The following is a 286352-nucleotide window of genomic DNA, read 5'->3' on the forward strand; positions in this document are numbered from 1 at the left end:
ATTAAAATTCTTGAGACATTTTCTTCAAATGTTGACTGACGAAATACAATGAAAAATTGTAGCAAGTCCTTGGAGTTGTACATCTTGTGCAGTCCACGGAAAACAGACTTAACCACCCTGTTTATAGATGTTGGCAGTTCTGCAGGTAATTTTCCTGCAGTTTTTTCTGTGACTGTTTTGATGAGTGAAAACATGTCGATGGGTTTTATGACTAATTTAGTTTTTGTTGTAATGGTGTTTGAAAGCTTTACAACAAACTGAACGATAAAGTTTTTTTCATCCATTTCTCGTCTCTCTGCCTGTGTACGGGTCATAAAGACGGATTTGAAGAGAAGTGTCTGCATCTCCTCTTCAGATATTTCTATGGGCCTGGTTTCCTGTGGACTGTCTCCTTTAAAGGAATCCATTTGAGTTTTTTTCTGTGCTGTTCTCTGATCCCGTTGCTAGTGTCTGTAATAACTTTTGTTTCTAATGTCTCTGCAAAGCAAACCATCGGTGTCGAATTGTGCGATACAAATAAACTTGCCTTGCCTCCGCCCCTATTTATGAGCTGGTAGGACCAGATCAAAGCTGAAAATGTATCACGTGACACCGACGTCAGCTCTGGAGTGTGATGTCACAGCAGGGTGTAGCGACTGTTTTTATGTGTTGTCGTTAGCAACAAGGACGGTAAAACCATCGTGTACGCTTGTTTATTTCCCTTTCACAATAAAGCTCAAGATCCTGTTGAGACTTTTCAAAATAAACTGAATGACGTGAAAGAGTGTTTACGGATGAGTATGGGCTCAAATTGTGGTCATAAATATGTTGTACTTGTAAAAAAGATTTGTATGTGTAAAAAAGATTTGTGTGTGGACTTAGCCAAAAAGTACATGTGAAACTCGAAGCGGCAACCTTCCGATTACAAGGCGAACTCCCAATTCTTGAACCACGACTGCCCCACAAATAATTAACAAAATATTCATGACCACAATTTGAGCCCATAGATGAGAAGCAAAAAAAAGCCGGCAGGTGCTAAAAATAAACCTTAGACTCAAACGTTAGAACAGGCCTTTCCCCGCAGCACGCCGTTGAATAAATACTCACGAAGAAAACGGCGGCCGTTACAACTTATGTATCGTTTCATGCATCGGTTAAAACACTCAACTCCAGGTACACGATGCCCAGCTGAGTCGAGCTGCCCGAGATTCACAGAATTTACAGAAAATGTTACATTTTTGTGATTTCTATCGTTATCGGGGCTATAGATGCTTATATTGGGATATGTGATTTTGGTCACATCGCACAGCCCTACTCTGAGGTCATAGCAAATTAGAACAAATGAAATATTTCACTGGAGCTTTAGATCCCTCTCTGTCCACAACAGAGGAAAAACAAGGCACCAGTGAAGGATCACCCTGCTGTGCTCTGGTCATATTCAAGCTCTGATTAATGTCCTCAGGAATCATTTCAGGGACGTCACATGTGGAGATTTTTTACAGAATCAATGGGTGACACGAAAGAGTCGTCTTCATCAAGCATAGCCATAAACGACCCCGACAAATCCACAATCTCACCCATTTTACGAGCCTGAGCACGAGTAATTGCGCACGCAGGAAACACCTCTGAAGCAGTGGAGCCTGAGTCAGCAGCAAGGGCAGGAACATCAACAACTTCTGGCGGGGGAAAAACATGCCCACCAGCTAGATCATTACCAAGAATGAAGGAAACTCCTTCGATTGGTAATCGCTGGCGCACGGCGACTTTAACGTAGCCCGACACTAACGGCGAATGCACCCATATGCAGAGGGGCTTTGGTGACACTCATTTTTATTCCCCACACTACTATGTCGGAACCACAGGATGTTTTTTCAGACAAAGGCAGCACAGATTCTAGTAAGAATGAGTGGTACGCACCCGTATCTCTAAGAACCGTGACTGGCACTTTATCATTTTCTTCACCCGTCAACGAAACAAAGCCGCATGACACAACTGCGGATCAATGTCAGTTTTCGGGTTTTGTTCAGCCTCCGCGTGCACCTTTGGCGAGCAAGCGGTTTTAATCAAACCCACGCCTGCGGGGAATTTAGTGCCCCTCACTTCTTTTCTTTTTAATACTGGACACGCAGCAATCAAATGTCCTGAGTCGTGACAATAAAAACATTCTCGACCGTTTGATCTAGCAATGAACGCTGATACATTTTTACGCACTGCTCGTGGTGACTTTTTTCGTTCAGAGAAATTTTCCTGAAACGAATTCTGTGCACAGAACACACTTTTGTGCGTTAAAACAAAGTCGTCAGCCAGGAGTGCCGCGTTAGTGAGAGACGACACCTTTTGTTCGTTTAAATAAGTCACGATGCGTTCCGGCAAACACTTTTTAAACTCCTCCAGCAAAATAAGGGTTTAACTCTTCCACGGTTTTAACTTTACATGAACAACACCATTTCTCAAACAACACATTCTTTTCTTGCGCAAACTCAACAAAAGTCTGGTTAGCAGTTTTATTAAGATTCCTAAATTTCTGCCGATATGCTTCAGGGACAAGTTCATACGCCTGCAGCACAGTTTTCTTAAGAGTTTCATAATCTAAACTCTGCTCAATAGAGAGGCTTGAACACACTTCTTGGGCTTTTTCCACAAGCTTACATTGGAGTAAGAGGGACCAAAACTCTTTCGGCCACTACCTATAACTATAACTAAACTAAAACACAAGCGGTTCATTAAAAGACATGAGGGTTTTTTTTAAACTTTATTATTGCTCAGTAATAAGACAAAAGTATTTATTACCTGAGTACGAGATTCATAAAAATACACCATAGCCATGCATTAGTTTAGTTTGTTTATTTTTAGCAAATGCATTTTGCAATTTAGAATAAATCTGCATTCATGTGCAAAATGTAGCATTTCCCAATGAGATTGAGAACATGCAGTGCCCTCACAGAAAGGGCCAAACAATTTCAACAACAGTGAGAGGTTCTGAATCGAGGTGTTTTAAATTGTAAGGTAAAAACCTTACAAAATTAAAGCTCCAACCCAAACAATCCCCCACGAGCAAGCACTTGGCAACAGTGGGGAGGAAAAACTCCCTTTCAACAGGAAGAAACCTCCAGCAGAACCAGGCTCAGAGAGGGTCAGCCATCTGCCGCGACCTGTTTGGATGGGGCTGATGCGAGACAGAACCAACACTGTAGGATTTTAAAATTGTTGAAATCTTGTGAATTGTATATATCATAGTCGAAATCATAGCCTGATTTCGACTATGATTTTGTAGGGAAACAATGTTTTCAAAAATTTCCCAAAAGAACAACAGTTCCTAGTGGTGTTTGAAGAGGATTGTTCGGATGAATTGTTGTTATTATTCTCCTTAACAACAAAAACCTTAATCCTCTTCTCCTTCATCCTGTTCACTTCAGATATCAACATTCTTGCTACATTATCTTCAAAGTTTAACTGCCTGAATTCCATGGCAGTCTGTACCATCAGTTTAGACTTATATGTCTTCTTTAGACTCTTATAAACGGCTCTAACAAGTTTGTCTAAAGATTTTGGAAGTTGTGTGGGTAGTTTACCCACAGCCATTTCAATGACATTTTGTAAAATGGCAAAAATGTTGACCTGCTTTGTTGCTGTGCCTGTCTTTAAGGCGACCATGTTGTTCAGCCTAACAAGAAACTGAATTATAAAGTTTCTTTCTTTAGTTTCTTGTGTCCTTTGCCCTGGACTGGGGATCTGTTCTTCAGACGTTTCAGCAGGACTGGTCTGATTTTCCCAAACAACAGAACCCTTTATCCTTTTCTCCTTTACCTTATTGATCTCTGATATTAAAATTCTTGAGACATTTTCTTCAAATGTTGACTGACGAAATACAATGAAAAATTGTAGCAAGTCCTTGGAGTTGTACATCTTGTGCAGTCCACGGAAAACAGACTTAACCACCCTGTTTATAGATGTTGGCAGTTCTGCAGGTAATTTTCCTGCAGTTTTTTCTGTGACTGTTTTGATGAGTGAAAACATGTCGATGGGTTTTATGACTAATTTAGTTTTTGTTGTAATGGTGTTTGAAAGCTTTACAACAAACTGAACGATAAAGTTTTTTTCATCCATTTCTCGTCTCTCTGCCCGTGTACGGGTCATAAAGACGGATTTGAAGAGAAGTGTCTGCATCTCCTCTTCAGATATTTCTATGGGCCTGGTTTCCTGTGGACTGTCTCCTTTAAAGGAATCCATTTGAGTTTTTTTCTGTGCTGTTCTCTGATCCCGTTGCTAGTGTCTGTAATAACTTTTGTTTCTAATGTCTCTGCAAAGCAAACCATCGGTGTCGAATTGTGCGATACAAATAAACTTGCCTTGCCTCCGCCCCTATTTATGAGCTGGTAGGACCAGATCAAAGCTGAAAATGTATCACGTGACACCGACGTCAGCTCTGGAGTGTGATGTCACAGCAGGGTGTAGCGACTGTTTTTATGTGTTGTCGTTAGCAACAAGGACGGTAAAACCATCGTGTACGCTTGTTTATTTCCCTTTCACAATAAAGCTCAAGATCCTGTTGAGACTTTTCAAAATAAACTGAATGACGTGAAAGAGTGTTTACGGATGAGTATGGGCTCAAATTGTGGTCATAAATATGTTGTACTTGTAAAAAAGATTTGTATGTGTAAAAAAGATTTGTGTGTGGACTTAGCCAAAAAGTACATGTGAAACTCGAAGCGGCAACCTTCTGATTACAAGGCGAACTCCCAATTCTTGAACCACGACTGCCCCACAAATAATTAACAAAATATTTATGACCACAATTTGAGCCCATAGATGAGAAGCAAAAAAGAGCCGGCAGGTGCTAAAAATAAACCTTAGACTCAAACGTTAGAACAGGCCTTTCCCCGCAGCACGCCGTTGAATAAATACTCACGAAGAAAACGGCGGCCGTTACAACTTATGTATCGTTTCATGCATCGGTTAAAACACTCAACTCCAGGTACACGATGCCCAGCTGAGTCGAGCTGCCCGAGATTCACAGAATTTACAGAAAATGTTACATTTTTGTGATTTCTATCGTTATCGGGGCTATAGATGCTTATATTGGGATATGTGATTTTGGTCACATCGCACAGCCCTACTCTGAGGTCATAGCAAATTAGAACAAATGAAATATTTCACTGGAGCTTTAGATCCCTCTCTGTCCACAACAGAGGAAAAACAAGGCACCAGTGAAGGATCACCCTGCTGTGCTCTGGTCATATTCAAGCTCTGATTAATGTCCTCAGGAATCATTTCAGGGACGTCACATGTGGAGATTTTTTACAGAATCAATGGGTGACACGAAAGAGTCGTCTTCATCAAGCGTAGCCATAAACGACCCCGACAAATCCACAATCTCACCCATTTTACGAGCCTGAGCACGAGTAATTGCGCACGCAGGAAACACCTCTGAAGCAGTGGAGCCTGAGTCAGCAGCAAGGGCAGGAACATCAACAACTTCTGGCGGGGGAAAAACATGCCCACCAGCTAGATCATTACCAAGAATGAAGGAAACTCCTTCGATTGGTAATCGCTGGCGCACGGCGACTTTAACGTAGCCCGACACTAACGGCGAATGCACCCATATGCAGAGGGGCTTTGGTGACACTCATTTTTATTCCCCACACTACTATGTCGGAACCACAGGATGTTTTTTCCGACAAAGGCAGCACAGATTCTATTAAGAATGAGTGGTACGCACCCGTATCTCTAAGAATCGTGACTGGCACTTTATCATTTTCTTCACCCGTCAACGAAACAAAGCCGCATGACACAACTGCGGATCAATGTCAGTTTTCGGGTTTTGTTCAGCCTCCGCGTGCACCTTTGGCGAGCAAGCGGTTTTAATCAAACCCACGCCTGCGGGGAATTTAGTGCCCCTCGCTTCTTTTCTTTTTAATACTGAACACGCAGCAATCAAATGTCCTGAGTCGTGACAATAAAAACATTCTCGACCGTTTGATCTAGCAATGAACGCTGATACATTTTTACGCACTGCTCGTGGTGACTTTTTTCGTTCAGAGAAATTTTCCTGAAACGAATTCTGTGCACAGAACACACTTTTGTGCGTTAAAACAAACTCGTCAGCCAGGAGTGCCGCGTTAGTGAGAGACGACACCTTTTGTTCGTTTAAATAAGTCACGATGCGTTCCGGCAAACACTTTTTAAACTCCTCCAGCAAAATAAGGGTTTAACTCTTCCACGGTTTTAACTTTACATGAACAACACCATTTCTCAAACAACACATTCTTTTCTCGCGCAAACTCAACAAAAGTCTGGTTAGCAGTTTTATTAAGATTCCTAAATTTCTGCCGATATGCTTCAGGGACAAGTTCATACGCCTGCAGCACAGTTTTCTTAAGAGTTTCATAATCTAAACTCTGCTCAATAGACAGGCTTGAACACACTTCTTGGGCTTTTTCCACAAGCTTACATTGGAGTAAGAGGGACCAAAACTCTTTCGGCCACTACCTATAACTATAACTAAACTAAAACACAAGCGGTTCATTAAAAGACATGAGTTTTTTTTTTTTAAACTTTATTATTGCTCAGTAATAAGACAAAAGTATTTATTACCTGAGTACGAGATTCATAAAAATACACCATAGCCATGCATTAGTTTAGTTTGTTTATTTTTAGCAAATGCTTTTTGCAATTTAGAATAAATCTGCATTCATGTGCAAAATGTAGCATTTCCCAATGAGATTGAGAACATGCAGTGCCCTCACAGAAAGGGCCAAACAATTTCAACAACAGTGAGAGGTTCTGAATCGAGGTGTTTTAAATTGTAAGGTAAAAACCTTACAAAATTAAAGCTCCAACCCAAACAATCCCCCACGAGCAAGCACTTGGCAACAGTGGGGAGGAAAAACTCCCTTTCAACAGGAAGAAACCTCCAGCAGAACCAGGCTCAGAGAGGGTCAGCCATCTGCCGCGACCTGTTTGGATGGGGATGATGCGAGACAGAACCAACACTGTAGGATTTTAAAATTGTTGAAATCTTGTGAATTGTATATATCATAGTCGAAATCATAGCCTGATTTCGACTATGATTTTGTAGGGAAACAATGTTTTCAAAAATTTCCCAAAAGAACAACAGTTCCTAGTGGTGTTTGAAGAGGATTGTTCAGATGAATTGTTGTTATTATTCTCCTTAACAACAAAAACCTTAATCCTCTTCTCCTTCATCCTGTTCACTTCAGATATCAACATTCTTGCTACATTATCTTCAAAGTTTAACTGCCTGAATTCCATGGCAGTCTGTACCATCAGTTTAGACTTATATGTCTTCTTTAGACTCTTATAAACGGCTCTAACAAGTTTGTCTAAAGATTTTGGAAGTTGTGTGGGTAGTTTACCCACAGCCATTTCAATGACATTTTCTAAAATGGCAAAAATGTTGACCTGCTTTGTTGCTGTGCCTGTCTTTAAGGCGACCATGTTGTTCAGCCTAACAAGAAACTGAATTATAAAGTTTCTTTCTTTAGTTTCTTGTGTCCTTTGCCCTGGACTGGGGATCTGTTCTTCAGACGTTTCAGCAGGACTGGTCTGATTTTCCCAAACAACAGAACCCTTTATCCTTTTCTCCTTTACCTTATTGATCTCTGATATTAAAATTCTTGAGACATTTTCTTCAAATGTTGACTGACGAAATACAATGAAAAATTGTAGCAAGTCCTTGGAGTTGTACATCTTGTGCAGTCCACGGAAAACAGACTTAACCACCCTGTTTATAGATGTTGGCAGTTCTGCAGGTAATTTTCCTGCAGTTTTTTCTGTGACTGTTTTGATGAGTGAAAACATGTCGATGGGTTTTATGACTAATTTAGTTTTTGTTGTAATGGTGTTTGAAAGCTTTACAACAAACTGAACGATAAAGTTTTTTTCATCCATTTCTCGTCTCTCTGCCTGTGTACGGGTCATAAAGACGGATTTGAAGAGAAGTGTCTGCATCTCCTCTTCAGATATTTCTATGGGCCTGGTTTCCTGTGGACAGTCTCCTTTAAAGGAATCCATTTGAGTTTTTTTCTGTGCTGTTCTCTGATCCCGTTGCTAGTGTCTGTAATAACTTTTGTTTCTAATGTCTCTGCAAAGCAAACCATCGGTGTCGAATTGTGCGATACAAATAAACTTGCCTTGCCTCCGCCCCTATTTATGAGCTGGTAGGACCAGATCAAAGCTGAAAATGTATCACGTGACACCGACGTCAGCTCTGGAGTGTGATGTCACAGCAGGGTGTAGCGACTGTTTTTATGTGTTGTCGTTAGCAACAAGGACGGTAAAACCATCGTGTACGCTTGTTTATTTCCCTTTCACAATAAAGCTCAAGATCCTGTTGAGACTTTTCAAAATAAACTGAATGACGTGAAAGAGTGTTTACGGATGAGTATGGGCTCAAATTGTGGTCATAAATATGTTGTACTTGTAAAAAAGATTTGTATGTGTAAAAAAGATTTGTGTGTGGACTTAGCCAAAAAGTACATGTGAAACTCGAAGCGGCAACCTTCCGATTACAAGGCGAACTCCCAATTCTTGAACCACGACTGCCCCACAAATAATTAACAAAATATTTATGACCACAATTTGAGCCCATAGATGAGAAGCAAAAAAGAGCCGGCAGGTGCTAAAAATAAACCTTAGACTCAAACGTTAGAACAGGCCTTTCCCCGCAGCACGCCGTTGAATAAATACTCACGAAGAAAACGGCGGCCGTTACAACTTATGTATCGTTTCATGCATTGGTTAAAACACTCAACTCCAGGTACACGATGCCCAGCTGAGTCGAGCTGCCCGAGATTCACAGAATTTACAGAAAATGTTACATTTTTGTGATTTCTATCGTTATCGGGGCTATAGATGCTTATATTGGGATATGTGATTTTGGTCACATCGCACAGCCCTACTCTGAGGTCATAGCAAATTAGAACAAATGAAATATTTCACTGGAGCTTTAGATCCCTCTCTGTCCACAACAGAGGAAAAACAAGGCACCAGTGAAGGATCACCCTGCTGTGCTCTGGTCATATTCAAGCTCTGATTAATGTCCTCAGGAATCATTTCAGGGACGTCACATGTGGAGATTTTTTACAGAATCAATGGGTGACACGAAAGAGTCGTCTTCATCAAGCGTAGCCATAAACGACCCCGACAAATCCACAATCTCACCCATTTTACGAGCCTGAGCACGAGTAATTGCGCACGCAGGAAACACCTCTGAAGCAGTGGAGCCTGAGTCAGCAGCAAGGGCAGGAACATCAACAACTTCTGGCGGGGGAAATACATGCCCACCAGCTAGATCATTACCAAGAATGAAGGAAACTCCTTCGATTGGTAATCGCTGGCGCACGGCGACTTTAACGTAGCCCGACACTAACGGCGAATGCACCCATATGCAGAGGGGCTTTGGTGACACTCATTTTTATTCCCCACACTACTATATCGGAATCACAGGATGTTTTTCAGACAAAGGCAGCACAGATTCTAGTAAGAATGAGTGGTATGCACCCGTATCTCTAAGAATCGTGACTGGCACTTTATCATTTTCTTCACCCGTCAACGAAACAAAGCCGCATGACACAACTGCGGATCAATGTCAGTCTTCGGGTTTTGTTCAGCCTCCGCGTGCACCTTTGGCGAGCAAGCGGTTTTAATCAAACCCACGCCTGCGGGGAATTTAGTGCCCCTCGCTTCTTTTCTTTTTAATACTGGACACGCAGCAATCAAATGTCCTGAGTCGTGACAATAAAAACATTCTCGACCGTTTGATACATTTTTACGCACTGCTCGTGATGACTTTTTTTCGTTCAGAGAAATTTTCCTGAAACGAATTCTGTGCACAGAACACACTTTTGTGCGTTAAAACAAACTCGTCAGCCAGGAGTGCCGCGTTAGTGAGAGACGACACCTTTTGTTCGTTTAAGTAAGTCACGATGCGTTCTGGCAAACACTTTTTAAACTCCTCCAGCAAAATAAGGGTTTAACTCTTCCACGGTTTTAACTTTACATGAACAACACCATTTCTCAAACAACACATTCTTTTCTCGCGCAAACTCAACAAAAGTCTGGTTAGCAGTTTTATTAAGATTCCTAAATTTCTGCCGATATGCTTCAGGGACAAGTTCATACGCCTGCAGCACAGTTTTCTTAAGAGTTTCATAATCTAAACTCTGCTCAATAGACAGGCTTGAACACACTTCTTGGGCTTTTTCCACAAGCTTACATTGGAGTAAGAGGGACCAAAACTCTTTCGGCCACTACCTATAACTATAACTAAACTAAAACACAAGCGGTTCATTAAAAGACATGAGGGTTTTTTTTAAACTTTATTATTGCTCAGTAATAAGACAAAAGTATTTATTACCTGAGTACGAGATTCATAAAAATACACCATAGCCATGCATTAGTTTAGTTTGTTTATTTTTAGCAAATGCATTTTGCAATTTAGAATAAATCTGCATTCATGTGCAAAATGTAGCATTTCCCAATGAGATTGAGAACATGCAGTGCCCTCACAGAAAGGGCCAAACAATTTCAACAACAGTGAGAGGTTCTGAATCGAGGTGTTTTAAATTGTAAGGTAAAAACCTTACAAAATTAAAGCTCCAACCCAAACAATCCCCCAGGAGCAAGCACTTGGCAACAGTGGGGAGGAAAAACTCCCTTTCAACAGGAAGAAACCTCCAGCAGAACCAGGCTCAGAGAGGGTCAGCCATCTGCCGCGACCTGTTTGGATGGGGCTGATGCGAGACAGAACCAACACTGTAGGATTTTAAAATTGTTGAAATCTTGTGAATTGTATATATCATAGTCGAAATCATAGCCTGATTTCGACTATGATTTTGTAGGGAAACAATGTTTTCAAAAATTTCCCAAAAGAACAACAGTTCCTAGTGGTGTTTGAAGAGGATTGTTCAGATGAATTGTTGTTATTATTCTCCTTAACAACAAAAACCTTAATCCTCTTCTCCTTCATCCTGTTCACTTCAGATATCAACATTCTTGCTACATTATCTTCAAAGTTTAACTGCCTGAATTCCATGGCAGTCTGTACCATCAGTTTAGACTTATATGTCTTCTTTAGACTCTTATAAACGGCTCTAACAAGTTTGTCTAAAGATTTTGGAAGTTGTGTGGGTAGTTTACCCACAGCCATTTCAATGACATTTTCTAAAATGGCAAAAATGTTGACCTGCTTTGTTGCTGTGCCTGTCTTTAAGGCGACCATGTTGTTCAGCCTAACAAGAAACTGAATTATAAAGTTTCTTTCTTTAGTTTCTTGTGTCCTTTGCCCTGGACTGGGGATCTGTTCTTCAGACGTTTCAGCAGGACTGGTCTGATTTTCCCAAACAACAGAACCCTTTATCCTTTTCTCCTTTACCTTATTGATCTCTGATATTAAAATTCTTGAGACATTTTCTTCAAATGTTGACTGACGAAATACAATGAAAAATTGTAGCAAGTCCTTGGAGTTGTACATCTTGTGCAGTCCACGGAAAACAGACTTAACCACCCTGTTTATAGATGTTGGCAGTTCTGCAGGTAATTTTCCTGCAGTTTTTTCTGTGACTGTTTTGATGAGTGAAAACATGTCGATGGGTTTTATGACTAATTTAGTTTTTGTTGTAATGGTGTTTGAAAGCTTTACAACAAACTGAACGATAAAGTTTTTTTCATCCATTTCTCGTCTCTCTGCCTGTGTACGGGTCATAAAGACGGATTTGAAGAGAAGTGTCTGCATCTCCTCTTCAGATATTTCTATGGGCCTGGTTTCCTGTGGACAGTCTCCTTTAAAGGAATCCATTTGAGTTTTTTTTCTGTGCTGTTCTCTGATCCCGTTACTAGTGTCTGTAATAACTTTTGTTTCTAATGTCTCTGCAAAGCAAACCATCGGTGTCGAATTGTGCGATACAAATAAACTTGCCTTGCCTCCGCCCCTATTTATGAGCTGGTAGGACCAGATCAAAGCTGAAAATGTATCACGTGACACCGACGTCAGCTCTGGAGTGTGATGTCACAGCAGGGTGTAGCGACTGTTTTTATGTGTTGTCGTTAGCAACAAGGACGGTAAAACCATCGTGTACGCTTGTTTATTTCCCTTTCACAATAAAGCTCAAGATCCTGTTGAGACTTTTCAAAATAAACTGAATGACGTGAAAGAGTGTTTACGGATGAGTATGGGCTCAAATTGTGGTCATAAATATGTTGTACTTGTAAAAAAGATTTGTATGTGTAAAAAAGATTTGTGTGTGGACTTAGCCAAAAAGTACATGTGAAACTCGAAGCGGCAACCTTCCGATTACAAGGCGAACTCCCAACTCTTGAACCACGACTGCCCCACAAATAATTAACAAAATATTTATGACCACAATTTGAGCCCATAGATGAGAAGCAAAAAAGAGCCGGCAGGTGCTAAAAATAAACCTTAGACTCAAACGTTAGAACAGGCCTTTCCCCGCAGCACGCCGTTGAATAAATACTCACGAAGAAAACGGCGGCCGTTACAACTTATGTATCGTTTCATGCATCGGTTAAAACACTCAACTCCAGGTACACGATGCCCAGCTGAGTCGAGCTGCCCGAGATTCACAGAATTTACAGAAAATGTTACATTTTTGTGATTTCTATCGTTATCGGGGCTATAGATGCTTATATTGGGATATGTGATTTTGGTCACATCGCACAGCCCTACTCTGAGGTCATAGCAAATTAGAACAAATGAAATATTTCACTGGAGCTTTAGATCCCTCTCTGTCCACAACAGAGGAAAAACAAGGCACCAGTGAAGGATCACCCTGCTGTGCTCTGGTCATATTCAAGCTCTGATTAATGTCCTCAGGAATCATTTCAGGGACGTCACATGTGGAGATTTTTTACAGAATCAATGGGTGACACGAAAGAGTCGTCTTCATCAAGCGTAGCCATAAACGACCCCGACAAATCCACAATCTCACCCATTTTACGAGCCTGAGCACGAGTAATTGCGCACGCAGGAAACACCTCTGAAGCAGTGGAGCCTGAGTCAGCAGCAAGGGCAGGAACATCAACAACTTCTGGCGGGGGAAATACATGCCCACCAGCTAGATCATTACCAAGAATGAAGGAAACTCCTTCGATTGGTAATCGCTGGCGCACGGCGACTTTAACGTAGCCCGACACTAACGGCGAATGCACCCATATGCAGAGGGGCTTTGGTGACACTCATTTTTATTCCCCACACTACTATATCGGAATCACAGGATGTTTTTCAGACAAAGGCAGCACAGATTCTAGTAAGAATGAGTGGTATGCACCCGTATCTCTAAGAATCGTGACTGGCACTTTATCATTTTCTTCACCCGTCAACGAAACAAAGCCGCATGACACAACTGCGGATCAATGTCAGTCTTCGGGTTTTGTTCAGCCTCCGCGTGCACCTTTGGCGAGCAAGCGGTTTTAATCAAACCCACGCCTGCGGGGAATTTAGTGCCCCTCGCTTCTTTTCTTTTTAATACTGGACACGCAGCAATCAAATGTCCTGAGTCGTGACAATAAAAACATTCTCGACCGTTTGATACATTTTTACGCACTGCTCGTGATGACTTTTTTTCGTTCAGAGAAATTTTCCTGAAACGAATTCTGTGCACAGAACACACTTTTGTGCGTTAAAACAAACTCGTCAGCCAGGAGTGCCGCGTTAGTGAGAGACGACACCTTTTGTTCGTTTAAGTAAGTCACGATGCGTTCTGGCAAACACTTTTTAAACTCCTCCAGCAAAATAAGGGTTTAACTCTTCCACGGTTTTAACTTTACATGAACAACACCATTTCTCAAACAACACATTCTTTTCTCGCGCAAACTCAACAAAAGTCTGGTTAGCAGTTTTATTAAGATTCCTAAATTTCTGCCGATATGCTTCAGGGACAAGTTCATACGCCTGCAGCAGTTTTCTTAAGAGTTTCATAATCTAAACTCTGCTCAATAGACAGGCTTGAACACACTTCTTGGGCTTTTTCCACAAGCTTACATTGGAGTAAGAGGGACCAAAACTCTTTCGGCCACTACCTATAACTATAACTAAACTAAAACACAAGCGGTTCATTAAAAGACATGAGGGTTTTTTTTAAACTTTATTATTGCTCAGTAATAAGACAAAAGTATTTATTACCTGAGTACGAGATTCATAAAAATACACCATAGCCATGCATTAGTTTAGTTTGTTTATTTTTAGCAAATGCATTTTGCAATTTAGAATAAATCTGCATTCATGTGCAAAATGTAGCATTTCCCAATGAGATTGAGAACATGCAGTGCCCTCACAGAAAGGGCCAAACAATTTCAACAACAGTGAGAGGTTCTGAATCGAGGTGTTTTAAATTGTAAGGTAAAAACCTTACAAAATTAAAGCTCCAACCCAAACAATCCCCCAGGAGCAAGCACTTGGCAACAGTGGGGAGGAAAAACTCCCTTTCAACAGGAAGAAACCTCCAGCAGAACCAGGCTCAGAGAGGGTCAGCCATCTGCCGCGACCTGTTTGGATGGGGCTGATGCGAGACAGAACCAACACTGTAGGATTTTAAAATTGTTGAAATCTTGTGAATTGTATATATCATAGTCGAAATCATAGCCTGATTTCGACTATGATTTTGTAGGGAAACAATGTTTTCAAAAATTTCCCAAAAGAACAACAGTTCCTAGTGGTGTTTGAAGAGGATTGTTCAGATGAATTGTTGTTATTATTCTCCTTAACAACAAAAACCTTAATCCTCTTCTCCTTCATCCTGTTCACTTCAGATATCAACATTCTTGCTACATTATCTTCAAAGTTTAACTGCCTGAATTCCATGGCAGTCTGTACCATCAGTTTAGACTTATATGTCTTCTTTAGACTCTTATAAACGGCTCTAACAAGTTTGTCTAAAGATTTTGGAAGTTGTGTGGGTAGTTTACCCACAGCCATTTCAATGACATTTTCTAAAATGGCAAAAATGTTGACCTGCTTTGTTGCTGTGCCTGTCTTTAAGGCGACCATGTTGTTCAGCCTAACAAGAAACTGAATTATAAAGTTTCTTTCTTTAGTTTCTTGTGTCCTTTGCCCTGGACTGGGGATCTGTTCTTCAGACGTTTCAGCAGGACTGGTCTGATTTTCCCAAACAACAGAACCCTTTATCCTTTTCTCCTTTACCTTATTGATCTCTGATATTAAAATTCTTGAGACATTTTCTTCAAATGTTGACTGACGAAATACAATGAAAAATTGTAGCAAGTCCTTGGAGTTGTACATCTTGTGCAGTCCACGGAAAACAGACTTAACCACCCTGTTTATAGATGTTGGCAGTTCTGCAGGTAATTTTCCTGCAGTTTTTTCTGTGACTGTTTTGATGAGTGAAAACATGTCGATGGGTTTTATGACTAATTTAGTTTTTGTTGTAATGGTGTTTGAAAGCTTTACAACAAACTGAACGATAAAGTTTTTTTCATCCATTTCTCGTCTCTCTGCCTGTGTACAGGTCATAAAGACGGATTTGAAGAGAAGTGTCTGCATCTCCTCTTCAGATATTTCTATGGGCCTGGTTTCCTGTGGACTGTCTCCTTTAAAGGAATCCATTTGAGTTTTTTTCTGTGCTGTTCTCTGATCCCGTTGCTAGTGTCTGTCTGTAATAACTTTTGTTTCTAATGTCTCTGCAAAGCAAACCATCGGTGTCGAATTGTGCGATACAAATAAACTTGCCTTGCCTCCGCCCCTATTTATGAGCTGGTAGGACCAGATCAAAGCTGAAAATGTATCACGTGACACCGACGTCAGCTCTGGAGTGTGATGTCACAGCAGGGTGTAGCGACTGTTTTTATGTGTTGTCGTTAGCAACAAGGACGGTAAAACCATCGTGTACGCTTGTTTATTTCCCTTTCACAATAAAGCTCAAGATCCTGTTGAGACTTTTCAAAATAAACTGAATGACGTGAAAGAGTGTTTACGGATGAGTATGGGCTCAAATTGTGGTCATAAATATGTTGTACTTGTAAAAAAGATTTGTATGTGTAAAAAAGATTTGTGTGTGGACTTAGCCAAAAAGTACATGTGAAACTCGAAGCGGCAACCTTCCGATTACAAGGCGAACTCCCAACTCTTGAACCACGACTGCCCCACAAATAATTAACAAAATATTTATGACCACAATTTGAGCCCATAGATGAGAAGCAAAAAAGAGCCGGCAGGTGCTAAAAATAAACCTTAGACTCAAACGTTAGAACAGGCCTTTCCCCGCAGCACGCCGTTGAATAAATACTCACGAAGAAAACGGCGGCCGTTACAACTTATGTATCGTTTCATGCATCGGTTAAAACACTCAACTCCAGGTACACGATGCCCAGCTGAGTCGAGCTGCCCGAGATTCACAGAATTTACAGAAAATGTTACATTTTTGTGATTTCTATCGTTATCGGGGCTATAGATGCTTATATTGGGATATGTGATTTTGGTCACATCGCACAGCCCTACTCTGAGGTCATAGCAAATTAGAACAAATGAAATATTTCACTGGAGCTTTAGATCCCTCTCTGTCCACAACAGAGGAAAAACAAGGCACCAGTGAAGGATCACCCTGCTGTGCTCTGGTCATATTCAAGCTCTGATTAATGTCCTCAGGAATCATTTCAGGGACGTCACATGTGGAGATTTTTTACAGAATCAATGGGTGACACGAAAGAGTCGTCTTCATCAAGCGTAGCCATAAACGACCCCGACAAATCCACAATCTCACCCATTTTACGAGCCTGAGCACGAGTAATTGCGCACGCAGGAAACACCTCTGAAGCAGTGGAGCCTGAGTCAGCAGCAAGGGCAGGAACATCAACAACTTCTGGCGGGGGAAATACATGCCCACCAGCTAGATCATTACCAAGAATGAAGGAAACTCCTTCGATTGGTAATCGCTGGCGCACGGCGACTTTAACGTAGCCCGACACTAACGGCGAATGCACCCATATGCAGAGGGGCTTTGGTGACACTCATTTTTATTCCCCACACTACTATATCGGAATCACAGGATGTTTTTCAGACAAAGGCAGCACAGATTCTAGTAAGAATGAGTGGTATGCACCCGTATCTCTAAGAATCGTGACTGGCACTTTATCATTTTCTTCACCCGTCAACGAAACAAAGCCGCATGACACAACTGCGGATCAATGTCAGTCTTCGGGTTTTGTTCAGCCTCCGCGAGCACCTTTGGCGAGCAAGCGGTTTTAATCAAACCCACGCCTGCGGGGAATTTAGTGCCCCTCGCTTCTTTTCTTTTTAATACTGGACACGCAGCAATCAAATGTCCTGAGTCGTGACAATAAAAACATTCTCGACCGTTTGATACATTTTTACGCACTGCTCGTGATGACTTTTTTTCGTTCAGAGAAATTTTCCTGAAACGAATTCTGTGCACAGAACACACTTTTGTGCGTTAAAACAAACTCGTCAGCCAGGAGTGCCGCGTTAGTGAGAGACGACACCTTTTGTTCGTTTAAGTAAGTCACGATGCGTTCTGGCAAACACTTTTTAAACTCCTCCAGCAAAATAAGGGTTTAACTCTTCCACGGTTTTAACTTTACATGAACAACACCATTTCTCAAACAACACATTCTTTTCTCGCGCAAACTCAACAAAAGTCTGGTTAGCAGTTTTATTAAGATTCCTAAATTTCTGCCGATATGCTTCAGGGACAAGTTCATACGCCTGCAGCACAGTTTTCTTAAGAGTTTCATAATCTAAACTCTGCTCAATAGACAGGCTTGAACACACTTCTTGGGCTTTTTCCACAAGCTTACATTGGAGTAAGAGGGACCAAAACTCTTTCGGCCACTACCTATAACTATAACTAAACTAAAACACAAGCAGTTCATTAAAAGACATGAGGGTTTTTTTTAAACTTTATTATTGCTCAGTAATAAGACAAAAGTATTTATTACCTGAGTACGAGATTCATAAAAATACACCATAGCCATGCATTAGTTTAGTTTGTTTATTTTTAGCAAATGCATTTTGCAATTTAGAATAAATCTGCATTCATGTGCAAAATGTAGCATTTCCCAATGAGATTGAGAACATGCAGTGCCCTCACAGAAAGGGCCAAACAATTTCAACAACAGTGAGAGGTTCTGAATCGAGGTGTTTTAAATTGTAAGGTAAAAACCTTACAAAATTAAAGCTCCAACCCAAACAATCCCCCACGAGCAAGCACTTGGCAACAGTGGGGAGGAAAAACTCCCTTTCAACAGGAAGAAACCTCCAGCAGAACCAGGCTCAGAGAGGGTCAGCCATCTGCCGCGACCTGTTTGGATGGGGCTGATGCGAGACAGAACCAACACTGTAGGATTTTAAAATTGTTGAAATCTTGTGAATTGTATATATCATAGTCGAAATCATAGCCTGATTTCGACTATGATTTTGTAGGGAAACAATGTTTTCAAAAATTTCCCAAAACAACAACAGTTCTGTCAGCGGATTTTTGTTTTTAAAGGTTTTATTATTCATATAATAATCAGCTAAGAGTGTTTACATTTCTGTTCTGTACTCAACCAGCTGCATATTTTAATTGCTGGCTCTCTACTCTGTAACGGAAACTGTTTGCCTTCACATTATCTGTCAGCAGCAGGAAACCGCCACCCAAGAGTAAGAAACGACCTTGTGGAGGATACAAAGTTCTTGAGAAATCATACCTGCTTGCTTGACAAGATAAGCATGATATTTCCTTTTTTGTATGCTTCCTGCTTTGTATAAATAAAGGCAGACTGCAACAGGGAAGTGTGTGAATCTCTTTTGAGGTTTCACCCGTGCACGTTAAACTGCTGAAGTGTCTGAGTGTTATTTCATTACGTCTGAGTGCTTGATAAAAGAATCCCTTAACAAGTTCCTAGTGGTCTTTGAAGAGGATTGTTCAGATGAATTGTTGTTATTCTCCTTAACAACAAAAACCTTAATCCTCTTCTCCTTCATCTTGTTCACTTCAGATATCACCGTTCTTGCTATATTATCTTCAAAGTTTAACTGCCTGAATTCCATGGCAGTCTGTACCATCATTTTAGACTTATATGTCTTCTTTAGACTCTTATAAACGGCTCTAACAAGTTTGTATGAGGGGCCGTACAAGCCAAAATTTATTCTTTCACTCTCACATACATACATTCTTCTTTCACACACATATTTTCACTCTCACATACATATATTTTCATTCTCACACACATATATTCTTCTTTCACATACATATACTTTCACTCTCATGTTGTTTTATTTTAATTTTTATATTTAGATATTTTTATTCTCATGTTTACACATATTTAACACACACATTGCAATATTATGCTCTCTTATACATGTATTTTAATCTACATATTTACACATTTGCACTCTAACATACATGCATTTTCATTTATGCATTCCTACATTTTGCTCTCATTTACATGCATTCAAAATGCATTTAATCTTACAAATAATATATGTATGTAAGAAGAGAATGCATACATATCTGAAGAAAATATATGTATGCAAGAGAATAATGTATGTGAATGAAAGAGTATAGTGGAAACGGAAGGAGTTTAATGGAAACGGAAGGCTGGGTGTCTGTACCGCTGTGATTGGCTGAGAAGCACGCGCGGGTCACTTTCAAGTGTCTGACAGCATGGAGGGGGGAGAAGAAACTCGAGTTCTTCAGCAAGCTGTCGGGTTGTTAAGAAATATTTTATCATCTCCTGAAACGGTCACATCGTTGTCCTCGTCACTTGATCGAGATCGGACGGGCTCAACTGCACCCAGTGTTACCCACAGCACGGTGGAAAGTGAGATGAGGGAACTTTTTAGACCAGCTAACACCCGGGTATCTTCAACGAGTCAAGTAGCTACACGGAGTTCGACTGGAGTGGGGCAGTCTTTGCGATATCAGACCCAGAAACACTTTGGCAACTGGAACTGCAGATCAAGGAAAAGGTAAGAACAAAACAGTTTGCCACTTAACTATACAACTGCGAAATACAAAATACGAAATGTGCTTTGCTGATTTAGCAACGCACTTTGTTACCCTTATAATTTTTTATCCCTAGCTAATTTATTCAGCAGCATCCACATTAAAAACAGTAAAGACCGTGGCATTTATTTCAATATTAGTGGCTGTTTGTACTTGTGACCCGAGTGTAAGTTGATGCTTACTTTAAGATTATTTATATTAAATCTTCTTTATTAATGTGGGAGGTGGTAGCTACATTATTCACTGATGTAGCTACCACCTCCTGCTAAATAAAAGGTTGGGTTAATTTTCTTGTTGTTTTTGTTTAGTTTTGTATTTATTTATTTATTTATTTATTTATTTTTTGGGGTAGAATTTTAATCTTGCTAGAAGACATCAATCCAACTCTGTGTTGTGAGTGGATCAATATCTGTACCACTGTAGAGGTAGATAAACATGGATGCCAAGTCATGCCTTCAGTCCAGTTTCTAAAGTGTATGAAATAAGAAAAAAAGAAATATGATCGGTGTCTTTTTTGTTCTTTAGTCAAAGTAAAAAGTAATAGCAAATGTTTCTTTGTATGCCTCTTTGTAGGCGTATTTCATTTTAAAGAGCAGTAAAATAAATCCTCATGCAGTTTATTTTTTGAGCTTTTGTGATTGAAGGGGCCGCACTGTAGTTGAACTGGAGCTCTTAGATTTTCTTTCATTGTACTATATATATATATATATATATATATATATATATATATATATTTTTTTTTTTTTTTTATTCAAGCGTCAGTGAATTATAATGGTCAAACCCCAAAACATTTTCTATTTTACGTACATTTTCCATTTTTTTTCAAAGGCAATTTATAAGCATGCTATTACTTTATGCATTTTTTTTCTTTCAAATTATGTTTCTGTTATTTGTGTTTGCTATTATACTCAACTCTTACATGCACGAGCAACTTTAAACATATTCAAGTGGGCTAAATGGCTAGCTGCGATACTGTTTTTTTTAATATAAACTGTGTAACATTTTATTTTATTTATAAAAGCTTAGCAACAGTTTAACGTGTAAGCTGGTCACTACCAAGTGACATTAGCAACTTTCTTAAGGAACTGATAGTGTCTAAGTATAGGTAAATAAAACAAAGGATACATAAATCTGAATATAGTTTCTGTTTTGTTTTATAGGGCCAAGACACATTATCATGATACTTTCAACAAAGTTGTCATCCTTCTTCCACGGCCATCAAGCAGTGTTGTTGTCAAGCATCGCACAAAACAACATTTACATGAACAAGGGCATATATTGAATGGATTTGAATTCCAAAAATCCTGGGACCAGAAAACTGTCTCTGAACAAATAAGGGACGCCTTTGGAGATAAACTTTCTATTGATGTAAGGTAGGTTGTGCTAGCAGTCGAAACCTAATACGACACAGCTTTTGTCAGTAGTCTTTTCGATATCTAGGCATTTCAAAGCTTTACATAACGATTTAAGTCAGAGAACAGGTAGACATGAATCAGTAAACTAAACTAAAAGAACCAAATCAGTTATCCTTTCTTGAACACTCCATTTTTGGCATACTTTTTTGACATTTGTATAAAGTTTACTTCTGTTACTACTGGTTTAAGTCTGATTCAAAGAGGAAAACAAGATTAGCTCTAAAAAAGTTATTGGAACATTTTTGCTGTTTTGGATTTTAAACATTTTACAACTTAACTGTTTTCCAGCCTGGAGTTTCTGATGGCTTGTGGCAACAGACTGATTGCGCCCAAACTGCGAGCAGGACAGGCGCTGGATGCAAATCTCATACATAAAATTTATAAATCGAGAGCCCTATACATCAGACCATCAAAACCAATTTTGGTACATTATTTGACTTTTAAATGAATCTACATAGCACTGTACAGTAATAATATGAAGACCAGAAATTGGTGCATAAACAACCTTTGAACTTTCTCATCTCTGTTCTTTTTAAACTTGCCTTTCACCTTTTGTAGTTGGATAGAATAGTACCAAGTTAATGTTCCTTTTTAAAAATGTTAATCCTAAGCTCTGGTATTGACTAAATTTACAGCTGCTCTGTTGGGCTGTTTGTGAATTATAGAACGTAAGACTACTGCTGTTCAGGAGATGTGTTACAATTTTGTCTGCCTAGTATGTCAAAGTAATTGTGAGAAAGATCTATTAACTCTTGAAATTTCTCACCCTATGGTAGCTGGGATAGGCTCCAACCACCCCACCTCTGATAAGAATAAGCAGAAGAGGTTGGATATATGGTATTTAATGTTCAAATTCAATATATGTGAATTATTATAATTATTATTTTATTTCTAAGGATGATATTACAAGCTACAGCAGTGAGGAAAACTGTGAAGAAAACCCTGTTTCATCAAGGCAGCTGCGCTCATCATCTTCAGACAGTTTTGCCAGTTCAACAGCTGCCTTCCAACCAATCTCTGCTCCGACGCAATCTCCTGCCTCATCAGTTTGTAATGGAACATTATTAACGGAAACTCCTGCCTTGACCCATGAAAGTAGTATCTCACACAAGTACAGCAGCGCTTCAACAAACATTTCCTTCAGCCAGTTACCAGTGTCTTCATTGGAAATCTACCCTTCCACTAGTCAGCCTTCTACCTCATCATCTGCATCTTTAAGTGATCCAGTTCTGGTCCTGACGTGCCGAAATACCTCAAGCTCACCCTACCAGACCAGGAATCCAGAGAATCATTGTTCAGCATTACCCTGTACATCAACACACAGTCAATCTGTAAACTACGATAACTACCTTTCAATCATGACTCCACTATCTGACATGTCTTCTGATGATGAGGAACTTAACCAGGCTATACTAGCAAGCCTGCAGAGCGAAAGGTTAGTTTCAAATACAAATGTTTTACAGTAGCCAATTAAACACACCATATTTGTTGCAATCCAATACTGTAACCAGTGTTGTGAAGGAGTGTAATCCATCCTCAGATATTTATATGCATATATGATATTTATATTTGCTGTTAACAAAACAGTTTTTTGAATAATGTCTACAGAGTCAAATGATAATGCTGTAATGCTGGCAAATTTTATTTTATTTGAAATAGGCAGCGAATTTTTAACAGCCTATCTGACAATGAAATGAAATTTACTTATTGTGCATTGAAACTATTTTTCTTTGCTCTAGTGCTTTCTAGTTCTCCAAAACATATAAACAATATAAAAAGCCACTGAGCAATATACTCCTTTGTACATTTTGCTTATGATTATGATAATTTCCTTTAGGGATTAATAAAGTATGCTGATTCTGATTTTGACAAAACTTTGTATGTCCTTGTAGCCCTTGTATGTGAATGTTTTTACTGATGTTCTTTTCAATATTTTTTCTTTTTTTTTTTCTTTTCTTTTTTTTAATCCTACAGGACTTCAAGTTGTTTGGTATCAGCAAAAGATATTTTGGAGGAACTTTCTGCAAAAGTAAACCAACAGAAGAAATGCAAGTTCAACATTAATAGATCAACAGTCCTGGATGGAGCAATTAGAGGTTTTAAACGAGCAACATATGATCCATGCCACACAATTTCTGTCAGGTTTTCTGACGATATGGGAGTACCTGAAGAGGCTGTTGACTTGGGTGGACCAAGAAGAGAATTTCTAAGACTTCTGATCGAAGCTTTGCCCCTGTCTCCAATGTTTGAGGGTGAAGAAGGCAAAATGAACTTGGCGCTTGATAGTGCTGGTATGTATTGATTTTAGGCTGATATCCCTGGAGTAATGCAATAAAAAAATCATTTTTATGAAGTTCTTGTCAAGCGCTTTCATGCATCTATTGACATGTAATGTTTTTCATTATTTCTAGCCATGAGGGAGGACAGGTACTTCATTGCAGGCAGAGCCATTGCAGTAAGCCTTGTACATGGTGGTCCACCAGCAGGCTTTCTGTCCCCAACACTCTTCTCTTGCCTTGTTGATGGCCCAGATTTGGCTAAACCAGTTTTAGAAGATGTTGCCGATAGTGACCTGCGTGAAAAAATTAAAAGGGTAAAACTGATTTGTCAGTTGTTGGATAATGTTTTAGTATTGTGTGCATTTCGTTCTACTCCATGTATTAATTGGGGCCCATTAATTTTTTATTTTTTTATTTGAAGGTTAAAGAGTGTAAATCCTTTGAAGATCTGATAGTAGCAACTGAGCCACTTCAGGAATACTTAGCCAATGCTGGCTGCCTGAGGCCGCTACGGAGGCTGGAAGACAAGGATCTGCTTATACATGACATTATCATGTTCCAAGTAATACACAGAGTCCGTGGTCCATCTGAAAGGTATGTATGTATGTATTTATTGTTGTCCAATAAGTAACTCAAACCCATGCAGATTGCCTTGTATTCTGGGAATTTTGTGTGGCATTTCTTTATGTGTAGGTACACCATGCCTCCAAAGGTGACAGCATCACATGAAAAATGCAGATTTGGGACATACATTTTTGATGATGTGAATAATCTGAAGTAAAAATTATTGTATATATAAATTCATATGTTTTAGATTATACTTCTTGGATCCATTCATTTTTGATGTGATTTGTGATTTTAAAGGTAATTCTGATTATCATTTAGATTTCAGGATGGACTATGGACACTTGAGGTGCTGGACAAAATCCAAGCTCACCCAGAGAGTTTTCGCACCCTTCTATGCTGGTCACCTTCAGTGCTTACAGCTGACCTTCTTGACAGCCTCTTTACCATCTGCCTTTCTCCAGCTGAGAGCAATAAAAGGCATGCTGAAGCAGTTGTCATTAGTTTCTGGAGAGACTACCTAACAGATGCAGAAGGTAAATTTAGCGTTTTAAGCATTGTGTGTTCAATTTATAATGCAGTGCATCTTTTCATTGAATCAGTTAAAAGTAGAAATGCTTGCTGTGTTTTTTGTCTTTAATGCCATTTTTGACAGTATTGCTTTTCCTTTAGATCAAGACGGAACACAGAAGCTGGGGACAATTCTTGCCTTCGCCACTGGAGCCAACACTGTTCCACCAATTGGCTTCTCTCCACAACCGTCCATTGAATTTCTTCACCAAGAGCCTGATGCACAAACCATGTCTAAACTACCCATTGCAAACACGTGCATCAATTGTTTAAAGTTACCACTTCATACCTCTTACAAAGACTTTCAGGAGAATATGGACTTTGCATTAGGTAATACACATGGTTTTGGAATAGCTTAATTCCTGGTCAGGTTAGTATGCTAATCTGAGTTTTGCACTCAGTTAAATTAATGAGTGTCGACCATTAAGTAATTCTAAGGGTGGGGGTGGGGGGGTTGTTTTGAATATCATTGCATTTTCTTTCCCAGAAATCAAACAAATGTTCAAAATGTTCCACCTAAAACACCAATTAACACACTTGAGACCAAGCTGAATTTACTTTATGTTGCCATATTTCATATTTCACCCACCTATTTTGTGATTGGAGGCTCTGTTTTTGCATTGACCTTTTAACAAATGTTCATTTGCTTCAAGTCTTTTTGCTTGTTAGGGTACCATTCTACAAGTATACAATAGTTATATATACTAACATAATTCAATAATAATTTTTTCATTGCATTAATTTATGTGCATTGTGATTATTTTTGTTTTCTAGCTTTGTACTTGTTTGTTGCTTTTATTCTCTGGTGTTCTTCAATATTGTTTATCTGACACTTCTATTCTATTTGATCAGTGATCCATGTTTGATGTATTTACTGACTGTATTAATGTTAATGTTATCAGTTTGAGTCATCTTGTTCCAAGACAATACATCTGGTGATTGTGATGACCAAAAACCTCAATAAAATGTGGTTGCACAAATTTATTTTTTCTTTTAACAAGGTGTTTTAAAACAAAACATGGTTGTAAAATCTCAACACACTCACATAATACAACTCATAAATTCTTTAAAATTGTATACAAACCGTCAACATGCATGTAAAGGTTGATAGTAGCATTCTTGAAATTTAAAGCTGTGACTAAACTTCTAATAATACTGAACTAACAACAGTCTTGGCACTGTATTCTTTTTAAGCTGCACAACCACAATTACAGTAAATGAAATTTCTCCAGAGGCCTTATTGATATTTTAGGATTGTCTCTCAAGAAAACGAACAAGGTTGCAAAATAAATCTATACCGTTATTGCCATCATCTTCAAATGGATCAAAGGTCTGTTGAAGTGTAACCATCATGGTGTCACTGATGGAAATGTTAATTGATGGAACAACGATATTATTGTTTGTCTCCAGCTCTGGCAGTGGTCTGCATTCATCAATACCAAAGTCATTTTCACAAATACCATTCATATTTGGGTTATGTATTCCTGCATCGTTGATAATGCCCCTTTGCCACAGCTGAAGAGGGGTTTGCCCTCCTTGTGTTGAAAGTCCATGGTTATTCCACTGGTTCTGAAATTCTGTGGCAGCTCTTTGAATACGTGGCAAATATATATAATGAAGACAAAATAAATGGACCTCATTAAGTGAATCTAATACACCATGCTCCTCCATAAAATTGAAAAGATTAACAAAATGATATGAGACCACTCGATTTAATTTTTAATTAAATTTAATTTGTTCCACTTTTAACAGTAATACACAAAACTCTGGACTCGGACCTCTCTCTCCCACAGTCAACACAATACCCGTCATAATCACAAACAGAGAGCAACAGAATTATCATAAATCCAGTAACTCCAAAAACATTAATAATCTCCGGCCTCTTCAAAAATATCAACATCCATTCAACTCTATTGTCAATAATCCACCAGTCTCAATCAGTATGGCACTTTTAAATGTCCGCTCTCTGTCGAACAAGTCTTTTATTATTAATGATTTAATTTTAGATAATAAACTTGACTGTTTATTTTTAACTGAAACATGGCTGGGTTCGGATGCACCAGTTGTTCTCACTGAGGCCTCCCCACCAAATTTTAATTTCTCTTTTTCTATTAGAAGTGGTAAGAGAGGTGGTGGGACTGCATCTTTAGCCAACAACACACTCACCACCAAACAAATTTTATTTGATAATTTTACCACTTTTGAATTCCACGCTATTGTTTTCAGCAGCCCTCCAGTTTTATCTGTCACAATTTATAGACCACCTAAAGACAGCGCTGCTTTTATCAAGGAATTCTCAGAATTTTTAACAAACATACATTCAAAATATAATATGATAATTTTAACCGGTGATTTTAACCTGCACATAGATAATCCTTCTGACCCTGCAACAAAAGAATTCTTAAACGTTCTTCACTGTTTGGATTTTATCCAGCACGTCACGCAGCCGACTCACAACAGAGGACACACTCTGGACCTGGTCTTCACCCATGGGCTGTCCACCAGCGTGTCCTCTGTTGTTGACTTGGCTGTCTCTGACCACTACTGTGTGTTTTTTAACATCACCGGTTTTATTCAGCGGGAGACCTCGGTGCGAACTGTGAGGAGGCGCTATCTAACCTCTGAAGTGGCTGCAAATTTTACCAGGGTTTTAGTCAAATGCCCCCCTGTGATTTTACCTGCACCCTGCGATTTGATTTTTAGTTATTTTAACAGCAAACTGAAGAAAAGCCTTGACTCCGTTGCTCCACTCACCACCAAAAAGATTAACGTAAAACATGCATCACCCTGGAGAAACAAAGAAGTCAAAAAACTCAAAAGAAATTGCAGGGCAGCAGAAAGGAGATGGAGGAAAAATAAAAATACTATCAACCATCAAATATTTTCCGAGCAACGTAAAATGTACAATAATACATTAAGGAAGTCAAGAAATTCATACTTCGCCAAAATAATCAGTATTAACAAAAATAATCCCAAGGTCCTCTTTTCCACCATAGATCATTTATTTAACCCTGATTTTAAAAGCTCCAAAAGAACCCCCACAGACTCACTCTGTGAGCAGTTTGCAGACCACTTCAGGGGAAAGATCAGCGCCATCAGATCTGATATTTTATCTAATCGCGATATGATTGTAAACACATCTGAGGGCTCGATTGTACCTGAGGAGACACTGGACAGCTTTGTCCTGGTTAATGCTGAGAACCTTCAGAAAGTTTTCTCCACAGTGAGACCCACCACATGTCTTTTAGATCCAATTCCTTCTTCACTCTTTAAAACACTTTATGGATTTTTTGAGGCTGAGCTTTTATACATGATGAATTGCTCTCTTCAGTTGGGTGTCTTCCCTGCTGCCTTTAAAACGGCGTGTGTGAGGCCCCTTCTGAAGAAGAGCAATTTGGATTGTAATGATTTTAATAACTACAGACCTGTATCCAACTTACCATTTTTAAGTAAAGTCTTAGAAAAACTTGTTTTTACTCAGATTACTGATTTTCTGAATGATAGACAGATCCTGGAGATATTCCAGTCTGGATTTAGGGAGAACCACAGCACAGAGACTGCTCTCCTAAAGGTTTTAAATGATCTTAGATGTAACTGGGACGCCCAAAAGCTCTCAGTCCTGGTGCTACTGGATCTAAGCGCAGCCTTTGATACAGTAGACCACGCTATTCTTTTAAACAGACTAAAACACATGGTGGGCCTCTCTGGTGCTGTACACAACTGGTTCACTTCCTATCTCTCTGACAGATCTTTTATGGTGAGTATGGATACATGCTCCTCTAAGATCCATAAAATGACATGTGGTGTGCCTCAAGGGTCGGTTCTAGGCCCTGTACTTTTTAATTTGTATATGTTGCCTCTCGGCAGTGTCATCAGGAGGCATGGAGTGAACTTCCACAGTTACGCTGATGACACGCAGCTGTACATCTCCGTGTCTCCTGATGACACCAGACCAATGGATGCCCTTTTTAACTGTATCTTGGATATAAGATCTTGGATGGCAGAAAACTTTTTACAGCTTAACCAGGACAAAACTGAAGTTTTAATTGTCGGTCCTGAGGCTCAGAGAGAGAAACTTTTTTCTAAATTAGAGGCATTTTCACTATGTCCTTCGCTACAAGTGAAAAACCTGGGTGTTATTTTTGACTCTGAGCTTGGTTTTATCCCACATGTTAAACATGTAACCAAAATTGGATTTTATCATCTAAAAAATATAGCCAGAGTCCGCCCTATTCTCTCTCGGGCCAACACGGAGATGCTGATGCATGCTTTTATTACCAGTCGCATTGATTACTGTAATGCCCTGCTCTCTGGTCTTCCTAAGAAGAATATTTCAACTTTACAACTCTTGCAAAACTCGGCAGCTCGTGTGCTGACGAAGACCAGAGGGCGGGCCCACATTACACCGGTTTTAGAATCGCTGCACTGGCTCCCCGTGTGTTTCAGGATCGATTTTAAAGTTCTTTTATTGGTTTTTAAATGTCTTAATGGTCTTGGGCCTTCTTATCTCTCAGATCTGCTTTTACCATACGAACCCTCGCGGACCCTGAGGTCCTCTGGTACTGGCCTTTTGATTGTCCCTAAAGTCAGGACACATACTCACGGAGAGGCAGCTTTTCAGTGGTATGGTCCTCGTCTGTGGAACAGCCTGTCGGAGGAGCTCAGGGCCGCAGAGAACGTACATGTTTTTAAGAACAGGCTCAAGACCCACCTTTTTAATTTAGCTTTTACTTAGCGTTTATTTATTTTTTATGCTTATTTATTCTATCCTGTTATTCTATTATTAATTTAGGATTTACCTAATATTTATTGATTTTATTCTTATTCATTCTTTAATCTTCTTACTCTATTTATATTTATATTGTATCCTGTTCTTATTTATTTTATCATTTTACCCTGCATACATCGTATTGCGTCATATCTCCAGTGTTTCCTCGGAGGGCGCTCTCTGCACCGGGGCTGTTATTGACCGTGGCTGCTGGGTCTCTGGGGTCCTCTCAGCCTGGCTGGGGGGCTCCTTTGCCTCCCTCCGGCTGTGTGCCCAGCCCGGAGCCTGCGGTCTGTGACCGGCTCCCGGTGCAGACGGCTCTCTGTTATAATGTTTCCTCACTTGGCTCATGCGAGCCCAGCCCAATTTTTTACTCTTTAAGTGTGCGCGTGTGTGTGTGGGTGGGGGTGGGGGGATATATGTGTATTGAGAGTGTGGGGAGTGAGTTGGAGGGTGGGGTGGGCTGCTTTTAACTATGTAAAGCACTTTGTGCTACATTTTTTCTGTATGAAAAGTGCTTTATAAATAAAGATTGATTGATTGATTGATTAATTCTGCCCATAATCGCTCAATTCTTTGATTTTTCACAGACCTGCCAGTGATAACACTATGCCTGTTCAGTCCTTGCCTGTAAAGCATGAAACGGGCAACACCAGTGTTTTCTAGTCCATGATCACATCTCACGCTGGATGGCATTCCAAAGTTCTGAACACCAACCATGAACAGTGACAAAACACTTGATGCCCTGTTGTTATCTAAACACGCAAGGTAGATGATGGTTCTACTGAAACCATCCACACAGCCATGGAACACCATCCTCCATCTCACAAGTTTGTGGTTTCCATCTATATGCCTATAGAAAAACGAAATAAGTATAAGTTATGTATGGGGAAACTATGACATGGTCAAGGATATGCACACGTTTGAGTAAATAAAACAATGAGTTATTTTGCTTTAGATAATCCATTTCGCTATAGACTTAGAATCAGGACTGTTTTTCTGTTAGAATTTTCTCACCATAACTGATTGGGGAAAGGAACACTGTACAGTCGTCGACGTATTGCATTGCGTCTTCTGAGGGAACGTCCAAAGGGGTCAATTTCTTGTAGACTTTGTCTTACACGCCACCTTTGGATTTGTAACCCACGTGATCTCAAGCTGCCATGCACATATCGTTCACCTGCATTTGTGGTATACTGAAGAATTTCCCTAACAACCCTGTTCAGGTTTTCATCGGATAATGTTGCATAAGTCAGTGGCTCAATGCCAAGGTCCTCTCTGTGCCTGTACAGAGTACGGGAGCTAACCCCTAAGCATGTTGCAATGCTTTGCCAGTTCATTCCAAGAGATACTAAATGAGATATTTGCTCTCTTGAAATGCTGTATCGCGGTCGACCTTGAGAGCAAGTCATGAGAGGTGGAGGTAGCAAGACAAGTCTGTTCTCAGATGTAGTTCCTTGTCTGGTTTCATAAGCAGTCAGTAAAAAAATTAGCCATCCATTTAAGGACTGTAATGTATTCACTGCTTCTCTATTTCTTGTATCGTCAACAAATCTTGAGTGTATTTATGCAAGGGTAAAGGATAAACACTGGGATTGTATGTATATATAGGAGTACAAATATATATGTGTTGAAAGGTAAAGGGTATGTATATATATGTATGACTAGAAAGGGCTGCACCTGCAAGGAGAATAAATATATGTCAGCATAAAAATATGTAGCATTAAGAAAAATAGAATACATGTGTGTGAAAGGAAGATTAATGGATTTATGTGAGAGTGAATATACATGGATATGAAATAAGAATAAAGGTGTGCGAGATGACAATATATGTACGTGAGAGTGAAAATATATGTATGTATGTGAGAGTGACAATACATGTGCCTGAAAGAAGAATATATGTATGTGAGAGTGAAAGTATATGTGTGTGAAAGAAGAAAATATATATGTGAGAGTGAAAGTATATGTGTGTGAAAGAAGAAAATATGTATGTGAGAGTGAAAGTATAAATTTTGGCTTGTACGGCCCCTCATAAGTTTGCCTAAAGATTTTGGAAGTTGTGCGGGTAGTTTACCCACAGCCATTTCAATGACGTTTTCTAAAATGGCAAAAATGTTGACCTGCTTTGTTGCTGTGCCTGTCTTTAAGGCGACCATGTTGTTCAGCCTAACAAGAAACTGAATTATAAAGTTTCTTTCTTTAGTTTCTTGTGTCCTTTGCCCTGGATTGGGGATCTGTTCTTCAGAAGTTTCAGCAGGACTGGTCTGATTTTCCCAAACAACAGAACCCTTTATCCTTTTCTCCTTTACCTTATTGATCTCTGATATTAAAATTCTTGTGACATTTTCTGCAAATGTTGACTGACGAAATACAATCAAAAATCGTAGCAAGTCCTTGGAGTTGTACATCTTCTGCAGTCCATGGAAAACAGACTTAACCACCCTGTTTATAGATGTTGGCAGTTCTGCAGGTAATTTTCCTGCAGTTTTTTCTGTGACTGTTTTGATGAGTGAAAACATGTCGATGGGTTTTATGACTAATTTAGTTTTTGTTGTAATGGTGTTTGAAAGCTTTACAACAAACTGAACGATAAAGTTTTTTTCATCCATTTCTCGTCTCTCTGCCTGTGTACGGGTCATAAAGACGGATTTGAAGAGAAGTGTCTGCATCTCCTCTTCAGATATTTCTATGGGCCTGGTTTCCTGTGGACTGTCTGCTTTAAAGGAATCCATTTGAGTTTTTTTCTGTGCTGTTCTCTGATCCCGTTACTAGTGTCTGTAATAACTTTTGTTTCTAATGTCTCTGCAAAGCAAACCGTCGGTGTTGAATTGTGCTATATAAATAAACTTGCCTTGCCTCCGCGCCTATTTATGAGCTGGTAGGACCAGATCAAAGCTGAAAATGTATCACGTGACACCGACGTCTGCTCTGGAGTGTGATGTCACTGGAGAGGGTGTAGCGACTGTTTTTATGTGTTGTCATTAGCAACAAGGACGGTAAAACCATCGTGTACGCTTGTTTATTTCCCTTTCACAATAAAGCTCAAGATCCTGTTGAGACTTTTCAAAATAAACTGAATGACGTGAAAGAGTGTTTACGGATGAGTATGGGCTCAAATTGTGGTCATAAATATGTTGTACTTGTAAAAAAGATTTGTATGTGTAAAAAAGATTTGTGTGTGGACTTAGCCAAAAAGTACATGTGAAACTGGAACCGGCAACCTTCCGATTACAAGGCGAACTCCCAACTCTTGAACCACGACCGCCCCACAAATAAATATCAAAATATTTATGACCACAATTTGAGCCCATAGATGAGAGCAAAAAAGAGCCGCCAGGTGCTAAAAATAAACCTTAGACTCAAACGTTAGAACAGGCCTTTCCCCGCAGCACGCCGTTGAATAAATACTCACGAAGAAAACGGCGGCCGTTACAACTTATGTATTGTTTCATGCATCGGTTAAAACACTCAACTCCAGGTACACGATGCCCAGCTGAGTCGAGCTGCCCGAGATTCACAGAATTTACAGAAAATGTTACATTTTTGTGATTTCTATCGTTATCGGGGCTATCTGGTTGTTCAGTGATGACGCGACGAATCCTACTTCCGGGTCTAAAGTAGTCTGCGTTTAATATGGCTTTTGTGTTGTTAACATGTTTAATGTTATGTATTTTCTTCTATTTAATCTCAAAAAGCTCCTAAAACAGTCAGTGATCCCTGTTGACCTCCCCCGGCTTTTATTACCACTAATCATTTATTTAAGCTCAGTTTTTAAAACCTTAGGATGTAACTACAGCCCAGCCCATGCAGCAGTATATGAATGACTAACCTCGTATTGTGGATGGATTATCTCAGTTGTTCTCCTGGCTGAAGTTTGGTCCTTTTACAGCATCCTGCCATGCGATTACATTTGTTCCTGACCACCGAGAACACTCACGTTAACTTTTATCGAGTGGAAAAAAAGTTAGCTTGTTTATATTATGCTAACATAGCTGTGTCGCTAGCGGTCACGTAGCACATCATTATATACCAGCTAGCCCAACTTCAGTAACCCTACAAACGTCACTGCTGTCTTCATTTATGCTGGAAGTGATAGCAGAGCTGTACGTTTTAATTTGTTTCCAAAACCCCGCAGTCAGGACATGCTATATTGTATTTAGATAGAAGCTAGCGAGCTAACCCCCTGGTAACTTCTAACTCCGTTAAATGTCATAAATTCCGTTTTCATGGATGCCTGGATGTTAAACTCAATTGTTACACCTGGTAGAGCAGAACGCTGATCATTTTATTAAAGATGAAAGACTTTAGACAGTTTTTCAACTCTCAGTAATGCTATAGTGATCGTTTGATATATGGACCTGCAGCGGAGTTTAGACCCAGACACGGCTAGTGACGTCAGACTGAACAACCGGATAGATGCTTATATTGGGATATGTTAGTGATGGGTCGTTCGCGAACGAAATGGCTCTTAGAGCCGATCTTTGACGTGAACGATGCGAGCCGGCTCCTTATTGCGAGCCGGCACGTGGGTTTTTTTTTTTTTCTCTCACTCTCTCGCACTTTTTTCCACTTCACTCTGCACGGGAGCCTTGTGCTTTACGCTGGGCAGAGGGGGGAGGGGCGGTAGTTACACTCAGTAGCACAGGAACAGAGCCAGAGGGAAAGAGAGAGAAAGAGAGCCAGGGACAACAACGTCACATTAGAAAGGTATAGTAATCATTCACAACTATTTTCAGTTGCAGATGATAAAGGATTCAGAAAGTTTATTCATGCAGGCCCATATGACAGAGAATATGCATGTTCTTTTTGTTTTCATATTATAATTTATATTTAATTGTGTTGTGGTTTGCAGTGTTTTGTGTTGTTTTCACTTTAAATTTGTAAAAGGAAAAAGCTGAAAATTTAAATAGTTAAAAGTTGAAATGTGAATAGTTGATTTTTGTATTATATGATTTATTTATTTCATTTTATGTGGAGTGAATAAATAAAAGTATATTTACAGTGGCCCCTAGAGACAAAGCACATACAAACTTCAAATCACGTACGAACTCTGAAGCATGTACAAACTTCAAATCACGTACGAACTCTGAAGCATGTACAAACTCCAAAACACGTAAAAACACGTACAAACTCCGAAGCACATAAAAATTCCGAAGCACATAAAAACTCAAAACACGTACAAAAGACAACAGAAGTGCTCCAGGATGCTGGGCGCAGTGTTGAGCTTTTGTTATCTTGTGGCTACACAAGCCAGCAAGTACCAACGACCGGATTTGGTGTGTGGTAGTAACAGGTAAATGAACTTTCTTTTTAAATTATTTGAATATATATGAGTGCCTGTGTATAAATACACAAACAACACACATATGCTTTCAATTGTGTAATTTAAGTGATCTAGTAGCTCTGATTTGGAAGTTCAGTTCATGCTAGAAATGTGTTTTGGAGTTTGTACGTGTTTTGTCTCTAGGGGCCACCGCATATATTTTTATATAAACATATATAAATAAAACCACTTTTTTTTTTTACGTTAGTAATTCCTTTTGTGCATAATTTTATATTATTGTTAATAATAAATGAATTAAAGCAACAAAACAACCTGAAGAGCCGGTTCGGAGCCGAAAGAGCCGGCACTTTTTAGCGAGCCAAACCGAAAGAGCCGGATCTCTAAAAAGAGCCAGAAATCCCATCACTAGGATATGTGATTTTGGTCACATCGCACATCCCTACTCTGAGGTCATAGCAAATTAAAACAAATGAAATATTTCACTGGAGCTTTAGATCCCTCTCTGTCCACAACAGAGGAAAAACAAGGCACCAGTGAAGGATCACTCTGCTGTGCTCTGGTCATATTCAAGCTCTGATTAATGTCCTCAGGAATCATTTCAGGGACGTCACATGTGGAGATTTTTTACAGAATCAATGGGTGACACGAAAGAGTCGTCTTCATCAAGCATAGCCAAAAACGACCCCAACAAATCCACAATCTCACCCATTTTACGAGCCTGAGCACGAGTAATTGCGCACGCAGGAAACATCTCTGAAGCAGTGGAGCCTGAGTCAGCAGCAAGGGCAGGAACATCAACAACTTCTGGCGGGGGAAAAACATGCCCACCAGCTAGATCATTACGAAGAATGAAGGAAACTCCTTCGATTGGTAATCGCTGGCACACGGCGACTTTAACGTAGCCCGACACTAACGGCGAATGCACGTGTACCATATGCAGAGGGGCTTTGGTGACACTCATTTTTATTCCCCACACTACTATGTCGGAACCACAGGATGTTTTTTCCGACAAAGGCAGCACAGATTCTAGTAAGAATGAGTGGTACGCACCCGTATCTCTAAGAACCGTGACTGGCACTTTATCATTTTCTTCACCCGTCAATGAAACAAAGCCGCATGACACAACTGCGGATCAATGTCAGTTTTCGGGTTTTGTTCAGCCTCCGCGTGCACCTTTGGCGAGCAAGCGGTTTTAATCAAACCCACGCCTGCGGGGAATTTAGTGCCCCTCGCTTCTTTTCTTTTTAATACTGGACACGCAGCAATCAAATGTCCTGAGTCGTGACAATAAAAACATTCTCGACCGTTTGATCTAGCAATGAACGCTGATACATTTTTACGCACTGCTCGTGGTGACTTTTTTCGTTCAGAGAAATTTTCCTGAAACGAATTCTGTGCACAGAACACACTTTTGTGCGTTGAAGAAAATATAATCTGATCAAACATTATTCAGCTTTAAATATTGTTCAGCTTTAAACATTATTCAGCTTTAAATATTGTTCAGCTTTAAAGTTACTGTGCAACTGTGTAATAAAATTGTGCTCACGGCCTTGAGAGCGATAAGAAGCGATCGCCTCAGCCTGCAGGTGCAAGATATCTGCAAGCGAAGAGACTAGAACACCCAAGGCCGCTTTCCTTTTATGGAGTTGTTTTTCTGCTAATGCAGCACTTTCCTCACAACCCCCTCCTGTAAGTTTTAGAGAATATATACCCATCCTCACAGCAAATATTAGGAATCTCCTGATGTGAGCTGTGTTGAGAGGTTGTCTCTGTCTCAATAAAAGTTCACTGATTCCCCATCTGCAGCAGGTGTCCGGTTGTCTTCATTCTCCGCCAGCCTGGTTAAGTCAATTCCTCCTTAACATCTAAAAGAACCTATTTAATGAAGGAAGACGGGTTCACTTTGTGTTTAATATTATTCTATTGCTGTTGTTGTTTTTTTTATATCCTTCAATTGGCGTCACGGAACAGGATCCGCTCCAGGCCAAACTGGAACGGATGGGAGGACATCGGCAGTGGTCTGAGTGAACGGAGTTTGGACAAAAGCTGTGTGCACACAAAAACAAGGTAAGCAGACCTTTTATTTCTGCTATATTGAACATTATAAAAATACTTAGTGTCCAAACTCCTAGTAATTCATAACCAAAATTGTCTGGCTTACTTAAGGCTTGTTGAGAATCAGACAAGTGAATAAGAGATAAGTGAATAAGAAATAAGTGAATAAGTGAATAAAGATAAGAGTGAACTGAGGTCTGACCACGGTTGCAGCCGACGGGTTGCTCTCCGGTGTCGGATAAATACCTCAGTGCAGGTCTGGGACCTTGAAAGGGTTTATTAGTAACGCCTTTCTAAACAAATTAAAAGGTTAAAGGCCTTGAGAATATTTTTTAGTAATATTCTCTAAACTACAGAAGGGTTAGGAAGGCCCAGAGGACTTTATTAGAAAAGATCCTCTAAAACTTAAAAAGGAGAAGTACTGGTTGGAGTCCAAAGGAGGGGTCCCTTTGATCAATAGGAGAAAACGGATCTCTTCTTAAAACCCCGATGATTTTAGTGTTTTAAATGTTTTGATGTTCTGTTTGATATTGGACACACATAAATACACGCTGAATGCTTGCTGTGGAACACTGGGCAGGACAGTTTGGTTCTCCGTTGTTCACAGATTACACAATTAAAGGAACTAGGTTCCTCTTTTGGTTAAAATAATACACCACACATAGAATTTTTTTTTTTACACATTTATTACATACATAAGGAGGGTAATGAGTGACTGCAGGTAATGTATGAAGTGTGAATGAGACGTGTGAACAAGGTGACAACCAACTAGCACCCCTATCAGGAAGCTCTAGGCAAGGTTACCCGCCAGACTCCGGTTTGGTAGAAGCTTGGTAACACCTGAAGGGATATTTCAGTGCTGACTCACCTTTAAAGCAGCGCCCCAGCTGTTAGTGCCTAACAGAGGCAGAAACCCAGCTGGCCCAAATTCTCCTTTAAAATCAATAAAAGAACACTCCTCCATTGACAGTAAAATGGATGGAGAATTAGATCGAGAAACTAATGATGATGGTTGGGGTCCCGGTGTTATTCTTAGCACATTGGGAGAACAATTAACATGTGTTGAGACAGTCATCAACTCCACACACCAGCCTAAAGAAGCAAAAAAGCAGAAAGAGTCATTGAGGAAAACAGCTGAAAGGTTAATGAAAGAAAAGGGAAAGGATGAGGGGAGTAGTGGTAATTGGGGAATAATTTGGCAGAATAAGGCTATGCAGGCAAAAGAGAAAGAGGAAGAAGCCAACTCAGCAGCAGCAGGTGCAGGTGTGATGAGCAGGGTGAGACACAGAAAGGAAGCAGATAAGCACGCAGGCCGCAAAGCTAAATTTAATCACTGGGTGTGTTTATGGGAAACTGCAAAACCACACATGAAGAAAAATAGGTCTCAGCCACCTCCCTATTCTGCCTCAACTCCTCCCTCAGCAGGCATATATCCGGTACTTAATATCTCTGGTGGCACCCTTATCTAAAAGACATGACAAAATACATGGTTAAAACCTGTAAGGAGTGCAACCAATTTGGAATCAAGCCCGCCTTCAAGCCAATAGCAGGGTACTTCCCCATCCCACTTTGCCCAGGGAAAGAAATAATCATTGATTACACAGACATGGTGGACAGAGTAGGTAGTTACAGGTACCTGCTGGTGGCTGTGGATGCATTTTCAGGTTGGCCAGAAGCCTGGCCGACAGCAAGTGAAAACAGTAGAACTGTGGTGAAGTGTCTGATTAATCATTATATACCACAGCATGGGTTTCCCGAGGTCATAAGGTCGGACAATGGTTCACATTTCCGGAACCACGATCTGCAGAGGGTTGAAGCCGCATTAGGTTTGAAACATAAGTTTGGCTCAGTTTACCACCCCCAATCCCAGGGGAAGGTGGAAAGAATGAATCAAACTCTAAAAACTAAATTGGCTAAAATCTGTGCACAGACCAAATTAGATTGGGTTAAGGCATTGCCTCTTGCATTAATGTCCATAAGATGCTCAGTAAATCAAACCTCTGGTTACACTCCATTTGAGTTGGAGCATGGCAGGCCTTTTCCTGGCCCCTCCTCTCGCTTGTTAATGTCGGATGAAGCTGAATCAGACCTCGATCCGAGGACATATTATAACATGCTCCGCAGTTTTGTTGCCCAGTATTCCTCACAGGTCGCTGAAAGAAACCAGCAAGAGCTGAAAGAGGCGGCTACACCTGGAATGGACTACGTCCTCCTGAAAGTCACAAAGAGAAAGTGGGCTGAGCCTCGCTGGACAGGCCCTTACCGCATAACAGAGCGGACCTCCCACGCTGTCAGGCTCGAAGGGAAAGGTGACACCTGGTTTCATTACACACAGTGCGCTGCTGCCACCGAACCAGGAAGAACCTTGAGAGAGGTGCAGAAGGACCTGTCAGAAGGAGCTGCAACAGCATCACCAACCACTTGAGGGAGCCAAAACTCAACCTACAAGCCGGCTGGTTACAAAAGGGGGTGTTCTTCATACTGAACTAAACATTTTTTATTTTTAACATCTTTTATGACTTTGCTTTTATATTGGCTTGAGTTTTTAAGATTTACATTTTACATTGCAATAGTTTTAACCGCTGAAAGCTCATTTAAAGTTGTGTCACTGATACTTTTTGTTGCTCTTTAACTCCTAGAACACGCCCTTGGCGAGGTGGGGGGAACTGGACCACCTTTCTGTGCCCCATCATCCTCTATTAGACGACATCCAAGCTAAGTAAACATGTCTTGGCCCTTTCCCCCTGAAATGACAGGCAGGCAAAGATGTTGCGTCTTTGTTTGCTTCCTGGCCCTGGGTCTCATTCCCATTGGCATAATCCTGATCGTGAGGGTGACGAACATTATCGTCTTTCTCTTGTTTAAATTCTTCTAGAATGGTTGTTTCTCTGTGGTGTTTTGTATTAGGCTTGTTATTAATTGTTTCCCTCACCCACTTCCTCTTGAAGGATATATCTGGTTGAACTGTGTCTGGTCGGGTTGTGAGGGTTAAGCGATGTTCTCAGGGTCTCCGGACTTAAGCCTGAGCGAATGTGTACTCCCACCACTGGATATAAATTGTTTTTTTTTCCACACCCCTTCCTCACGTTTTACCATATTCACTTTTGAATGTCCTTAGCAGTTACCGTTCTGAGTTTATTTTACGGTTGATTTATTCTTTCACATTTTCACGTTTATATCTCTCATTATTATAGTATACTCTGTACTCTCCACATTTTTATCATTACTTATGTTTTTTGGTTGCTGGGTTACAGGAACTGTTAATTTTGTGTCACTACCCTGGTTGCACTAACTCGTTGTATCCGTGTGTGCAGGGCAGCTGTTACTGCTTTCGTCGGGAACCGAGACTGCTTGCAGCCGACCCCTGGGCAGGGTGGTGCCTGGACTCTTTTCTCCTCATCTGCAATGACAGATAAAGACAAATGATAAGACCCGAGGAGTTTTTCGAGCCAGGCTTCGACACGTCTCTGTGTTCCTTTGAATGTTACTTATTTTTGTGTGTTGACCCATTTAAGATGGGTCAAAAGGGGGATTTGAAGAAAATATAATCTGATCAAACATTATTCAGCTTTAAATATTGTTCAGCTTTAAACATTATTCAGCTTTAAATATTGTTCAGCTTTAAAGTTACTGTGCAACTGTGTAATAAAATTGTGCTCACGGCCTTGAGAGCGATAAGAAGCGATCGCCTCAGCCTGCAGGTGCAAGATATCTGCAAGCGAAGAGACTAGAACACCCAAGGCCGCTTTCCTTTTATGGAGTTGTTTTTCTGCTAATGCAGCACTTTCCTCACAACCCCCTCCTGTAAGTTTTAGAGAATATATACCCATCCTCACAGCAAATATTAGGAATCTCCTGATGTGAGCTGTGTTGAGAGGTTGTCTCTGTCTCAATAAAAGTTCACTGATTCCCCATCTGCAGCAGGTGTCCGGTTGTCTTCATTCTCCGCCAGCCTGGTTAAGTCAATTCCTCCTTAACATCTAAAAGAACCTATTTAATGAAGGAAGACGGGTTCACTTTGTGTTTAATATTATTCTATTGCTGTTGTTGTTTTTTTTATATCCTTCAGCGTTAAAACAAACTCGTCAGCCAGGAGTGCCGCGTTAGTGAGAGACGACACCTTTTGTTCGTTTAAATAAGTCACGATGCGTTCCGGCAAACACTTTTTAAACTCCTCCAGCAAAATAAGAGTTTAACTCTTTCACGGTTTTAACTTTACATGAACAACACCATTTCTCAAACAACACATTCTTTTCTCGCGCAAACTCAACAAAAGTCTGGTTAGCAGTTTTATTAAGATTCCTAAATTTCTGCCGATATGCTTCAGGGACAAGTTCACACGCCTGCAGCACAGTTTTCTTAAGAGTTTCATAATCTAAACTCTGCTCAATAGACAGGCTTGAACACACTTCTTGGGCTTTTTCCACAAGCTTACATTGGAGTAAGAGGGACCAAAACTCTTTCGGCCACTACCTATAACTATAACTAAACTAAAACACAAGCGGTTCATTAAAAGACATGAGGTTTTTTTTTTAAACTTTATTATTGCTCAGTAATAAGACAAAAGTATTTATTACCTGAGTACGAGATTCATAAAAATACACCATAGCCATGCATTAGTTTAGTTTGTTTATTTTTAGCAAATGCATTTTGCAATTTAGAATAAATCTGCATTCATGTGCAAAATGTAGCATTTCCCAATGAGATTGAGAACATGCAGTGCCCTCACAGAAAGGGCCAAACAATTTCAACAACAGTGAGAGGTTCTGAATCGAGGTGTTTTAAATTGTAAGGTAAAAACCTTACAAAATTAAAGCTCCAACCCAAACAATCCCCCACGAGCAAGCACTTGGCAACAGTGGGGAGGAAAAACTCCCTTTCAACAGGAAGAAACCTCCAGCAGAACCAGGCTCAGAGAGGGTCAGCCATCTGCCGCGACCTGTTTGGATGGGGCTGATGCGAGACAGAACCAACACTGTAGGATTTTAAAATTGTTGAAATCTTGTGAATTGTATATATCATAGTCGAAATCATAGCCTGATTTCGACTATGATTTTGTAGGGAAACAATGTTTTCAGAAATTTCCCAAAAGAACAACAGTTCCTAGTGGTGTTTGAAGAGGATTGTTCAGATGAATTGTTGTTATTATTCTCCTTAACAACAAAAACCTTAATCCTCTTCTCCTTCATCCTGTTCACTTCAGATATCAACATTCTTGCTACATTATCTTCAAAGTTTAACTGCCTGAATTCCATGGCAGTCTGTACCATCATTTTAGACTTATATGTCTTCTTTAGACTCTTATAAACGGCTCTAACAAGTTTGTCTAAAGAAGTTGTGCGGGTAGTTTACCCACAGCCATTTCAATGACGTTTTCTAAAATGGCAAAAATGTTGACCTGCTTTGTTGCTGTGCCTGTCTTTAAGGTGATCATGTTGTTCAGCCTAACAAGAAACTGAATTATAAAGTTTCTTTCTTTAGTTTCTTGTGTCCTTTGCCCTGGACTGGGGATCTGTTCTTCAGACGTTTCAGCAGGACTGGTTTGATTTTCCCAAACAACAGAACCCTTTATCCTTTTCTCCTTTACCTTATTGATCTCTGATATTAAAATTCTTGTGACATTTTCTTCAAATGTTGACTGACGAAATACAATCAAAAATTGTAGCAAGTCCTTGGAGTTGTACATCTTCTGCAGTCCATGGAAAACAGACTTAACCACCCTGTTTATAGATGTTGGCAGTTCTGCAGGTAATTTTCCTGCAGTTTTTTCTGTGACTGTTTTGATGAGTGAAAACATGTCGATGGGTTTTATGACTAATTTAGTTTTTGTTGTAATGGTGTTTGAAAGCTTTACAACAAACTGAACGATAAAGTTTTTTTCATCCATTTCTCGTCTCTTTGCCTGTGTACGGGTCATAAAGGCGGATTTGAAGAGAAGTGTCTGCATCTCCTCTTCAGATATTTCTATGGGCCTGGTTTCCTGTGGACAGTCTCCTTTAAAGGAATCCATTTGAGTTTTTTCTGTGCTGTTCTCTGATCCCGTTACTAGTGTCTGTCTGTAATAACTTTTGTTTCTAATGTCTCTGCAAAGAAAACCCTCGGTGTTGAATTGTGCTATACAAATAAACTTGCCTTGCCTCCGCCCCTATTTATGAGCTGGTAGGACCAGATCAAAGCTGAAAATGTATCACGTGACACCGACGTCTGCTCTGGAGTGTGATGTCACTGGAGAGGGTGTAGCGACTGTTTTTAGGTGTTGTCGTTAGCAACAAGGACGGTAAAACCATCGTGTCTGCTTGTTTATTTCCCTTTCACAATAAAGCTCAAGATCCTGTTGAGACTTTTCAACAGTGGCGTGTCTAGAAAATTTTTGTTGGGGGGGGCCAGGTAGGGGCACAGATTTGGAGAAGCGTGGCAGATGTAATTGGCAGATAATGTTAAAAACAATTCTACCAACCGTTAACCATAATTCAATAACCCTATAAACCTAATAACCGAATGCGCTTTTAACTCTTATTAGAATGAGATTTTAACCACTACGGTGCAAAGTTTTTAGATACTGCGTTGATAAAGTACAAGAGATACAATCAGTCAGTGTTTATTCAGTATTCAAGGACATCAATATTTGCATAGTATTTTTACTGACATGTAGTGCACATATGTTTTGGGCAAAAACATTTTTAACATACAATTGGCAAATTAGCCAATGTCAATGCAAAACCAATGCCTGTTAAAAAAAAGAAGATAATCTTCTCACAAACTGGTGTTTGATTTTGAAACAGGAAAAAAGTGGGGAAACAACTGAAAAGACTAACATTTGAATAAAACCTGAAAGCAAGTAAATACTTTATATGCTGCCTCATGGTAAACTTTGGTAATATTGATGTATAAAGAACAGCACTGGCTGATGATGAAATACAGTCAGCTGGCACGGTGACACTGCCAGTATTAACCTGCAGGGCTGGACTGGGACAAAAAATCGGGCATTTTGACTACAGACCGGCCCACCAGGTATTAAAGCCATAAACCCTTTGAATGAAAACAAATGTTGCTGTGACAGTGATGTACAGTCTTTTTGGTATATGTATGATTTCTATACATTTTACGTCAGATAAAAACTTTGTTCGCAAGATTCAGATAATTATTTAATAAAAGCTAAATATTTGAATTGGGAATAAAAAAGAAAAGTATTTCTTTGTGCCCCCCTCTCCCTGTTAATGCCCTACCTGGGCCCCTCGCAACACTTTGCTAGACCCGCCCCTGCACAGTTACCAGCTGTCAGCTACTTAGAAAAGGATCCTGGTGTTATTTGTCTCTCAGAAACAGTTCATAACTTCAACTCATTCATGTCACCTAAAAGGTAAAGCTGTTTCTCCATCACCTGTTCAGCTCTGATGATTCAGTAAGGACATCTCCTGGTTTCATCTTCATGTTTCCCTCTCACCAGATAACCAAACAGATATCATGACCACCAGCTTTACGGTTGATACTAGAAATTAATATTAAATAAATTCTAACAACAGCTGATCAAGCTTAAACATGCTGCTGTTGTTTAGCGCGACATCCGCTGGTTTCCTGTTTCTGGCGCAAAGTGGGCGATAAACAAACAAGAGAGATGATCAGCTGATCATTGATCAGTTTCATGATTGAAGTAGCAATAGAAGAGGCAGCTGTAAAGACAGAATAACTCCAGCTTTGTGTCTTTTTCCATCCTAGCTGAAGTACGGGACAAACTGTGTCTCTTCTCAGCTCAATACGAAACGCGTAATATTTTCTCTAAATGAGGGACCATTGCATTTTTTAAGGAGCTGTTGGCAACTCTACTAACTAAACTTATGAATAAAATAAAGTTCACTATCAGTAACATCATAGCAACCGAACAGCTGTATAAACTCATCATGCTAGCTCACGCAGTACGAGTTATTGTAACTGACTGTAAAAACTCAGCACAACGAAAATAAACTCCACCTAAACTTGGTTTATATCTGACCCAGATAGACTGCAGGTCATAACTTCTTACCTGAAGTTCAGTTCACCTGACACTCGGACCGGCAGCCGCCTCGGGTCTCTCCTCCTGCCTCACCTTCCCTCATCCACCTGTTGCCTCTGTGGAAGCTCCGCCATAGCCACCACCTCTCATTGTTCATGCCATTACAAAAAAAAAAAAAAAAAAGTCATCAGCCCACCATGCAAACGTCCAATGGCTAGTCCAGCTATGTTAACTTGTTAATCTTTCGCAGAAAAAATGTTTTCTGCGGTGCCGTCTTTCGTGCTTGGCTCTCCTACCTTTGCTAACATGATGCGCATAGTGCGGAAGCCGGTGCTGCATTCACTTACCCTCGGATATCTGAGCTTCACTGTGAAACCATAATCGTACATTTGATATTTCATTAAATTTTATTGTTTTAGCTTCGGGGTGGCACCTGGGGTGGCCAGTCTGGTTGGAGGGGTGGCCTGTGCCCCCCCAGGCCACCCCGCTGGACACACCACTGCTTTTCAAAATAAACTGAATGACGTGAAAGAGTGTTTACGGATGAGTATGGGCTCAAATTGTGGTCATAAATATGTTGTACTTGTAAAAAAGATTTGTATGTGTAAAAAAGATTTGTGTGTGGACTTAGCCAAGAAGTACATGTGAAACTCGAACAGGCAATCTTCCGATTACAAGGCGAACTCCCAACTCTTGAACCACGACCGCCCCACAAATAAATAACAAAATATTTATGACCACAATTTGAGCCCATAGATGAGAGCAAAAAAGAGCCGCCAGGTGCTAAAAATAAACCTTAGACTCAAACGTTAGAACAGGCCTTTCCCCGCAGCACGCCGTTGAATAAATACTCACGAAGAAAACGGCAGCCGTTACAACTTATGTATCGTTTCATGCATTGGTTAAAACACTCACTCTATTTATAGAGTTGCTAATTGTTTTTCATTATTGCAGGCCAACCAGCCTATGCAATGGATGGCACAAATCCTGACTGGGTTCCAATGCTACATATGGGGCACTATGAAATCCCTGCTTCAAACTACACGCTACATAGCATACCACTATGCCAATCAGATTAGTTCTTCCATGTGAGGGTGAAGAGGTGACCCTTTTGGATAAGATAGTGAAGGTTTCTGCGTTTTGGTGAATGAGTGAGTGGTAGTAAAACCAGGGGAAAATGCTCTTGTTAAATACTCTTAAAAGTCTTGTGCTGTGTATGTACTTATAAGTTTTCAAAAGAGACAGGAAATTACAGAACGCTAATAGTGCGTGATATTATTTAAATGTTGTCATGATTTTATGTGAACATTTTGTCATTTGTAAACTATACATTGATTCTACATTGTAACTGATGTGATATTCTACAAAGTGGTTTTAATTAAAAGGCAAAAATAATTTTGTTTCTTTATTCAACTTTTTGAACAGTGTTACTTAGTAAGCACATATACAGTAAATGCAAATTATTTACATGGCAATGCGCTTCAGACACAAATGTAGACCCCCTAAATAAAACATTATGGGTTATTCAGAACAGAACTATGCTTGGAGAAATTCTTGCTTTTCAAGGCACTCAAAGCGCTTTACAATACCACTATTCATTCACTCTCACATTCACACACTGGTGGAGGCAGCTACAGTTGTAGCCACAGCTGCCCTGGGGCAGACTGACAGAAGCGAGGCTGCCCCTCTGGCCAACACCAGTAGGCGGTAGGGTAAAGTGTCTTGCCCAAGGACACAACGACCCGGACAGAGAGCCCACGGATCGAACCGGCGACCTTCCGGTTACAGATGCGATTCCCAACCCCCTGAGCCACAGTCGCGTTATTTATATTTCTTCATACATTTCTTCATACATTCTTATATTGTGCAGTGTTGGGTAAGTTAGTTTAAAATAGTAACTTAGTTACATTACTAGTTACTTCTCTCAAAAGTAACTCAGTTACTTCAAGTTACTCGTTACTTTCAAAGTAACTAGTTACTAGGGAAAGTAACTTTGGTTTTACTCAGAATTTTCTTGTTAATGTGTTGCTTCCATAACTTTGCCAGTCTTCTAGCTTGCTTACTTGCCACAAGTGCACTGTGCCACCTACCAATAGAAAGAAAAAGATAATGTGCATATTTCCACGAGAGAAATCCCACGCCTGGACCGTCATTGACTGCTGCCATGATTCTAGCCTACATCACAGCGTCATGTGCGCCTTTTACATCCAACACAAAATCTGCAGTCGTGGTGCTTTCGATTGTACTCAGAACTCGGAAATTCTGCCTTCTGAATAGGAAGATGTAGGTAACACCAGACTGCAGATGAGCTGCATACAGGGCTGGACTGGGACAAAAAAATCGTCCTGGGCATTTTGACTAGAGACTGGCCCACCATTATAGGAAAAATCATAAAGCCTTTGAATGAAAACAAACGCTGTTGTTATAGTGATGTACACTGTTTTGATGGTATATATGCATCAATCTATCAATCGTTTGTTGTAAGATTCAGATAATTATTTTTTAAAAGCTAGACATTTTAAATGAGAATAAGAAAGAAAAGTATTTCTTTGTGCCCACCTCTCCCTGTTAATGCCCTACCTGGCCCACCTGGCAACACTTTGCTAGACCCGCCCCTGCACAGTTACCAGCTGTCAGCTACCTAAAAAAGGATCCTGGGGTTATTTGTCTCTCAGAAACAGTTCATAACTTCCCTTCAACTCATTCATGTCACCTAAAAGGTTAACCTGTTTCTCCATCACCTGTTCAGCTCTGATGATCCAGTAAGGACATCTCCTGGTTTCATCTTCATGTTTCCCTCTCACCAGATAACCAAACCATATCATGACCAGCAGCTTTTTTGCAGCTGTGGCTCCAGCAAACATCAGCTGATACTAGAAATTAATATTAAATAAATTCTAACAATAGCTGATCAAGCTTAAACGTGCTGCTGTTGTTTAGCGCAACATCCGCTGGTTTCCTCTTTCGGCGCAAAGTGAGCGATAAACTCCGTGATAGCCACCACACGAAGTAACGAGTAACGACCCTATCTAAATCCCAGTAACAAGTAATGCGTTCCTAGTTTTGGCATAATAACTAGTTACCGTGCTCGTTACCACAATAATAACGTAGTTACTGTAACGCGTTACTTAATAACGCGTTAGTCCCAACACTGATATTGTGTATTTTGTTGTATAGTTATTTTATTTTCAACTTTAATTTATATATTTTATCTTATTCTTTCCCAGTTTAATTTACCCTTCATTCTAATTTGTGTTGTACAGTTATTTCCTTTTTAACCTTAATTTATATTTTATTCCTTCCTAGTTAAATTTACCCTTTTTAATTTTTCATATTTATTTCCTATCTTATTCATAGCCTTTTCCTTTTTTGTTTTCCTTAGGTCACGAGCAGTTGTCCAAGCATTTCACTACATATCGTACTGTGTATGACTGTGTACGTGACAAATAAAATTTGAATTTGAATTTGATTTGAATTTAGCAGGTGGAATTTTTCTTTTCTGAGGATGGCTTCTTTTACCTGTCACTACAGATGGTCTGTTTGTGTTTTGATTGAGAGCCTTTTTCGGGGCAGCTGAAGAGAAGTCTGTCTTATGGCCAACCTCTGACTGTATCATGGTCATATTGCCCAGCAAAACCCAGTATGCGTATGCAGGTTCATCTGTAACCGTCCTTGTGCCACGGATCAACACTGTTGCTTCTACATTAAACAGAAGAGGGGTGACATGGCTGCAGGCATCCGCGACTCCGGGCACACAGGTGCAGTGGGCGGTTTCAACCTTCCCTGTGATGCTCACAATGACCCATGCCTGCAATGCTGGTTCATTCAGTGCCGTGCACCTGAAACACACACAAAGTTAATTTAAAGACAATACATGTAATTTTAAAAAAATCTTTTTATGTATTTGTTAAGAAATATATTCTAAAACACTTCTTCAGTAAAGACTCAGAGAAGAGAAACACACAGAACTTCTTGCTAGCAAGGGCAGCCTCCAGACTGAGAGACTCGCGCTGAGAAACTGCCCCGGTCTTTTATTTATACTTCAGTGGGTGCTTGTGTGTGTGTGTGTGTGTGTGTGTGTGTGTGTGTGGGGTCAGAGTGTGACCCCATAAAGACTTCCCTAAACCTGCTGGTCTCGAAGTCCAGCAGTTCATCAAACCAAAAGGCACTTAGACTAAAACAGATATAGCTACGTTAATCCTACCGTAAAACAATAAGACAAGGTACGACCTCTCCCATGCTCCTAGGATGTGGGGGTGAACACCCTAGAATGTTACAGACCTCCTAGGATGAGACATTCTTTCAATATGCCACCAACCATATACTTCTACACACAAATAATTACATGCAGCATTCTACCATATGCAAACTTATATCATTAAAAGATTATACTGACTACTAAGTACAATTTTCCTATTAACAGTATCCATCTATAGAATGTTGCATGTTATATTCTAAATCTGCCTGTTTTGTTTTTGTTTTTTTAATCTGCCAGCAAAAAATGAACCTAAATTATGTAATGCAAGGATGTAATCACTTTCAAGAGGGAGAAAGCATAAAGTTCGACTTTAAGTGACAAATATGAATCACTTAATATGATAAGGAGATTCTGCAGGTCATTAATCAATGTATAAAACAAAAAAAGAATGTATTTTAGTGACACAGGACATAAACACGGAAGCAAGATGTATAATTAGGATTATTTATAATAAATATGAATTAATGATTGCAATTTCTTTAACCATAGAGAATGACTAAATGCTTCAGGACAATGTCACATCAATGCACTGAACTCACTATGTTATCCATCTAACAGAGCCTCCACATGTTCTCACTGTAATTTCCCCCTCATTAATGAATTGATGCTTGCACTAATCTGAAAATACGGGGGAAATTAAATGCATTTCACTTGCAGTACTCAAGCTGACTTACCTTTGTTTGAATGACGGCGTATTGACTAAATCCTCCTTCTCTGGTGCTGTTTTGTAGCAGTGTATACACCTGAGACTGTCACCTGTCTGTCTGTCCTGCACTTTCTCTCTGTTTCTTTCTCTCTGATTGTGGAATAAAAGTATGAACATGTATTTATAAGTTACACTTGTGTTTGAATCCTGCAGCTTATCACACATTTGATTTCCATGTGTGACAACAGCAAGTGTCCCGAGTGAGGACAGACTGAGGGACCCACTGCTGCACATCATCTGTGAGGCTTTGCACCCCTGATGATCCACCAGGACAAACTCAGCAGTGTGTGAGGAAGAGGAGGAGGAAGAGCCCGCAGCAGCTGACAGATGAAGAGAATAGACAGACTGTTCCCTGTTTGTGAAGGACTGCTAGAAAAGTTTAAACTAACTGTCTGTCCTGAATCAATCTTATTAGGCAATGTTCCCATAATTTTATCATTCAAGTGTTTTCAGTGTGGGAGAAAGTACTCAGGGCTCTGAATTGGGATACAGCCTGTTTGCTTTGATTCGTGGCCTGCCATGTACAGATCATTAAAAAAGCTGATGTATAAAATCACATATAAAAGCAAGTGGAAACCTACAACAGCGCAAGTTATTAGTAAGTTACTACATCTTTCTTCAAAAATAGATAAACAGACCAAATTTATTCTCCACATGAGATGGTATTATAGTCCGTGTGCAGATGGGTGACTGCACTCCAGAGGAGATCCTACCTTTTATACAAACTGCTGTTTACATTCTTTATTGTGCTGGTCTCTAAAATCTATATAAAACACAAACCTGACTTCAGTCTTTCTTTCCCTGCTTTGTCTCAGTCTGGCGTGAACAAGCAGATGCAATCAAGTTTTAATTCACTGCACAGTCTCAGTGTTTCTGGCCACCATCCATTAAGCTGTGCTTGCATGAAGCTCACCATGTTTATTAACCGAGGCGATTGATTGAGAGATCATTTATTTCAAGCATATACGTACATACATACAAAATAGAGCATATATACGAAAAGGAAAATACTGTCCTGTAGTACAACCAGTGTTCAAAAAGCAGTGGGAAGAAGTAACACACGTGTTACCACCGCCTTCACATATTCATAGCTCAGTCATGTAATTGTGCAGCTGCTTCCAAATGTTGTATAACCATGAGAATTTATTACATTGGACTGCATGAAAACCATACCTTTATACATTGATTTAAATTTCTGAATATATTTGTCTTGTCAATTTAAATTTAAATGTAAAAATTCTTTTCAATAAAGACACTAATGTGTTTGTCTTATAGAGGTTTAAGTTGCAGAGAAATGCCGTTACTGTTTGTTCAACTATTGCAGGACAACCACTGTTTAAGTGAAAAGATAAATGTTATGACATTAAATTTTAATGCACATGTGGTAAAACATATTTTTGTTGTAAATCTACACCAACTACCGAGTGAAAGGGTTTTCTGTACTCATTCATGTGCTTTCTATTATTTTATGCATCGCCTTTCTATGGCCACATAAGCCTCTAATTATGGTGGTTTTTAATCCAAGTTTTTACCCATTATAATTATTTAATTACCCTTTTCAGTAAATTAATCATTTAAAGTCCAGTTTGTTTCTCAGTTTCGTGTATCTGGTTTAGTCACACATGTGGAAATGTTCTTGCGTCTCTCATTATTTTTGTAATAATCAGGAAGTGCAGATTGCTGTCACCATTTCCTCTGTCTGATGTGAATCTGCAGTTTATCACCGGAAGGTTTCTCTCGCTGTTTGAGCTGTTTTTTTCTTTTTAAGTAAAAGGACACATACATTACACAATTTGATGACCACAGTTCAGTCCATGTTGATTTTTAAATGCACCTCATGTTGTTTGAAGATTGAAGGATTCCAGCGATTACTATTTTCATTGTTGACAGTTAGTTTCCTGATCAGTTGAGCTTTGTTTTGTGTTTAACTTAATAAACAATGACAAAAAAATGCTTGGAACCAAAGCCTCTGTAATGTTCTCCAGCCGTCTAAAACCCAAAAATATTCCCTTTGCTGTAATCTGTGGAAAATCACATATCTGACAAACTATCAAATGTTCTGTTCATCAGAACAGCTGATTTAATTTCTGTTAATTACCATGTATTATTAGACTAATCAGCATCTCTAACACAAATATGATGTTCCTTAGAAACAGGAATGATGGTTACTGTATCGGTTGTCGGAGAATGTAACTTTCCCTTATGTTCTTTGATGGAGTCTCTGTGGTCAGGTATCTTAGTATAACCCTGAATTGTTGAGCCATCTGGGTTTGGTATGTCGGCGGATATCACCCCATATGCCTTTCCATCTTCACAGACTAATGGACCACCAGCGTCTCCCTGGAAGTATTCAGTATTTACACAGTATTTAGTGATTGCTTTGGAAGAGAATTTCCGTTGTTGACCAAAGTTTTTTTCTCGATGTTAGTGTACAAAAATACACTTACCTGACCAGGTTCTCTCTCACCCTCAGAGCAGTACATGTTTGTGTTAGCACACAGCTCATTGTCAGTCAGGGTCACATTTACTTCCAGGAGTTTGACAGACATATATTTGCTGTTTTCTGTGCTTCCCCAACCAGAAATGACACATGCTTTTGGCAGAGATCCATCATCACGGTCAGCAAGAGCGATGGGTTTCACTTTGTCGTTCAACTTTGCCTTGGTGCTCAACTTAAGGAAGAGAGAGAGAAAACCCTTTAAAAGATATTAGCACTGTTAACTACAGTCTGTTTTAGTGCTGTATTCAGTTGGGCTCAATTTCAGTAAATCGAAGAGGGAAAAAAGTAAAATAAAAATCAGTATGTAAGGGATTTCAGTACAACTTGAATGAACAGAGCAACAGCCAAAAAAAAAGAGAAAAAAAATTTGGAGATTCTGAAAAAAAGACTAAATTAGAGCAATATGGTGAACTTCAAAAGTACAATCATATTTGTTATATATATATACATACCTTAAGAAGCATCATATCATTTTTAATATTAACTGGATCGTAGCCTTTCATTGGAAATGCATTTCTCCCAGGCACATTAACATGCTGTACACCATTCTGATCATGATAATTATGAAGTCCCAGAAAAACTTTGTAGGACATTAAAAAAAAAAAAAAATTGTATTATTTGTTTGATAAAAATAATGAGTTTTTGGTCTTGTGTTCACAAGATAAAATATTTTTGGGTCATTTTATCTAATAACCATGAAGCTGCATAAAAACAGATTTCCTCCTCTCAATATGTGACTTGACTTTAATCTTGAGATTACAGATTCCACAGGAGGCCCCTAAACACTAAACAGGTAAAAAAAAAAAAAAAACATAACAGTGTGTTAAACTCACTCGGCTTGGCAGTGTGTAGCAGTCATCACAAAATCCTCATTGAGAAGGAAGCCAGCACAGTGGGCTCTTTGACCACCTGCGCTGTTCATCTGCAAAAGCACCATGTAAGGTCTGCTGTGAGGCACAGCCTCGTGACCTCCAATGATCGCATGGCCTGAGACAAAAGTGAAATAAAGTATATACATACAAAATCAAATGTGTGCGTAAAATATGTAAAGATCTTTACCTTGTTGATGAAAGCTCAGTACCAGTGTCAGTAATGTCAGTTTATAGTAAATAATCATGGTGCGATCACAGTCGAGAGTTCAGCTGAGATACTGAAGAGAAATAATAATCTCTGATCATTTTCACCCTGAAATGTTTCCTATATATTTGTGCTATTTGCATACGCATGCTCAGTGATGTGGCTTTGAACCACATTCTTAAGGAAGGTAAATATCGCCTTACTATTTTACATGAAAAATGTCTAAAAATATGATCCTGTGAACTCATTAACGTCACTCCTAAGTCCATTGAGTTTGCACCAAATTGTTTTTATGGTAAATTAAATTTCATTTTAAACAATAAAATGTTAAAATGAATTTAAATTCAGTTTAAATTCCAGGATTCAATAAAGCATCACCATCTGACAAATTAAAGCTTTAATTAATTTTGATAATATTTTGACTCTTGCGGGATTCCAACTAATGTGTGCTGTCATGAGCACCTTTCTCTATAGCGACCAGAAAAACAGTTTACATGTAAAAACAAACTGAGAGTAAATCACACCTCATAAACAAGTACAAAGAAATTCAGGAAGATCTTGATGCACGTGACGGGACCGAACTGAACTGGAAACAGACAAACAGAATCAAAAATGACAAAGACGATGAACTGGAGGAAACTCAGGACTTAAATACTCAGGATGATGATGATGATTATAAACAAAGGTCAGGAGAAAAAAGGAGAGCCTGTATTAAGCTTCAAGCCCACAAAAGGCCAGAACATCTAATAATAACAATTAATGGAAATAATGTGTCCCTCTCAGTGACTGTGAGGACTGCTGCTGGCTGAATGACTGTGATTGTTTACACCTGTGTTTGCCGAGTGTCTCGGACAATTTGCGGTTTGATTGTTATTTATACTCATTTTAGGGTTTTTATTACTGTATTCTTCTTTTTTTTATTTTTTTTTTATTTTTTTTACTGATTATTACACTACAGAATACAATAATCAATCAAGAATATTTTGTTTCAGCCTGTGTGTTTCTGTAGATACTTTGAGAAATCACAATGAAATCTTCTTGAATTTTAAATCTTCAATAAGGCAGAGACAGCAATAAGACTGAGAATTGCAAATACAGGAGAGAGAGAGTCGACATTACCGCTGACGGCCAACAGAGAAGAGAGCGTGCAGTAATGCAGAGAGTAGGCAAAGGACAGGAGAAAGAAGGGAAAACCTGTGTCAAGGATCAATGTAGTTTGCAGAGGTCAGAAAAGAGAAACGCGAGAACCTCTATGCTGGAGCTTGGAAAGAAAAGCGTCTGGACTTCTTTAAGTTGCTTGAAGACATTTCACCTCTCATTGAGAAGCTTCCTCAGTTCTTCAGTTCTAGCTGAAGAACTGAGGAAGCTTCTCGGATGAGAGGACGAGGGGTGAAATGTCTTCAAGCAACTTAAAGAAGTCCAGACGCTTTTCTTTCCAAGCTCCTTAGACTACAATGAGCTGGATGACTGAGAACCTTCACAGACTCTGTACTTTTTCCCTTTTACGTGAACAAAGTACTTCTACTTTTACTGTAGTATTTTTTAACACTAGTATCTGTACTTTTTCTTAAGTACAGAATGTCTGTACATGTTAACTCGCCCAGTGTCTGTCTTCAACATTCCTGTGGTGTAGAGAGATAACTTAGATAACTTATGGTGCTCAGCTCAGCCAACGTATTGACAGTTAACCACGTCACACAGTGAACAAGCCTTTTAATCATTTTGTTGTTATTATATTGAAATCTTTATTAAAAGCAACAAACTCAGCTGATTTCAGAATGCTTATGTCAATGTAGAAAAAACAATGAGACTTAGCATTTTTAGCAGATACAGTTTTGACTTGCTATACTGCCACGAAGAGAGCATGGGAACCTTTTGATGAGAGTGCACCCAGCTGCTGCTGACTACGATAAACCCTCGACCTCTGATATAATTTCTCTTTGTGGTTCCTTATCTTCTCTTGCATGTCACTAGTGTACTCGAGCCAGCTTCAGTGAAGCACCTCTGCAAACATCCCTGCACTGAAGAGCATAACACCAGGAAGCCTTTGTTACACTGATCCACTGTTTATCACAGCAGTTTTGTAAAAATATTACATTCCCACTAAACACTGGACGTCGGGTAGACGTGCAGATCATGTCTGTCTTGAGTCTGTTGGTCTCAAAACTTGAACTTTGGACTGAGTAATATTTTTGGACGTCATGTGGACATCTATGACAGGTGCAGGAAATGTACATGATTAATACATTTGTTTATTTACAAACATTGATTGATTGGTTGGTAATTTATTTCAACATGTGAACAATATAAAAGTACATTTAGAAAAGAAAAGAAGAGAGAAAAAAATACTATACAAATTACATACAAAAAAAACCCCAAAAAAAACAACCCGTTCTGATTAATTTACATGTTGAAAGGGAGTGGGAAGAAGTAAACACTTATTTAATCCCACCCCTTTGCCATAAATTATCAGTTAATATTTAGTCAGCTTCCTTACTGATATAATTTGTAATAAAAATAGTGAACAGATTTCTGATATACTATATACTATAATATCACATCATGAGTTTTTTGTTTGTTTGTTTGTTTTTAAATAGAGACATTCACTTAATTTAAATATTTTCCTTTAACATTAACATTGCTGTTATCAATATGATATATATGAATACAGATATTTATAAACAAACCTGATTTATTATGTGTTAGCCTGCTGAGCACTCTGCACACCTTCACACATATCTGTTTCTGTCCTCCACCCTCTGGAAACACGGGACTACAGAGCCTCTAGAAGCAGTATAAAATCAACATCTATAATGAATTGGAGTTTGACACTGAAAAGACGTGAACAATGACCATATTTGGACTATAAATAGCCCGTGCACGGAGGCCCTAATGATGTCAACACTAGAAGTTTAATAGGCGATGAAATAAAGATGTCATATTGACGTCTATGTCGGCTCATGGTTGGATGTCCAGAATTGGTTAGGGCCTTTGTCTGAGCACAAAAAGAAGTGCTCATTAGTCCATCTGGAGTCATAATTGTCAGCCTGTACAGAATTTCCATAACCTGTATGGACTTTTTCATCGATTTTTATTACTTTTGGATTATTATAAATTTTTGGGGGCTCCGTGTGTGTGTGTGTGTGTGTGTGTGTGTGTGTGTGTGTGTGTGTGTGTGTGTGTGTGTGTGAATCTGAGTCGCAACAGAGATGATCAGAAATGACAGAGTCAGATTGTGCAAAGTACGTGACTGAAGCAAGGAATTTATTTATATCGCACTTTCAGAACAACTCCCAGCTGAAGACAAAGTGCTGTACACTTGATCTGCCAAATATGATACATTGAATAAGTAAAAAAAATTAAGATAAAAATAGAAATACTTCAGTATTACTGTAGTAATACAAGCAGTACAAATGTAAGAATGCAAAGTTATCCGTGGCTTATTGCTGAGTCTTTTTTTTTAATGGTGTGCTATAAAAAAGTGAACATTTTCCATTATTCTTTAGACTCTGTTCAATTTAAATTGAAAAAGTAAATACAAACAGTCACAAAGAAGTCATTATACAAATGATTCTAATTAATGCTGAACAGAGAAATGTATAAACAGGTACGAAAGGTTTATTTTTAGACAATATGAGATAAAACAACATTAGAGGATCTTATTTTCTCATTAGATTGAAGAATCTCTTTAAAACATATGAAGACGGAACAATAATGACATAAAATATTAAATTCACTGAACAAAATTCAGATTTCAGACGTCTGCAGATATGAAATCAGTTGTAAAGCCCCAGAACTATCCAAAAAAGTAATGCAGCAAGAGATTATTAATTTAATTGTTAGTAAACCTGAGAATCAATGCTTTATTTTAGATTATAGATTTTTTCTTAATTTTGCATTAAGACGTGGTACTTCTTAGATTGTTCTCATTTCTGCAACTTCCACATTAACTGACTAATCAGCAGGTCTAATACAAACATGATGCTGTGTTTCAGTGGATTCAGGAATTTTAGTGAATCTAATGATGTCTGGGCCACCTGAGTGTGGAGTAACTGCACTGGATATCACACCGTATGCCTTTCCATCTTCACAGACCAATGGACCACCAGCATCTCCCTGGAAGTAAATATTCAGCATGTGAAGCAGTGATGCTTCAAAAGTGAGTTAACTGAACGAAGTCAGTTCACTTTATTTTATAAAGATGTACATACCACACTTGGACCAGTGTCTCCCTGAGAGCAGTAGAAGTTTTCCATGGTGCACTCCTTATTGTCAATCAGTGTTATGCTAGTTTCCATAAGTTTGGGAGACATATATTTATTATTCTTGTCTGTTCGTCCCCAGCCAGAGAGTATACATGATTTTGGCAAAGTACCATCATCATGACTCGCCAGAGGAATAGGCTTCACATTCTCACTGAACTTTGCCTTGGAGCTCAACTGGAGGAAAAAACAAACAAATAAAATAAAATAAAAAATGTAAACTGAACTTTTTTTTTCAAACTCGAATTCAAGGGAGCATTTAAAAATAATAATGTGGGACTCAATATTTTCATTATATTGTACTTTCTGTGCAGGGATACTCTTACCTTCAGAAGCATTACATCATTTTTTAAAGAGGTTTGGTTGAAGTTTTTATGTGGAAATGGTTGTTCCGCAGATATGCGCTGTATTTCGCTATTACTATTCACATTGTGAACTCCTAGTAAGGCAGTGTAAGACCTGAAATGACACAAAATTATGTGAAATAATCATCTAAGAATACAATGATTAGTGTTTCTGTGAGAATGTAGAACTCGTGCACCTACAGAGACTATTTATTCATGTATTTAAACTTTCAGTGCATCAGTCTAAAAAAACATCATAGAAAAATATGAAGTTACTTAAACTCACTCGGCTTGGCAGTGTGCAGCAGTCATCACAAAATCCTCATTGAGAAGGAAGCCAGCACAGTGGGCTCTTTGACCACCTGCGCTGTTCATCTGCAAAAGCACCATGTAAGGTCTGCTGTGAGGCACAGCCTCGTGACCTCCAATGATCGCATGGCCTGAGACAAAAGTGAAATAAAGTATATACATACAAAATCAAATGTGTGCGTAAAATATGTAAAGATCTTTACCTTGTTGATGAAAGCTCAGTACCAGTGTCAGTAATGTCAGTTTATAGTAAATAATCATGGTGCGATCACAGTCGAGAGTTCAGCTGAGATACTGAAGAGAAATAATAATCTCTGATCATTTTCACCCTGAAATGTTTCCTATATATTTGTGCTATTTGCATACGCATGCTCAGTGATGTGGCTTTGAACCACATTCTTAAGGAAGGTAAATATCGCCTTACTATTTTACATGAAAAATGTCTAAAAATATGATCCTGTGAACTCATTAACGTCACTTCTAAGTCCATTGAGTTTGCACCAAATTGTTTTTATGGTAAATTAAATTTCATTTTAAACAATAAAATGTTAAAATGAATTTAAATTCAGTTTAAATTCCAGGATTCAATAAAGCATCACCATCTGACAAATTCAAGCCTTAATTTATTTTGATAATATTTTGACTCTTGCGGGATTCCAACTAATGTGTGCTGTCATGAGCACCTTTCTCTATAGCGACCAGAAAAACAGTTTACATGTAAAAACAAAGAGAGTAAATCATACCTCATAAACAAGTACAAAGAAATTCAGGAAGATCTTGATGCACGTGACGGGACCGAACTGAACTGGAAACAGACAAACAGAATCAAAAATGACAAAGACGATGAACTGGAGGAAACTCAGGACTTAAATACTCAGGATGATGATGATGATTATAAACAAAGGTCAGGAGAAAAAAGGAGAGCCTGTATTAAGCTTCAAGCCCACAAAAGGCCAGAACATCTAATAATAACAATTAATGGAAATAATGTGTCCCTCTCAGTGACTGTGAGGACTGCTGCTGGCTGAATGACTGTGATTGTTTACACCTGTGTTTGCCGAGTGTCTCGGACAATTTGCGGTTTGATTGTTATTTATACTCATTTTAGGGTTTTTATTACTGTATTCTTCTTTTTTTTATTTTTTTTTTATTTTTTTTACTGATTATTACACTACAGAATACAATAATCAATCAAGAATATTTTGTTTCAGCCTGTGTGTTTCTGTAGATACTTTGAGAAATCACAATGAAATCTTCTTGAATTTTAAATCTTCAATAAGGCAGAGACAGCAATAAGACTGAGAATTGCAAATACAGGAGAGAGAGAGAGAGTCTGCATTACCACTGACGGCCAACAGAGAAGAGAGCGTGCAGTAATGCAGAGAGTAGGCAAAGGACAGGAGAAAGAAGGGAAAACCTGTGTCAAGGATCAATGTCGTTTGCAGAGGTCAGAAAAGAGAAAAGCGAGAACCTCTATGCTGGAGCTTGGAAAGAAAAGCGTCTGGACTTCTTTAAGTTGCTTTAAGACATTTCACCTCTCATTGAGAAGCTTCCTCAGTTCTTCAGTTCTAGCTGAAGAACTGAGGAAGCTTCTCGGATGAGAGGACGAGAGGTGAAATGTCTTCAAGCAACTTAAAGAAGTCCAGACGCTTTTCTTTCCAAGCTCCTTAGACTACAATGAGCTGGATGACTGAGAACCTTCACAGACTCTGTACTTTTTCCCTTTTACGTGAACAAAGTACTTCTACTTTTACTGTAGTATTTTTTAACACTAGTATCTGTACTTTTTCTTAAGTACAGAATGTCTGTACATGTTAACTCGCCCAGTGTCTGTCTTCAACATTCCTGTGGTGTAGAGAGATAACTTAGATAACTTATGGTGCTCAGCTCAGCCAACGTATTGACAGTTAACCACGTCACACAGTGAACAAGCCTTTTAATCATTTTGTTGTTATTATATTGAAATCTTTACTAAAAGCAACAAACTCAGCTGATTTCAGAATGCTTATGTCAATGTAGAAAAAACAATGAGACTTAGCATTTTTAGCAGATACAGTTTTGACTTGCTATACTGCCACGAAGAGAGCATGGGAACCTTTTGATGAGAGTGCACCCAGCTGCTGCTGACTACGATAAACCCTCGACCTCTGATATAATTTCTCTTTGTGGTTCCTTATCTTCTCTTGCATGTCACTAGTGTACTCGAGCCAGCTTCAGTGAAGCACCTCTGCAAACATCCCTGCACTGAAGAGCATAACACCAGGAAGCCTTTGTTACACTGATCCACTGTTTATCACAGCAGTTTTACAGAAAACCATGTCTTCTGTAGATATTTGTAAAAATATTACATTCCCACTAAACACTGGACGTCGGGTAGACGTGCAGATCATGTCTGTCTTGAGTCTGTTGGTCTCAAAACTTGAACTTTGGACTGAGTAATATTTTTGGACGTCATGTGGACATCTATGACAGGTGCAGGAAATGTACATGATTAATACATTTGTTTATTTACAAACATTGATTGATTGGTTGGTAATTTATTTCAACATGTGAACAATATACAAGTACATTTAGAAAAGAAAAGAAGAGAGAAAAAAAAATACTATACAAATTACATACAAAAAACCCCCCCCCAAAAAAAACCCGTTCTGATTAATTTACATGTTGAAAGGGAGTGGGAAGAAGTAAACACTTATTTAATCCCACCCCTTTGCCATAAATTATCAGTTAATATTTAGTCAGCTTCCTTACTGATATAATTTGTAATAAAAATAGTGAACAGATTTCTGATATACTATATACTATAATATCACATCATGAGTTTTTTGTTTGTTTGTTTGTTTTTAAATAGAGACATTCACTTAATTTAAATATTTTCCTTTAACATTAACATTGTTGTTATCAATATGATATATATGAATACAGATATTTATAAACAAACCTGATTTATTATGTGTTAGCCTGCTGAGCACTCTGCACACCTCCACACATATCTGTTTCTGTCCTCCACCCTCTGGAAACACGGGACTACAGAGCCTCTAGAAGCAGTATAAAATCAACATCTATAATGAGTTGGAGTTTGACACTGAAAAGACGTGAACAATGACCATATTTGGACTATAAATAGCCCGTGCACGGAGGCCCTAATGATGTCAACACTAGAAGTTTAATAGGCGATGAAATAAAGATGACGTCTATGTCGGCTCATGGTTGGATGACCAAATTGTGGACCTAGTTTGGATGTCCAGAATTGGTTAGGGCCTTTGCACAAAAAGAAGTGCTCATTAGTCCATCTGGAGTCATAATTGTCAGCCTGTACAGAATTTCCATAACCTGTATGGACTTTTTCATCGATTTTTATTACTTTTGGATTATTATAAATTTTTGGGGGCTCTATGTGTGTGTGTGTGTGTGTGTGTGTGTGTGTGTGTGTGTGTGTGTGTGTGTGTGTGTGTGAATCTGAGTCGCAACAGAGATGATCAGAAATGACAGAGTCAGATTGTGCAAAGTACGTGACTGAAGCAAAGAACTGATTTATATCGCACTTTCAGAACAACTCCCAGCTGAAGACAAAGTGCTGTACACTTGACCTGCCAAATATGATACATTGAATAAGTAAAAAAAATTAATACAAAAATAGAAATACTTCAGTATTACTGTAGTAATACAAGCAGTACAAATGTAAGAATGCAAAGTTATCCGTGGCTTATTGCTGAGTCTTTTTTTTAATGGTGTGCTATAAAAAAGTGAACATTTTCCATTATTCTTTAGACTCTGTTCAATTTAAATTGAAAAAGTAAATACAAACAGTCACAAAGAAGTCATTATACAAATGATTCTAATTAATGCTGAACAGAGAAATGTATAAACAGGTACGAAAGGTTTATTTTTAGACAATATGAGATAAAACAACATTAGAGGATCTTATTTTCTCATTAGATTGAAGAATCTCTTTAAAACATATGAAGACGGAACAATAATTGTCATGGATCGCTGTGTGGCAGGCAGGATGAGGACCCAATCGCAAAAACTCACGGACTCAAGGGATAAACTCAAAATGCAGCTTTATTGCTGACAAAAGATAATAGGAAAACTAAACTGGGAAAAACTAACATAAAGTTCACCAGGAAACACAGGGGGAATCACACACAGCATGAGGGAGAACGCGACGCCGAACAGAGGGAGACGCAGACAGAAATACACAGAGGGTTAACGAGGAAAGTGGGAACACACGGGGAACACAGCTGACACAGATAACCATAACGAGACAGGGCGGGGTGAACATAACACTGACGGGAGACAGGCAGAGTCAAACAGGAAGTACAGAGGTTCAAACAGGAGGAGAGAGAGCACGGGGAAAACACAGACATAACGGGCTGAGGAAGACATGGAATAAAACACGAGGGCTCACAGTTACACAGGGGCACACAGGAGGTAACCAAATAAGGAACATCTTAACAGAAGAACCTAGGAACCAAGGCATGACTAGGGGATGAAATACAAAACATACAAAAACTGAGAATACCGGGCCCACATGGCCCGGGACCATGACATCAATGACATAAAATATTAAATTCACTGAACAAAATTCAGATTTCAGACGTCTGCAGATATGAAATCAGTTGTAAAGCCCCAGAACTATCCAAAAAAGTAATGCAACAAGAGATTATTAATTTAATTGTTAGTAAACCTGAGAATCAATGCATTTTGCATTAAGACGTGGTACTTCTTAGATTGTTCTCATTTCTGCAACTTCCACATTAACTGACTAATCAGCAGGTCTAATACAAACATGATGCTGTGTTTCAGTGGATTCAGGAATTTTAGTGAATCTAATGATGTCTGGGCCACCTGAGTGTGGAGTAACTGCACTGGATATCACACCGTATGCCTTTCCATCTTCACAGACCAATGGACCACCAGCATCTCCCTGGAAGTAAATATTCAGCATGTGAAGCAGTGATGCTTCAAAAGTGAGTTAACTGAACGAAGTCAGTTCACTTTATTTTATAAAGATGTACGTACCTCGCTTAGAGCAGTGTCTCCCTGAGAGCAGTAGAAGTTTTCCATGGTGCACTCCTTATTGTCAACCAGTGTTATGCTAGTTTCCATAAGTGTGGGAGACATATATTTATTATTCTTGTCTGTTCGTCCCCAGCCAGAGAGTATACATGATTTTGGCAAAGTACCATCATCATGACTCGCCAGAGGAATAGGCTTCACATTCTCACTGAACTTTGCCTTGGAGCTCAACTGGAGGAAAAACAAAACAACAAAAAACCCCCCCAAAAAAAAAATGTAAACTGAACTTTATTTTCAAACTCGAATTCAAGGGAGCATCTAAAAATAATAATTTGGGACTCACTATTTTCATTATATTGTACTTCCTGTGCAGGGATTCTCTTATCTTCAGAAGCATTACATCATTTATAAAAGAGGTTGTGTTGAAGTATTTATGTGGAAATGGTTGTTCCAAGAGGAGAGGAGCTGTGGCTAAACAGCTGTAAGCATATATTGTGTGGCAGGAAGTCATGTACACACACACACACACACACACACACACACACACACACACACACACACACACACACACACGGAGTGTTTTAACCTTTTGTGACCATAGGGGGGTTACAATGGGTGTTGGTGTAAACTGTGTGTCACAGAATAAAAAGGCTGCAAGAAAGGCTGTTTATTTGAAGTTGGCTAGGAAACAGGTGAGGAGCGTTCAGCTCCAAGAGCTTGGGTTCCCACCAGCCTCCCTTGCTAGCAAGTAAGTTCTGTGTTCTATGCATTAAGTCCATAGTAACTACATCAATTGCAAAAAAGTGCAATAAACTACAAAAAAATTGAAAATCGTTTTTGTTTTTTTTTTACATATATTTCTACTTGGAGAAATTTAAGCGGTTTATCCCTCAAAACTTTAAATACAAAAAAGTTGCACAAAATAGTTTACAACAACAGGAAATTTATTTTGAGTGTCTTCATAGTTTTATTTTGGAGATACACCAATTTTTATATACTGCAGGAAAAACAAAAAAACAATCCTATGATGCAAATTTGCAAAGAAAACAGCAGGTGCATCAAAATAAACTATTTCCAGCAGTGCAATTCGAGTTCTAAGCATCCCAGCAACTATTCAGAAAAGTCAAACATGACCAGTATAGGCTTTTAAGGCCTACAAGTAAAAAACTACATTTCCGCGAAAATGATGTCACTTCCGGTTTCGGCCAGGAAATGGCGGACGTCTGTTTCAATGTGCGAAGTGTTATGAACAGCTGATCGGATCGGCAAAGCGTGTTTCTGGAATATTATGTTTTTGTTCCTGCAAGCGCTTTTTATGCAATTTTTGCAAAGCTTTATGTGGAAGGAAACCGTGACCGAGGACAAGCTGATGGCATAAGATGTAAGTACAACTCCTCCGGTTTCATATGCAAAAAAATAATAATTATTGCGCTAGCTTACACGGTTCAGGTTCTACAGGGATTTAAAAATAGTTACACAAAACATAGCGTGCTGCTCTGACCGGCTTTAAAGGGTTAACAATAACAATGTATTGAATAATGACTTTGAAAAATAATATAAAATAGTGTGCAACACCACTGAAGGTTTTTTTTACCTCTCTTTTCAACCAAGGGCAGTCACTCTCTCCTCTCCAAATAACTTCTGCTTAGCTTTCCGAGCTTCCCTCGGGTTCTCTTAATTAGCGGTCTCCAACCTTTTTTGCACCACGGACTGGTTTATGCCCGACAATATTTTCACGGACCGGCCTTTAAGGTGTCGCGGATAAATGAGGGAGGGGCTAATAATCGGCTCAGTCATTTTTAATGATCTTTGAAAGCCCAGATCGTAATCTTGATTAAAATTCGATTAATTGAGCAGCCCTAGTTAACAGTATCAGTCCAGCTGTTTTTCATCAAACTGTCTATTGTACTGCAAATTTGCTCCAACAACAACAACAACAACAACAACAATAATTATTATTATTATAGTGACATTATTATTATTATTATTATTATTATTATTATTATTAATAATAATAATAATAATAATAATAATAATAATAATAAAAATAATCATAATCATAATAAATTTTATTTAAAAGCGCCTTTCAAGACACCCGAGGACACTTAACAATAGCAATAATAAAAGCATCATACTGAAAATTGTACATTTTAATTTGTTATTGACCCCTTTACCCCTACTCCTAACGTGTATATTTATTTTCCTACTCTTCTTATATTTATTGTTTGTTTGGTTTTTTGCACTGATGTAACTGGGGCACACATAGTAGAACAATGACAAAATGAAGAACAATAAAAAAACAAGATAAAATAAATAAACATTTCACAGTGAATATGCAGACTTGAACCCAAATAAACAGGAGGAGGGAACCAATGTTTTTTATATCTGGGGGCAGAGAGTTCCACAGCCTGGGAGCTGAGCAACCGAAAGCTCTGCTTCCCATGGTGCTGACATGGAAAGAAGGCACAGCACATTGGATAGAAGAAGATTGAAGTGAGTAGGCAGAAGAGGTAGTGCTTAACAGGTCAGAAAGGTAAGGAGGAGCAAGGTTATGAAGGGCCTTGAAGGTGAGCAGAAGAAGCTTGTACATTATTTAGAATTTCACATTGTTTTTACTTCAAGATTCATTAGCATCTAACAGTGCTGAGGTGTGCCAATGCACCGTGAAAACTAAACAGAAACACAAAATACATCTTATTCGATGTTTATTATTAATATAAACTCAAATATAAATCAAAGTAATAAATACAACAAAATATCAACTCAGCAATCAGGTACAGGTTAAAACATCTACTTCGCTCCGCCTCCCAAGGGCCGCAATGTGTTTACTTTGTTAGACTCTGGTATCACACTGCCTTGCGCTTCATTGAGAGCAGCATTCTGGCACATGTACACCACAAGTCTTTGATTTTCCGGTCTGAGCTGGGAAGTGCAGCTTGTCGCTAACTAAGTGACAGAGCCCTCTACTGGACACTACTCATAACTATACAGCTTATACCAATAAACAAAAATGGACCTTTACAGCTCTGAACCTGAGGTGAAGAGAGAACCGTGGAGTTTTCAATAGTGAGAGTGAAATGATTTGCCTTCAGTAGGTTGGATTTAGTGCCAATAAGAAGGATTTCAGTTTAAACCTCACTGAGCTTGAAAATTAGAGCTGAACCAGGATTTTAATTCAGATAAGCATTCTGTAAAAGAAGAAGGTGGGAGGGAGGTATCAGGCCAGCAGGAGAGCTATAACTGGATGTCATTGGCAAAAGAGTGAAAGTGAGCTGCCTTTCTAAGAAGTAGTTCCTTTTCTGTGAAGTAATGACATTTCACTACAAATTCAATTCAATTCAATTTTATTTATATAGCGCCAAATCACAACAAAAGTCGCCTCAAGGCGCTTTATATTGTACAGTAAATACAGAGAAAAACCCAACAATCATATGACCCCCTATGAGCAAACACTTTGGCGACAGCGGGAAGGAAAAACTCCCTTTTAACAGGAAGAAACCTCCGGCAGAACCAGGCTCTGCTGCGACCGGTTGGGGTGAGAGAAGGAAAACAGGATGAAAGACATGCTGTGGAAGAGAGACAGAGATTAATAACAGATATGATTCAATGCAGAGAGGTCTATTACAGTTTTTTCTGAATGCTTAAACCCTAACTGTGATTCTTATAGCACAATTTCTAAAACTATTAATACTTATAGCAAAACCACTCACTGAGTTTGCAAAACTAAAAGCACAAACACTGCTTTGCACTCAGTTTGCCATTTTGTAACACACACTTTGCAAACCTGTAGCTACAATCCACTGCACAACACTCTTTTTGGAGAACTGTAAACACAACTCACTGCACAACACTCAATTTCCAAATGATCAGTGCACTCCTAGCAAAACTATACACATTTATGGCTATTATTTACACTATTTTGCCAACTGTCTGGCACACTGCCACATGTGAAAACTTTTTTAGATAATTAGTTCACTTTGCAATCAGCCCAAGCACTATAATACAGGTAAGCTCTGTGTGTGGAGTACAATGGAGGGAGCAGGAAGAGTGAGAAGTAGAGGAGGCCGAGGAGGACGTGGAGGTGAAGAAGTAGGATGAAGAAGACGACAAGGACAAGGAGGAGCAACAGGAGGACGAGGAGGGGGGAGAGGAGGACGAGGAGGGGGGGGGGGGGGAGAGGAGGACTAGGAGGGGGGAGAGGAAGGGTAAGAAGAGTAAGAAATAGAATTGCTGATGACATCAGAGCTACAATAGTGGACCATGTAATCAACCGTGGAATGACCCTGAGGGAAGCTGGCCAATGGTACAGTAATACCTACAGCATGTTCTAATCACTCCAATAGGATATTATGGTCAACAGTATCGAACACTGAACTGAGGTTTAGCAGGACAAGCACAGAGATGAGTCCACTGTCAGAGGCCATAAGAAGATCATTTGTAACCTTCACTAAAGCTGTTTCTGTGCTGTGATGAGTTCTGAAACCTGACTGAAACTCTTCAAATAAGCCATTCTTCTGCAGATGATCTGTTAGCTGTTTGACAACTACAGGGCGACCGTGGCGCTGGGGGTTGGGAAGCGCATCTGTAACCAGAAGGTTGCCAGTTTGATCCCCGGGCTCTCTGTCCTGGTTGTTGTGTCCTTGGGCAAGACACTTTATCCTACTGGTGTTGGCCAGAGGGGCCGATGGCGTGATATGGCAGCCTCGCTTCTGTCAGTCTGCCCCAGGGCAGCTGTGGCTACAACTGTAGCTTGCCTCCACCAGTGTGTGAGAGTGAATGAATAATGGCATTGTAAAGCGCTTTGGGTGCCTTGAAAAGCGCTATATAAATCCAATCCATTACTCTTTCAAGGATTTTTGATATGAAAGGAAGGTTGGAGATTGGCCTATAATTAGCTAAGACTGCTGGGTCTAGAGATGGCTTTTTACAGTTTTTTCTGATTGCTTAAGCACATTTTTTGTAACTATTGGCTAATTTTGCAAAACTCTTCACACAAATAAGAAAACCTGTCACCCAATAATCAAAACATTGTAGTTCTCTTGCAAAAGCAAACACAGCTGGATTAACTCTTCACACCTTCGTAAAAATGGTGTTTCCGTATCAAACAGTACACACAAGCCATCATCTACTAAGCACACAATGCGCCAACTGCACACTGATGGTATGAATACAAAACACATCTGGCTTTTGCTTTCTCTGTGCACAAGGTAGGCTATGTCAGTTTGGGCTCATACTTCTGTCATAGATCCATAAGCATAGAGGGATCCAAACTTCAAGTACTGGTGTTTATTCACACACATCAAAACAAACACAAGTGTTTATTTCCAAGTATAGGATTATTTGCAATCGCCATAATGACTATATGGGTTACTTGGTCTGCAGTGAACATGCTTCCTCTGCCCCCAGCATCTGGTCATCTAGCAATTCTGTAAAGTAACAATTTCAGTATTTGTACATCAAAGGTATTGGTGTGTTTCTCATTGGCATATGGCAGTGCTACAAATCTTTGTGCGAAGTGACTGTACTAAGCGATTCTCATTTCAAGATGTCCTTATGGTGCTTGCTACAGTGTAGCGGCTCGAGTTAGGCTGGACCCGTTGGCCAGCTACCCTCAGGGTCATTCCACGGTTGATTCCATGGTCCACTATTGTAGCTCTGATGTCATCAGCAATTCTATTTCTTACTCTTCCTACCCTTCCTCTCCCCCCTCCTCATCTTCCTCTCCCCCCTCCTCGTCTTCCTCTTGCTCCTCCTTGTCCTTGTCGTCCTCTTCATCCTACTTCTTCACCTCCACGTCCTCTTCCTCGGCCTCCTCTACTTCTCACTCTTTCTGCTCCCTCCATTGTACTCCGCACACACAGCTTACCTGTATTATAGTGCTTGGGCTGATTGCAAAGTGAACTAATTATCTAAAAAAGTTTTCACATGTGAAAGTGTGCCAGACAGTTGGCAAATTAGTGTTAATGATAGCCATACATGTGTATACTTTTGCTAGAAGTGTGTTGGAAATTTGGTAATTGAGTGTTGTGCAGTGAATTGTGCCTACAGTTTTGCAAAGTGTGTGTTACAAAATTGCAAACTGAGTGCAAAGCAGTTTTAGTTTTGCAAACTCAGTGAGTGGTTTTGCTATAAGTCAGAATAGTTTTAGAGATTGTGCTACAGGAATCACAGTTAGGGTTTAAGCATTCAGAAAAAACTGTAATACAGGTAAGCTTTGTTTGTGGAGTACAATGGAGGGAGCAGAAAGAGTGAGAAGTAGAGGAGGCCGAGGAAGAGGACATGGAGGTGAAGAAGTAGGATGAAGAGGACAACAAGGACAAGGAGGAGCAAGAGGAAGACGAGGAGGGGGGAGAGGAAGGGTAGGAAGAGTAAGAAATAGAATTGCTGATGACATCAGAGCTACAATAGTGGACCATGTAATCAACCGTGGAATGACCCTGAGGGTAGCTGGCCAACGGGTCCAGCCTAACTCGAGCCGCTACACTGTAGCAAGCACCATAAGGACATCTTGAAATGAGAATCGCTTAGTACAGTCACTTCGCACAAAGATTTGTAGCACTGCCATATGCCAATGAGAAACACACCAATACCTTTGATGTACAAATACTGAAATTGTTACTTTACAGAATTGCTAGATGACCAGATGCTGGGGGCAGAGGAAGCATGTTCACTGCAGACCAAGTAACCCATATAGTCATTATGGCGATTGCAAATAATCCTATACTTGGAAATAAACACTTGTGTTTGTTTTGATGTGTTTGAATAAACACCAGTACTTGAAGTTTGGATCCCTCTATGCTTATGGATCTATGACAGAAGTATGAGCTCAAACTGACATAGCCTACCTTGTGCACAGAGAAAGCAAAAGCCAGATGTGTTTTGTATTCATACCATCAGTGTGCAGTTGGCGCATTGTGTGCTTAGTAGATGATGGCTTGTGTGTACTGTTTGATACGGAAACACCATTTTTACGAAGGTGTGAAGAGTTAATCCAGCTGTGTTTGCTTTTGCAAGAGAACTACAATGTTTTGATTATTGGGTGACAGGTTTTCTTATTTGTGTGAAGAGTTTTGCAAATTTAGCCAGTAGTTACAAAAAATGTGCTTAAGCAATCAGAAAAAACTGTAATTCATGAAATTTGAGAGATGTAGTCATTGAATGCATTTTGTGCCAAAACAATGATAACTGATCCTCAGTTTAGCCCACATAGACTTCTGTTGTGCTCACTGTGTGAGGAGTTTTGCAAAAGTGACCTAAGTATTGAGAAATGTGTCCTAGCGTCTGTAAAAAACTGTAACACACCAAGTCAATTTCCATTTTGTAGATATGAACCTGCATTGCATAACAATGTTGATATTTTTAAAAAATATTACATTCCCACTAAACATTGGACATTGGGGAGACGTGCAGATCATGTCAATATTGAGTCCATTGGTCTTAAAAATTTGAACTTTGGACTGGATAATGTTTTTGGATGTCAGGTGGACGTCTATGACAGGTGCAGGAAACTTACGTGATCAATACTGTCATGGTCCCTGTGCCTCACCAGCTGATTCTGTATTAGGTAACATGTTTTCTCTCTCTCTCTCTCTCTCCTGCCGGGGCGATGCTCATTATGGGCTCCCGCCCCTGGCCCACGCACCTGCTGCCGATCGGGATAATCACAAGGCCGATTTAAGACAGCAGCACTGTGTCACTCGTCGCTGGATCGTTGAGTTATCAGCGTCAGTCGCTCAGTAGATTGTAAATAAGGATCTGTGAGTTCGTTCCGTCTGTTCGCCTCTAACTATAATCTCTGTGTACAGATCTATCCCGGACCTTTCCCTGCCTGCCTGTCATCCCGTGGACGAGTGAGTGGATGGTGTTTCCCCAGTGTGGGGAGTGAAGAGAGAGAGCCTTTGGAGGACGTCAGATTCCCGTCTTTTCCCTCACATACCCTGGACCCCCCTCCCCTCCCTCCAGCACTTTGTAAATAGCATCACCTGGTGTCGTTGTGTAAATAAAATCTGTAAATCCTGTAAGGAGTCCCGGTCTGCGCCTGAGTCCGTTAACTGAAACCTGACAAATACATTTTTTTATTTACAAATATTACCATTGCTGCTATCAACATAGTATATATGAATACAGATTATTTATATTTTATTCAGTATATATGGGGTGGGGGGCTGGGGAGGGGTTTTACATTTTCACAAGTATCCTGTTTTATTGTGAAGAGCTTTGTAAGAGGAAGTAAATGTAGTTGTGATCAGTAGCAGGACTGAAAGAAGTTTATTTCAGTGTGTATGTATAAATTGGACTATCTACTCGTTTTTGTTGATGTTCACATTTTGAAACTGTCTATGAGAAGCTGGGGACATTTCTGCTCAACATCCACTGAGCAGCTGCTCACTTTTGTTTTAGCTCAGGAGGCCAGCAATCTCATAGATGTCTGCTGATCACTCTGCACTCCTTCACACATAACTGTTTCTTTACTAAAACATGCCTTACACCTTCTGGAAACACGGGACTACAGAGCCTCTAGAAGCAGTATAAAACCAATGATTTTAAATTTGACACTGAAAAGACGTGAACATTGACCATATTTGGACCGTGCATGGAGGCCCTATCGACATCAACACTAGAAGTTTAGTAGATGTTGAAAAAAAGATGTCATATTGACATCCATGTCTGCTCATGGTGGATGACCAAATTGTGGACCTGGTTTGGATGTCCAGAATTGGTTAGGGCCTTTGTCTGAGCACAAAAAGAAGTGCTCATGAGTCCATCTGGAGTCATATATGTCAGCCTGTACAGAATTTCCATAAACTGTATGGATTTTTCATCATTTTTATTACTTTTGGGTTATTATGAATTTTTGGCGCTCTGTGAGGCGAGCTTTCTTTCTGAGTGTGTGTGTGTGTGTGTGTGTGTGTGTGTGTGTGTGTGTGTGTGTGTGTGTGTGTGTGTGTGTGTGCATGTAAATCTGAGTCACAACAGAGACGGTCAGAGATGACAGAGTCAGACTGTGCACAGTACCTGACTGAAGTATTACTACACAATAATACAAGCAGTATAAATGTAAGAATGCAAGTTCAAAACCCCAGATCAGCTCAATAATATTATTTACTGATATTATACATTTTAAATAGATTAACCCTAAATTATGATGTACAGTATTAATTTTGCAGTTGCAGCACAATGTCAAAAAAGAGCCGATTAAGAAAACAGAAACGGGAAACTTCAGCCTCAGGGTAGCAGCTCTGTTCTGTCCTGAATCAGGCCATTTAGCAGTAAGGAGGTAAGTATATAAGCAAGTAAAAGGCCTGCTACTGAGTGCAAATTATTAAATTACTGTTATTTTTATTATTTACTAAATACTTATGTGACTTTTTTTTGGGCTGATCACATGCCTAAGCCTATATGGGTTAGTCACGTACACTGGAACATTCTTGTTCTGTCATCCAACAGGCAGGGATTACTATCATAAACCATTTCCTGTGACTGACTAGTGAAACTGCAATGTTTTTTTTTTAATGATGTGCTATAAAAAAGTGAACATTTTACATTATTCTTCAGACTTACAGAATTACTGACATAATATCAACATATCAAGGAGTTTATGACTTACCTGCTTTTCTTTTCTTAAAGAAAAGACAGACAATAAAAAAATATAAAAAATTTAAAAAAATAATGAATTGATTAAATATATAATTAATTAAACCAATGAAATGAATGCACATTTAATTAATTAGTTGTATAGTTAATTGATGAATTATTTCCAATTCAAATTAATTGTTGACATATTCAATTTTTACATTTACATTATATTTAATTCATTTTGGGATTGGAGGTCCTCTACAGAAAAATCACTTCCCACACCAGCTGAAGCTGTTATAGCTGCAAAGGGTGGGCCTATAAGTTAGACGTCAGTGTGCGAAAGGATTTGAGTAGGAATACAGTAATAAACATTTTTAATGGAAAAAAAAAGACCAAACTTAGATATAAGGCATTTTGTTTTCACTTTAATTTATTGTACAGTTTAGTTGATGCTGTTTTGACTTGATGTATGTATATCTCACCAGAACATGCTCTGGTTGGATATAGAGATCAATTTTTAAAACAAAGCCTGAATAATTTTCTGAACCAACCTTTATTTATCAACATTAGAAACATAAATATGAATCATGCCAGAAGCAAAGATTTTCCTTATTTTATGAGGCCATAATTATACAGACACTACGAGTTCTGAATGAGAGTCCACAACTACTGCTGGATATAAATATGAAAAACAGAATATTTTAAAATAAACATTCATGTTTATTTCATTTCTTTGGTTTCAGGAGGAATATGAAGCTAAAGAGTTCCTAACATTTATCACTGCAAAGTGCATAACCTTAACCCATCAAACAAGATGTTCAAGTTTCAACAAAGACCTCCTAAATTATAAATACACATAAGATTTGTCTGTTGTTTACGTATTAAAAAATGACAAAATACACATTTATATATTTTTAAATCCATAGCTGTGATAGCATTTACAAATATAAATCGCTACATAGTAATCACAACAATCAAATAATCGTGTCAAAAAAAGAGATTGCTCCTGTTACCTGATTAGTATTGCAATATTTTTCAAAGGAAAAGCAACAACTTTATATTTCTTACATAAGTAAAACAAGCTGTTCCAAATGGCTTGTCAATATCCCACACCAGAACCACAGTGATCTGAAAAACTTATCATAACAGAGTATACATATCACTTACAAATCACTGAATTCAATCAACACATTAAATTAATATACTGTTATGATCCAGAATCATGTCTGTTGTTTTTGTGTTCGGCTCCTCCCATCACAGTATATGTTAGTATATGCTTTTCTCTCTCTTAACTCCAATTTAGTGTATTTGCTGAGAAAGCTGTTTGCTGAGTGGCTGATTTGAATTGGTTTCAGGATTGGTTGACTAGATGGACACCAGCCTCATAAACACCAGCTCCTGTGTTGCCTCCAAAATCAACAGCATCTTTGTTAGTAATTCTTGTGTGGGGACTCTGATCTGAAAGTCTGTTAGTGAGCAGCCCACCAGTTTTTGTAAATAGGTTTGTAAACAGATAATTGTAAATATTACACTGTATATGTCGAACACTGCAGCAGTAGTAGAAGTGAGAAGGCTTTTTGGTTTGGATTAGGAGCTTAGTTTAGACATTTGTCTATTGTTTGCTTTTATTTTGGTTAGGGAAGACTAGGGAACATTATACACCTTTTGTTTTGCATTTTCTCTACATTTTCTTGATAAAGCTAATACCAGCTGCTAGACTTGTCTCACTTCAGTGTCTTGGCTCACTTGCTGCATTATGAATGTCTCCCTCTTAGTTTTCATACTTAATATCATATGCAAGCGGTCCGTTAATGGCAAAACCAATGTAGAAAGACACTTTTTCTGTGCTAAAGCCACTTCTGATTCCACTTAACCAAGCTGGACGCACCAGGATCTTCTGTTGACCATAGTTTGCATACACTGCTCCTTGCTCAATAGTCCCACTGACCCGATGGAGGCGGCTGATGATTGCTTTTTCCTTAAATATGTCTCCGTTCCACCAAAGTTGTGCCAAAGTATCACGAGGCATCTTTGGCAGAAAGCTCTCATCTAGTTTAGGTTTTGAAACAAGCCTCTTTAGTCCTTCCCCTTTTCCTAAGTATAAGCGGGCAATAGTGCTTCTCTTATTAAATAACTTGGACAGGTACTTGTGGGAAGACTTTCGAATGGCTGTGACATATTTCCCGATTTCTGTGTTTTCCTCTGTAGGACTTGGCCAGAATAAAAGCAGAGCCAGATAATAAGGATCTGGGAGATGATAACATAGTCCTATTTCCTGCAGAGTTTCTGAAAGTAGACCAGAAAGGAATCTGTAACTCTTGACATGTTTAGATTTTGGTTTCAAAAAGTAAAGAACAATGTTTGACAAGATGTAATTAATTTTCATTTGTGCATTTTGTTTTTGATTGCCAGTTTTCTGCAGAAATGCGTAGCATTCTGTGACCATTTCAATCTTTTCAGCAGGCTTGTCCAAATGCAGTATTCCTGAGAAAGTGTCTGCTTGGTTCTTTTCAAGAAACAGCTTTTGTTCCTGGACATCCAATTTCAAAGTGAGATTGGATTGATGTTCTTTTTCTTTTGTCATTTCTTCAGGTGTACTACAGAAAAGATGAACATACTTCTTAAAATGGTCACAGACTGTTTGATGATTCTTTGAGTCAAATTCACACACCCCTTTAATGTAGGCAAAGTAACAGTTAAGGATATCAAATATTTCTTTGACGTCAGACTTCAGTTTAACAAGAAACCTCTCGTGTTCGTTGATGATCTTGACATACCAATTGGTGATCTCATTGTCCTCATCACAAAGAGTGTTGAGCTTATTTCCCCTAAGAAAACTCTGCAGGTACTTTTTCTTCATTGGGTTGTGTTCATCAAAGAAAGGCAACTTGCTCAGTATCTCAAAGACCAAGAAAGCAATTTCTAGCATGTGCACATACCCATAAACATTGTATGACTTTCTGGGGTAGTCCTCTGAGTCATCATCAGGTGGTTCTTCTTGTGGTTCATCTTCCTTATCTGCCAGCTGTTGGGCTCTTTTGAAAGCTTTCATACCATTGATGGCTATCTTAATGTTTGTGTCCAAGTCCTCTGGGTTGTGTGATTTCTCCTGCTTTTCTTTGTCCATGTTAAACTTTAAATTGCTTTTGTAAATTTGTCCGATTGTGTCAAAGGTGTAAGGATTTTCTTTAATGTCTTTGGCTTTTTCTGCCCACTTCAGAGCCTCTGGGAAGTCACGCTCATTGATGTACAAATATCTCGCCAATGCCTGAGGAATAGATACACTTGTCACAAATCTGGATGAGGCTTTCACAAAGATTTCTTGGATGGTTTGTCTCTCCTGCGAGTTATGGATTTCGTTTACAAGAGGAGAAAATAGGTCTCTCCCGTCTCCATCTTTCTTATGTTGCCTTTCAATCAACATTCGTTGAATTGAGCGCATCAGTCTGTTTTTAACAACGAAAGTACTGAAGAACAGATCATAATGAAGCATCTGCATAGTAATTTCACTGACTTTCTTGTAGCAGCTTCTCTCCAACTCAGCCAGACAGGCAGATGCAATGGTCTGATGAAGTATCCGGAGGCCTTCGTATCCACCCGATTCTTGAATCCTGTCTATGATGAGAAGGTTTGAATACGGATTCATTCTTTCCAAAACACTGTCCTCTCTCCAGCGAATAAATTTCATCCCCAAAAAATCCTCACAGAGAGAGAGAGATATTTCTGATTCTTCCACGTAAGTGTTCAGTAAAGCTAGAAAGGCAAACAGCTCAGACTCCTTTTTGCTGAAATCAAAATTCTCCAGTGTGTTATGAGCAAGGTCACTTATGTATTTTTGTTCAAAATTGTTCTTCATGATCATGAAGCTGTAAAAGTTTTCAGGTTTGTCATGAGTTTCTTCAAGCTCTTTGAGTTTCTTTTCAAAATCTTTCTGCTCTTGTGGCGTCAAAGAAGCAGTTATGAACTGATTCTGTGTTTGATTGTGCTGTCTGTATTGCTGCTTTGGACTATGGGAACGAACACAGTTAAGGATGATAACTTTCCAGTTTGGTGCATCATCTGCACTTACACTGAAGTTTTCTTCTACTGCAGCTTTACGTATGGAGATCACAAGATCGTAAGGATTATCCGTTTCTTTTGAATCAACTAAGAGCAGAACTGGAGATGGTTTCTCACTTTCAAGTTTCATTAGTTTAATAACTTGGATGGCAACTTCTGTTTTGGGCATGGAGTTGTCTTTCAGCACGGCACATCTGAATTCATGATGGAGGTCCCACATCACATGCATTGCTAAGGTGGTGCCGCCACAGCCAGGATCGTGAAACAGGTTGAGCAGAACACACATGTCGTTTGAATCTCTCCACTGAGATCTGATCAGCTTCATCACATTCTCATACTTGTCTCGCTTGATAAATGGCTTCTCTTTGTCTTTGTCACAGAAGTAGAAGTTCCACCATTTCACTTTGCCACCTCTGTAGAATTCTTTTTCAACACTGATTCTAAATTCATGAAACTCTGAACTGTTTTCATCATATACGCTTTCACATTGGTTCGTACACAAAACATCTAGAGCTGTCAATAAATCTTCATCCTTCTGTGTTAGGACAACAGTACTGGAACCAGAAGAGGGAAGCAGCCGTACAGATGACTGACTGAATGGTCCCATCGCCATTATGGTGCCATTGATCTCACTCAGGGTTAGTTCATTTATGGACAGATGCTCAATGTCAAAGTCACACTTCTCCTTGATCAGCTCCCTCCATTTCAGATATGTGCTCTGAGACTCACATACGCTGATGATGTTTTCCTCCTCAGTGTGCTTTATGAATGACTTGTAGATATCAAAGACTGGGTCTTTCTCAGTGTCCACAGGTGAAAGTAGGAGGAAGATGATCAGATATCTTCCACGGAGGAGAACTTCAGGGTTGCAGATGAATGAAACTAACTGTTCTACATCTTTACAGGATTTCCTGAGCCAGTTCTTATAATCCAGCGCCAAGTTTGAGTCACTGTTCAAGTTCAGGCCATTACAGAACACCCAGCTGGTCTGTTTGTAGAGGTTGAGGTTCTTTATCACTGACTCAGTCTGTCCTTGAAATTGTGGTGGTGTATGCAGGTTGGCCACCCTTGACTCTCTGTATGAGTGACACAATCCACCTGAGGCAGCAGAACTGTGGTCAAAGTCTAACACGCAGAACAGTTTCAACTTTGTCAGAAACTGAAGATAATGTAGTTGTTCTGGATTGCTCTTGTTTACAACAACAACAAATTTGTCATAGTTATCAAGTGAGTTTCCACCACAACTTAACAAAGTCTTCAGCTTTTCTCCCTGGTTTGCTTCTTTCCTCACAGATTCTTTTGATAGAGTCATCTGCATCAGCTGACCTGTATGAACAGAAAAATAAATCAAAGTAAAAAGAAAGTGTTAGAGTGTATGTTAAATCTTGCCATTGTGGTACTTAAATTTGTAAACCTTGTCCTACATGGCATGTTTAGATATTTTTCTGTTCCTCCACTGTCTCTAGGTGGGGGATGCAATAGCTACAAGTGTTTAACTGCAGGCACATTGCATGTGAGGTTCTAGGTGTCCTTTTTTAGTAAGGATGTTTTCTTCCTGCCCTTTATGGCCTCACCTATGCTTGTGTATGGTGACCCTTTAAAGAAATTAATCCATATACAGGATGAGGGGAGATGGCCCTTTGTGATCAGCAGGAAGTTACACACACACACACACACACACACACACACACACACACACACACACACACACACACACACACACACACACACACACACACAGTGCCTTAATTTTATGATGCACCACAGGTTTTTTTTTGGTTTTTTACAATGGGTGGTGCTTGTATTCACTGAATACAGTTTTTAATCAAAAACACTGATGACTCAATAACAGCACCAAAAGGGTCAACTTGGGAAAATAAATCTGTTCTGAATTTATTTTGGCCTTCAGACAATAATTCTGATTGCTACATTGCTGGACATAACAGACAACCAGAAATCCTGGATGACCACATAGGTGCGCTCACAGCTGACAGCCTGAGATGTGGCTTTCAGGACAGGGGATCAGAGTGCTCCTTGCTGGGCCAGGTCTGCACTCTAATAAAGGAATAAAGGCTGCAAAATGCACTTATGCAGAGAGAATCCAGGGACACCTCTGTGAGACAGGAAATACCAAGCGAATGTGACAGGGAGTAAAGGCACTGACAAATTACAAACCTAGACAGGGGGTCAAGAATGATGAGACTACTTCACCAGTGTGTGAATGTGTGTGTGAATGGGTGGATGACTGGTTGTGTAAAGCACGTTGGGGTCCTTAGGGACTAGTAAAAGCGCTATACAAATACAGGCCATTTACCATTTACTTTCCCAGACAGGCTGAATAACTAGTTTATTTTGCGACACCATGAAACAAACAATAGCGTAATATGAAACGGTAGACATTTTCATACCGTCATCCAACATATATTGTTATAGTACTTCTACAGGAGTGCAGTTGGTTATACTCTAAACCACATCCCAAAGCTCTCAGGAATTTATAGCTTATACCTAAGTTGCACATTTTATTATTTGAATGCATTCTTACTAGGAACAGGCTTCAGCCACTACATAACCATGAAATGAAGAGTTAGTTGATTCTTACTTACTTATTCTTTCTTCCAGCTGACAGGCAAGTTTCAGCTGATTTATCTCTTTTAGAGTTTGTATTGCGACCTGTGGAGCTTCCTTGCTTCCATAGTGGTCAGTCATTAATTTAGCAATATCCATGCTGTCCTTATCCTCCAGTTTACTCTGACAAATAGGTTTACGTTTGGATTCAGTGTGTAATCTTAAACGAAAAATAAATGTTTTAAGATCCACTTTCAAAAGGTCATCAAGGATGTTCTCGATCTCCACAGTAATCCTGGATGCATCGGGTGACACTGTGGTCTGCTGGAAGAAAGCAATATTTAAGAATCCAACAGCTTTATTGATTTTTATTTTTTCATTTTCATTTGTATAAAGCTATATTAATATGTATATAATATTTGATGTAGTGTGGTGTATAAATAATAACAGAAACTTTACCACAACAGTTCCTTTGTTCCAGACCCCTGTGTTCTGTGGCTTTGGTTGTTGAATTTCTTTTTTCTCTGAAGTTTTATCAAATGGTAACTGAATCTGTTTGGAGTCTTTTTCCACTATCCCATCTCTTTTGGATTCAGTGTTTTCATATGATTCTGGACGGTTTATTTCTTTGGCATGAGCATTTCCTGGTTCAGTGGGTTTGGCAGCTTCTTTTTGGTCTGTAATAGGTTGCAGAGTTGGCTCCGGTTTCTGGTTCAGTTGTTTGAGTGCTGAAATAATTCTTACAGCAGGACCACCTTTTACATCTAGATCCACTAAATCTTGCTTCCTGAAGCAAACAAGGCAATCTCCAGACACATCTTCCTCTTGGAGTCGTTCTGCATATTTGCTGTATACATTCACATGCTGCTCTAACCACTGGCTCACCTGCTCTTTGGTCCATTTTTCCACATATTCTGGGAACTCTGATTGATGCTTACATGCTTTTTTCAGACTTTCCAGATAAGCTGTGATTTTCACAGCAGGACCGTGTTTTATTCCCAATTCCAAAATGTCTTGTTTATCGAAGGAAACTAAACATGCCCCCGACACTTCCTCTTCAGTAAATCTGTCTGCACAACTCTGTTGAACTTTGACCTCTGCCGTCAGCCACTGGTGAACATCCTCTGTGGTCCATTTTTCAATCAGAGGTGGTTTTCTTGTTGTTGACTGGTTCATTTTGGATCACCTAAATTTGAGAAAAAAAACCACATCATCTCTATGTGTCCATATTTCACTCCTTCATGGCTCAATATTCCACCCGTTCCAGCCTGCAGCAATTATTTATCTTTTATCCAAGTACAGTCTGTTAGCTGCTACGTTAATAATAATAATAAAAAATGGCTGATGTGGCTATCAGATAACTAATAATAATTAAATGGCAAATATTAATGTGTGCACTGGCTATTCTTTTTTACTTTGTCTTTACATATTATTTAGAATGTTAGTTTGTTTTAATAGCTTTCTCTTAAACATGTGGGTTGAGAGAGTTTTTGTTCTCCTTGTTGCCATGGAACTGTTACTTTTATTGAGGAATTGGACCTCAGTGCAGCAGCTACACAATGCAGGTGTTCTTTAATCCAGAGATCAGCTGATTAGCCTGGTCCTGGCTGGCTTGTCAGCCAGACTGATGGACTGACTGATGGATGTAGAGGTGAGGGACACAGGAGGAGAAAGAGGGAGAGTGTGAGACAGCGGAGGCTTGAAGAGAGAAGGTACAAACAAACGAATAGTTATGTCTATAACTTCTGTTCCCTGAAGGAGAGGAACGAGGTACAACACATAAGTATGGGACATATATACACGCAGAACAGAGCAGCCACCGAACCAGAATTGGACCACCACATCCTTAGTGAGTGGTAGACCCAGCAGAAAGGACAGTATGAGCCAAGGGAGGCTGTAACGTCCAACCGATAACACCGCACAAAAGTGTGCGGTGATGCCCAACTAGCTGCCGCATAAATCTGACAACACAAATGATGTTGTGCAGTGTAGATGATATAAGTTGCCATGCCTTTGCCATTTGATTTTGAGGAACATTGTTTCTGAAGTATTCCACAATCTTTGTACACACTCTCTGGGGAGAGTCTCTGCCCATCTTTAATTCTGAGAGACTCTGCCTCTCCAAGACATTCCTTTTATAGCTAATCACATTACAGACCTGATATCAATTAATTTCAATTACTTGCTAAATGTTCTTCCAACTGAATCTTTTTAACTTTGTTGCTTTTTCAACCATCTGTAGGAAGCATAAAATTAGGAAATTTCTCAGTTTAAACATGTTATTTTATCTATGTTCTGGTGTGAATAAAATATTGGCTCATATGATTTGAAAGTCTTAGTTTTCATTTTGTTAAAATTTAAAGAATGTCTCAACTTTTCTGGAATTTGGGTTGTACACTATAAAATTTGTCTCTGTGCAAAAGTTTGCAATTAATCAAGCCCCACAAATTAAACGACAAGAAGACCACAGTGCATTGAAACAGGAACAGGAAGTAATACGATGCTGCAGTAATGCTGTCTATTTGCCTCAGAAGTCCAAGGTTGGAGCTGGGAGTGCCATCACTCGAGTTGATAATGTTCCAACAGTAAAGCTGGAAAAGCAAGGTTTAACTACCACATGAAAACCATACCCTCCACTGAGTGTTGTACCCTTCTGTCCTGTTGTGTACCAGTATAAATACTGTGCCTTTTCAGTGGTTCAGGGTCGGCTTATCTTATCTATCTTTCTTTTAATTTTTACCACACATTTATGTTTTATCTTTTATACTACAAAGATATGCATTGATAGTAGAATTATACACACTGACACTAACAGACAGAGAGAATTTGTAGGGGGGGTTCTAATACCTGCAAGAAAACAAAGCTATAAATACGGCGTGTTTGTTAGAGGGAAGCATCCCCCCCCCTGGTGTCTCATAATAAAAGTGTTTACTGCTTGGGTGTGGCATTCTTGTCTCTCCAGTCCCTTTACAGACAGCTTAAAAACTAAGTTGAAATTCTAACTGTGTGATAATAAATTTTCAAGATTTAAACTTTGAGCATATTCGTCTTCTCTCTCATACAAAGAACCCAACAATAGTCTGGTCAGTGCTCAGCATATGGCTCATTTAGTGAGTTTTATCTTGGATTGTAATGTTGGAGTTGTAGGGGCTTCTTGGACTTTTTAGATTGGAAGTCCGACCTAAGGGAGTATTTTCAACAAGCACACTTGAGTGTACTTGGCTGAGATTAATGTTAAACTTCATAATTGGATTTTTTCGTTTACTTTAATGTCTTACTGGAGCTGTCGGTATATTTTTAATTGAATATTTAGTTTGAACCTTAGTTCAGGTTAGTATATTTTGTAGAAATGTGTTATACTAGTTTTTAAAAAAAAATCTCAGATTTGATTAAAACTAACTTCGAAGATTTTTTTAATCCAGGGAGAAAAGCAAGAGCATTTTCAGCATTTTTGGACCAGCAATGAATCAAGCTCATTGTGGATAAACCTGTTCCCCGTTAGCAGTCAACCATTTCACAAACTGCGCAAATCTTTTAATTCACTTGTCATGTTTTTGTTATCAATATATTTTACAAACATGGTTATACAGAATATGATGCTGGACATTAAACAGAATTTAGTATTTAAAATGGGTTCAAACGTAAACATCTAGCAGTAATATCGGTCTATACAATAAAGATGAAATTTTTGTGCAGAGTATTTTACTTTTTGTTCATTTATTTATAATTTTCCAGTTATACAGTTTTATATGTAGTGGGGCGTTTTCAAAGTGTTTTATTGCTTCTTTTACTAAAGGAATGGTTCTAAAAAAAATCCTCCACCACTCCTCATTACTAATAGGAAATATTTTTTTGCAATACGGTATATTTATTTAACAATACAAGTAGTACAAGTAATATTATTTAATTATTCTTCAGCCAGGAATGAATACAGAAAGGTGACGATATGGATGTTGAAGGATCCTCTCTGCTTGCCTTTCTGTAAAAGTCACTGAACACCAAGGGATTAAATTATGTATTTTTTTAAGAAGGTGTAAAAGTCCGAGTCAAGTCACAAGTCTGAAACTTTGAATTTCAAGTCCTTTCGAGTCTTTAAAAAAAAAAAAAACGAAAAAATAATGTTGCAGTTATGCTAAATGTAAATATTAGACCATGTAATTTTAAAATCTGTGTTTTTCTCAACACATGACAAAATAGTGAACTTAGAAAATATACACAAATTGTGAAATTGCACCTCTTTAAAATGCAGCTCAATTAAACTTAGCTCCAAGAATAATTTTCACCGACAGTTCTGAGATAAGCTGCATGTTATTCTTGGATGCGGTTGTAGGACCGGCTTTAAAATCGCATGACAAAAATATCATACACATTAAAAAAACACTGTATCACCAACATAGCCTGGACAACATTTGCTAGTTAGATGAAGTCAGCTATCTCATCGTAGCATATTTATATGCATATTTATAATCATACGGTTCTTGGAGTGAGTGCACACACTCATGAAGTTTAGTAACTTCTGCAACAAGCCCAGGTACAGTTTACCGACAGATGGGTGCAGGACCTTGAAACGCACCGTGTCGAACGAAAGACCATCGTACGTATCATAAGTTTACCAGTCTCACAAATCGTCGTCATAAATACACATTCCTTAACCGTTTATTAATAGGACCTTTGAGCTCAACGGTAATTAATTAGTAGTGGAAATAATTTCTGGTAGCATCACAGAAATGTAGCAGTGACAATAATATTGTATGCTGTAATCGTACTGGGCAATTAGTGATACAAAAAACCTGTTTTATCCTGTGAATAAAAGCATATGTTTTTGTCAATGTACCATAATAACAGAAGCGAAACGCAATATTGTGTCAGGACAATTCACTATTTATGCACAATAAATAAAGGAGCATAGCGCGACAATTTCTGTTCAGCGCCAGACTTGCTTGTAACCTATATCACCAATTATGTTATGAAAATGACGTATTAACTACTAAAAAACACTGACCTTCGTGTAAATGCTTGGAGCAGATTAACCTGTGAGCTGGAGGGTTCTGGGACGTTATATTTGATCTTTGAATGGCTGCAATCCAGTCGCGTCTTTGTTACTTCGGAAACATGGCTTGAACAATTTCTCTTCAACGATGTAATCCGATAACAACCGATCTCTTTACCCGTCGGCTTCCCGTGGCTGTCATGCGACCGGCTATTGCAGTTAATAATACAACAGCTTCTTGACATTTTTGTGTTTCTTTTTATCGCTGTGTGACTGATTTTAATTGAAAGCCTGCGTGCGCTAGTACCGCTTGCCACGAGTTCCCAGAATCCTTTGCGGTTCTACCCGTGAATGACGTCACATTTTCAATCTCTATATAATATGCATGTTAAATTTTATATTTGGGGTAAAATATCAAGTCTTTTCAAGTAAACCGGTTCAAGTCCAATTCAAGTCCCAAGTCATTGGTGTAAAAGTCCAAGTCAAGTCACAAGTCTTAGAACATTTTTTCAAGTCAAGTCTAAAGTCATAAAATTAATGACTCGAGTCTGACTCGAGTCCAAGTCATGTGACTCGAGTCCACACCTCTGCTACTTGGTATTGAAAAACTCCCCGAGTGAACAATATTTCGGTGTTGAATTACCGTTTCAGTGTGTTTAAAGACTTTCCTTTAGAATCTAATATAAGAAACTTTGGAAGTTCAGCTGTATGTCGGATCTGGCTGGAATGCTGCTGTCAGCATAACATTTGCACAGCCCCTCCCTAATAATAAGACAATCCGTCGAGTCGTAGCTCGGTTTAAAGTTAAAGAGCACACGCTCACATTAAAAACGATACTTTTAACAATTTCTAAACATTAAAACTTTGCACAATCATATCTACTAACTCATTCTTGAATGATTCTCTTTGCCTCTACTTAAACATTTAGCCGATTTACAGGAACATAGAAAAAAGAAAAAAATTCATAAACAAAATTCTCACCTCAGGCTTCGTTTTGGCAGTCGACTTAGTGAATATGAAATATGATGGCGTCTACTGTGTGCACAAATATAGGTGCACGGTCATTATAACGGAGGTACTATGTAGTAGTGATGGCCCGCTTGAAGCTGACGCTCCGGAGCGTGTGTCGAAAAAAACAACACACTGGTTCAGAAGCACTGTGTCGAGGCTTGCTTCGTTTGGCAAAAGTCACGTGACCAGTGACGTCCGAAGCTTCATTACGCACGTAACTGCTTCGGTACCTGATTCAAACAGATATAAGGAAGTGAATCATCCACGGGATTCGTGGAGTGTGTTGATGGTGACAGATAGCGACGAGGTGATCATTCCACTGACAGATATGGAGCCAGCGAGGAAGAGAGGACGTTCTGGCGTGTGGGAATATTTTGAGTTGATTTTGCTCAATTCATTTTATCTGCCGAAGTGAAAAACTTGAAATGTCCAAAATCATGTTTTCATAATGTAAATATCATTACAGCATATGACTTTAGGAACACTTCCATGTGAATTAAAGCTAATGAAGACTACAAAAATGTATTTGACACTATACGTACATTACATTGCTACACAGTTTAGAAAATCATTTTGTTTATTGTTTTTAGGTGATAGTCTGCAGGACCCAGGAATACCTGCATATCTACCAACTTGCAGTGTAGTTCCTGCACTCCACAGCCTCTTCTGTTCCATGCAAGTGGATTTTCTCCAGGGCAGGAGAAACTATTTCTAAGAAAAGAAACAGACTCAGCCAGCACACAGTAACACGAATCCTCTTTTTAAATGTAAATAACAAAAGGGCTACCTGACATAGAGCATGTTTTTACTTTGCAAGTTCTTGATTAGGGGTGGGTTTTGATTATCGCCTTTCTGATTACAATCCATGCTAAATTTGATATTGATTCATTAAAATCCCGTGTCGATTTGTAAATTAACGTTATTATGCCTGAAACGCCAGCATCTCAGGTTAAACCTCACAACATGTCGTCAAACACCATGCAGCTAAAACAGTAACTGGGAGCAGGTTTACGGATTCTGCATACAAACGTGAACACAGAGCGCGGACCCGACGCGTCAGAGTCAGATTTTGATGTGTCGTCAGGTCCGCGCTGTGTTTGCCTCTTTTTTCTTCGCTGGCTTCTGCAGCTGCAGGTTTCATAACTCTCTGTTTACATCTCTAATTAAGTCTCACATGTGTCAGCTTTCTTTTAATAGATACGAAATTATGGATATATACTGTTAAATGATCAGACTTGTAATATTTCTGACTGAGGCAAAACTTTCCAGATTCCAATCAAATTGAATCGGATCCTGTATCGAATCAAAATGATTCTACAAATCAGTGACGATGCAGCCCTACTCAGCTTCCTAAGCATTTTCCCTTTCCAGTTCACAATCAATCCCACCCCTAGGTCAAAAATATGTATAGGACAATTGGCCTAATCTAATATTTTGTATGAACCTGTCAAGCTGTCCAGTGATTAAACGACAAGTAGATGGAGGCAGGACTTCACAGCAGGGGCATACTCCATAATGTGCTGTGCATTCTCATATGTATATTATATATATTGCTCACTTATTGTATTTACCAACATCAAGGAGTTATGAGCAAAGAAAGGCCACCATAGTGCATGTTTAAATAGGGAAAGTTTATTGATCAAAATGTATTACGCAAATACGCATTACATTTTTTTCAGCCCCCCAATCGAGAAAACAAAACCAATTACATGTTCAAAGCAACGGAACGGTGGACCAATATCAGAGAGAACTCCACTCTTGAGTGAGCAGCGATGATTGAGCAGTCCGTTTTATTTTGCAGATTCAAGCTGCTCTTCAAAATTTTCACCACCAGATGTCACCAGAGAGGACTGTGTTGAAAAGCTTCGAGTAATGAACCGTTTTTCAATACAAGCTTCAGTGCTTCGGAAAGCTTCATTTGGCCATCACTACTATGTAGCCTACATTCTGTTTTCCTTCAAATGGTCAAAGCGTCTGCGTGAAAGAGCCTCCTTTCACAGGAAGTCATGTGAGGTGCAGTTTCAAATCATAGTCGCACCCACCCACAGGTGGTTTAACATGGTTTTGTTTTAGCAATGTGTGTGCGCATTTTGGTCTGCGTGGAAATAAATGTGTACATGTTGAAATCCATTTGTGTGTAACCAGATTTGTAAATGTGTCAAATCTGTGAGCATGCGTAGATATTAATGGCTGAAAAGTCTTAAATCTTAGCCTGAAAACACACTGCGTTCCAAATTATTATGTAAATAATATAGTTGATACAAATGGCAGTCTGTATAATTTTCAAGTCATCAGCCATTAGAGCACAATTCAAATTGCATTATTCAAAACCTCCCAATGATATCTACGTTTTTGCAAAAAAGAAAAAAAAAACCTCAAAATGCACTGTTCCAAATTATTATGCACAACAGAGTTTAAAAACATTTTATTGGTTGTAAAGAATTGAAAGCTGTTATTTCTTCAATTTGCAGCTTTAGGGTGGTCATATTTACTGAAACCAAACGCTATTTAAATCAAAAACATCTTAACAGGTCAAATTACATGCTAATATAGGACCCCTTCTTTGATATAAACTTCACATTTCTTGCACCCATTGAATTTGTGAATATTTAAAAAGTTTATGCTTGAATTTCTTTGTAAGATGTCCGAATAGCCTCCCACAACTGCTGTTTGGATGTGAACTGCCTCATAGATCTTTTTCTTGAGGATGCTCCACAGGTTCTTAATAAGGGTAAGGTCAGGGGAAGATGGGGGCCACAGCATTAGTTTTTCTCCCATAGCAGCCAATGGCACCGAGGTATTCTTTCCAGCATGAGATGGTGCATTGTCATGCATGAAGATAATTTTGCTACAGAATGCACACTTCCTTTTGTACCATAAATAAAGTGTTCAGTCAGAAACTCTATATAATTGACCATTTTTACACCTTCCAGGACCCAAAAGGGGCCTAGCAGCTCTCTCCCCGTGATTCCAGCCCAGAACATGACTCCCCCACCTCCTTGCTGATGTTGCACTCAAGTTGGGACATGGTTGCCATCCACTACTCATCAGTGAACAAGACTGTTTGAAAATTAATCTTGATGCATTTCTGGGCCCACTGCAACTGCTTCTGCTTGTGGGTATTGGTTAGGGATGGCTGAATGGCAGGTTTATGCACAACTGCAAGCCTCTGAAGGATCTTACACCGCGACTCCAGAGACACCATCAGCTTCAAATACACTATAAAGTCTAATTAGTTCCCAGAACTAGTAATGTTTACTTAAGATAACTATGTTAGAACAACTTATTCATTGCAAGTATACAGTACCAAGAATAATTTGACTGACTGTGTCATACTAATTGTTTACCCACTGATTAAAATTTCAAGTTCTACTAAATTAAAAATCAATTTGTGGTAACTTAATGTGATTAAAAAACAGTTTTATTATCCTTGAAATGTCTAGTACAACGCTTATACTAATGTTATACTGTATGCAAGTATGATTCAAAAATAATAATTAACAACACTTCCTGTAATGGTATTAAAATCAGCCCAACTTTTATTTTCAAATGCAAAAAAGTATATCAGCAAACATACTGGACTCTGCTGAACAACAAACAATTACATTGCCATCATTGTAATAATATTACAATGAAAAAAAGTCTCAGATTTAGTTATTCTGAATCCAAGTTTAGGCTTTCCACAACTTTGTTTTGCAAGTTACATTACTTATATAATCAGTATAAATGTATTTATTGTCTTTGGATCAAACAAAACATTTGTTTTGCGTTCAAACACAGAAGCTTGGTATGTTGTAATATTTTAAGGATTGCTTGGTTCCAGGCCTGGTATTACTGCCTGAATGACTGTCATGGATTTAGGTGTTCCACATGCAAGTGCAGAAGAAAGTCTTTAACATTGTCCCAACTACCCTTAGGTACAGTGGCAGTGGATGTGGATTAGAGATGTAATGGCCTTAAAAGTGCAGGTGACCATCCTCACTGACCATACTATCTGTGACGGAGGACTCATCTGTCCTGGTGGTCCACAAGCAAACAATCATATTTTTTAGAAAACCAACTTATTTCCTTTCTTAACAATTTTTTTTCCTGCATTTGCTATAGAACAGACCTCAATTTAGACAATCTCAGGCTCCCTCCCCACCGGAAAGGTGACACTCAATGTCCCACTTGTCAGTCTGGATAGCCCTGACCACCGACACACAATAATGTCATGAAAACAAGTTTTTTAAAAAGGGATATGCAAACATGGACAAAAATTTTTCATTGTGATGATCTGCAGAAGCAAATTTCCCTGTTCAAAAACTTGCAGACTTCACTATATACAGTGTAGACAATGTGGACCCTCTAAACTAAGTTTGTGAGATATAATCTTTTAAGAAATTCAGACCAAACTGTTGTCGTATTTACTTACACAGCATGTCTTATAGAATTGACTGGCGTGAACAGCAACAACATAGAGCAGTCATATCTCAAGTCTAATAACAGAAGAGAGGAAAGGATCAGTAAAGAAACAACTTCCCAAACCAAAGCACAAATGAAACAATAAGTAAAACAGGTTGATCTAAAGTATGATTAAAGTTCAGCCTGATTAATATAAATGCCACTGACAATTACTTATATATTGGAAAATCAAAATACTATAATCAATATAATGTTATACTCATAAGACCAAACATTTTAGTGCATAATCACCTGTCACTGCCATTTAAAACCCTAAATTGAAGTATCTCATATGCATGTGTGTTAATTACTTCAAGCTGTCCTGCTTACATTCAGAAGTATTAGGTGTTTATTCTCTGCCCCTGTGTTTTCTATTTGTATATGTGTATCTATGCCTGTGGTGCTTACATCACTGCTGCAATACCCGTGCACAGGATTTAGTGAGCTCCATTGTCAGAAACAGAAAAATCTGTCACAGGGTACCCATCTTTCAGCCCCGTTTAAAACATCCATCTCTCTTACCGTTTACTACCAAAAGCAGATCACCCACAGAACTTTACCATAGCACTGGTGTACTATATGATTATGAAATCATGCTATTTTAATTACATGGTTACCTGACCCTTAAAATAAGGTAAAATGTGTTAAAAGTATAGTTTTTGTTTATCTTCCTAAAGATGCTTATTAAAGCTTTTATTTCTTATAATTGCAAGTCCTTATTCGCTTGTCTACAACATCACTGGTCATGTAGAATTGAACTCATTTTTCTTTAAAGAATTTTTAACTGCTGTCTTGCAAACTTCAAAGGAAAGACGAAATACTTGTGGAACAGTCACTAAGGTATCATTGTGTTGTGTTCATCCATGTGTCCAGTTTTTGTATTGCTTTTTGTTTTTTGGTTGATGCATTAGGTGGGTTGCTCAGTTTTGTTTTACTAAATGTTTGAGCTCATACACGTGTTTTAAACAAGTTGTATGTACATTTAACTCGGTACTACTTGGACTCAATGGGTATTTATGTATTATCATCTGGCTCGCCTTTTTCCTAGGACCAGTCCTGTATTTGCATTTGGGCCCTTTTTTCTGAAACGCCATCTACGCTTGCTAATCCACATAATGACAGGTAAACACACCTGTCGGGCTTAAGATCACAAACACACGTTTGTATTATGACTTCAAGTAGCTGTATTCCTCAAAGTTAAAGTGTACTTTACGATGTCAGTCTTAGTTTTACTGTTTTTTAGCTAACTTTATTTTTACTTTGATTTGGGGTTTTTTCACTGTTGTATATATATATCTATATATGTATATATATGCATAGATATGTAGAGAGAGAGAGAGATAGATATAGATATATATACATATATATCTATATATATGTGGCACTTTTTTCAAACGTAATTTTCTCATAAAATCAATTAAACAAACACAAATATATACAGGCAAGTGGCGTGCCGGCACAGCAGTGCAGGAAAAAACGCAATGCAAATTCATCTCCGACTGGTTAGAGAAGTGTTTGTGCTGCTCAAGGACATTTAGTCCACTGCATTGAAATGGAGCTGTGACCCTCTGAGGTGATCAGGCTGAGTCCATTGTCTGATTATATTAACAGTAAACTTAAGTAATGAGATTGTTGCATTTGGCGCCTTTTTAAAAAGGTTATCAGACTAACTAAATAACTAATAAAACAACGAATCAAATACGGTGATAAATGTGTGGACTACTGGGGATAAAAAGGCGAGAAAGAAGAAACAGTTCTCCTGTGCGTCCTTTCACATTATCCAAGCATATGTTAAGCTTAACACTGCATGTACTCCCACTCATTTAAGCTCATATTCTAGCTAAGAGTTATTTTTATTAGTGGTTATTCCAATTTCTAAACTGCAGGATTCCAAAAATCTGAGGATTTATTATAGTTTTTATAGTCAGTGATATTAAGGGAGGTCAATGATTGCCTTTTTTGTCTGCTTTATTTCTGATTTCTTTCCAAATGAAAACAAGAAGTTGGAGATGAAATATGAAATGTCTTTAAATGTTTTATTACTGAAGGACAAACTGAAGCATGGAGTGAGCATAACAGGAAGAACACGTGTGTGTTTACAAATAAAATAATGACTTTATTGATACCACAGCCCTGAGTCATCACGCTGCATCCATGTCTTGTGGGAAAAATCATTATTTCACAGTTGAAAGCTACAAGGAGGGGAATTTCATCGGACCCATGAAGGTGCCATGATTGTAGTTTTTCTGGACTCTTTGTCCAAAACTGACCTGAAATCTGATTCTCAGAGCATATTAGTTCCCACAAGAAGTGAATGTAGCACTGTTGTAACCAATCACAGAGAGGAAAAGGACACAGCAGAAACATGACCAATCAGTAGGTGTTTCACTTTTATGGGGTGGAGCCTAGTTGATGATTTTGTGGTAGGGGTTGAGGGGGAGGGAGGAGGTGAAAGCTCTGATGTCGGTGATGAGCGTGGTGTCCTGAAGAGATGGCGACGAGGTCGGCACAAATGTCAGCTCGCTCACTTCACCGTAGGCCGAGGACGAGTTAGCAGAATCTGGGCTGCAGGTGGTGCTCTGATCACCTTCCTCCACGCCGAAGCCGACCACCTGAGTGCAGACAGGAACAGGAAGGAAAATAAAGAGTGTGACTTTAACAACTCAACTTTACTGAAACAGCTTGTTTCTTACAAACGCAGCTCAGAGAGAAATACTGCTTCCTGTTTACTCACATGCACGCTGAGCTTCCTGCTGCTGTTGTTTCTGTGCTCCAGGAACCAGGAGACCAGCTCCTGTTGGGTGAACGTCTTCAGAACCTCAATCTGCAACGCAAACCACAGTCGGTCATCAACTGGGACCAGAACCAGCAACACAGCCTCTCAGCATCAAATTCCCGGGACAAACTCGCAATAGATCCATCCATCCCTTTCCTTTCTCCAGTTCAGAGTTTCAGGGAAGGAGGAGCCCATCCCAGCTGTAAGAGTGAGTGGTCGGTAGGCCATTCACCAGCACTGGCACGGTCACTGGCTGGTTTGGTTAAACCTGAGCCTGTAGAACGTGCTGAGAGAAAACTTCATAGCATGACTTCTGGTAAGATTCACATTCATCCATCTCAACTTAGCTGGGATAGGCTCCACCTCCACTGCAACCCTGAATTACATAAACAGAAAAGAGACTAGGTGGATGGATGGGTGGATGTTGGTAAAGTAACATGCAGATGCAGAAACATGAGCGTCACCTCCTTGTTGAGCCGGTCGAAGACGTACTGCTGCGTGACCACCTCGAACCAGTTGCGGTCCACCTCCTCCCCCAGGTGTGCGTCCTCGCACTCCTTCAGCTTGATGAGCGCCGTCACCTGAGTCCCAAAGGCCTCGTCGCTCAGACCCGACAGACACTCACCGAAACTCACCAGGAACTCCTCGATCTTTGCCTCGACGAACTCGGAGCTGTGAGGAGGACCAATAGAAGCTTTAAACTGGCTCACCTGAAAACCTCAGCTAAATTCACACAGGTATCCTCACCTGAATTTTGTGGCTTGAGTTTCCACGGTGACGGAGAATCCAAGCACACCCGACGTGTTCCTGCAGGTGGGGTACACCTGGTACCTGGAAGTCAGAGGTCAGCAAGTTAAAAACTCAGTGATGATGTGGGGAGTTCTGCGTTTTAGCGCCCCCTGCTGTTTCTTTGAATGTAAAAGCAGCTCACACTCCAGTCTGTGTGACACAGATATGAACACGTGATCGTTTGTTATTAAAGGTTTCTGATTTTATTCAGCTGACGTTAAGGTGGGATCTCCTTTCCTGTTGGCTCAGGGTGGAGAGTTGTTCGCTGATGGAGGTTCTCATTATCAGTGATTGTGTTGCTATGGAAACCTGTTTCAGGAAACCTGCTTTATCAACATGATGATTATTATTATTATTAACCTTTATTTAACCAGGAAAAGTCCCATTGAGATTAAAAACCTCTTTTTCAAGGGAGTCCTGGCCAAGAGGCGACAACATGTTGAAATTACAAAGCTACATACATATTATAAATAACAATTACATTTTAAAAACATTTTTCTCTGGCTCTCTCAATCTGGACTTAAAAGCATTTAATGAAATAAGATCTGCTATCTTCCAGTCTTTTTGCATCATGTTCCATGTGAAAGGGGCAGCATAAGTAAAATCCCTCTTTCCCAGTTCAGTTCTTGCAAATGGAACATTGAGCAAAAAAAGATCGCTTGAACGCAGGCTGTAAGAAACAGTACTCCTCCGTGTGAGCAGATCGCAAATGTAGGTGGGCATTTGTCCAAGCAGGGCCTTATAAATAAAGATGCACCAGTGAACAAACCTCCTGGAGGACAACGAAGGCCATCCCACTCGAGCGTACAGATCACAACAATGGGTCAAGGCCCATTGATGCTGTGGTTTGAATCAGTGTGACAGTTAACCGGAAGAACACTCACCCCAGCGTCTCCTTCGTCCTCAGGAAGTCGAAGCAGGGCTCCTCCATGTGCATCTGTGAACACACACATAAACTTCAAACAGGAAGCTGTAACGAGTTCACTTCCTGTAGTTTCAGTCAGAATACGTACCAGTGAACAGGTGTTAGCTTGATAAAATTAATGTGTATGAGGTGTGATCTAAAAGCTTCATCACTTCACCCAGATTTAAAAACCCCACTTGCTTAAACCTGGATGATCTTTCCTTGAAGGCGGTCTCCTCTGAACCTTTTAAATATCTTCCTGTTAGTCCTGTGCTGACCGCCCCTTCCTCACCAGAGCAGAGGCTCGTGTTTGGTCAAATCACAGGGTGAGTGGTCAGAGCAGGTGTACAGGGAGACGACCTTAGAGGGGTGATCGTCCATCTTTACATTGGCTACAGGTTCTTATGGGCGGAGTCACAGAACTTTGTGAACCTGAACGATCTGGATTTATTCAATTTGCTTCTAAATGTTAAAATTGTGTTCAGTGTTTGAGGCGACACTCACCACCATCAGCTCCATGAGAGCGTGCTCTCTGAGTTTCTTCAACCCGGACTGCAACACACACACACACACACACACACACACACACACACACACACACACACACACACACACACACACACACACACACAGAATTAAAGCCCAGCAGGAAGCAGCTGGTTGTGATTGAAGGTGATACTATCAGGAGACCGCTGCTGGCTTCATGCCCCAAATTAAAATAGAGGATGCTGTAAAGCAACTTGTGGCGCTGTGATGTCCCCGATACTCGCACTAAGGCATTTTACTGAAATAAAACCACAAAAATATAAAAAATAGAATTATATCTGTTGTCTTGAGCTCTTCTATCAAAACCAGGATGAACATCATGAAATTTACAGTTTTGTTCATTCTGGACGAGCTTGAGAGTGCCCCCTATTGGACAAAGCGGGAATCAGCAGTTCTGTGGTGTGTTTTTTGTTTTTTTTACCTGGTAGTAGACGGTGACCTCAGAGTTGGCGTCTCCTTTGTTGAGAGATTTCACTTTGCAGAGATGATGTTTCAGCGGCAGCTCCACCACCCGGAACAGCACGGGGACGTCTGCAGGCAGCGGCTGGAACTGCAGCTTCCTGCACACAGGTTGGTGTGACATCAGAGCAGAAAGCTGAACTCTTCCCTGAATCTGTAAAACCTCGCTGACGTCATTTAGAGGACTGAAGATGTCTCTGTGAACTGATGAACAGCAGCAGATACTCACTCAGTGAAGTAGCGCAGAAACTCTTTGGACTCCTGTGGGAGGAAATGACATCATCAGTGAGCTTAGACCTTCAACCTGAACTAAATATTCTTCTACTTGATTCTGATCTGCACATCGGTGGCGTTCAACACACCTCGATCTTTGTAACCTGTTGCGGTTGAAGACACAATCAGGACTTAGAGAAGCAGAGATTCTAGAGTTTAAAAAAAAATAAACTTCCTAGAGAAAACAGCATTTTCTGTACTTCCTGTTTCTTCTTCTTGTATAGCAGCGCCGCTGTGGAGGTTTTATCTGTTTTGATGCATATTGTTTAGGAGGAACTCAGTCCCAGGATACACGCTGACAGACTTTACCTTTAACCTCAGCTCTGTGTGCGTTTGTCTATGTGAACCATGTTTATACATACTTGTGAGGACCAAAAATTGGAATGCTACTATACTTGTGGGGACCAACAGCCCTTTTGAGGACAAAATGCCCTTTCCCCATGAGTTTGAAGGCCTTTTTCAGACTCTAAATGTGGTTTTAGTGTCAGAGTTACAGTTAGGTTATGGTTAAATTTAGGTTTAGGCTGAGGATTAGTCATTCATTTTTCATGGTTAGGGTAACCGGCTAGGGAAAGTATTATGTCAATTAGGCTACGTTCACACTGCAGGCGAAAGCACATCAAATCCGCTTTTTTTGACCCTATGCGACCCATATCCGATCATGGTATGACAGTGTGAACGGCACAAATCCGATATTTTCAAATCCGATCTGGCTCACTTTCGTATGTGGTACTGATACATATCCGATGTTTTAGAAAGCGACTGCTGTTTGAATGGTGAAGTCGCATTAAATCCGTCTTTTACGTCACTGACACAAGACAGACGCCAATTATCAGCGCCGGAGAAGCGCCCAAGAAGACATCGCGAACGCTTCCTGGCCATCCCGTGTAGATGTCAGTGAAACTGCTGGGAAGACAACGTTGGAGAAACGTGAACATTTTATTTGTACTGAATAATCTGCAGATTCTGACAGAAATCACCAACTATCCTTTGAAGCACCGCTCCTCTAACAGCAATAAGGATAATTATTAGGTTATCTACATTATTATTATGTAAATAACAAAATAACTTAAAGCAAAAAAATTGGGAAACGTGAAGTCCGAAGTCTTTATATTAAGGGCCATCTGTCAAACAATACTGTTTGCTCTGGGTCTAAACAGAGCGCGTTGTGTGTGACGTCTTCTTTTGCGCATGCGGGCCGCTTTGAGCGTTCACACTTGAGAGCGTTTGCTGTCGCATTTTATTTGTAGTGTGAACAAGCAGACAAAATAATCGGATTTGATCAAAAAATCGGATTTGAGCATTAAGACCTGCAGTGTGAACGTAGCCTTAGATGTCCTCACTATATGAAAACAAGTCTGTGTGTGTGTGTGTCTCACCGCACTAGTGAAGTTTCCCTGCACCAGCCCCTCAGCATAAAGCTCTGCCTTCAGCCCTCTGACGAAGGTCATCAGGTCGTCGACAGTGAGACCTTTTGAGACTGCGCGATACTTCTGGATGACGGACCAGCGGCAGTGCTCGAGGATCAGCAGACGGATGTCTCTGCAGAGGAAACACCACACTGATCACATCCACCTACAGCTTCGCTTTAGACGGAGTCTCTCTCCGGAAATGCTCAGTTTGGGAGCCGATACTGATCAAACCCTCAGAAATACAGAGGAAATACACACAGTTACAGCAAGACTGCAGACACAACACCCCGAGGCTTTCATTATTATATCTGGAGACTTTAATCATGCCACACTGGATTCTACTCTGGCTGCTTTTCACCAGTTTGTGAATTGTCCCACATGGAGCAACAGGACAATTGACCTACTGTATGTCAATGTGAGAGATGCATACAGTAGGTCAGACTAGGGAAGTCAGACCACAACCTGGTTTACCTACAGCCACAATACACACCCCTCGTCCAAAGGCAGCCTGTCACAACACGCTTAATCAGGAGATGGACCCCAGAAAAGGAGGATGCTCTGAGAGACTGCTATGACACCACAGACTGGGATGTGCTTCTGAGCCCACATGGTGAGGACATAGAGGGGGCGACACACTGTCTGACAGACTATCTCAACTTTTGTGTGGACACGGTCGCCCCTGCTAAGACGGTACGGTGTTATCCTAATAACAAACCGTGGGTAAAACAGGAAGTCAAGGCTGTCCTCAACAGGAAGAAGAAGGCTTTCAGGAGCAAAGTGAAGGAGGAGATGAAAGCAGCACAGCGGGAGGTGAAAAGCTACAGCATGCCCAGGACTCACTACAGTTCGCATACAAGGCGGATGTCGGAGTGGAGGATGCCATCCTGTACCTCCTACATAGAGCCCACTCACACCTGGATGGGGGAAAAGGCATGGTCAGGATCCTGTTTCTTGACTTTTCCAGTGCCTTTAATACCATCCGGCCCTGTCTGCTCCAGGAGAAACTGGACAGGATGCAGGTGGACCCCTGCCTGGTCGCTTGGATCTCCGACTACCTCATTGACAGACCACAGTATGTCAGGCTGAAGGACATCACGTCTGACACTGTGGTCAGCAGCGCAGGAGCACCACAGGGAACTGTGCTGTCCCCTCTTCTCTTCACCCTGTACACCTCTGAGTTCTGCTATAACTCTGAATTATGCCATATTCAGAAGTTTGCAGACGACACAGCCATCATGGGGTGTATCTGGGATGATCAGGAAGAGGAGTACAGAAGTCTGGTGAGGAACTTTGTCACATGGAGTCACACAAACCACATGCAACTCAACACCTCAAAGACTAAGGAACTGGTTGTGGACTTCGGGAGGTCCAGAGAAGGTCCACTGCCGGTTCAGATAGAGGGGGAGGAGGTGGTCAACAAGTACAAGTACCTCGGGCTGTGGGTGGACAACAAACTGGACTGGTCATGCAACACAGAGCACCTGTATAAAAAAGCCCAAAGCCGACTGTATTTCCTCAGGAGGCTGAGGTCTTTTAACATCTGCAGGAAGCTCCTGAGGATGTTTTACCAGTCGGTGGTTGCTGGAATACTTTTCTATGCTGTGGTGTGCTGGGGGAGCAGCACAGCAAAGGAGGACATGCCCAGCCTGGAAAAACTAATCAGGAAGGCTGGCTCTGTGGTCGGCATGAAGCTGGACACTCTGGTGACAGTGGCAGAGAAAAGGACACTAAAAAAAACTGCTGGACATTATGGACAATGCTGGGCATCCTCTGCACACGGCCATAGTCTGTTCAGTGACAGGTTGCTTCTCCCAAAGACAAGAACCAACAGACTTAAAAACTCCTTTGTCCCACACGCCATCAGACTGTTTAACTCCTCTCTGGAGGGCAGAGGGAGGGGAAACAGGAGGACAAAGGAGGGGGGAACAACTAAGCTGTAGTGCCTTTTCACTGTGAAATACTTTTTGTTAATAACCAACGGTGCAATAGACTTCAATACTTGAAATGTGCAATTCCCTTGTATTCTTATTCCTATTTATTCCTTTTGTATACTCTTTATTTATATATGTCTCTGTATTTATATGGTATTCTGCTCACATTCTGTAACTTTGGTGCTCTGTTGGTGCTGTGCTATTTGGAAACCGAATTTCCCAGAGGAATCCACCTGAGGGATTAATAAAGTTCTATCTTATCTTATCTTATCTTATCTTCTTAAATGTACGAGCCCACATACTGACATCAGTGAGCATGCTCTGACTGAGCACGGGGCAGAGAACATGAACACAGCTTGATGGAAATCACTGGGAATCGTTTATTTGATGGAAAAGTTTCTGATTAGCTTATTAAAATGTGACACGATTTGCTGTTAAAACAGAACAGAACTGGTTCAGGAGCAGCTATGCCTCAGAAGGTCATCCACTAATCACTGGTTCAACCCCTCGCTCCTCTAGATACTGAACTCAAAAGGCCTGTGTGGACGTACTTGCCCAGCCTGTCCGGCTTGATGAGGATATTGAAGTAGGTCTTCTTCAGCTGCTCTGAGAACATGGTGAAGACGCTCGGCTCGGTGCTGAAGTCTGCCAGCTGATCCACGATCAGCTGTAGCAGCAGCTGGAAGGAAAACAAAGCAGCTGAAATGATGTTTAACACTCCGACTCGCAGATATCAAACCAACTTCATTATTGTGTGCTTTCATCTTTAACTAACAGATACCCTCACAGTCAAGTAGCATCGAACTACTCTCAGCAAAATTCAAACCTTCACAACAAAAAAGCTGATGAGACCTGCATAGAGCACTCACCCATGTGTTTTGTAGAGACTTTTATCTTTTGGAGATTATTTTTTTCTCTGTGTTATTGTAGGTCTCTATACTACAATATAGAACGTGTTGAGGCGACTGTTGTTGTGATTAGGCGCTGTATAAATAAAATTGAATTGAATTATCAGAGAGACCGGCACTCACAGTTCCTGAAGTTTGTGAGAATTCAGTGACACGAAGACGGTGGGATTTTATTTTATGGGGCAACCCTTCAGTAGTTTATCACATGTGACTGGTGATGATTGAAGTTTAAGTTAATTTAGAAAAAGCTTTAGTATAAATGCCTAAATAAGTACCTGCTCATCTGGAGGACACTTCCTGCAATCTTTGGTTTTCAGAATAAAGAAGATAAAAGCCGAGATGGAGACTGTCAGAGCTGCAAGTGCTGACTCTGCAGGTTCATGCAGAGCAGGAATAACCTTCATACCAAAATGTGTGTGTCTGAGTGTCTGTGTGTTTCCTCACAGGCAGTTTGTGGTTGAAGCCTTTCAGCCGGATCATCAGTCCGTGCTCTCCGGCCACCAGTTTGTACTCCAGCTGAGCCACGTCGGCCTCGTAGGCCGGCTCTGCCAGGTTATGAGCCAGGATGTTCACGAAGAGGTCGAAGAGAACCAGGCTGAGGAGGAGGAGAAGAGAGAGAGTTACCTTCATCATCATAATCATCATCGTGATCATCTCAGAATGTGAATGAACTGCTAGATCTGAATTCTCTACGTGTCCGTTTGAACCACGTCAGACCGAGCGCAACTCTCACTCTGAGCTGTGATCGCCACGCTCTGCTCACCTCTCTGTTCAGAACTCAGTGACTGCATCGACAGATTTAGAGACTTTAGTGAGGCTCAGCCCACTCTCCATCTGTGCCGCTCAAATTTAACAAATGCTGAATATGTAGCACACAAAGCTATGTTTGTGTCAGTCACTGTTTCCAGGTAACACTGTGCTGCACTGCAGGTGGATCTAATATGTTCAGGTGTGTCGGAGGCTCTTACTTCTCTGGGCTCTTCTGGATCATCGGGGAGATCAGGTGGAAGCGAATGTAGGCTGAAATAAAAACACATCAGTGATTATTTATCCAAACAGATTCTGATACAGCTGACTGTTTCCAGCTGTTATTGTCTTGCTGATTCGTGTTTTGTGTAACTGTAGGCATAAATACAGTTTTTAATTGAGTTGACATCACACCGCATCACTCTTATTTGGATAAAGTGTAATGACATCAAGTGTCCACAAGACACTGCTGTTCCACCTGCTTCCCATCAGACATGTCCTGATAAAATTGAGCTTTAATGCCTGAGCAGTTTTCAGGTGGATAGTTTAAACTGGTCTGTCTGATTAAACCAGTATAGATCTTATTTATGGTTTAAACTTGGACTGAAACACTGACTGAAAGTTTTTACTCTGCAGGTCGTCATCTTTGTGCTCAGTGCCTGAAGATGCTGCAGACTCAGCAGAGGTCAGACTAGCACATTAACTCCTCTAACTCTGCCGCACTCGCTCACTGTCAGATACAGACTATAAATAAAGGTGGAAGCATTTCCTTAAACAGCAACCCTTTCTAATGTCCAGGAGGGGGCGACTCCTCTGGTTGTAAAAAGAAGTCTGTCTGGACAGAAGTCTATAAGGAAGTGACCCTCCTGCTCAGCTGCCTCTGAGCTCAGGAAAGTCTGTCCTGATAAGTTTCTGGTGTTAGGTCTAAATCACTAAAACACAAACTTCATTTTGGTCCCGTTAGAGTCGCAAAAGACCAGGCAGCAGGAGAGGATTCCGGGCGGGGCTAAACCATGATGGCTTTTTTGTCTTACATGAAGGTAAACGTGAGATTATTTGGTTCTGAATTGTTGGTTGGTCCAAACTTTGGTTTCCCTTTTCTGGTTCAGCTCCATCAGTAGACCTGGCCGGCCCAGCTCACCTTTGGGGATCTTGAACTTGTTGTCCTTCTTGTACCACAGACAGCCGCGCTCGCTGTTCACAATCCTCACAGGATACTCTGTGTCCGGACAGTCAGACGTTTTCAAGGTGAAATCCGTTGCTGCAGAAGCGACAAAAAACCCAGAAGATTGAGTTTATTGGTTGTCAGTAATGATGCTGTGATGACTGAAACACTGAAACGTACTGATGTACAGCTTTACGCTGTGATGTTACAGGATGTAGAAATTGGTTTTTTTTGTTATTTAAATTCTTAAATCCTGACTGATTTCAGATCTAAACTTCTCCGAAGGCTGGAAACTTGTTCCCGGCTTTGCTGTAGGAGTCTAAGATGCACATCTGAACTTTTCAGCCTTCAGCTGATCCTAAATCAGCTTGATGTGGACTCAGCCTGAGCTGCTATTCATCATCTGAAGCTGCCAAATGCGTTCACACTGACCGATGAATTTGTTCTCAGCAGGCAGGTGGAGTTCAGGGTTGAGTTCGAAGTCTCCAGCCCAGCGCTCAGCCCACTCCTCTGGGATATCTGACGAGACAAAACAAACACACCCACATTTAGCGACAAACAGGAAGCAGTCACAGGGTCAGACTGTCACCGCCGAGGACCCCCTGAAACTTTAAACTCTGCGCTAACTTCACACCACTTAATTCTGATTGGCTTGTCTGGTCACTTCCTGTTTCCTGTGAAGACTTTGCAGTAATGGCGATGATGAAGACATTTGTGAACAAAGAAGCAGGTTTAACGGCAGATTTCTTCAGTCATCTTTATTATGATGAAGAAACAGGAGTGCTGCAGTTTGCATGTTCCTCCTCTCACAGCCCAAACACAAGCATGTTTGGTTCACAGCCGAATCAGCTGTACATGAAAACATAAACAGCTGATTTGCATTTAGTGTAAATTACACTGGATCTGGCTTTTTTAAAATTTTGAGTTATCAGGCTGCTGTACGTTTATTATTACGTTATTTATTATTTTAAATTTGAGACATTTACACAAACAGGTAGGACTCAAAGTCGCCTTCACAGCTTTACTCTGTTTCAAAGCAGACATTTACTCCATAAATGATTTAAAATCGCATGTATCAGTAATGTCGACACAACAAATTTTGCAGCTTCATGCACACAAACATTTTTTGTTATTTTGTTCAACTGTTTGCTGAAAAACTAAACTAAACAGTCGTTTTACCTCAGACCTCCACGTTCTCGAAGGTGAAGTTTGATGTTACTATAGTAGCGTATAAAAATGGTCTGTGTGAGTTAAGTGATGAAAATAATAAGCGCTTCATGCCCTCCCAACACGACGACCTCCCCCTGCCTCAGGGTTAGGGTTAGCTTTTAGCTACGCGCTCCTTGGTGCAGACTAACAGAGTAACTGTGCTGTGGTTAAAGCGTCGTACCCTCCACGCTGTAGCAGGTACCAAACCATTTCTCTTTGAGGAGGCAGCAGCCTTCGTTTTCCGGCGACAGCAGCAGCAGATTCGCTCTGTCGGGTTTCAGCAGGGACAGAGCGGCGTTGATCACCTGACAACACAAACAGTTCACTGAGAGCGTAAACTCTACACAGGACAGATTACTGCACTGATTCTGGATCAAGATCCGGATCACGGTGATGCTCACCTGGGGGTCGTACTCGAACATGAGCTGGTCTCCGGTCAGGAAGTCCTGTTTGGGAAACAGCTGCATGTTCTCGCAGATGTTCTCCACAAACTCGATGGGATCCGTCTGCCCAACACAATTGGAAGTGAGCGTTTCACAGAGAAAGACAGTAAAGAGTGAAGCTCATCATGAGGAGTTACACAACGCTTGGCTCTATCGTTTCTGTCCTACTCTGTCTCTGCTGTCCCTGACGAAGCGCCTTCTCCTCCTCTGAGTGTCTACCTTCAGCCTCTGCTCTCCTCCCTGAGCTCACATCACTTCAGCCTGACTGTGTGTCTGTGGTGCAATACCTCTACCTGTTCCTGGTAGTGGAACTCGTTGGCTTCGATCTTCTGAATTTCCTCATAGATCCTGAAAAATAAAGAAAGCAGAAACAGAGGATTTCATTCAGACAAAGAAAAAGAAATAAAAGCAGATAAAATAAAATAATCTCAGAGCTCGGTGACTTCGTCCCAGATTAACGCTTAAAAAGATTTTTTTCCTGGACGTCATTTTTCACAAAGTTTGATGACATCATAGCTTCCTCAACAAGTGTCTGGCTCCTCCCACCAGAAGTGCCATGTCCCCTCATCACATAACATCTGACTTCAGTGTGTGATAAGAACTCTGCCCTTCACTGAAGTTCTGTTTAAGCATCTTTTACAGAAGAAAATTAACAATAAATCGATCCAATTACGGTGCTTTTCATTACAGATGGGATTCTCTGATTGGATGTGGTACTGCAGACTGTGTGTCTGTTAGTGTTAGTTTATCTAATGAGTGTTAGTTAGATTAAAGCCGTTCCACAGTTTTATTCTCAGACTTCAAAATAATCCTTCCTTATGTTAAACTGGGTCTAGCCCTGCGGTTCATCCTGTCTGAAAAGTGATGCTTTAGCTCCTCCCACTCCAATACAACTTTCTTCTGATTGGACAGCTTCTGAAAGCCTGCAGAGGGGCTGGAGCTTGTTAGCACAACCCACTCATCTGGCCAGTGTGAAAGTTCTAAAAAACAAACTGAACCTGAACCTCCTCAGATCCATCTGAACACGCCAGAGTCTGAACCTGCAGCAGAAACTGTAGATCTTCTCTCATTTCTGAGCGTGCCGTGTCTGAAAGAAATCTGTGACACGGTGATGTCAGTTCACCGAGGTAACAAGCAACCTGAGCTGCTGGCTCACAGAGACTACTACACATACACTGACCTCGTTATTACTACGGTTTAATATGAACATCCAGCACTGCAACAGCAGATACAAAGGAGCAAAACATGTATGATGCCTGTATGGTGTATCGGAATGTGAGCATGTGCAGCTGAGTCTCTAAACTCTAAATAGACAACTTAGGTTAAGTGATGTGTAGAAGAAAGATCTCCTGTCCAGTGTGGGTGTGGTTTTCAGTGAGAGGATGCCTCTTCCTCACTAAATGCTGTAGCAACACGCCGCACGAGGACGAGGGAACAGTAAGTTCAAACTATCAGACGCTCATGGATCATTGCATGGATCATCTCAGCATGCTGCTCACAATGATACAGAAACTTACATGGAGATAAAAGAGAAACGACACAAACATGTTTGTAGATTTAAAGATGAGTGACGGTGGACGCTGAGTGGATGGTGTGCGGTGGCGTGATCATACATAAATACAATGTCAGCAACAACACACCTGATTTTCAACAGAAGAATGGTGTAATGGAGACATCTGCTGAGCTCTCACTTTTCAACCAAACGTGACAGATTTTAGCTTCTACATCTGAGCCAATCAGATGTCAATTAGAGCTCTAATCAACAGGAAGCTGCTCAGAGGGAAAACAGGAAGTCACAGCTGGAATTGGGCTAAATTCACACCTTTGGAACAGCTTGCAAAGATGACTTATAGTCTTTCAACAACAACATAAATCCTAAATAGAATTGTTTTTAAATGATGATGACCAGATTTGACCTAGAAAGCATTGTCTATGGACGTCTGCAGCTGAGATGGGAATTAGGTTTTTAAGCCTGACCTCTGCTGGGGGCCCAGAGTCTGCAGCATCTTCAGATACTGGAACACAAAGTGGACGACCTGCAGAGAGAACAGCAGCACGGTGAGGCCCCAAACCTAAGCTTTTACATCAGCAAACACATTTTTGTGTGTGTGTGAGCATTAGGGCTGCCACAAGCGATTATTTTGATAGTCGACTAGTCACCGATTACTTTTGCGATTAGTCGACTAATCAGATCATCATCCATTGGACGTAAAACGTACAGCTTATTGCACCAGCAGCATCTGCTCTTATATAACTATCATTAGCTTACAGCTTTAAGTGTTTAAGGTCTGTGCTAACTAAAAATAAAGACAAGATGATAGTTTATTAAATTTTAATGAAATTTGCAGATTGTTTCGGTGAAGTTTAATAAACTCCTTGCTATCTAAAATATAACAGGACACTGGAGTATATTCTGGAGCATCTCACACTTCTGATAATCAGTTGTCTGCTTGACGTTTATTCAGCTGTGTAAAAACTATAACTTTAATCTCAGCCAAACTGATTTACTCAGGAACAAATAAAATACTAAAAAAAAGCCAAACAATAACATTGTTAAGTTATCTAAGTGACTTATATATATTTAACCTGAGTAGCGAAAGACGGCGGTGGGTTTGAAAACGATCTGCCGGGAGTCCGGTGCTCTCACGGCTCTAGTTAGCCTTGCCCCCGGCTCGCTATCGAGCTAGTGGGTAACAGACGTCTCCGAAAACGTCGGAGCGCTTTTGAAAATATTTGGTGTCTTGATAAACTGAGCCGATATTTGAGGTTTACACAGCTACATTCTCGCCTGAAAATATGTTAAACGTTTATTTTGTAACCCAGAAAGAATAATAAGAGTAAAATTAAAACTAGCAAGCTGCCGCCATTGTTGGAAACTGAGCTGGGCTGCGCTATGAATTCTGGGACACAGTTTCTTCTTCTTCTTCGGGGTTTAACGGCAGCTGGCATCCTTGTACATGCAGTGCTGCCATCTTCTGTTTCAGTCTGTTATTACACTCTTAAATCCTACTACTTATTCCTGCGTCTTTTGGGATCTTACAAAGCTTCAAACGACGCGTCGACTATTAAATTAGTCGTCGACGATTTTGATAGTCGACGTAATCGTGACTAGTCGACTAATCGTGGCAGCCCTAGTGAGCATGTACTCATATCTTTGTGGCAACCAAAAATTTGAAGTTTAATATCTTTTAAGTTTTTTAAGTTTGAAGGCATTTTTGAGACTCAAAATGTGGTTTTAGTGTCAGGGTTACAGTTAGGTTATGGTTGTGGTTACGGTAAGGGGCTAGGGAAAGCAAGATATGAAAACCCAACATGTATGTATGTGTGTGTACCTGGTAGAAGTTCTGGTAGCCCTGATCAGTGAGAGTGATGGAGATGGAGAAGATTGAGTAGGTGGTGTTCTGGTCAAAGCCGGTCTCACTATTTCCTCCAAACAGAGCCAGAGCCCAGCATCTGCACACACACACACACACACACACACACACACACACACACACACACACACACACACACACTCATACTTATAAACACAGAACACACACACAGGGCAGTGCCTTCCTTCATTCACACGTCTGTTTTCATGACTCACTTCTTCCTGAGCAGCGACAGGATGCTGCCCGTCCCTTCATGTCCGATGAGCCAGGAGATGTAATGAAGAGGCTTCACTCTGACACAGGAACACAAACAAACGTGTTCACACACTCAGCTGTGAACATTTCAAATGACCGAGCCGCAATCCACATACACACAAACATCAGACCGGACGTTCAACACTACAAGCTTTGTGTGACGGCGGTCTGCGATGATGTGAGGATAAAGCATTTAAGAGTTCAGTGATGTCAAAGCGAGTGAGTGGTCATCGTGTTTTCTGAGTATTTCCTGATTGAGAACACGTCTGAATTGGTCTATTTCCTGATGCACAAGGAAAACTTTCAGATTCATTCAGGAGAGTAAACAGCTTCAAACTGAGGATTCGTCTTACTGATGGTGACTATGATGTTAGACAACAGCCACGTGCACTAGCCAGGCTGCGTGTTACGATCAAAATGGTGATCAGTGATTGCTGTGCAATGAAATCTGAGTGCGAGCTGACTGAGACTCCTGCTCTTTAACTTGTGATACATCCCAGCCAGCTGCGCTGAACAGTCGAGGGTTAAAGGTCAGAAAGTGACTCACCTGTAATGCTTCCCCTGTGGCGGGACGGCCCAGCTGATGGTCAGAGCATGAACCTTCCTCACAGGCACCACTGCAACACACAAGCAGTCTTCATCAATCCCAATTTCTCACTGAAACATCATTACTATCAGAGTTTCAGGACGTCTCCATGGAAACAATGTGGGAGGAAACCGAATGGCTTCACTTCCTGGAACTCTGCTGTCAGGTGATGGAAGACTGGCCAGTCAGAGAGGGGAAGTGTTATCTAAGTGTTATAGTCTTATTAGCCCGAGAGATTGACATTAGTGATTACAGATTGATTCTGATAAACTGTATTGATCAGGCAGTGGGTCTCCTCCTGACTGTGAGGTGTTTAGATTTAGATTCAGATTTCTGCCTCTCTCAGTTTTACTAAGGACGACCTGATGCTGAGCCACAGGTGATAAACCAGGTGCTACAACAGGGACAGGAAACACACCTGGAAGCAGCAGGTGCTCATGCTCCATATTCATAACCAAAGGATTGCTGCTAATAATAACAACAACATGACATAAAAATCAATAATCAGTATGAGTCACCTCTGTAGAGTTTGTTAAAGGCCGGCGTGTCAAACGGTTGCTGCAGGTGAGAGAAGTCAGGTCGAGGTTCACCGCTGGAAACAAACACAGGCACGTTGACGTAATTTCCATTACTGATCCATCTGATCAGCACTCTGTCCAGTAATCAATATCAATAAATATCAAACCTCTTCACTTTAAACAGATCAGGTAAGAAGCTGATCAACAGGTTTAACTGATGAAAGAACTCATCATTTATTCATTTAAAGATTCTGATGATCACTGTTTATTAATTCTACACAGAACAAAGTTCAGGGTTTCTACAGCAACACGTGATTGGATGCAGACATGTGACATCACCTAAATATTTGTGTGTGTGTGTCTGTGTGTGTCTTACTTGTTGGGCACCCTGATGAAGATCTCCCTCACCCACTCCTCCAGCGTGTCCAGAGTCTCTGAAGAACACAAACACTGTGATCCAGCTGTTACAGAGCTCGTTTCTATCCGCAGTTTCAGTTTAAAGCTGAACTTTACTCTATAAATAAACAGCGTTCAGTCCAGTCTGTTGGCACTTTGTGTTTTTGCTGCTTTCTGTGACACATTAGGAATAAACAGGTGCAAGGCTGAACTCAGCTCATCAGCAGGACAAGTCCTGCCCACAGACTCAGAGTGAAAACACGTGACAGACCGGCATGGTGGCGGTTCTACTGTTACCTTTGGACTGAACAGTGAGTGTCATGTACTGAGCTGAGTAATATCTCCTCCAGAAGTCCCTGAGCCGCTCGTAGGAGTTGATCTGCTTCTCTCGGGGCTCGTGCTTTAATGTCTGAGCGTTACCTGACAGGAACAAAACGACACCTGTTAAACACAAAAATCTGTCCACAACCAACAAGTGTGTGCAGGTCTGCCTGGGCAGGAAACACAATGCAGCAGGTGCAGCAAAAGAACTGAAAACAGACCGAGCAGATTACAGGCTATGAGCCCAAGCCCACTGATTTAGACATCTGTTAAAAACGTGTTACTACACCTTCATGAAACGTTCCCTGTTACTGAGCCCTGATCAGACTGAACCATCAAACAAAGCCAGTGGAGTCAGCGTGTGTGTGTGTGTGTGTGTGTGTGTGTGTGTGTGTGTGTGTGTGTGTGTGTTCTCACCCCAGCAGAACTTGCTCATCGGGTGTCCCGGTTTGGCCAGACTCCCAAACAGCATCTCCTTCCGGTGGGAGTCGGACGGCCTCGCCAGCTGAAACTCTGAGTATCAGAGGACAGGAAGTGACATCACAGAGGGAGATGTAAAGAGAGGGAGGAGAAGACCGCGAGAGGGCGCCGTAATGTATGGCAGATTTTAATATTTAAACATGTTTGGACTCACCGCTGTCGACAGCCTCCACCTCTCTGTCGACGGCGTCCTCGATCATCAGAGGACAGATGAAGAACTGAGCCCACCTGAAACGCAGACAGGACGTCAGAGCCACAGCTGTTGTGTCAGCTGAGACTGAGAAAGGCAGCAATATGTGTAGTTTAAATATTGTGTCCAACAGTTTGTCTGGTAGGAGAGCTCAGTGTGTTATAGGACAGTTTAAGCTCATGACACTAATGTGTGTGATTTTTACAACGACCAGGCGGCAAGAGTGTAACAGTTAAGCTGCTTTTCCTCCTTTTTGTAAACGGCGACCCTCTTCATTTGAAATGTTAACATTTGTCCCTGAATGTTAAGGAAATGTCTGCCAAGCAGAGGACATGGGAAACAAATAAGCTGACGACACTGCAAAAAAACAATTTTCAAGAAAGTAAAAAACCTTGGTTATGGACTTTTTTTCTATTCTATTCATATTCTTAACAAGCAAGTTTTGCATAAGAACATTAAGCTCAATCTAGAAAAAAATGTCTAGCTTTTTCTCAATAAGATATTTCAGCTCATTTCCAGCTTTATTTACCAGTTACAGGGTACACTGCAAACACAGCTTTGCTTGAAATAAGCCAAATATTCTTAAATCTGACAAAATTGTTTTGTTTTGACAAAAAAAAAAAAATCTGCCAATGGGGAAAGCAAATGTTGCTCCTTAAAATTAGCAAATTAATCTAACCGTACTCTTTAAATAAGAAAAATAATCTTATTCTGGAAGAACGAGACAACTTTTCAATTTAAGAACTGTATTTGACAGCTGAGAGCGGCCGGCCTGGATTTGAGCAACCGCTGCTGGCAGATTTTTCTTCTCAAAACAACACAATTTTGTCAGATTTAAGAGTATTTGGCTTATTTCAAATAGAGCTGTTTTTGGCAGTGTACACACAGAGAAAGCAGAATGTGGGAACTTTTTAACAGTTTCTGATATTTCTGAACCACAAATACATGTCGGGAAACAGTGGGTATAACAGCTTCTCCATCCTCCAGATCGCTCGTGTCCTCAGCCGTCCGTCTGTCCGCTGCTCTAAAAACAGCCTCAGGACAATGTTACCTCACAGCGTCTGCAGTGAACAGCTGACCTCCCATCAGAGGTCCAGATGGCCCAAAGAGCTTCCGTCCGCTCGCAGCGAGGGCGCTGCCTTCACACGCCTGAAAGCTCACAGCGGATCCCACGAACAGCAGGTAACAGGAAACCCGAGGAGCTCACCTGTCGAGCGCATCTCTGAAATGCTTCCTCTGCACATCGAACTGAAAGATGGTCCGCTCGCAGTCTGTGGAGGCGTTGTCACTGCCGCCGTGCTTCTTCAGGAAGGCGTCGAAGCCGTTCTCCGCCGGGTATTTCTCACTGCCCATGAACACCACTGAGGGGGAGGAGGAGGAAGAAGCACAGAGCGGTCAGAGCATGTCTCTGCTGGCCAATCACAAGTTGCCAGCAGCTCCTGGCAACTTGTGACCCAATCCTGGGTTTAAACTACGTAATCGTCTGTAGGTCCAGCAGGTTAACGTGTTAACGTTCAGATGTTTGAGGCTCCTCACGGTGATGTCTGGATTATTTCAGGCTGCTGGTGAAAGCAGCTACGTGGGAAATACCACTTAAAAAGTCAGTGCCGCGTCACCACGCGTCAGAACAACCTGTAAGAGTCAGACTGTGCTGATTTGTGCACCCAGATGTTCCCTTTGCAGCAGGAAGTCTTTAGCTTTTTAAACATTTCTCATAGTGAGGACTTCCTGATGAGCTTTTGGAGGCTCGGATCGAAGCCACACAGGCTGAACTGACCACGTTTACAGCTTCTTTTTCCAGCAGTACTCATACAAGTGAAAAAAAGCATGTTTCTAATATTTTGGCAGCATTTTAATATTAAAGTTTCTCCAGTGATTTCAGTAAATTCATGTTATTTACTCATAACTTACAACAGGTACTGCTAACAGAGGCAAGTTTGCATTTGCATTTTAGCTTCTGAAATAAAGTCTCTTTGTGCTGCATCATCAGGATTCTCCTGAGGCAGTGAGGCGGGGTTTAGTGACACTGTTTAAGGGATAGCTGGAGCTGCACGATTCAACAATGAAAGCACGTGGAGGAAAGTGAGGACTTTGCAATCCCTTCTGAAAACATGGATGTTTAATTTGATTCCAGCTGTTGGCTGGACTCCTCCTTGTCTCATTGGCTGTGAGGGCCAACGCAGCTGTATTCATGTGAGTGAGGCGAGGTGTACGATTGCTTCGTGTTTGGTGTGAGCACACCGTGAGAGTGGGTAGATTTGGGTGGGTAGGTTTGACGCTGGAAACAGACACCTGATGATGACTGTTCATTGACTTTAACATCTCAATAATAAAGCTTTATTCTAATTAAAACCATGGATGATCGTTTGTAAGACAAGCTCAGGTGATGTTTGCGATGACGTTCACACTCACTGTGCTCCAGGAAGTGTGCGAGGCCGGGCAGCTCATCAGGGTCACTGAAACTCCCCACACCAATGCACAGAGCTGCTGCAGCCTGAAAACACATAAGGGTCACTGCCGGTGGATCTGTCACAGAGAGCTGATGTAGTTAAACTGTTTTTGTTCAGAGACACTCCAAGGAAGAGGATGAGCCTTCATCACCCATCCTCCACACACCCACCTGCTTCTCAGAGCTCTTCTTCTTCTTCACTGGGTTCTCCTCTTCCAGCTCTTCAAAGTCGCTGTCCTGCTCTTCCTCTGCTCTGTCCCCTTCTTCCTCCTCTGAGCCCTCACCTGAGTCCCCTTCATCTTCTTCCCCGCCCTCCTCCTCTTCCTGCTCTTCCTCCTGCTCTGCCGACTCTCCATCGCCTCCCTCCCCGTCGGCCCCACTGAAGTCGGAAATGAGGAGTGCTCGGAGGCCGTTGCTCAGCTCGATGTATCTGCAGGAGACCAGAAGAGTTTATACAGTGAACGCTCAAGTAACGTCACACCTGGATCTCAGGTAACAACTTTAAACACTGACGTTCCTGTCAGAGAGGCGTCAGACTAAACTGAGAGAAACAAAGTGCAAAGCCTGAAAGAAATGCAGAAACGAACACTAATTTTCTGAAATGAAAAATAAAATGAACCTTCAGGAGGACCTTACAAAAATAACAGCCTTGGGGGGGGGGGGGGGGGGGGGGGGCAAAACAAAGTATTTCTAACAGTTCACTGGCTGGAACACTTTTGTTTCAACCAATCACATGTAGGAGTTCACTTGTGAAGCAAACACCTGAAATGTGAAATGGAGGTCTGTGGGGTTAAACTGTCAGTTGGACTCAGCAGTTTTCTGGTTGCATTTGAACCCTCATCATGGGTTGAATAAATGCTTGTGTCACTCACCTGTATCTCTTTGGGTCACTAGGTGATTTGACGATCTCTGGGTCTCCCTGGTCGTCTACAGTGGCTCTTTCCTCCCCGTCTCCAGCAGCCACCTGAGCCCTGGCGCCCTCTGGGGGCGGAGGCTCACCTTGGTCTGGCGCAGATGCTGGACTGGCAGCACCAGCACCACTCGATTTGCTGGTCTGAGGCATTTTGGAGAGTCCTCTACAGTGAGACACACACATTAACAAGTTATCAATGACTAATTCACTGGAAATAAATGTATCAGCGCTGACTGTGATAATCGGCATAAACTGGTCACTTTTCTTTAGGACAGCGTGGGAGAAACATGAATCCAGACTGTGCAGATTTTATTTAATCATGGATGTTATTGGAATCACTTCATACATAAAACTAAACTCCTAATTTACAGAAAGAATCAGCATCAAGTAGCCAATAATAAAATACTATATATAGATTAAATGAATGCCGGATTGAAGAACAACGCCTCCTGCTTTGAAAAGTACCTCGGGTTTTATTTCAGCAAGTAAGGGTTTTCGGTAAAAGGTAAATATCAGATTTTATGAGGGAATTTTGGTGACTCGGCATCGTCTCTCGCGAGAACAACGTTGAACGTTAACAAGGATTTAAATTGAGCGGAAGCTCATGTGAAATCCAGTTTATTTAACTGCTAGCTTCCCCGTTATGAAACTAGCGGAGGCACTAACGGGTTGACCGAGGCAGCAAACTCCATATAACCGCCGACGGCGTCTCCGCAAACACACCGAGCTCCGTGAGCTTCAGGTGGAGGCTCTGCCGGCTCGTTTCACAGCTAATAAATTCAATATACTTTAATCCTAGCGGTTAGCGGACTGCTAGCTACTCCAGATACTCGGAAGTAGCGTCAGCCAGCCGCCCGGGCTGGGTAGGTGGAGGCTGTGTGTCCGTCAGCTGGGAGCAGCTTCACTTGGACTCCAACATACGGACGATAGGAGCCGTTTTTACCTGCCAGGAGGAATAAAACACTCACCTTCGTCTTTGAAGCCGCCGAAGTTTAAGAGAAGTAGCCCGGTACTACCCAGCTGGTCAAAACAAGGCCTCTGATTGGCTGAGGTCACGTTAATCACAGAAGACTGGCCGTCTGATTGGTTGCCACTAATCGAGCTGTAAAGCTTGTGCGAGAAACATGCTGGGGAAGGGGGGACCGGTAGTAATATAATAATTAATAAATTATAGATGCCTCCTGTTTGTCACAGTCTCGGTTATTGTTGTCATTAAAATAAAGAAACGTTTGTTTTCTTAAGTAAAAAGTTGCATCGTTTGGGCTGACTGTATTTTGATTTGATTTGATTTTTTTAACCCTGCGAAAATCCACAGTTAAGCTGTTACAGCAGCCAAAACAATAATGCAGATAATAACTACCACGTGTGGTGGTTATTACTGCTGCTTCACAGCAAGAAGGTCATGGGTTCAAATCCATGATGTTTCTGAGGTTGTTCTGTGTGGTTACATGTCATGTCCGGGTACTCTAGCTTTGTCCCCATAGTATGAAGTTGATGATTAATAATTAGACTTGAATGGTTTTCTGTCTCTCTGTTAGACCTGCCACAGGCTGGTGAGCTGTCCAGCGTATACCCTGCCTCTCGCCCTATGTCAGCTTGAATACGCTGCTTCTCCAGCAGAACTCATTGACTGATAGAACATGTCCATCATTTTGCTACACACAGTGAAGGATCTTGGCTTCCCTAGGAAACAGAGCCTGCTTGTCTCCTTCTTATGTCATCCCTCCAGTTCAGCCTGTTGTTGATGTAAACACTCAGATACTTCTCCAACACACACTCACACCCATCCCAATCTTCGTTCTGAAGCTGACCACCATCTCTCTGCTTTTATTCACATTCTGTACAGTCCTCCTGGACATCACTGATATCCAACCTCTGCAGAACCACCAGAGTTCTTCTGTAGGTGTTGTGACCCATGAGAGGATTATGAAGTGAACAGGAGTGATACAGCAGACCCCTGTGGAGCAGAGGTTCGACACAACTTTCAGAACTGTTTGCAGATTTATGTAATTTTTAAAAGATTCTCTGGTGACGACTGCGTACGTATGTATTCTACCAAAGAAAAGCGACACGCATTCTGATTAAAGATTGTGATTTTTATTATACTAAATCTGATCTATAATATACAAACATTCACAATATTTTGTACAATCACTTTGTGCTTCTCCCCGAACAGGAGCAAACCATAAGACAACAAGTTTACAGGAACTCTCTAAGAATTAGTCCATGGTTACACTGCAGAAAAATAAACTCAACACCAGGATCAGATCTACCTCTATCATTTACAAAGTCACTTAGAAAATAATCATATGAAGACGATGTCCATGTTATTGTAAGTTCTTATCCATATGAAGACACACGGCAGGGAGTTACACACCAACGTGCGCTGTGGTTGCTATACAACAGTTTGGCAGGATATAAGTTTATCAGAATATTTAAGAACAAATGTTTCTTCAAGTCTTCCATGAACAAACGCACTGGATCTCAAAATATCACAAGAACCCGTACAACTGAACACGCGATAAATATCATGATACTCAACACGAACACACACGCACACACACACACTCATGTAGGAAACACTGCAAACACGGCGGCTGTGCGACTACACCTGCTAAAGGGGGCGAGAGACGTGCTCTCCTCACTCATCAGTTCCACTCACGTGTGTGCGTGACTAAAAATCAGTCTCCGTGTGGCCTTGGCGGCACGGTCGCCGGTGCAAAAGCTGATTGCCACCATGAAGCAGGGCTGCAGCGCTCAGTGTGGCCCGGGCCAGGGGCTCTGATCCTGATCTCCTTTCCTGTCTTTGTTCTTCTGTGATTTTGGAAAAAAGCAGACATGGAAGTCAAACCAAAACTACAGCGAGCACGCACTCCAGCACTGGCCAGAGGCAAGACCCTGGATGCTTTTTACTCTTCTATGACTCGTGAACTCTGACTCAGCTTCTAGCAAAGTGCAATTCAAACAGGTTCACTTCACACCTGAAGGTTGATGATTAGTGTGAATGCAAACACGACTCTTTCCACTCTCATTTTCCATCTCAGATTGTTTCATAATAACACCAAAAGAGCTCCGAGCATGTCTCCATTTGTCTGGAACAGAATTTGTATGTGAACTAAGCCCTTATGAGCACGCTCACACCACCAAAGGGAGTGGATGATCATTCAGCTATGACGGTCAGATAGTCGTCAGTTAACCTCAGAAACAAACCTCCTGCATGTCGGTTACTTTGGAGTTCCTGTTGCTGTTTGCAGCTTCCATTAATGTGAGTCCGCTGGCTTGATCCTGAACCAGAAAAACTGTGTGTTGGTGCTGGAAGGTTTGACTGCTGCAGCTCTGGGTTGTGTCGTCAGGTCTCAGTGGCTTTAAATAACTCCAGTCTTCTTAACTCGTGCTCTGTTTCTCTGTAATTAAGGTCAGAGAGGTGAATCCAGAGCTTCGGTCCCACAGGAAGGACAGCGTTTCAGTTTAAAGCATATCTCATTCGGGGTCATCACTGATTCTCTGCCGTGTATTTAAAGAATCTCACGGCTCTGTGAAGGCAGGAACTCTGCATCTCACTTCTGAGCGCAGCCTTACATTACAGCAAAATGCACCTGAACTCAGGCTTCAGCAGCCACACCCACACCGGGCTTTAGAAATAAAAATGGCTCTGAGGCCTCTGATTCCTTGGAAGTCTTGGACCCCATTGGTCCATTCAGAAATCCTTCCACACCTTCACAACACAATGGAAACAGCTGGTACAGGGGCAGACGTTTTGGGGCTTCCTGTCAATGAGAAGAAACACTGACTGAAGGCTGGAACAGTGAAGATCTGAAGGACTGCTTCATCAGACAGAAACAGGAAGGTTGTATAAGCTATGAAGGACATGCAAAGAGAGCTGAAAGTCAAGCAGCATCACGTTAAGTCCTGCAGAACATCAAACTGAGGGCAGCTGTTGGAGGCTGCAGATTAGAGAGGACAGAGATAACAAACAGGGATTGTTTGTGCTCCTGCACACGCTCACATCAGACTTATATTTGTTCTGTTTGTTGTTAATAATGCAGACAATTTGAGTCAGAGTTCAGAGTTTTTTTTTTTTAGTGGATGGTTTGCACATGCTCAAAGAGCATCTGTGTATCTCAGTTTGGTTTTCACAGAGTGAGCAGAGAAAATATCTTCACCTCTGGGATTTAGCATCACTGAAACCAAGACTGAAATCATCATACAAACATCCATAAAATCACAATGCAGTTTCAGCTTCATTTCACACCTGGTTACAGGTGTCATCAATACTCACAGCTGTTCATCCGATATGACTCTTGAAAGTAATGATTTAATCTGAGGTTTTACAGATCAGAACTCCCAATGGAGGTTTTTTCTTGGATGTAAACTTATGTGTTGTCTCAGTAATACTTTGTTTTAACACCATTTCAAGTGTTTTCCTTCTCATTGAAGTTTCTGTAGTTATCTTAAGACCCTGTTCAACCACCAGGGGGTGCTGTCTCTTCACCTCTGACCCGGCTCCTCTGACCCGAGCGACTGGACTGCAGCCCTGTCAGAGTTGTGCGTTGGTGGTGCAGCCTTAAAGCGTCTGTCTGAGTAAGGCCAGTAAGAGTTTGTGGGCTATAGGCATGTTATATCAGAGGAACTAATGCTAGCTGTAGAGAAGCAGCATGAGTGATGACTCAGAGGAGGACTGTAAACACATGAGCAGCTGTGGCGTTGTGCTACACTTTGAGAGGAAAGGCAGTGCTGTGCTGACCTGTGACCCTGCTGACATCACACTCCAACTAAATGGGCATTTGGCGTGTTTGAGACACTAAACTTGACCCGCAGTGTTACTCAGTTAGAGGCCTGCTGCCTCACTACACGTGTCATTACAGCACGGAGCAAGCAGGTGTCAATCATCGCGTCTAATCTCAGGCAGAGTAAGAAGATTCACCCTCGGTGTCCCGGTCAACATCACAGTGCTGCAATCAAAGAGAGCATCTTCAGGGTAACAAAGAGAAGCCGGACGGCATCTTTGTGATGCATGCGAATGAAGCACACTTCTTAAGGGGTGTCCACACAGGAAGTGATTCACTCATCTTGCATCATTTTAATGGCAGCTGGATTATGGCTGTTCCTGGCTGTGGTTGCTTAGGTAGCCCTCTAATGTATTTACCACCCCCTGATATGTCAGTCAGAGGTGTCCTTCACTCCACTGGTAGTTGCTTTAACCGCTCACCTTTAAGTTAAGGAAAGTTTAACTCAAGAGCCACCGACTTTGTAGTGGTTATTTCTCTGTGAAGAAGTCTGCACTACAGAGTGGCACGCAACGGCTTGCAGAAAAAAGCCTTTTACTAGTGTTAACAATCATCTGCAGTTTGGTCTCTGCAGCAGCTGGACTGGATGGATCCTATTGTCACTCTGACCTGCAGTGGTTTCCTGCTGGATGTTTCACATCTGTGCAGCATTCTGGATCAGCTTCTGTTGGATTCGACTTTCATGCTTGCAAGAAGTTGAGTCTGTGGTTACCAGCTGTGCAGCTTTTTAGACATTAATTGTTTCCACCTTGAAGTCACACCAGCACAGAAAATGCGCAGATCTAATCATCCTGTTGGAAACTCCTTCAGTGCATTTGTTTCTTAGCGGAAACAGTCCACTCTCCACCCCTGACTCACAAATTCCCCCCACTTACCAAAAGTCTTCCTCACAGTCCTGACCTCTGACTCCTCACTCCACAGTAAAAGGCCTCTACTTCACACACATGAATGTCAGCATTTCACAGTTAACTATGAAATAAACCGTGCACGCTCATCATCAGATGCTAATTATCCATGCGACAGCTAAGAGAACGAACCGGAAGTACCTGATGTCACTTTTTCAGCCTGTCTGTAACTGTGTCACTTTCTAGTATAATCAAGGCTTTGTTCTTTTTTTTTGTTTCTGCATAAGAGAAAAATCTTTGAAAACAGTCACTGGTCACAGTGATATCACCACCAGCAGCACAATAACCTTTTCAAGCACGCCAAATCCGCATTAGCATGGAGTACGCTGACAGCTAAAGGGCCTCCCACGGACACTTGGGATGGTAAAAGTGGTTATATAGATGTTAGTTAGCAGGGCCTGGAGAAGGCGTAGTAATGGATGGCCGCTCACAAACATGAAGCAGAGCGAGTGTGCAGAGGAATGTTACAATAGATAATCTATATATTTTTTTTTCTTTTTCTTATTTTGAGAGCTTGGGGTATGACAGACGATCAGCAGCACTTCTGAGGTAGCTGGGCAGGTTTGTCGGTCAGTCTGGTGGTCTTGGAACCAGGAGCTGCCGGCGCCTCTACGTCCACACGCTCTGACATCTTCACACAGATGATGTCCACCAAGCGCTCGAACACCTGCCGCACATTGATGTTCTCTTTGGCGCTTGCCTCGTAGTACTCGAAGCCTGCAGGAGGAAGCAGAAGAGCTTTACTTAAAAACCACTGCAGCAACATTTAGAGGCGTCGGACTCAGTGGATCACATTAGACTAGTGATAAACGAAATGCTCCTTTATGCTGATGATGCCATGTTGTATAGCTCATAAACAAAGTGCTTTTAAACTCAGTGGAAATGACATTGTCCTAGTGTTTTACATGTCTGAATTCTCTGAATTTTCTGTTGGATTTTATTATTATAGCATTTTGAAGTTAGTTTGTGGTAATGCAGATGTGTTTTCATGGATATTTGTTTTAGTTTTTAGGTCGTACTTAGTTTCAGTTCACACTTTCAGTAGTGTTTCATTATTTCTGTGTTTCTGGTTCTGTTGGGTTTTACTTCCTGTCTGTTGATTGTCTTGAATATGTTTAACTGTGGCTTATTTCCCCCTTCGTCTAGTGTGTGTAAACAGTCCTGTCTCCCTCTGTGTTCTTGTCAGATTAGGTTTTTATCTGTGCTTTGTGTTGTGCTGCCCTGCATCTCCATGGGTTTTCTTTGGATTGCAAAATTTTGGATATTCCAACAAATAAAGGCTTTCTTTCCACTACCTTCCTTGGTGTTCTGGATTTGGACCCTTTCCAACACCTCCACCTTCCAATTTATGCAGGAAAACAACTTTCTCATGGGTTTATTTCTTTAATTTAATGAATGAAACATAAAATCTCCTTTCCTTTCCATGCTGATGACAATGCATTGTATTGCTCAGATGGGGTGGCTGTAGCTCAGGAGGTAAAGCAGGTCATCTACTAATCAGAAGGTTGGTGGCTTGATTCCTGACTGCTCCAGTTGGCATCTTGGGCAAGACACTAACCTCATCGTGCTGTCTGATGCATCAACCTGAGTTTGACTGTTCAATAGAAAACATTTATGTCATGGTCTCCGTGCCTGCCCGGCCGGCCCCACAAGGCTACATTTGCCGTTTTGGTTCTCTCTCTCTCTCTCTCTCTCCCTCTCTGCCTGGGCGGGGCTCACTGTGGGCTCCCGCCCTTGGCCCACACACCTGACAACAATCACCTGTCATCACCGGGAGCACTATTTGAGGCTGGAACACAGATCCTCTCGTCGCTGGATGATTGTACTGCTGACGTTAGTGTTTCTTGCAGCTCCTGCGAACTCGTGCTTAGTAATTTGAGATTCGTGATTAGTTTGTGACTTCCCTTCTCTTCTGCTTCAGACCTTCCTCCCCGGACCTGTGACCTCCCTGCCGTGTGTGAGTGTGAGAGAGCTACCCTGTGATTCCCTGGAGTTTTGGATTCCCCTCACTGTATATACTGTGCACTGGTGCTGTAAATAAACTGTCTTTTGGAGGCGTCTAAACGCTCTGCGCCTGAGTTCCTACAACCGGATTTTGACAATTTAAGCACATAGCTTTGAGTGCTCTGCAAGAGTAGAAAAGGGCTATATATGAAAGATCATTTATATGTTTTTACTAAGTACATTCTTGAATATTAATGCAAGAGGAAAGACAAAAAACCCTGAGAATGAGATGGAGGCGCTTACTGGAAAAGAACCAGAAGAGTTTTCTTCTTTTAAGCTGAGTATTTTCACTTCTAGCTTTAGTAAGATAGATGCTGTTTATATTGAACTTTAACTGTTTATATTGTCTGTTTGCTTTATGAAAACTGTTGCCATTCAGCTACGTGTCAATGTCTGCTCTAGTTTTAAAAATGAAAGGGAATACACTCCATATTTGATACCAGAGAGATCCTTAATATAATAAAGCTTAAAGTTTGGAGAGCGAACATTGGTTCATGTAAGAGCTGTCAGACAGACATGAGGTCCTCCTCATTTCTATTCGAGTAGGTTTTTCCCGTGTCATGGAAATTATTTTCTGTTTTTTTTTGTTTTTTTGTTTTTTTTTTTATAAATCAGACTGTGTGAGAAGCAGACACTTGAACAGACGCTCGTTTAGCTGATGTGGAGAATCTGATTCACTCTCTTTCTCAGGCTACATGAAAGGTGAGTTAAACAGTTAATAGAGCTGCAGCAAGGCTCAGTTTCAGCTCAATTATCTGCATTAGGACAGAAAGCATGAAGAGTGAAGCATCTCATCCCATATTTGTGTGTTTAAGGTGTTTCAGGCTTTCGGCTCAGTGTCAGCACAGCTCTCTGATGGACTGACCTCAGAGCAGCTTTGAATACACGTGACCTGAACAGAGGGCCCTGAATAACACCTGAGCTCGTCTAAAAACATTGGGAGTGAAGTCTGATGTCAGTAAAGTACAGACATGATAATGTTTATTTCTATTTTTCTGCATGTTCATTATTGATCATATGTAAAATTAGGCCGAAAAAGTTTGAAGGTGTTTTCATGAGTGTGCTTTAATTAATAATAATTTTCAGGCTAAACACCATCAAACAAAGGAAAAATCAATGCTGGCGCTCTGAATCACAGTTATTCATTTCTTTGTTCTGCAGTCAGCACACGGTGTGTGAAAATGAATTCACGTAGGGTGGTGCATTAATAAAATCTATCAACAATAAAGTGCAATGCTGCTTTTACTGGAATAAAAAGCTACTCGCCCTGTCAGTGCTGAGAGCCGCAGCTTTTACCTGCTTTCATATTCTTGTTCTTCGTGTTCTTGTGCATAAAGAAAAATTAAAGCTAAACTGAGTACTTTCTAAATGTTCAGACCAAGAAAAAGCAAAAATAAAATGAACTTATAATCAGATTTCCTCCAACAGGTATAATTTAAAGAAAGTTCTTCGGCAGACAGGGCTCACCTGGTGAAAACACACCTGTTTGCAGAAACCATCCCTGTTAGTCTGAAGGCTCCTCCTGCACTGCCTTCATGCTCAGGTGTTTGCAGGTAAATGTTAGATAATATGAGGAAGGGGAGGGATTGTGTGTATGTATTTTAATCACACTATGGGTTTTTCTACTTTTTTACTACATCAAACATACTACATGTCCCATGAGCCTCAGCACAGAGCTGCTGAAGGAAGAGATGAGCCATCCCTTTTTCTTTGAATAGTTAAACTAAATAAGCTCATATATATATAATTTTCTCTTTAGGTTCCTTTTTGGGGCCCTGAGGCAGTGTTTCTCTCACTGCAACCATCTCAACTAATGAAGAAGAAACGTTTCTTCTGCTGTCTGTACCACCTGAGGTGAAAGAGAGCTGAGTCTCACCTAGCTGATCAGCCAGGTGTTTTCCCTTCTCAGGGGGTACCACTCTCTCCTCGTCCATGTCGCACTTGTTGCCCACCATGATCACCTGGGCGTTATCCCACGAGTACGTCTTAATCTGCGTGGCCCTGCAAACACACAGCAACATGACCTGAGCTGAGTTTCACTTTCTGAGCTGAATCACAGGCTTCCAGCCAATCACCTACCAGTCCTGGACGGCGTTGAAGGATTCCTCGTTGGTGATGTCATACATGAGAATGAAGCCCATGGCACCGCGGTAGTAGGCTGTGGTGATGGTGCGATAACGCTCCTGACCGGCCGTGTCCTGAAAACAAACACACAGCTAGTCACATGACCAGAGATGGGCACGCGTTAGTGTAATCTGATTACTTTTTTTTTGCGAGAATGTCTCATGACAGTGACGTAAGCGAGTGCGACGTTCGTGACAACAGCTGTGTGCAGATCAACAAGGGATCATATATGGAGTGCGGGAGAGAGTATGAGCGTGCAGCGTTTAAAGCGTGGAGGTACTGACCTTACTTTGAGTTTGATTTCGTAAAAAGTGACAAAAACATTAGTGTCCGTTGTGTGTGGGAAGAAAACTTCCCCTTATTAGCAAAAAACCCCCTAAACTTCCAAGCAAGCACCGAGTGCGCTACGACGTAATGGGAAATTCACAGAGAAACTCGCGGATTCTTCCACTGACCGCTGCGGCACACCTACACCAGGGTAAACCTCCGCCTACCCCACTCCTGCTTTACAGGTGAAAATAGAGCAACAGGACCGCTAGTCTTTGATTTTATTTATTTTCTGCTGTGTTTTACTTTCATCTATTTGAAAGAGTGAGTGTAAACACAAAAAAATATTTTATTTTATGTGCTGGAATGTGCAGAAAATAGGTTTAAATATTAAACAAATTTCTTCCAGTCAGAGAATGTTGCATATAATTACATTTTTGCTTGATGCATAAAGTTAAAAGATTAAAACTAATAAAACAAGTTTTAAAAAGATACTTTTCCATTTGATTACATTTTGTGTGATGGATTATGCAGAAAAAGTAGAATTGGGCTGAAAGATCTATCGCTTTATCACCTATTCAGGTTGTAAATCATGTTTTTAAAAAGTAACTAAGTAATTAATTACTTTTGAAAATAAGTAATCAGTAAAGTAACGGGATTACTTTTTGGGAAAGTAATCAGTAATTAGTTACTGATTACTTTTTTCAAGTAACTTGACCAACACTGCACATGACTGTGCCAGCTGCAAACAGACTTTAACTAATCAGCAGCCTCCAAGTACTAAAAGCTGCAGTTCTTCCAACGTCCAGCAGAGGCTCCAGCAGTGAGTCAGCCCCTTCAGACTCCGATGTTAAAGGTTTACAGCAAAAATAAACATATTTACAGCTCGATACACAAGCTTGTCTGGTCTCTATCGATAATTTCCCCCTTTATAACAACAGTATGGGGGGAGTGGTTTTAGCACTCGCCTGGAAAGTTTGCATTATTAGAGGCGTGGCCTCTTTGACTGACAGGTAAATGGTGACACAAGTGGCTGTAGCTGCTACCAGTCAATACCTCTGGACCCTGTTTGTGCTGTTAGAGCCTTTTTAATGACTTTATGTGACCAATAATATGGCTGCTGTGAGGTTACTGTACTAACAGACCATCTAGGAAGTGAAATTCTAGGTATCTGTGTCTGTGTGATGTACCCATACAGTCTGTAGATGCATACTGATAACAAGAGCGTTAGCTGATAACTTAGCATTCCAGCCTCTCGTCTGAATATGATCTGGAAACAATCAAAAAAAAAAAAAAAAACAGCACGGTGAAGGCCGAAAGTAAACTCCAAAACTTCCAGACTTCGTGGCTGCATCCATATTTAAGGTCCACTCTATGAATCTACCATGATGAAGCCATCAGTGCTGAAGCTCCAGAAATAAAGCTGTAAAAATGTCTGTAAATCTGCAGGAGAAGAAAAAGAGAGGAAGACGCTGGATTGAGACACAGCGGGGAAAAACTCCTGAAACAAACATCCTCACAAATACATAAACTACACAGCAGGTTCATTATAGATAATTTGTTTGGAACCTAAAATATGAGTGTGTTGATTCAGCTTAAGTGTTTCTTTAGACACCTGCTGGGTTTCTGCAGAAGCTCAAAGGCTTGAAAGAACAACTTCTGAAGAGTAAAGGGTGATGAATAAAAAGTTCGTTTTTAATATTTAAGCAAAACAGTCATTCAGCTAACGGCATCAGCATCCCTCCCTGTGCTAATGTATATGTGTCAGTGCTGCTTTAATAACTCTGACTTGTGATATGACAGATTGAATACACATCATTACTGTGGAAACTGAAGACGATCAATAAAAATGATCTAAGAAAGCACCAGAGACTCTTTCATCTAGTCTCAGGCCATTGATCTCTGCAACAAGCAGCCGGGCCACAGTGTGACTTTCACGCCACCGTCCTCCACCACTTCATCCTCCGTATCACTACAGCTGCCCCGAGTCACTCTGCTAATTTTAGCTCTGACTCAACACTTCCTGATTCTGCCTTTATCCGGAGAGACACAGCGAGAGCTCGTATACGATTAATTAATTCAGACTGTGGAGTGTGTGTGTGTGTGTGTTTACGATGGAGGATGATCAGACTCAAAAATATGCAGACAGCTGAAACACTCTCCTACTTCCTACTCCTGTATGACACTAACAGAGCCAAAAAGTCCAAAATAAATATCACGTTTTATTCCATAAGACCTGAGGCCATAAACTCATCAGAGGTTTGCACTGAGCTCGGCTGAGCGGGAGGATCAATCTCCTCTTAAACTTCTATCCAATCACACTTTTGACAACCAGAGGTGTCGCCCGTAGTGACTACATGTGTCTGTAAGCAGAGCCAGTGATCTAAAATCTGTGTTAACATGTTGAAGTTAACAGCCATAAACTACACCTCCCATGATGCTTTGGTCATAGCTCTCCATCCAACAGTTTGTGTTCAGTCTATTTTTACTCACAACGATGCTTTCAGTTTGAATCAGCTGGCTCTGATTGGCTCCAATTATGTCAGCAACATACACACACACACACACACACACACACACATGCATGCACACAAACACCTTCTGGGCCCTTTGTCTCCCGCCAGGTCTCAACCTCTCCACCCTGAGAGCTCCTTTTAATTGCCACTAAAGTCAACACAGTAACGGAGTGTGTGTGTGTGTGTGTGCCTGTGTGTGTGAGCGTAAAGGGCCGCTGCCATGGCAACAACATCACCACTGATAAAAGGAGCTGTGAGTGTGTTTTTGCTGCAAGCAGAGCTCAGTCTGCTGATCCACTTTAAACGCATGCAGCTGATCATTACTGCGCTTTATGAAGACGTGCGCTCTGTCACAGCACGTTCAACATTACAGCTGACGTCACAGAATTGTAACGTTTCGTCGCAGTGTATTAAAGCAGCGAGAGCAGAGACATTAAAGGACGAGGAGACACATCACTGAACCCTCTGAGAGATTCAGCATCAGCAAAGATGGAGGCACAAGTTTAACCTGCAGGGAAAAGATGCTTTTTAAACTTTAATTTAAAGGAATAAACAGACAATTTTACAAAAACTGCCCGAATGGAACAAGTAAAGGCTAAATCCACATCAATCAAGCCAATCAAATAAAAAACAGAGCAGGAAGCATCAGTGTGATCTGCAGCGGCTAAAGATTCGATCAAACCTTAGATCAGCGTTGGGCTGTCAAATGAACATCAGATGATGTCTGTGGTCAGTTTGTGGAAGGTTTTTGATTGTTTTGGTGTAGTATGCATGAAAGATGTGGTCTGATCTCGACTTAATGTGAGATCATTCTATTCATGCAGTTTTTATTTATGGACATGAAAGCAAAAATTAAAAAAAAAAAAAAAAAGTTAATTTCAGTAATTCTTCACAATAACTGCTCCAGTTCAATTCAGTTTTATTCAGACAGCACCAATTCAGAGCAACAATTGTCCCATGATGCTTCATAGTGTAAGATAAAGAGAAAACACCAACAATCAGACGATCCCCTGTGTGAGCAGGACGTGGCAACAGGAGGAAGAAAGAACTCCCTTTGAACAGGAAGTTAAATCACATAAGATTTGATCAGGCAAGTGCTTTAAGGTGTTTCCGAATTTCTGCTGATTGGTGAAAAGTGCATCTTCAAGCACTTTGGCTCTGCAGCTCAACATCTAAACCACATAGAGTATTTCCAGTATTTAGAATGGGTCCGCTCAGTCAGCATCCTCCTGACCCATCAGGACAGCGTGTTCTGCCATACCACAAAACCTCACCAGGAACAGGATGAGGAACATGGTGCGTCCATGGAGCTGGCCCGACCTCCAGACTTCCCCAATGGCTGCAGGTGAGCAGACATCCATTTCCCCAACAACATTTTCAGCTGAAAGATCTCTCTTAGAAAACCTTTCATCCTTGTTAACAGCTCACTTGGTGCTGTGTCAGCTGAGATGCTCAGCATTGTAAGAGGGGCTGATTGGCTCACAAACTGTGACTTTCTCTATGGTTCATCTTCACTTTTGCACAGAGATGTATCTAAAAAAAGGAGAGACCTTGGAGAAAATGTGTCACTCTTCCAGCGACTGTATCTGAGCGGGTAACCTGAGGTTAACTTTGTATTTGGTGAGCTCAGACAACCTTCAGAGGAAGCTCATTTCTGCTGCCTGTATACTCAGTCTGCCATCACTGCCCACAGCTCTTGGTCATATGTGGGGTAGGAGTGTGTAAGTTTGCTCACTTACAAATAAATGAACTGTCTCTATTTTTTATGATAGTTTCATTTTAATGGACAGAGACAGAATATTATTTGAAAATCCAGAAATTGACATTACATAAACGTTATAAATACATCTGTATGTTCATTGAGGGAAACAAGTATTTGATGCTCTGCGAACCAGCCAGAACCTCCTACAGACTGGCTGTTTGCCATGTGGCGAACAGATTACAATCAATCAATCAATCAAAAACTCAGTGACCATCAATCAGTCTAAGTCTGGAGCTTCATGCGAGATCTTGCCTCATGCGATGAGGATAATCATAGGAAAAGTAGTGGATCAGCCCAGAACTCCATGGGATGAGCTTCATAATGTTATCGTGTTACTGTAATGGATTGGAATCTTCAAGGAGGCTCATGTTCAGGCCCATCTTAAGTTTACCAGTGAACACTTAAATCAATGAGAGAAGGCTTGGGAGAAAGACCTGTGGTCAGATGAAACCAAAATCGGTCTCCTGCTGAGGTTAGAGGAAGAGAAATGCTGAGTACGACTCAAAGAATAGCATCCCCACAGTCAGGCACAGAGGTGGAAACATTATGCTTTGGGCTGTTTTTCTGCTGAGGGTACATGATGAGGGGGCCGATGTATGACGCCAAACTAGAACCAGAACCTCCTTCCCTCAGCCTGATCACTGAAGATGGGTCAAGGATGGGACTTCCAGCATGAGAATGACTCAAAACATATCGCCAAGGCAACAAAGGAGTGGCTAAAAAAGAAGCAAGTCCTGTGAAGCTACTAAGGCTTTGAGTTGGCAACTTGAGAAGTGAGCAAACCTAATGACCAACAACAAGAAACATCTTACTGCTCTGATCGCCAACAAGGCAACAAGACATGCAAGTCAGTTTATAATTTTTATGTAATGTGTTTTTTTTGGGTTTTTTTGGTTGATATTCATCTCTCATCATTAAAATGAAACCACCATAAAAAACAGAGACTCATTTCAACTGGGATCAAATCATTATTCCCCCTTTAAACTTTTCTGTAAACCAGCTCCGCTTCAGCATTCATCGTCACCACGACACACCGATAAGAAGCTTGCATTAAGTCCGAGGTCCGACTGACACATTGGTGCATCTCATGCTTTTATCATCCCTTTTAAACAACATCCTGAGATACTGAAGCAGCTGTGTGTTACGTCCCTGAATGACCATCAGTGTTGAGCCCTGAGTCTGTATGAGGGAAAGAGGTTATTGTTTGGTACCAACTTTTTAAAGGGCTGTTACAGAATCCAGGTAATGTTGCATCACCTTTCACCGTCTCAGCCTTACCTGCATGGACCCTACCACCTGCCCAGGTAAGGATGATGCAAATGAGACAAAATATAAACAAAGAGAAGTTCCTGCTGACTCCTCACTGCTAATTGACGCTACCATCGCATTCCCTGACTAACAAAAGAGCCACACAAAAAAACAGACACACAAACACAGAGTTTAAACTGATAATCTGATGATCAATAATTAATTTTATGACTAAAACATTTTGTGGTTGCAAAACCACTTCTTCCTAACAGAGGGGCTGGTTCTGAGGCCTGACACCAATGCAGGTGTCCTCTGACGTCAAAGCGAACCAGGTTTAACATCTAACCACCAGCCTTACAACTTCTTTCTATTATTTTTTACTTTATAGCTAAAAAAAAAAAAAGAATATCACAGAGGCAGAGACTGAAGACATCAATGCAACAAGACACCATGTGCATAATTTGTGACATCAGCATCTGTTTCCACAAGCCAGTTCGTCTCCGGCATCTCAGACAAGCAAACCGTCCTCACCCAGATCTGCAGCTTGATCCTCTTGTCGTTGCGATACACCGTTTTCACTTTGAAGTCAATGCCCACGGTGCTGACGAAGGAGTTGCTGAAGGAGTCGTCGGCGTAGCGGAACAGGAAGGACGTCTTCCCCACGCTGCTGTTGCCGATGATCAGCAGCTTGAACATGTAGTCGAAGTTCTGGTCAGAGCCATCCCGCTGGCCGAAACGCTGGTCTGCCTTTGCCATCTGAAGATTTGAAAAGGACAAAAACACAAGAATCAGCAACATGAATATTCATCCAGACTGAGAGCTTCTTTTAAGTCTCACCTGAGATTGCAGAGTTTACATTTGCTTGTGTAACAGTCTGAGCATGTCAGTGGTATAAAAGCTCTTTTACTTTGATGGGATCAGTTGGGATGGGAAGAATCTGTCTGCTTACAGTGTTGTCACTCAGTATTCCAAACTCTCTTGATTATTTAGACCCATGAATGTATAGAAAAAGGGTAAAGAAAATCCTTTGAAGGTGATTAAACATTTAGTGAAGAGAACACCTGAACAGCAGACGTCTGTGGTCGCCTAAAACTCACTCTCATGGTGCCTGAACCTCGTACAGGTCTGATGCACTGCTGGTTTCAGTGGTGTTTCTGAGGTGGGATGCAGAGTGTTGTGCACGCGTGGACTACAGGAGCAGATTTCATGGTGGCATGAGCGTCGTTTTAACCTAGTGTAACCAGTCAACTTCACCACCAACAACATCAAGCGACTGCCTCACTGGTGAGTCCATAACGTGCAGACAAAGGAAACGTAGAATAACCAACACTGACTTCATGTTTTATTCAGTACAACCTAAAACAAGTGGCTGAGCAGATAAAACACACAGAGGTCAGAGATCTCATAGACTTCTACAGGACCGAAGTCTGTTTGCAGCCACAGCTCTCGCCCCCTGGTGGCCATTAAAAAGAAGGCAGCTTTAAGGCATTTTCCACACCGGCTTCATTTTTCACACCTGAAGGTGCGTTAGTCTTTTCTACGGCCTGTGGGTGTTTTCTGCACGGCATCCAGTATCTGCCTGCTCCTCCACAGAATGACGCGGTGCAATGTAAATCGTAAATAAATCGTCAAAGCTGTGCAGATGATTCCAGGTGTTTGATTTGTAGGTGTGGTTGAAGGAGCTGAATAAAAAAGGACGTTCTGGGTGCAAACATCAAGCAGATCCATCAGGAGAGGACACATCACAGCTTGGTCCATTCAGAGGTCAAAGGTCTGGAAGTTACATCACAACATGAGGAAGCACTGTGTGTAGCGTGAAGAGAAGAACTGCAGGTGCAGAGGGTTCAGCCCGAGCTGGTAATATCCATCAGGTGAAGCTGAACCCGAGCCATCCCGTGCCGCTTCCATTAGCGCATGTCATAATGCAATATGATTGTTACCCCCAAAACAACCACTAGTGGAGAGCATACTGTAGATAATGTAACTGAGTACATTTACTCAAGTACTTTACTTAAATACAGTCTTAATGTACTTAATGTACTTATCCTTGAAGTATTTCTGATCTCAGCCACTTTAATTATTTTGGATGTTGTACTTTGTTTCTTCTTCTTCTTCTGTAGATTTAAAATATAAATTAATTAACACATTAAAGGTGCAACATTAAAGTCATAAACACATTAAAGAAGCAACAATTGGTGGTTTAATGAATCAATAATCACCATAGTGATTTTATACTGGCTGTAGGTGTGAATGGTTGTCTCTCTCTCTCTCTGTTAACCTTGTGATACCTGTGCAGGCGTGCCCGCCTGTCACCCTATGACAGCTGGGACAGACTCGTCAGCTGGATAAGAAAATTAATCAATTTTATTTTATTTCTATAGCACCAAATCACAACAACAGTCACCTCGTTGTATGGGGTACAATGACTAACACAGATGCTGCAGAGGCCAATGGAAATAGTCGCGTTTTCGCTTCTTTGGATAAAAATGATTGAAAAGTATAACGAACAAAAGATGTTTAAACTTCATGAAGTATCATGTAAAACGTGTGTGAAGGCACGGGACCAATCAGGGACCACAGAATCACACCCAGCAGGTCTGAGCTCACGTGCTGCTCTCCTGATCAGAAGCATCATACCAGAGAGGATTATCTGATCATCACCAGGTTAACATCAGCACGCTTATTATCGCTAAATGAAAGGTGAAGTTGATGAAGGTGCTGTTTGATAATCAGAATGAGCAGCCATCCCTCCAATAGGGCCTCCGCAGGGAGGAGAAGCCACGGAGCAGCCTGAATCCCCGCAGACCAGCTGCACCTCTGACTTCATCATCACCATCATCACCATCATCCCACATGGACGTCATCAAGCTTCAGCGTCGAAAAATACAAACCATCGATTAGAGAAGGATCGAAGCCATCGATCACCGACGATGATGTGAAGATGATGATGATGAGGCTGGAGGAAAATCGCAGAGATGCACGAGCCCCGGTGTCGCACCGGTGCAGGTGTGACCGACGTTTCTGGATCAGTGTGTGTGTGTCCGTATGTGTGTGTGTGTGTGTCCGTGTGTGTCACCTCTGCTGGGCGGATCGGACGCTCTCTCGGTGTCTCGGTGTGCAGATAAAATCCGTGTGTTCTCAGCAGTGGCTCCTGTGCTGGGGAGAGGAGGAGGCGCGTGCAGACCGGATGTTTGCTGTGAAACGATCTGAAGAGTCTGAATCTGTCCGCGCGCAGCTGTTTCACGCACGGCGGCAGGATGACATGCTGCACACAACTCCTGCTGCTCCTCACGCGCCAGCAGCGGCTCTTCCACGGTCAACGAGCGGCTCCGTGCGCGCGCAGGCGGCTCCTCTTCAACCAATCACAGCGCGCCGCTCCGCAGACGCTGCGCGCGATGACTCATAACAACGGAGGAGGCTGAAGGAGCGCGAGGACAGCAGCCTGTTGGAACTACTGCACCATCATCATCTTCATCCTCTTCATCACCATTGTCTTCATTCTCATCATCTTCATCACATCATCATCTCATCATCATCACATGATTTTCATGATCTTCGTCATCATCATTATTTTCATAATCTTCATCACATGATCATATTATCATCTTCCTCATCATCACATCATCATCATCATCTTTATCACCATTATTTTCATCATCAGTATTTTCATCATCTTCATCCCATCATCATCTTCAGCATCAGCATCATCATCCTCAGCAGCAGCAGGCAGACACACTTGCAGATTCACACTGTGAGAAACTTCAGCTGAGGGATCTGATCGGTTCATGCATGTGCAGGAAACACATGCAGATGGTGCAGTGCTGTAAGAACAGGTGGAGCAGCAGGGGGCGGGGCTGGCATTTTAAAAAGAGACACAATTTACACAATGACTGAAACTAGCTCACTGAATAAACAAGTAGAACAAGTAGAAAGATATGTGCTGCCCCAACACTCACAGAGCAGAGCTGTTGCAGCCCGTCTGCAGGGCATCTGCCTTGTAGCGCAGCCTCTGCAGTCGAGACCACGCAGTTACAACAGACCTACAACCATGCAGGCATCTGCACAGAGCCCCACAAAACTGACCTCACACACCTCGCAGAAACTATATTTTTCAGCACATTTGTTTCCTTCTACACATCATTGCCTCGGTCTTTATATGAATCTGTGCGCTCTTTAAACATTTACATTATGACACAAACTATAAGGATCTGCAATGATCCAACATTTGAAACAGAACAGGTGAAAATGCTCACCTGCCTGATGCCTGCAGAGAAACCACTGTAGAACCTGACAGTGTACCTGATGGAAACTTTATTTCATTCAAAAGCTTTCCCCGTGATTTCAGCCTTGCTTAGAGTGTATATCCAGTAGATGGCGCTGTGACTCAATTTATTCACTCAGTGTCTGGGAGCTGGTGTTGTGACAAAAAGTGTTGTAAATGACTTTTTGGCATATAATCTGCCAAAGCTTTGCCAAACATATGAGTGATGAAGGATATAAAGTCACTTTGAGGCAGAAAGGACATTCCTGTCCTGTCAGTTTTTGGCAAAAGTGACTTTTACCCTTTGAATTAAATTTTTGTTTTTATGTCTTTTCATATAAAGGATGTAGCCAACAGGGCAGCAGAAATCGCAACAAACATAACATTGCTGTTTGATAAAGATATTTGAAGTGGCCAAATCAGGTTTTAAGACCATGCAAGTGAACTGCTGTTATAATATATATATATATATATATATATAGCTCCTAACCTAGAAACTGCTTCTCAGTTTTTCAGTGCGTGACAAGTGTGTATGAGTCACTGTCAAGAACTCACCAAAACTCTGAAGCCAGGACTCAAACTAATGATCCAATCCAGACACAGGAGCCTGGCAGAGGCCAATCAGTGCACTCCACCTGTCACTGCATCACTCACTCACACACACACACACACACACACACACAGTTAGGAGGAGCAGCAGATACTGGCTCTTGTTGTGGTTCAGTCAATGGCAGATGTGTCAGACAGTGTCTGTCGCTATAAATGTATCCAGTTCACTTGTTTTATTGAACAGTCTGTGTGAGAGCAGCTGCAGCACAGAGAAAAAGAAACCTGACTGAAGCTCAGCTCTTTATTTTTGACTCCAAACTTTACCTGCTTGATATTGAGCTGCATTGTTATTGATTTATTTTTAAATCATGTACAGCTCCTCAGGCTCTCCAGCCTCTCACTGCTGACCTTACTCGACCTTTTTATTCTAACTTTCATTATTTAAAGTGCGTGCCACATACTCGACTGTCGTGATGCCGATGTCATCACTTCCTGTTCATATTCAGCGTGATCACCTTTTTTTCCCTGACTGAAGACATTTAAACACATGTGAAGAGGAAACTCATAAAACACTAAAGCTTTCATCACAGAGAAGAATGTAAACATCAGACAGACACCGGGGAATCATTTTCAAAGAGTTTATTAAAGCACAGAGATAACCATGAAGCTATAATCAATAACCCCTCACCGATTTACAGATCAATACAATCATCTTTCATTAAAAATTCATTTTTGTAGCTCAGATGATCAGAATACGATTAGATTCTAAGCTTTACGTGATAATTCACTGCATAAGAGAAACAGCCTGATTAAAAACAAAACAAAACAACAACAATTTTCGAAAAGCAGACGAGTTTCTCTTCAGTCTTTAAAGCTGCACTAATCACTCAAGCCTTTCAGCCTCTTTTGCAGTTTCGGTTCTGCAGACATTCACTGCCTGACTTCAAATTTAAAGACCAATTTTGATGCTTTTCTTTATTAAACATGGGAGAAAATGAACATCAGACCAGACAAAAACCTTTATCCACCAATCACATCGCAGAGGCTGATAAATTTAATCCTATTCTACTTATATAGCGCCAAATCACAACAACCGTCACCTCGAGGTTAAAGCAATCATTGCAGCTTTAAACGAGAGAAACCCTGCAGGTTCTCGCGGTTACTGTCAAAGAAGGGACAACATAATAGACCTATGACACCAAACCACAGAAAAAGCAAAGAGCAGATAAATTTAAAAGAGGAAATCAAACCATGTTTACACCAGCTGGCCTGATTTTTACATCAATGTTTATACAATATAAGAATCTAAGTCCAGGAGCCCTGACACAGAAAACCAGACAAACTGCATGTCTTTGTGTGCAACATGAAAACCATCAGCATATATATACATATATATTTATTATATTATAGTAATATATATGATTAAAATCTCCCAACTTCCACAGCGGAAGACCAGTCAGAGCAGCTGAAACACAGCTTGTGTCTCTGCTGCTGACTTGAAAACTTTATGTGATACTTCAGAAAATAAATAGAAGTATCTGCTTCATCGCGTTTCCTCGTTTATAAACCATGGCTCTGCGTCCTACGCGGCGATATGTAACAGACTGTCGGGTTTATAACGTTTAGTAGGATTCGGCATTCGAAGCCTGTTGTTGGCTCCAGGAGCCAAAAGCCCCGATGCACCAAGCCGAGCCCTGTTCCACCTGGACGTCCAGAGGATCGGATCTTAAAGGAAACTAAAGAGTGATTTCATGAACATTGCAGAGCTCCTGTGACATTCATGTGGGATTTAAGCAGAGGCCAGATTCTCCATGAAGCTTTTTTCTCTGATGTGGGCAGCGTGGGTTTCAGGGTCGTTTGAGGTCAGCTTGGTGTGTCGGGGCACTGAATGTGGTTACGAACGTCAGGTGAATAACACACGGAGGTCCATATACCAGGAGGAGTAAGACAGGACGGAAAAAACGCCGGTCGTAACACCCGCTTCTTTTTTGGAAGCTTTTTTTTTTTAACGTTCAGACGACATCTCCGAACTAGAAGCTTCATGAGGAGATGTCAGTCTAGATCATCAGGTGTGAGCTGTGCTGTGAACACAATCACGGGGCACCTGCACCTGCGGTGTGCATCAGCACAATTATACTGTGAAGTTGGGATGTTGGTGATGGTTTGGACACAGTGGGACTGACAGCGTGAACATTCAAGTATAAATGAAGTCATCACGAGTAACATGATGCTGCACATAGTGAGTAAACGCGTCACGTACGGCCCACTGGGCTACAGAGCTTACAGACATGCAGCTTTACGTTGTAACCTGAAGAGCCAGACCTGAAGCTGCTCCAGGATCTGTTTCACTAAGAAAACCATCTCTGTGCAGAACCTCAGACTGGATCTCCTGGCTCGTTTTAACACGTGAACATAAACTATCGGGACCCGAAGGGCACCTTTAACCCCAAACACTGGATAAACAAAGGAAGAGTCCACTGTCGTGTGTGTTTGGATCGGCAGTAAAACTGGTGCGGGCAGGATATAAAGAAATTTTCAGTGAGAAAAACGAGAAATTAATTTCTATCCTGACGGCATTAAAATGAATTCATGGCCAGTTTCTGTTACGTTTCTATAAGAACTGCTCAAGGCGGGAACGCCTGCTGGTGCAGCAGGTGGGTGATTGAGGTGGGGGTGGGGTTTGGATGACCTGTGAGGAACTGAAGAAGCGGTTAACCCTGTAATGCCAAATGTGTCACGTGCAACATGACTTTGAGGCCTCTACATTCATCAGCGTGATTTTTTTCCTGTGTAACCGTGATAAACCGAACAATACGTTTGTAACATTTTTGTGCAGTTGCTTATAAAGTAAAAGTCATAAACAAACTGATAGTAAATAAAAACAAGTCTGTCAGGTTTAATTAAAGATTAAAAAATGTGAATGTTTGGAGTAATTATTTCATGATCCAGGCTTTACAGGGTTAACAGCTTCTCTCTGATTAACACGGGAATGTCGACGCTGCGTTGATGGACAGGAAGTGAAGTCACAGCTGGCTGCTCGCTCAGATTCATCTGTGATCGTTCCCTGTTTAGAAGCTCTGTTTATCCTGAGGGTACCTGTGTAGCCCTGACCTCTGGTCGGACTGAAGCTACGAAATCAACGAACTTATTGCTAAAAAGCAAAAAAAAAGCAAAAAAAAAAAAAAGGGGGTTTTTTTGTTATTTTTTTTTAAACAGCTGGATCTGTTTGGGGCTCCTGGACTAAAACAAAACGTTTATCTTTACATCTGGCTCCATCATCATTTTAAACATATATATATTTAAAGAGAATATCTAATAATACACTGAATGTTTATTTAACAGTCAATTATTATTATTATTATTATCATTATTATTATTGTTATTATTATTGTTGATGATGGAGCCGTGCAATGGGTTTGTTTGCAGTGTTTAAACAGTTTGAGCTGGAGTGTAAAGAGCAGTTGGGGTCGTCACAGAACGTTTTTTCTTATAGAAGCGCCAAAGCATGGCAACAATGATGAAGATGACAGATGACAGAAGGCTAACAGCGATGATGGCTCCGGTTGTCCACTCCGGCTTGTCTGGGTGGGTGGGGTTTGCTGAGGAGACAAAAACATGAGGGCATTCTCAGTATCATTATTATTTTCACAGCTCGAACAGAAACATCCTGCTGGATGGTGATGGTGTGGTCCAGATGATGAGGCGCTGATCTGACTCCCTGACAGAAACAGAATTTTTTTAAAGTCTTACTTCCGTTTCTACAGAGCGCCGCAGAGTCCATAGAGGCGAAAAATATTTCAAATGAGCATGTGCTGAAAGCAGAGCGCTCTGATGAGGCCGTAGGAAGGACAAGAAGAATTTGTTTAGTGTTTGTTAATGAGGCAAATTTAATTGAAGGTGGACTGTCAAGAATTAGCGATTAAACAGAACGTAGAGAACAGTCTGGACCTGTTTTCATTCAGCTCTGCTGGGAGGAGCTTATGTATGAAATGACCCAGGGATGCTGAGATATAACCCTCAGCCTGATCTGCTGTTAGCTTTTTACTAAGACTTAAACAACTTGCCCAGGAAAGACGTCCTGTATGTGCCCGTGCTCCTAAACCAAAGTCATGTGGCACAGCTGAAAGTGAACGGGTGGCACAAACCTTCAGGAAAAAGTTTTGAAGATCATCGATTTAAACTGAGTGAAGAAACGTGCAAAAGTTTGATATCTGTGGCTTCTCCTGTCTGCTCTCCTCAGATATGAACAGTTTAGTCTTCGATGTTAAACTGACACTAAACTGTTATTAATGCAAAATAACCAGTTAGATTCTACAGGGAGTACATATGTGAAGTAATCCATTACTTTAAAGAAACAGTCTCCAGGTGTTCCTCTGAGCTGAGGCGGTGTGGCGTTTACTGACACTCTGTGAGGCTGCAGTTCATGTCAGAGCAGAGTGAGGAGACTTGAACACCCCAACCTGTTCAGGAAACATGTGACTTACGGGAAGGTGAAGCAGGGTCCAGGTGAGAACTGCAGTTCACTAGAAGAGAAAAAGAAATGTGGTGAATGAAACAGCGGATGATGGAAAGCATTTCCTGTCTGCTGGAAAAACGAACAAACAAAAAACAAAAAAACTTTTAAGCTGAGTGTGGGAACACCTGTATGAATTAATTATTAATTACTCTTTAGAGCTCTCACCTGCGCATTCGATCTCCTGCAGCATCTGAGGGAAAAAAAAGTTGAGGTCAGAGCTAAAAAATAGTTTTCTGAGAGCATACAAAGAACAGGAAACAGTCGCTCTGTCAAACTGTGGAGATGATCTGATTTTTCTGGTAATATCTCCTCTGACTGAGAAACTGAAGAAACAGTATGCTCACATTTGCAACCTGTTAATCAATGTGTAACCCCGCCCCATTTCCTCACGTTCTTCTGCTCCTTTTTTGCTTTTAACAGCTCCATAATCTCAAAAATAACATGCTTAAATTTCCTGTCATAAAGTTAAACAAACAAACAAAATAAAAACAGATCAGATACAGAGATGCACAGTTTGTTTTTCAGTCAGTGACACAGAAGTGTTCAGTGTTCAGCTGCATGCACTGAAATGTAAATCTGTGTTTTGAAATGATGAACTCCGTTTCTGTAAAGTTAAAATATCACCGTTAAACTTTGCACACTGATAGTTCAGGACTGAGCTCAGCAGTGGAAGATTTTAGTCTTTTTGTAATAAAACCACAGAAAAAAAGGTCTGAATCTGAGCAAGAAGCTTGTTTTTACCCCAGAGCACTCCAGGATGTAGCGCAGGGGACGACAGTCAGCCAGGATGATGGAGTTGTCCGTCAGACTGTGGACAAAGACTTCATGAAAGCGTGAGCCTCGTGCCATGACAGTTTTCTGCAAAAGAAACAAAATACTTGATTATTACCGTCCATCCTTCCACTGCTGCTTACGCAGGTGACGGAGGCAGCAGTCTAACAGAGACTCTCAGACCTCCCTTTCTCAGAAACCTCTGAAAACATCAACGCATTCCCACACCATCCTGCAGACATAATCCCCAGCCAGGAGATGTCCTGGACAGACACTAAACCCTAGCTGGCCGACTTAGGTAACACCTATTGCTGACCTTTCATAACTGTCTCAGAATCGCTCTTCGTCTGGCCCCTCACCCAGGACCAATTTGCCTTGGGAGACCCTAACAGGGGCTAAATGCCCCCGACAACATAGCTCCTGGGATCACACGGGCACACAAACCCCTCCACCACGATAAGGTGGCGATTCACGGAGGGGGTTATTGTAATTCTTCAGCAGCTAATCAAGGTTGAAATGATTGATCACCAGAACACAGAGGTAGACTCTCTCAACTTTCATCTAGCACCAGCAACAGGTCAAATTTTGTTGCTCCGGGATTTAGAAAGTGCATTTGGTTTGAACAGAGACACAGGCTGATGTTACAAACACAGTTAAAGGCAATAAGAAGATCTTCAGCTGGACTGTAAGCACTCAGTGTTAGGACCTGAATGCAGTATGGTCCAGTGGGTCATTCTGTGTTTTTGAGTGAAGAGTTCACAGACTAAACATTACTGACTGGAGGTGACAAATGATTCCACATCTTCCACGGCGAGGTTTACTTTTTGTTTCATTTTTCACGCTGTTGCCACTAAATGTTGTTATTGTAACTGTTGTTTCCATAATCGAGTTTAAAAAGTGAAAACGTTACTTTACTGCTGTGTAACATTTGCCTGAACCCTCCGAGTTTCAGGTTTCACAGAACGACGAGAAATGAAACGAAAAACAAAAGAGCAAAGACACACACACACACGCGCACGCACGCACGCACGCACGCACGCACACACATACTCTATGCAATGCCGTCAGCCACAACTTTACAACCACACGAAGCTTCCAGCTTTCACTGAGAGGTTGATAAAGCAAAGAATGTTAATAACTTTGTGACTGAGTTACATCAGAGCTGCAGACCAAGAAAACAAACAAATTCTTCTGCTCTGCTTCTTCCGCTTCACCTCACGGGAAAGTCCAGTGGAAATCTGGGGAAACTCCTCCTGCTATTGTTCCCTTTTTAAAACTCTGTTCATCAACTTTATACGTAGATTCACCGAGTCCTAGCATCCAAGGGGAAGGTCAAAAAGCTTCCAAAACATACAGAATAGATTTGTGGATGAAACACAAAATAGATGCCACAATAGAGAAAATAAGCAATAGATGAGAAATAAAAATGAAAAAAGCTACAACTCTGTGTATATAAGGGCACCAAAAGTAAAGAGATTTGTGTTTGGTTGATTATTTTTGCTGTAACAATGCTTGTTGGCACCTGGTACCTCTTCCTCGTGCAGGTCAGTGGCCTGGTCACACACTGCTGTGGGATGGATCCCATTCATCAACTAGCGTTTGTCAGCCAGTGTGGTTGTGTTGGCCACTCTGGCACAAAAGGCTGATCCCACAAGCGTTCAGTGAGGTTGAATGCATTCACACATACAGCCAATTTATAATCGGCAGTTAAACTAACCCATTAACCCGTCTTTTGACTGAGCCGGGCGACTCCTTTTTCCCTACAGCGCATTGCGCCACAGCCTGTGAAAGTCGCTTTGATGATTTATGATGTAATACAGCAGTCAAACCTGCTTCCTGTCTGATTATCTCACCCTCAGCCTCAGTCAGACATTCTCAAACATTCCTGATAATCTGCCTGAGATCAGACCCACTGCTGTCATGTTTCAGTGTGTTCACAAACAGGCGTTTGGCATTTGATCAGCAATTCTCTGGGAATTGCTGATCGAATTCTCTGGGAGGATTGGGAGGAAGTCTCAAAGAGATGCCGTCTTTGAGACGCGGTCTCTTTGAGACGCGGTCTCTTTGAGATGCGGTCTCAAAGAGACTGAAGTCAGACTCTGACTTCAGTCCTTCTGCCTGCAGAGTATCTCTTACTTGTCTGCATCACACAAACACAGAATCTGGTTTCCTGTTTAGCTTCAGTCTGACTTAAATGACACAAACGTGACGGATTTACTGCCACAAATCAAAGAAAACTGGTTTCAGTTTCAAAGACACCTGATTCTGTGAAAACACCACAAACCTCCACCTCAGAGCTTCCTGCTGGCTCACAGCATCACTGGCACTGATGCTCTGTTTCATGATCACTAAAATCAACTTTTCACTCAGCCAGCTGATTTTTGCTTTGTCTGAGAATCAAAAGAAACACTTAAGCAATTGAGGAAGGCCACACCCAAAACATGGCAGCCGAGGCATTAGGAAGTATAACTGGAAGGACTAGATTTGATACCCATTCAGGTATTTATGTATGGCAGGATCTGACATTGCACTCAGTGAGCATTCTGAAAACGAGCTACAGACATAACAACGAGCCTGAATGTACCTGAAGATGTGTCCTCTAGGAGCAAACATGCTGTTCTTCTCTTAGCCTTTATCAATTAATTTATTATTCACCTGTGCTATGTGAGCCCCGCCCTTCACTGCTGCTAGTCACCTAGCAGCCAAGTCACCTTGAGCGCCTGTGATCACTCGGGTTTACATTCCCTGTCTGTTTATGGATTTCTCTGAGGTGCACAGCCAGTCCAATGACCCGCCCAATGTTTGAAGTGTCCAGAGTTCTCCAAACAAGGAAGTTAAAAGAACAAAATCTATGATGTAATCGTGGTGTTGATCAATAGCAGCAGGTTGTGAAAGTGAAATGTGTAATTGCTTGTGATTTGCTGATCTAACTCTGAGAGCATGTGTGCAGCAGTAACAGCAATGGCATCATGCTGAGTGTGGTGGACTCACGTTCTGATCCTCCCAGCAGGTGCTGCAGCTGGATGAACTGGGCCCGTGTGGCAGCTGGAACAGGACCGACCCATTAGAGAGCCGTGTGGAGTTACAGGTTAGACTTGATGGAGACTCTGCTGCAGAAAGCTGAAGACCAGGCAGCAGCGCGAGGGCGAAAACTGAAAGTGAACAAACGGCACGGTCACACAACTTCAAAACTCTGACACTGGACCAGTCTAACACCTAAAGATGGTCTCAGAGCTACGACGGCAGTTTGTTGCTGTATAAAGCAGCAGCAAAAGTGGAACGACTGGATCTGTTCCAGATGTTTACATCTAAAGCCAGCTGTCAAATTTATAGCAGTGCTCTGATACTATATTTTAAACTGTAGGGGCACACTAATAGAGCCCTGTGGGACTCCATACTGTGTTTAAAGTCTTCGATTTGATTACCAGAACATTTCTAAAAGCTGAGCTTCAATTAAATTTTAGTTCTATAGCACCAAATCACAACCTCCGTCGCCTCGAAGTGTTTAATATAGGTAAAGACCCTACAATAACACAGAGAAACACCCCATATGAGCAAACACTTAGTAACAGTGGGAAGGAAAAACTCCCAACATTTGCTCTGTAAGTTATAACGATCATAAAGGTTCTAAAAGGTCTGATAGCTGAGGCCCAAAGAAAAAATGCTGTTTATGATGCATTACTTCAGAGGGGTGGTTTACAGAGGTTTAACCCTTTAAGTGAGGTTTCTTGACATTGCAGCTGTATTTGAGAGTGCTGCCACTTAGCTGTTACAGGACGAGAGGCAGGGTACACCTGGACAGGTTGGCATTCGATCGCAAGGCTAAAGGCAACCATTCACGCCTGCAGCCAATTTAAAAATCACCAATTACCTTATTAACCCATCTTTGGCCCGAGTTGGAGAGAATCCACAGACACGGGGAGAACACGTAAATGCTGCACAGCTGTGAGGCAACAGTGCTAACCACTCTGACACCTGTATTTGTCTTTTTTACTTTACCGATTCAGTGCTTTGTCTCGGCGACGTTTCAACTCAGTAAGTAACCGACTGCTAGCTGTCTGCTAGCTTCACCTGCTGTTGGAGCATTTTAATGACATTATCTGTCCATTAATATGTCTGGAGTGAGGTTACTGTATTAACACACTGAGAAGTCTGAGTTCCAGCTTTTCTGAGTGAAATTCTGGGATTTATCCTGGATGTGACTGAACTCTAATCAGCAGGTATCTGTGTTTGTGTGATGCTCCCATAACGTCGGTAAGTGCAGACTGATAACCGGCATAGGTAGTATTAAAAGATAACTTAGTGTTCCACCCTCTCACCCAAATATGGTCACTTCTGGTCACTGACAAGCCAACAGGGTGGCGGCCAAAACACCGTCTCTGCTGTTCCTCTAGACGAGTTTCAAAGATTTTTTCATCACTGGGAAAGTCCAGTGAGAAATGCCTACAAAGTCCTTGTGCTGCTGTTGTAACAAACATGAGCCTTCATTCATTCAGCTGTTTCTCTGCTGTGAGTGTGAGGACACTCCCACTGACATACTTTCACCTGTACACTGCAAGCCCCGCCGCCTTGCCACTGTTAGATTCTAATCATGAAGGCGAATGCCTTTGGAAGAGTTCCTCCTCCTCTTCCTGACGTGTTCGTGTGTTGCTATGAAACACACTCCAGCACGCTGCCTGACGTTAAAACTGTGTCAGAGTTTAAAGTGTGCCAGCCTCGGCGAGCCTTCTGCTTTTTATCACAGCGTGTCCTGACAGAAGGAAACGTACAGAGTGAAAATCCCCAAACAACAGCGCACAACAAACACGTTTCCATGGAAACATCCATCAGAGCTGGATGTTTCCATGGACTGTTCAGCTGACTGAACAGTCTGTGGTTCAAAGTTTTTCAGGCTGTAAAAGTCACTCTCATGTTTTTTATGATGCAATACAACCATCAAACTTCCTTTCTTCGTCAGTGAAACCTCCGACTTCAGTCAGAGGATCTCTTTTCAGTCAGTCCTCATCCTGAAAACATTCCCGATAACTTGTTTGTGGGTTTCACAGGAATCTTAAACCACTGCAGGATCTCACTTCACTTACATCTGTTAAAAAACAGATTCCCGTTGCTGGTTCCTCTCAGCAATGGGAAAACAAGTCCAAGAGACTCTTATCTGAATCTGATGTTTCCTGACCAGCTCCAGTCTGACAGTCTGATGTAATGACACAAACACAATGAATTTACTGACACAGATACAACCTCAGAGCCAGGATGGGACTAACAGACTCAAACGAGCTTCAGTTAAAGGAAAACTCGTCTGCTTTCAGCTTCAGAAACTCAGCTGATTCAACGTGTGAATCTCGCAGGTTACGGAGTTAGAAAGAGAACATCCGATGAGCTCATCCAGCATGAAGCAGTGGAAAGAGGAAGTTTCAAAACACACTTAAGACTCAACCATCATGATGCGTACAAACTACCCTTAAACATGAAGAAAATACTCTGAAACAACAAAGATGAGACCATTTCTCATCTAAATGTTTAGGCTACGTTCTGATTGGCTGTAATTTGCAAAGGTCAACATGTGACAGGAAACAAGGCTCACAAACGGCTTGTAACAAACTTTAGCTTCCATTCATGATCAGATTCACGCGATCAGTCCCAAATGAAACCACATCAAACATCAGAGACTATCAGCAACCAACACGAAGACAAGTGCCTCCAACCATCAACCCACAAAACAGGGTATAAAGAGACCTAAAGGAGGACTGTACTGAACCATGAAACCTTTGAGAGTAACAAAGGCAGATGAATCATTCTCACTTCCTCCCAGTGCTATACAGAGAGGGCCTTGTTATTAGCAGCCTGATAACAATCTGAAAGAACGAGCGAAGCAGAATCTTGTGTGACCTTTCAGAACTCTTACTGATAGGAAGCTGTAACCACCTGATTAAAAAGTGGCTTTGCAAAAAACAGAAATCTTATTTTATTGTGGTATACTGAGAAAATTCAAGGGTCAGTTAACCCAGATCACAAACAGACACACAACAACACCCCAGCGTGTTAGCGTGTTTGGATCTGCTCTCTCTGACACTCGTGCCCTGCGTTCGGAGTGACGTCAGCTGCTCTGATGGCTGTTTGTTTGTCTTTTTTTCCCCCCTTCGTTTGAGCTGAGCTAGTTTCATTACTGCAGCGTGGATTTGAAACTCCACCCAACAAAAAGTCCCCCAACGGCACAGCCGGATCTCTGACTTTCCCCTCACGTTCATTGTTTTTGTGCAGACCGATGATCTGTAGGTCAAAGGGCAGGCTGCTGTTTCCACGCTCCACCTGTTCTTACTTGCAGGTGAGACTCCATGAAAGGGAAATCAGCACTGCAGAGTTCTTTAAATATGTCAATGTCACAGATTTAAAGAAAGTTGTCACAGGTTCTTCTTGGTCATTCGCCTGTTCCAATCACATTCACCCTTCAGGCAAACAGACACAGGGCTCAGGAATATAAAACGGTAACCAAAGGAATGCGCTGTTCATAATAATTTAGCGGGTTAAGATAAGAGGACTGGTCATCAGTGTCAAATTGTCCCATTATTCAGGCTGATTAATCAGTTTGCGCATTTATTTGAAGGATGGAGACCGTCTGCCTCCCCTCACAGGAAGCCAACAAACAGGATTGTTTGAGGAGAAGCAAGAAACACCTCCTCTGAGCGCCGGACTTTCCAGGAAATCACTTCACATTAACTAAATCACAGCTGCGTGTGCAGAAGGACTGAAAACACTGAAGCCATCATTAAAAATATGATGTCTGTTACTCTGTTTTTATTTACTGAGCGCAGCTGGCACTGTAATATGCTGTAACTACAAGAGTGACGTCATTATTACTCGTGATCTTTTTTGCACATTATAAAGCAACAAGTTATTTATGATGGATTCAATTCCAGCAGTCATTTTTTGGTAAATACCGGAAATCCCTTTTTGACTTTTTGGCACAGCACCGGCTATCGGAGTGCGTCAAAGTGCGTCTGCTGTGTTCACCTGTTGCAGGTGAGACAAACCCTGACTGTGGCCCGCGGATAGTTCACAGAAGAAAGAAAGCGAAGGAGGAAAATTTGAAACAAAGATCACACAGAGACCGTCAGAAGGACAGCCAACTCACCGTACACGGAGACAATCATGATGTTCATGCTGGGAGAAATCGTCTTGTTTGCAGCTTCTTGGCGGGTAAACGCACCGAGCACTGAGCCACGGGTAGTGATGTGACGTTCTGTATCGAGGCTTCGAAGCTTGTGTCGAGTAATTGAGGGAGCGTTTCCGCTCATTTATGCTTCATTTATGGGAGGAACTTAAAACGATGACGTCCGAAGCCTCGCTGCCCGGCTGTACCACGTGACTGGTTCATGAAGTGGTTCGAACTTTGCCGCGAGATATGACAGCGATACAAACCCCTCAGACTTTATTCAAAAATGTGGGTGTTTGGTGGAGAGTTGCGATTAGTGAGAGTTTGGAGACAGTTTGGAGACAGTTTGGAGGTTTATGAGAGTGAGGAGAGAAAGTCAGGAGAGAATGGAGCCAGCTAAGAAGAGGAGGCTGTCCTCCCCTGTGTGGGAACATTTTGATTTTATTCCTCCCAACAAGGTATGTTAATTTCTACAGAAGATATATTTTCATAATACTGATGGTGCAATACAATTTATGTTAAGCTGTCTTGACTTTTGTACAAGGTGAAGTGTTTGCTATGTGCCAGGGAGCTGGGCTATAACAACAACACCTCATCCATGCTTAGGCACTACAGAGCTTTGCATGAGAATAAGGGGAACACGGATTGTGGAGCAAGACCAGGTGAGCCATCAAATGCAATGATAATATAGCATGCAGTAATGTTACTAAATGATATAACAATATTATACAACTGTAATAAGTGACGTGTGTGATATTTATATTTGTGCTTTGTCTTTATTGTCTTTCCTCAGGAGAACAATCTCAAATAGATGAAGACCTGGTTAGCATGGTGATTGAGGACTCCCAGCCATTTAGCATTGTGGAGGACAAAGGATTCAAAAGATTTGTTAAATCATTAAATCCTAGCTATGTTCTCCCCACTAAAAAGGTCATAAAAGCAGTGAAAATTTAGTTCTTATAGAATAAAATGTGAACAGGCATACCTCAACGTTACAAAAGCACAACTACTGTCCACACCCCAACCACACCTCACCTCACAGTAAATGATCATTTCCATTTTAAGCATTTCCAAATAATCATTTTCCATACTGCCAGTATAAATATACACAGTATACTGCCATCACTACAATATAGATGTTTTACACACTCCTTTTGTTGTTGACATTTACAGGCTGTGTGCAAAAGGCCACACTCTTCAAATTCATGCCAACTAATATTTTTACGTCCAGTAGGTGTCCTACTAGAGCAAATGAAGCTTCAAGAAGCTTTGCGCTGGGATGAACCAATTGGATGAAAAGCTTCAGTGCTTCATGAAGCTTTACCTGCCCATCACTAGGCCACGGGGTGTGTCTGTTTTTGCTTTTACGTCGGAAAGCCCCGCCCTCCATTGCTTCTCTCCACCCTCCCTTTTTGACGCCATCTGTCGGTGGTCGCTATCATTACACTACTTTAACGTCTCACAAACGTAATAATAATACTAATACTAATACTATTACTACTAATAATAATAATCAGTGTTGGAACTAACGCGTTATTAAGTAACGCGTTACAGTAACTACGTTATTATTGTGGTAACGAGCACGGTAACTAGTTATTATTCCAAAATCAGAAACGCGTTATTCGTTACTGGGATTTAGATAGGGTCGTTACTCGTTACTTCGTGTGGTGGCTATCGCGGAGCTTCCACAGATTCAGTAACATTAGCAAGTGGTGAGGCCAGCAGGTGGATGAAGGAAAAGGGGACGCAGAAGGAAAAGAGACCCGAGGCGGCCGCCGGTCCAAGTGTGAACTGAACTTCAGGTAAGAAGTTATGACCTGCAGTCTCTCTGGGTCAGATATGAACCAAGTTTAGGTGGAGTTTATTTTCGTTATTCTGACTTTTTCCGTACTGCGTACTAGCTAGCATGACGGGGTTTCTATACAGCTGGGTGGGTGCTATGATGTTAACGATGTTAAACTTTATTTTGTTCATAAGTTATAAGAGTTGCCAACCGTCCCGTCTGGTATTCAGAGAAAATATTATGCGTTTCTTATTGAGGTGAAAAGGAACAGTTTGTCCCGTAATTCAGCTACAATGAAAAAGGCACAAAGCTGGAGTTATTCTGTGTCTTTGCTGCACAGCTGCCTCTTCTTCTTTCATTCTCTCCCCTCCCTCTCCTGTTTCTACTTCAATCATGAAACTGATCAATGATCAGCTGATCGGCTCTCTTGTTTGTTTATCGCCCACTTTGCGCCAGAAAGAGGAAACCAGCCGATGTCGCGTTAAACAACAGCAGCACGTTTAAGCTTGATCAGCTGTTGTTAGAATTTATTTAATATTAATTTCTACTATCAGCTGATGTTTGCTGGAGCCACAGCTGCAAAAAAGCTGCTGGTCATGATATGGTTTGGTTATCTGGTGAGAGGGAAACATGAAGATGAAACCAGGAGATGTCCTTACTGAATCATCAGAGCTGAACAGGTGATGGAGAAACAGGTTAACCTTTAAGGTGACATGAATGAGTTGAAGGGAAGTTATGAACTGTTTCTGAGAGACAAATAACACCAGGATCCTTTTTTCATGTAGCTGACAGCTGGTAACTGTGCAGGTGCGGATCTATCAAAGTTTTTGCCAGGGGGGCAGGTAGGGCATTAACAGGGAGAGGTGGGCACAAGGAAATACTTTTCTTTCTTATTCTCATTTAAAATGTATAGCTTTTAAAAAATAATTATCTGAATCTTACAACAAACGATTGATAGATTGATGCATATATACCATCAAGACAGTGTACATCACTGTCACAACAGCGTTTGTTTTCATTCAAAGGCTTTATGATTTTTCCTATAATGGTGGGCCAGTCTCTAGTCAAAATGCATGGGCCAATTTTTTGTCCCAGTCCAGCCCTGTATGCAGCTCATCTGCAGTCTGGTGTTACCTACATCTTCCTATTCAGAAGACAGAATTTCAGAGTTCTGAGTACAATCAAAACCTCCACGACTGCAGTTTTTGTGTTGGATGTAAAAGGCGCACATGACGCTGTGACGTAGGCTAGAATCATGGCAGCAGTCAATGACGGTCCAGGCGTGGGATTTCTCTCGTGGAAATGTGCACATTATCTTTTCCTTTCTATTGGTAGGTGGCACAGTGCACTTGTGGCAAGTAAGCAAGCTAGAAGACTGGCAAAGTTATGGAAGCAACACATTAACAAGAGAATTCTGAGTAAAACCAAAGTTACTTTCCCTAGTAACTCGTTACTTTGAAAGTAACGAGTAACTTGAAGTAACTGAGTTACTTTTGATAGAAGTAACTAGTAATGTAACGAAGTTACTAATTTAAAGTAACTTACCCAACACTGCTAATAATAATAATAAATTGCGAGTTTAGACCTTTTCTGGGGGACCTCTAAATTCCATCATAGCATCCCTTAAATATCTCCAGTAATCTTAATAATAATAATATTATCCTAATGTCAAATTTAGCCAACTTGTCTTTTGGAGATGGTAAATGAATGAAAACAGGCTTAAACACGCAGAGTTCTTCATGTCAGAATGTCACAGTGCACTCGTTAATATAGACTAGAGCAAATTCTCATGCTGGAATATCACGAGTTATCAGCCCAGGAGCTGATGAGCATTATGGTTATAGTTTCATGATCTGTTTACAGCACATTTATAGGTAGTGACAGAACCAGGGTTTTCTTTCTACATGAATTTAAAGCCGTTACCTATCAGCAGCAGCTCAATTACAATGTTGCAATAATTTCTGCTACACTATTACATTTACTATTTGCGTGACAGCACAGAGCTTGAGAGGTAACAGTGGACATGTAGTCAGAAGCACAGTTATAATGCCAAGGTACCTTGTGCTTTGTCCACATTCACTGATGGTGATCATTTCACATAACAAAGCAGCGATTTGCACTGTTATCAAATGTGGATCTCCAACCTCCTCTAATAAGAACTCAGATTATTTTTGTTATTATCATTTTTGTGTGATTGTTAGAGCAAAGAATGAGTGAGGAGGATGCAGAGATCATACAAAAGTGGGAAGACCAGGTGAGCAAATTTGCAGGTAGGGAAGAAAAACCATAACTGTCTGGGTAATTTAAAAAAAAAAAAATAGATTTACACCCATTTCACAGATGCATTGTGTGTTTTTATCATGGACATTCTAAATAGTATTGATATGAACTGATATGCATTTAACAGAACTGACAGGACTATAAACATGCTTGAACAGGAATGATCCTTCTGATCTTTGCTGTGTCTGCACGCCCACATTACCTGGTAATGGTCATCATTTAAAAGGTGCTGCTCAGTAACCAAACATCGTTGTGTTATTTTGTCCTAAATATACAAACCTGTCTCATCTTTGATCAGCTCAGAAAGCTTGACTACTGAATGCTTGTGTTTACCCTCAGGATGACTTATATATGTAGAATTTAAGAGGAAGGGGTGGAGGACATGATAGAAACAGACCTATTAGTGAACCAGGCTGGAATAAACTGAGTGTTGCTCCTGTTCCTTTCAATCTGAAATCATGTGTTGGGGTAAGTTTAATGCACTCAGAGCTGATCAGTGTCTTTAAACTGAGCTGCAGATAAAACAAACAACATTACAAAACAGTGTTGTGAGCAAAAATAAATGGATTTAATGAAACTCACTGATTATATTGGTCATTGTTGGACCCTAAATTGTTCAACATATATATCAATGACGTGTATTGTGCCCAACAAATTATACTTTTTCTATTATGCTAATATTTTTCATTCCCAAATTTATTGGATGAGATGAATACTAAAATGAATAACTGTCATAACTGTGGAGCGGTGAGGAGTGTGGACCCAAATGCAGGCACTAATGATTAACTGTGAGTGAGTTTTATTTTTACTGGAAAGAGAAATGCAAACAAAAGCAGGGCATGGCAGTGACTTAAACTAACAAAACCTAAACTGGGAGAAGCTACAAAAGAATAATACAAAGGAACAAAAAGCCTGTGACTAGAAACCTGAGACAGGGAAACACGGAACATGAAGACCAGTGAGGAGAAACATGCAACCTGGAACATGGAGAAATACAACAGGAGACATGCAGTAGAAATGCACACAGAGTGACACACAACTAAGACAACAACATACGGAGACAAATAAGGAGACTGGAACTAAACCTTCACTAGAGTCATGACACCAGGAACACAGGGGAGGCACAGAAACAGAACAGAAACCTCAACCAGGAACTATAAATGTAATACAGAAAACAATAATTCAAAGAGTATAACTTAAACCAAAAAACACTGGCTCACAGACCCAGTACTGCGACAATAACAGCACGCTTTAGCTTGATTGATGAGCTTTCTTGGGGTAATAACAGATGAGAGACTTAGTTGAAAAACACTTGTTAATGAGGTATTCATCCCAAAATATCGAGAAGCATTCCAATACTGTCAAAGGAAGCTAACAGCAGTGGCTAATATTTCCTTTACACCACCTTATTAGAATAACGGGAGCATCCACATGGTGCATCAGCAAACAGTCAACCTTAAATACAGGAAACGGATCACTGTAGGTCAAAGACACAAGACCACAGGACTGGTTTGCTCAGGAGCCACACTCCAATGTAATTTACTTTCCATTCCAGTAGGTGGTGCATCACTACACAACATGTAAGGTGGAGCTGAACAACAAGACAACACTTGTATAGAATTGTATAACATAAAAAACAGTGATCAGTTTTTTATGATACCTTAATCATCTTATGGTACCATATCACACTCATTAGAGCACTTCACTGTCACACTGCAGGCTTACTTGTTGCTCCTAGAGTATTTAAAAGTAGAATGGGAGGGAGAGCCTTCAGTTTTCAGGGGAACCAGCTTCCAGTTTGGATTTAGGAGACAGACGCTGTCTCTACTTATACGATTAGGCTTTAAACGTTCCTTTTTGCTAAAGCATATAGCTAGTTTTGGATCAGGTGACCCTGAATCCTCCGCTTGCTGGGGAATTCCCATGATGCATTGAATGTTTCTTCTTCACTCTGTGTGTTTATACATCTCTCTGCATTTAACTCCTTGGTGCCTGAAATATGATGTATTTGTTAGAAAAGTACATTTCTTTGAAAATGGAGATATTATTGAACCATTTGACAAATTTGTCTAAAAAATTAATTACATTTTAATTTCAATCATATTTACTATGTTTGCCCTTTAACAAAATTGTTTAAAAATGTATTGTGTAATTTATTAAGGTTTTCCCTGGGGAAAATTATATCAAATATGTTACACTAGGTGTTAAGAGATTTAATTTACGAAATCAGTAGAATATGTCAGAAACTCCACAGACAAAAACAACTGTGTTTTTGGGATTTTCATGGACTTTTATCGGACAGTTTATTGGATGTGATTTTTTGTTGAGAGAGAAGAAAATTATACTTTTTGTGTTTCTGTGCTTGGAGTGAAAGGAACGGTCTGAGTGTAAAGCTCCTCAAGATGAGGTACAACTATATAGTTTTAATGAGATATAAAGAAGAGAAAAAGATCAATGATGAAGATGAAGAGAGAGCTGAGTATAAAAGCAAAGCTTTCAGTGCACCAGCTGATCTGCATCCCCAGCCTCACTTACGGTCACAAGCTCTGAAAGAATGAGATCTTGGATACAAGTGATGGAGTTTTCTCCGAGGCGGGGCTGGCCTCTCTCTCAGAGAGGGAGTGCAGAGTTCAGTCATTCAAGAGGAGCTCAAAGTAGAGCTACTACACAGCAAAAAGAGCCGGTTGAGGTGGTTCTGGCATCTGCCTAGGATGCCTTCTTTTAGGCGAGGTGTCTTAGACATGTCCCACTGGGAGGAGTCCCCAGTGCGGACATGATGGCGAGCTTACAACCCCTGAATGGCCTGGGAACGCCGGTGTGAGTTGGAGGAGATGGCTGGAAAGCTGGAAGTCTGGGCTTCCAGATAAGCAGAAGGAAATGGAAAGATGGATGAACTGATGAATGGATGGATGTCTGTCTTCAGTTAGTTACTACTTCATACTTATTGTAACTGTCCCTGAGACAGTTAAAATAAAGTTGTTTATTTCATATGTTTCTGTGATAGATTCATGCTTAATTTAGTTCATTTATTTGTTGGAAAGAATACAAAATGTATTGGATAAGATTATAAACGTGCAGCATTGATTGAACTTGAACTGGTTACAAAATAAGGGTTTGTTAAAGATGTAAAGTTTGTTTGAGGTAGAGTTTGTAATGGTCACATGACCAGAGTTTGGCTGAGAGCACAACCCTGGCATTGTGGGTCAGAACTAGCATGGAGCTACAGATGCTGCTACAGCCACAACATTAATGTTATTCTGCATGTGGTCCAAGAGGCACACAAGGTATGGTTTTCATGTATATTGTTTATAAAATGCTGCATACATGTACAGGACATTTTCAGTAATATCTATTATTTTGCATTTTTTCTGTTCTGCTGGCTCAAGACTGTTTATGGACACTAACATGAGAGACTTTGATAAGATAAAAGATATTTATGTTGTAAACTTTGTGTTTTCTTCACTTTTCACAGTGTTTGAAGACAATAAGAGAGAGAGAGAGAATGTTTTTTTTTTCGAAGACATCAGTATGATGCGTGGCCATTCTTTGTTGGACCCCTGTAGTTACACTTATTCCGAGTTTTAATTGACATTCCAAAACTGGAGGCACTTGCTTTGATGTGTCCATGTAATCATGAAGCTCTAAAAACAAGATAATGTGACAATATTTTGTATTTTATGTACCTTATGTTTGCTAATGTGTAATTAGCAGCATACTTATAGTTGTTGTTGAGGTTTATAACAATAAAGATAATTAAAAACTGATAACTTATAGCAAAGTGGTGGGATTAAATAGGCATGCACTTCTTCCCACTCCTTATTGATATGTAAACTGAATCTGTTGGTGTCCGATTTGGGTTCTTTCTGTCTGCTTTCATAACAGCTGGGGTTATTTAATCATGTGTGATATCACTTATGTGTGCTATGGTTTATGCAGCGAAAACATGTTTACAGATGTGTAACGATGTGCAGCCATCAGCATGTTTTTATCTGGAGTTTGGTGAATGTCTATCAACAAACATTTCTTTGAATTCGGTGATGGATCACACGAAGCAGTTTCCTGCTTCACCTCTAGCATCACGTAGTCTCTCTTATCAATCTACTGCCATACAAATTCTCTTGATGTCTGTTTGCATCATTTACACAACACACTCCCCACTCACTTTAAAATAAAGTGTGTAACTGTGCATGTGCTGGAATATACATATGTATATATGCTGCACGCAGAACACTACATAGGTACATTTATGTTTGTTTCATTTATATTATTTAAGTGTACATGACTCAGCAAACTTTGAGAAGACTGTGGCTGGTGATAATCATCTGTTGTTTTCTGAAGATGACAATAAAACAGAACAGAGTGTATAATTTTTATATTGGGTGGAGAAATAAATACGTTTTATTATTTTGAGCTATTTAAATTAATTTCTAATGCATCTGCAAAGTGACCTTTGTTTGGTGAAGTAAATGTTGTTGTATTTGTATTGTAGGTCTACACTAATATAGTTATACATGAATATTATCTGAGTATATATCATTTGGAAGAATTTATTATTTAAATGTACAGTACATGTTCAAAATAAATGAGGAAGTCACAGGTTTAATGCTGCGGTATATTTTTATTTTCATTTTTGGTTATGCTAACAGAGAATCAGAAATCCTGACATTTCAATAATATACAAGCCAAACTGTCAGTGAAGTTTTTACTCCTCATATTTTCTGGATTTCACAATCCCGTCAATCCACTGACGGTATTTTGAGATGTCTGTATAGATGTTGGGTTTATTGGGGTAACTGCAGTTTTCATCATAGTTGAAAGAAACAACGCCAACAGCCAACCCGTCGCACAGCAGAGGACCACCAGAATCTCCCTGTGAGGAGGAAGAATTTTAATTTACCAGCTTTTATTCAGTTTTTTATATATTTGAAACCATGAGCCAGTTTACACTGAAAGGACAGAAAACATACCTGACAGAATCCTTTGGTTGTTTCATATCCACCTGCACAGATAACATTGGCAGGAAGACGAGGCCATTGTTCCTCACAGTTCTTTGATGTAATGACAGACACGTCCACCACCCTCAGCTCATCAACAGGTTTACCATGAGTTTTAGTTGTTCCCCATCCAGCCACCTGACACACTTGGTTTTCTTTTAGGTTTATTTCAACATTTGGAATTTGAATTATTTCTACTCCGTGGCCCAGTTTAACTTTCTCAGACAGCTGGAGACACAACATGAAGTAAAAAATATATCTGTTCTTATGATAGTTCTTTAGATATAATCTGAATAATAAAACCACATAGAATAATCCTTTAATTGTCCCACAAGGGGAAATTACACAACATGTAAACTGTTGTGAACATGAACATGTACTTACTTTAATCAGCATGATGTCATTACCCAGTCCAACCTGTTGATAATTTTCATGGATGATTTTGTTTTCAATCTTTATTTTTTGATGATTGCCGTTCTTGAGATTGTGGTTGCCGAGAACAACGTATGTGAGGTTGCTGAAGGAGTGATCAATGAATAAATCAACACATTTTTTAAATGCATTTCAGTGACATGAGTCAGAGATTACAGGAAAAGATGTCTGATTACTCACTATTTATTACAGTGTGCAGCCGAGACTACAAAGTCTTCAGTGATGAGAAATCCTCCACAAACATGTTGACTCTTGTTGTTCTGCACAGAGGCCATGTACTGCATCGAGTTCTCTGGGGCTTTTTCACCATCTATGATATCACTTCCATGTGCTGAAAAAAGGAAACCAAAATGAAGTTACTGTTCCATTAAACAATTGGAGTATAATAACAAAGACTTGCAGTTCTTACCAAGTCGCCCGAGGCATGCCAGAACATGGACAAACAGAAATTTCTGCAGACCCAGCATGTTGCCAGCACAAAGGTGAAGTTCTGTTTGTAGGAGTGTCGAGGTGAACCTTTTATACGTCAGTTTGCTTCATCGCCAAATAAGATTATAATCCTTCAAATTTGGCTTTCAGCCACATCCTTTACTCAGCGCAAGATTGAAACTGGCGTTATCATCATGTTCATCAGCTTATCAGTGTGAAACACACAAATCATGTTTAGTTGTCGTTATTTTAACTCCATTTGCTGCTCACTTTTATTCATGTATTTAAGAGCCTTTGGGCCTCCTGATCATGTGTGATTATAAATCACTTTTAATGGGTGAAACCTCGTCTGTAACACTGAGATTCTTCTCTGTGGAAATCACACTTGGTCAGATTGAATGAGTGGCTGTTTTTGTAGTTCACACTCATTTCTGACTTTCTTCTTTGCTGTCTTTCAGTCTCGTTATGAGGACCTGCTTCTCCTCACTGTGACAATAAATCAGGTAAATCTGAAAACTAAAACCTTTCCCTTGTAGTCAGTTCACTCATCTTCACTCTCTTCACTCCTGATCATCTCAACAAATGAAAACATTTTTTCTTTTCGTAATCGAGTCGGCTGCGTTACTAACACTGTCACAGACTGCCGGCCTGTCCATCATGCACTTCACCTTTCACCCTCACCCGGTTTTCAAGATTTTATTTTTAAAAATCACAATCAATGTGATTGTCTGTCCTTGTGTGTTGGCCCTGCGACAGACTGGCGACCTGTCCAGGGTGTACCCCGCCTCTCGCCCTATGACAGCTGGGATTGGCTCCAGCACCCCCCGCGACCCTGAAAAGGATAAGCAGAAGCGAATGGATGGATGGACAATCAAAACATTTGAAAAATAAGAAAAAAAAATCAGGAAACGTGGGTATAGGTAGACCCAGCTGTTCCCCTCCCTGCTCGTCCACAGGTTAAGGGGGCTCAGAAGAATGAGGAAGGTTACATCAGGAAGGACATACAGCATAAAATATTTGCATAATCAAACACATGGACCAAAACAATTCCACACAGCTCGGCTGACGCCCAGATTGAGGCATGAAACTTGTGCAGACAGTCTGACAGCCACCAGGCTCAGACACCGTCCTCGTTCACACACCTCAAACTTCAACAAACACCCATATGAAAGACCTTAAAGATTTCATTCAACACTCAAACATTAAAATATAATAAAAAACGGTAAAATAAATAAATAAATGAAACCACATAAATAAAACCAGAATTTCTGTTCATGTTTTGTGCAGATATTTAGAAAGTCCTGACAGCTCCCACAATGTGAATAACAAAAAAAGATTTTGATAAAAATGTTATATTATGATATATTATATGATAATATAACCTCCACGTGTGGACAAAAACGTTCCAGATAAACAGGCCAGGATGAGCTGTGTGTGTCAGTGATCTGTCAGCCAGACCATATGGACCAGGACCAGTATGGACCAGGTAGCAGACCCAACACACAGGAAGTTCAATGGTTTCAGTGATTTATTTATCACGTGGGTCGTTGCAGGCAGAGTGAGCAGTGAATGGTGCACAATTGCACCATTCACCTGCTAAACCTACGTTCCTCACAGCTGACAGAAAGGAGCTGCAGCGTGTTTTCTGAAACACACAGCTTTGTGTCTGACAGCCTTATATTTCTGAACCATCCATGCCGGGGTCACACCCCCACTTTAGTTTTATTTGGATAAAGACTTTTATATACTTTGAGCTCCTTTGATGAACTCAGTTTTTTTCCTATTGAGCTCTTTAGGGTGATTTTCAGCCTGATGAACTCTTTGATTTAGTTAGCTTTTATTTAATTGAGCTCTACTTTATAGAAGCTACTCTGTTGGAGGGAGGGGTTAATACCTTGGCTGCTGTAACACAGGACTTTCTAAACTTTTGTGATAAGTAAAAAAAATGTTATTTGTATGTTTTTAGACTTCAGAGCCATGAAAAAAAGTTTATTGAGTTCATTAAAGAGGCCTGAGCTGGGATCAGTGTGCCGGGGTGTGGGCGGGGTGGGGCTTTTGTTTTGTTCTTCCTCCTTACACACCTTTGGAGCAGGAGTTGCAAATTCGATTCCCACCCGGTATCCAGGAGCGGTCCTGGTTAGACCCCCCCCTACTAAAACCAAGCCCTGAAATGGCGCGGCAACGTCTGCAGCCTGTCCCAACTCAGACACAAAAGCATTTCACTACATGAAATTGTTTACGTGATTGTTTATGTGACGAATAAAAGGTTATTTGATTTTGTCTCCCAGGTGGATGTGTGGGCAGGTCGTGTCTACCAGGCCTGCCTTGTACACCTGAGAGCTACCTATTCATCAGTGAGTATTTATGCTTGGCCGTGCCTCCGGTTTGCAGCCAGATCCTCATCTTCATTGCTACTCAATTCAATTCAATTCAATTTTATTTATATAGCGCCAAATCACAACAAAAGTCGCCTCAAGGCGCTTCATAGTTACAGAGAAAAACCCAACAATCATATGACCCCCTATGAGCAAGCACTTTGGCGACAGTGAGAAGGAAAAACTCCCTTTTAACAGGAAGAAACCTCCAGCAGAACCAGGCTCAGGGAGGGGCGGCCATCTGCTGCGACCGGTTGGGGTGAGAGAAGGAAGACAGGATAATAGACATGCTGTGGAAGAGAGACAGAGGTTAATAACAGATATGATTCAATGCAGAGAGGTCTATTAACACATTGTGAGTGAGAAAGGTGACTGGAAAGGAAAAACTCAATGCATCATGGGAATCCCCCGGCAGCCTATGTCTATTGCAACATAACTAAGGGAGGATTCAGGGTCACCTGGTCCAGCCCTAACTATATGCTTTAGCAAAAAGGAAAGTTTTAAGCCTAATCTTAAAAGTAGAGATAGTGTCTGTCTCCCGAATCCAAACTGGAAGCTGGTTCCACAGAAGAGGGGCCTGAAAACTGAAGGCTCTCCCTCCCATTCTACTTTTAAATACTCTAGGAACAACAAGTAGGCCTGCAGAGCGAGAGCGAAGTGCTCTAATAGGGTGATATGGTACTACAAGGTCATTAAGATAAGATGGGGCCTGATTATTTAAGACCTTGTATGTGAGGAGCAGGATTTTAAATTCTGGATTTAACAGGAAGCCAATGAAGGGAAGAACAGGATAAATATGCTCTCTCTTTCTAGTCCCTGTCAGGACTCTTGCTGCAGCATTTTGGATTAGCTGAAGGCTTTTCAGTGAGTTTTTTGGACATCCTGATAATAATGAATTACAGTAGTCCAGCCTGGAAGTAATAAATGCATGAACTAGTTTTTCAGCGTCACTCTGAGACAGGATATTTCTAATTTTAGAGATGTTGCGCAAATGGAAGAACGCAGTCTTACATATTTGTTTAATATGTGCGTTGAAGGACATGTCCTGGTCAAAAATGACTCCAAGGTTCCTCACAGCGTTACTGGAGGCCAAGGTAATGCCATCCAGAGTAAGAATCTGGTTAGATACCATATTTCTAAGCTTTTCAGGGCCGAGTACAATAACCTCAGTTTTATCTGAATTAAGAAGCAAAAAGTTAGCGGCCATCCAGGTCTTTATGTCTTTAAGAAATTCCTGCAGTTTAACTAATTGGTGTGTGTTACCTGGCTTCATGGACAGATAGAGCTGGGTGTCATCTGCATAGCAGTGAAAATGTATACTATGTCTTCTGATGATACTGCCTAAGGGAAGCATTTATAATGTAAACAGTATTGGTCCTAGCACTGAACCCTGTGGAACTCCATAATTAACCTCAGTGTGTGAAGAGGACTCTCCATTTACATGCACAAATTGGAGTCTATTAGATAGATATGATACAAACCACTGCAGTGCAGTACCTGTAATACCTACAGCATGTTCTAACCGCTCTAATAGGATATTATGGTCAACAGTATCGAATGCTGCACTAAGGTCTAGCAGGACAAGCACAGAGATGAGTCCACTGTCAAAGGCCATAAGAAGATCATTTGTAACCTTCACTAAAGCTGTTTCTGTGCTGTGATGAACTCTGAAACCTGACTGAAACTCTTCAAATAAGCCATTCCGCTGCAGATGATCTGTTAGCTGTTTGACAACTACTCTTTCAAGGATTGGCCTATAATTAGCTAAGACTGCTGGGTCTAGAGATGGCTTTTTGAGTAAAGGTTTAACTACAGCCAGCTTGAAGGCCTGTGGTACATAGCCGATTATTAGAGATAGGTTGATCATATTTAAGATCGAAGAATTAATTAATGGCAGGACTTCTTTGAGCAGTTTTGTAGGAATGGGGTCTAAAAGACACGTTGATGGTTTGGAGGAAGTAATTATTGAAGTTAACTCAGAAAGATCAATTGGAGAAAAAGAGTCTAACTTAACATCAATGCTAATAAGAGTAGCTGTAGATAATATTACATCTGTGGGATGATTATTGGTAATTTTTTCTCTAATGATAAAAATTTTATTTGTGAAGAAGTTCATGAAGTCATTACTAGTTAACGTTAAAGGGATGGTTGGCTCAAAAGAGCTTCTATGCCATATGTTAAAACAAGATCTAGAGTGTGATTAATCTGTGATATCAGCATGGCTGGTTTTGTACACAGGCAATATTCACAGCCCTCCCTTTTTTTCTCCGTATCCTGCAGATGATGTTCCTGCAGCCTCCGACTAACTCCTCCAGTGACTTAGAGATGGAACAGCTAAGATACTGCACAAGAGGGGCTCAGAACACTGCTACACTCCTCCACATTAAAAGGAATCAGTGGAGATGAAACCTGTTCTATTTCAGTTATGTAACTGTGGCTATGGTTAACAGAAGATCACGTACACACACTGATCTTCAGGAGATGTGCTTTAGAGATATCGCATGCATAAATGCATTCTGTGCCGTGTAGTTTGAGCCTGATTACGCTACAGAAAACTTTATTCAACCATCCCGCTTCATTCTACTGTAGTTGCTGAACAGACCACAGTACTGTGCAGAAGTGTTGAGCCACTCCTCTTCTTTAAATATTTCAATTAGTGGGTCGCTCAAGACTTTTGCACAGTAGTGTATGTATCGGATATAGAAAGGCAGTACCTTCTAAAGTGTTTGCACGGAAAGATTCTTTACTGTGGAAATACTCGACACAGCCAAAATAACACAAGCTGAACCACACAAACCACATTTTTCAGATCGAATGATGCTGACAACCATGCTGTTTCAGTCTTGGCATGATGTATAGAGCACTTTGAGTACTCGCTATATAAGTGCTATATAAGAATCAGTCCATTTACCATTTATGGAAATTTTTTGAGCTAAATGTTAAAACAATGATGATTGTCGGTTGGTGGTTTTTGGTGTTACCAAATTTAAATTCCTGAGTAGAGGTGTGGAGATGAAACATTCCTAATGCTCAGGAATGTTTACATTCAGACTGCACAAAAAAGCTTCTTTATTTTTGCTTTTTTATTTTTGTAAGCCAGGGGAAAAAGAGCAACCAGCTGTTTTTGGACAGTTTTATAATTTTAGATATTGTGATCACAGATCACGTTTTACAATACATGCACAATGTAATTCAGCATTATTTGCGGCAGCACTGAGATTCAAAAGTGCATCTCAGACAATCAGCCTGTGTGTTTCAGGTTCAGCCTGATCAGCATGTAACAGTTTACTTGTGTCACTCTGTATCTCTGCAGATCTGCCAGGAGGAGGTACTTAAAGATCACTTACACATTACTCAGAGCTACGCTATTTTTATCTAGTTTATCTTCCTGAACATTAAAGCAAAAAACAAAAGTAGTTAAAGTTACTTGTGTTTGTGTTTTTACCCGGTGAGAATAAATGGGCATGAATTTTATTTTTCAGACTTTTCAGAGGAGAAATTTTCTTAGGATTGCATGGAAATCAAATCTTTTTTTATACCCCCTAACACACACACACACACACACACACACACACACACACACACACACACACACACACATATGCCGGCGTTACATATACTTAAAATGATTCAAATGCAGTAAGTATACATGCTTCATACAAATATAGTCTATAACTTGTTTATTTTCTGTAGCCCAGAAAATTAAACATTTCAATTCACATAAGACATGTAAATTTTGTTTTATATACTGTATAGCCTGTATGATAAATAAATATGTTGCCAAATAAATATAAAAACCAGAAAGCTACACAAAACAGGACAGTTCATTTACAAACACAAGTCTAACTTAAGTTTCACACTTTTTTGTTAGAACAAATCAAATTGTTAGTTAAATTTACACAAAATGTCAGAAAGCTGCAGTGTCATGGACAAAAATTTCAACCTAATTTTTCATGATTTCTTGGTTAACCCTGTTAGGTCATTCCCAAAACTTTCCCCTCTTCCTAAACAACCAAATCCCACGTGTTGCCTTTTTTAAAAATGTTTTTTGACATGGCACATTTTTCCACCAATAGGAAAGAGGTAGCTTCTTTTCCCTTTCTTTACTGTTTTCGTCCTGTCCTTAGAAAATGTTTTATTTTCAACTGTTTCTTCCGCACTAAACGTGACGATAGTATTTAGGAAGAAAGCATCGCTTGTATATATTTTTAAAAACTAGGGGTGGCAAGAGATCATTTTTGGCTGGCCCACGCCAGACTTTTATAAATTAAAATGGATTATATAGTTTTGTAAATTGCCCTAGAGCTCCCTCTAGTGACTCCTTTGTAATATTGCTTTGATTACTTTGGAAAAAGAAAAATTGAGGAAGCAGAAAATCCAAGATGGCTGAACGTAATAAGTATTATTAGCTGATATGGAACTTCAAATGTTGTTGCTTTGTACGAGATTTTTCTGTAAGTACTAGTGATGATAAAATAATAATTGCTTTATTTAAGGTGAGTCATTTAGCCTGGCTGAACCTTCTCAAAAGGCTGGAGATGCACAGACATGTCAGCTCTCATATCATCACTCGTGTTGTACTGTAAATACTTCAACCACAAATATATACCACATTTTTTAACTGGTAACCAAACAAACACGTCGTTGAACTGAGGGAGAAAACAGAGACCACAGAGAAGGACCCCCGCCATCCAAAACCTTCTTTATTAAAGAGAAAGTTCTCACCATAGGACTACCACTTTCTCCGACAAAACACTACTTGTTCCTCACTACAGCAGCAACTACACAAAAACATTATCACCAAACACTGCCCCCTAATGGTGAAGACCTTTATTAAATTTAGCTAAATCTGATTACAAGAAGAACCTTTACGGAACAAACACTGATGCTGTTGCAATGTATTATACATATTTACAAATACATATTTAAAAGCAGTGCACAATGATGTAAAGATTTATTGCTTTTTGTTTTATTTGAATTGAACCAATGTTTGAAGTATGTTTTCTCTTTCATAAATAAAATCATTTATATAATAAAATAATGAATAATTGTGGGTAAAAGCTCATCTAATGCAGGAACTGAACATTTGACCCCCTGACCCATCCCTGGCTTAGTTCCTACCCTTTGTGGTCAAACACAACTACACATCAATGTTGTTGTTGTTGTTGTTGTAAACAAAGTGTTTAGATTGACATGGAAAAAGAGTAACCAGCTGTTTTTAAGAGTCTTTTAGTTTTAGATATTAAGGATAACAATCAAGTCTAACAACATAGATCACAATCCAGTCCAATAATATTCTCTAAACTTTGCATTTCTTTTTGTTGAGAATGGGTTTGACCCATAAAATGTCAGGGTCTGCGGAGGCAGACCGTGCGGAACGGTGTGTGGTGGACCCAGGTGCGAACACAAACGAGGATGCAGGAGTGGGTTCCAACAAAAACGAGCCTTTTATTATGGCTGAAAAACTCATAGAAAAGAACAACAAAGTAACTGAGGGAAAACCTGAACATAGACTGGGAAACTATGACTCTAATGAGATTTAGACAGCAAAATGTAGTGATGGGACGTTCTGTATCGAGGCTTCGGAGCGTGTGTCGAGTAATGGAGGGGGCGTTTCCGCGAAGCGCGTATCGAGGCTTGCTTCATTTATGGGAGGAGCTGAAAATGATGACGTCCGAAGCCTCGCTGCCCGGCTGTACCACGTGACTGGTTCATGAAGTGGTTCGAACTTTGCCGCGAGATATGACAGCGATATAAACCCCTCAGACTTCATTCAAAAATGTGGGTGTTTGATGGAGAGTTGCGGTTAGTGAGAGTTTGGAGACCGTTTGGAGGTTTATGAGAGTGAGGAGAGAAAGTCAGGAGAGAATGGAGCCAGCTAAGAAGAGGAGCATGTCCTCCCCTGTGTGGGAACATTTTGATCTTATTCCTCCCAACAAGGTATGTAAATTTCTACAGAAGATGTATTTTCATGATACTGATGGTGCAATACAATTTATGTTGAGCTGTCTTGACTTTTGTACAAGGTGAAGTGTTTGCTATGTGCCAGGGAGCTGGGATATAACAACAACACCTCATCCATGCTTAGGCACTACAGAGCTTTGCATGAGAATAAGAGGAACACCGATTGTGGAGCAAGACCAGGTGAGCCATCAAATGCCATGATAATATAGCATGCAGTAATGTTACTAAATGATATAACAATATTATACAACTGTTATAAGTTACGTGTGTGATATTTATATTTGTGCTTTATCTTTATTGTCTTTCCTCAGGAGAACAATCTCAAATAGATGAAGACCTGGTCAGCATGGTGATTGAGGACTCCCAGCCATTTAGCATTGTGGAGGACAAAGGATTCAAAAGATTTGTTAAATCATTAAATCCTAGCTATGTTCTCCCCACTAAAAAGGTCATAAAAGCAGTGAAAATTTAGTTTTTACAGAATAAAATGTGAACAGGCAGGACTGAGGCTCAAAGCCTCAGTGTGTAGCTGTCCATACCTCAACGTTACAAAAGCACAACCACTGTCCACACCCCAACCACACCTCACCTCACAGTAAATGATCATTTCCATTTCAAGCATTTCCAAATAATCATTTCCCATACTGCCACTATAAATATACACAGTATACTGCCATCACTACAATATACATGTTTTACACACTGCTTTTGTTGTTGACATTTACAGGCTGTGTGCAAAATGCCACACTCTTCAAATTCATGCCAGCTATTATTTTTACGTCCAGTAGGTGTCCTGCTAGAGCAAATGAAGCTTCATGAAGCTTCGCGTTGGGGTGAACCAATTGGATGAAAAGCTTCAGTGCTTCATGGGGCTTCATCTGCCCATCACTAGCAAAATGCAAACTATGGCTGGGATACTACGACAAGGGGTAGGGGAGATAACACAGACGACGCGACACAGGCTACATGAAACACAGAGACTAAATACACATGAGGGATGATCAGGGGAAGTGGATGCACACGGGGAACACAGGTGACACTGATAATCATAACAAGACACGGCAGGAGTGAACATAACACTGATGGGAGATGGGCAAAGTAAAGCAGGACGTACACAAAGGTTCAAACAGGAGGAGGGAGAGCACGGGGAGAACGCAGACATAACGGGCTGGGGAAAACATAGAATAAAGCACAAAGGGAGACGAGGGCTCATAAATACATAGAGGGCACACAGGGGGGAAGAGCCATGAAGGGAAAACACTTAGGGAACAACACAACAGGGCAACTCAGAAAACATGGCCTAAATAAGGAACAAAATACAAAAATGCATGAAAACTAAGAATACTGGGCCCACATGGCCCAGGACCATGACATAAAAGGAGTTTTGATATGTCTCTATAGATGTTGGGCACATCCAGATACTCATAAATTCTGCGAGGAGGAAATATTATATTTGATTTTGTTTTACTGAGGTGCACCTCAGTAAAGTTAGCTATGTTGCCACCACTACAGATTGTTGGACAGCACACCAGCAAAGTTTAATACGGGGCACGACTCATTGGATAGATGAGGAGATCTGCTGCCCTTGCTTGCTAGAGGTTAAAAGGGTCCCACACCTTTCATGTCCTAGCTGGTGCTTTCTGTTTTTTTTTTTTTTTTATCCAAGCCACTGCAAACCAGGTCATTCTACTATTACCCTCAAATCTTATGTCTTTTTGCCAATAATCACCTCTGTCCACAAACAACAGGTGGTGACTTGTGAGAGCGAGGACAAGCATTGTGTAATGCATTTAAGGTAAAAACAAACAGAATCTCCACCGAGCACATGTTGGAGCCGACAGTAAGCCGACAAAATCCTCATATTACTTAAATACCAAAAAGTAGTCATTCCCTGAACCCAGCATGTTTTTGAGCTTTACTGTAGTACGCTTCTGTTCATCATTCATAGAGCAACAAACAAGGAATATAAAAAATGAAATGTTATGAAACATATTTTCTCATTTTCTGGTAGAAGAATGTGGCTCTACAGTCATTGACCTGTATCCATGGTAACACCTGGAGGCTTAAAATTATATTATGAATATAATTTACCAATTTAAAAAAAAAAGTAAAAATGATAAAGCTGTACCAGAAGAGCTGTTCAAGTCTGAATTTGATTACTTCTTTTGATATTGAACTTCAGTTTAATTGGAAAAAACTGAATTACAATTTTGAGAAGCAAAAAAACATACAAGGATGCAAATATGTCTTTCATCACAGGCAAACTGAAGCGTGGTCCACTACAAAGGCAGAAATAATATAAAAAATTCAGCCTTTTGGCTGTTACAGAAAGAAATGACAAATCAAGTGTGGGATACGTTTGTATTTTTATTTTTGGTTAAACAGATGAAAGAATCAGAAATTCTCACATTTCAATAGTGAAAAGAAAAACCTGAAGTAAACTTTAACTTTAAGTTTTTTACTCAAAAAATGTTTTCAGAACCTTGTATAAGCCGTGAGACCAGTTTTCCCGTGATTCACTCGCGTACGTCAGTTTGAAGAGGAAAAAGAACTCTGTGAAAAGATGTGAAAAGATGTAACAAAAAATTTATTCCACGGTTTTGCATCTTACAGGAGTGGTCAGGTTTAACTTGTCCTCAACAAAATAACATACTACGGTAGGAAAACCGTGTGGCTCTGTTCTACCCTGCTGCCCCGTATATCTTATGCCGTGTTAACTCTTTTTCTCTCTCTCCCCCCTCCCGCACCGCATGCACTAATTTTCCTACATCCGTGATGCCCGGTTGGCTATAAACACGAGTCTTTAAGGCACATGTATAAATGGTACTATATAACCTAGTTCCACCATAAACATGCATCTATTTCCTAAAATTATTAATTACACAAACAAGCTTAACAACAGCGAAATATAAATACTAAACATATGAACTATCTTAACTTGGCTCCCACAAACCTCGTTCATCCATTTACGGTATTTTGAGATGTCCGTATAGACGTTGGGTTTATTGGGGTAATTGCAGTTCTCCTTATAGTTGAAAGAAACAACCCCAACAGCAAACCCATGACACACCAGAGGACCACCAGAATCTCCCTGTGAGGAGGAAGAATTTTAATTTATCAGTTTATGTTCATTATGTTTATGTTTTTAAGATTTGTGAACATGAAACCATTTTAAACTGAAAGGACAGAAAACATACCTGACAGAATCCTTTGGTTGTATTGTATCCACCTGCACAGATTACATTGGCAGGAAGACCAGACCATAGTTCCTCACAGACCCTTGGGTTAATGACAGACACGTCCACCACCCTCAGCTCATCAACAGATTCACCATCAGTTTTAGTTTTTCCCCATCCAGCCACCTGACACACTTGGTTTTCTTTTAGGTTTATTTCAGCAGGTGGAAGCGGAATTATTCGTACTCCGTGGCCCAGTTTAACTTTCTCAGACAGCTGGAGACACAACATGAAGTAAAAATGAATCTCGTTAAAGTGAAGTTAACGCCATAACCGCATTAATGCAGCAAATCTCTGTTAGCGAGTTAACGCGGATTGCCCCGTGTGTGAGGCTGCACAGCGTCAATGCGTCAGCACGGTTAGCTCATTAATGCGTTAGCGCAGTCCAGTCCCATACACGGGGCAATCCGTGTGAACTTACTAACGTATATATATAATTTGAATAATGAAACCACAAATACATCATGTGATGAAACTGTTGTGAACATGAGCATGTACTTACTTTAATCAGCATGATGTCATTACCCAGTCCAACGTGTTGATAATTTTCATGGATGATTTTGTTTTCAATCTTTATTTTTTGATGATTGGCGTTCTTGAGATTGTGGTTCCCGAGAACAACGTGTGTGGGGCTCCTGAAAGAGTAATCAAAGAGAGGTAATCAATACAATGTGTTTTAATGACATGAGTCAGAGAAGCAGAAGCAGAAGATGTTTGATTACTCACGAGTCATTACAGTGTGCAGCCGAGACTACAAAGTCTTCAGTGATGAGAAATCCTCCACAAACATGTTGACCCATGTTGTTCTGCACAGAGGCCATGTACTGCATCGAGTTCTCTGGGGCTTTTTTACCATCTATGATGTGACTTCCATGTGCTGAAAAAAGCAGAGTAAAGGAAACCAAAATGAAGTTAACGTTCCATTGAACGATCAGAGGACAATAACAAAGTTTTGCAGATCTTACTGAGTCGTCCGAGACATGCCAGAACATGGAGGAGCAGGATTTTTTGCAGACTGAGCATGATGCCAGCAAAAAGGTGAAGTTGTGTTGGCACAAGTGTGAAATTGACCTTTTATACAGCAGTTGCTCTGTCAAATCTGATGATCACAATTTGACTTCTAACCACATCCTGTTTTTTTGGGCACTTGTATTATCTTTACATTATCTTGTTCATCAGTATTACACTACCTCATCATCCTGAAACACACGGGCTGTTTAATGGTTGCAAGTTTCTCACAGTCTCTCACACCACAACTTTTGTACACAAGCAGGCATGTCTAAACCTTCATAAAGCTGGGTTGTTGAAACATTTTTACACCACTGTTAAAGCTCAAAACAACAATATCCCACTGAGTTACTGATTTCATACTTGAACCAAGACTAATAACATTATGGTACTTGGCTCATAATCTGTCCACCAGCAATGTAAAAACAGGAAGGAGATGCCTTTTCATTTAGCGCCTCCTTGGGACCATTTCTTCCACTGTGTGAACTGTTTATGGAGCGAGGTTCTCCTACGGAAAAGTGGTAGTGCCCTCCTGTATGGAGCTTGGTCTCTTGAATGAATAATATGTAAATAGTGCTTTGGCGGTAAAGAGAGTTTTGGAAAGAATCATGAGTTTGAAGCTGGAAATTGGAGACTGGAAAGGATGTGCAGGAAGATTCAGGATCGAAACTGAAATGTTCCAACAAGTGAAGAGAGTGTGTGGAGAAGATGGGAGGAGCACTGTGAGGAGCTGATGGATGTGAGAAAACGAGAGAGAGGGAGGAGAATGGATGGAGGATGGTGAATATAATGAATCAGGAAGTGTAGGAAGACACAAATGATATGAAACGGAATTCTTTAATAGCAATACATTCTGGGTAGTCGCTACCATGTTGTTGTCCATGCAATACCAAAACAAAGATGGACACCAACAAGCATGATACGATACAGATAGAAGATAAACGATGAGGGAAAGGAGCGTCGTTAGGAGGGTTTAAACACAACGAATGGCCATTTTATCTTTAGGACCTACTGATGCTAACAGTAGTGGTGAGCACACAGCAAACATGTTAAGAATGATAAACTCACATGGAACTTTATGTTTACTGAGAGCAAAGTGGTTTTTCTCATTAACTGAAGAATTAATCACTGAGAGGTGGTGTGCATCACCACAGAAGATGTCTGATTACTAATGAGGCTATACGACATGCATCATAGACCACAGAGTATTTGGTGATTAGAAATCATTGATATACATCACCTCTGGTGTTCTGCACAGAGGCCATGTGCTGCACTGAATTCTCATGGGCTTTTTTGCCACGTATAGTTTTACCAAGAAATTGTGGTAGCGTATGCAATGCCATACTCTCTGCAAACATATAGCTCAAAAAGTGTCGAATGAATTCTGTTAAAATGTTGTAGGGGTGTAGAGCGGGGTCATCTTAACAAAGCATTAAAATCTGGCTCACATCCACCGTTGACCGTCTTCAAGGTCAACTTCAAGATTTATTGGTGGAAAACTGAAAAAGAAGCCTTTTAAAATTAAAAGTGCTTAAAAGTAAAAGTGTGGTGTGTATTGTCGACATATAGAAAGGAACACATAAAGACTTAAGGATTTTTCTGGAAACCACACAGCTCCCCTGTGACAGAGGAAGATCGTGACAAAGGAGACTGAGACAATGGCCGTGTTCCAAAATCGCCTCCTATCTCCTATTAATGGCTGTGCCTCATGTTATCTGTCTGAGCTGCTACACCCTTATGTCCTGCCTCATTCTCTCAGGTCAGCAGACCAGATGCTTTTGCTCGTTCCAAACACTCAACGTAAGCACAGAGGTAGGAATAAAGTGCTGCAGTTTGCAGTGCTTCTTACCAAAATAATCCAGTGTAAACTCAGGTTTCAGTCCAGTGGTAATCTCTGAAAATAGGCAGTTCTGATAAGTGAGAGGAGGCTGAAGGAAAATCAGTATATTTTGATATAATGTTACCGTGCCACATGCGTGTGCCAACATTCAGGCATTAATCTAACACAGTAACAGTATTAATTACAGATTCAGCAGAGAGAAGCTGCTCGCTGTGTGCGCACTGCTGAGAAAAAGAAGCTGAGCTCGGTTTATTTCTGCTCTGTTTCATGAAAACTGTGTTAGTGAGGAGCAAAGAGTGGGCTCACCGACACACTCGGCATGAAGACTGAGTGAAGAGTTTCAATACAGAGAGTTCTCTCTCGTTCTGATAACATCTCGCCTCCGAAAAATAAACTCTTCTATTAGCAGCTATTACAGCCATCGCAGGCTGAATACAGGATTTTTTTTCCATGTTAAATTTTGTGCAACTTGCAAGAAACTTTGTGTCATAGACTTTTCAATTCACATTTGCCTGACTCATTTAAATATTCTCCACCTGAAAGTAAAACTCTTATAAATACTTCTGCTCGCAGCTTTCAGTCACCGACTCTTCAGCCTTTTCAGTGAATCCAACAGGTTATTAATGTCTCAAAATCTTTTAAGTCTCAAAATCTCAACCTCTCAAAATCACTGTAAATCAGACACAGCCGTCACAGATATTTTAGAGCTAATAATCAATCAAATATCTTTGCTTTTATGATCCTAACCTCATTGTGTCACTGACACTCAATATTCACATTAAACCACTAGGTGGTGATCTCTGATATATTTTGTGGGCACTGTGTGGCTTCAACCCAGTTCACAGTAATACTGGTAAAACTACAAAATTAATGATGATTATTAAAAAGCACATATGATTAACATGTGAGCAAATTGGCAAATTATATTTTTTAGTTTCAAAACTACTGATGATTGTTATAACACATTAAGAACACTACTGGCTGTGTGTGTGTGTGTGTGTGTGTGTGTGTGTGTGTGTGTGTGTGTGTGTGTGTGTGTGTGTGTGTGTCTGCTCAGCGTATAAAGCTGTGCATAACAGTGGACTTCAGTGAATTCAACATTCGCTCAGCGAGAGTTGAGACAACATGTTCTGCCGGAGGAATTTCAGTGTTTTCATCTTGTTCATGCTTCTTTCCATCATCCAGTCAGGTGAATGATGTTTTGTACTTTAATTTACATTACTGATATCTCTCAGTTGGTGTAGGATGTGTGCTCACTCATCTGTTCTTGACTTAAAAATCTGCTGATTTTCTTATGTGACTGGATTTTTTTTTTTTGTTTTAGGTCATGGTTCTGAGATTATTGGAGGGAAGGAAGTTAAGCCACACTCACTGCCCTTCATGGCTTATTTGACAAGTAAGAAATTTATGTGTGGGGGGACATTAATCCACCCACAATGGGTCCTGACAGCTGCTCACTGCACTGGGTAAGAACCCGAGGTTCACTTTTCCTAAATTTCCAAATCAAAATATTGCAGTATTTATTTTTAACAGAAGATGTGAAGTGTAATGCTAACTGATATTTTTTCTTACCCAGAGCGTAACTCCTCCTGACAGGCAGGGGCTGCACTAAAATGTTTCATGCTTTTATAAGAACACAACTTTTAAACCTTTCACCTTGAAAATGACATACTACAGTTGTCTTTACTCATTGTGATGTCAAAGGATCTTGTAGTGAAAAAATAGTAAGTGTGTTGTACAGCTCTCTCTCCATGCTTTGACCTTGGGTGCTAACAGTGAAGGTCAAGGTCAAATGCATAGCCAAACTAGGTACTCATGTCCCCTAAGATGTTTGAAGATGATCCATAAACAATTGTGGGCAATTTCAAGTTTGATGTGGCTTTGACCTGATTTTCACCAACATGAAATCAGCTTTAGTTGTTATTTGTGTCTGACATCACACAACGCTTGAAAACTAGCAAACAGACAAACAAACACAAAGAACCGATTACATCCTGCCCTCCTTCAAGTAGAGAAAAATACACTCCTGACCTTTTGATGTAAGTGAAGTGTCATCACTACACTGAGTTTTTCTTTTGCAGAATGAGCAAGGCGATCCTGGGAGCGCACTCCATCGCCAAAGAGGAAGAAGAGTGGAGGCAGGTCCGAGAGGTTGAGAAACGTTTTGCTCATCCTAACTATTTCAATCATAATGTGGGCAATGACCTCATGCTGCTCAAGGTAAGCATAAAATTCAGTGTCCAGTAGCCGGTCAAGCAAATATACAACAATGAAAATAAGTTTGTTTCTACCTGATAAAGTGCATTTCTGGGTATGTTTATACATGTTTCAATAATTCGCTCCAACTATTTCCCATTTTCCAAACAAAATATATGAATTATTAAGTAGTGACCCAGACTTTATCACAGTGGCAAGTCGGTAACATATAGATAGTCACTGTCAAAATGTAACATTTCTTTTCAACTCTTTCTCAGCTTAAGGAACCAGTATATACAACCAAGTCAGTAAAATGGCTCCAGTTGGGCAAAATTGTCAAAGACCCTGCAGATGGCACCACGTGTCTGGTTGCTGGATGGGGAAAAACTGAAGAGAACCGCACCTCGGATGTTCTCAAGTCTGTCCGCGTGACTGTGATCGGCAGACATAAGTGTAACTCTTGTGAATATTACAACTACGCACCTTTAATCACCAGTGACATGGTATGTGCTGGTTCAAATGGCAAAAAAGCAGCGGATACCTGTAAAGTAAGTATGAAGAATGTATATGACCATGTAATCATTGAGCTCAGCACCATTTTGACGTTTTGACACCTGTAAGTGAGAAAAAAGGTCTACAGTGCATATGTACTTGTTGCAGGGGGATTCCGGAGGCCCACTGCTGTGCGGCTTTCAGCTGGTTGGAGTTACTTCTTTTGGAGCTGGTTGTGGGGACATTTACAAGCCTGGAGTCTACTCGTTTCTCTCAAAGAGGCAACTCAAGTGGATCAAAGAAACTATGAAGTCTTAAAAGTCATCAGGCATCAGTCCACATAAACTAAGCTAGATGACAATGTTTTATGCTTTTATGATGTTTAATCGGCTGAGCTATCACTTCATACCTTTCACTTGACCAGCATCATTTTATTATCTCATTGATTATGTTATATTTTATGGAATCTTTGTCACTGCTGGCTTGCTCTAATCGTTACAGACTGTGCACATAGCAGCCTGTGGTTAGTCCGTTTATGCACACACAAAAGTAAAACAACAGTGAGACTGTCCAGTCTGTCGCCCAGACACATTCACTATGTCCAGTAAATGAATATGAGGATTTTGAACAGATTTTTTCACAAAGATAAATTTTTAAATATGTTTTCTTGTTTAGTTTTGTTCAGTATTTGTACTTTGTCACATCCCCTCCCTGCCAAAAGACAAAACAAAAAACAAAATTGATACAAAACAATATTTTACTTTACTTTTACTTTCTGCTTTTCCTACTTTCTAATAAAGCTGAAGTAAAGATATCTTTCCTTCTGTCTGTGTCTTATTTTTTGTACTGTAATTCTCTCAAAGTGTCATGTTTTTACAGTAACTTCTAAATCTCACATCACTAAATCTTAATCTTAATTTAAGAAATCTTTATCAAAAATTGGTAATCAGTCCTTCATTTTTAACCAAATTAAATGTCTTTTAAGCCTAAAAAGGCAGTAAGGCCACATTCTTGATTTGTTCTTTGTCAAACGAACCCTTTGTGGCTTATTTATTTAAATATTTGATGAGGTAAAAATCATTTTGCTTCTCTTACATTTTCAAATAAAATATAGCAGTGTTTTTTTTATCACACTGTCTCATAGGTAATACATTGTGTGATTGTGTGTTTTTTTAAATTGCGATCATAAAAAAACCCCACATAATTAATTTGATTTAACATTTCACAGAATTAACAGGTGCATCAATGATATAATGTTACCATTAATACCGTTACACCAAAATATTTTGCTTTATAGCCTCAAGGTTTTGTCTGGCATCACTGGTTAAGCACTAGCCTGGTTTTCCTCCTATTTTTCTGAAAGAAGATTTTCTGTTAGGGTAAACAAGTTCTCTAGCACTGCTTCTCTAACCTGTGGGGTTCCACAAAGTTCAGTCCTTGGTCTATTGTTTTTGTTTTTTACATGCTACCTTCAGCATTATTCCATTCTTTTGTTTCTTATTTCCATGCCAATGATATTCTGCTGCTTATGTCTTTTAAGCCTTGTCAGCTGGATACACCTTAGTTGATTGTTTATTCGAGATTTGTGGCTGGCTCTCCAATAACTGCTTTGTTTTAAACTCCAATAACACCAAGGTCGTGATAATAGCTGCTCCCGATATACATTCAAGAATCAGTCAAGTGATTACTTTGTTTGGAGCTTGGACGTCTGTGCGTTGTCATAAAATAATACATAAACTAATTTAAGTCTATTAGCAGCATCCAACCAATCATCCAGTTTTTTTATCTAATAAATGCTCATTTGACTTCTCACTTGTTGGTGAGAAGTTGGTAGATTGGATCTGGCTGGTTTACGCTTTTTTATCAGTAAGTAATGTAAAAAAAATATTGATTTTTAGATCTGGTGCAACAGCACGTGCACTAAATATGTTTCCTTCTCTCCTTCATTTCTTTATTTTAACCATTTTTCTTGTCTCACACTTAATAAATACATTTCAGAAATTAGAGCTTTTGATTATTTAATTATCTACAATTGAAGAAGTCAGATGCAAGTCCATGATACTGTTCTTAGGAACTGTTTGATTTGGCCAGTTGTCACTATCTTCAGATCCTGTAGCAAATTGAATGAACCACAGAAACCACAATTTCCAGATAAGATTTAAACTTCAGAGCACTTCCTCAGACTCACGGTTATGAAACTTAGCTGTATTTAGACAGTTACCCCATTTCACCATCCTCAGAAGTTTATTGATTAAACCTGATTAAAAATGAAATGTCATCCATATTAATAAGGCTCATGAAACTGTAGACAAGATGGAAACTGAATAGCTGTTAATTGTAAAACTTTGTCTGATATTTATTTATTGCCCCACTGGTCCAATAATTAACACATTGCTTAATATTGACTTTATATTCTCAGTTTGATAGCATAATGGTGGAGTACGATGCTAATAGATGGAATAGTTAAAAGGTTTTTGCTAGGTTCTGATTATGTGTGTAAAAACATTGTCCCTTCAGTCGTAAGTATATTTCAGTCATTATAGAACTGCACTTGTGTTTTACCAAAGAAAGCAATATTTAAAAAAAAAAATGTATTGACAGCGATTTAACAGCACAAGTACAATCCCAGGGTGTCAAAGCAAATCTTTAATTAAGTAAGATTTAACAAGTCTTTTTTCCTGAGAATCGTGTTGATCCAGTAAAGTTGTTTTGAAATATCTGCATTGTACCATCTCCACCCCAATGTTCTGTGTATTTCCTCAGTGCTCCCTGTATTTCCTACTTCTGTTCCCAGTTTAGTTCCCTAGTTTCTTAGTTTTTTGGTTTGAGTCCCTAGTTTCTTGTTTTTGGTTTTATTTTCTGTATTAGTGTAAGAGTATTCCCAGTAGTAAAAGCTGCCTTTTTGAATTTATTCCCTCGTGCTTGAGTCCTGCTTTGAGTCCACAGCACCACACTGTGACAGCAGCTTGACCAAATCAATTCATTGAAAATGTATTACAGTTTCTATTTAAATATTAAAGCAATGAATAAACACTGTTCTCACTTGTGTCTGTAGGTACATGAATAAAATGTGATCATGTAGAGCTTTTACATTTTTTAGGCTTTAAGTCGCTGCTAATATTGAGGATTTAGCAAGTACAGAAGTAATACATTATTTACTAATCAGTTATTTATTACTGAAGATCAATTATTTACTTTATGATTGTAAATAATTATTACATATCCATTCATCCATCCTTATCAGGGATGCTGTCCCAGGTTGCTCTGACATCCTGCTACTGTATGTTGATTATTGTCTTTGGTGCAAATTTGTACAGTGTGTAACTTGGAATCTCTCGGCTGTGGTAGACTCCACATGTAGAGGCTTTATTGTCCATGACAGTTCCTTTTCCTCTTTAACTACCTGAGGAATTCTTGGAGCAGCTCATCTCAGGTGCATGTCTTCCTGATGCATTTGCATCTTAGACTGGGCTTTGAAACTCTCTTATCCTCGCCACGTCTCTTTCCTTTGTTAATAGACTTGTAGGTGCTGGACTTTGGATCATGGTTTTCATGTCGTGACATCATGATCATCTATCTCCTACTGTGGATTATTATTCCAGTTGGGTATATGACAGCTGTGGTGATGCATGCATTAGTGGCTTGGATCTTACTTCTACTGTTTAACTGGCATCAAAGCACTTGCCTTACCTACTGTGTTTGGCTGTGATGGACCTTCGAGCATCTTTGTCATGGTTCCCCCATTTAACACAAAAGAAATCTTTATTATAATCAATTAACTCAATAATCATATAAATAGTAACAACAAAAAGAGACAGCACCGCTGCTTTAATGATAAATCAGACAGGTCAACCCAAAGAGATAGTGACCACTTCAACAAAGAAAACAACTATAAGGCTTCAACAGAAAAAGACAGCAACGCTGCCAATACCCAGGCAGGCCAAACAAACTAATGGAGGCCGCCGTCACTTAAGGGAAACCACCGCTCAGTTAAGAACTACTCACAAAGAGCCACACACGGTGGGGCTGGTCACACACAGCAGGCCTTTTCCATACCTAGACCAGTATCACACACTGCCCATCACAGAAGAACTCCACCAGAAGCCTCTCTCACATCCACACTGCTCTTCTCCAGCTTATATCACCTCTGAGGGTAATTGGTGGTAAACGAGGGCAGATGAGCAGCAGGTGTGTCCTAAAGGAGAAGGCAGGGGCAGAGAGAGACAAGGGGAGGGGCAAGAAAGAAGGAGGAGGAGAGGGAGAAGACAACACCACGCCCACACACTCCCACAGCCTCACAGGATGTAACAAGGTACTTGCACCTGTCCTGTATATCTGCTGATCTGCATTCTGGTAGCTCCACTCCTACAGTCTGGATCACCTCCCCTCTCATTGCTATCATTTGGCCACGCTTGAATTACATCCTGATATCCTCACTGTAGATCGTGGTGAGGTGGATCAGTGACGAGTCGATGTCTTGCTTGCTCTTGGTGTACCACTGGTCATCACCTGGTCTTTACTTTGCAGGCGGTGGTTGATGGCCGATATGAAAATTGGTGACTGAATCTTGAGAAAATAGAAAATGAATCTTTAATTGGCACATGTAATTCCTGCTTTAATAAGTCAGAGGTTAGTTTAGATATATTAAATAATTTTATTTCCATTCATTATTTATGGACCAGGACTGACATAATGAATTAATTAAATACATTTATTTTTTTTTTTAAATAAACTGCTAAGCTAATGACAAAAACACAGTTTTTAATCCAATTAACACTTGGTGTCATTTGAGTTCTCACTCATTTCCAGCACATTTGCACATTTAAACTTTTGTAAATAAATGACTTGATTTAGAAAAGTTTAAATGTGCAATAATAAGCAAAACTCTTGTAGCTCTAGTGTACTGTATAAAAACAAAAGTTGTTGACTTCTCTCCCTTTTTAATTATTTGTGGACCATTTTCATTTGGATGGTGAGGCAGCACGGTGGCACGGTGGTTAGCACTGTTGCCGCACAGCAAGAAGGTCCTGAGTTCAATTCCACCATCAGGCTGGCGTCTTTCTGTGTGGAGTTTGCATGTTCTCCCCGTGTTTGCGTGGGTTCTCTCCGGGTACTTCGGCTTCCTTCCACTGTCCAAAGACATGCAGCTTGTGGGGATAGGTTAATTGGATAATCCAAATTGTCACTAGGAGTGAATGTGAGTGTGAATGGTTGTCTGTCCTTGTGTGTTAGCCCTGCGACAGACTGGCGACCTGTCCAGGGTGTACCCTGCCTCTCGCCCTATGACAGCTGGGATAGGCTCCAGCGCCCCCCGCGACCCTGAAAAGGATAAGCGAATGGATGGTGAGACACCATCTTGTCTCACATTTGTAAACACATAAAGAGTGTTTTTGTTAAATTTGTTCATCTAAAATTGAAGAAGTCAGATGCAAGTCCATGATACTGTTTCTTGGAACTGCTCGACATGGTCATTTGTCACTATCTTTCTACAGCAAACTAGATGAACGGCAGAAACCACAATTTCCAGATAAGAATCAAACTTCAGTGCACTTCTCTGAACTCACAGTTGTGAAACTTTATTATTTAAAAGAAAATACATTTTTGCAGTTTTTTCAATGTCTAAATTAATGAAATGCAGTCTGTTGCTGTGTAGATGGGGCCTAATTACTCTGCCAAGAAAACCAGAGGTGATGTTTCATAGCGTCTCTTTTTTACAGCCATTACAAGGTGCTGTATCTCCTGTTTCAGTCATTAAGCTGTTCGATAACTCCATCAGCATGGCATTTTTTTTAATCCACACAGGACATCTAAGCCAAACAGTAAGACCTCCTTGACATCCTAAAAATATTATAACTTTGTCACACATTGCCAGCCCTTATAGTCATAGAACTCCTTTTCACTCTGGTTCATTTCTACTTGTTTTTTGACCCTTTTTTCTGCTGTTACAGGCCCTAACATAGAGGAGGCAGGGTTTATGACCTATACTGCAGCCAGACACCAGGGGGCGATATAGATGTTTTGGCTTCATTTTTGGGGTGCTAGTCGTCCATATTTTCTACAGCCATTAAATGGCACAAGCAAAGAGTCACTAGTGCCATGTGCTCTGTTGATCAGAGGGAAATTAATTTAAAACTGTTAGGATGCTAGAGTCTAATGTTAGCCAGCATAATGTTCACTTACAACATTGTGCTTATGTTTAGCTATTTCTTGTTAGCCTTTTGGAAAGGGGGGGGGGGGGGGGGGGGGCATATGTCTGATAACTAATCAAAATTAAATAAACCTCTTCCTCTTGGTTTTCTCATGTCAGAACCCTAACTTCGGTTTAGGAGTGAGATGGTGATGAGGAGGAGAGTAGTGGTTGAGGGGGCGGATGAAAAAGACGAGAAAGAAAAAATTAGAGAGAGAAAATTAAAATGTAAAAAATGTAAATGTTCAAAAATTGTTTGAAATTGATTTTGATGATTTTCAAAATTCAAATAACTGATAATTACTTATCTAATGCTGGTATATCAAATTTTTTTTGTTCATCTTTGTTTATCTACATCAGCAGAAAAGCAATTAAAAAAAAAGGATTCACTTTCTGTCCTTGATGATTGCTGCAGCCAACACAGCAGAAGATAACTAACAAGAAGGAAGTGATAACTAGTTATTGGACGTGAATGCTAATGGTTATCATGTCCAATAGCAGGCAGCCGAGTGTTGTGTGCATGACATCAGATGCAAAACCTCGATAGGCAAATAGCAGTTCAGTTACAGTAAGTGAACATCAGTAATTCAGTCCAAATTGGTTCTCAAACAAAGCAATTATAAAACAGCTGGTGTAGTTACAATTATCACTGATGTTTCCTATCACTGTGGCTTAATCCAGGGCACATTTTTCTATGCACATATTATATATTTCTATGAATATACAGTGGGGGTCTAAAGGGGTTCTGAATAGTCTCGATAATTTCACACCATTTAAAAAAACATATAAAAGATGAAACTGGAGCTAAAATATCAGAATTTCAGGAGCGGGTCCACACCTCCATACACATTTCTTCCAGCTCTCTGTCTGTGTATGACCAGTCTTTTGCAGCTGAGGTGTAATAAAGAACAAAAGCACTGTTGACCTGCCCAATAATGACACCTCCTTGGTGGCTGAAGCTCAGGGGTTAGAGCAAGTCATCTGCGAAGGTTGGTGGTTCAATCCCTGGGTGCTCCAGTCCACATGCCAAATATCGTTGGGCAAGATACTAACTCCAAGTTGCTCTCCGACGAAGAACATAGAGTATGATTGTTGTAAATGTTGGATAGACACTTACATAGAAAAAGCATATTAAACATTTGTGAATGGGTGAGGCTAACTGTGTAAAGCACCATATAAGAACCAGTCCATTTACCAGAGTCATTCTTTTTCACAAATCTTTTAGCAGCCTTCTTGAAACATATGTTATCAGTATTATTGTTACTATTCATAGTAGTACAACAGTAGAGGTGATGTTAGTATTATTACTGATTATTGTATTATTATTGTTATTTATTGATGTGTCATGTAGCATGACAGATGTTCAATGTGATTACACAGACATTATGTAGGAGCGGATAATGGATAACAGGTACTGATCTTTAGAAAACTATTTCCTTTAACTATCTAACACATTTTAGGGTCGACTTGAAAGAAAGGCAAATATGAAAAGTAAAAGTGAGGTCAGAGGTCAAATGTGACATTTGGATGTAAACTATAATGTGACATTTAGAATTCCCATAGTTTTAAATGGCTCTGTACAGCATTATTATCACTTCAACATTTAAATGTCTATTTACCTTGAAAGAGAGGTCAGAGGTCAAATATGAGATGATATTTTAAATCTTTATTTAAAGATTAAAGACTGTGTCGCCCTCTCTCTGCCGCTCCCTACGCTACTTTCTATGTGCTGACAACAGAGGTGGGAAGTAACAAAGTACAAATACTTACACATGAGCTTCATATGTTTCCATTTTTTCATTTTTTCCAGTATTCATATTTTTGTTTCTGTTAGATTTTTTGAGTTTTTGCTGCTTTCAGTCATTTAGACTATCGTGCATTTTTCTTTTTTTATGCCTTGTCACAGAAGTATTTGTTTTGTTCTTTGACCATCAGAGGGAGCCAGGTGTGCATCGGTCTGAGGAGAGCTGCTTATTGAGTCTTCTTACTGTACAGGTCTCTTGTTGTAATCCAGGAAAAGAATCATCCCATGATGGATATGAACATAGGTCATTATTATTATTATTTATTATTGTTATTTCAATTCAATTTAATTCAATTTTATTTATACAGCACCAAATCACAACAACAGTTGCCTCAAGGTGCTTTCAAAGGTCATCAGACAAAAATCAAATTGTAAGTCTTGTATGGAACCAGGCAGCAAAAAATTAGGAACACTCAAAGGCTGTAGGCCAATAATTTATTTTGTGAAAAGAAAAAAGGTGTTACTATCTTAGTGCAATCTTTCAAGTACAAACAAGTTAACTGATAACTAAAAATATGTATATTTAAAGGTTTCCTTTATTTGTTTATCCAAAAGTACAAATAATACTTATAATAGGAGACCAGGCAATTTCTTCTTACAGACATTTCAGCCGCCCTCAGTTGGTCAACACTTCTGTCATCAATTCTAGTTTTCAGCCAATAAGCCACATGACACTTAATTTTAATATTTTTTTTTCAGAAAATGCAAAGCATTTGTATGATTTTGTTTGCCTGGACTTCCTTTGAGATTTGTAGACAGACAGAGCTTAAATGAACAAAAAAACCCAAACAAACAAACAAAAAAAACAAAACAATTAAATCTCTCCAGACACATGAATCATTTAAATCCATGTATATAGAGTTTCTTGACTAGGTGTTTTAAGTAAATAGTAAGTACTGTGTACCAGCACCAGAAATAATACTTTGTTGTTTTAAATGGCCTAAACTACTGTTATTTAGCTAAGTGTAAATGCAAATAGCACACAAAGTAGAAGACATGAGGTAGCGTAGCTCACTGAGTTCAGCAGGTGTCACGTTGGTGTGTGGATGTGGAGAAGAGAGGACCCAAACGCAGGACCCGCAGGCTGGTGAAGCACTTGGATGGTGTTTATTGTGATGACAGGATGAACAGAACATGAGACTAATGAATGGCTGAACTGGAATCACATGTGGGATTGAGGATGACAAGACAACAAACTGGACTTAAATACATAGGATGATGATGATTAGAAACAGGTAAGTACACAGCTGAACTAAATCTGACTAATAACACAGGAAGTAGAACTAAACAAACCGGAAACACGTGGAAAACTAAACTGTGAGAGAGTGTAAACTGAAAATGCTGGGCCAGGAACCCTGACAGCTGCAGAAGCTTGGGTTCAAATCTACCATGACGGGCCATCATCGTCATTTTCTTTATAAAGCGCTTTAAAACAACCACAGCTGACACAAAGTGCTGTACACTGGAACATGTACAGCACTTTGCATCAGCCATGCTGCATCTCTTGCTCTTGCTTTCTCTATCTGCATTTCTTCTTCACAGCTCAAACTTCTTTATGTTAAAACCTGCTCGTGTAGGATAGCTGAATACGTTAAAATCCAAGATCATCAGTAGATTATATGACGTGGTATCAACAATAAAACAAAAATAATAAATATGCATGTAATTTGAAAGTTTTAAAAAGTGAAAAAAGGAGAAATATATAACTCAAATTATTTTCAGTGTGGAGCAGTGAAAAGTGATTTTTATATCTGACTACTTAACACAAATGTAGCTTCAGTTCTGCACTTGGGTCATATAGAGCGGTGTTCCAAATGCAAATGTAATTAGAGAAAAGCTCAAGTTACAACGTTCATATTTACACATTGGTGGGCCAGACAAAAAGTGCTGATGTGCTGCTACTTATTATCATCTGAGGCATATCAGAACACAAATAAGTACAAACTAATGCAGAGTATGCGCCTCACAAGAACATGATTTTATCACAGCTTGCAGTAACATCCTTTGATGAATGTGGTTTTGCAACTTTCCAAAACACAGACTTCAAGTTTTAGAATAAACACGGAATATTATATACGCCCCTTTCTTACCAAAAGACTTGAATTTAGACGATAAGTGAGCTACTTCTACTCTTCTGCTTACTGAGAGTCCTTATTTCTGTTTTCTCTGGGTGGACAAAAATGACAGCTTGTTTAGCTCGTACCTTGAAGCAACAAAATGAAACTGGGGTTTAATAGAAAATTAAAAATAGTTTGTTATTTAAACTTTTGTTTGAATCAGCTGCAATGCAACCCGATACACTCAGATAACATGGGTGGGACTTTCGTGCCATCATGGGAACTCTTTAATCTTGGTGTTTTCATATAAGTGCTAAGATGCCTCGACAGATAGAGGCTTATACATGTACAGCCTTATTACATTGTGGTAAAAATGTCCTAAAATTTTTTAATGAGCATTAAGATTTTTTAACAGTTAAATAAAGTCAGTGTTTGGTGACCACCAGCTTTATGTAACTCAGTTAGCTTCAGTTTTATTTATATAGCACCAAATCAGAACAGCAGTTGTGTCAAGGTGCTTTATAATGTAAGGTAAAGATAATATATGTATAAAAATATAACTCCCTATGAGCAAGCGCTTTGGCAACAGTGGGAAGGAAAAACTTTCAAAACTTCTGGATTAGCTGAACGCTATTCAGGGAGTTTTTAGGACTTCCTGATAATAATGAATTACAGTCTTCTAGCCTAGAAGTAATAAATGCATGAACTAGTTTTTCAGCATCACTAAGAGGCAGGATATTTCTAATTTTAGAAATATTGCACAAATGGAAGAAAGCAGTCCAACATATGTGTTTAATATATTTAATATCCTGGTCAAAATGACTCCAAGGTTCCTCACAGTGTTACTAGAGGCCAAAGTAATGCCATCCAGAGTAAGAATACTTGGTAGTACTAGACCACCATTGTGGGGTTTTTTGTTTGTTTGTTTTGTTTGTTTTAATTTTTAGACTTATCCATAACATTTTTTTTTAATTAAAAAAAACTGAAGCATTAATTAATGGCAGGACTTCTTTGAGCAGCCTTGTAGGAATGGGGTCTAAAAGGCATGCTGATGGTTGGAGGAAGTAATTACTAAAGTTAACTCAGAAAGATCAATTGGAGAAAAATACTCTAAATGAATATCAATGGTACTGAAAGTAGCTGTGCATAATGTTTTGTCTGTGAGATGGTTATGAGTAATTCTTTCTCCAATGATTAAAATTTTATTTGTGAAGAGGTTCAGAAAGTCATTACTAGTTACTGTTAAAGGAAGATAATAACAACAGTGGGCAATCTTATCACTACATGCTAAACATGTCAACACTTATCTTGACTTCTTTTACCACATCCTTAATTGGAGCAAAGATGTAGCTTAGTCAATCACGCTATCTTTGGTTGCTCTGGAACCTTTTCACTGACTGCATTGCAACACAGTCTGTCACATTAATCTACATTTCGTCCTTCATTTCATCATTTTACATTTTATAAAAAATGAAAATAAATCTGGGTTTTATATGATCAACTTTTGGTGAGTGAATGAATGAATGAATGATCCTGAGAAGATGGCAGGCAAAAGGACAGGCAAGTGAGAACAGTGGGTTGTTTAGGTTTCCACAATTGAGACACAAAGTGAATAAAGTGAATCTTGCCGTGGAGGCCGGCGTCCAGATTACTGAGCTGCAGGTGAGTTGAGCAGTGACTTGACAAGGTTACTGGAGGCACAAAGAAACAAAGAGGAAAAGGTAAGTACGAAGCATAGACATGGAAACATGAAACAGTGAGGCCTGGTTACCACCATCAGGTAGCTGATCAACTGGAGGAGAATAGATGACAACACTGGTCTTCAGTACAGCCTCGCTGATTGCCATCAATGGATAGCAGAAATAGAGAATAGAGAGAGACCTGCGACAGTCTGGTGACTTGTCCAGGGTGTACCCTGCTTCTCACCCTAAGACAGCTGGGATAGGATCCATCTTGATAAGCCGGGGGGGGGGGGGTCAGAATGACAGTGTGTAGTATTTCACATCAACTTGAAGTGGTGGCCAAATGTAATCTGACCATACTGAGTCGGAACCTTGTAAGTCTCTCTGCAGCTTCTCTTCTCTTCTTTCATCATCTCTCCAAACCCATCACCAAAGAGGCTGTGTCTGCTCCTAGATCCCCCCCCCCCCCCCCCCCCCCAAAAAAAAAAAAATAATGAGTAGGGCTGCCACAATTAGTTGACTAGTCAAGTTTACGTTGACTATCAAAATTGTCGACGACTTATTTAAACAGTCAACGTGTCGTTTGAAGCTTTGTAAAATCCTGAAAGACGCAGGGATAAGTAGTAGAATTTAAAAGAGTAACAATGGATTGAAACAGAAGATGGCAGCAATGCATCTACAAGGATGCCAGCTGCCGTTAAACGCAGAAGAAGAAAAAGAAGCAGTCTCCGGTATCGTAGCTGGCGGCCACATTTGTAGGCCGATTACGTTACAGTGACGCAACGAAGACCGTTCAAATTTGAAGACTCTGACAAATACGTCCTCCGTTTCCCCAGAGACCCAGAGATGGGTCGGGTGTATTCTTCATGGCCCAACCTATCCCAGAATTCATAGCGCGACGCAGCCAATTCCAGTTTCCAACAATGGAAACTGGAGTTATATATGACACCTATAACTCTGTCTGTGTCACAAAATAAACTTTTAAGATTTTCTCAGGTGAGGATGTAGCTGTGTAAACTTCAAATATCTGCTCAATTTATCAAAACATTACATATTTGCAAAAGTACCACGGAGTTTTCGGAGACGTCTGTTACCCACCAGCTCGGCGACCGGGAGGTCAAGGCTCACTAGAGCTGGCGAGAACAGCGAACTCCTGGCACATCGTTTTCAAACCCCCCGTGGTCTTTCGCTACTCAGGTTAAACGTGATATATAGGCCACTTTGATAACTTAAAAATTTTATTATTTTTACACAACAGAATAAACGTCTGTGCCTATTAGTTAATTCATTAATTAATACCCAAGCTTTTAGGAGAAACCATCTGTTAAACTTGTTCACGGTGGTTAGGAACCATAATACTCCCTCTACAAACGCTTATAGCTGCCTATTTAAATAGTTCAAACACCAAATATACCTTAAACTGTGATTGTAAAACACCTTAATATCACTTCAGAGTTTACATGAATATTAATATTTGAAAATTAGGCTCGCAGCTCAGTCCACTCTAGAATCAGAATCAGAATCAGAATCAGAATGGGGTTTATTGCCAAATGTTGAGCAGGTTTACAACATTAGGAAATTGCTGCGGTGCTTCAGTGCAAACATAGTGTCATAAATAACACTTAAATAGACATGGAAAAAATAGGGATAAGAATTAAAAGTGCTACGTGGAAAGATATGTGCATGAGATATACATGAGATATATACATGAGAGTAAGAATTAAGAGTGCTACGTTGAAAGATATATACATGAGTGCAGGTGGTGATCAGTGCCAAACATGGAATGATACAGTGACACAGCGTAGGGTCATGTGTTAGTGGCGGGGACAGCCATATGGTTATTGTTCATGTGTCCAACAGCAGAGGGGAAGAAACTGTTCTTATGGCGAGAGGTTCTGGTGCGAATGGACCGGAGCCTCCTGCCTGAGGGGAGCAGGTCAAACAGACTGTGTCCAGGGTGAGAAGGGTCAGCTGAGATCCGAGCTGCACGCCGCAATGTCCTGGAGGTGTACAGGTCCTGCAAAGATGGGAGTCTGCAGCCAATCACCTTCTCAGCAGAGCGCACAACACGCTGCAGTCTCTGTTTGTCCCTGATAGTGGCTCCAGCGTACCACACGGTGATGGAGGAGGTGAGGATGGACTCGATGATTGCAGTGTAGAATTGCATCATCGTCCGTGTTGGCAGGTTGAATTTCTTCAGCTGCCTCAGGAAGTACATCCTCTGCTGGGCTTTCTTGATGACGGAGGTGATGGTGGGCTCCCACTTCAGGTCCTGGGTGATGGTGGTACCCAGGAAGCGGAATGAGTCCACAGAGGTGATGGGGGGTGTCAGTCAGGATGATGGGGGGGAGTGGGGCTGTGTGCTTCCTGAAGTCCACAATAATCTCCACTGTCTTCTGGGCATTCAGCACCAGGTTGTTGTGGCTGCACCAGGACACCAGACGTTCAACCTCCCTCCTGTAGGCAGACTCGTCCCCGTCCGAGATGAGTCCAATAACGGTGGTGTCATCTGCAAACTTGATTAGCTTGACAGACTGGTGGGTGGAGGTGCAGCAGTTGGTGTACAGGGAGAAGAGCAGAGGAGAAAGAACACAGCCCTGAGGGGAGCCGGTGCTGATGGTCCGGGAGTCCGAGACATTCTTTCCCAGCCTCACATGCTGCTTCCTGTCCGTCAGGAAGTCAGTGATCCACCGGCAGATGGGATCAGGCACATTCATCTGGGAAAGCTTGTCTCGGAGATGGTCTGGAAGGATGGTGTTGAAGGCAGAGCTGAAGTCCACAAACAGGATCCTGGCGTAGGTTCCTGGGGAGTCCAGATGCTGCAGGATGAAGTGTAGGGCCATGTTGATGGCGTCGTCTACAGACCTGTTGGCTCTATATGCAAACTGCAGGGGGTCCAGGAGGGGGGCCGTGAGGGTCCTGAGATGGGAGAGAACTAGGCGCTCAAAGGACTTCATGACCACAGATGTCAGAGCCACGGGTCTGTAGTCATTTAGTCCAGTGATCCTAGGTTTCTTGGGGACAGGGATTATGGTGGAGGACTTGAAGCAGGCAGGCACATGACATGCCTACAGTGAGGAGTTGAAAATGCCAGAAAACACTGGGGCCAGCTCGTTTGCAGTGTCTGAGGGTGGCAGGAGACACGCCGTCTGGGCCGGGAGCTTTCCGAGCATTCAGGTTCTTAAACTGCTTCCTCACATCTGCTTCATGAATATGAAGAGTTGTGGTGGGAGGAGGTGGTGTGAAATCCTCTTTTGTGTGGGGTGAGGAGGGGGGTGTTGTAGGTGAACGGTTTGAAGGTGGTGATGGCTCTATGGAGGGGGGAGAGGTGGGGGAATTAGTGTCCAAAGTGTCTCTATTGTTGGGGCCGTTGGAGGTGTGAAGGCTGCCTGATGGCTCGTCAAAACGACAGTAGAAGTCGTTAAGGGTGTTGGCCAAGAGCAAGTCATCAGTGGAGTGGGGGGTTTTAGGCTTGTAGTTTGTGATATTCCTAAAACCTTTCCACACAGAGGCCGAGTCATTCTCTGAGATCTGCTGCTGCATCTTCTCAGAGTGCTGATGTTTAGCAATGTCCACTTCTTTAGTGAACCTGTACTTGGCCTCTCTGTAGCAGTCCCTGTCTCCGCTTCTGAACGCCTTTCTCTTTTCCAGCCACAGCTTTTTGAGTTTAGGAGTAAACCAGGGTTTGTCATTGTTATAACTCACCCTGGTGCGTGATGGCACAATGCTGTCCTCACAGAAATGGATATAGGAGGTGACAGTGTCCGTAAACTCGTCCAAGCTGTTAGAAGCAGCCTTCATTGTGTCCCAGTCTGTAGACTCCAAACACGTGCGAAGCTCCTCCACAGCCTCGTTGCTCCTCGTTGCTAGCACAGCTGGCTGCCGGCAGAGCCTGCGGGAACGGTGGGGGCGCTCCTCAGCTCTTTTCTGGGTGGGTGGCACAGCTGCCCCTCCTGGTCCTCCCAGGGCTCTCATGCTCTGGGGGCCTCTAGATGTCTGGGGGCTGGATCTCATCCATGCCTGCTTCATGTCTTGGGGGGCAGGGCTATGGCTCCCCACACTATTAGATAGTTAGATGGAGGAACTGTTGGGTTTATCTAAGTACAAACCCTGCTGGAACGTAAGACAACCAACCGCAGCAGCAAAACAAGACACAAGACAGAGCTCTTTGTGAGCTCACTCGCGAGGAAAGCCGACCAAGGTCAAGCGCTGTTCCTTCCACATGAACCCCGTCAACCTCGGACGGACTCCTCGTACAGCTACTTTTACTGACAACAGTGATTACATGAATATGCATAGTTTGTGTGTGTGTGTGTCAAAATATGAGCCTGTGAAAACTGCTCAGTCAGGCCTAACAATGTTTTACTATGTTATCTGCAAAGAGATGAAACTCCCATGATGACCGGTGCCAGGAGCCTCCCGGGAGAATAGTGGGAGTCCTCCTTGCAGCAGCCCAACTAAGACAAAAGACTGTTGTAACTGAAAAGATATAGAGTGTGTGCTCTGCCATACCATATATCACCAGACAAGATGCGACCTTCCCATGAACTTAACATGTGTATGAGGTATGCCGAAACAGCAGAAGGGAGGGGAACGTCCTCCCCTCTCATGGTGCACACAGTGCACACAGAACCTTAGCAGACCTAAATAAGGATGACATATTTTATCAACATACAAACGATTATATATCTCTAAGCATAAATGATTATATTTTTCTAAGTACAAATAATAATCTTAAGTTATCACTCTCATAGGAACCTTTTGAATACAAGCACATTCACGTGCACAGGTGCGTGAGCATCAACTTATCCAGGTTGATGCTGTGGTCTCCCTACTGTGTTGTTCTCTTTTTTCTTGGTTTCTTCTTTTTCTTCCAGCAGGTGATCCAGCGGATTTTTAGTCTCCTTTCTCACTGTCCCTCTTGCCCTCTATTTTTCTTTCCCTCTCCTTTTCTTGAAATTCTCTTCTCTGCGTTTTTCCCTTTCCAGTCCCCCAGTCATGTCTTTTCCATTTGTAATTACTTAAATTTTAAAATAAACAAATAAATAAATACATAAATAATAATAATAATAAAGATCAATCAAGTGAACCGGTATGGATAAGCCATAATGATCCACTTGGAAAAATAAATCCGTTGGGCATTTCTCTTGGCCTTCACACAATAATTCTGATTGCCACAGTGCCGAACGGGACAGGCAAAGAAAAAGAAAAACCCCCAAAAGAGAAAAATGCTAACTTGTACTGACACTTTTGGATAATGTGTAATGAACTAAAATGAGTTTCTTAACAAAGCAGATGAAGCAGCAGGTTTCATCTCAGTAATGAAACCTGCATCTCAGCCGTCATCTTGGTGACTTCTGACCTCTCCTTCAAGGTAAATAGAAACTCTCTGAAGGTTGAAGTGATAATAATGTTATATATGATCATTACTGTCACTGTTTGTATTGAGAACATATAGGCATATATGGAATGATATATAGAAATTCCTGAGAAAGCTGGCCTCTTCTTTAAGGTCAAAAAAGGTCAAACTTTTATAAAATGACTTTTATCTTTAAAACTCTGCTTATAATTCTGCTCCCTTTGTTTGTACTGGAAACGTTTAGGAGAAGATACTGGTGTATGGGCTATCACATTTGACCTCTGACCTCACTTTTGCTTTTCACCATCCAATGCATCTTCTTCCGCTTTATCCGGGGCTGGGTCACGGGGGCAGCAGCCCAAGCAGAGAAGCCCAGACCTCCCTCTCCCCAGCCACCTCCTCCAGCTTATCCGGGGGAACACAAAGGCGTTCCCAGGCCAGCTGAGAGATAATCTCTCCAGAAAAGACTATCATATAGAGCCTGCTCCACACACAAGCTGCACAGGCACCTGAGAACTGTCCACCCATCAGTGGAATGGGAAGAAAAAACACAGTCAGTTGAGTGTGATATTAATATTTCTAAATGCCAACCTTTCCCTTAATTAAAGATCTGGGCATTCATTTTTTTTCTTTTTGTTTTGCATATTTTAATCAATATTTTATTGTGTTGTGGTTTGCAGTATCTTGTGTTGTTTCCTTTTAAATTTGTTTATAAGGAAAAATCTGAAAATTTAAATAGTTAAAAGTTGAATTGTAAATAGTTGTTTTTGTATTTTTGTAATTTTTTTTTACATTTTATGTGGAGTGAATAAATAAAAGAATATTTATATAATAAAAATATATATAAATAAAAACACATATTTTTTTTACATTAGTAGTTCATTTTGTGCATAATTTTATATTGTTGTTGATAATAAATTAATTAAAGCAACAAAACAACCTGAAGAGACTCTGGTCAGCTGGCACTAACAGCATCACTGTAGTTTTGTGAAAACAGGAAGTTGAAGGGATAATGGTGATAGCCTTGATATTAGCTTATCTAACATTCACTTGACAAAAAGTCATTTCACATAGTATCTGAGTTTCTTGTTTGTTTTGTTAACTCATATGTTTGCAATGACACTGAAATAAAGGAAATGAGACTGCGGCTTGTCAGAAGCATTTTTATTTCCATTTTTTGGTCACGATGACAAAGCAAGCAGAGAAAACCACTTCAAAATGTTTAAGTTTCAGTATGCAAAAGACGAACTTTTACACCAAACTGTTTCTGCCAGTCACAGTTTTGTTGATCCATTGAACGTATTTTGTGATGTCGGTGTAGACGTTGGGCTCCTCTGGGTAATTGCAGATACCATTGTGGTTATAAGAAACAATGCCAACAGCTAACCCTTGACACACCAGAGGTCCCCCAGAATCACCCTGTGAGGAGCAAAGATTTTAATTTTTCTATTTAAAAAAATGATTCTTTTGTTGATGGAATACAAGTTTAACTTTCAGTGAAAACAGAACACATACCTGACAGAATCCTTTGTCTGTGCCATATCCACCTGCACAGACAACGTTGGCAGGAAGATGACCCCACTGGTCCTCACAGACTTGTTTCTCAATGACAGACACATCCACCACCATCAGCTCATCAACAGGTTTATTAGCATCAGTTTTAGTTTTTCCCCATCCAGCCACCTGACACACTTGGTTTTCTTGAAGGTGTATTTCTTCAGGTGGAAGCTGAATTGTTCGTACCATGTGGCCTAGATGAGCCTTCTCAGACAACTGGAGACAAACACAATAAAGTAAAAATGCCATTTTTCTTATGATTGCTCTTTTGTTGCAATGTAATTAGAATAATAAGACCGCAAATATGTCATCTAAAACTGTTGTGAACATGAACATGTACTTACTTTAATCAGCATGATGTCATTACCCTGTCCAACCTGTTGATAATTTTCATGGATGGTTTTGTTTTCAATCTTTATTTTTTGATGATTGCCGTTCTTGAGATTGTGGTTGCCGAGAACAACGTATGTGGGGTTGCTGAAGGAGTGATCAATGAATAAATCAACACATTTTTTAAATGCATTTCAGTGACATGAGTCAGAGATTACAGGAAAAGATGTCTGATTACTCACTATTTATTACAGTGTGCAGCCGAGACTACAAAGTCTTCAGTGATGAGAAATCCTCCACAAACATGTTCACCCTTGTTGTTCTGCACAGAGGCCATGTACTGCATCGAGTTCTCTGGGGCTTTTTTACCATCTATGATGTGACTTCCATGTGCTGAAACAAGTAAAAGAACAAACTAAAGAAAATGTAGTTAATGCCATATTAAATGATCAGAGAATAATAACAAAGCTTTCTTACCGAGCTTTCCGAGGCATGCCAGAAGATGAAGGAGCAGGCTTTTCTGCAGACCGAGCATGATGCCAGCGAAATAGTTACCATGTGTTTGAGTGTCTAGGTGAACCTTTTATACAGCAGTTTGTCTCACTGACAAGTATGATTACAATCAATCTTAATTTACTTTCTGTTACGCCCCAGTCTAGGGGTACAGGAATGTAGCATAAGAGTTAAAAAAGGAAGTAACACCTTCTAACCACATTATTTATGCGACGCAAGTTTTCATGTTTGGCAATTTACATGATCTTTTTTGTACAAAAGGCCCCATTGTTACGGTTTTATTCTGTTCAGTTGTTAGTTCACCTGTAGTTTTTTAGAGTGGCCACCCCGCCGTTTTGTATGAGAGAGACTATGGGCAGGGAGAAACGTGGGCAAGGCACCTGAGCTTTTCTGCTCCAGATTACCAGCAGAGAAGTGGTCATTCCGTGAGAAGTGTGTGTTAATGAGCAACGTAAGTTTGTGATGTGTGAGAATGTGATAATAAGATCAGAGCGATCCCACCGTCCCTCCTGTTTTTGTGTAATATCCAAAACTATGGTTAGCGGGCGATATTTAACAAGCCCTGTGTTATGAGCCCTGTTGTTATTTGCTAATGGTCTGACATTAAGAAGTGTTGGGAGTGATGGTAGCATCAGCAGATTTTGATCACTCTCTGTTTTTGGTCTGTTGATATTTATAATGATGTTGTTAATTATTATGATTTGGGAAAGTTATATAGTGATGTTTGTGTAGACAGTGAGAAGTTCAAGGGATCAAAAAATATGTGGTTCCTTATTATAAAGGAAACGCTCTCAATATGGGATTCATAATGTTTACTTGGGGTCCTATCTCCACCATTTAGGACCCAAATGATGTCAGTAGTACCCGGGTTGGTCAGACTGAGTGAGTGATGACTGTGATGAATTGACTTCACCTGCTGTGATGGTACCTAAGTGGATAATAGAGTATGAGATGTTTGGGGAAAGAAGTTTTGCTCCAAGTCTATGTGGATGTATACCATCGTATCTGAATGACTGTGTGAGTTCTTAGCAGAGGTTGACATTGTCAGTGAAGGAGACGGTGCAGTGGGAGTGGTTTGTGGCTCAGCTGCAGGGGAAGGGTGGAGCAGTGGGTTTTGGGGTGTGGTGTAGGCGGAAACTGACTCCCACAGCTGTTCTCAATCACCTGGTCATAACTTTGAGACATATCTATTCAGCAGGCAGGCAGGCATGTAATTTAATTACATTTTATATGATGGATTATGCAGAAAAAGTAGAATTGGGCTGAAAGATCTATCGCTTTATTACCTATTCAGGTTGTAAATCATGTTTTTAAAAAGTAACTAAGTAACTAATTACTTTTGAAAATAAGTAATCAGTAAAGTAACGGGATTACTTTTTGGGGAAAGTAATCAGTAATTACTTACTGATTACTTTTTTCAAGTAACTTGACCAACAATGCTTGTGACCATTACCCAGTTTAACTGCCATTGCACTTTAATTTGTTTTTCTTTTAATTAAAAAACAACTACTTTGAGATTTGCATCCCATTGTTCTTCTGCTGTCAAAAAAAAAACTATTTAACTTTTACTCTGAGTACATTTTAAATTAGCTACTTTTTACTTTTACTTGAGTACATTTTTAGATAGGTAATTTTACTTGTACTTGAGTAAAATTTAATCAAAGTAATATTACTTTTACTTGAGTAGAATATTTTAGTACTCTTTCAACCTCTGTTCATATCCAGCAATAAGAGCTGTGTTTTTTGAGTTAAAGTCCTGCCTGTGAGTCTGCATTTGGGTTGACTCCTGCTGGCTTAACAGCCAGTTTATGACTCTTTTGGGTTGAATAGAGCTTCTCATATCTATACAATTATATCAACACAATTTCATTCTAATGTAGTTGGTAGAATTTGGAGGTTTGGACTCTTTTTTATAAGTATAATGTGTAATTTTATATACTTATTTGCCTTTGTGTTTTAGATTAAGAGTCGATGCTCTACACTCACAGTTATGAAACTATTACTGTGGTTAGCAGAACTGCACGTACACTCAGAGCTTTTCATCTGTTGAATTATCATTCATACAGCATCTGCAGCATTAATGTGAATTTATTATTCATTATCCTCATCCTCATAAATCTGTACTCCAGCTGTAGTAAGATATAGTGCACATAAATTAAACCTTTTGTGTTGTTGTTTGAGCCTCATTGCCCTGCACTGAAGCTCAGAGGAAGACTTGTATGGGTCTCTGTTGAACCACTAGAGCATGCTGTTTCAGTAGATGAAGTTATTAAAATGTTTGATAAAATCTTCCAGCACAGGTGTGTGCAGTATTAAAAAAAATTCAAGCCACTGCAAACCAGGTCATTCTACTATTACCCTCAAATCTTGTCTTTTTGCCAATAATCACCTCTCTCCACAAACATCAGGTGGTGACTTGTGAGAGCGAGGACAAGGATTGTGTAATGCATTTATAGTAAAAACAAACAGAATCTCCACCGAGCACATGTTGGATCTGACAGTAAGCCGACAAAATCCTCATATTACTTAAATACCAAAAAGTAGTCATTCCCTGAACCCAGCATGTTTTTGAGCTTTACTGTAGTATGTTTCTGTTCATCATTCATAGAGCAACAAACAAGGAATATAAAAAATGAAATGTTATGAAACATATTTTCTCATTTTCTGGTAGAAGAATGTGGCTCTACAGTCATTGACCTGTATCCATGGTAAAACCTGCAGACTTAAAATTATATTATGAATATAATTTACCAGTTAAAAAAAAAAAGTAAAAATAATAAAGCTGTACCAGAAGAGCTGTTCAAGTCTGAATTTGATTACTTCATTTGACACTGAACTTCAGTTTAATTGGAGAAAACTGAATTAAAATTTTGAGAAGCAAAAAAACATACAAGGATGCAAATATGTCTTTCGTCACAGGCAAACTGAAGCGTGGTCCACTACAAAGGCAGAAATAATATAAAAAATTCAGCCTTTTGGCTGTTACAGAAAGAAATGACAGATCGAGTGTGGGATACGTTTGTATTTTTGTTTTTGGTTAAACCGATGAAAGAATCAGAAATTCTCACATTTCAATAGTGAAAAGAAAAACCTTTTTATTTTAAGTGTTTTACACAAAAAAATGTTTTCGGAAACTTTTTTTTTTCCAGAACCTCGTCGATCCATTTACGGTATTTTGAGATGTCGGTATAGACGTTGGGGTAATTGGGGTAATTGCAGTTCGCATTATTGTTGAAAGACACAACCCCAACAGCAAACCCATGACACACCAGAGGACCACCAGAATCTCCCTGTGAGGAGGAAGAATTTTAATTTATCAGTTTATACTCATTATGTTTTTAAGATTTGTGAACATGAACCTGTTTAAACTGAAAGGACAGAAAACATACCTGACAGAATCCTTTGGTTGTTTCATATCCACCTGCACAGGTTACATTGGCAGGAAGATAAGGCCATTGTTCTTTACAGACTTGTTTGTCAATGACAGACACGTCCACCACCATCAGCTCATCAACAGGTTTATTAGCATCAGTTTTAGTTGTTCCCCATCCAGCCACCTGACACACTTGGTTTTCTTTTAGGTTTATTTCAGCATGTGGAATTTGAATTATTTCTACTCTGTGGCACAGTTTAACTTTCTCAGACAGCTGGAGACACAACATGAAGTAAAAAATATATCTATGTTCATACGATAGTTCTTTAGATATAATCTGAATAATAAAACCACATAGAATAATCCTTTAATTGTCCCACAAGGGGAAATTACACAACATGTAAACTGTTGTGAACATGAGCATGTACTTACTTTAATCAGCATGATGTCATTACCCTGTCCAACCTTTTGATAATTTTCATGGATGGTTTTGTTTTCAATCTTTATTTTTTGATGATTGCCGTTCTTGAGATTGTGGTTCCCGAGAACAACGTGTGTGGGGTTGCTGAAGGAGTGATCAATGAGAGGTAATCAATACAATGTGTTTTAATGACATGAGTCAGAGAAGCAGAAGCAGAAGATGTTTGATTACTCACGAGTCATCACATTGTGCAGCCGAGACTACAAATTCCTCAGTGATGAGAAATCCTCCACAAACATGGTGACCCTTGTTGTTCTGCACAGAGGCCATGTACTGCATCGAGTTCTCTGGGGCTTTTTCACCATCTATGATGGCAATAACATGTGCTGAAAAAGTCAAATAAAGCAAACCAAAATGAAGTTAACGTTCCATTAAACGGTCGCAGGACAATAAGAAAGACTTGCAGTTCTTACTGAGTCGTCCGAGACATGCCAGAACATGGAGGAGCAGGATTTTTTGCAGACTGAGCATGATGCCAGCAAAAAAGGTGAAGTTGTGTTGGCACGAGTGTGAAGTGGAGGTTTTACACAGCAGTTGCTCTGTCAAATTTGATTATCACATTTTGACTTCTAACCGCATCCTGGTTTTTTTGGGGACTTGTGTCATCTTTACATTATCTTGTTTATCATTATAACACTACACTGTCTTCCTGAAACACATGGGCTGTTTAATGGTTGCGAGTTTCTCTCTCACACCACAACTTTAGTACACCATCAGCACATGCACACAAACCTGCCTAAACCTTCAAAAAGCTGGGTTGTTGAAGCATTTTGCACCACTGTTAAAGCTCAAAACAACAATTCTCACTGAGTTGCTGATTTCATATTTGAACCAAGACTAATAACATCATGGTACTTGGCTCATAATCTGTCCACCAGCAATGTAAAAACAGGAAGGAGATGCCTTTTCATTTAGCGCCTCCTTGGGGCCATTTCTTCCACTGTGTGAACTGTTTATGGAGCGAGGGTTGCAGGATTTGTCCTGTAGTAGGGCACTACGACTCTTCTGTAGAAGGCATTATTATGGAGCATGGTCTTTTGAAGGAAGAATATGTAAATAGTGCTGTGGCGGTAAAGAGAGTGTCAGAAAGATTCATGAGTTTGAAGCTGGAAATTGAAGATGTGATGCTGAAGTCAGTTGGATGAAGCAGTAAACATCCGTGCAGGTGAAGGGAGCAGAGGCAATGAGGAAGTGTTGATCAGGTGTTGATTAGGTATGGTGTTAAGGAGAGAAATGCTGATGGTGTTGGATTTTGCCAAAAGGATGGAAATGACTGTGTGGTGAACCTCGTGAAAAACGAGGAACATGTATAAGAGTGGAGCAAAGTGTAAACATGTGGAGTGCATCTTTGCAGAAGAAACAAAAGATAGTAGACTACTAAGACAGGCTCCTTGTGGCAGGGCAGAGTTATCAGATGACTGTAAAAGTCTAGCTGAAGTGCTAAGGGAAACATGCCATACCATCTGTAAACATGATAGCTCAAAAAGTGTCGAATGAATTCTGTTAAAACATTGTGTGTGAAGCGGGGTCATGTTAACAAGCCATTTAAATTTGGCTCACATCCACCTTTGACCGACTTCAAGGGCAACTTCAAGATTTATTGGTGGAAAACTGAAAAAGAAGCCTTTTAAGATTAAAAGTGTGGTGTGTATTGTCGACATATTGAAAGGACTGCATAAAGATTTAAGGATTTTTCTGGAAACCACACAGGGGAGGACAGAGGAAGAACGTGACAAAGGAGACTGAGACAATGGCCGTGTTCCAAAATCGCCTCCTATCTCCTATTAATGGCTGTGCCTCATGTTATCTGTCTGAGCTGCTGCACCCTTATGTCCTGCCTCATTCTCTCAGGTCAGCAGACCAGATGCTTTTGCTCGTTCCAAACACTCAACGTAAGCACAGAGGTAGGAATAAAGTGCTGCAGTTTGCAGGCCTTCTGACCAAAATAATCCAGTGTAAGCTCAGGTTTCAGTCCAGTGGTAATCTCTGAAAATAGGCAGTTCTGATAAGTGAGAGGAGGCTGAAGGAAAATCAGTATGTTTTGATATAATGTTACCGTGCCACATGCGTGTGCCAACATTCAGGCATTCATCTAACACAGTAACAGTATTAATTACAGATTCTGCAGAGAGAAGCCGCTCGCTGTGTGCGCACTGCTGAGAAAAAGAAGCTGAGCTCGATTTATTTCTGCTCTGTCATGAAAACTGTGTTAGTGAGGAGCAAAGAGTGGGCTCACCGACACACTTGGCATGAAGACTGAGTGAAGAGTTTCAATACAGAGAGTTCTCTCTCGTTCTGATAACATCTCGCCTCCGAAAAATAAACTCTTCTATTAGCAGCTATTACAGCCACCGCAGGCTGAATACAGGATTTGTTTTTCCATGGTAAATTTTGTGCAACTTGCAAGAAACTTTGTGTCATAGACTTTTCAATTCACATTTGCCTCACTCATTTAAATATTCTCCACCTGAAAAATCAAAATCACTGTAAATCAGACACAGCCGTCCCAGATATTTAACAATCAATCAAATATCTTTGCTTTTATGATCCTAACCTCATTGTGTCACTGACACTCAATATTCACATTAAACCACTAGGTGGTGATCTCTGATATACACTCAACAAAAATATAAACACAACACCTTTGTTACTGCTCCCATTCCCCATGGGATGGACGTAGAGACCTAAAATTCATTCCAGATACACAATATAAACATCCCTCCCAAACAGTGGTCACAAATCAGTCCAAATGTGTGGTAGTGGGCACATCTGCTATATTGAGATAATCCATCCCACCTCACAGGTGTGCCACATCAGGATGCTGATCTGACATCATGAGTAGTGCACAGGTGTACCTCGGACTGCCCACAACAAAAGGCCACCCTGGAATGTGCAGTTTTGTCTCACAGCAAAATGCCACAGATGCCACAAGCAATGAGGGAGCGTGCAATTGGCATGCTGACAGCAGGAATGTCAACCAGATCTGTCGCCCGTGCATTGAATGTTCATTTCTCAACCATAAGCCGTCTCCACAGGCGTTTCAGAGAATATGGCAGCACATCCAACCGGCCTCACAACCGCAGACCTCGTGTAACCACACCAGCCCAGGACCTCCACATCCAGAAGGTTCACCTCCAAGATCGTCTGAGACCAGCCACCCAGACAGCTGCTGGAACAATTGGTTTGCACAACCAAACAATTTCTGCACAAACTGTCAGAAACCGTCTCAGGGACGCTCAACTGCATGCCCTTCGTCCTCATCGGGGTCTTGACCTGACTCCAGCTCGTCGCCGTAACAGACTTGTGTGGGCAAATGCTCACATTCGATGGCGTCTGGCACGTTGGAGAGGTGTGTGCTTCACGGATGAATCATGGTTCACATTGTTCAGGGCAGATGGCAGCTGAGAATGTCCCAGTTCTTGCATGGCCAGCATACTCACCGGACATGTCACCCATTGAGCATGTTCGGGATGTGCTTGACCGGCGTATACGACAGCGTGTACCAGTTCCCACGAATATCCAACAACCTCGCACAGCCATTGAAGTGGAGTGGACCAACATTCCACAGGCCACAATTGACAATCTGATAGACTCCATGCGACGATGTGTTGCACTGCATGAGGCAAATGGTGGTCACACCAGATACTGACCGGTTCTGGGTCCCCAGACCCCCAATAGCGCAAAAAACTGCACATTCCAGGGTGGCCTTTTGTTGTGGGCAGTCTGAGGTACACCTGTGCACTACTCATGATGTCAGATCAGCATCCTGATGTGGCACACCTGTGAGGTGGGATGGATTATCTCAATATAGCAGATGTGCCCACTACCACACATTTGGACTGATTTGTGACCACTGTTTGGGAGGGATGGTTATATTGTGTATCTGGAATGAATTTTAGGTCTCTACGTCCATCCCATGGGGAATGGGAGCAGTAACAAAGGTGTTGCGTTTATATTTTTGTTGAGTGTATTTTGTGGGCACTGTGTGGCTTCAACCCAGTTCACAGTAATACTGGTAAAACTAGAAAATGAATGATGATTATTAAAAAGCACATATGATTAACATGTGAGCAAATTGGCAAATTATATTTTTTATTTTCAAAACTACTGATGATTGTTATAACACATTAAGAACACTACTGGCTGTGTGTGTGTGTGTGTGTGTGTGTGTGTGTGTGTGTGTGTGTGTGGTGTCTGCTCAGCGTATAAAGCTGTGGATCACAGTGGACTTCAGTGAATTCAACATCCGCTCAGCGAGAAGTACGACGACATGTTGTGCCTGAGGAATTTCAGTGTTTTCATCTTGTTCATGCTTCTTTCCATCATCCAGTCAGGTGAATGATGTTTTGTACTTTAGTTTACATTACTGACTTAAAAATCTGCTGATTTTCTTATGTGACTGGATTTTTGTTGTTGTTTTGGGTCATGGTTCTGAGATGGAAGGAAGGAAGTTAAGCCACACTTGCTGCCCTTCATGGTTTATTTGACAAGCAAGAAATCTATGTGTGTGTGTGTGTGTGGGGGGGAACATTAATCCACCCACAATGGGTCCTGACAGCTGCTCACTGCACTGGGTAAGAACCCAAGGTTCACTTTTCCTAAATTTCCAAATCAAAATATTGCAGTATTTATTTTCAACAGAAGATGTGAAGTGTAATGCAGATGGAGATAATTAACACACCCACAAACTGCTCCAATAATATCTCGATTTAGAGTGAGTACAATATAAATGTTATTGCTGGATTTTCATACAATGCAAAAATAAATATGATCAATATAAAGCTTTATAAAGGTAACTGATGTGTTTTCTTACCCAGAGCGTAACTCCTCCTGACAGGCAGGGGTTGCACTAAAATGTTTCATGCTTTTATAAGAACACGACCTTTAAACTTTTGACCTTGAAAATTACATACTAAAATTGTGTATTTTATTATCTTTACTCATTGTGATGTCAAAGGGCTTTGTATTGAAAAAATAATAAGTGTGTTGTACAGTTTGAAGATGATCCATAAACAATTGTGGGCAATTTCAAGTTTGATGTGGCTTTGACCTGATTTTCACCAACATGAAATCAGCTTGAGTTGTTATTTGTGTCTGACATCACACAACGCTTGAAAACTAGCAAACAGACAAACAAACACAAAGAACCGATTACATCCTGCCCTCCTTCAAGTGGAGAAAAATCCCTTTTTTTTTAATCTATAACATTTAATAATGTTGAAGTTTGTCACTCAGTTGGAGGAAAGTGTCATGCAGATCCATCTGAGGCTCAGTAACAGCCATAGCCCAGGCGTATGTAATAATACACAACTATGATTTGAACAGTTTTACACACTCCTGACCTTTTGATGTAAGTGAAGTGTCATCACTACACTGAGTTTTTCTTTTGCAGAATGAGCAAGGCGATCCTGGGAGCGCACTCCATCGCCAAAGAGGAAGAAGAGTGGAGGCAGGTCCGAGAGGTTGAGAAACATTTTGCTCATCCTAACTATTTCAATCATATTGTGGGCAATGACCTCATGCTCACACCAGGTAAGCATAAAATTCAGTGTCCAGTAGCCGGTCAAGCAAAGATACAACAATGTAAATAAGTTTGTTTCCACCTTATAAAGTCCATTTCTGTGTATGTTTATACATGTTTCAATAATTCGCTGCACCTTTTTCCCATTTTCCAAACAAAATATATGAATTATTAAGTAGTGACCCAGACTTTATCACAGTGGCAAGTCTGTAGCATATAGATAGTCACTGTCAAAATGTAACATTTCTTTTTAACCATTTCTCAGCTTAAGGAACCAGTATATGCAACCAAGTCTGTAAAATGGCTCCAGTTGGGCAAAATTGTCAAAGACCCTGCAGATGGCACCACGTGTCTGGTTGCTGGATGGGGAATAACTGAAGAGAACCACACCTCGGATGTTCTCAAGTCTGTCCGCGTGACTGTGATCGGCAGACATAAGTGTAACTCTTGTGAATATTACAACTACGCACCTTTAATCACCAGTGACATGGTATGTGCTGGTTCAAATGGCAAAAAAGCAGCGGATACCTGTCAAGTAAGTATGAAGAATGTATATGAGCAAGTAATCATTGAGCTCAGCACCATTTTGACGTTTTGACACCTGTAAGTGAGAAAAAAAGGTCTACAGTGCATATGTACTTGCTGCAGGGGGATTCCGGAGGCCCACTGCTGTGCGGCTTTCAGCTGGTTGGAGTTACTTCTTTTGGAGCTGGTTGTGGGGACATTTACAAGCCTGGAGTCAACTCAAGTGGATCAAAGAAACTATGAAGTCTTAAAAGTCATCAGGCATCAGTCCACATAAGCTAAGCTAGATGACAATGTTTTATGCTTTTATGCTATTTAATCGGCTGAGCTATCACTTCATACCTTTCACTTGACCAGCATCATTTTATTATCTCATTGATTATGTTATATTTTATGGAATCTTTGTCACTGCTGGCTTGCTCTAATTGTTACAGACTGTGCACATAGCAGCCTGTGGTTAGTCCGTTTATGCACACACAAAAGTAAAACAACAGTGAGACTGTCCAGTCTGTCGCCCAGAGACATTCACTATGTCCAGTAAATGAATATGAGGATTTTGAACAGATTTTTTCACAAAGATAAATTTTTAAATATGTTTTCTTGTTTAGTTTTGTTCAGTATTTGTACTTGACACATCCCCTCCCTGCCAAAAGACCCCACAAAAAACAAAACTGATACAAAACAATATTTTTTACTTTATTTTTACTTTCTACTTTTCCTACTTTCTAATAAAGGTGAAGTAAAGATATCTTTCCTTCTCTCTGTCTCTTATTGTTTGTACTGCAATTCTCTCAAAGTGTCATGTTTTTACAGTAACTTCTAAATCTCACATCACTAAATCTTAATCTTAATTTAAAAAATCTTGATCAAAAATTGGTAATTAGTCCTTCATTTTTAACCAAATTAAATGTCTTTTAATTCTAAGAAACCTGCCTAAAAAGGCAGCAAGGCCACATTCTTGATTTGTTCTTTGTCAAATGAGCACCTTTCTCTCGTGTGAATCAACCAGTTGCCAGGGTTACCATGTGTTTGTAGGAGTGCGAGGTGAACCTTTTATACAGCAGTTTGCTTCACTGACAAGTATGATTACAATCAATCTTAATTTACCCTCTAACCACATTATTTATGCAACTCAAGTTTTTATGTTTGGAATTTTATCATGTTTAAAGTCCCTCATGAGTCTGAAACACATTTGTGTGGCTCAATCATCATCATATTAGCACCATTTGCTACTTGCTTTGACTTTTTGGTAATTTAAGACTCTCTTTTTGGACTTGCTGTTTTCTTCCAAATTTATAAATTATAAAATGCTGCTGACAGCATTTTGGTAAATGGCCCGTATTTGTATAGCACTTTACTAGTCCCTAAGGACCCCAAAGCGCTTTACACATTCAGTCATCCACCCATTCACACACAGGTGATGGCAAGCTACATTGTAGCCACAGCCGCCCAGGGGCGCACTGACAGAGGCGAGGCTGCCGGACACTGGCGCCACCGGGCCCTCTGACCACCACCAGTAGGCTACAGGTGAAGTGTCTTGCCCAAGGACACAACAACCGAGACTGTCGGAGCCGGGGCTCGAACCGGCAACCTTCCGATTACAAGGCGAATTTTCAAAGCTAGATGACATGCGAATAAAGCTAGTGCCAGCATAGAGAGACGTGCACACCTACATATATTAGTTGGCTTTCTCTCGTGTGAATCAACCAGTTGCTAAATTTGCATTTCTGATACATATCTGTGTAATATCAGTTAACTTCTTACTATTTAACCATCAATTATTTAGTAAGTACTTCAGCAAATGTTATCCAGCCCTATGAAAACAGAAGTAAGATCATTAGCAGATTAAAGCTTTGTTGTGTCAGTGTTTCCTCTCCAGTTGTTGCTCATTGAACAGTCACGTCAAACTTCTGTCTTCACAGAAATTAAGTCTGGTTTGCTTTCTGCTAATACCAGAATATGGTTTTGAGCCAGTAATGCAATATATATAATTTTACTTCTCACTTTCTTCCAGCAGATGACACCAAGTTGATAATTGGGACTTATTTCATATTATTGCAAGCTTCCTTATATGTAATCAGGCCCAGTGCACCCGAGAGTTTCATACTAATATAGCTGGTGGATTAACTTTTAATAATAACAATGGATTGGATTTATATAGCGCTTTTTCAAGGCACCCAAAGCGCTTTACAATGCCACTATTCATTCACTCTCGCATTCACACACTGGTGGAGGCAAGCTACGGTTGTAGCCACAGCTGCCTTGGGGCAGACTGACAGAAGCGAGGCTGCCATATCGCACCATCAGCCCCTCTGGCCAACACCAGTAGGCGGTAGGGTAAAGTGTCTTGCCCAAGGACACAACGACCAGGACAGAGAGCACGGGGATCGAACCGGCGACCGGTTACAGATACGCTTCCCAACCCCCTAAGCCACGGCCGCCCTTTTGGAGGTTTTGTAGTTTCCATATAAAAAGATGACCTAATGTGTTTTAGTTTTACAGTGTGTTGCATGCATTCTTAAGCAACATCCAATCTTACAACAGAAAGTAAAATCAGTACACAGCATATAATCAATAAGCAACAGATTGTAGGCAAAAATATCCTTCTCCCCGTCATTTCTATTTTTGCTCACTCAGTTTGGGATTTGTTCATTCCAGGCTTGTTTTCTCTGTGTCACGGTTTGACAGGCAGACCGTGGGGGTGTAGGGAAGGAGGACCCAGGCGCGGTGCTCTGTGTGCGAACAGTGCGTTTATTTACAGTGTATGGTGCAAAACAACAATAAATACCCGTGTTTCCCAAGACTACCGTGTCGTGTCCTCCTTGTGCTCTCTGCTCCGTGTCTGCACTCCGGGTGCTCCCTGCCCTTTGAGCCTCCCACGCTCCTCCTGCGGGAAACAATAGCGGCAGCTGTCAGGATACTTAACAATAGCAGGCATGCACTAAACGACTAACCCTAAACTGGGTGACTAACGTGGAGTCTCACGGAACGATCCCGCGTCGGTGGGAGCTCCAAGACTCTCCTAAGTAGCTCCCCCGACGAGGCCTGATCAGCAGGTGTGTGGCTTCGGGTGTGGCCAGTCCGCCAGCAGGGCCACACCCACCAGGTCTGAAGGCGCCCGCAGAAACAGATACACACACACACACACACACACACACACACACACACACACACACACACACACACACACACACACGTGCAAACAAGGAGAAGGACAGCAACACCAAATATACATACAATAATAATATAATTCATAGCTGCTCGGGGACCCTGACACTCTGATCTTTCACACAGCACAGTAAAGAAGTCAAACTGAAGACTTAACACATTTAAATGACATTATCAAAGTGCAGCTCAGTGCAGCAAACTAGATAAAACACAGAAACCACAGCATTCAGATGAGCTGTCATTATAGTTACTTGAAAAACATTTACGCACATACTCATCTTTCACATCTGTGTTCACATTCAGAACACTTTCACTTATGCTGATGTCTCAGTGACTGTGTGTTTGCACTATTAATCTGACTTCATTTCTGATCTGAACCTGTAGACGGCCTCATAAATATCTTTATAAATGCTGTATTACAGTGTGAGTCCGAAACCTTTATTATGTGGTGATTTTTACACAATTTCTTAAACAAACTCATTCTTCAGTTTTCTGCTCTTAATATCATTTGACTTTTGTAATGTTTACACTGTGCTCCTCGTGTTCCTCCATGTTTTTAAATCAGGTGACTTCTCTCGGATGCTTTAAACACAGATGTAATTTTATTACAGAAATATCAGTTGGTATTTTGCATGATAACTCATTTTTTACTCTTACTACTCATCCCAAATTCATTCATAACTTAAATCAAGTTATGAAGCTATTATGTTAAGCCAAACCAGCTATAATATATTATAATAAGCTAGATAATGCTGTTTTATTTGTATTTTTACAGAATTTTGGGGTATTTGTGGTACCAAGATGCTTAAAGTGGACATAAACCACTACACGTATTAAGTCTAATTTACACCATGGAGCCCTACTACAAAAAACCCCCCAAAACTGTCATCCATGAACTCTGTCTGTGAAGCTGGAATTTCAAAATAAGAGTTTAAAGTTTCCGTTTAAAGAGTGCAGCACCATCTTGTGGCAGTACAGAATGTGAAGTCACTGGGTTGGTTGGTTGGTTCTTCACTGTTTGTTAGCTCATATGAATCCACCTGTTGGCCGTAATGTTCAGGCATTTTAAGAAAGCGTTTTATGAATGAGGACTGTGTGGAGGAGACAGTGTTTGAGTCATGTTCCTTGTAGGGATGGGAACTGATAAGAATTTAGCAATTCTGATTTCATTATCAATTCTCAATGGTTCCTCTTTGAAAGTCACCACTATCGCCAAACATCATATTACGTTCATGCAAATTAATTACATGCTGTTGGTCACATGTTTGTACATGTTGGAGATATGTGCCCTCTTTGTTGTGAGTAGTTACTTAAAAGAATTAATGTATTACACATATTACACAAAGCACTTTTTACAGAAGTATTAGCATTAATGAATTAGTAGTAAGAAAAAGTAATTCAATAGTTACATTACTTTCACGTTAGTCTGTAAAATGACCGGAAACACACTATCTCACAATCATCATGTCACAAAATTAACCCGAGGCTACAGCCCCACACACCAACACAAATCCCTATCCTGATGAGGACACGTATGATCATTCTTTTAGTATTTAGGTATGAACACAAAGCCCACATCACAAAGAGAAGATGAAAGCCAGCACAAAGAGACTTTAAAGCAGGGGTGTAAAACTCCAGGCCTCAAGGGCCGGTTTCATGCAGGTTTTAGATATAATCCTGGTTCAACACACTTGAATCAAATAGTTAGTTCATTACCCGCCCTCTGGAGAACTTCAAGACATGTTGAGGAGGTAATTTAGCCATTTATTTGCCTGTGTTGGATCAAGGACACATCTAAAACCTGCAGGTTGAGGCCTGGAGTTGGACACCCCTGTTTTAAAGCTATCATCAACGTGATTCTGCTTTAGAAACATGAACAGGTAGAAATGGAAGCTGCAGCCTGACTGCTCATCAGTTTGTTACCTGTTGAAGTTCAGGCTCTGGCTGCTGGTCTGGAGTCTGCATACGCTCACATTTCAAGACACAAACTGAAACCAGCTGATTGCAGTTTAAGTACAAGAACCAATAAATCGGATCGATAGACAAGCAGACTAACAATGACAAGGAACTGGAACACTGGTTCTCGATTCCCATCCCTAGTTCCTTGGTCAGGTGTACAAAACTAGCCACTCAATCAGCTGGCAGAGCAGATGTTCACAAGATGCAACTAAGTATTTTAGGTAGTATTAAAGTATAATTAATATTTAACCCTGGGGGTAAATTACACTGTGATTTTATTGTAAGGTAAAGACTCTACAGTAATACAGAGAAAACCCTCCAAATCAGATGACCCCCTATGATGAGCAAGCGCTTTGGCAACAGTGGGAAGGAAAAACTCCATTTTAACAGGAAGAAACCTCCAACAGAACAAGGCTGAGGGAAAGGCAGCCAAAGACACGCTGTGGAAGAGAGCCAGAGATTAAATTATAATAAGTATGTTTGCAAATACTTGCACTCTGTGTGATCATCAGCCTTCTTAAAATCTCGGGCACCCCAAATAACACTGGATGAATATTCCTGGAAGAATAATGAATGAGAAACTATTGTTTCTTCACTGTTTTCTTACAATACTGCCAATAACAGCACTGATTTCCCCCAAGACCTTCAGCCTCTTGTGTAGTTTTCTGTACATTTGTAATATTTTGAAAAACACAAATCAGAGTTTGGAACAGCATGTTCTACGCCTGGGAAGTCAATGAAATTACAATTGTTTAGCTGGGAATCATGAACTTTATTCATTACTGTGCAGTCTGTCTGTGCTTTTCATAAATAACTCTTCTTATATATATCACTATAATCACTTTTGTTCCACATATGTCTCTCTTAGCTCTTCCTTATCAGGAAGAACACTCTATATAAATATCATCTATATACAAATCTATAATCTGTGACATTACATATTTATTTTCCTTTTTGTGTTATGCAAAAAAAATGTTTGTCTAACAAGTGAAGAAAGCAGAGGCACTACCTGAAATCTCAGAGAAGTAACAAGGAAATAACAGATTTAGATTTAGATATAAGCTCGAACACTCTGCAGTCATAATTATGATATTATAGTTGGAGTTGGAGCACGTGCAGTATATAATCACTGCATTGGCGGTCCTAGCCTGTTTGGCGCCCTGGGCGAACACTCTCTCTGGCGACTACCCCTAGTCCTAAAGTGTATATTTATTTTCTTACTCTACTTATATTTATTGTTTGTTTCCTTGCACTGCAACTGGAGCCTCGTCGTCTCATCTCTCTATATACTGGACTGTATGTAGCAGAGATGACAATAAAGTTTACTTTGACTTCAGCAGCGAGCAGGCGCACCGAGGGCTCTCGCACTCACTTTTCGCGTATAGAATTTCGAAAAAACATCGGTGCAAATTATAAGTCTGTATCATAATGTCTGGTGTTTTTGTGTTTGTTGGTTTGTTTTTATTTTGTTGTATTTTGCGAGTTGGTTATTAGATGCTGCTCCAGCCAGCCAGAGCCCTCTCCTCCCTGTGCCGCAAGCAGCAGGCACACCTCGCAAACGGAGGGAGCCCTTACTTCCAGCAAATGGGCGATGGAAAAACGATCGGTGCCTGTACCATTACCAATAGGCGCTGGCTGATGTCGGGGCAGCATGAGTACGAGCAATTTTATTTATTTTTTGCCGATGCCCGTGATGCCGGCCCCCACCACGATGCCGTATCGTATGCCGTGTATCAGAGCGATCCCACGTCCCTCCTGTTTTTGCGTAATATCCAAAACTCTCTGTTGTTGGTCTGTTGTTATTTATAATGATGTTGTTAATTATTATGATTTGGGAAAGTTATATAGTGATGTTTGTGTAGACGGTGAGAAGTTCAAGGGATCAAAAAATATGTGGTTCCTTATTATAAAGGAAGAGCTCTCAATATGGGATTCATAATGTTTACTTGGGGTCCTATCTCCACCATTTAGGACCCAAATGATGTCAGACTGAGTGAGTGATGACTGTGATGAATTGACTTCACCTGCTGTGATGGTACCTAAGTGGATAATAGAGTATGAGATGTTTGGGGAAAGAAGTTTTGCTCCAAGTCTATGTGGATGTATACCATCGTATCTGAATGACTGTGTGAGTTCTCAGCAGAGGTTGACATTGTCAGTGAAGGAGACGGTGCAGTGGGAGTGGTTTGTGGCTCAGCTGCAGGGGAGGGGTGGAGCAGTGGGTTTTGGGGTGTGGTGTAGGCGGAAACTGACTCCCACAGCTGTTTTCAATCACCTGGTCATGCCTTTGAGACATATCTATTCAGCAGGCAGGCAGGAATGTAATTTAATTACATTTTATATGATGGATTATGCAGAAAAAGTAGAATTGGGCTGAAAGATCTATCGCTTTATTACCTATTCAGGTTGTAAATCATGCTTTTAAAAAGTAACTAAGTAAATAATTACTTTTGAAAATAAGTAATCAGTAAAGTAACGGGATTACTTTTTGGGGGAAAGTAATTTTTCAAGTAACTTGACCAACAATGCTTATGACCATTACCCAGTTTAACTGCCATTGCACTTTAATTTGTTTTTCTTTTAATTAAAAAACAACTACTTTGAGATTTGTATCCCATTGTTCTCCTGCTGTCAAAAAAAAACAACTATTTAACTTTTACTCTGAGTACATTTTAAATTAGCTACTTTTTACTTTTACTTGAGTACATTTTTAGACAGGTAATTTTACGTGTACTTGAGTAAAATTTCATCAAAGTAATATTACTTTTACTTGAGTAGAATATTTTAGTACTCTTTCAACCTCTGTTCATATCCAGCAATAAGAGCTGTGTTTTTTGAGTTAAAGTCCTGCCTGTGAGTCTGCGTTTGGGTTGACTCCTGCCGGCTTAACAGCCAGTTTATGACTCTTTTGGGTTGAATAGAGCTTCTCATATCTATATAATTATATCAACACAATTTCATTCTAATGTAGTTGGTAGAATTTGGAGGTTTGGACTCTTTTTTTATAAGTATAATGTGTAATTTTATATACTTATTTGCCTTTGTGTTTTAGATTAAGAGTCGATGCTCTACACTCACAGTTATGAAACTATTACTGTGGTTAGCAGAACTGCACGTACACTCAGAGCTTTTCATCTGTTGAATTATCATTCATACAGAATCTGCAGCATTAATGTGAATTTATTATTCATTATCCTCATCCTAATAAATCTGTACTCCAGCTGTAGTAAGATATAGTGCACATAAATTAAACCTTTTGTGTTGTTGTTTGAGCCTCATTGCCCTGCACTGAAGCTCAGAGGAAGATTTGTATGGGTCTCTGTTGAACCACTAGAACATGCTGTTTCAGTAGATGAAGTTGTTATAATGTTTGATAAAATCTTCCAGCACAGGTGTGTGCAGTATAAAAAAAATCCAAGCCACTGAAAACCAGGTCATTCTACTATTACCCTCAAATCTTATGTCTTTTTGCCAATAACCACCTCTCTCCACAAACATCGGGTGGTGACTTGTGAGAGTGAGGACAAATATTGTGTAATGCATTTAAGGTAAAAACAAACATAATCTCAACCGAGCACATGTTGGAGCCGACAGTAAGCCGACAAAATCCTCATATTACTTAAATACCAAAAAGTAGTCATTCCCTGAACCCAGCATGTTTTTGAGCTTTACTGTAGTATGTTTCTGTTCATCATTCATAGAGCAACAAACAAGGAATATAAAAAATGAAATGTTATGAAACATGTTTTCTCATTTTCTGGTAGAAGAATGTGGCTCTACAGTCATTGGCCTGTATCCATGGTAACACCTGCAGACTTAAAATTATATTATGAATATAATTTACCAATTTAAAAAAAAAAAGGTAAAATGATAAAGCTGTACCAGAAGAGCTGTTCAAGTCTGAATTTGATTACTTCATTTGACACTGAACTTCAGTTTAATTGGAAAAAACTGAATTAAAATTTTGAGAAGCAAAAAAACATACAAGGATGCAAATATGTCTTTCATCACAGGCAAACTGAAGCGTGGTCCACTACAAAGGCAGAAATAATATAAAAAATTCAGCCTTTTGGCTGTTACAGAAAGAAATGACAGATTGAGTGTGGGATACGTTTGTATTTTTGTTTTTGGTTAAACAGATGAAAGAATCAGAAATTCTCACATTTCAATAGTGAAAAGAAAAACCTTTTTATTTTAAGTGTTTTACTCAAAAAAATGTTTTCAGAAACACTGACGGTATTTTGAGATGTCGGTATAGACGTTGGGTTTATTGGGGTAATTGCAGTTCCTATTATAGTTGAAAGAAACAACACCAACAGCAAACCCATGACACACCAGAGGACCACCAGAATCTCCCTGTGAGGAGGAAGAATTTTAATTTATCAGTTTATACTTATTGTGTTTATGTTTTTAAGATATGTGAACATGAAACCTGTTTAAACTGAAAGGACAGAAAACATACCTGACAGAATCCTTTGTTTGTTCCATATCCACCTGCACAGATTACATTGGCAGGAAGATCAGGCCATTGTTCTTTACAGACTTGTTTGTCAATGACAGACACGTACACCACCCTCAGCTCATCAACAGGTTCACCATTAGTTGTAGTTGTTCCCCATCCAGCCACCTGACACACTTCGTTTTCTTTTAGGTTTATTTCAGCATGTGGAATTTGAATTATTTCTACTCCGTGGCCCAGTTTAACTTTCTCAGACAGCTGGAGACACAACATGAAGTAAAAAATATATCTATGTTCATACGATAGTTCTCTAGATATAATCTGAATAATAAAACCACATAGAATAATCCTTTAATTGTCCCACAAGGGGAAATTACACAACATGTAAAACTGTTGTGAACATGAGCATGTACTTACTTTAATCAGCATGATGTCATTACCCAGTCCAACCTGTTGATAATTTTCATGGATGAGTTTGTTTTCAATCTTTATTTTTTGATGATTGCCGTTCTTGAGATTGTGGTTCCCGAGAACAACGTGTGTGGGGCTCCTGAAAGAGTAATCAATGAGAGGTAATCAATACAATGGCTTTTAATGACATGAGTCAGAGAAGCAGAAGCAGAAGATGTTTGATTACTCACGAGTCATCACAGTTTGCAGCCGAGACTACAAATTCCTCAGTGATGAGAAATCCTCCACAAACATGGTGACCGTTGTTGTTCTGCACAGAGGCCATGTACTGCATCGAGTTCTCTGGGGCTTTTTCTCCATGTATGATGGCAATAACATGTGCTGAAAAAGTCAAATAAAGCAAACCAAAATGAAGTTAACGTTCCATTAAACGGTCGGAGGACAATAAGAAAGACTTGCAGTTCTTACTGAGTCGTTCGAGACATGCCAGAACATGGAGGAGCAGGATTTTTTGAAGACTGAGCATGATGCCAGCAAAAAAGGTGAAGTTGTGTTGGCACGAGTGTGAAGTGGAGGTTTTACACAGCAGTTGCTCTGTCAAGTCTGATGATCACATTTTGACTTCTAACCGCATCCTGTTTTTTTTTGGGCACCTGTATTATCTTTACATTATCTTGTTTATCATTATAACACTACACTGTCTTCCTGAAACACATGGGCTGTTTAATGGTTGCGAGTTTCTCTCTCACACCACAACTTTAGTACACCATCAGCACATGCACACAAACCTGCCTAAAAAAATACGTTTGTTTCCACTTTATAAAGTCCATTTCTGTGTATGTTTATACATGTTTCAATAATTCGCCTCACCTATTTCCCATTTTCCAAAAAAAATATATAAATTATTAAGTAGTGACCCAGACTTTATCACAGTGGCAAGTCTGTAACATATAGATAGTCACTGTCAAAATGTAACATTTCTTTTCAACTCTTTCTCAGCTTAAGGAATCAGTAAATACAACAAAGTCAGTAAAATGGTATGTGCTGGTTCAAATGGCAAAAAAGCAGCGGATACCTGTCAAGTAAGTATGAAGAATGTATATGACCATGTAATCATTGAGCTCAGCACCCTTTTGACGTTTTGACACCTGTAAGTGAGAAAAAGGTCTACAGTGCATATGTACTTGCTGCAGGGGGATTCCGGAGGCCCACTGCTGTGCGGCTTTCAGCTGGTTGGAGTTACTTCTTTTGGAGCCGGTTGTGGGGACATTTACAAGCCTGGAGTCTACTCGTTTCTCTCAAAGAGGCAACTCAAGTGGATCAAAGAAACTATGAAGTCTTAAAAGTCATCAGGCATCAGTCCACATAAGCTAAGCTAGATGACAATGTTTTATGCTTTTATGATGTTTAATCGGCTGAGCTATCACTTCATACCTTTCACTTGACCAGCATCATTTTATTATCTCATTGATTATGTTATATTTTATGGAATCTTTGTCACTGCTGGCTTGCTCTAATTGTTACAGACTGTGCACATAGCAGCCTGTGGTTAGTCTGTTTATGCACACACAAAAGTAAAACAACAGTGAGACTGTCCAGTCTGTCCCCCAGACACATTCACTATGTCCAGTAAATGAATATGAGGATTTTGAACAGATTTTTTCACAAAGATAAATTTTTAAAATATGTTTTCTTGTTTAGTTTTGTTCAGTATTTGTACTTGACACCACCAAAGACCCCACAAAAAACAAAATTGATACAAAACAATATTTTTGCTGTACTTTTACTTTCTACTTTTCCTACTTTCTAATAAAGCTGAAGTAAAGATATCTTTCCTTCTGTCTGTCTCTTATTGTTTGTACTGCAATTCTCTCAAAGTGTCATGTTTTTACAGTAACTTCTAAATCTCACATCACTAAATCTTAATCTTAATTTAAAAAATCTTGATCAAAAATTGGTAATCAGTCCTTCATTTTTAACCAAATTAAATGTCTTTTAAGCCTAAAAAGGCAGTCAGGCCACATTCTTGATTTGTTCTTTGTCAAACGAGCCCTTTGTGGCTTATTTATTTACATATTTGATGAGGTAAAAATCACTTTGCTTCTCTTACATTTTCAAATAGAATATAGCAGTGTTTTTTGTTTTTTTTTATCACACTGTCTGATAGGTAATACATTGTGTGATTGTGTGTCTTTTTAAATTGTGATCATAAAAAACACCACACAATTAATGTGATTGAACATTTCACAGATACATATTTATTGTATTGTATTGTATCTTTATTTCAGACATATACAGAAAAAAACAATATATACACAAGTACACATACTTGCATTTACAAATACGAATATATATGTAAATACACACACGTATGTGCTCAGAATTATAAACAAGTATTGTATCAAGTCAGTCATTCTGGGATACTGATTTGGTCAGTTAAGTAGAAGAGAGGGTTGTTAATTGCTGCTTTGGTGTTAATACAATTAACAGGTGCCTCAATGAGAAAATGTTACCATAAATACCGTTACACCAAAATATTTTGCAAGGTTTTGTCTGGAATCACTGTTTAAGCGCTATTCTGGTTTTCTTCCTATTTTTCTGAAAGGATATTTCTCTGTCAGGGTGAACAAGTTCTCTAGCACTGCTTCTCTAACCTGTGGGGTTCCACAAAGTTCAGTCCTTGGTCTATTGTTATTTTTCTTTTACATGCTACCTTCAGCATTATTCCATTCTTTTGTTTCTTATTTCCATGCCGATGATATTCTGCTGTTTATGTCTTTTAAGCCTTGTCAGCTGGATACACCTTAGTTGATTGTTTATCCGAGATTTGTGGCTGGCTCTCCAATAATTGCTTTGTTTTAAACTCCAATAACACCAAGGTCGTGATAATAGCTGCTCCCGATATACATTCAAGAATCAGTCAAGTGATTACTTTTTTTTGTCCATCCACTGTTCATTATCTTATTGTAAGATTTGACTCCTCTCTTCATTTAAGGAAAATTTCTAAATTGTAAACTATTGTCTCCTCATTTTAACCAGAGGATTACAGTAATCTACAGGGTGGGCCATTTATATGGATACACCGTAATAACATGGGAATGGTTGGTGATGTTAAAGTCCTGTTTGTGGCACATTAGTATACGTGAGGGGGCAAACTCCCCCAGATGGGTGGTGACCATGGTGGCCATTTAGAAGTCACCCCACTGACAGACACATCCACATCCACCACCATCAGCTCATCAGCAGGTTTATCATCATCAGTTTCAGTTTTTCCCCATCCAGCCACCTGACACACTTGGTTTTCTTTTAGGTTTATTTCAGCAGGTTGAAACTTAATTGTTTGTACCCCATGGCCTAGATGAGCCTTCTTGGACAACTGGAGACAAACAACATAAAGTAAAAATACCAGTTTTCATATGATTGCTCTTTTGTTGCAATGTAATTAGAATAATAAGACCGCAAATATGTCATGTGAAGCTGTTGTGAACACCAACATGTAGTTACTTTAATCATCATGATGTCCAACATCTTTATAATTTTCATGGATGGTTTTGTTTTCAATCCTTATTTTTTGATGACTGCTATTCTTGAGATTGTAGTTCCCGAGAACGACGTATGTGAGGTTGCTGAAGGAGTAATCAATGAAAGGAAATCAATACATTTTCTAAATGTGTTTCAGTGACATGAGTCAGAGATTACAGCAGAAGATGTTTGATTACTCACTATTTATCACAGTGTGCAGCAGAGACTGCAAAGTCCTCCTTGATGAGAAATCCTCCACAAACATGTTCACCCTTGTTGTTCTGCACAGAGGCTGCATCAGGTTTTTGGGTGCTTTTTCACCATGTATGATGTTACTTCCAAAAGAACAAACTAAAGAAAATCTAGTTAACGCCATATTAAATGATCAGAGAATAATAACAAAACTTTCTTACCGAGCTTTTCCAAGGCATGCCAGAAGATGGAGGAGCAGGTTTTTCTGCAGACCATATTGACACATCTGACACATATTTGTGGAATATCAGTTAACTGCTTACTAATTAACCATCAATTATTTAGTAAGTACTTCAGCAAATGTTATCCAGCCCTATCAAAACAGAAGTAAGATCATTAGCAGATTAAAGCTTTGTTGTGTCAGTGTTTCTTCTCCAGTTGTTGCTCATTGAACAGTCACGTCAAACTTCTATCTTCACAGAAATTAAGTCTGGTTTGCTTTCTGCTAATAACTGCTAATACCAGAATATGGTTTTCAGCCAGTAATGCAATATATATAATTTTACTTCTCACTTTCTTCCAGCAGATGACACCAAGTTGATAATTGGGACTTATTTCATATTATTGCAAGCTTCCTTATATGTAATCAGGCCCAGTGCACCCGAGAGTTTCATACTAATATAGCTGGTGGATTAACTTTTGGAGGTTTGGAGGTTTTGGAGGTTTCCATATAAAAAGATGACCTAATGTGCTTTAGTTTTACAGTGTGTTGCATGCATTCTTAAGCAACATCCAATCTTACAACAGAAAGTAAAATCAGTACACAGCATATAATCAATAAGCAACAGATTGTGGCCAAAAATATCCTTCTCCCCGTCATTTCTATTTTTGTTCACTCAGTTTGGGATTTGTTCATTCCAGGCTTGTTTTCTCTGATCTTTCACACAGCACAGTAAAGAAGTCAAACTGAAGACTTAACACATTTAAGTGATATTATCAAAGTGCAGCTCAGTGCAGCAAACTAGATAAAACACAGAAACCACAGCATTCAGATGAGCTGTTGTTATAGTTACTTTAACAACATTTACGCACATACTCATCTTTCACATCTGTGTTCACATTCAGAACACTTTCACTTATGCTGATGTCTCAGTGACTGTGTGTTTGCACTATTAATCTGACTTCATTTCTGATCTGAACCTGTAGACGGCCTCATAAATATCTTTATAAATGCTGTATTACAGTGTGAGTCCGAAACCTTTATTATGTGGTGATTTTCACACAATTTCTTAAACAAACTCATTCTTCAGTTTTCTGCTCTTAATATCATTTGACTTTTGTAATGTTTACACTTTGCTCCTCGTGTTCCTCCATATTTTTAAATCAGGTGACTTCTCTCGGATGCTTTAAACACAGATGTAGTTTTATTACAGAAATATCAGTTGGTATTTTGCATGATAATTCGTTTTTTACTCTTACTACTCATCCCAAATTCATTCATAACTTAAATCAAGTTATGAAGCTATTATGTTAAGCCAAACAAGCTATAATATATTATAATAAGCTAGATGATGCTGTTTTATTTGTATTTTTACAGAATTTTTGGGGTATTTTTGGTACCAAGATGCTTAAAGTGGACATAAACCACTACAAGTATTAAGTCTAATTTACACCATGGAGCCCTACTTTAAAAAAACAACAACCCAAAACTGTCATGCGTGAACTCTGTCTGTGAAGCTGGATTTTCAAAATAAGAGTTTAAAGTTTCCGTTTAAAGAGTGTAGCACCATCTTGTGGCAGTACAGAATGTGAAGTCACTGGGTTGGTTGGTTGGTTCTTCACTGTTTGTTAGCTCATATGAATCCACCTGTTGGCCGTAATGTTCAGGCATTTTAAGAATGCGTTTTATGAATGAGGACTGTGTGGAGGAGACAGTGTTTGAGTCATGTTCCTTGTAGGGATGGGAACTGATAAGAATTTAGCAATTCTGATTTCATTATCGATTCTCAATGGCTCCTCTTTGAAAGTCACCACTATCGCCAAACATCATATTACGTTCATGCAAATTAATTACATGTTGTTGGTCACATGTTTGTGCATGTTGGAGATATGTACCCTCTTTGTTGTCAGTCAATATTTAAAAGAATGAATGTATTACACATATTACACAAAGCACTTTTTACAGAAGTATTAGCATTAATGAATTACTAGTAAGAAAAAGTAATTCAATAGTTTCATTACTTTCATGTTAATCTGTAAAATGACCTGAAACACACTGTCTCATAACCATCATGTAAACAAATTTAACCCGAGTCTACAGCCCCACACACCAACACAAATCCCTATCCTGATGAGGACACGTATGATCTTTCTTTTAGTATTTAGGTATGAAGACAACGCCCACATCACAAAGAGAAGATGAAAGCCAGCACAAAGAGACTTTAAAACAGGGGTGTAAAACTCCAGGCTTCAAGGGCCGGTTTCCTACTGTGATGACAGCGGCTATATGTGCAGGTTGGGCCGTGCGCGTTTCATCACGTGAATAAAGGTTTCTTCAGCCAGAACACGCGAGGGCGTGATATCCCATACTTAATGTTGTACCTCATTCCTCTCGTTCAGGGAACAGAAGTTATAGACATAACTATTTGTTTTTAAGCTGGGGGCTGGGGGCCCCCTGGTGGGTCACAAAGGTATTGCAGGCGAACCGCAGTAATAACCAAATTCCGTCTGAGATTTTTAGAAGTATGTAGAGTTACATATTTATATAAATGTATTTATTTATATAAAAAGTGAATCAAAATTGGTTATAGGAGGTGGTTAATTTAATTGTTATTCATTACTCTGACCTAAACTTACTGCACATTAGCTTCTAATATTCACTCTGCAGTGGTAGCCACCTTGCATATGACTGCGTAGCATTAACGATTTATTACTAACAGTCTGTGTTGGTAATGCTGTTTAAAAAAAAACACATTTAAGGAAAGACATCACTTTCTCTTATTTTTTGATTAGAAAAAAAATTAAGATTGGGTAGGCCTCGTGCGATTTTCTGCTTTTGAAGAGAGTCTGAGCAGTCTCAGCTTTAGGAAAGGCTTATATACATCATTACCTGGTTGTGAATCTTCCTACTCTGAGGATTACCCATAATCCTTTGGCATTATAAGTCCATGCAGAGGGGCCTTTGAGACAGTAGGTGGTGCCATTGCCCTATTTAACTGTGGGGTTTAACTGTGTTGTATTATGTCCACCTGCACAGATAACACTGGCAGGAAGACCACACCATTGTTCCTCAGGCTTGTGGGTTAATGACAGACACGTACACCACTCTCATTTCAGTCATTCGCCCACCTGCCCATGCACATCCTTTTGTTGCAGGTGTATTTAAGCACACGGAAGCTGAATTGTTTGTGCAGCCTATTTGAACTGGACAACCCTCAGAACCTGCCCAGTGGAGACTGGCAGCCTGAAATTAACCTACATAAGGTGAGTGAAGCTACAACGAAGCAAAAGCCCAAGACAGAGTTCTGCTTTGTCATCAATGCACTTTCGTGACGGTACTTCCTGCAAGCCAATGATGTGACCGACATGAGAGACTGGGTGGCTGCTCTCAACAAGGTCAGCAAGATAACAGTGCCTAAGTCTTGCACTGCATGTGTGAGGCCTGATGTGACCACAGTGTTAAGTGATGCTCACGCCCGCATGGGATCTATCCCCATGCAGTGAAGTTAGCGGGTGATTCTAAATTCACACAGGAGTGTGAAAGGTTGTCTTTCTCTATGTGATAGTCTTGCAATAGACCAGTGATCTCTGGTGACTTTATTTCCTCATCAGTATGTACTCTTTTAATCTTCCTTTTGTCCCAATGACCCTTTATTAAACAGTTTAATTGAAATGACTGAATCAACAAATGTTTCACTCTTGTTGAAATCGAGCTGATAATAAAAAAGATCACAATTGTTACAAAAGGATATGAAATGTCTAATGATATTTTTATTTTTTTATTTCTGGTCACACTTACAGTGTGATCAGAAATTACATTTCAATAATGCAAAAGTAAAACTTAATTAGCTTGTCAGTAGACTGACGGTATTTTGAGATGTCATATAGACGTTGGGCTTATCGGGGTGTTTGCAGTTGTTTTTGTAGTTGAAAGAATCACCACCAACAGTGTTTAACAGAAATGAGGAGCATCATTTGCACAATACACTCCCCGCTCACTTTAAAATACTGTGCATGTGTTGGAATATACATATGCTGCACACAGAACACTACAGATGTACATTTATATGTGTTTCATTTATATTTAAGCGTAGATGACTCTGCAAACTTTGAGAAGACTGTGGTTGGTGATAATCATCTGTTGTTATCTGAAGATGACAATAAAGCAGAGTAGAGTGTATTTACACTGAGTGGGTAATTGTTCCACTGGCTGAAGGGGAAAAACAGTGATTTGTAAATGATTAAACAGCATTAATGAGGATATGATTAAATAACTGCTCATTTTCAAGTGTGTAGATTGTGTGGTATATAATTATTCATTGCAACGTGATGTTTTAAGTATTGCAACGCCAGTTACTTAAAAAATAATAATAGTTGCATTTAAGTAGTGTGTAAGTAATTTTAGGTTGTACCTAAATTTTGAGTACTTGAAAGGAAATACACAAATACTGTAAGTAATTGCTAGTACTGTAGGTCATTTTAATTCATATGTAATTTATTACTTGTAGAAACCTTATATCATAAGTACAGTGTATTTTCAGGACATGGGTCATATGATCAAGTGGATCAACCTCACTGAACTTCCAGGTATTTAACAGGAAAGGACACATTCTACAAATTTTTGATGGTATTTATTTTTTAATGTAAGTTGGTAAATGAGAACAGTCTTTATCACATTTATATGGGTAGGGTTTTTTTTTACTGTTTACTGTGTTTTATTGTTATTTTTATTATTTATAATGTTCAAACAAAACAATCATTTAAAAAAAGGAAATCACATATTTAATTCTTTTCATTTTTGACTACACTGACAGAGAATCAGAAATGCTGACATTTCATTAATATACAAGCCAAATTTTCAGTGAAGTTTTTACTCCTCATATTTTCTGGATTTCACAATCCTGTTGATCCACTGAAGGTATTTTGAGATGTCTGTATAGATGTTGGGTTTATTGGGGTAACTGCAGTTTTCTTTATAGTTGAAAGAAACAATGCCAACAGCCAACCCGTCGCACACCAGAGGACCACCAGAATCTCCCTGTGAAGAGGAAGAATGTTAATTTACCAGCTTTTATTCCATTTATTTTATATATATTTGTGATGAAGGAGCCAGTTTACACGGAAAGGACAGAAAACATACCTGACAGAATCCTTTGTCTGTCTCATATCCACCTGCACAGATAACATTGGCAGGAAGACCAGGCCACTGGGGCTCACAGACCTCTCGTTGAATGACAGACACGTCCACCACCCTCAGCTCATCAACAGGTTTACCGTGAGTTTTAGTTGTTCCCCATCCAGCCACCTGACACACTTGGTTTTCTTTTAGGTTTATTTCAGCCTGTGGAAGCTTAATTTTTTCTACGCCATGGCCCAGTTTAACTTTCTCAGACAGCTGGAGACACAAAGTAAAAATAGAAATGTCTGTTTCAGTCCAAATCAATTTTATTTATACAGCGCCCAATCACAACAACAGTTCTCTCAACGTGCTTTAATTTGTGAGGTAAAGACCCTAAAATAATACAAAAAATACAATTAGAATAATAAGACCACAAATATGTATCATGTTAAACTGTGAATATGTCCTTACTTTAATCAGCATGATGTCATCACCCTGTCCAGCATCTTTATAATTTTCATGGATGGTTTTGTTTTTAATCTTTATTTTTTGATGACTGCTATTCTTGAGATTGTGGTTGCCGAGAACGACGTGTGTGAGGCTGATGAAGGAGTAATCAGTTAAAGGAAATCAATACATTTTCTAAATGTGTTTCAGTGACATGAGTCAGAGATTACAGCAGAAGATGTCTGATTACTCACTATTTATTACAGTGTGCAGCCGAGACTACAAAGTCCTCAGTGATGAGAAATCCTCCACAAACATGTTCACCCTTGTTGTTCTGCACAGAGGCCATGTACTGCATCGAGTTCTCTGGGGCTTTTTTTACCATCTATGATGTGACTTCCATGTGCTGAAAAAAGTAAAAGAACAAACTAAAGAAAATGTAGTTAATGCCATATTAAATGATCAGAGAATAATAACAAAGCTTTCTTACCGAGCTTTCCGAGGCATGCCAGAAGATGAAGGAGCAGGCTTTTCTGCAGACCGAGCATGATGCCAGCGAAATAGTTACCATGTGTTTGAGTGTATAGGTGAACCTTTTATACAGCAGTTTGTCTCACTGACAAGTATGATTACAATCAATCTTAATTTACTTTCTGTTACGCCCCAGTCTAGGGGTACAGGAACGTAGCATAAGAGTTAAAAAAGGAAGTAACACCTTCTAACCACATTATTTATGCGACGCAAGTTTTCATGTTTGGCAATTTACATGATCTTTTTTGTACAAAAGGCCCCATTGTTACGGTTTTATTCTGTTCAGTTGTTAGTTCACCTGTAGTTTTTTAGAGTGGCCACCCCGCCGTTTTGTATGAGAGAGACTATGGGCAGGGAGAAACATGGGCAAGGCACCTGAGCTTTTCTGCTCCAGATTACCAGCAGAGAAGTGGTCATTCCGTGAGAAGTGTGTGTTAATGAGCAACGTAAGTTTGTGATGTGTGAGAATGTGATAATAAGATCAGAGCGATCCCACCGTCCCTCCTGTTTTTGTGTAATATCCAAAACTATGGTTAGCGGGCGATATTTAACAAGCCCTGTGTTATGAGCCCTGTTGTTATTTGCTAATGGTCTGACATTAAAAAGTGTTGGGAGTGATGGTAGCATCAGCAGATTTTGATCACTCTCTGTTTTTGGTCTGTTGTTATTTATAATGATGCATGATTTCACTTCCATGTGCTGAAAAGGTCAAATGAAATCAACAAAAATGAAAAAAGTCTAGGGATATTCCAGGTTTGGTGGGCCATGTTGTCTCACATATTATGAGCACAGTTCACAGCAAACTATAGATGAACTGCACTGTGGCCGCTAAAGTGATTCTTTTCCAGATGTGCGCAGTGTGTTGGTGGATTGTGGAGCAGCACCAGCTGAGGAGAGTGTTACCATCTTCTTTTACAGAAGTTGAGGACCAGAGACAGACACACACAGGTGAGACGCTCAGCACTGAGAGTTTTCAGAGCAGCCAGCGTTAACTGGAGCAGTCTTAAACATGAGAGACTATATAGAAAACGTGTCACAGAGCCGAGTGTACAAACCACAAACTTGTTATAGTTTGATCACGGTTATCAGTACAAAAACACATGTAAGAGTGGGTTTGGGTTTCAGAAGGCTGCTGGTTGTCTGGTTTCGTTTTCTTCTTTGTCGGCATTTGCTCTTAGAAGAGAGCAACGCAGAAAATATAAAGTTTAATCACTTTGAGAACTTTTGTAAATGTCCTTTTGTGACTCGTAATGAAATCGTTACAGGACAAAAAGGAACCCTGACAGATAAAACTGGCTTTTATCTTCATGTTCAGCTAAAGAGCAAATGCTAATTTAGATGTGAGTGAAATGATTCAATTCAATTTTATTTATATAGCGCCAAATCACAACAAAAGTCACCTCAAGGTGCTTTATATTGTACAGCAGATACAGACTCCGGTTGGAGTGAGAGAAGGAAGACAGGATAAAATACATGCTGTGGAAGAGAGACAGAGATTAATAACAGATATGATTATTAATCTCTCTTTCTAGTCCCTGTCAGGACTCTTGCTGCAGCATTTTGGATTAGCTGAAGGCTTTTCAGCGAGTTTTTTGGACATCCTGATAATAATGAATTGCAGTAGTCCAGCCAATGATGTGGCTGAAGCTTTTGTAACAACAGCTAAACTCAAAAAACACGAAGCTTAACGTTTAAACCTACAGAAGCAGATGTACAAGTACAATAATGCTGTGTGTGTGTGTGTGTGTGTGTGTGTGTGTGTGTGTGTGTGTGTGTGTGTGTGTGTGTGTGTGTGTGTGTGTGTGTGTGAGAGAGTCTGTGTATGTTTGTAACATAAGATTTTTTTCTATATCACCAGACACTTATCTTAATTACTTTTGGAAAAGATACACATTTCTGGGACTATGAAGCTGTTTCACACACACACAGACACACACCCTTACCCTAACTGTAACCTAATTGTAACTCTGACACTAAAACCACATTTTGAGTCCCAAAAATGCCTTCAAACTCGTGGGGACCAGGATTTTGTCCCTATAAGGGCTGTTGGTCCACACAAGTATAGTAAACTTTCCAGTTTTCCCCACAAAGATATGTAAACAAGGTCACACACACACACACACACACGCACACACACACACACACACGCACGCACACACACACACACACACACACACACACACGCACGCACGCACGCACGCACACGCACACACACACACACACATAATAATTAAAAAGAAGTGTCTGTTTATGTAGAGAAAAGCTTATGTTAAACACACACATATATAGATAGATGTGAAATACCAACATGCTCACTCTCACGGTCTGTTTAAATTCTCAGAAAACTGTATCTGAACCACAGACACCGCTGGTTCTAGATTCGCTGATTCTGGATTCAGATATTCAGACTGAGCTGACAGATAAACACAGTGAGTCTCCGACTGTGAAACACAAACGCTCTCTGAATGAGCCAGAACACAGTAAAGTGTCTCAAGCTGAGCTGGCAGAGCTACACAACATGACCCTAGCACATTTTAAAGGAGCATCAGGACTCATCATGACTCTGATTTCTTAGTAAACTTTGTTAGTAATGTGTTTATTGAAAATGAAGTAATGCAGTAATCTCCAGAGGTGGGAAGTACTATAATAATAATAATATGTGGATTTATATAGCACTTTTCAAGGCACCCAAAGCGCTTTACAATACCACTATTCATTCACTCTCACATTCATACACTGGTGGAGGCAAGCTACAGTTGTAGCCACAGCTGCCTATGCTTGTGTATTTATATTTATGACAACTTTAAACTCGTACTCTCTACTTTTAATACAAATATCTGGACTTTCTTACATTTCTACAGCAGTTTGAACACAATTGAGGTGAGACATTATTTGACGTCACTGCACGCCGCCGAACATCAAACATCGACCCATAGAAGACTCTCCTGCTGGTGTGTCATCGTCGGTGCTCATCACAAGTAGAGTGAAGAGCACCAAAGTCCTCGGTGTTCACATCACAGAGGACCTGTCCTGGACCAGCAACACCAAATCAGTAAAAAAAAAAGTTTTAATTGTGAAATAGTTTCTTCCCCCAAGCGGTCCGACTCCTGAACACAACACTGGACTCTCTTCTCTCTTCTCCACATACTTCTTAGACTACATAACACTATCCCCTCACTTCCAATACTTACACTATTGTGTATTGCACTGTTCCACTCTGTCAGTGTACTATTTAATCTCATTTGTTTCTATTTCTATTCAAGTACAACACAGTTGTATTTATTTGTAGTTTATCTTTTTCTGTACAGTTGTATATATATATATATATATATATATATATATATATATGAGGAGGATAGAAGCCACTGACATAAAGACAAGAAAGCTCCTTACCATGTATGGAGGGTTTCACCCCAAGTCCAGCACCCTGAGGCTGTACGCTAAGCGGAAGGAAGGGGGCCGGGGACTGGTGAGTGTCAGCACCACAGTCCAGGATGAGACAACGAACATCCAAGAATACATTGGGAAGATGGCCCCAACTGACCGAGTGCTCAGTGAATACCTCAGGCAGCAGAAACCCAAGAAAGAGGAGGGAGACGAGGAACCATCATGGAAGGACAGGCCCCTGCACGGTATGTACCACCGGCAGATAGAGGAGGTGGCTGATATCCAGAAATCCTACCAGTGGCTGGACAAAGCTGGACTGAAAGACAGCACAGAGGCACTAATCATGGCAGCACAAGAACAAGCTCTGAGCACAAGATCCATAGAGGCTGGGGTCTATCACACCAGGCAAGACCCCAGGTGCAGGCTGTGTAAAGATGCCCCAGAGACAATCCAGCACATAACAGCAGGGTGCAAGATGCTAGCAGGCAAGGCATACATGGAACGCCATAACCAAGTGGCCGGCATAGTGTACAGGAACATCTGTGCCGAGTATAACCTGGAAGTCCCGAGGTCAAAATGGGAGATGCCCCCAAGGGTGGTGGAGAATGACCGAGCTAAGATCCTGTGGGACTTCCAGATACAGACGGACAAAATGGTGGTAGCTAACCAACCGGACATAGTGGTGGTAGACAAACAGAAGAAGATGGCCGTAGTGATCGATGTAGCGGTTCCGAATGACAGCAATATCAGGAAGAAGGAACACGAGAAGCTGGAGAAATACCAAGGGCTCAGAGAAGAGCTCGAGAGGATGTGGAGGGTGAAGGTAACGGTGGTCCCCGTGGTAATCGGAGCACTAGGTGCGGTGACTCCCAAGCTAGGCGAGTGGCTCCAGCAGATCCCGGGAACAACATCAGAGATCTCTGTCCAGAAGAGCGCAGTCCTGGGAACAGCTAAGATACTGCGCAGGACCCTCAAGCTCCCAGGCCTCTGGTAGAGGACCCGAGCTTGAAGGATAAACCGCCCGCAGGGGCGTGCTGGGTGTTTTATATATATATATATATATATATATATATGTATATATATATATATATATATATATATATATATATATATATATATATATATATATACACATGTGTGTGTATATCTATATCTATAGCACTTTAAAAGCAACACATGGGCGACCAAAGTGCTGTACAGCAGAAATATACCATATAAGTACCATAAGTATAATAAATACAATGAATAGATTGCAGTAAAACAAGTGTCAGTTACCCACTGAGTTGAAAGCCAGTGTCTAATATTGAGTTTTTAACCTGAATTTAAAGACCACCACTGAAGTAGATTGCCTAATGTGAAGAGGAAGCTCACCCCAAAGCTTCGGGGCCACAACAGTCACACTCAGTCTCCTCTAAGTTTCAGCCGCGATTTAGGGACTGAGAGAAACAGCTGCTTAGCTGACTGGAGTGAAAGAGGGGGGGACATAGGGCTTCAGCAGATTGGACAAGTAAACAGGTGCCAGAGTATTAAAGAGGGATTTAAAATAAATATGGAGAAAGACGGACAGGAGAGAAAGAGGAGAGCTTATATTTAACAGTGAGGTCTGATGAGTGATATGATCCAATCGTCTTGCAGTTGCAGTTCTTACCAAGTTGTACGAAGCATGCCAGGACACAGACGAGTAGAAATTTCTGGAGTGTTGAGGTGAACTTTTATTGAGCAGTTTGCTTCAGTGGAAAGTACGATTATCATATGTGGTAAATGTGGCTTTCAGCTGCATCCTTTACCCAGTGTAAGACTGAAACTGGTGTTATCATCATGTTCATCAGCTTATCGGTGTGAAACACACTCATCATGTTTAGTCGTCATTATTTTAAGCTCTTATAATAAGAAGTTCCCACCCGTTGATCCTCATAGAGCTGAAACACTGAAAGATTAGCTGCTGAAGATGGAACGCATGAGATATAAACTGTATAAAATGTATCTTTTATACAGTCATTGCTTTCAACAATGGCGGCAAAACAAACTCGGGATCTCGCAAAAGTTGAATTCCAACAATGGCGGCAGCTACTTAGTTGTAATATTACTCTTGCTGGGTCACAAAATAAACTTTTAAGATATTTTGAGGCGTGAACGTAGTTGTGTAAACGTCAAATATCTGCTCGGTTTACAAGACATCACATATTTGCAAAAGTGCTCCGACGTTTTCGGAGCTCTCGAAGCTAACGGGAGGTTGAGACCTAATACAGCCGGGAGGAACACCGCTCTCCCGGCACATCGTGCCTCGACCTCCCGGTCGGCTTCGAGCTGGCGGCCTCCGAAGAATGCGGCTAAAAGTTTTGCGGGATCTTGAGTTTGTTTTGCGAGATCTCACAAAAGTTCATTGTAATTTTTTTTCTCCCGTGTCCCTTGCGGGGCTCCGTAAGATCAAGGAAACTGAAAAACATTTGATCCCTGTGATAAACTGTAGCTGAATCTCACAGTTATGGGAGTGATGCATTCACACTGGATACAGACTAAAAACCGTGTTTAGTTTGAAACACACATCGAGAAATTCGTGCTGGGAGACATGTTAATGATTGAAAACATTCCAGAAATTCACAGCTGCTCGATCACTTGAAGGTGAAGCAGGAAGATTGTGGAGGTGAGATGATGGAAGCACAGCTGTTTTTATTTCTGCAGCTACGTTCATAGAGCCTGGTGATGGTTTAAAAGCTTTTAGTCACAGCAGGGCGAGCACAGCTCATGCTAACAATGTGACAGTGAGCCTGGATGCTTGAGCATTGCTGAAGTTGTCGTCTGTCTGAGCGCGCTCTTTGGCCTTCATGATGTCGCCATCTGCTGGTGATGGACTCACACTGGCCTCTAAACAAACATCAACTTCTGGCTTTGAAATAACTTTATCTCTAGCTCATGTGCGGGCAGCATGGGGACCCCAAAAGTATGCATGCCCAACTGCTATACATGATCCAACATAGCTTAGAAATGCAATATTTAAGTTTAAAGTCTACATTTCGTCCTGCTTTCTGTTTTTACTATTTTCACTTCTCATTGTATTGAGTATGATCTATCCATAATCTCATGAAAATATTATTGGCCATTAAAATATAAAGCCTCGTTATGAATCTTTTGTGACAAAGTCATATGTTTTGGAACTAAATGTGGCATCATCCCAAGTTGTTTGAAAAGCACGTTGGGTGTGGTAATTCCTGGAAAACCACCGCCTACAAATAAAGTAAGTAAAGTGGCTCCTTCATTTCACGGACTGACGGACCTCATCACAGAGCAGCTTTTCTTAACCTGGAGCTCTGGTAAGTCCTTTCCTAGCTTTGGTCAGGAATGCGTATGATTGATGATTTGCTGGCAACAAAGAAAAGGACATTTAGTTTTTCTTTTATGATTTCAGTCGCTGCTCTGCAAAGCTGCATTTGAATGTGATGATGTGCACACAAAACTTCTCCAACTCTTAAAACTCTGATGTATTTTTTTTAAAGCAGAAACGTCATTATTATGCTCTCGTGTGAAAGAAGCAGGATGATTGCTGATGAAAAGAAAACGCATTTTTAATACAGAAACGTGTTGCACTTTTGCCTTTTGTCTCCAGTTTAGCGCCATTAAAATGAATGGAAATGCTTTTTTATTCTGTATTCTTCTGCTGAGCGTCACCTTATCCAGTGGTGAGTAAAACTGATTTCCCATTAAACTCAATTCTCTATTAATATTACAATCTAAGCTGAACACAAGTGTAGTGTTGTTTGTTTAGTATTAGAACACACCTAAAACACATGTGCATGTGCATGCATGTTCTTGATGAGGTTGTCGCTTGTTTCCAAGGTTTCATAACCGCAAGAAACCGTCAGTCGACAGTTTAAGGGTTACTTTATAAAGTTATCGTGTCACAACGAATAAATAAATAATTATTACCAGCACAGAGGATTATGAGCATTCTCAGGATGTTGTTATGAGTTAGTTTACTAACATGGCAGCCATTCACAACCCAACACCAACTGGCTATCACGGTATGAGGTGTGCAGATACAAAGAAAGGTTTCAGATGTTTGCACCTAACATAGCCGCGATAGTATAATGCAAGTGCTAATAATGATGCACTTTAGTTTTATTTAATGCTTTATATATGTGCAATAATGAATCAAAAATTTATAAGGAAAACATTTATGGTCACAGCTCACTTAATTACTTTTCCTGTCCTGGGAGGAAATTCCATCCAGACATTTACTGTAGGGTCTACCTTACAATATAAAGTACCTTGAGGCAACTGTTGTTGTGATTTGGCCCTGTATAAATACAACTGAATTGAATTAAAAGTGATGTTCATTTTTTAAAAACATGTTTGTTTGTTTAATAACTGCATGGTCTTAACCCTGGTCACTGTAAAGAACAGCTGATGTTGTAACGCTGTGTACAGTACTAACGCTGTCGAGACGTTTGCTCATATTGCTGTGAATTTCTGCAGCCTGTTACAGTCTCTAGAACAAACCACCGCTGATCTGATATCAGTATTTTTAAATAAAAGTGGGAAAATAGCTATATATCTGTTGTGCTGTGAAATCTACATGATCCTTCATCTTTCTCCATAAATCCCAAATAAATCGATTACACTGCATTGTTGTTCCTTTAGCCTATGAAGAAGGTTACATCAGGCTGGCTGGTGGCCAGGAATACTCCGAGGGCCGTGTGGAGATCTTTCACGATGGAGTTTGGGGGACGATTTGCGACGATGGCTGGGACATAAATGACGCTCATGTAGTGTGTCGACAGCTGCGTTTCCCTGGTGCAGCCGAGGCTCCTGGATCAGCTGCATTTGGCGCCGGTAACGAAACCACGATGCTCCTCTTACGCGCTGCATTTCAGTGGTTAATGGCTAGACTGTAATTGTGTGGCTGTTTTGGTTTTAGGGGTCGGTAACATCTGGATGGACGATTTAACCTGCGGTGGGTCGGAGATTAACCTACTCCAGTGTACGTTTCCTGGCTGGGGGGTCCATAACTGCGGTCACGGCGAAGATGCCGGAGTTAGATGTGAGAAAGGTGAGGATGTTAGCATAAGGACAGAAGTCTCCAACCTCCTCTGAGAAATAAAGGTGTATTCACCGTGTCTGTGATCTCTATCAGGGGCGGAGCCTCAGAGCAGGGACCTCAACCACGAGTACACGTTGGACCACAATGCGAGCCTCTCTCAGCAGCTAGGCGAGCTGTTTGACAGCAGACAGGACTGTGACGTGGACATTGCAGTGGCAGTGGATAACAACATAGTGGAGACCATCTGTGCTCACAGGGTCATCCTTTCTCTCAATTCAAACCTCAAGTCTTTGCATCCAGACCTCAGCAGCTTGCTCATTAATGTGTCTTCTGATTGCAGCCAACATGCCGACATATTTGTCAGGTATAAAAAGTTCACACTTGCACATATTTCTATGTAAACCTGTGATCTGTCAATCAAATTTTTGAATTTCAGATACTTCTACACGAGGAAGATTACGGTCACATTAGCCTCCTCCCACTGCATCCTGAAAATGGCTTCTGACTGGGGCCTGACTGAATATCACAATGAGGCTGCGAATCTCTTCAGACTGTTTCTCCCCGAGGACCCCACCTTCCAAAGTCAGAACTCTCTTTATGAGTACGCAGTTCGCAGAAGTGACGACACGCTGCAGCAACTATGTCTTCGCTACCTGGCGTGGAACTGCGAGGCGCTGATCAACTCCCCGGCCTGGACAAGCCTTCCTTTTAATCTGGTCAAAGCACTCCTTTCTCGCTCAGACCTCGTGGTGCGTAACGAAACAGTCGTCCTGAGCGGACTGGAGAGATGGGCAGAAGCTCGAGGAAACGCAACCATGCGTGAGATACTTCTAAATCTCGTCCGCTTCCCGATGATACCAGCTGAGGACTTATACAGTCTTGACAGCTCAGAGTACCACGCTAGCAAGCTGGAGGGGTTTCAGTTTAATGCTCTTCCTGTAAAAATGCTCCTCAGCGACCTGACAGGAACCATCTACACACCCAGGATTTACACTGGCAGACCGTGGAGCTTCACCTTCAGCAGTCAGGAGATCCGAGCTTACCAGCACTCCGGGGTCTACATCCTTCGAGGCCAGCGAGTCAGCAGCTTGACGTCTGATTTCCAAACCCCGGTTCATAACAGCGCCTATTTCGCTTTTCACACCATGCGCTGGAAAGTCACGACCTACGTCAGAGAGGAAGACTGCACGAAGCAAAGTGTCACTTGTGCTTCTTTACCAGCGATCAGCTTGAAGATTGAACAAAAGAATTTACCCAGTGAGATGGAGGGCCGCATCCGTTACAGCAACAGGCTCATTCTCATGTGCGCAGGAAGGCACGTGTTCCACGTGAACGAATTTAATGCTGTTGACAGCGACAGCCCCATAGCTGTTCCCAGCATCTCAGAACAAGTCTACCCGTGCCACTCAAACCTGTTCTCCTACCAGGTGGTGGTACGTCCTCAGTACTCAACAGATTAGAACTGACTAGAGAACTTAAGAGAAGGAGGGTGTGCGTCAGCGCAAGAACTGCACGCACATAATGCTTTCGGCTCTCTCCTCCTTATGTGCAGCGGCTGCAAGTGGAAACCTCACAGTGACAATTAAGGTGGATCCTGGAGCAGGTAGAATTGACTTCATGCAAGTTTTCTAAACATGAGCCAGCTTGTCCTGTAGTTGCTGTGGAATGCATCGCTGTGGCTTGTTTGGGCACGTGGTGCTAGTGTAAACCTGGGCAGAGAGCAGTATCACCGCATTTCTATCTGATGATAAGTGAAAAAATAATAAAAAAAAGGTCTGGTCTACTGTTATAATCACTCTGTCTGCAGAAGGTCATGCATTTCTTTTATTATGCAATGTATGTGTAATCAGATTACAGTGTATACACTTCTGTAATGTATTTGATTCACTGAAAATATTTACTGTCACTGCCATGACAACAGTCCAGCAGTCTTAGCACAATCTGTCTGTCCTTATACAAATACAGTAGAATGATAGAATAGAGACAGTTATTAATAATACCTGTTAAAATCCGCTGTAAGTAACAGAACGTTTAAACATACTGCAGGCTGCCTCCTCCTATGGTGTCAGTTTGAAAATCCTTCATCACCCATGTCTCAAATTATCGCATTCACAAGACTTTTTTGAGGTCAAGGTCACTGAGATTTGAATTCATCCAAGATTTTGTGTCGATACACCTGCGGCCCACCCGCCCCACGGTGGGGTGATAATGATACCAAAGGCTGATGGATTGAAAATAAAGATTTAAGAAAAAAAACAAACTCTTTTGAAATGAAGTTACAAGTAAAGTTATGTAAGTACAAATGTATGATTGCTAAATCATTTAGGAGACGTGTTTTATGTCATCAAATTATTTCAGCTAATTTTAACACGGTACAGAGGCCGGGAGCATTCACATCAACTCTGCTGCTGTTAGTTTCTGTTGGTTTTTAAGTGAAATAAATTCTTCTTGCACTTCTTTAAATGGGACTGGTGTCAAAATCATAAACACTTTTATTTTATGGAGCTGGTTTTTAGATCCTGCCGAGCTTAATTCAACAAAAACAGGCAGAAACCTTTCTGATAAACAACGCTTCTCATTTCCTCACTTTAATGTTTTGAATACTGTGACTAAAGTAAAGGGTCTAAATCAGCGGTCTCAAACTCAAATGAGCTGTGGGCCACGGGTGGCACTGTCGTCTCATTGGAGGGCCACTTTAGTGTTCAAGTAGTACAAAAAACCCAGCCAAACAAACAACAAAACACTTTTAAAAAATCAGATATTGTATAACAATTCAAAACTGCAAACATGGGCTTATTTTTTTTCTCACTCTTAACTAACTGAAGCCTTTCATTGAACTACCAAAAAAACACATTGGTTCTCTCGTTCTAGTCAGACATGCGGCAGCACTTCTGCTATACTTTTGTTTGTATTTAACAAAATAAAAATGCAGATATAAGTGTACACATTAGTTTTTGTTCTCTCACCTAACTAACACAGCCAAATCCCTCCGCATGTCTGTACTCTCTGCTCATAGTTCCTTCATATGAAATTATTTTTGCCTTTTTAAAGAACTTATTTTAACATTGCACTCAACAACAAACAAATCCTCCCTAACAAAAAAAGTCCCTTCAAGGGCCAAATTGTGTTACATTTCTCACGTCAATGTACGGGCCGCAAATAGGGGTGACGTGGCCGCAAGTTTAAAACCCCTGGTCTAAATGCTTGAGATCAGAGCCCCTCTCCACTGAACACCAGAGAACGGCCAGCTGCGCTCGGAGCTGCCAGCAGGGGGCGGCATACGGTTGGCCCGGTGAGGAGGACAGGCTGCTGGAGGTTTGCTGCCCTCCGCCGGCAGCTTCCCGGTAAATGTGCTCGGTGTCGGAGATAAAGGAGGAACCGCTCGGTCGCTTCCGGTGACTGAGAGCTCCGCGGTTTCTGCACGATCCCGCCGACGCACAACTCACCGAACGGCACCCGCTGCACGTGCACGCGCACGCGGCAGCGCTTCGTGGTGTTGGCGGAGAAAAGCGTCACGGTTCGTGTTTCTGTGAGCTGGTCTGACAGGGTTCCTGCTCCACGGTGACACAAAGCGCGGATAACGGCACGCTGTGGAACATAAGAGAGAGAGAGCGGGGGGAAAGCAGAGGGCGGTGGGGGGGACGGTAAAGCAGCACAACGAGGAAACCAGCCGCGCAGCCGCGGACGCCTTCAGCTCGTTCTCAACAACCACCGGACACGGACCGGGAACGAGCTGCGCACACCGGGCCGCGCACAGGCTCGCTCCCTGAGACATGGGTGAGGATAACGGAGCTCTTGGTGAGGGTGAGGGGGTGAGCGGCAGACCCGTTGTCAAGTAGCAGGAAACAAAGGCCCGCCGATCTCGTGAATCCACGAAGGGCCAGTTTCGGTTTCCTCTTCGTCACGTGTGCACGCGCTTATTATCATTGAGCTCCTGCGGTTATGGAGGATGCAGGCTGCCATGACGCTGTCAGTAATGCGCGTTTGTTTGTTCTGCCTCTGAAACACAGTCAGTCTACACATACACACACGTAAACGCAGCAATGTGCCATTCACAGCCTGCTGCATGAGAACACGGTTCATGCATTGTACCAAGCCAACATCCCAGTTTTGCTTTGTGCTTCCCTAGGGTCAGAGCCTCCCAGCTCTCCACAGGTGGTGGAGGATGGAGGAGAGGAGGATGAGGAGGAGCTGAGCGGAGGGGAGGAGGCAGACTTGCGGTCCAGCTCAGGCCGGGGCTCCCTGCTCACCCGCAGGGGCATCACCCTCAGAGTGCTCCTCAAGGATGGCCTGGTGGAGCCCGGGGACGGCGTGCTAGCCATACACTATTTGGTAATAACACGTAGCAGTTATGTGAACATGATTCTGACTCACCACAGTATGCGTGACTTGACAGGAGGTCATAAACTCTTGCTTTCTCTCCTCCTGCAGGGTAAGAACTTTGTGGGAGACCTGCTGACTGATGGGAAAATCCGATGGGTGGAGACGGGCCAGATCTTCAACTCCCCCAGCGCCTGGGCGACTCACTGCAAACGCCTGGTGAACCCGGCCAAAAAGTCTGGCTGCGGCTGGGCGTCGGTGCGGTACCGGGGACAGAAGCTGGTCCAGTACAAAACCACCTGGCTGCACAAGTACCAGCCCAGTGCCGACATGGTGAGAGGAGCATGACTGAAGGGGAGCATTCCTAATATTTGGTGCTTCCATTACAAAATGTATTTTGTGTAAAAATGGGTTAGTACAGATTTCTAAGCCTATTTTATTATCCTTGCTTTTAGACTTCAAACTGAGTTTTTAATGTTCAAAGTCTAATAATTAAGTCACGACCTTGAGTTTCCTCTCACCTGTGTTACTCATGAACACGTCCCCTTGCTGCTCCTCTGGTCACGTGACTTACAGGAAGTAATATCTGTGAGAGTATCACTGTTTCACAAAGCTCTTTTTCCATGTTTCACTGATGAGGTAAAGCACAACACATCCACCTTGTGACACTTGTTTACAGTATAAACAACTCTTATTTTTAGTGACTGTGATGAATACAAGAAAAAATTATTGTAAACACAGATGTCAAAGTAAAACTCAGAACAGGCATAAGAAATGAACAGTATTATTTAAAGCGTGAAGGTTTAGACATTTCTGAAATGATTACTTAGTAGACGTTATAAACATTTAAACCTTTACAGGATTATAATTTCTTAACCGTGTGAAGAGGTTAGTTTTTCTTTTCTTATCTAATACATGAAATTTCAGCTCTGGCAGTGAAACCACGTAAAAACTGCATGTCATCGTGGTGTAACACAGAGCCAGCATCCATTGTGACATAAGCATCGTTATGTCCTGTCCAGCCTGTCGCCTGCAAATGAAATAAGACACTGAAACGATTTCAGAATGTAAAAATAAAAAAATGGTGGTTAGCATTGTTGCCCCATAGCGAAAAAGTCCTCGTTCAATTCCACCAGGTCAGGGTGTTCCTGTGTGGAGTTTGCATGTTCTCCCCATGTTTCCGGGTACTCCGACTTCCCCCCACAGTCCAAAGACATAAAGTTAGTGGGGATGTTGTGAGTCTATTGTACTGTTGGATATTTAAAAAGAGAAAGAAATATATACATATATATATATATATATATATATATAAACCAGAGTGTCCAGCTTCATGCCGACCACAGAGCCAGCCTTCCTGATTAGTTTTTCCAGGCTGGGCATGTCCTCCTTTGCTGTGCTGCTCCCCCAGCACACCACAGCATAGAACAGCACTCTGGCAACCACCGACTGGTAAAACATCCTCAGGAGCTTCCTGCAGATGTTAAAAGACCTCAGTCTCCTGAGGAAGTACAGTCTGCCTTGGCCTTTTTTATACAGGTGCTGCATGACCAGTCCAGTTTGTTGTTCAACCAAAGCCCGAGGTACTTGTACGTGTTGACCACCTCCTCTCCCTCTATCTGAACTGGCAGTGGACCTGGTCTGGACCTCCCAAAGTCCACAACCAGTTCCTTGGTCTTTGAGGTGTTGAGTTGCATGTGGTTTGTGTGACTCCATGTGACAAAGTTCCTCACCAGACTTCTGTACTCCTCTTCCTGATCATCCCAGATACACCCCATGATGGCCCTGTCGTCAGCAAACCTCTGAATATGGCATAATTCAGAGTTATAGCAGAAGTCAGAGGTGTACAGGGTGAAGAGAAGAGGGGACAGCACAGTTCCCTGTGGTTCTCCTGCGCTGCTGACCACAGTGTCAGACGTGATGTCCTTCAGTGACATACTGTTGTCTGTCAGTGAGGTAGTTGGAGATTCAAGTGACCAGGCAGGGGTCTCCACCTGCATCCTGTCCAGTTTCTCCTGGAGCAGACAGTGCCAGATTTTAGTCAAGGCACTTGACAAGTCAAGAAAGGATCCTGACCGTGCCTTTTCCCTTGTCCAGGTTTGAGTGGGCTCTGTGTAGGAGGTACAGGATGGTGTCCTTCACTCCGACATCCACCTTGTATGTGAACTGTAGTGGATCCTGGGCATGTTGTACCTGTGGTCGGAGGAGGTTGAGGAAGAGCCGCTCTAGAGTCTTTATAAGATGTGACGTCAGTGCCACCGGTTGGAAGTTATTCAGCTCGTTGGGCCGGTTCTTTTTGGGGATGATGCAGGACGTCTTCCAGAGGGCGGGCACTCTCCTCAGTAGCAGACTGAGGTTGAAGACTCTTTGTAGCGGCTCCTCAAGTTCAGCAGCACACGCCTTTAGCATCCTAGGACACACCTTGTCTGGGCCTGCTGCCTTCCTGGGGCGAAGCTTCCTCAGTTGTCTCCTGACCTGGTCCACTGTGACACTGGGAGTGGATTGGAAGTTTGAATGATTGTCTGTGTGTGTGTGTTAGCCCTGTGACAGACTGGCAACCTGTCCAGGGTGAACCCCGCCTCTCACCCTAAAGACAGCTGTGATAGGCTCCAGCCCACCCGTGACGCTGACAAGGATAAGCGGCAGAGGATGGATGGATGGAAAATCCTTTTAATCACACTTTGAAATACATTGTGTCCTTTTTTCAGACACTTATTTATTAACAGCCTCTGAACCAAGTCTGCAGGGTGACATCGGGGACATTTTGTCTCTTAGAAAATGTAAATGTGAAAGCGAGCCCACATTCAAAACATTTATTAACTTCCTGTAACAGGAGGAACACTTGACCCGTGTCACATCGTGAGCTGGACCAGTATATATTTTTCTCACAGTTTAAAATCCCCGGTTTGCAGAAATGTGGAGTGATGGTATAAGTACTCGGAAAGACCCTTTTAAACAGATGTGGTGTTAAAAATAAGGAGTGGTTCCAAGGTTTTGTCAAAGGGCGATCGAGCCTTTAAAAGTATTAAAACTGGCCAGGCCGTGAAAATAGAATAAAGGTTGTGGTTTGACACGACAATTAGCTAGTGCTGACTCACATGCTGATGGGAAAAAAGGAAATGTAAAGAAGAAGAAAAATGTGATGGTGAAATCGATTTGGAGTCTCTGCAAACAGGAAACGATGAAACATTCATTACAGTAAGGTAAATCCAGTGTAACCAGAACTTTATTTTGACATTTGTTTTACTTCCTGTGATGTCAGAGCTTGGTGAGTGAGGAAGATGATGACGAGGATGAAGAGGAAGGAAAGGCAGCTGTGCAGGCAGACGACAAGAACAAAAACACCAAACCTGGACTACATGGTATCATTTCCTCCTCTCCTCCTCCTCCTCTCCTTCCCCGCTCCCCTCCTCTCATCCTCATCTGTTCGATGTTACAGATGTGATGGTTTCACGGAGGACTGACAGAGAGAGAATTCCCGTCAGATATTGCACTTTGGGCACCCGAGATGCTGCCAGGTACCACTTTACCTGACTTCTTTCACAGCTCTGTGCATGAAGCGAATCAGAGTACGATGAAAGGTGTGCTTGTGTCCTCAGAGATCCACACACACTAGTGGAGCTGTCAGCCTTCTCAGCCATCAACAGGTTCCAGCCTTTCAATGTAGCCGTGTCCAGTAATGTGCTGCTGCTAATGGTAAGCATTAACACGCTTTCAAGCAGACCAGCTCCACACTGATCACAGGTAAAGAGACTAACTTGCCCACTTCTCCCGCTGTAGGACTTCCATTGTCACCTGACCACCAGTGAGGTGGTGGGATACCTCGGGGGACGATGGGATACCAACACGCAGCGTGAGTGCAACTTTATCCAACAAAAGAGAGCATAGTGATCAAATCCGCAGAACGCCGGGCTAAAGCTGTCCTCTCGCTCTGTATTTCAGTGCTGACGGTCTTGAGGGCTTTCCCGTGTCGGACAAGGCTGGCAGACAGAGACTCGGCTTCCGCTGTTGAGGAGGAGGTAACGCACGCAGAAACACAGAGGTGGAAAAACCCACTTCAAACATTTACAAGCTGCAGTTTGCAGCCTGGCAGCACGCATTTCCACACCAACCAAAAAATTGCGCTTGAATCTTCGCCTGCGAGCTGAAGGTTGTTGCTGTTGATGTGTCTGCCTTTAAAATGATGTACAACAACACAAGTGTTTAGTAGTTTCCTGCATCTGAGATGCGAGTCTTCGAATCTGAAGTCGAGCAGAAGCTACAGGAATCCAAAGACTCTGCATCAAGTTGTTTTTGGCTTTGACGTCTAGCTGAGACTATCTTAGCTTTTATTTTGCAAATACACATTTTATTATTATATTATTTACTTGAGTTTTAGTGTATTTTTGGATTGTATTGAGTCTTTATTTTAAACATGTTTAAATAGTATAAGAACAATGAAAGAGGAAAAAAGAGACAAACAAAGGAAAACAAAGCAATAACAATAATAAATAACTTACATGTTCAAAAAGGAGCAGGAAGAAGCATGAGCTTATTTAATCCCACCCCCTTTCCACTGTTTATTAACTCATAGTCTAAACTTCTTCTTCCTGTTTATGCCCTGTCCATCAGAAATTCTTCATTATAATTTGCTTCACGTATTTATTTTTTATAACCCCAGTAACACGTCAAATTTGCAAATCTACGTATATGAACATACTGTGCACCCACACACACATATGTACATATATATATATATATTTAAACATCCCTATTGTGAAAATAGTGGGTGATACACCCGATCAGAGCCTTACCTTCTCCCTGTACTTTACAAACACCAGTAGCAACCATAGTAGAGAATGTGGAGTGATTTGTGGTCCAGAATGTGTTTTACTTTACTCAAAATTGAAATATTTCTTGAAATGTTGTTATATATATAATTTTATATGAGACTTCAAGCTATTCTATTATCACACAAGGAAACTTATGTTCAAGAACTCTTTCAATTGCCACACCATCTATATGAATCTGCACTTCCCAAATAAGACGATTTTAATTTTACTTGGATTTAGTGATAGTTTGTTCCTGTCGTATCGAGCAGCTCCTTTAGATTCCCCCAGAACAAAAAATATTTGTGCCGTCTGCAAATTATACTAATTTTATATCAGAGACCTTGCAAATATAATTTATGTAAATAATAACTCATTTTGGACCTCGTACAGAGCCTTGTGGAACACCACACACAATGTCCAAGCATGATGAGGAATATTCACTGGGAAATAAAATGTAGCTTGATCCAAAAAAAAAAAAAAAATCTGCAAATTCGTCCTGTGAAATCACACAGTTGCTTACAAAATACAGCCAAAAAAGTCAGAGCAGTATTTTTTCTGTGATTTCTTTGATTTGATCTGATAAAAATGAAAATTAAACGAGCCGTCCATCATTGTTTCTTTGTCGTGCTTGCCGTCTCAGATTTGTCAGAACCTGTTCATGCGTGGGCTGTCGTTGGTGGGCTGGTACCACAGTCACCCGCGAGGTCCGGCCCTGCCGTCGCTGCAGGACATCGACTCACAGATGGACCATCAGCTGAGGCTGCAGGGCTCAAACAACGGCTTCCAGCCCTGCCTGGGCATCATCTGTGGTACGTCCTTCATAACGGTGCTGCAGAAACGATCGGGTTCACTGAGTATTAATCGGTGCACTGCACTTCAGACGGGATGATGTATTTAAACTATTTTAAGAAAGATGTTAGCAGATTGCAGGATTATACGCACATTTCAGAGTTCTACAGCATAACAGCTTTATAGAGTTCAGGTTTCAGCAGATGTTGCAAGATAACAGGTGTCAATATCAGCCTTTCCAGCAGTGTTGCATTCAAGGGTAATGTGGGAATTTGTCGAGAAAATAAATGAAAAACGAGCCGTAAACAGCCGGAGCTCACCTGACATCTATTTATACCACACCTCACAGTGAAGCCTGTTGATGGTCAAATCTACATGTTGATATAGGTTTGTGTTTGCAAACAGAAAAATATAAGAACTCTCTGACACTGGCTCTGTGTCATCGCATTGGTGGCTGAGCTTTCATCTCTTTTCTCTTTCAGGTCCGTATTATCACGGAAATCAAGGCGTGGCATCAACAATAACTCCATTTTGGGTCGTACCGCCACCTGAGGTGAGTGCTGCAAGTGTTTGAACTGGTCCCCTTCACCTAAACGTACAGCCTGGAGCCAGAACTGGCCCATCAAAGGGTCTCATAATGAGTTGTTCAGTTTCGAAGCCTCCCTGCTCACAGAGACTCAGTCTTTCTTTGTAATGTGGAAATTTCAGATGCGCTGTCGTTGACCTTCTCATGAGGCTGCTTCTCATCAGTTTGTATTAAAGTGTGACCGTTTTCGGAATAGACTCAAGCTTCTTAAGAGGGAATGGAAAAGTTTTTAAGAGGTCAGCAGGTTAGGTTGCAGTGTCAGATGAAATGGGTTTGAGTTTTTCTGACACATGTGGTCTCTTTCTGCAGCAAAGACCTAATGACTACGGCATCCCAGTTGCTGTCGAGGTCACCTACGTACAGGACAACTTCCTCACCAGTGATGTTCTTAATGAGATGGTATGATACTGCATGATGCATCGTATGAAAAGACTGGAAAAAGCTTCTGTGATGCTGTAACTAAACAAAAACAAAAAAAACCTCTGCATAGATGCTGCTGGTCGACTACTACAGGGCAGCTCCTGACCTCGTCCAGTTCAACCAGTACTGGTGTCCTGATACGACCATGATGGACAAAATTAAGGTGAGTTAAAGTCTCACTGTTTACCTGATCAGATTGCAGGCAGGCTGACTGAGCTCGTCCTCCTTCTCAGGGCTCTCTCAGTTGCCACGCTCCCAAAGACCAGGCCTACTCTCAGATCCTGGAGCACGTCTACAGTCAGCTGGGGAGCATGAACTGAGCGGATCACCGTTGTTCACTTCAAACACCTTTTTTTTTTGCAGAGCTTGCAGGATTGGTGTGAAATACAATGTAAACCCTGCTTTACAAACATATAGATGCCTCGATTGCTCGTACGTTAGAGTGATATTTACCTGTTATACAGCATTATCAGACAAATACATTACAGTGGCTGTGATATTAGCTGCCCCAGAAGGTTGTTTTCATTAGAGGAGACCCAAAAAGCAGCATGTTAGAAAACACGAGACCATGCTCTTCTGCCTCAGGACGCTACTCAGAACCACGTTGCAGAAGACAAATCGGCCTTTCTACCTTCTACACATGGACCTACAGTATGTGCCTGTCTGTGCCAGTAACCTGTGGCAATGAGCAAATATTGACAGATATATACAATGTGAAAATTTGTGTTATAATTGCCTTTTATTGACAAAAGCCAATGGATCGGCGTTTGGGGAAAAGTGAAAAGCAGTGCAGAATCTACGACAGCGACCTGAAGTGTGCTCTGCAGCCGGATTTGTGAGTGCATCAAGTCCGCTGTGCCACACAAGTTAATTTTTCAGTTCCACTAGTGAAGTGAACAGGTGTGTGTCTGTGTTTGTGCCAGCGTGTTGTGAACGTGCCCGTCTACTGTCTTCCTGTCAGGTTGTGTGAAACTTGAGTCCTGTTTGTTAGGAACACACATTTGCTTCCTCTCTACCTGTACTGTATTTATTACTGCCTGTGGATTGTAGAGGTACATCTTTGAGGACAGAGCAATGCCTTAAGCCTGCTGATTGATGATCCACAAAGCATTAAAATATACACACTGGAACTATTTAAACACAAGTGTGGGTTATTTTTTCCCCTTCAGTCTAAAACACACTGCTCCAAAGAAATGAAGGGACCGGAGAACAGCAGGGCCAACACCAACAACGGATTCTGACCTGCTTTTGTTAGTGTCCTTGTTGTCGGTAACAGGAGATGGTACGTGCAGCCTATTCAGGCTGCACAGGTAGTCCAGCTCCTCTGTGCTGTCCCAACAATAGACCGGGCAGGTCTGTCACGACAGAGTGACGCTCGCCGCAGCATCTCCAGGTTCTTTCACGCTTGTCACATGGGCTCAGCGTGAACCCTTTATACCCCTCTATAGTCCTGTCCAGCTGTCCTCAGTCATCTAGCTCATCGTAGTCTAAGGAGCTCGGAAAGAAAAGCGGGTGTGGGTCACAATTAGCCAAGGAAAGATGATAGGGTGGGGCTAGGTCTCACAATGGGCTCACCCAAAACTTTGGCTGATTGTGACCCACACCTGTTTTCACACCTTGGGTCATGTGATTAGGTAGAAGATCAATAGACACTCCCATAGGGCTTAAAATCTGAGACTCTCCACCAGTTGCTTTTAGAACTGAAGAAGCTTCTCGGATGAAACGTTTTCAAGGAAACTTAAAGAAGTTCAGTCGCTTTTCTTTCCGAGCTCCTTAGACTGCCCATCTCCTGATATCTCCAACCATGAATGCTTCATCCTGGTAGAGCTGGATGGTTGCGCAGGTACTATAGGCTCCTACCAGAGGAGACGAGGTCACTAAGGAAAAGTGAAACTACGGAAAAATGAGTCAGGAGGGATAAACAAGGGTCTGTGGCCACACCTGCACCGGAGTAGGTTCAGTGCTTTATGCTCGCTTCACTCTGATGATTCAAAGTTCTCATAATTCTTTTTGAGCAGTGTGAACACACACACACACACACACACACTCGAGTGATGCACCCTTTTGTGTGCGTTTTCCATATAAAATCCAACATTAAAGCCATAATTTGACACCTCACTACAAACAACGGCTTCATTTAAAACTGTATTTATTTATTTATTTTAAGAACAGGGAAATGAGGGGACAGGACAGAAGCATGTACAAATACTGTGATAATACAAGACACAATATTGTCGTTAAATTCTGTATTCATACCAAAAGTAAAAAGCAACTTAAATCTAAGATATACACGTACTAGGTGTAATATAGGACTACATGCAGAGATTAATTTAAAGGTTTTTAGGTCTTGTATATATAAAAAAAAAAATAATACTATAGAGAGTCAGAAGGATTTAACAGTGAAAAGAGCATTTAAGACCGATGAAACAAAGATGCAACCCTTTACGATGAGTGATCGGTGAGAAATGTTGAAACGGGATTAAAATCTCTGAGAAAGAGAGACAGTTTCCTTTGGTGGCCTGCTGACAAATGTCACATCAAGATATCCAGGAAACTGCATGTAGTGTCATCAAAATGTGCAGAAATATGCACAAGTGCATGTCCCCTTTACACGGGAAGGTGACGACGATGAGAAAACGCAGTAAGACATTGTGACCATCGTAAGTCGTTAGGTTTTGGTTGCTGTGTAAGCTGGGATACTCCCCCTCTCTTTTCCAAAGGCACTAAAACAAAGACTTGGCTCTGATAACAGTGAGACCCAGACAGCACACCTCTGCTCACATTCACCCCGAACCTCATGTGAGCGTCCAAGTGCAGAAGGGTCAAAGATGTAAACAGGTTAGACAGGAGTTGGTGTTTGGCAGCATGGAGTGATGGACCAAAAAGAAGAAACTGCACAGTGTATTCAACATTCAGCATCTGAAATCAGACGCACTGAAGAGAAAGGTTTGCTAACAAAGGTTCTCCAAAATAATCCAAACGGACAACCGCTTACATGCACATTTCCCTCAATAGTTCCCTTTTACTTCCACGTTGTTCCCTCAGACTGTACAGGGTGTATTGGATTAGACTCCACCCACAGGTGTGCACCGAGGCCAAATCCAGAACAAGAAGCCAGCCTTGTCTACACAGTCTGCCTCCATCCGCCCTAAACACACTAACCAATCACGTGAATCAGAGCCCGTGAGGCGTCAGAAAGACGGGCACGAGGACGTTTCTGAGCTAAGACGACGTTGGCGTGACAGAGAGATGGACGCTGCCAGCAGCGTTGTCTCTGCGTATAGCCGACGGGTGTCTAAAGTGGGCCGAAAGGCTGAGAAAAGGTTAACATACTTAACAAACAGGCCAGAAATGTTATAAAGTATGGCTGTTGTACAGAATCATTAAACAAACAGGCACGCCGAGCGATATGTTTCTATTGCATTTTATAAAGTCTCCTGCATCATCTCCTCAGCAGAACACACCGCTCTGCTCTTCCACACATCGGACACGCGCAACCTTCGGGTCTGTGTGATGCCGGAGATGTCCGTCACACACATCAATCTCATTTGAGGACAAAGGTGCAGTTGCAACATCCTCTCACACGTTACCAGCTGAACTTTACTAAGATACCAAAGTCAGCTGAGTGGACACCGATCAAAGACTAGAACGGAGTAAGCGTGAGTGCTGCTGCACAGCCTGACAGGGATAAAACAAACAGGTCGTTACGCAACAGGGGAAACCTGAAAATGTTCAAAATCTGAGAAGAATTTGGCTCAAGTTTATCATTAAAATATCAAAGCAGTATTTTTTTTTAATACAGCTAGTTGTGTGTGGTTCCATCTCAGTTTACTAATTCTCAGTCATGCCAGCAGGTGGCATCACCAGGCACAAACCAGTCCACAGCTGAAGTGAAAACCAGCAGTTTTCACTTTGAAATGAGGAAAATGTTCAGCCAAGTTACGCATGACCCCCACCCCATCCCTCTTAATCTGGTGACCAACCTGAGTTTTAAACAGACTGAAAATACAAGAAAACGATATGAAAGAGTCACCCCGACCGCTCCAATTACCCACATTAATTTTTTCTACATTATTAATTTGTTGTTAGAAATCCTTACAAATTGTTTCATCAGTTAGTCCTCGATACGCTTCTTGCTGTTGGACAACTCCATGTGAAACGCTGATATTCTGGTCGGGTAGTTCTTCGGGACTCCAGGTGACCAAAAAGTGCTCTGTGATGATGACGTTGGAGCCGAAGGTGAAAAATGAAACCTCTGCGGACCATCCCTCCACTTCGCTCTCTTCTCATTCTACCTTCTCTCCCCTCCTCCTTTACATCAGTCTCCTCCTAGCTCCCTCTCTTTGCATTAGTGTGGCAACGGCACGAGGACCTCGACGTAGTTCAGGGGGAAGAATCCCGACTGGCCGTTCAGCGTGCCCTCGTACCAGTTCTCGTCGATCTGATTGGTCAGGGTGATGACGTCGCCCTCGCGGAAGCCCAGCTCTCCGTCGTTCTCGGGCTCAAAGTCATACAGCGCCTTGCAGCTCGGCTGTTCCGGGGCTGAAAACGACCAGTAAACAGAGCAGAGATGAGGAAGACGGCAGGATATTTGAAAAGGTTAAAGGTCACAGACTGTCAGTTCCAGGAAAAGCAAGTCACATCAAACATCAGTATAACATTAGGAAACGGTGCTCACGAGACGTTCTGAACAGACTAAAGCATAAAGAACTTCCTCTGACAGCAGCTTTCCAAGACCAGATCCTCCCTCTCGCTCTCTGTGACCTCACTGAGATCAGCAGCAGCGAGGAGGCTCCATGCACAGACAAACTGGGCTTTTTCTCTGCCACACAATTTTCTCATTGTATCTGGCTCAACCCGCAGACTGCTGGGAAGGCTAGAGATGGGAAAAGATTTGGTCAGCCATTCTCTGGTCTTCATCTGTTTACAAGAGCAGCAACACAAACTATAAATGGAAAAGGACCAACTGCTTCTTATATTTACAACCCAAAACACAGGTGCTGATATCTAGAGAATCAGATCAGATGAACTCTCCTTCACCGTCATACTTTTTTCTTTTTGTGATTCAAGCATGAAATTCTTTCACAACTATCTGAGCTCACGTGTTTACAGTAAAGCGTTCACACACGGACACACAGATGATAAATGATGCTCGCTGCACTGTGCAAAACAATGATGAATGGAAAAAAAACAAGAGTAAATGAAGACAAATGTCAAAAAAAAGTTGCAAAAAAAAATATCTAACACTGAACACACTGCTGAGACTCTAAAACTGTGCCGAACACGGCTGATTTAGTACCGATTCACAAATGAAAACAATCCTTCATTCAATCAGATGTGTTGTCCTGTAATGTTAACTGGTTAAGTTACATGGGGACAGACATTATTATTTATTAAAAAGGTCACACATAAACAGTCAAAGCCACACCCACAGGCCTTTTCAGGGCCACAACAAACCCTGTCAGTTATTTGTGTTTTATGCTTCCATGACATGCAAATTAAAACATGGAAACAGGACGCTTCGCTGTGCACAAATTAAATATCACATACAACGAACGAGGGCCAACATAACTATAGTTTTACAAACCAGTTATGATGTAGTTTTTCCATGCAGAGACCAAAGTGTCTGTATCTGGGTTACATGTTTGAAGGTTTACGTGTACTCGTGCTTCTGTGTTCACCTCTAAAACCTAACTGAAATGTCATTACAATACAGATACAGCAAAAAAAAAAAAAAAAACATTTGCAGGTTCAGGAAGTCAGTCATTTTAAACAAAACCACATACTCGCTGCAGTTTTATGCATAAACCACTATCTGTTAAACCAATGAAAAGCAGCTTTTGGTCCACTTCCTACATTTCACCCCAGAAGTGAGCGCAAACGCACACACACACCAGTTTAAAACAATTGAGAAACAGCACCACACACATAACCGGTGACTCACACAATCCTTGTGGCCTGGTCAAGTGAAAAGTCGCCTCTGATGATGTCACAAGGAAGAGGAACAAGGTCGGTTGGAGAAAGGCCGGAAAGATGACACACACACACACACACACACACACACACACACACACACACACACACACACACACACACAGTCATGATCACCAACTCAGTGCCATCATTTTTTAAAAAACCTCACTCACACAGCAGACAAACGGAGATGCTCACTGGACTCAGTGGCCCTTGTTTGTTGAGCAATCCTGTTGGCAATGCCAAGAACTTTCAGTTGACTTTGTGTCAGATTTGTAAGGACTGAAGTTTATTCGGGCACACTGCTTCGGTTTAGCCCATCTGCTGTGTCGGCACAAACAGATGCAGGGTTAGCTGTTAAAATTCTGCCGGGGCGGCTCATTTTTGGTGCTTTAATGCAGCTTTGTAGCTGGAAGCATGAACACAAAACAATAGACAGTACTGCTTTTTCTTTTGCCAAGATGCCATCTTTTGTTACTCTGTTCACTGTAACATGGCAACTTGTTCACACTGAACCTTTTTTTAAGTCCTCTTAAAAGGTTTCTTACCCGAGATGCGTGACGGGGGAGGAGCCATGGGGGTCGAGTAGCCTCCATTTGAATGGTTGTTGTCTCCAAAGTCAAACACGGGTTTGGGTTTGGGTGTGTATTCACGTCTTGTTCGAGACTGAGCTTCATTCATCCTGTTCAAAAACATGAACAAATGCATCTTCCACAGCACGTTGAAAGACATACGCAGAAACCTGCACAGCTGCGCTAAATCATCGGGTTTCATTACTGCACCTGTCTCCGAGTTTGCCTGAAAGCTCCTCCAACACCTGCACGGCCTGTCTGTGGTACTGCAGCTGGGACTCCACCAGAGACGACAGCTGGCTCACCTGCTCGATCTACACACACAGAGTTCATCTTTGAGTTTCACCTCTTTTGTTTATTATGAACTGATTTTTACTGTGAAACAATTCAACTTTCCACCAACTGCTAGTTTCCAACGTCCAAAATTACAGACGCACGCCACAGATCGGAGGACACCAGAGAAATAACAAGGAAATATGAAACTGGCAGACTTCATCCCAAGTAGCCTACTCATCCCCGTCGACCAGCCTTCATTACTAAAATGAATCCTTATCTTGCAGTGATGCATTATTAGTTTGATTATTATGAATAAGAAGTACTGAACCATAAAGGGATCAAAGGTCGTGACTGATAAACTGCAGGCGTTAGCAGGCTGTCTTCAGTGTTGCGCTGAATGGCTGTGCTTTATCAGTTTTTACAGGTCCAGCTACTGGAACGCGTGTTTGTTCTGTGGGTGGGTTGTATTTGACCAGGTCACGGAGCACTACAGTTTTGTATAATACAGTAATATCAGCATCAGATCTAAAGAACCACCAGGCTGAAAATGTCCACAGTTATATTTTTGAAACATGTCTCTATTAGAGACAGAAATAAGTGGATTCAGGAACAGGATTAAGGATCAGGCTTAAGCTCACGTGCCAAACACGTTTAATAAATCCTTACGTCAGTCTCCAGCAGGTTGTACATGCTCATCTCAGCCACTTCCTTTGACTCGTGAAACTTCTCCAGAGCCTGTCGAACCTCTTCGTCTGGGATCTTTCCCTGACGCTTTTTCTTGTAGTCGTAGTCCAGGCGACGCCCTTCCAGTTTCTTCAGATAGTGCTGCAGAAAATGTACTGTTTAGTTATGAAACTGGCCCCACTGACTTTTGTCATTTAAAATGCTAACGTTAGCAGTCAGGAGTTTCAGATGGACGCTTTAGGTATTTCATTGAATATTTTACAGAAACAGCAATCGTGCTGCTTCTTCAAACTTGAAGAAGATATTTAATAAAAGACATTTCCAGTGTATGATACCTGGATTTCTCTCAGGTCCTTGTCACAAAGCCCTTGCAGTGGATCAATAAAGTTCTGTTTGACATCAATGTCTAGAGAGTCTTTGACTTCAGCCAGCCTCTTCATGGCCTCTCCTACATCGACCAGAGCGCCACCTTAACCACACACAGAGACATTGAAAGCGGAGATGTGACTTTAGAGCCGAAGCGTTTCAGCACACTCTGGGTAAGCTTAAATTTATCACACCCAAAAGCACCACAACCACACACATCAAAACCACTAATGACTCACAGAAGTGCTATTCTGACATGAAAATATGACAGTAAACCAGAATACAGACACACATCTTACCAAAGTTAGTGTCCTCTCCAAGCTCCCGCCCGTACTTGGCCATGCACTCTCCCAGCAGCCCTTCAGCCTGAGGATAGCCCGGGTTGTTCACCTGACCGCGAATCTTGGACATGGTGTTCAGCATGGACAGTTTGGCTCGCGATGCTGTGAAAATAAAGGAAATGGAGGTGAAACTAACCAGAGTTTAAATAATCTAAGCAGCTGCAGGGAAACCGGTCTTCTCCTCACCTGGGTTGGGCTGAAGGTACTCTGATGTTTTGGAGATCACCTCTACCACTGCTTTACTGGTCACGTCCACTTTCTGCAGAAACACACACTCTCGTCATACATTTGCATCAGAGCCCCAGGTCAGAGAACTTAAACAGCACAGAGAGAAAGAGTAGGTGTGCTAATTTGTTCGTGTTTTCAAACAGACTTTTGTCACAGTAACAAGATAAATATTATAAGTTTGCATAAATCCAATATACGGCCAATGAATCCCGACTGGAAAGCCTGGATAAGACACCAAGCTGCCCAGGGCAGATCCAAACCGCTCAGCCGTGTGTAGTCCATCCAGCACGCATCTATCAGTTCACTGTGACACCTAACGTAGCACGCAGGAAGCTAACAGTAAAGCCAAACAACTTTGGAAGTACAGTACCGTGGAAATGTATTTGGCCCTTCCTTTATTACCTTGGTTTTTCCACGTTTGTCACACTTACAAATGCAGTTTTTAAAGGATAATTTAATTTATTAAGAGAAAAAGGTTATGTAAACCTACCTGTCCTTTGTGCAAAAATAACAGCCCCTAAACCTGATAACTGGCTATTCCACCACCAGGCATTTGTGATGCCTTCAGTGAGTCTTTCACGTCACTGTGGAGGAACTTTAGCCCACTCTTCTTTGCAGAAATGCTTTAATTCAGACACATTGGAGGGTTTTCCAGCATGAACGCCTGTTTAAGGTCCCGCTGAAGCAGTACAGTCTGATTTAAGTCCAGACTTTGACTCGGACACTCCAAAACATTTATTTAGCCTTTCTGAGCCAATCAGAGGTGGACTTGTCATGGTCCTGCTGCCCGAGTTGTTCTAGTTCTTCTGTGACCTCCTGGGTGAATTTTGGTAGGCCGGTCACTCCTGTGAAGGTTCAGCACCTTTCCCAGTTTCTCCATGTGTGAATAATGGATCTCTCTGGTTCACTGGAGTCCCAGAGCCTCAGAAATGTCTCTAAACTTTTCCAGACTGATGGATGTCAGTGACTTTGTTTCTCGGCTGTTTCTTTAGATCCTTTAGCCTGACTTCACTTTGTCAGACAGCTTCTATTTAAGTGATTCAACAGGTCCGACAGTGATCAGGCCTGGGTGTGGCAGTGAAATTAAATTTAGAATTGAGAAATGTGGTTAACAAAGTTAATTTATGATTTTTATTCCCACGTGTTCTGGATGTTTTTTTCCCCTTAACCATTTAAAAACATTACTAGCCCTGCAACGGGCACATTTTATAAGCCCTCTTTAGATAACCTTAAATAATGTAACTCAGTTACAGTTTGTGCTCCAGACAAAATTCAAACAGTTTCAGAAAATTTTTTATTATTTTGTAATTTTACAGCCAAAATTACTGAATAAGTCCAGGCGACCTGTATGAGAAAGGGAAATAATCATCTAAAAACTGCATTTTGTATTTACTCAAGTTATTTTTGTCTAATATTAAAATTAGTTTGATGATCTGAAACATGTCAGTGGGATAAATATGCAAAAAAGAGAAAAAGAAATTCACTCCAGCTACAGCAACAACCTTCACTGTGTGTTCATGTCACGCTAGTTTAAAACACTCACAGGAAAACTGTGTTTAAAGGTCATGCATAAAAGAATGACTCCCAGGCTCTTCCACAGTTACACTTTATTAATTTAGCACTGGTATGAGATGGGTTTGTCAGATACTGCAAGTAAAGGTATCTCAGAACTGGAAAAAGTTTGATCGGTATATTATATTGTACTGAGATGCATCTACACATGCTGCTCTATGCACTTTCCACTGGATTTATTCATGATGAAAGTTTTGCCCTGAAACATTTCAGATAAAGGTTAAAAAACATTCCCAAAGAGACGTCTTTCACTTGTTTTGTCTGCACAACAGTTTGAAACCCAAGGACATCAGAAAACCTGGGAAGCTTCCACCAGTGACATTTCTTTGCCATTTGTGCCTAAAGTGGGTCCAAATGGTATTTTTCAGCGCCGGTTCTCAATCAGGATCCGTTTATAAGGATTTACTTTTACTTTTTCTTTTTTCTGAGATGTGTGCAACATATAGCAGATAAACTGTTGACCCTGTATGATAGGATCACATAACGCTTTCCATGGGATGTAAATTCAAGTCAAACAAAAATAACACAATAATGCTGCCTGTGTACTCGGTGAAACCACACAGGCCTTCAGCTTCAGCATGTTTCTCTGTTAGACTACACAAGGATGGCTCTCTTACCCGTTCCAAGTCTCTGAAGTCATCATCTAGTTTGGTTCCTTCTGCACCTCCAACTTTCTCACTCACCATCTAGAGGGAGGAAGGGAGGGAGAGGATTGAGAAAACAAGAGCGCAAATTCATTAATGTTGCTCATGAGGTTTTCATTTGAGAAGATAAACAAGCTGAAGCACATCTTTAATTTATCACTGCCTGCTCTGTGATCATACACCCAGGAAGACGGGTCGGTGCCCGCTAGCATGGCGTGCTATATGCCCGGTCCTAACCTTAACCTCGGGTGACTCAGAACAACAGAGAAGCTTGCAGTAATACCACAGAAATCTCACAAATGCATGAAAAATGCAATGTTATGCTATTTCAAAGTAGATCTTGTTGATGTTGACAGCATGCAACTATCTTAGAGAGCTCACTTGGATTTTTGCCTGTGGCCTCTGATCATGCTAAGAAATGAAGGAACAACGTTACTGTGCAAGTACTGCTGTACATTCTGTTTTCTAATAATCTACATTTCTGAGGAGGCTGAATTCAACGAAAGTGCTAATTCTGTCTCTTTAATGAGTCTGCGCTGGAGCGACTTCGAGATAATAACCCACAGGCTACATGATACCATATTGAAGCTTTTCAAACGAACAGGGAGCAAAACGAGGCCTAATATCACCCGGAAGCCCTGTTGTGCAAAGACGAAAGCCAGCCACAATGACTAATTTGTGCTCTGTTTGTGGTTCTGCTATGATTCCAGTCAACAGCAATAAAACTGTGAGAGCAATAAAACCTGGATGTGAAGAATCTGCTTTGCTCTTGTTTGCTGAAGTTCTGAGGAAAGCTGCAACAAGCTCTCTGTTAATTGTTAAATATTTCACCATGCAGTAATAACAGAGGGAGACATTTATATCGTCTGCACAGTTAATGAAACACAGGAAACGTCACAAGCAAAGAATACGTGATTTTAGCTACCGGTACACATGTATGACCTGGATCTCATTTTCAGCCACCCCCCAACTCAGAGCACCCTTTTAGGGAGTGGATTAAGTACAAAAGGTCAGCAGGATAATTAAGGTAATGAGTTAATGAGTCATGAGGCCTTCATAGCCGGCGTCCGTGCAGTCTGCTGACATTTCAGAAATATCTTTTAAACCTTTTTGATAAGGTACAGTAGATGATAACGCTAAAGACCCATATGCACACAGTGGATCCAGTCTATGCTATGTATCCATGTATATTATTAAAACAGCCCTCACTCCATTAAAGGCTGATCAGTCAACCCTTTCCCACGGTGATCTACTCAGAGACATACAGTGTTCCTGACCTTAAGCCTCTTTGGCACATGAACTCTGGTCGGGACACTGTCCACAGTGACCCTCCCACATGTAGCACCCAGCGGGAGACAGTCTGCCTCAGCTGGAAACACTCTGGCTGGTTTTAGCGGGGATAAATGGTAAATGGTAAATGGCCTGTATTTATATAGCGCTTTTCTAGTCCCTAAGGACCCCAAAGCGCTTTACATATCCAGTCATCCACCCATTCACACACACATTCACACACTGGTGATGGTAAGCTACATTGTAGCCACAGCCACCCTGGGGCGCACTGACAGAGGCGAGGCTGCCGGACACTGGCGCCACCAGGTGAAGTGTCTTGCCCAAGGACACAACGACCGAGACTGTCCAAGCTGGGGCTCGAACCGGCAACCTTCCGATTACAAGGCGAACTCCCAACTCTTGAGCCACGATCGCCCCGGGGATAGATGAAAAACACTGCACACAGCAACCTGCTCTTCCCTAAGCTGGTCATGAAACCATCAGCAGCTGTTTGAAGTCATTTCCTACATGACTCAAAACTGCTGTTTGTAATCTTTATGTGATAACTGGAATCACAGAAACTTCCTCGTGTCCATGACAAACTTTGTCTTTCATCTGTTTCACTGAGGTTATCAGGTTTCAACACGTCCGCATCTCAGCTGTAGCTCTAACAGCAGTCTGGTATCCTCAGGCTTTACTTCTGTATGCAGAGATCACATGACCAGGGACTCTGAGGTCACAAGTATAGATACAGCCTCAACTCAGGACCTACACAGCACTGCACGGCCCTACTTTAGTAAAGAATTAAATTCATAATGGGGAACTCGGCTATTTTTATTACGTCGCCAAATCTTATTCCTTTGCAGCTCTGTTGGCAACATTGATTGGCCACTAAACAACACCTCAGCTCTTCTCCTGATCCAAGCATTGTCTTTACTGTGAGTGTAACATCATTATTTACATGCACACAAACATAAAGAGAAGAAGCTAAACAGCATCCACAGAAAAACCCTATCACAGCTAGGTTTTGGTATAAACAGCTCACAGTGCTACACAGAGGGATCAGCCTGTGCAACGTATCATGTTCTTCACAATGACTCGGTGTTAGTTATATACCTGCACATTATCACAAGGTTCAAGCTCTTGTTTGGCTTAAGATTACATCAAGATGGCAAATCCCAAAAGTCTGGTTTGCAGTTAAAGAGACAGTTGGTGGAAAAAAGTTATGATTCTCAGGTAGTTGAAACTCAGACACAACGAACTGTTATGGAGTTAAAAGTCAGAAGTCGGATGATGTCTTACGTCATTTTTACTCTAAGTAAAAAGCTTCTAAGGTTTGTGCTTTTAATTATTTTTACATCCTTCTCTATTTAAAATTTAAACTCCAGCTCCCTCCAGGTTATACCTGGTTAATAATTTCACACCTAATGCATACAACAGCCTGCTGGCTCTGCTGGTGGGTAACACGGATATAATACTCATGGTAACAGGCTTGATCAGGAGCCTTTACGTCCTCTAACAGAAGCTAGCTGGCAGATGCACGGCACTCTTCCTTCCTTAAATTAGCTTCCAGTGAATTTCAGATTTTAAACCTTTATCACAATCAGCTGCATATTGGCTAACTGCAAGCAGAAAGAATCCAGGTTCAAGTTCAGACGGAGACAAATCTCTCGAGGCCAGCATCACGAAGGGCATCCGGCGTAAAACTGCCAAATCAAATACAAACAGATCTACTTGCTGTGAAAGAGGGAGCCGCTTTCTTATGTATCAGCTGTATATGAAGCTCTGCATGGCCATGTTACCGATCTTACTGAGGCCTATTTAAGCAGTGACCGCCTTCAATCATCCAACAAACGTCTTCTGACTTAGAAGTCGCTTATGTGAGACAGTAGCAGCCAGACTCTGCAGCAGCTGCCCTGAAGCCATCAGGCCGTCTGAACCAGCTTTATGTGGCTGCTGAGCACATGATCGTTTGAGGCTATCTTCCTGAAGTTTCACGTACTCATGGATCTTTGTCTTGTCCTGGATAATCATTCTGACACTCTGTCCTCGGCCTCCTGCCTTTTGCTTAGCGTACAGTCTCAGGGTGAAACCCTTCATGCATGATAATACGCTTGATGTCAGTGGCTTCTCTCCTCCTTTGGCCCTGGTCAGGATTCAAACCCCCCGATCTATTGTTCCAAAGACTGTACTGCTGACTAAAGCAGCAAATTAAGCCGATGATGAATCAGAGTACTTTATCACACTGGTGTCAAACTTGTACAAAAATCAGAAGCTGCTAAAAGTAGTCTTACTCAGTGATTCCCAACTTAATGCTCAACTCTTATCAAAAATATGATTTCATAATATCATCATCACGAGTCACGTTTATCCAAATCACATTTATGTAATTTTGTACAAAACAAGTCAAATGTGGGAAAAATCCCACCCAATCATCCAAGAACACTCCGGTTTCTTTTTATTTGTAAGCATTAAAGTACGACTATACTTGAAATTTATTTTGGCACAGAATGAAATGATGGCTAAGAGATGAGCCTGCTATCAAAGTGAAGGTATAAGGGAGGCCTTGTCATATACTATGACTTGTCCCGAGTAGCCACCAGCTATCCCACATTTTCAAGTTTTCTCCAGCAAATACAAAGGATGCGAATGGTTGTTTCTGTTACTTCACGTCACAGACATTCGCTATTAAAACAATGGTTTATCTAATGATAATAATTCTTAGATGGACTAGCTGTAGAAGGGAGTCTTTTCTGTGCCTTTCAGCAGTAAGAACATCATGCACACACAGGCAAAAATAAAGGACGCTGTCTATTTATTTAAACACCAATGCCAGCATCCTTTCACCGGCACACTTTACCAAAAATTGACTCTGAGTGATAAAAAGCAGCTCTGGGATTATACGGCAGATGAAATATCGCTCCTATAAATGGTTTTAATCCCAGATGAAGTCTGCATCAAAATGTAATCTCCTTTCACCAGTAATCTAATCCTTTTCTGAATGCAGCGTCTTAATACCCAGTATCATGAGCTAAAAAGAATAACGTTGGCTGATGTTTCTAAGCCTGCGCTGTGGTCCAACAAAATGTTTTTATAGAAACATTTTTAAGATGACAGATAATAATAAACACTGCATATCAAGACTTTCTCCTATGACTACTCACTCATAATTCCTCCTAACTGCACACTAGAATCAGCCAAGTTTTGTTTTATTAAACTAACAAAATAAACGATGCAAAAGGTGTCTGATATTTGCCTCTTGTCAACCATTAAATCACGTGAAGGCTGATGTATTCAGAGTTACTCTCACATGAAAGTACTTTGCTTTCTAAGTATCTAAGTATTCATTCAGTACTAAAAACTCGTCCCACCCAGAATTTGTACGAGAACATCCCAGGCTTGAAGATTTTATCTCGTAAAACAAGTACAAGTGAAAGAGAGACGTTAAAAGAGAAAAACAAGCAGATGAGAGGAGCGAGGCACAGATATCATTTCCACAGCCAACTTCCTGCATGCCTCCAGTGTAGAAAATCTGAGCTATGTGACTGTTATTGACTCTCATGGAGTTTTGGCAACAGGAGCAGCTGCAATGCAGTCAAATAAAGGGAAAGCGCACTCTTTCCACCTCATTTCTGGGGTCACTTGCTAACGCACCAATCCACTTAATCTCTTCTCCTGATGATTTTCAGTAGAGTAAGAGCTGCTAACCTCGACACGAAGCTTCTAAATCATCTTATTTTCCCCGTTAAACGCAAACCAACAGGGATCTGTGTCTGTTCCTGACAGGAAGCTGGGGCAGAACCCAAATGTCTTTCCTGCTTAGATCAGCAGGGTAGGAAGAAAAGCGCCTCCAAAAAACCCTCTCAAACCGTCCCCTCCCATCACTGAGAGCTGGCCTAAATTAAAAACATTCACACCGAGGCTCAGACGCCAGAATCATGACTTTTACATTTCTAGTGCGAGTAGGGGCATTTTTATCACAGTGGTATGTAGTGCTGTGTTTTTTACTCCTCTCAGCTGCCCTAAATACCGATCCGAGCCCAGCCTAAAAATCACCGCTGGAAAAGAGACAGCTGTGCTGAAAGCAGACGTTCTGCAGGTTACACCGATGGAGATGAAGTGGTTTCAGTGCATTCTGCAAACTCGGACTGAGTTCCAACACTTTTGTTTTAAGTGAGAGCTCTGACTCACCCGGAGAGTCCCTGCGGCACAGCTAATGTTTACCACAGGATACCGAGTCAGAAGCTACAGAAGACAGACTCCCTGAGAGTCTGTGATACCTGCGGACCATGCAAGCGGTCTTACAGTTAACCTCACATCGGCCAAAGTTAGTTAGTTAGGATGGTTTAATAAAAGTAGACAGACACAAGCTAAGTGTTAAACCCACAGAAACAGTTCACGCTGACACGGACAGTCTGCTGCTGTCACCACAAACTAACACAACAAACTCTTACAAACATTAGCTCACCGCAAACCGTTAGCACATGCTAACGAGGCTAGCCGCTAACGGCAAGAAAAGTTTTGCAAACCTGGCTGGCTTTGTAAAACTGCTTCTTCAAGCCCGCTACAGACATCTTGAAGCCCGTCTTGTCTTCAGCTTCCAACCGAGGTGAAAAAGGTTGCGGTATACGTGAAGTTGGCGATATAGTTTTTCAGAAAATGGGCCAATGCGAAGAGCGTGACGGGAAAATCATAGGACCGCACAGCCGTCACTCCAAGTCGGGACACGCCAACTGACCACGTCCACGTCGAGAGACTCTTCGCGCTGTCACGGCAGATAACGGGGCCCACGGAGCCACAGACAGCGGGATCAGCACTCTCCGAGCTGAGAAAACCCACAAACGTTGTGACTCAATACTGCCAGCCCGCCTTACACAGAACGCCAAAGCCGCACGGCTCTTTTTCAAAGAAATAATCAGTTTCCGAGAGTGCGGATGTTTTGTTGGCGAACACTGCCCCCTGCTGGATGGAACAGGAAAACGCAGGCTGCTAGTGCTCTGGTCGGGTGTAATTTGATCACATACACACAATTTTAAGTAAATTCTATATATTTATGTCTAAAAACTACAATTTCCTCGTGGTAGAACCTGAGATTAGGAAATAAACCAGGAGTTTCAAAATGTACTAAAGACGCTCTGAAGAATTTTACATTCAGTGGGATATAAAATATTTATAAAACCAAATGAGGAAAAAATAATGTGTCTGATAAGCAGTAAGTTTACAACGCTACTACCAAATCTCAAAAACATTTATTATTATATTAAATTTAGACAGTGCACTTGTTTATGATTCAAACACAAGTATTTCTGATTTGCTGTACATTTCCATGCTTGTACTGGGATGCATTCTATTCAAGTCAAGTCAGCTTTACTTGTCCAAAGTGCTGAACAGAGGGACAATGTAGTCAAAATAAAAGAAAGAATTAAAATAAATGAGATAAAAAATTATTTTTTTTTTTTTTACATCTATACATGCATATATGTGCACATACATATACACACACACAGGACCACACATGGACATGAATACATATATACATATACACATGCATCCATCATCCATCAAAGACAGAATAGACCAGCAGCCGATTTCAAAGTGATCTGAAGCCTGTGAAAACAAGGAGGCTTGATTTAAAGATTTCCAAATAGGAGGCAAGTCTGTTCCAGAGTCTCGGGGGAGCGGCGGCGAAGAAACTGTCACCTTTAGATTTTATTTGGGAGCGTGGGACCAGTAAAATCATCTGACCGGAAGGCCGCAGAGTTCGAGTGGTTAATGCGGGCTAAGAGATCTGAAATGTAACCCGGAGCCAAGCGTTGGAGAGCTTTAAAAACAAATAACAGAACCTTGAAATCGACTCTGTACTTAACTGGCAGCCAATGTAAAGATGCAAGTATCCGAGTAATACTCTCTCTGGTAACCGTCAGGAGCCTTATAGCTGAATTTCGGACAAGTTGCAGGTGGGACACAAGTTTCATTATATAATTTTTCAAGGGGTCTTATATCTGTTTTCACACTTATATGCTTTTCATACAAGTTTCACACAAGACAGATACAAACTCTATAAGATTTATATATATCTTTTCCATATGGGCAGGGTTGACTGACAGAGAGTTACAGGAATTAAGACGTGCCAAAATCTAAACATGGATAACTGGGAAGTTGGAATTGTTAATGATTTCTCTGCTGCACGTTTGGTGCGTTGGTCGTGCCCTTTGACCTACAGCCTACATTAAACCCTGGGTCATTATGTAAAGCTCTGTATTATATCAGTTCTTTGTTTGTGGTGCACATTTTTCCATCACCTACTCTACAAAATACAGAACAGTGTAAACATCTTCCAGCTCATGAAACAGCTGAGGAGATGCCTCTTAAACATTATTGCACTTTGCTTTCTATTTTGCTTCTAAGGAGGTTGACTTTCTTTTTTAAAAGTTTTTAAACTGGTCTTCAGCTGTAGTTCTCCAGCCCCCTGCACGGCTTTCAAAGCTTCTCTTTCCACATCTGCTACTTTGAGCCCAGTCCTTGGACCTGAGCATTTTCAGAAGAATGTTTAGTTTGTTAAGCCACCCAACAACCAACCCAACCAAAAACTTAACAAAGAAGCAATTTTCTTACCAGCAGCTTGTCACCAAAACACAAAATCACAACAAACTTTCTTTTTAATTGCAAAAACACTTTTATTACATTCTTAAATCCACATATAGTATCACCATTGTGCAATAACACTTCACTGTGTTAAACCCTAAAGGGCTTTATATTCATGACATGTCATAAATTATTCCATATTAAAATCTATATTGATTTCATAGTTATAATCTTAAAATAGAGTGAAAATATAAACAGAAGGATCATGACAAAGAGAAAGTTTAGGGCGACATGTTTAAAAACGCTCTTTAAAAAAAATAGAATTACATCTCTCCAAGACAAAAGGACACTAAACCGATGAGAAACAAGCACATAAAAGGATAAAAATTTAGAAATGAAAGATCACAACAAAACCAACACAAGAATCCGAGATTATAATCCATCTTTTATATTTATATGTAGATATATATATTTATATATATCCTATTTAATCTACAACTCAAAAAAAACCATTTTGCAATAATGATATTAGACAGGGGTAAAATCTTTGATACTTCTGTAATCAAACATTCACAAGAACATGTACTGTACACAGTGATCAAGGTTTAAAGGTCTTCTATGTTGGTGCAAGGTGTCTTGCTAGCTAGACTGACTGCAGACACTGTAGGACAGAGAGCCCAGCTATCTCCCTGAGTGACTCTAAACAGAAATGCGAGTGCAGAGCGTAACTACTGCCCCCCGGACAGACTTTAGGCCTGCAACCTCACAAAATATACTCAATCTTATGAAGTTAGCGCGTCTAGCGTTTTCAGGCTCGACGCACAAAGTATTGCACTTTGTTACAATCTCTAAATGCCGTTCGGCCATTTTCAGCCGATCTGAAAAGAAGGTGGCTGTGTATTTGGTACATTACATTATAAATAGCGTTACTTGCTGTGCCGCAAGGTCAACTTAGTCAAAGTGCTTATGAAAATATTAGCTATAGTACACGGCAAAAAAACAGCTCAATGTACTGAGAACGATGGGAAAGACAACATTGCACAATCCCACAATGCCTCTGTCTTAAGTACCAAGACAACAGTAACACCCCCTTCATACTAGCTGACAAAATATAGTGTATGGTGAAGAGCACTGTCCCAGCAGTGCAGAGCAAACCTGGCTTACATTTTTACACAAAAGCAGACATCCAACATCTGTCGCGTGATTGTCTTAAAAAATGCTCGAAATAGAACTTAGAATTACAATTTCTTCACAGCCTTTTTAGGATATTGGCAGAATGGATGCTCCTTTGTTTCTACACAAGTCCAATACATTCCCCAGCTATGAAGACGCACCCTCTGTCTGCAGAGTGCGTCTCCAGGATTCAAGATAGATCTGTATCTATCCCGGGCTTCCTGGACCTAAGGGCATGAGTTGCTCTGACAATCGGAGAGGATGTCCTCAGGGCAAGCACATCCAGCAGGTCATTTGCACTCATTTCCTGTCCAGTTTTAAGCAAAAACACAGTACATTTTGAAACAGTTAGCACTGGTGTTCAGATTTTAGCACTAATTGCTGATTTCTAATACGAAGCAGAAATAATAACTCAGGGGGGTAGCTGATGGCTCTGTCAACCCTTTGCTGTGCCATGTAGTGTTTGAAAAGGGTGAGGTAGTAAAGGAGTGGAGAACAAGAAACAGAAGGGTGAATTCTCTGATCAGAACGCCTGCCCGACCCCACAGCGGCGAGGACCTGAGCAGAAAGGAAATCTTCTAACACCACCATCCACCTACCTCCAACCATACTGGTGGTGATACACTAACTGTCACATTCAAGAGCTTTCTTTAATCCCGAGTCTTTTGAACCTGTGGGTGGCGACGGTAAGGAGGGGATCCTCCGGGGGGCACGATAACCTCTCGGGGGCTGGACTCTGGGCAGCGGGAGGGTTTATTTAGTGTTTCTCACTGGTTTAGCATGAGCGCGAACCCGTAACATCTCGTGCCCAGAGGTCATTTTTTGATTCTAAGGAGGACTCGTAAGTGCTAGTTTACATTTTTACATCTCAGCAACAGCCTGTCTCTCTCCGAAAGACCCACAATAGCTCTGTGTGCGTCTCTCTAAGTGGCATTCGCAAAGGGAAAAGGTAATAGGACTGAGGTCACTGATTAGATTAAAAAAAAAATAGAGAGATCACTTACGTCAGTGTCTGAGGGTGTGCTCATAAAAATACCTACGACATTTTCAGCGTAAACGCTAAGTTTTGTACTCCGTGTGCAAGACTTTCCAAGTGCTTGGCAACAGAGACGCTAAATGTTCGCCCATGACCCACACAGTTTAAAAACTCTGTCTGCTCGAGAGTTTGATCATGGTCCCTTTAAACAGTTTGTTCATATGTTAGAAAACTGAAAAAATATGGGTGCTACCAAAAATACTTAAAGAAACAATTAACAGTTACTAGACTGACGATGGAAACAGGCATCGTTACTGCAAATCTCCACAAAGTAGGTGAGGATTTTAGGTATGTACATTCTATATCAAGCGCAGGGCTGTGCTGAATGGTTCAGGGAACGGGAGGTACATTCAACAATAGCTTACAGGAACTGTGAGAGCGGCGAGAGTCCAATTTATTAGAAAAGAACTCAACCTAACGAGAGGTTTAAGGTCTTATAGAAAAATAATTTTGAGAATACAAAGAGCGTAGGCTACTTTTGAATAGTTCCTTTAACTCCCTAAAAGGAGGTAAAGTGCATGGATTACCCAGCAGCACTTCCTGTCGTGTTAGGTTTAAAGGACTGGCTCGCAGAGCAGTGAGAGCCAGAGGTGAGAGGAGTGTGCGCTAAAGCGTAGCATGCAGGATTGTCATTGAGCTGCTGGCTGGTGTTCCTTCAGCTGGTTGCCACATTTGAATCTTCCTCTCCCTGCACCTCAGTGTCACTATATGACTCACAGCACTTAGCTAAATAGCCCTAGCCCTCTGTGGAGTCTGGGAAGGTGAGTTCACTGCCAAAAACCTCCCTATACAGAGGAGGGAACGTATACGCCGTCTCTGGGTGAACCAGACGGAAAAACTCCAGTTTGTCAATGTGAAGGTTGCAAATGGACCTCATCGTGGGAAGCTTAGACACCATCTAGAAGAGAAATGTAGAAAAGATTAAGGATTTAAAGTGGACACAACTTCCAGTAAATGTTAAAATATTAGGGTGTTTTAGCCAAAATAATGGTGATACAGGAGCTGCAGCAGGCTTTGTACCTTAGCCAGTTTCTCCTCTGATGTTCCCTGTCGCTGTAAGCAGCGCTGCAGAGCCACGTAAACCTTCTCCTGCAACTTCTGGATCTTCTGAACATCCGTCAGCCAGGGTCGGTCTGAAAGAGAAGGCAGTCACATCGGGTCATTGTTTGGATCTGAACCCAGTAAGTTTTAAATGTGTAACTACATATAAACAAAACATGAAGCTTTTTACAAGTAGTTTTATATTGTTTTGCTATAAAAAAAAAAAAAGTATATATATAACTGTCTGTGTTTTACAGGACTGCACACCTTTTTCCAAAACGTGAGCTTTTATTGACTGTTAAACATCCACAATTTAACCACAGTCGCCATGGTTTCAGTTTCACTTTTATACTATGATACAATGATGATGTAGGCGGGCTGCAAGGTAGGGGTGAAGATGAATCATTCATTCATCAATAGTATGCTTTGGTAAAAGGCCAACAGTAGTTTTCAGCTTGTGCCAGAACATTTAGCAAATTATGGGGTTTATAAATATCTTGTGAGCGCTAGTACTGTGAGGTAAATTTGAACTGCATTGAAACCTGTTCAAACCCAGCATGCAGACACAGTTCTTATGCTACATTTGTAGGACATCCGGACAGGTTCATTCATTTTTAAGGTAAAAAAAACAAAACAGGGAAGCTTCAATCAATCAAGCAATCAATCCCCAACAAAAAGGTTTATAAGTTTACAGATCCCAGGCAGAAAACCTGTACTGACCCTTCTACGTGCATTAGAAAAACAAAACCAGAGCATCAAGGTGGTACTCGGACGCACCGAATATCAGTTACACCAGTTTAGCATGTGTGAGTGGGTGATTTCCTGTCATCTCACCTGGCGAGAGCAGCACAGCAGCACTGAAAAGAGCAATCTCCTCGTCAGACATCTGTATACGGCTCAGGCTTTTAGCCAAGTCAAACACCGCATTCACAAGGTCGTCACAGCCTTCGGGGACAGAGAGGGAAAAAAATGGCATCAGAACAAAAATCTAGTGGCTGTGATGAGAACGGTGAACAATTTAAAAATGACCTAAAATCCTCCGCTCTTCCCTTCATAAAAGTTGTTTGGAGAGAAAACTAGCAAGCCAGGAAGAGACCGTAAACGTGTGGACTCACCAAGAGCTTTGAAAAGCTGAGGAGTGGAGAATTTTCCATCAAAGAGCATTGTATTATTGATGGGGTTGTAGGCCCGACACATGCGGATGAGCAGGACGTCCATGCAGCCTATTGACACAAACAAAAAGCCATTCAGGATAAACACATTCATACTGAGCAGAGATCAAACACGATAAAACCAGTTACCACAGTCACATGTTCGGTTTATTTCATTTTTCAAATAATCCCACATGTGACTGACACATTAATAACAACAACAACATTTCCAGTAAAGATGCTCTACTACAACAATACACAAAGGCGAAGATTTAGATTTACACAAAACTACACATAAATTATATTGATTTAAAACGCAATGGGACCACTTTGAGCTGCGATGTTCTGATCTGAGAGAGCTAAAATAAAGCGTTTGTGTTTGTGTGTGTCATGTACTGACCTGCTTTGAGGAGGATAATCTGATCATTCTGACAGAGGTCCATGAAGCCAGAGATGCGCTTAGCAAACTCCACCACATACTGGATTGCATTGGTGATGTGAACGGCACACTGTTGCCAAATCGCCTCAGCTGACTGCAAGAGAAAGACAAACACAGGAAGGCCATCGGATTAAAGCAACACATGAGACATTAAACAAGTTGTTTGGCATGGTTACAGTTTTTTTGGGGGGGGGGGTTTCGGTCGTACAGTGTGGTTTAAAGTATTTCACGCATCTCGTGTGAATCTGCAGTGTCCATCTGTGGCCTTCCTGTACGAATGTTCAGATTAAAGCGACAACGAAGAAAGGAACATTCCAACAAGTCGTACCTCTGATTTCTGCGCTTTGTAAAAACTGAAAGCATTCCTTTGATAACCTTGTAAAGGACAGTGTGAGTTTACAGAGTAGGATTAACAAGCTGGAATCACGCTGCACATCATTTTTGTCCCACTGTGTCAGATTAGCTAATTATAAAGTCATAAAGTCTCACTGTTTCTCAACAAACAGTCGCTCGCTGACTTTCACAATTTGCACGGAGGCCGTGTGACTGATTTCCAGGGAAAACAATGTAAACGCACAACGGCGGCTGAAATGGTGCGCACGATACCAGCTGTGTTGTGTTACTCTGTTTTACAGTTTCACCAACTTCTGCAAGTTTACAGTTGGACTCGCAGCAGCAACAAAAAACCCTCAAAAATGACTCTGCACTCATTTAGGTCAGCAGCAAATTTGTCAGCAATAATCTGTCTAAAGTTTACCTTGGTCTGGTATGAGCGGGTCTCTTCTGGGCTGTACAAGGTCCACGCCATTCTCTTGAGCTCCTCCGAGGTGTACTGGTTCGTCTCGATGTGGGACTTGACCACATTCTGGGCAACGCGCTCTGAACCAAAAGAAAGTCTTACTTTAGTTTCTGTTTTTAGATTTGCAAGAGCATTCGAGAGGTTTCTAATATTCATGAACGTCTTATTAGAGGGTTTGATGCTGACCTATCTCGAGCAGGGAGCAGCCGTCAGGCAGCGGGTTGAAGATGGCGTGTGAGAAGAGTCCAGAGTCATGCAGCAGCTGGTACTCATGCTTGATGCTGTGGTTTCCATCACCAAAGTCCAAGCTGGTCTGCTCTGGGGAGCTCTGCGAGGAGGAGCCGCTGCCTGCACTTCCTCCCATCATATCCAGGTTACAGTAGTCTCCTCCGCCATCGTCCGGGGTCAGCGGCAGGTCAAAAAGCAGCCCCTCCGGCAGCGTTGTGATGTCGTCCAGATCGCTGAGCGTGGCGCTGGAGCCTCTCCTGTAGGTACGGCCATGGTCAGCCGTGTCGCTCTTCTCCTCGCGGGAACCAATCCCTCCGCACTCCTGGGACTGCTGGTGCTTCTGGACCTCTGCGTACAGGCTGTCACGCTGCTTTTTGGACATTCGACCAAACTTTACAGCTGCAGTGGGGAAAAACGAAACATTTAAAGGTCTCGGTAAAACAAGCTTTAGCGTCTCACCACTGTGATGGGCGAAAACTGGAGTGAATTAAATACAGATCTTGTAAGCGAACTCACCATCGCGGCTCATGCCCAGAGCGAGACACTTCTGCAGCCTGCAGTGTTGACAGCGGTTACGGTTGGTCCGGTCGATTAGGCAGTTCCTCTGTCGCGAGCACGAGTACATGGCATTGTTCTGCTGGCTGCGCCGAAAGAAACCCTGCAAACAAAAGCAGACGTGAGGGGCGCATCTGACAAAACGCATCGACACTTTCTAAAGATCAGCTCTTCCTGTTTTTAAACCAACTGCTGATGAATGTTGCTCACCTTGCAGCCTTCACAGGTGATGACACCATAGTGAATCCCTGATGATTTGTCCCCACAGATTTTACAGGGAATGACTTCTATTTGAGCTGCAGAGAGAGACAAGTGCAGAAAAACGAGAAACTATGAAATCCACATTCACAGGTACAGATTCATCAGAACAAATGTGACAATAACAGAAATATGATACAATTTATACAGAGTACACATAAAACACAAAACATAAAAAGGACGTAATCCATCACTCGTTCATCGTTAAAATCTCTCAGCGGGGGCGACGCCTGAAACATTAACCTGTTTTCAGCAAACCTGTTGCTCTGCTCGCGGCGTTTCTCAATATTTTTTGGACCTTTTATTAAAACAAGAGTTGATCAATTATTTATATCTGCTTTTAACTGTCAGAAACATTTTTTTCTTTATGATTTTACTGGCAAAATCGAATTGGTCACATTTATAATAAAAATATCAGTAAGTTTCAATGAAAATGAAAGCGGATTCAATCCTCTGCAGAAAACCCAGAACAGAGTCTGCTTTTTAGGGCAGTCATGCTGAATGCAGGTATTGTCAGGCCTTTACTCCAGGCTGACATAACGCTCAGCTTTTTGAGATCGAGTGGCGGCCGTGCATAGGAGACTTTTTGGCGCACTTTTCCTCACAGAAACTGGCATTGCATCATCTTTGCGGCACGATATTTGAAATGCAGCGGATGAAGATGAGACACATTTGTGATTATGTTAGGAGGAGAAGGAACACAAAAGAAACGTACACAGTACACCCGTGGAGTTCACTGAAAGCCTGAGCCTTCTTACCGAGGAACAGGCTGTTCTTTTCATTATGTTGTTTATCTAAGTAGCCGGGCCTCCTTCGAGCCCAGAATAGCAGGTCAATTGCATTAGCTGAGGCCCTGGGTTATAAAGTTTCACAGCTCTTTCTTGCTCTGTAGCTTTTCCTCCAGGTTGAACACAATGTTAGCGGGTAAACAGCAGCTATTACTGCCACGCTGACTGTCGCCGTGTATGCTGTGTGCAAAATCCCATTTTTCTAGGGCTCTCAGCCGCACCAAACAATCCACTAAACCACCTTTGCTGGGTCACAAGGGGCATTAGGTAACCGGTAAATCACACAAAAGGATTTAACTGGTCTTCAGAGCTTTTGAGAAAATTGCTGTTTTCTGAAGGGGCTGATTTAAACCACTCACAACCAATAAATTTCATGAGTCACTCTGCGTGGGGAGAGACCTGCGTCACACACTGAGGCTAAATTAGACGGATCGGTGACTGACATCCTGCAAATCTTGACTTATTGCCTCATTAATTTCCCCTTATTTTTGCCTTATAGAGAAGTTTTGTGTGCAGCACAGGTGACATATCTTTAAGGATCTGGTTTATCTAGAACGAGCTAGACACTGAAACGTAAGTGTGGGATATAAATAAATAAAAGGCAATGGAAAAAAAAAGTCCCATTCTCCACTGCTCCCTTTATCGCTCCCCCCTCAGAGCCTTACCCCGCCCTTCAGCCTGTTATATAACTGCATCTGGCTGCATTCCACGAACGAACTCATTCAAAGGTGGTTGTCCCGGCAACAGTGTGACGAAAGTCCCACACCCTCCTGCGCTCCTATTGGCTTTCGAGGGAGAAGTCAGGCCTGTGAGTCGCAGCCTCACCTGCCAGTCAGCTGAGCGGCACAGCCAAGCTCAGCAAACAAGAGCTGCTCCACTGACACAGTTTCCCATTCAGTGGAGGGGAGGCGCCTGCGCTGGCAGCCTGCAAGGAACACAATCCTGCTTCTGGCAGGTTTTAAGGTGGAATCAGATCTGACTCGGTCTTTAAGTACAGGCGGGGTGGATTCCTGCTTCTGGTTTAGAAAGACAAGGGTGTAACATTTGATTATAGAAGGAGACTAGACTGAAGACACAAATATCCAACTTATTTCCAGCAGCATGTCGTACAGTAAAACGCAGGCAGACGCAGCAAATAGTAGGTCTTAACTTGTTACAGCATGTCAGCTGTTTGAGTGAAATCGCATCTGACTTTGAGCTTGGCCATAAATCTATTTTTACCCTGGTGCAGAGTGGCTGTGCAGAGATTTCCCCTGCGCTCAGGGGCTCTTTGCCAAATAAACCAATAAATGTTGCATAAACTAAAATGCTGCACATAAGTACACTTGATTTTGTGTAAATACCAGCCTGTAGATTAATCATGCCGAGCCCTAAAGGCTAACACACGCTGCTGTGATTCGTAAACATGTTGCTGTGCAGGACGGGTCTGAACAAGAGCATCTTTATTCTCGCCCTGTTTATTTCTCAGCATTCATTTTTGTTCCAGGACCAAACAAAGAAACTCCTCTTTGTTTCAATGCCAGATTGTATGTTTAAGCCCAGAAATCTGTGTGTTTTTAGACACAGTCACATTAGAACCTAATATTAGCTCAGTGATCAGTGGCTTCAGTACTAACTGACACCAGCTGTATAAGTGAAGCTTGATCGAGCTCAAATATGTAAACTTTTACCTCACAGGCTGTGCTACCTGTGGCTGTGCTACCTGTTGGAACCTCCAATTCAAAAAGAATTATTCTTCCATCAGGTTTACGGCCTTTGAAACCTTCCAATTCAAAGAGGTTTTCATGTAAAAGTCTCTTTTGTGCCAGTTACTCAACACTTCTTTCTTTGTCAGCGCTGTAAACAGTGAGCGAGGCAGACTTTGCCCTCTTATCCCAGCTAATCAAATACCGTCCAAGGTCCTATTTGCCCTAGACTTTACATTTACCTGACATATTGTACACTTAACCCATAATCGAACGGGTATCCGGGGCATGCGTGGTATTGCACGGCATATGGTTTTGTGCAACATAGCATGAGGACTGGTTGCCATTGAAGAGCTTGCTGCAGCCAGGTTATTCAATTACCCACTTTCTACAGGTTTCCCATTGAGGGCCCCAGTGGCCACCTGTTTTCTGTACAGCTCCGGTAGATGAGGAGTAATGATTGCCTTTTCTCTTCTTCTCCTCCCACTGACCTACCTATGGAGCACAGTGTGGCCTGACACTAACCCCGAACATTTTAAAAATGTGCTGCAAGCGTAATAGATTGATCTGCGGTGAAATGAAACATTTTATTGCACACAGAGGATGTCACACTCCCACAGTACACTTTTTCTTCTAATTATCTCAGATTTTCAGACAAATGTAATGAGACACATCTGGCTTGAAGTATAACCAGCCTATCACTGGAAGCCAGCCACGTCAGTGCATATACACAATGTGCCGTACACAAGCCTGTCTGCACACGTCAGCCTCGCCAGATTAAAAGGGTGTTTCTCTTCACGTTTTTACACTGGCTGTATTACACTGCTAACAATTAAACATTTAAAGTGATTGCCTTAATATAAATATTTGCACGCCTTCATTCTACTTTTTTGTTTGCCTTGTATTAAATAATTATATGCTGAGCACAGTGCTGCGTCTGCCGAGAAAGCGGGTCTCTGTAATCCCGCACCATTGATCAGAAAAGATAAAGTGCATTCAGCTGGCTGTGTGTGTGTGTGCGCGCGCTACTCCAAGCTCAAACCCAAGTGGGCCTGTGCAACACAAGCAAAGACGGACTGAGGAATTCGCTTCCCAGCATGTAATCGCGCTCGCTGCTGCAAACAGCAGGAACAAATTCAGGACTGTGCAGAAACAATCACAGTCACCTTGAATTAAAATCTCTTTACATCTGTTCGCATGTCTGTTATCTGCTTTCACAGAAATGCTTATCGTGTATTAGCACACCTATCAAATGATAATGGATTATGATACTTTTTACTCTAAACAAATGTTAAAGAGAACAAAATGATATTTTTAACACAGTGACTGCAGAATGAAGTGCAGTCATAACACACACAGAGCTGTCACACTGTGCTCACACAGCAGCCTGCAGGTTACACGAAGAGTTAAAGCTTTAGATAAGAGGACTGGAATCTTAGCATGCAGTTGTCAGACACAAAGGGCACCTTGACACATACAGTAACTTGCTGTGAACTTCCCCAAGGCTGCACAGCCCACAGATAGTGGCTTTGATGCTGAGCTCAGCACAGCAGTGTCCTTGGACAGCAGAGACGGCGTCCCTCTTTACTGCCACCGTGCCTTTGATTGGGGGGCGGGTAACTGAGCTCAAATGCAGCGGCACCGAGTATGAAACTCTCTGCACCCACGCGCCTCAAACTCAGTTACACTCATGACTCTGGAAAAGGCCAAATTCAAGTGCACTTTAAGATCTAGCTTACATTTGTGTTGTGAGTGGCTGTGTCTTGTAACCCTGCTGTGTCCATATCCTGCCTGTCACAGCGGTGTGCATGATGGTCCAGCATCGCAAAAGCCATTTGAAACGGGCAAAGTCAACTCCAAACACAACACGCACATGAGAGGAGGAGACGCGTTTGTGTCCCATTATTTTATCTGCAACTTTGAAGAAAACTGAATCTTTAAAGACAGCAGGCTGTCCCAGCTCAGCTCCCATCCGATGAAAACATCCCTGAAGGAAATGATCGACTGTGTTTTATTAGTCTGACAACAGTATCGGTGTACACGCACGCGCACTCACGCACGCGCCGTAATCCTCAATGACAGAACTAGGTCAATGGAGCACCTCCTCTCTCTCTTTCACAGAAAAACCGAGTCTGAAAACACAAAACTCTCTGATTTATGAATTATAGGAAACACCGGGACAAAAGAGAAACTCAAACAACCTCCATATTATTATCATTATTATTATTAGTAGTAGTAGTAAACTGTATCACACAGCAGGCAGCTCTAACATGTTAACAGTAAAACTACTTCTAAAGCGTGTCTGTAAGTATAAACAGCAGGAAGGTTAATAATCACTGAGAGCTGATGCTGGAAATAACGTAAACAATCCTGGCTGCAGGTTTTTGTGCAGCCACGAATCACTCCGCTCTCCTCCTCCTCCCTGCCTCTTACATAACCGGAGCCGCTCGCCGATTAGATTTCCTCTAATCACGAATCCCTGCTCGGATCCGCGCTCACGGCCATAATCTATGTTTAACACGACCCTCTTTTTAAAATTATATTTTTCACTCTTTGTGTCAAAAGTGTGCAAACGAGCCTGGCAGTCTTTGAAGTGACAGCTGGTAACTTTACGTCCGATCAGCTGCGCGTAGTCGGAAACTTTCTGCGGCCGCTAGCGCACGAACAAACACGCAAATACACCCAAAAGTCACGTTTTCCACAGTAAGAAAAGAAACCTCACCTCTCATGTCTGCCGTGGGTCTAACCGACTGTTGGGGTCATAAATGTCCGCGTGGAAATGAAGTCAAGGAACTGTGACAGCAACGCGCACTTACTCGCTCCACACCGGAGCCGCTGGAAACCGTCACAACAACGACTCCTCATATGGATCCGTAACCCGCAAGTGTGTGACAGCACGCCTCCGCTATGTGCGTTCTGTTTTCGGGAAACTCCAGGCCTGCTCTGCGCTCTGCTCCTCTCTGCTGCGCGGTTCGCTCTAACCTAGTTTCGGCGCGTGGACTACACATGATCCTCATCCCGCGGCCCGCCCGCCTCGTGCCCAGAGAGCTGACGCGCGCTCCCCCTCCCCCTCGCGCTTTAAGGAGGCTCTCGCGTGCGTGGGAAAGTGTGGCAGTGTGTCACTTCAGACCGGCAGCAGACCAGCGTGGGAACTGTTTACTCTCCTCCTGCAGACCTGCGGCACGCGCAGACTGCCAGGGAGGCCCCGAGACCCCCAAGACCCCCCCATCATTGAGTGTGAGAACACTCAGAGAGCAGCAAACACAAAAACTCAAACTATCACAGCTTTATTAGGTATATAAATAATGACACACACACACACACACACACACACACACACACACACACACACACACACACACACACACACACATATATATATACACATATACATATATTTATTTTTTAATATAGTTTTCAGTCGTAATTTAAAGTAAAGCAGCATAACCAGCCATCCATGCAGGATATGCTGGAGCGATGTAATCCTGGGTCTGTCCTGGGGCCTCTTCCTGGAAGGACATGACCCAAACACTTCTCCTGGGAGGTGTTCAGGGGTGATCCTGGTCAGATGGCTGTAACCCAGGAGGCAGAGTCAGTCATCCACTAATTGGAAGGTTGGTCGTTTGTTCCAGTCCAACCCATATGGAAAAGATATATATAAATCTTATAAAGTTTTTATCTGTCTTGTATGAAACTTGTATGAAAAGCATACAAGAGTGAAAACTATACAAATTATATAATGAAACTTGTATGTTTTGTATACATACTAAAAAGATATATGAAAGTAATGAGAAATTGGCCACTTTCATGAGTAAATCATATATGTTTTTACTATTTCTTTTCCATATGGGAAGTGCCTTTATGAAGGAGGCATGTTGCATAGGGCTCTGAGGAAAGCACTAGATAAGAACCAGTCCCTTTCCATTTAAATTCCCATATGACCTCAGCTGGCTCCTCTGGATGTGGAGGAGTAGCAGCTCTACTCTGGTACCTCAGACCACCAAGCTCCTCACCCTGCCTCTATGGGAGAGGGCAGATACCCTTCAGAAGAAGCTCATTCTTACGTACTGCTGGCATTGCAAACCAAGGCCTCTCTACAGATGTACAGGGACCAGAAATGCCCAGGCTGGACACACAGAAGCCAGTTTGCCTCATGTGATGCTTGGGGAATGCTGGTCTTCTAGTCAGCTAGTAGTGAAGTCTCCTTTATGATATTCCAGTCTGTGAAGTTCCCCATCCTGATGAAGAAGGCAGCGCTGGCTGACAGAGCAGCCTCAGCCCCAACCCCCACATACTGTGTGTTACTTTAATTCAGCATCAATGGAAAGCATTAAGTGAAAAAATAGTCCAAATTGGACTATTTTTTCACAGAAGTTTTTGCTTTTGCTCCAGGCTGGTGTCCCCAAATCATTTGTATTTTTAAAAACCACTAATGAAAGCCAAAATACAAAATAATGATCACACATCACATCATTAAGAACAAACTGGCAAAGTCTGTCCAGCCTAAAATTGGACCTACAAGCTAGACCTCCATAAAAACCTTACATACAGGCGAGATGTAAAGATCCTGACAGCAGAGATGATGACATGTGACATTGAAAATCTATTTATTCTTCATGGCTGTTAAAGTGACCCATAATAGGCTGAAAAACATTTTGTCTTTAAATATACTGCAGCGCTGTGACATCTGCATGCATGTTAAAACTGTTTTTAGCATAGTTATAAATTCTATGAATGAAAATGTGTTAAATGGTAAACACTTCTTGTGTAAATACAGAAGTCAGTAAGAATAGTCACACAAACAACACTCCATTTACTTTAGTATGTTCTAGCTGAAAGAATGTGGTACTCCATTTGCAAACTAAACACCCATATATATATATAGATATAGATATATAGATATGTTTATATACATGAAGATTGTGCTCAGCTTACCTTTTACTTGGATACATTGCAAGAGAGCTTAATTACATCACAGGATTAACAAACACTAATCTGGCTAGAGGAATTAAGTGTGAGCACAGGTTGTTGTGCTGCATTTTGTTTTGTTTTCCGTTTCCTGATATGGGGAAATCCGGGCTAAATGTTGGACTTGGGAAGCAGCTGAGAGCAAATCTTTTAACCATAAAATACAGACTAATGAACTGACCACAGTGTTTGTGTAGTGTAGTTATAAAAGAAAGAAAGACATCAGGAGGGAAAGCGAGGGATGTAGGGTGTGCTTAGCTGTGCTTCTGTGCATGACATGCATTTTCATTCCTGTTGTGATTCCCTTTTGTGTTTGTTGAAGTAGGTGTGTGTACAGCGCAGCAGAAACACCCCGGCACCGTACAGCACACCAAAACGATTAATAACAGCTCTGATGTAAATAACTGATTTGCAGGCGTGGGCGAGATGACGAGTGTATCATGTAACGTAGGCACAGTTATGAAATAGGGAGAAGAGAGGGATTATGGTAAGTAGGTTAGTGGAGCAACGCAGAGCTTTTACGCCCCTCCTTCTCTGGTTTTTCTGCTGTGCATGCGTGGTGAGTCTCCTCTTGTCTTTTTCCACAGTGAATACTTTTCTCCTGAATCATATCAGTCTCTCATCTCCACCTATGCATGCTTTATATTTGTGCTCATTGTTTGTCGGAGGTTTGTGTACACTGCGCGCCTTTGCTATTCTCGTTGTACGACTTCTCCCACACATCTTTGAAACAAAAAGGAAAGCAAAACATTTAAACTTAAATGCAGAGCCACAGTGTATTGATTGTCCTTGTTTAAGAATACAGTGCTGGGAAACGCTGGAGGAACGTTCAGCTTTATTTTGTTCTGCAAATGTAAACTTCCTCTTCTTCCCCAGCATTCAGTATGTTTCCTTCCTCATCCTCATCTGCTATCTTTTTCGGATTATATCATGTCGCCATGAAGTAGTCACACATCTATCTGGTGTTCGCCGCCAACGTCACCGACCTCCTGACCCTGAATCTTATATAACCATGGCAATACCCAAATTAGAACACTGCCCATGGAAAGAAGGGGGCGCTTAGAGCTTCACATACGGGCACGTAGCGCTCAACCAGCTTTCCAGATTAAGTCAAATGGAATGAGTGTGTGCGTGTGTGTGTGTGTGCGTGCGTGTGTGTGTCAGAGAAACAGAAATCAAAGAACAAATCAAATCGCCATCAGCTCTAAAACAGAGACTGCACTAATGATGCTAACACGTTCAGAAGTGAGTGGTGAAGTTTCACAGCGTGGTGCATGTATGCAACAACAGTATAAGACCTCAGCTGGCCTTTGTCACACACTGCAGCGAGCCCAGTGCACTGAGAGGATTATTTTAGGATCCAGGCTCTGGCTTCCATAATCCTCTCTCCTCTCCTCTCCCTCATCCTGCTAAACCCTCTCCCTTCTCCTTTTTCAAATGCTTACTAATCTCTCACTTGGACTTTCTGTGTGGCTGTAATCTGGTTTGCACCTTTCTTTCACCTGCACCAGGTTCGCATCAATAGGTCAGTATGTCAAACTATAGGGTACCACTTCCGCGCGCTTCTTTACCTCTCATCCCTCCCCATCTCCTCCAAAACACGAGGGATGTCTCCTCCTCCTCCTGGTGTTTGATGAAGTTGCTCCAGGTGCACGCAGCTACCGTTACCGTACTTGCTCTCCAAGCTTTCAGTCGTATCATGACAAAAGTTTAAAAGTTTATGGAGGGTCGTGTTAGATGGTGGACAGTTGCAGAACCAGCAGGTTAAGCGTGCCATAGATGAGACTGCTGGATAATGTTTCCACATTCAAGAACGATATCTGGTCTGCGATTTTGCATCGACTTGTCCTGAAGGCTCACAGTCACATTCTGCATATTATCCATTCATTTCTTTACTGCCTGTCCAGCTAGGGTCAGGAGGGAGGCACAACAAGAGACCCTTCATACTCACATCCCCACCTATAGCTAACTTAGCAAGCAGATACCTTTAAGGAAGTGTGGGAGAAACTTGAGCACTTGGGCAACAGAGTGCTCTAATGTAGCCCTGTGCCGCCTCCAAACAGGCTCCAGCCAACCAGCAGAACATTATCATCGTGGTAGCAATCTACAAATACAACATTTATCACCATAAGGGCCAACTTCACTTACTTTGCAGTGTTTAGTCATTGACTAAAAGCTTTTAAATGTGGAATTTATAATGCCAGCAGATATAAAGTAATTGAGTCATAGTAGTTAATGCAGTTTATTTTGAGGAAGGCATAGGAGCTTGGCAGAAAGGGAGGCAGGAAAAAGAAGTAAGTGGAATTCATGTGAACCACAAAGATTTACCAGGATAAACCTCTGACATGATCTACAAAGCAACACTGTAAGTCCGGCTGACACCTGCTGAGGCAGATAGTCGGTTTTTCTTTTGATTAAATGTTTTTTTTTTAAATTAATCAAACAATATCTGTGTTAAACAAACAAATAAACCCTCACCCACCTTTTCCTCTCATATGCCACCAGCTACAACTGCTGTCATACTTCTCCAAGGTGAACTGGATGTGACATGCCGAGCATGCACTAAAGTACTAAACAAACAAAGAAGATGCAAACTGGAGTGCCCTTCAGTTCACTTTTAAGTTGGTATTTGTCCTCCATCAGCAGCTGTGGATACCAGAGATGGCTGCATTTGTTACCCTTAGGTGCCCATTATCGTTGGATCCTGTCATCTGTGAAGTTGTGCTGTTTATTTGGTCTTGAAAGGCGATATTCAAATGATAGACATCCAATTAAACCTGACATTTAGCATGGTGTATCTGTGTGTGCACACGCTCTTTGTTCCGTTGTCTGTCGATATTGTTTCTGCTTCCATCTAGATAATATCAAATCTTACAATCGTGACAGGAAAAAGCGGCTGAAGGCATTTTCAGAGTTGTCACAGGGGTTTGATAAAAGGACAGAGGAATAAACATCAATTTAGACAGCCTAATAGATAATACCAGGACCCAGATGAGATTATGGCAGATTATGACTGGGAGATAAAAATGGAGTCTTAGAGGAACATTAAATAAGGACAGAGCTGGACAAGGGATTGCTGCCTACTGGGGTTCGTACTTATCTCCTCAGAATAATATTACTGATCCTCACTCATGTATTCAGCTCATGTATTTGTCATTTCTCAGTCCCTGCTACAGCATAACATTATTCTAGCATCAGCATTGAAGGCAAGTACTGCAAAATCAGCGCTTCCACCTTGAAACCGTTGGTGGACATAAGCTTATATATCATTCTCCAACTATAATGACTCCAAACCAGATCATGAGCAAGTCTCTTCATCGCCACAGGGGTCTTTGAATGACCACGCTGCAGACATTCGAGTGGCTCCAGCGTATAAGGCCTGAATGTTCATTACCTCTTATCTCCTTCCTCCCATCTGCTGTTATTTTTCCCACCCTTCCCTTCATTACTAATTAACTGCTAATCCACTCCACATTTTCTTGGCATGAGCATATATTTAGATGTGCTCCTGGGGAGGAAAAGAAGAGAAAAACACTTACCCTTATTAACATTTATTGTCTATGCATGTGAACAAGACAAATGAACAAAGATGAGTGAACACAATCTATCAGAAAGCCTGCTTCACAGGACACTCATAGGGTCTCTTTCTCCATTGCTATTGATTGATAGTGTGTTTACAGTGAGGAACATTTGGGTCCTATCCTGCTTGCCACACAGCACAGATAACTTGGAGATAGCCCCAAGTGGTTATTAAAGGGATTGCAGTTTAAGTATGCTGCGAGTAAGAACAAAGACCAAGTGTACAAAATGTGTTTAAAAAAAGCTCTTCTGAATCTTTTATATCCATACAAAATATAAACTAACAAAGAAAGAACCTGAACAGGAGAGAAAAGGCGAGACACTGCACAAGAGTGAGACACTCAGAGGGAACCAGCCCGACGTCCCAACGATCTGAAGATGATACTGAAAGGAGATCTACTGTGTCTTACACTCGCTTCCATGACAACAGCCTTGCAGGGCCCCCAACCTCGTGGCTCGTCTGTAATGAATCATCTGTGCTGTAGGTACGGTAACACCCACCAAAACACATTTGTGCATGCAAAGATTCACACATGTGCATGTAAGTACAAGAAAACACATATTGTGCGAGTGTTCACACAGGTCTGTGTGAAGTGTGTGGGCGACATACAGACACGCACACGACCACGTTCTCTTCTTATGTCGGATCAGCTTTCAGAGACTTTAATTCAGCTCTCACAGAAGTGGGAGTTTTAGTATTGAATAGTTGCCTAACCAAGTCACAGAACGGTGGTGTGACAGGCAGAGGAAGACACAACTACAGGACTCTGGAGACAGAACTCAGAAAAGCAGGTTTAACACTGATGTCTCGTTTAAAAAACACAAAACAGGCAGGGCTGGAGCCAGAAATACAAAACCCCAGCCACAAAGCAAGAGCACACTGAGTTTGAGGAAGGACGTGACAAAGACTAAGGAAAACTGAAGACTTAAATATATACGAATTAAGTCAGGAGAGAGGAAACAGCCGAGGAAAACAAAACACAGGTGAACAGAATCAAACTAATTACACCAAAAACACGCCAAATTGAATGCAAGTAGAAAAATAGACATTGACTGAAACTCAAGCACTAGAAACTCCTCATATTACCCAAAACATAGTTACAGGAATACAAGGGGGGAAGAAAACTCTTAATTAAGGACAAAGAACAGCAAAAGTCAAACACCAGGGTCATGACATATTTAGCTTCTTCAAAGACCATTTCTTTTCCCTTCATAAATTATATTCATTCTGTTTGCTTCAGTCCATATTTTTCATGCCTCATCTGCTTCTATTCTACACAGTTTGAGAACGTCATCTATCCGGTCGTTAAGTGATGAAGTGACGAATCCTACTTCCGGGCCTAAAGTAGTCTGCGTTTAATATGGCTTTTGTGTTGTTAACATGTTTAATGTTATGTATTTTCTTCTATTTAGCCTCCCTCGGCTTTTATTACCGCTAATCATTTATTTAAGCTCAGTTTTTAAAACCTTAGGATGTACCTACAGCCCAGCCCATGCAGCAGTATATGAATGACTAACCTCGTATTGTGGATGGATTATCTCAGTTGTTCTCCTGGCTGAAGTTTGGTCCTTTTACAGATTACATTTGTTCCTGACCACCGAGAACACTCACGTTAACTTTTATCGAGTGGAAAAAAGTTAGCTTGTTTATATTATGCTAACATAGCTGTGTCGCTAGCGGTCACGTAGCACATCATTATATACCAGCTAGCCAAACTTCAGTAACCCTACAAACGTCACTGCTGTTTAGTTTTCTGTCTTCATTTATGTTGGAAGTGATAACAGAGCTGTACGTTTTAATTTGCTTCCAAAACCCCGCAGTCAGGACATGCTATATTGTATTTAGATAGAAGCTAGCGAGCTAACTTCCTGCTAACTTCTAACTCCGTTAAATGTCATAAATTCTGTTTTCATGGATGCCTGGATGTTAAACTCAATTGTTACACCTGGTAGAGCAGAACGCTGATCATTTTATTAAAGATGAAAGACTTTAGACAGTTTTTCAACTCTCAGTAATGCCATAGTGATCGTTTGATATATGGACCTGCAGCGGAGTTTAGGCCCAGACACAGCTAGTGACGTCAGATTTAACGACCGGATAAAGCAACATTTTCAACATAAAAAACACTCAAATCAAGTCAGTTTTACTGCAGCTATTTTATGTTAAAGGACGCTGTATACGACCGTTGTTTGGGTGGAGCTGTTGTCAGGAACACTCTTTCACAGAGCCCCCATGATGTGCCTGTAGACCTTATAGGAGGCACACATTCATCTTCTGTGTACATCAATCACCATCACCTAGTGCTTGCTCACAGGAGATCATCTGTGGGTGCAGTGAGCTGTCTGTTTCGGTGATCTTTTAAAAGAGATTCTCCAACTCGGATACCAACAACAGTATAAATACAGGCTCTACAGGTCTTCAAACATAGAAGTTAAGATTCCAATCAAGTTTATAAGTTTCAAGACAGCATGCTATTTGTTTTGTAAATTATGTGTTGTGCTTCAGGGCATGTGTAAGACACAAATGACACTGTTATGGGTGTGTGCATTTGTGTTATTTTGATCATAACTCTCAACTAGGGGCTTCATTCGTACTGCATGAAACAGTGTGTAGCATGTCCATCTTTCACATAAAGTCTTCAGTTGTGTATGACATTTTGGATAGGAGCTGAAAGTAGGCAAACACAAACTGTAAAGAAATGATGGTTCCAGTTCTCCTTTATGCCTGGAAAAAGTATTCAGCTGTAGTTCCTACACACTGGTCCTCTGAATGATAAAAATTAGTAGGTTAATTACCCTAAAAACATATATCAAACAAGCTGTGAAACTGGAAGGAATAAAAAAGCAGACGTCCCAAGCAGTGAGTCAATGGTTGCCACTCGACCCTGTTGTGTCCCAAATTTCTGCTCTGTCAGGTGATAAGATGGTGGGCTGTATATGGGGCACCATGCTGTCGAGGATTTACTTATCCTTGATGAATCAGCATGATACGCCGTGTTTTTACGACCTACTTACCAAAGCATGACCCACGTATACACGAATCCACGAGCAGGTATGAGCCGCACGCACACGCCGAACTCCTCAGACCAGAGCTCTGTCACACTGGCCTTTCAACAAAAGGTCAAAACTGTCACTTCGATGAGCTGCTGACACATGCACGCACTCTCCTCCCCACCTCTCTGTGTGATTCTCTGTCTCCCCACTACCTTTGTCACCTTTATGCAAATAGACCTAGTGACAGATACACATGTATGGAGTTCTGGTGCAAATGAGCTGCTTTAATATACATCTGTATCCTTCAGCTGATATTTACTGCCTTGTGTGTCAGATTACTTTTGTGTGTAAGTGTAACTTTTGTTGTCATGCTGCACTTCCTGTTGTTGACTGTGTTATTACGAAAGCCAGTCGTAACGGCTTTCATAACAGCAGAATTTGTTTTAACAGAACTTTAGAGATCAGCTAACATGTTTTAATGAAGTATTGATGACGGCTTGCAACCTACACATCACAGAAAACAATGTACCAGATCAACATGCAAAACAAGGCGATCGCCAAGAGGAAGTGCAACAGGACACACACAGTCAGACTGTCAGAGGAGTTTTATCACACTGGAGTACAAATCAGCCAGAAAGATGCAGATAAATGTTTTGTCACATGTTCAGTCAAGACACAGCATGCATGCGGACATAATTTTGGCACAAGCGGAAGCTAATTTGCACAACCTGCCATATTCAATTTCAGATAACGCCACCCTGTCAAAATCACACACCGCCTTAATAATTATGCTGTGCGACAAAATATTGATCCTGATTTTTTCTGCTCTTTCCTGCTCCAGCTTTTTGGCCTACTTCTTCTAACTCCATCACTTCCAGCCATCAGCCCCTCATTTCACCTATCTGTGCTGCGGAGCACTTAGAGCTGCTCTCAGTTCAACTGCAGTCAAGCAATTTTCCTCATTCCTTTCATCTGTCTTTATTAGAAATCTTTGTGTTGCTGTGCTTGGAAAAAAAAACTTTCCAATTTCAAAAATGCACTTCTTTGGTCCAGCTAATCAAAATCTGGTGTGCAAACCACAACGACCTGTTTTTCCCAGTATTTACTTGATTTGTGTGTGTGTGCATTCATCACTGTCCGTCTTTAGATTACACAAACAAATTTCCTCTGCAGGCTCCGTAGTAATATTAGATTATTTTGTTTGGTCAAGCCGACCAGTTTAAAACTGTGTTTTCGTCTCAGCAGGAGAGAAATGTCTTTGTTTATGTGTATGCGTCCTCCCTTTCCCCTCTTTGGTTTTTATTAGAGTCATGTGGTGAGGAATGTTTTGAATAACAGCCCACTGCAGTGAAACGACGACCCCTGGTGATAAGATGTGTGAAGGCTCCTTGCATAACAGACATCCAGCCAGCTCTTTGGCGCAGCTGCTCTACAGCAGATGTAAATGAGAGCTCATAGAGCAAAATGACTATAATGAAAGCATTATAATTCCATTCACGTGTGTTGGGATCGCAGACATTAATATTCTCAGTGAGCCAGATTTTGTGCCCTCGGGCAACTTCGGGAAACCGTTCTGACTTTGACTCTTTTCCACGTTCAGCACAGGTTGATTTGACAGCTGATGTTTTCAGTAACTGGAAAAATTGTTTCGGTGTGTCTGGAAAAGCAAAAAGCAGCCAATCATGCAGCACGGTGCTTTCAGCCCTCACTGAGATTATAAAGGACAGAAGAGTAGAAATTAGACGAGAAACAGAAGAAAGTATAAACTGAAAGTATCAAGAAAACTGAGGAACACAACCTATAGTGTGTCTAACCTTAAAATAAATGCACCTATTGTCAGGAACATCTTCGGTACTTTGGGTTTCTAAGGACCCCAAAATACACCGTGCATACTTACAACTAGAAATCCACAGAGAAAAGGTTGAAGTTCAGTAAAAAAAAAAGGAAAAAAAGTGTATTTTCCTTGAATACATTGAAGTAGCACTTTAACCTAAACCACACAATGTGCTTGTTATTGATTAATAGCATGCACGCACACATACATCATGTAGAGCAACACAATCACCAAAAAGGTTGCATTGACAGCTGACATGTTTATGTATATGACATATAAATGTATATATGGGCTGTGATCTGGTCTGTTGTTTAAATCAGTCTTGTCAGATCGGGAAATGGTTAATCAGTAATCCACATGAAAGGTGACTGAAAGTCACCGTGTTCGAAAAGGTCGGTTACTGTTTACTTGTGGATTGACGGGTCTTTTAATGCAAACCAAAAAGAAGGCTTTTTTTATATTGATAGATGTGTTATGTATAAATGAATAAAATGGTGAGTGATAAGACTCTAAAATAAAATGTAGGGGAAAGGCAAAAAAAGAAGAAAGTGAAAATGAAAGCGTGAGAGAGCGACAGAGAAGAAAGAGGATGACCTAGAAAGAAACGCTCCGTCTCTCAGCCTGCACCCCACACCCTGTGCACCCTGTACATGCTGTACAGCTTCGTATTTACACAAGGGCATCGCACTGTAACGAAACAAAGGACTGAACGCAGGAGCAGTGAAAGCTGTGTGCAGTTTGTTCTAAAGATGATTCACAGCATTCAGTTTGCTGGTATGTACTGTCATCAGGAATGTAATGCTTCTTTTAATACATTAGAATATAGCAATGAAACCATTCATCTGTCATAATGTAAATACGCTGGGATACACACAAATATTGACCAGTGTGCTGTAGTTGCTTGTCAGTCATTTAAAGCGGACTGCTGGAGGAGTTTAGCCATGGATGTGTGGTTTCCTGCCTCAGGAGAATTCAGAGAGACATTATCTGGGATCAGAACACTTTATTGTTCTTCTCATAACAGTCAAAAAAGGTCTTCAGACACCGCTGTTAGAAGGGGTGATGGGAATAAGTTGCAATATTTTATCGTCTGTCTATTGAAAAAAGGCTCAAGGTTATATGTTGAATACACAAAGTTAATCAGAGATTCTAAAACTACGCTCACTGCCTTCAGACTGAACAAACTTATGCCTGCTGTAACTGAATTACATGTGCCGAGCTACAAGCAGCAGCAGCCTCTCTTTAGCTCCACCACGATGCTATGTAGGCTTTACTTACTTCTCTAATGGCTAGGATTTCTCATTATATAACAAAGTATCGGTAAACAATCCCTAATTAGTGCGACCTGATGCAAATCGTGCCCGAAGTTTAAATAATTGATCGAATCTTGTCCCAGGATGGTTAAACTGACCCAGATCAGGGATATCTTAATTTAATAATTCAACACTTTCTAAAAACAACAACAACAACAACAACAAAAAGTAAAACAAAAAACAAACATGTAAGGTTTACGTGCTCCTAAAAAACGTGGGATGTGTGTTTGTGGAAAAAAATCTAATTTGTAATGAATGAGGCACGTCGGACTCAGAAAAGAGGACACGAACAAGACAACAAAGACGTTGCTGTTTTCTGCGTTGTTTCACAGACATCGTCTGTTTCCCACATTTTGTGATTGCAACTCATGATCAGTTGTACAACATGAAAAGCTCACAAAACGGATTATAGCCCATTACAAATGTTTTTTTAAGCTTCTGATCTAAAATATTGTAAGTTAATAACTGTAACTGTCCCTGAGACAGTTAAGTAAAGGTGTTTGTTTTATATGTTTCTGTGATAGATTCATGTTTAGTTTAGTTCATTTATTTGTAGGAAAGGGTTAAAAATTGATGCAAAGTTTGTTTGAGGTAGAGTTTGTAATGGTCACATGACCAGAGTTTAGCTGAGAGCACAACCATGGCTAGCGTGGATATAGAGCTACGGATGCGGCTACAGCCAAAACATTGATGTTATTCTGCATGTGGTCCAAGAGGCGCACACGGCAATCGTTTTCAGGTATATTGTGTATGTAATGTTTGTTTACATGTTTTACACTGGCAATTAGGGATGGGTATCGTTTAGGTTTTATCCGATACCGGTGCCAAACCGGTACTTAAACGGTGCCGGTGCTTAAACCGGTGCTTAAAGAATGGAGAACACAAAATTGGTCCAAAAACCTCTCATGTTCAGCTGTTTTTTTTGTAAAAAGATAACAATGTTAGCCTTTTCTGCAGCTATGGGGCATATATGATATCACTCTTGGCTGGAAGCAGTGCTTAATCAATGGAAAAAACACAAACTTTGTCCAAAAACCTCTCATGTTTAACTGTTTTCCACTTTTTCTTTGGTCATTTTAGCCTTTTTGGTCAGGATGAAGGGAGTATCTGCCATCAAACAAGAAGACAGCCGCATGTAATTACGACAGTGTTTGCTAGTTCATCTTACATGCATTAATGTAATAACGTGGTGAGCCTACTCAACATAAATTACACACGAACAACATTAAGCTACTCACGCAGAGAAGAACGGCTGCTGCTGCCGTCATCATCCGTCATCATTTCTGCTACACTGGCAGGGCTAGGGGCCAGGACTCTCCTCTTCGGGTTTTTGGGGGATGTTGCTAACTCTGGGTCCGATAACAGGCACCACACCCGCAGTAGATGTGCTCGGTGTTAGGTCTCGCAGTAAGCTATCAAATACGGCGCATTTCTCGGCTTTAAAAAAAACGCTATGCATCGCCAGGTGTTTCATCAGATTTGAGGTGTTACTTCCTTTGACAGTATCACAGTATCAGTTTAAAGCACTTGTTGCAGGCTGCTGAGTTTTGCTGTGAAGTACAGCCAGACTTTTGACCGCTTCGCCTTGAGCGTTTTTAATCTGTAGTTCTGCTCTAAAAGAACGTACATACCTGGACCCGCCTACTATCCTCGGAAACGTAAAACGATTGGCTAGAATCTAAAGTGTATCACAGCTCAGGAAAGAAAAGCACCGAAATAAAGCACCAAAATGTGCGCTGCTTTTCGGTCTGGTTACTACCGTTTATGTCAGAACCGGTGCGATACCGGTACCCATCCCTACTGGCAATAACAGGACATTTTCAGTAATATCCATTACATTGCATTTTTCCTGTTCTGCTAGCTCAAGACTGTTTATGGACACTAACACGAGAGACTTTGATGAGGTCAACGATATCTACGTTGAGTACTTTGTGTTTTCTTCAGTTTTCACGATGTCTGAAGAAAATACGAGAGAGAGAGAGAGAAAAATAAACTTCTGAAGACATCAGTATGATGCGTGGCCATTGTTTGTTCGATCCCTGTAATTATATTAACTTTTTAACACTTACTTTATACATATACAGTCACGTAAAATGAATCTTTCAATCCTTTTACATCAGGACATAAAATAATCATCTGGTTTTAAAATGATTTAAATACACAACACTGACATGTTGCACCACGTCATTGCTTATTTAACAAAGACTAAGCTAACACTGACTGCGTGACTTTGTCAGTGTCTCACATCATTATGGCTTCAGTTCATTGAAGTTTGCGG

At 40.9% G+C, this 286352-nt stretch overlaps 16 protein-coding genes, 2 long non-coding RNA genes and 1 pseudogene across 24 annotated transcripts; 6 read left to right on the plus strand and 13 right to left on the minus strand.

The window, feature by feature from the left end:
- The first annotated feature begins 18712 nt into the window (after nt 1–18712).
- LOC309700591 (uncharacterized protein) lies at nt 18713–25208 on the plus strand. 2 transcript variants are annotated; one of them, XR_014274698.1, is made up of 8 exons: nt 18713–19942; nt 21140–21352; nt 21683–21818; nt 22291–22829; nt 23369–23685; nt 23806–23987; nt 24095–24773; nt 24910–25208. XR_014274698.1 is itself a non-coding variant. In XM_082524237.1 (7 exons), exons 1-7 carry the CDS (start codon nt 19638–19640, stop codon nt 24302–24304), a joined length of 1902 nt encoding a protein of 633 aa, XP_082380363.1. In that variant the 5' UTR covers nt 18713–19637; the 3' UTR covers nt 24305–25208. The 2 variants fall into 2 exon arrangements, 1 of the variants encoding a protein (XP_082380363.1); XM_082524237.1 differs by having other exon boundaries at nt 24095–25208.
- Nucleotides 25209–51970: 26762 nt separating this feature from the next.
- Nucleotides 51971–53517, minus strand: LOC309700598 (granzyme B(G,H)-like). The gene is made up of 5 exons (XM_082524253.1): nt 53428–53517; nt 53200–53355; nt 52821–52957; nt 52316–52540; nt 51971–52208 (listed from the first exon to the last, which is right to left on the minus strand). Exons 1-5 carry the CDS (start codon nt 53483–53485, stop codon nt 51981–51983), a joined length of 804 nt encoding a protein of 267 aa, XP_082380379.1. The 5' UTR covers nt 53486–53517; the 3' UTR covers nt 51971–51980.
- A 3882-nt stretch (nt 53518–57399) lies between these two features.
- Nucleotides 57400–58653, minus strand: LOC309700605 (granzyme G-like; the record flags this gene model as incomplete). The annotated part of the gene is made up of 5 exons (XM_082524259.1): nt 58564–58653; nt 58338–58491; nt 58034–58166; nt 57657–57884; nt 57400–57561 (listed from the first exon to the last, which is right to left on the minus strand). Exons 1-5 carry the CDS (start codon nt 58619–58621, stop codon nt 57400–57402), a joined length of 735 nt encoding a protein of 244 aa, XP_082380385.1. The 5' UTR covers nt 58622–58653.
- Nucleotides 58654–73370: 14717 nt separating this feature from the next.
- Nucleotides 73371–86323, minus strand: LOC309700589 (sterile alpha motif domain-containing protein 9-like). 2 transcript variants are annotated; one of them, XM_082524234.1, is made up of 4 exons: nt 85554–86323; nt 80042–80768; nt 79621–79903; nt 73371–78343 (listed from the first exon to the last, which is right to left on the minus strand). In XM_082524234.1, the coding sequence occupies exons 2-4, from the start codon at nt 80756–80758 to the stop codon at nt 74730–74732; spliced, it is 4614 nt and encodes a 1537-aa protein (XP_082380360.1). In that variant the 5' UTR covers nt 80759–80768; nt 85554–86323; the 3' UTR covers nt 73371–74729. The 2 variants fall into 2 exon arrangements, with proteins under 2 accessions (XP_082380360.1, XP_082380359.1); XM_082524233.1 differs by having other exon boundaries at nt 79621–79906.
- Nucleotides 86324–92048: 5725 nt separating this feature from the next.
- nrd1b (nardilysin b (N-arginine dibasic convertase)) lies at nt 92049–114177 on the minus strand. Of its 2 annotated transcripts, XM_082524236.1 has the most exons (31): nt 114039–114177; nt 113030–113233; nt 112329–112587; nt 112121–112202; nt 110916–111069; nt 109673–109746; nt 109456–109551; nt 109015–109137; nt 108698–108755; nt 108322–108395; nt 107765–107834; nt 107178–107255; nt 106921–107041; nt 105566–105624; nt 103882–103936; nt 103547–103651; nt 103327–103450; nt 102369–102455; nt 101913–102032; nt 100993–101044; nt 100469–100619; nt 99668–99795; nt 97153–97315; nt 95730–95761; nt 95463–95601; nt 95000–95047; nt 94476–94528; nt 93550–93633; nt 93267–93474; nt 92761–92850; nt 92049–92638 (listed from the first exon to the last, which is right to left on the minus strand). In XM_082524236.1, exons 2-31 carry the CDS (start codon nt 113218–113220, stop codon nt 92432–92434), a joined length of 3285 nt encoding a protein of 1094 aa, XP_082380362.1. In that variant the 5' UTR covers nt 113221–113233; nt 114039–114177; the 3' UTR covers nt 92049–92431. The 2 variants fall into 2 exon arrangements, with proteins under 2 accessions (XP_082380362.1, XP_082380361.1); XM_082524235.1 differs by lacking the exon at nt 114039–114177 and having other exon boundaries at nt 113030–113268.
- A 981-nt stretch (nt 114178–115158) lies between these two features.
- On the minus strand, nt 115159–132131 carry rab3b (RAB3B, member RAS oncogene family). The gene is made up of 5 exons (XM_082524262.1): nt 131760–132131; nt 129215–129439; nt 122846–122964; nt 122643–122767; nt 115159–119479 (listed from the first exon to the last, which is right to left on the minus strand). The coding sequence occupies exons 2-5, from the start codon at nt 129437–129439 to the stop codon at nt 119295–119297; spliced, it is 654 nt and encodes a 217-aa protein (XP_082380388.1). The 5' UTR covers nt 131760–132131; the 3' UTR covers nt 115159–119294.
- A 1986-nt stretch (nt 132132–134117) lies between these two features.
- On the minus strand, nt 134118–146123 carry LOC309700604 (uncharacterized protein). The gene is made up of 6 exons (XM_082524258.1): nt 145910–146123; nt 141772–141932; nt 138751–138867; nt 138175–138199; nt 137978–138016; nt 134118–137092 (listed from the first exon to the last, which is right to left on the minus strand). Exons 1-6 carry the CDS (start codon nt 146070–146072, stop codon nt 136923–136925), a joined length of 675 nt encoding a protein of 224 aa, XP_082380384.1. The 5' UTR covers nt 146073–146123; the 3' UTR covers nt 134118–136922.
- A 141-nt stretch (nt 146124–146264) lies between these two features.
- Nucleotides 146265–146864, plus strand: LOC309700612. The gene is made up of 3 exons (XR_014274700.1): nt 146265–146388; nt 146475–146592; nt 146724–146864. It is a non-coding gene; the product is annotated as an uncharacterized lncRNA (long non-coding RNA).
- Nucleotides 146865–147360: 496 nt separating this feature from the next.
- Nucleotides 147361–173773, plus strand: LOC309700601 (granzyme K-like). The gene is made up of 7 exons (XM_082524256.1): nt 147361–147732; nt 149915–149983; nt 171329–171460; nt 171596–171737; nt 172353–172491; nt 172746–173015; nt 173128–173773. The coding sequence occupies exons 3-7, from the start codon at nt 171397–171399 to the stop codon at nt 173275–173277; spliced, it is 765 nt and encodes a 254-aa protein (XP_082380382.1). The 5' UTR covers nt 147361–147732; nt 149915–149983; nt 171329–171396; the 3' UTR covers nt 173278–173773.
- Nucleotides 154592–155998, minus strand: LOC309700600 (trypsin-3-like). Its single transcript, XM_082524255.1, has 5 exons — nt 155829–155998; nt 155600–155750; nt 155372–155504; nt 154961–155215; nt 154592–154863 (listed from the first exon to the last, which is right to left on the minus strand). Exons 1-5 carry the CDS (start codon nt 155884–155886, stop codon nt 154696–154698), a joined length of 765 nt encoding a protein of 254 aa, XP_082380381.1. The 5' UTR covers nt 155887–155998; the 3' UTR covers nt 154592–154695.
- LOC309700603 (granzyme B(G,H)-like) lies at nt 166597–168489 on the minus strand. The gene is made up of 6 exons (XM_082524257.1): nt 168389–168489; nt 168150–168300; nt 167926–168058; nt 167385–167639; nt 167141–167278; nt 166597–166740 (listed from the first exon to the last, which is right to left on the minus strand). Exons 1-6 carry the CDS (start codon nt 168444–168446, stop codon nt 166717–166719), a joined length of 759 nt encoding a protein of 252 aa, XP_082380383.1. The 5' UTR covers nt 168447–168489; the 3' UTR covers nt 166597–166716.
- A 17452-nt stretch (nt 173774–191225) lies between the features above and the next one.
- On the minus strand, nt 191226–192578 carry LOC309700599 (trypsin-like). The gene is made up of 5 exons (XM_082524254.1): nt 192413–192578; nt 192178–192328; nt 191950–192082; nt 191564–191821; nt 191226–191467 (listed from the first exon to the last, which is right to left on the minus strand). Exons 1-5 carry the CDS (start codon nt 192468–192470, stop codon nt 191300–191302), a joined length of 768 nt encoding a protein of 255 aa, XP_082380380.1. The 5' UTR covers nt 192471–192578; the 3' UTR covers nt 191226–191299.
- A 2939-nt stretch (nt 192579–195517) lies between these two features.
- LOC309700431 (uncharacterized protein) lies at nt 195518–212915 on the minus strand. The gene is made up of 10 exons (XM_082523944.1): nt 212814–212915; nt 212576–212726; nt 212352–212484; nt 211938–212192; nt 211711–211831; nt 196716–196850; nt 196478–196628; nt 196254–196386; nt 195838–196095; nt 195518–195738 (listed from the first exon to the last, which is right to left on the minus strand). Exons 1-10 carry the CDS (start codon nt 212869–212871, stop codon nt 195544–195546), a joined length of 1590 nt encoding a protein of 529 aa, XP_082380070.1. The 5' UTR covers nt 212872–212915; the 3' UTR covers nt 195518–195543.
- Nucleotides 200556–202138, plus strand: LOC309700613. The gene is made up of 3 exons (XR_014274701.1): nt 200556–200636; nt 201695–201834; nt 202089–202138. It is a non-coding gene; the product is annotated as an uncharacterized lncRNA (long non-coding RNA).
- An 8053-nt stretch (nt 212916–220968) lies between the features above and the next one.
- Nucleotides 220969–222420, minus strand: LOC309700602 (granzyme B(G,H)-like; annotated as a pseudogene). The gene is made up of 5 exons (XR_014280816.1): nt 222335–222420; nt 222099–222250; nt 221869–221998; nt 221419–221673; nt 220969–221316 (listed from the first exon to the last, which is right to left on the minus strand). The product of XR_014280816.1 is annotated as a granzyme B(G,H)-like (transcript).
- Nucleotides 222421–228753: 6333 nt separating this feature from the next.
- On the plus strand, nt 228754–233263 carry LOC309700594 (galectin-3-binding protein B-like). The gene is made up of 6 exons (XM_082524247.1): nt 228754–229073; nt 229367–229439; nt 230401–230592; nt 230678–230809; nt 230894–231164; nt 231237–233263. Exons 2-6 carry the CDS (start codon nt 229382–229384, stop codon nt 232258–232260), a joined length of 1677 nt encoding a protein of 558 aa, XP_082380373.1. The 5' UTR covers nt 228754–229073; nt 229367–229381; the 3' UTR covers nt 232261–233263.
- Nucleotides 233264–234069: 806 nt separating this feature from the next.
- Nucleotides 234070–242856, plus strand: mpnd (MPN domain containing). 2 transcript variants are annotated; one of them, XM_082524249.1, is made up of 13 exons: nt 234070–234577; nt 234930–235132; nt 235232–235453; nt 238380–238479; nt 238557–238635; nt 238717–238813; nt 238898–238970; nt 239060–239136; nt 240569–240737; nt 241200–241270; nt 241613–241702; nt 241794–241886; nt 241957–242856. In XM_082524249.1, exons 1-13 carry the CDS (start codon nt 234574–234576, stop codon nt 242041–242043), a joined length of 1365 nt encoding a protein of 454 aa, XP_082380375.1. In that variant the 5' UTR covers nt 234070–234573; the 3' UTR covers nt 242044–242856. The 2 variants fall into 2 exon arrangements, with proteins under 2 accessions (XP_082380375.1, XP_082380374.1); XM_082524248.1 differs by lacking the exon at nt 234070–234577 and adding an exon at nt 234584–234809.
- Nucleotides 242857–243855: 999 nt separating this feature from the next.
- Nucleotides 243856–258565, minus strand: sh3gl1b (SH3-domain GRB2-like 1b). Its single transcript, XM_082524252.1, has 9 exons — nt 258178–258565; nt 252353–252421; nt 250122–250194; nt 249894–250037; nt 249564–249697; nt 249211–249369; nt 248479–248582; nt 248245–248378; nt 243856–246265 (listed from the first exon to the last, which is right to left on the minus strand). The coding sequence occupies exons 1-9, from the start codon at nt 258220–258222 to the stop codon at nt 246072–246074; spliced, it is 1056 nt and encodes a 351-aa protein (XP_082380378.1). The 5' UTR covers nt 258223–258565; the 3' UTR covers nt 243856–246071.
- Nucleotides 258566–260289: 1724 nt separating this feature from the next.
- Nucleotides 260290–272420, minus strand: rorca (RAR-related orphan receptor C a). Of its 2 annotated transcripts, none has more exons than XM_082525420.1 (10): nt 272109–272420; nt 266866–266951; nt 266617–266758; nt 266059–266499; nt 265831–265952; nt 265035–265167; nt 264599–264706; nt 264318–264428; nt 263463–263575; nt 260290–263340 (listed from the first exon to the last, which is right to left on the minus strand). In XM_082525420.1, exons 1-10 carry the CDS (start codon nt 272113–272115, stop codon nt 263179–263181), a joined length of 1425 nt encoding a protein of 474 aa, XP_082381546.1. In that variant the 5' UTR covers nt 272116–272420; the 3' UTR covers nt 260290–263178. The 2 variants fall into 2 exon arrangements, with proteins under 2 accessions (XP_082381546.1, XP_082381547.1); XM_082525421.1 differs by lacking the exon at nt 272109–272420 and adding an exon at nt 271126–271357.
- Nucleotides 272421–286352: the final 13932 nt, after the last annotated feature.

Source organism: Aulonocara stuartgranti (assembly GCF_965226115.1).
Source record: "Aulonocara stuartgranti genome assembly, chromosome: 23".
Classification (NCBI taxonomy): Eukaryota; Metazoa; Chordata; class Actinopteri; order Cichliformes; family Cichlidae; genus Aulonocara; species Aulonocara stuartgranti.

What these genes read in the sequence shown, in the direction of transcription:
- rab3b (XM_082524262.1), bottom strand. Translation starts at nt 129,439, where the DNA reads ATGGCAAAGGCAGACCAGCGTTTCGGCCAGCGGGATGGCTCTGACCAG. An exon ending in TTCAACGCCGTCCAGGACTG is followed by an intron (nt 122,768 to 122,845) that starts GTAGGTGATTGG and finishes GTGTGTTTGCAG; the next exon opens with GGCCACGCAGATTAAGACGT. An exon ending in ACACCTGGCTGATCAGCTAG is followed by an intron (nt 119,480 to 122,642) that starts GTGAGACTCAGC and finishes TTCCTCCTGCAG; the next exon opens with GCTTCGAGTACTACGAGGCA.
- LOC309700594 (XM_082524247.1), top strand. Translation starts at nt 229,382, where the DNA reads ATGAATGGAAATGCTTTTTTATTCTGTATTCTTCTGCTGAGCGTCACC. An exon ending in CGGAGTTAGATGTGAGAAAG is followed by an intron (nt 230,810 to 230,893) that starts GTGAGGATGTTA and finishes GATCTCTATCAG; the next exon opens with GGGCGGAGCCTCAGAGCAGG. An exon ending in CATGCCGACATATTTGTCAG is followed by an intron (nt 231,165 to 231,236) that starts GTATAAAAAGTT and finishes TTTGAATTTCAG; the next exon opens with ATACTTCTACACGAGGAAGA.
- LOC309700603 (XM_082524257.1), bottom strand. Translation starts at nt 168,446, where the DNA reads ATGCTCAGTCTGCAAAAAATCCTGCTCCTCCATGTTCTGGCATGTCTC. An exon ending in ATGACATCATGCTGATTAAA is followed by an intron (nt 167,640 to 167,925) that starts GTAAGTACATGC and finishes TTGTGTCTCCAG; the next exon opens with CTGTCTGAGAAAGTTAAACT. An exon ending in CAACCAAAGGATTCTGTCAG is followed by an intron (nt 167,279 to 167,384) that starts GTATGTTTTCTG and finishes TCCTCCTCACAG; the next exon opens with GGAGATTCTGGTGGTCCTCT.
- LOC309700431 (XM_082523944.1), bottom strand. Translation starts at nt 212,871, where the DNA reads ATGCTCAGTCTTCAAAAAATCCTGCTCCTCCATGTTCTGGCATGTCTC. An exon ending in GCTGCAAACTGTGATGACTC is followed by an intron (nt 212,485 to 212,575) that starts GTGAGTAATCAA and finishes TTACTCTTTCAG; the next exon opens with GAGCCCCACACACGTTGTTC. An exon ending in ATGACATCATGCTGATTAAA is followed by an intron (nt 196,096 to 196,253) that starts GTAAGTACATGC and finishes TTGTGTCTCCAG; the next exon opens with CTGTCTGAGAAAGTTAAACT.
- LOC309700599 (XM_082524254.1), bottom strand. Translation starts at nt 192,470, where the DNA reads ATGCTCGGTCTGCAGAAAAGCCTGCTCCTTCATCTTCTGGCATGCCTC. An exon ending in GGCATGCCTCGGAAAGCTCG is followed by an intron (nt 192,329 to 192,412) that starts GTAAGAAAGCTT and finishes TACTTGTTTCAG; the next exon opens with CACATGGAAGTCACATCATA. An exon ending in CAGACAAAGGATTCTGTCAG is followed by an intron (nt 191,468 to 191,563) that starts GTATGTGTTCTG and finishes TGCTCCTCACAG; the next exon opens with GGTGATTCTGGGGGACCTCT.
- nrd1b (XM_082524235.1), bottom strand. Translation starts at nt 113,253, where the DNA reads ATGTGTGTGTCTCACTGTAGAGGACTCTCCAAAATGCCTCAGACCAGC. An exon ending in ACTCTGGGCCCCCAGCAGAG is followed by an intron (nt 103,937 to 105,565) that starts GTCAGGCTTAAA and finishes TTTATTTTTCAG; the next exon opens with GATCTATGAGGAAATTCAGA. An exon ending in AAGCCGGACAGGCTGGGCAA is followed by an intron (nt 97,316 to 99,667) that starts GTACGTCCACAC and finishes TTTCCTCTGCAG; the next exon opens with AGACATCCGTCTGCTGATCC.
- LOC309700589 (XM_082524233.1), bottom strand. Translation starts at nt 80,758, where the DNA reads ATGAACCAGTCAACAACAAGAAAACCACCTCTGATTGAAAAATGGACC. An exon ending in GGAACAAAGGAACTGTTGTG is followed by an intron (nt 79,907 to 80,041) that starts GTAAAGTTTCTG and finishes GCTTTCTTCCAG; the next exon opens with CAGACCACAGTGTCACCCGA. An exon ending in TCAGCTGGAAGAAAGAATAA is followed by an intron (nt 78,344 to 79,620) that starts GTAAGTAAGAAT and finishes CTGTTCATACAG; the next exon opens with GTCAGCTGATGCAGATGACT.
- LOC309700604 (XM_082524258.1), bottom strand. Translation starts at nt 146,072, where the DNA reads ATGAGCGGAAACGCTCCCTCAATTACTCGACACAAGCTTCGAAGCCTC. An exon ending in CCTGCTGGGAGGATCAGAAC is followed by an intron (nt 138,868 to 141,771) that starts GTGAGTCCACCA and finishes TTTCTTTTGCAG; the next exon opens with AAAACTGTCATGGCACGAGG. An exon ending in ACATCCTGGAGTGCTCTGGG is followed by an intron (nt 138,200 to 138,750) that starts GTAAAAACAAGC and finishes TTTTTCCCTCAG; the next exon opens with ATGCTGCAGGAGATCGAATG.
- rorca (XM_082525420.1), bottom strand. An exon ending in GATTATCCTCCTCAAAGCAG is followed by an intron (nt 264,707 to 265,034) that starts GTCAGTACATGA and finishes TTGTGTCAATAG; the next exon opens with GCTGCATGGACGTCCTGCTC. An exon ending in TGCTGTGCTGCTCTCGCCAG is followed by an intron (nt 263,576 to 264,317) that starts GTGAGATGACAG and finishes CTTCTCTTTCAG; the next exon opens with ACCGACCCTGGCTGACGGAT.
- LOC309700598 (XM_082524253.1), bottom strand. Translation starts at nt 53,485, where the DNA reads ATGATTATTTACTATAAACTGACATTACTGACACTGGTACTGAGCTTT. An exon ending in ACTGAGCTTTCATCAACAAG is followed by an intron (nt 53,356 to 53,427) that starts GTAAAGATCTTT and finishes CTTTTGTCTCAG; the next exon opens with GCCATGCGATCATTGGAGGT. An exon ending in TACACACTGCCAAGCCGAGT is followed by an intron (nt 52,958 to 53,199) that starts GAGTTTAACACA and finishes TTTTTTTAATGT; the next exon opens with CCTACAAAGTTTTTCTGGGA.
- sh3gl1b (XM_082524252.1), bottom strand. Translation starts at nt 258,222, where the DNA reads ATGTCTGTAGCGGGCTTGAAGAAGCAGTTTTACAAAGCCAGCCAG. An exon ending in GTACCTTCAGCCCAACCCAG is followed by an intron (nt 250,038 to 250,121) that starts GTGAGGAGAAGA and finishes TTATTTTCACAG; the next exon opens with CATCGCGAGCCAAACTGTCC. An exon ending in TCAGGCAAACTCGGAGACAG is followed by an intron (nt 248,379 to 248,478) that starts GTGCAGTAATGA and finishes GTTTTTGAACAG; the next exon opens with GATGAATGAAGCTCAGTCTC.
- LOC309700600 (XM_082524255.1), bottom strand. Translation starts at nt 155,886, where the DNA reads ATGCTGGGTCTGCAGAAATTTCTGTTTGTCCATGTTCTGGCATGCCTC. An exon ending in GGCATGCCTCGGGCGACTTG is followed by an intron (nt 155,751 to 155,828) that starts GTAAGAACTGCA and finishes TCCTTTTTTCAG; the next exon opens with CACATGGAAGTGATATCATA. An exon ending in ATGACATCATGCTGATTAAA is followed by an intron (nt 155,216 to 155,371) that starts GTAAGTACATGT and finishes TTGTGTCTCCAG; the next exon opens with CTGTCTGAGAAAGTTAAACT.
- mpnd (XM_082524248.1), top strand. Translation starts at nt 234,743, where the DNA reads ATGGAGGATGCAGGCTGCCATGACGCTGTCAGTAATGCGCGTTTGTTT. An exon ending in CACCAAACCTGGACTACATG is followed by an intron (nt 238,480 to 238,556) that starts GTATCATTTCCT and finishes TCGATGTTACAG; the next exon opens with ATGTGATGGTTTCACGGAGG. An exon ending in GGGTCGTACCGCCACCTGAG is followed by an intron (nt 241,271 to 241,612) that starts GTGAGTGCTGCA and finishes CTCTTTCTGCAG; the next exon opens with CAAAGACCTAATGACTACGG.
- LOC309700601 (XM_082524256.1), top strand. Translation starts at nt 171,397, where the DNA reads ATGTTCTGCCGGAGGAATTTCAGTGTTTTCATCTTGTTCATGCTTCTT. An exon ending in TCTTTCCATCATCCAGTCAG is followed by an intron (nt 171,461 to 171,595) that starts GTGAATGATGTT and finishes TTTTTGTTTTAG; the next exon opens with GTCATGGTTCTGAGATTATT. An exon ending in AAGCAGCGGATACCTGTAAA is followed by an intron (nt 173,016 to 173,127) that starts GTAAGTATGAAG and finishes TACTTGTTGCAG; the next exon opens with GGGGATTCCGGAGGCCCACT.
- LOC309700591 (XM_082524237.1), top strand. Translation starts at nt 19,638, where the DNA reads ATGGAGGGGGGAGAAGAAACTCGAGTTCTTCAGCAAGCTGTCGGGTTG. An exon ending in AACTGCAGATCAAGGAAAAG is followed by an intron (nt 19,943 to 21,139) that starts GTAAGAACAAAA and finishes TTTGTTTTATAG; the next exon opens with GGCCAAGACACATTATCATG. An exon ending in CTTGGCGCTTGATAGTGCTG is followed by an intron (nt 23,686 to 23,805) that starts GTATGTATTGAT and finishes CATTATTTCTAG; the next exon opens with CCATGAGGGAGGACAGGTAC.